This window comes from Phodopus roborovskii, unplaced genomic scaffold (assembly GCF_943737965.1).
Source record: "Phodopus roborovskii unplaced genomic scaffold, PHOROB, whole genome shotgun sequence".
Taxonomy (NCBI): Eukaryota; Metazoa; Chordata; class Mammalia; order Rodentia; family Cricetidae; genus Phodopus; species Phodopus roborovskii.
In genome coordinates this window covers 2,809,502-3,093,743 of record NW_026126636.1, presented here as the reverse complement: position 1 = coordinate 3,093,743, position 284,242 = coordinate 2,809,502, and the positions used below count along the sequence as shown (strand labels likewise).

Here is a 284,242-nt window from a genome sequence, read left to right as displayed (position 1 = left end):
TCACTGCCGCCGCGGGCGCCCCCCCCCCCACTCACGTTAACAGCTTTTGTTTTGAAAAATAAAAAAAAAGTATGCTGAAGATTTGGGGATGACTTTTAGACATAAATTGCTCCCTTCTTCACCCTCGTCCCAGGCCCCCCTCACCTAATTTCTCAAACGTTGGCTGACAGTGGCTGTGGAGGGACCTGGTCCAAGTGGGTGTGGGATGACTTGGGGAGCTCTGCTCCGCATAGCCCTGGGGCACGGCAGGCTGATGTCTGCTGGGCATTGGGACAGGCGGAGCTGGGGGCGTCCAGGGGTGGGTTGGGGGAGTGAGCCTGCTGGTTTGGGGTCTTAGATAGTGATGTCACCAGCTTCTAGACTGTCAATCTCCTCAGGGGGCTTGAGGGGCAAAGGTCGAATCAAACCCGTTACTTTTTCTGTTAATACCCAAGCTAAAGGGATAGTGCTATGGGGCAGTCTCAGTCATTGAGCCAGGACACAGCCCCCAGCCCTTGGGGCTAGGCTGTAGCTCAGGCTCACCGAAGTAAACTTGGGTCTTCTCCGATCTGACCCCGTTAAGGATCGCAACCCTCTGCGCCATGCGCATGCGTACACCCCAGTTCCCAGAAACTCCTTCTTCACCCTCATTTTCTCAGCTCTCCTGGGCCATAGATACCAGTACCCCAATTCTTACCAGAGGCCTGAGCTCAGCCAAGGGACCAGCTACCTCACAGCTTCTGCTGATCTCCAGATAGCTGAGCCCAGGTGGGGGATGCAGGGCTCCAGCAAACAAGTTTATCCCTGAGGTGACTGGCTTTAGGTGCCTGTGAGGTACCCACTGTCCACAGAGCCTCCCTGACCTTCAGCTTGGCACAGTGAAGATCTCTACATGCTTCCCAGGATGAAGGGGTGCAGGAGCCCTAGAAGTGTCCATCCAATCTGGATCCAGCTAAGCAAGTACCTGCCATACTTGGGCCAAGCCCATGGGCTTGGGCTGCTGGGACACTCAGATGATACTAAGGCCCTCTTCCTGGCTTCAGAAGCCAACTCCAGACCTTCTCTTTGGGAGCCATCTGAGCCACAAGCTCCTCTGAGGCCTCTAGACCCCAAGCACTGCAGGACTGGGGGCCTGGTACCTGCCATGTTCTAGATGCTTCTTCACAAGAGGCCCAGGCAGATACCACGAGCCCATGGGAGCTTCCAGGTGTGCCCGGGTCTCTCCTCATATCCCTGTCCCTGTCCATTCTCATCTCTAGATATGCCCCTGGTGTGGCTGTACAGAGCTTTGGATTTCTGCCTGGGGACAGGAAGCAGATGTAAGAGGGTGCCCAAGCAGTGGGGAGTCTCAGAGTCAAGGGCTGGATCTCAGACAGACATGGCTCCTGCCCCAGGGGGCTATGGACTGGAGTCTCCCAGCCTGGCTAAGTCCACAGGCATCAGGGGACAGGCGAGAGGTGACCAGGACTTCCCTAACCACCAGAAAGTGATTCAGCTAAATTGAGGAAGGCTTCCGTTTCGGCAGAATACATTTTCCACTATGGTAAGAGCTTTTCACCCACGGGCTCTAGAAGGGCAAAGCCCTCCAGAGAGGGGTTTGGAGAGTTTCGGTTTGAATAGTCAGTGCTGATTCTTAATCGTTAGTTTGAACAGGCAGATCTTGGTTTTCCAGCAGGTGGCTGGGTCTCGGGGAGGGCAGTCAAGCTAGGTGCGTATGTGAATGCGTGTGTACACGCCACGTGAACACTTGTGACTTGGCCTTGGAGGCCAGGAAGGGAGGCAGTTGTGATGATTCCTTTGGTCAGTGGTGTGGCCTGAACAGGTCTGCAGAAGGACCTGGGTTCTCTATCCTCACAACCCTGGCAGAGAGCCAACAGCTGCACTGAGAATTCAGTGTGTGCCAGGCGGCAGGCCGGGCGCTCACTCACAGCCTTGGGAACCTACCTATCAGCGGAGGTCCTGGAGGAAAATACCAGTCAACACTCAGCCTGACGTGCACGAAGGCAGCCTAACAGCAACAAAGTCCTCCCAACAGCCACCCTACCTTCAGATTCTCCTGTCCCCGCGGTCCCTGGCATCTCTGATAGCACCCAGGGATAACTACATTGAAGCCAGATATGGTGACCCAGACCCATATAATCCCAGCAACGAGAGAGGTTGAGGCAGGATTGCTGTTCAACCCAGATCCTGTCTCAAAATAAAATAATGACAAAGAGGGCTGAGGATATAGCTCAGTGGTAGAGTGCTTGCCTACCTAGTGTGCTTGAGGTCCTGAGTTCAATCCCCAGTACTAATAAACAAAACAAAACAAAAAAAAAAAACAAACAAAAAACAAAATCTGAGCCTGTCCTAGTTTGGGGGATGGATAAAGCTGGGACATTTCTAACATAGTCCCTGGCCCCAAGCAGGCTGGGTGACAGGTAGGGTCTTCCAAGACTATTGAGGCAGGCCCTAGACTTCTGGCCTAACAAGTATGGTGAGCACAGACCCTGATTCAGATGCCTGATGGAGCAGAAGGCTGGCTGCTTCCAGCCCCTCCCTTTCCTGGACCAGCCCAGGTGGGGACCCTGGAGGCTCAGCAGCAGGTTCTGACCTGGGCAGTGGTAGCAAGATGTGGGAAGTCCTGGCCGCAGGCAGAGGCTCCCTGAGCAGGAAGGTGCCCTTCCCCCACCCTCATGGAGGTCATACTGCTTCACCCTCCCAGGGGTGGAGGGGCAGGTGACAGGTGCAGGACCCTCTTCCTGCCTCATTACAGGTTAGACCTGGGTTCTGCTGGGACCTGCGTCTTCCCCTCCACCTGTTCGGCCCCGGCTGGAGAACATTTTGGCCTCCAGGCATTTTGGAGGATAGATCAGGCCTGGCCAATGGGGTTGGTTCTGGTGGCTGAGGCTGAAGGGAGGAATCTATTTAGAGCTACCGCACAGCTTCTTGGTTTGATAGTCTTCCCAAGGCTCTACTTCGTGGCCAGACTGAAGGAAGAGCAACACAGGCTTTAGAGGCAGGCCCAGGAAGGAAGCCAGGCCAGCAGCCCCCTGGGGTGCTGGCAGCTCCAGAGCAAAGGGCAGGTTGGCTCTGGCCAGAAGAAGCAGGGCAGAGGCCAGCGTGAAGATGCTGGCTGAGCTCAGGGACAGAGCAAATGGGAGGCCTCGGACCCCATCAGAGCTGAGACCAACCAGGATGAGTCAGAAGAGGGTATGGATATAAGCAGCCTTGGCAAAAGGCCAGGCAGGAAGAGAGAGCGGCCACCAGGAATATGAAGACACAGCAGGGATTCAGGGATGGGTCCAAACACCCTAACCAGCATGCGCCCAAGCCTTAGGAGTCTGTGAGCAGCCAAGTTAGCATTGTGGAGTGGGACACTCCTAAGAGCGCCAGGGACTGGCTGCCTTTGAGCTTCCCTGTTTTTACCCTTGACCTTTGTGCACTTAGAAACCCATCTTCCAGCCGGGCAGTGGTGGCACATGCCTTTCTTTAATCCCAGCACAGGAGACAGAGGCAGGTGGATCTCTGTGAGTTCGAGGCCAGCCTGGTCTACAGAGCAAGTTCCAGGACAGGCTCCAAAGCAACACAGAAACCCTGTCTTGGAAAAACCAAAAAAAAGAAAAAAAAGAAAAGAAAAGAAAAGAAAAGAAACCCATCTTCCTCACCCTCAGGTGTCAGGAGAGAGTTATTGTGTCTGTAAGGTCTGCTCATGGATATATCTATGCTCCTGTGTCTGGGAGTCTCTACTACTCAGGTCACCCTGGACATCAGAACAGAGGCTTCTCTCTGAGCCCAGCCCTGTGAGGTCAGCCCTCATGGAAGCTGGAATTGCTATGAGGCCGGTTTCCTGCTCTTGCACGGGCCCCAGAGACCCTCCTAGGCCATGGTGGGAAAGGGATGGCCATTGCCACTGCGGACCAGAGTGCCAGGTGGAGGAGAACCTGCTGGGCCCAGTGCCTTGCAGAGCCAGCATCCAGACTGTGCACTGGACAGAGTTCCAAGTGCTCCTGGAGTAGGCCGCAGAATGTTTCTTGCTTCTAAAGTTCAGTGTGCATTGTTCGTACACCCATGTAGCGTTCAGCACCCCTCACCCAGAAATCTCAGTGGCTCCCAATTGCATAGGAGACCAACCTGAGTTCTCTGCTGGTCTCTACCAGGCCCCACCCAGCCCATCCCCCCAGGGCCCCTTCATGAAGCCCAGCTCAGCCAGGCAAGCCTGCCCTCAGGTGCTATTCTCCAAGCCGGCTCTGGGCAGATGTTCAGAGGCTGTGCACCTGGGGCTACTCTGCATCTGTAGCGTCTGCCTCAGCTGGGGTCTGAATTGGGTGAGAAGGTATGTCGGGAAGAAACCTGGCTTGCACTGGTTTGAGCAGAAAAGGAATTCGAGGGTTCTTGCCATGGAAAAATTCAGATGGTGCTGGCTCAGGCACATCTCCTGGTCAGTTTTAAGGGTTCCCATTCATCCCTCTCATGCTTTTACCTTCCTTCACCTCCAGACTACTGCCCATCAAGAAAGCCACCAGGGTCCCCTTCTTCTGACTCACCAAGAAAGGAAATAAAGTCTCAGTGTGTCTAGCAAATGTCTCAAGGTGACACCCTTTGGAGAGGTCCAGGGCATGTGATCTGCTGCCCAAACCCTGGGCATCCCTACTCAAACCACGTGGTCTGAAATGAGGGGAGAGCTGGTTCCAAAATCTTAGTCAGAGGGGGCCCCTGAAGAAGGAAGTAAATACTTGGCAGCCAGAATCTTGGGGGTCCACACTGGTGACCATGTACAGGAATAATTACAGGGGGAGAGTAGGGACATATGCTGGCTTCCCATCCTTGATCTTATCCCCAACCAGAACTGGAGTCTAGAATCTGGCAGACCATCATTTCTTATCGTACAGGCAGAAAACCAAGTTACTGGCTGAAGTTTGCACAGCCTATTTGACCAGAGCTGGAAGTAGCAGAGGGCCCAGTTGTCCACCCAAGGTAGGGATAATTCAGTCATGGCTGCATGTCACAACTCTGCCTGACCAGCCCCATAGTCTGCCTGGGGTGGCAGATGCCATTGCGATCCCCACATGTCAGCGCGCCCACAGAAACTGCCATCAAGAGTTCCAGGGCTCGGGAGTGCAGGTTTCCCTAGCTGGAAAACCCAAGTTCAGAGGCACCACAGACTATGACTGGGGTTTGGGATAGGCGGGTGAGAGGTTCAAGGGAAAAAGCAAAAAACGGTCCCAGACCATAGGGCCACTGCTAAGGGGGCGGCAGAACCTGAACCCTGAATACAAGAGAGATCAAGGGGCAAAAGAGCCAGAGGGGCCCAGCGGGCTCCAGCAGGCTGTGGACACTTGGCCAGGAAGGCCTGTTTACTGAGAGACCCGGGAGGTCAAGGCCTGGGCCCAGAGTTAATCATTAACAGCTCACCCTGCTCGTGGCTGCCTAGTGTGGTCTGGACCAGGCCCCAGGACACAAGGACTGCCCTACTGCCACCGTGTATGCGTGTGTGTGTGTGTGGGGGGGGGGTGTTTGAAGGGGGGCGGTACCGGTGTGCTTTTGAAGACACTGGGTTTCTGAAGCACCCGAGGCTTAGGACAGGCCTGGAGCAGGGTCCTGGGGCACCGAGGCAAACATCATTCACTTTCTCACCAATCACTCTCTGGAGCCTCACGCCTTAGACCCTGGCCAGGAGAGGGTTATACAAGGCAAGGGGTCAAAGGGAGGCCCCCTTGACTGAAACAGGCTGGTGGCAGGGTGCAGAGCAGAGCACCCTAAGTCTTGCTCCCCAGGGTCCGGGCTGTCCATGCTCTGGAGCCACCCATGGGGCCGTTGCTGCTTGTGCTGACCCTGAGGGAAGAGGGCCTGTCCTTTCCAGGAAGCAGGTGCTAACAGAGGAGCAATAGCAGAGGCGGTGTTAGCCACTTTGTCCCTTGCTGCCCTGTCCTGGGCTAGGGAAAGAAATAGCCGGGAAGAACAGACAATGGCATGGATTCGGCCCCTGTCCCAGGCTCCCAGCTTGACTGCAGCCTTATTCTCAGTCAAGACCTGAGGGGGGGGGGGGAAGAGGGATGGTTTAGGGGAGGCTCAGGTTTCCACGGTGAGTGGCCGCCCCACCCCCCCAGAAGCCCTGCATGCATTCACCCAGCATTCTCTGGTAGACGGCAGTGGTACCTGGAGGCTACCAAACTAAACAGGTGGGCATGGCCTAGGACTCTGCATTCCCACAAGCTTCCCGCTTAGTGAGTCAGAACTTCCTAATGGTCTGTGTGCCTCCCAATAGGGTAGAATCCTCTTGGAACACCTCACCTCCTTTTGGATGCATGGCTTCTTCGCAGAGTTTTATGTTCATTTGGTAAGGCTTTGGAGGATGGGACCAAGGAGAGGCACAGCTGCCTGATGGGTAGGGGTCTGGCCATGTTTATGTGGAGTTGTTCCTGCCTTCACTGTACTAAGTGGGGGGGGTTGCTGAGTTTACACCCCAGCCTGTGCAGCCAGAGGAACCTAGGGAAATGTTTTAGGACGTGTCCCATGGCCCTTGTTTGGGGACAAGGGCTTCTTACGGCTGCCTGTGATGACCCAGTCCAGGCTTAGAATTTGTACATGGCTTCTTGGCTTCAGCCCCAAGGGGCACTGCCCAGTCCAGACCCTCAGGATCCACTTAGGACATAATTGTTCCGTTTTCACACACCACTTCTGCCTGACCAGGAAATCCTGAAGCAAGGCTGCCCAGCCCTGAGTCAACACTTGTCAGGAAGGAGGGTAGGGGACAGAAATGCAGCCTCCAGGCCTCAGCTCAGTCAGGCCAGATGCAAAGGGGCGATGAGGCCTGCAAAGGCTGTGAATGCAGACGTGTGCATGTGCACAGGCCCTGGTCATGCATGCTGTGTACACACAGGCGCCTTTGTGTACAAGCACACCCACACTGGTGTGTGGATATGTGTACACTTGTGTGTGCAAACACAGGCATGTGCATAAGCAGGGACCGGCCTTGCTGCTTCCAGCAGCCATCATGAAATCCAGGCTGGCATGGGCCATGCTCACACAGCTCTGCGTGCTCTCTCCAGGGCCCTTCACAGTGTCTTCTATACAGATACCGACCACCTAGCACTCAAGAACCGGAGGGAGCCTGCACCCTTAAACCTCACCACGCTACTCTCTGTCTTTGTGGCCAAAGCTACCCAGGATGCCCAGGGGCCACAAAAGAAGTGAATACTTCAGAGAGGTCCAGCATCTGACATGCCTCAGAGAGGGTCTGCTTTGCTGTGGGAGGGAGGGAGGGGTGCCTATCTCAAGGTTTGTCCCAGGGCCAAACACAGTTGCCCGGACCCCATTAGTCTGCCTGCCACTATGGCCCTGTGGTGATGGGTGGGCGTTCTGTCTGGCACTCTGCTTACAGAGTGCTATGAGGAAGGAGCAAAGTCCTAGCAGGAGAGGGCCCCGACCCTTGGGCTTGCTTCGGGCCCCAGGAGGTCTTTACTCCCCTTTGCTTTCCATGTCTGTGGCTCACTTCCACCGTATGGGAGCAGGACCCAGGTGAGCCAGTCTGCCAGGAGCTCCCGTGTCTGGGGATGGCAGGCAGGCAGCCCCAGGACGTGCCCACACACAGCTCCCCCGCGGCCGCACGCCAAGCCCACGCCAGAAGCAGGCCAAGAGTCGCAGTCTCAGGGCCTGCCCACCACCCACGTCCTGCCCAACCTAACACGCCTGTTCTGTCTGAGGGGAAAACCTGGCAGGATCCAGACTCTTGGCCACACACCAGCCACCGGGAAGGACAGGCCTTCTCACCCTGCTAGTCCCCGCCTATCCCCACCCCCCACCCCCAGGTAATCAGAGACCTTTGCAAAGGTCAGTGAGATCGGGGTCCAGGCCCAGCCCACAGTGGCTCCCCAGAGCCTCCGCCTGGTGCTAACTAAGCTCCTGCGTCCTGTAGGGCCTGGCCACTGGGCCCCTTGCTGCTGGAATCCAGGCCAGAGTCACTGGAAGTAACAGGTCCTCACCATCAGGCTCAGCTCCTCTTCTACTCTTGGCTGACTATGTCACCTTTCCGGAAAAGCCCTCCCAAAGTGTCCCCTGGGTACAAGCAGGTCACATTGCATGACTCGTTCCTCTTGATTTCTGAAATGGTGTCAGCCACATGCATATGGTTGTCATGTCTCCTCCACACAGGGTTGTTGATATGCCATGGAGGGTTGACTTTTTACCTTTCTGTTGTGTATATGTGTGTGTTGTGTGTGTGTGTGTGTGTGTGTGTGTGTATGTGTGGTGTGGTGTGTGTGGTGTGGTGTGTGAGTGTGTGTGATATGTGGGGTGTGTGTGGTGTATGTGCGTGTGGTGGGGTGTGTGTTGTGTCTTGTATTGGTGTGGTGTGTGTGTGTGTGTCTATATGTGTGTGTGTGTGATATGTGTGCTGTGTATGTGTGTGTGTGATATGTGTGGTGTGTACATATGTGTGTGTGTGATATGTGTGGTGTGTATGTATGTGTGTGTGTGTGATATGCGGTGTGTGTGTGTGTGTGATATGTGGGGTGTGTGTATGTGTGTCCTAGAGACCAAACTCAAACCCAGGGCCTTGGGCATGAGAGACAAGCCCTGTCTGTAGCATACAGCCAAATCGCTGGCTCTCTGTGGTGTTTATTGAATGAATGAATGAATGAATGACCAACCAAGAGGGCACAAAGCTGAGCCCGAATGTAAAATAGAAAAGGCCATGCCGGGGTGGTGCGGACCTCCTCAGAGGGTGATAAGTACCTGACTCTTGACATTCTGGCAGGCTCTGCTGAGGGCATCCAGGCTCTGCCGACCCTTTGCTCCTTCCCATCGCTGCCCCTTGCCCGGCCTAGTGAGGGCTTCTTGTAGCATAGCATTCTACTGAACTCATGGAGGCCTTGTCTTCTGCCAGCCCCTGCTTCCACATCTGTGTCTTGGACATTCTGCTACCTGGAATGTCTCCGGTCTATGCTACATCTGGTCCCTCTGTCAACTCCTCTGTTAGCTTGCCAGGCTGAAGGCAGGGCTGTACTTGGGGTAGGCAAGGTTAAGGAAGTGGGTGACGGCTCCCATGGACTTGGGGCCCTCACAGCCTTGGGCTGGTTGGTAGGAGTGGGTAGGAAAGATGCCTGCCTATCGGTCAGTGAAGCAGATTGGAAGAAAAGGGGTCAGTCAGGCCTAAACAAAGTTCAGAGAGGTGAACTGCTAACTTCAAACCCAGGAGTTAAGGGTCTCATTACAAGCCGGTTGGTTCAACAGCAGATTAGCTGGTTTGTTTGTATGTTGGTTCCCTTTATTTGTGAGTACGCACTATGTCTGGGGTTGAATAATTCTGCTTATTTCTTCTCTATACAGCAGCCTCTGGGTCCCTAAGGGATAATGAACCAGTTTGGTCTCCAATAAGGCTGGGGAAATTTACTTGGTTCTGATCCCAGACCAGGGTTCAGTCAGCAAAATCCTCCGTCAAAGTCTGCTACTGTGTTTGGAAAAACAAACAAACAAACAAACCAAATACCAAGGGGCCGGAGAGGATATTCAGTGGTTAAGAAGACTGGCTGGTCTTCACAATGACCAGTGTCTGCATGGCGGCTTACAACTATCAGTAATTTCATTTCCAGGGGATCTGATGTCCTCTTCATGCCTCCAGGTGCTTCAGAAATACATGCAATGAACATACATACGTGCAGGCAGAACAATCATATACACAAAATAAAAATAAATCTTCTTCAGAGAAAAAAACCAAAAGGACATTTTATGACACATGAAAATCATAGACATTCACATCTCACTGTCTACCAATAAAGTTTTATTGACACTGAAAGATAGTCTGTTCATTTGTGGATTGTTAGTGACTGCCTTGGCAAAAAAAAAAAAAAAAAAAAAAAAAAAAGTTGAATAGCGGCAACAGTAGCCAAAAGCATTGGATATTTTTAGAAGAGGTTTCTGCCTCTCTGCTCTAGGTCCTGCACTACCATCCAACTGGCCATGAACAAATCATCACTAGGACAGGGTTTCCCCCTTTTTACTTTTTTTGACTCATCGTCTTCTCAAGACAGGGTTTCCCTGTGTAGCTTTGGAGCCTGTCCTGGCACTCACTCTGTAGACCAGGCTGGCCTCGAACTCACAGAGATCTGCCCGCCTCTGCCTCCTGAGTGCTGGAACAAAAGGCATGCGCCACCACCGCCGCCCGGCTCAGTTTCCCCCTTTTATGATACTGGGGATGGATGTGTGCTAAGAAAGTATTGTATCTCAACTATATCCCCAGTCCCTTTTGTACTTACTCTGACACAGGCTTTCCCTAAGCTGCCCAGGCTGGCTTTGAACACACTCTGCAGTCCAGGAACTAGCTGTGATAATCTTTGACCTCAGCCTCCAAGCCCAACTCAGTTTCCTTTTTGGAGAATGTAATGAACAGCATGGTCCTTGTGTGTGTGTGTGTGTGTGTGTGTGTGGTGCTGAATGACAGAGCGGTGCCCTGCCCTCTCTTCACTCTCATACATAAGAAGTACTTCTTGTGTTCCAGGCAGAAGTTGCCCCAATATCCAAGGCCTGGTTTTAGGAGTCACACATCCAAGGACATGGTGAGCATTTGACTAAAAGACTGGGGTCAGGGGACCTGATCTGGGGCTTTCACATGTTCCCCAAAGTAATGATACCCAAGTTTGGTTTTGAAATAGGCATAGCGGGACTGGAGAGATGGCTAGGAGGTCAAGAGCACTGGCCGCTCTTGCAGAGGACCCTGGCTGGCTTCCCAGCACCCGCATGGCGGCTCACAACCACCTGCCACTCCAGTTCTAGGGAATTCAACCCCTTCTTCTGATCTTCCCTCTAGCACTGCGTGCACATAGTCACACACATGAACCGTTAAAAATGGAAATGAAATATACATAGCAATATGCTAGGTGAAAGACCAGGGGCTAGCATGCTAGGTGGTGGGAACAGCCGTATCTGCGAGCAAGAGGATAAAGACGGAAAGAACCGGAAAGAACCGGCAGACCTAGATCTGATGGGAATAGCAAAGCCAGGTCCTGGGGAACTCTGGGTAATCAGAGGTCAGTACCCACGCTTGCCCTCTCGCCGAGGTTTCGCTCTCGGTGGTGGGGGTGGGGGAAAGCATGATACCAGCCAGGCACAGAATCTGGTGGCAAAGAAGTAGAGGATTGGATTCAGAGGTGGGGTACACCCAGGTCCCAGTTCCTGGGCCGCTGCACACAGCGGGTAGTGCCATTGGAGTTGGAGGAGCTGGCGGCTGGTGGGAGGAACTTAGTGAGGGCTGCTGCCAGGACTGGGGCCGCCTGGTCCTGCCCCTGGCCCGGGGCAGTTGATGGAGTCCAGAGCGAAGGCAGGCTGCCGCAGGTGAGATGGGGGGAAACTGGCAACAAAGGCCTATTCTTCAGGGTTTAAAAGAGACTCAGAGCCCGTCCAACTTTCCTTCATTAGATGCTCCAAGATGTTTCCCCTTCCAGGCGGCTCGAGATACGTGGCTGATAAGGGTGCGATTTGAAGAGACTTAATTATGGCCCCGAGACCATGATGTAAACATCTGTGGAGTGTTTGTTTTACCCTCCCTGCTCAGTGTGAATAGGGAAGGCAACTTAGGTGCCAGGGAAGAGGACCCGATGACCCCAAGCTTAGTGAAAGGAGGAAGAAAGGACCAGAGCTTGTTGCGTGTTTCTGTGGTGTAGCTATGGGTCCTGCTGTCACAGTCTCCTGACCATTCGGTCATAAGAAGCGTATCTGTGATAGCAGTAGTCATCTCCTGAAGGCACCAGGCAAGGGCTTGGTAAATGCTGGACAGCGCTGTGGAGGGAATTTCCCAGGCTGGCCTGACCTTGACGAGGCCTCAGCCCTCTAGGAGGAAGCATCTGGTACCATAGCTCTTTCTGGCCAGCTGGGATGACTGTGGCTTTGGCCACTCTGTAGCCTTACCATGCTTCCCGGTAACTACCACCAAACTATACGATGGCCCAGGGCTGCTGGGCCTCTAAGCACTGTACCTTCTTAGGGGAGGGGACATAACTCCAGTGGATCAAAGTTCCACTGAGGTGGTAGGTTGGAAGCTGCCTGGTGTTCTCTAGTTCATGCCTTCCTCCTACGCCTGGTCCTGTGTACCTATAACCTAAGCAGCCTCCCACATAGGAGTCTCCAGTATAAAAAGATTAGTTTATTCCTAGGTTGTCCCAAGCCTGCTAACTAGCAGGACACAGCTAAGTTTCATTTGGGAAGAAACTCTTTTTGGAGTTGAGGAAGGTTAGAGGTGGGAGGAGACTGTCCCCTCCCAGTGCAACACAGATGCATGCTTACCTAGACACACATATGCATCACGTACGCACACTGTAAACTCATCAAGACAGGTCCTCTGCTGTTTCAAGGATGCTTGGGTGTGTGTGTGTGTGTGTGTGTGTGTGTGTGTGTGTGTGTACTATAGGAAATTAAGTGCTGCTCAGGAGTATTCAGCATCCCCAAGAAGACAAAAGGAAAAAGGAAAGAAAGAGCCCATGCATAGAAACAAGAGAGAATTCAAATTTAAATTAAAAAAGGAAATTTTTTAAAAAAGAAAGAAAGGAAGGAAGGAAGGAAGAAGAGAGAAGGTTCAAGGCCGCTTGGGCAGAACTCCCTATGACGTTAGGCAGGTGTTTTCACTGAAGGCCCCATTGGAGGAGCTTCAGGGACTTCATTAGGACAGACTGTAGCTCAGCCCTCAGTGATGCCCCCCACAAAGGTGCAGATCCTGCCTCCTTCTGTAGACGCCCCTTGGGCTGCTTGTCCCAGTACCTCCCCACTATGTCTCCAGTTGAGACCAGGAAGCCATTTTGATCCGTGATGAGAAGAGGAAGTCCTGTGGCCCCAAAACAGAAACAGGAACCTGGGAGGGGGATCTGGATAGGGAACGGGAAGGGGGGCACACACCCAGCAGATGCAGCCTCCCCTGACCCCACACCAGCAGGCAGGACTGAAGATCTCTGCCAGGCCCCGATGTTATGGTCCTGTGTGTATCCAGACGTGCCGGGCGAAGGCCAGACTTGCTAAGGGTCCCTCCGAGGCTGAGTGACAGGTTGCTGGGACTTTGCTGTCCACTCAAGTGTCCCATATCTGACTGTCATGCTCCTGGCTACTGAGTATTGTTATGTGGGATGACATACAGAGCTTCCCTGCCTCACCTCACCTCAGCCCGCTATGTCTGTCACTACCCAGCCCATCTCCTGAGAAATCCCAACTCCCCAGCCCTGGTCATGAGCCTTTTGGAATCTTCCAGTGATGGGCGATGACTCCTCCTGCGCTGTAGGCTGTGGCAGGTCCCTAGCCTCTACCCTTACTGGGCCACTATACTCAGGATTGTCCTGGTCATTCACCACAGGCCAGAACCAGGGATCTGCCCCATGGGTACCACTGCCTGGGCCGGGACCATCCTCAGCTAGTACCAAAGCTGGGCTTTGGAGAGGCAGGGAACGGCTTGGCTAGCTCTCAGAGAGGCCATTTGCCTGCTCCTCCTTCTTGGGTTTGGAGGTTCCTGCAGGAAGACTTTAGAGGCGGGTGGGCGGCGGCCAGAGCCTAGGGGACAGAGGCATATGTCACCAATTTCAGTTCTGCCCCAGCTGGCCTGAGGCAGTTTGGGACTTCCCAGGGTGGAAGGACAGACTGAGGGTCCAGGCCACCTGATGCAAGGACAGGCTCTTGAGTCCCTCTCTGTACCCTGTCTACATGGGAGGTAGGAAGCTTGCGCCTCCATAGGGTACCTTTGTGCCCTCTGCTCTTCCTGAGCCCTAGAACAGCCTTCCAGGACTTCCTGTTAGTTCACCCAAGATTATCACAATAAGATAATTTCTTGGCCCTCCCACCTCCCACACCCCCAAATGAAGCCTCGAAGAGTAGCAGATGGCCCCAGGGTATCTAGGATAGGTTTTCAGTATGTGCCGGATGGATGACCTCCTTCCCCAGGTGGGCCACTCTCCCTCCCCAGACTGAAGGATAAGGTAGAAGCCGTGAGACATCCACACTAAAGGGCCCCTCCATCCCAGACCCCTGACTTTTCCCCCAAAGGAAAAACATGGGGAACGGAGTAGGCAGGTGAGCAAAACCCCCACCTCGGCCTATGGTGGTCAGCCCCAAAGTCAGCTGGGAAACGGCTTGGCCCGAGGTAGCACATCTGACCGGACCCTGTGCTTGGGAGATCAGTTGTGAAACTCGCTTCAAACCCCCAAACCACAAAAACGGCCGATTTTCCCAGCTCTGCTCACATTTCTCAGATCAGCCGAGGAGTCTGCATTATTTCCATCCAAAAAAAAAAAAAAAAAAGCCAGACCAGCCACCTGCCCTGGGGGAGACAAGAAAATCCCAAAGGTGCAGAGCTGTGGGTGCTGCGGAAGCCCCTCCTGCCTCGGCACCCTGGTCCTGTCAGATGTGGGGCCTGGAGAAAGGGCAAGGCCTGCTGGGCCTTCTGGAGAAGTCTGGAGATCCAAGCAGAAAGTTCTAGAAGCTACTAGGGCTGCCTAAAAGAGAACTCTCCAACACTCTTGCAGGAGGAAGATGGTGTTGGGCAGACGTAGGGGCAAAGGCCACGGTGTACTGGGGACATGAACTGGTGTGGGGGAGAGAGTCTCAGGAGTTGAGGCTTCTCCTCGATCTCTTCACATGTGAGGAGGTCACCTTCTACCAGGACTCTGTTACGATGGTAGACTCTCAGCTGGCCAGTGTCCCTGATGTGCTCAGGAAGGCAAACATGCCCCTGTGAAGGGCTACACAGCTCTTGACTTTTCTAGCTATTTTGTGAGCGATAGTTAAAGCCATTTCCAGAAGACAGAAGCTGCCTCTGGGCATTCTGGGTAACAAAAAGTCTGGAACCCCCAAAGCTTCACTCCATCAGCAGGGCAGGCAAGGCCATCCTTGTGGACATATCTCTACAGTCACCCACCTATGCCTCTTCCCAGATGCCCCATACAGCCCTTGGCCCCCAGACACAGCTGAGTAGAAACTCCTGTACCAACACCACACCATGTGTTCTGCCTCATCCACGGCATATCTCAGAAGCCCCACTTCTCACCACGGCCAGTCATCCAGATCCCAGACCTGGCCACATCTTTTTAGCTTCAGCCTCCTTTAGCAGGGACAGACAGATGCCCTGACCTGTATTAACTTCCGGGGTGAGTCTACCAACAAAACCTTAGGCTGTGTGTGCCGGTCTACTTCTCCCTGAATGGTGGACTTGACTAATACTGTCACATCTAGGAGGATTAATAACGGTGCTCTGTGCTAACCACAGAGCTGTCTGTGATGGGCACGAAAGGCACTAAGTGGAACATAGCACTGCCACTGCTAAGGCTCAGAGAATCCTTCCTACCTAGGACTTATCCCCTGAAGACAAGGTTGTGGCCACAGTGTCCAGGAGACCCACGAGGGTGAGGGAGGCTACCCGAGGGGCAGGCTGGGGAATCCACTACCTGCTGTGATGCAACGGACCTGGGAAACAGCAGAAAGCAAAGTGTGTCCTTGTGTGAGTTTCAGCCATGGGCACCTCTCTGGGTACTTCCGTTGGTATGTCCACATCTGCCAGTCTGCATTCGAGCTTCTGCGGATGAGCCAAGTGTGCTTCTCCGGGGCCTAGGCTCATCTGTGTCTCAAGATGAGTCTATATTTCTGTTTGTTCAGCTGCTGCCTAATGGAGGCCGGTAACAGGCCAGACAGAAGAGGACACGGTTCCGGTATCATGTCACCCACAGGTGGGAGACAAGAATTATATCTGTGACAGCATACGTTTACTTTGAGAGTAGAGCAGAGGGGACCTGGTGTGGTTTGGCACTGGGGACCTTGGATGTTCCCAGGAAGGGTCTGGACAGCTGAGTGAGCTAGGCCGTGTGAGTCGGGAATGGAGGGGATGTCGGGTAACCCTCAAGCAGAGAGATTTTCATGTGCAAAGTGGGCCGCAGAGGAGTGGAAGGGGGCCAGGCGGCAGGAGCTGCAGACACCGGAAGTACAGAAGTGTGGGTAGGAGCCAGGGTGAGAGCTGTGCCAGAGGCCTACAGGCCTGAAGGAGGGTGGCAGGGCGACCCTGAGGACCGCAGGGAGGCTATGTGATGAGAGCGTTCCAATCAGGTGGCTGCTGGACGGCCGTGGAGTGGAGATGAGCTGGAGGGACCCTGGATGATCCTGCACAACCATGCAGAGAGGGCTGACAATGGTCAGGGGCTTGGCGTGCAGTCACACACAGGTAATGACGGGTGACAGGTGCAAGACCTGCAGGCTTCCTGTGTGTCTATGACCATGTGTATGCACACGGTAGCCACACATGTCCTAGGCGTGGATGGCTGTGCATACACCTGCAAGGGTTTCCATCCGGCTTAGCCCTCTTCCCCTTCTCCCTCTCCTCGCCAACCTTGGGCCCCGTCTCCCACAGCCTCACCACAGACATGACAGTGACGGTAAGACAGACTCCGTGTCGCAACTGTGTTTCCTCTCGAATCCAGGTCTGCGTCCACCAAAGATTAGCGCGAGCTCCGGGTGCACTGGGCGATAACACCCCCACCCCACCCCACCCCCATTTCCTAATCTCTGATTTGTTTCCAACTGATAACGGGATGAGGGCCAAGGTGACTAAGAAATAAAATACCCAAGTGGGTCCTCACCAGGCTGCAGCCAGCTGCCTGCCATCAGAGAGAGACCAGGGACGCGGAACAGAGATGGAGGGATACAAAGTGGCTGAAGGGGGGGGGGGGTCAGGTAGCAGGAGAAGTTGAGAGAAGAGACTAGAGGGAGAGGAGGGAGCGACAGGGAGGGAAGAGAGCGCAGGGGAGAAGAAGAGGAGAGGAGAGACGGGCAAGGTAGGAGAGGCAAATGGATGGGGAGACAAAGCCAGGGAGGCACAGGAGAGAAGAAAGAGGGAGAAGGAGGAGAGAGGAGAGGTAGGGGCCAAATACGGAGCAGAGAGGCAGAGAAAAGGCTGGGGGAAGTATAGAAGAGTAGGGAGAGGGTAGGAAGCAAGAGAGAGAGGGAAATGGGGGCCAGACAGGAGGCAGAGACAGAGAGAGAGGGAAATGGGGGCCAGACAGGAGGCAGAGACAGAGAGAGAGGGAAATGGGGGCCAGACAGGAGGCAGAGACAGAGAGAGAGGGAAATGGGGGCCAGACAGGAGGCAGAGACAGAGAGACTGGGAAATGGGGGCCAGACAGGAGGCAGAGACAGAGAGAGAGGGAAATGGGGGCCAGACAGGAGACAGAGACAGAGAGAGAGGGAAATGGGGGCCAGACAGGAGGCAGAGACAGAGAGAGAGGGAAATGGGGGCCAGACAGGAGGCAGAGACAGAGAGAGAGGGAAATGGGGGCCAGACAGGAGGCAGAGACAGAGAGAGAGGGAAATGGGGGCCAGACAGGAGGCAGAGACAGAGAGAGAGGGAAATGGGGGCCAGACAGGAGGCAGAGACAGAGAGAGAGGGTGGCAAAGAGGAGAGAGACCTGCGTGTAAGTGCAGGGAAGGGTCTTGGGTCGGCCCTGGGGACTTACTGGAGAGATGGAAAGGGAGAAGGAGGGGCAGAAAGATCCCAGAGAGAGGCAGTGTGAGGAGATGCCATTACTCTGGAAACGGAGTTTGCTAATGAGAGAGGGGTAGAGGCAGGGAGGGACACATGTAGAGACGGGGGTGGGGAGGGTGGGGGGGGGTTTGGCCCAGTCTGTGCAGCCTGGACACGGGGGGGGGGGATGAGCGGGCTTGCTGATCTGACCCCTGTGAGCACAGGTACGCTGGGACCAGGGGTCAGGGCAGTGCCCCGGAACCCTCTGCTGCCCATCTCTCGCTGACTCAGGAAGCCAGACCTCACCACCTCAAGAGGCTTAGGCTGGGGCTGGAGGCTGCTCCTAGCTAGGCAAGCCTGATGAAGACTGTCCACTGGGCCCACCAGAAGCAGAGCTTAGCTAGGGCACAGGGAACAGAATAGTCTGTTTGGGAATCTTGGCAGAGTCTGGTGGGGCTGGACCGTGCAGCCACAAGGTCTGTCCTGAAGGCAATAAAGCACTCCAGGTCTCACTGTGAGGTAGTAGGACCAGGGTACCAGGAGAGGCGGGAACTCCATGCCAGGCTCTGCTGAGAGCTGGGAAGGGAGGGTAGCCAACTTCCTAACTCTCACTTCCCTGGCCAGCTTCTCCCTGGCCACAAAGGCCTGACCATGCTCAGTGATGCTCAGCATTTAGGGCTGAAGAGAAGAGAGCCTTCCAGTCACAACCTTCGCTTCAGGACTCCACACAGACCCTCTCCTAAGGTAGATGGGATGACAGGGCGCCAGGAGCTAAGAGGACACCCCTGGGTTCCCAATGAGATAAAGGGTCCCAAGATAGGCAGGTCAGTAGCTCCAGACTCCCCCAAAGGGGAAGGTGCCAAGGGACTCTGAGGGAGGCATACCCCCAACCCTGTGATCAAAGGCAGGCAGAAGGAGTGGGCATTTTTCTTAAAGTGGGAATGCGATGAGCAGACGCCAAGAAGGTGCCAGTCCCAGAATCATATGGCCCAGGGCAACGTCAGCCCCAAGCTGGTGACTTGTGGCATTTTAGTGAGTCCGTCTGTCATATTAGGCCATGAAGGACAGCAGTTGGCTGTGCCTGGCAAGGGGGACTTATGCCTCAGGCCTGGAACCAGAGAAACCCCTCCAGCTTCAGAGAAGCCACCCCCTGATTTTGCCATGCCCACCCCCTGATTTGCCACGCATGCCCGCCCCATGCCCTGACAACCAGCGACCACAGGAAGCACCCCTTCAGCTCAGCACTTCCCTTTTCTGAAATCTGCCCCCAGCAGCCTGGTGGCCAGGGAAGGCAGACTTCCCGCTGCCTCCACCCTGGGCTCTTCCCACCGGTCACAAGTGGTTTGTTCCTGGGCAGAGGTGACCTTCTTGCCACAACCACAGATCAGTTATTTATCAGGGCAGGAAAGATGGCACCAGAGATATGTCTTCACCCCGCCCAGGAGGGCCTGACCTGCTCCAACGACCACACTCCCCATTCCCCACATCACACGGGGGCCTGCTCACCACATCACATAGAGGGGCGTGGCTGGCTCGTGCCAACAGGGCTGCAGTGGGGGTGGAGGGCAGGCCAGGAGGTCTGGCAGGCAGGTATGGTGGCATGTGGGGACAATGGGCTTGAGAGAGGCTCTCTGTGTGGCTGGGAACTGTTGCAGCATCTGGCAACCTTTGGGCCCCATGGAAACCACCTTTCCCCCAGACCATTGGAACGCCCTGGAATTGGTATTGCTCCAGGGTACTCAGGACTCACCAGTGAGGAATGGGAGAAATGGCCATCAGTGTCCCCAACAGCAACATCCTTGACATATGAATTAAAGAACTCTATTCTCAGGGACAACATGTGCATTGTAGGTATTTAGTTAACATTCCTGGCCAGGACTCGCTCAGTGCCAATAAACAGTGTTCCAGCACTAGCCATCAATCATGATAATCCCAGTTGTCTTTGGACATTCCCAGATGCCACCTGGGAATGCAGTATTGTCCCAAGTCTAGAACCATTAACCCAGGTGCACAAAGGGGATATATATATTGTTCTAAAGTCCCAGATGAAAGAGACTAGCCAACCTCTGGAGTTTCTTGTCTGAACACTGACTGTAGGGACCCCTCTGGGGTTCTAGATGTAACTGTGGCATGGAGCCCGGAACCAGAAAGGGCTGTTGTGAAATGGGGGAGGTTTCATTTGAGGGAAGATTGGGGAGATGTACTGTGGGGTAAAAATGGGGTCACACTGGGGCCACTCAGGGTCTTGAGCCACCAGGAGCAGGAACTCGGGGCAGAACACAGGGACAGGGTGTGTCCTGGACTGCCCAAATGGGTGAACTGGAACTGACTTCCTCCCTAAAGCCTGGGGCTAGAGACTATAGTCTGAGGGGCCCTGTAAAACTGACCCGGGATGGTGGAGGGTCCTTTCCTAAAACCATGCACTATGAACATGTGTGGCCTTCAGGTTTACACAACCCTCGGCTCTAACCCTCCAGACCATCGTCTTCTTCTCCTCCTCCTTCTTTTTCTGTTGTTGTTTTGAGATAGTCACTTATAAGCCTTTGCTGGCCTTCAACTTTCTTTATAGTCAAGGACAACCTTAAACTTCTGATCTACCTGCCTCTGCCTCCCACTTAGGGATTGTAGGTGGGTACCACCTAAGAGTTAGAGGTGTAGGGAGAGCCTGCCGCAGAAAATAAATGGATAAATAAAATAGCAGGTAGATCCCACTAGAAATCAGTCTGTGTTGGTTAAATCCTATCAACCTGACTGGGTTGAGAGGCACTTAGGTACGGGTGAAAGCATTTGTTTCTAGAGAGGACTAAGTAAGGCACCCTTGAGCACAGAGCTGCGTTGTCAAACCACAGCATGGAGATCTTACTCCACACCAGATGGGATAAGAAGGGATGCAGGAAGAGTTCTAAGAATGCTTGAGGAACATTTTCTGGCTGTTTCCCAGCTGCCATTTGTGTTTCATGAGCATGTATTTGTCACAAGGATAAACGTCTATTTAGTGCGCAGTCCTTCAGAAACACACCACAATACTAAAGAAAAGTTCAGTGGGTCGGGTTATATAGAAAATCAATAGGGTCCAAAGTGGAGTTAGGAAACTGGAAAACACATCAGGGGAAATTTCATGAGATATATAGCACAAGGTAGGGAAATATGAGAGGTTAAGTCTTGTTTTGAAATAAGAAGAGCCAACAAGCATATAATGTGAACTCTGCACTAAAACATCCAAGACCTAATGGGTAAGTTTTGAATCCCTGGTTATTAGGTATCCACCGCTGCTGATGTAATCAATCAAACCGCGTTAATAAGTCCAGGTCTAATGAACAGATCAAAGCACTCAGGAGTGCAGGAGAGGAGTCACTTGGCAAATATGGCCACCAGATCTTAAGTAGCCTAAAGACATGGTCTTGAGCAGCCCCAGAGGGAGAAGCTGACCCTGGGTGGTCTTTCTGAGGGATGGGGCTGCTGCTTGGGGTTTGGAGTGGGGAGGAATGAGACCTGAGCGTGGAATGGGGCCCCAAGCTGGAGATCCCCAACACTCATCTTTGAGAGATTTTCAGTAGAGAATATCTTAACCTTGAATATGTGCCTGAAATACTAATGCTTAGGAGGCTGAGGAGGCCAAAGGATCAGGACCAGCTTTGGCTATATGTCTCAAAAAATAAAATAAAAAATAATTTAAAAATTTAAAAGAGCACTTTACACCACAATAAAACTAAATAAAGAACATTAGAGACAAAAGCATTCCTTTCAAACACCAGGGAGAAATGAAGATCACAGAAGAATGGCAATCAGACTGAAGAGAGGCTTATAATCAATGGCTCTCAGGAGATTAGAGGCAGCATCTTGGTGGATCAAGAAATAGTTTGGGAAAATAAAAAACAAAACCAAACACAGGAAAAAAAAAAAAAAACAAAAAAAAAAAAACCAAAAACCAAAAAACAACAATCTTCCACCCAGCTAACTAAACTACAGGCAAATTATCAGGATGCAAGATGCTGTACTCCCAGCCTGCCGGGTCTAAATAAGGAGCAGGTGGGTGGGCAGGTGGGGAGTGGTCCAGGCTGGCCTGCTGCAGGATGGCTTCACTTTGGATGGGTGCTTTCAACTTAAAAGAGATCAGACCCGGAACGGGGCGGGTAGGGAGTGGTGGTGCTCGCCTTTAATCCCAGGAGGCAGAAGCAGGCGGATCTTTGAGTTTCAGGACAGCCAGGACTACACAGAGAAACCCTGTCTCAAAACAAAAAAGTGATGAAATCCAAGGTCAAAACCTGAGCTAAGTGCCTGAGGAGGAGATAAAGTAACAGAGAATCCTGTCGTGCAGGGAGCGTCGAGGGCCAGGGAGGGTCAGAGGACAACCCTGTCTCCCGAGTGCTGCCAAGTCGACATTCATTGCTCATGATCTTCGCATTCTATTCCAATATTGCCTTTCATACGTCTTCCCTGGCCCTTCATCTAATGCAACTCGTCACCCCTATGAAGTTATCTTAGACTCTGCTATTCCTCCCAGTAGACAGGGAACAAGGCCTGCATAATGCAGCGGACAACACCTTCAGCTGGAAATGCCCTTACCCAGGGTACCTGCATTAATGCTTTCCTTCTTGCTATGACCAAATAGATGCACAACAGGAGTCACTAAGGCAGGAGCGTTTCCTTGCCTTAAAGTTTATGGGATTTCTGTTACGATAATGCACGAGTGGAACTTGGCGTGGGGGAGCTTTGGCGAATTCCATGGCAGGAGAGGGTGACCGAGGTGGGGGACAAACATGCCAGGCAGGCAAGACAGAACTTAAGTGAGAAGTTTTATTAGAAAGGGAAAGGGGGGGAGGAGAAAAGAGATAAAGAGATACAGAGACAGAGAGGACAGAAGAGGGAGATAGGGAAAGTCCTGTCAGCCCCAGGGGAACCATGGGAAAGAGGGGGCGGGGACAAAGAGCAGAAAAAGAGTGGAAAGTGAGCGCAAGGGGGCAGAGGTCTTTCTTTTAAAGGGGTCCTTTGCACCTGGGTTGACCAGGGTGCTGCCTGAGTGCATCCTGCCAGGTGACAGGGGCGGGCTAGCATAATGCCTGAATCCTTACAATTTCAGTCCGCAGTGGCAAAGCCGGCCTGGAAGTTAGGGTGGTTGACTGTGGTGGGGGAGCTTGCAGCCTGGCTTGTTCTTGTAGGATCAAGAGGCAGAGAGTGCAGTGCAGAGCCTGATTCAGATATCACCTTCAGGCCTCAACTCCCACAGCAGCCTACCAGCTGGGACCAAGAGCGCAAGCGTAAGCTGTAGAAGATGTTTCCTATTCAAACCGCATTAGCGTTTGCATTAGCTCTGTGGCTTCCATGCGGGGGAAGTTGGTGCTCATGGATCACTCTTCCAGCTATGGCCGTGGACGGGGAAGAGCCGTGTGGGTACCGTGCTAGACAGAATAGCAGTGATAGTAAGATCAAATACACTTGCATTTTGACTTTTAATGGTGTTGCAGCCCGGAGTTCGCTCTATAGACCAGGCTGGCTTCAAACTCACAGAGATCCATTTGCCTCGGCCTCCTGAGTGTGGGAATGAAAGGTATGTGCCACCATGCCCAGCTTGGTAAACCTATTATGAGTTGAAAAGTACCCGCCATGGGCCTCCCAAAGACCCGTGTGTCAGAACCCTAACACCCATGTGAATGGTATTTGAGGGTAAGGCTTTGGGATGTTATTGGGGTTGCATGAGAACATAGGGGTCAAACAGTGCCTACACATCATCAGCGGTCTCAGGAGGAAAGGAAGAAAGACCAGAACCAGCAGCAGGTTTGCATGTTCTGGCACGTGATACCCGCTACCATGTTATGGTGGACCAAGAAAGCCCTCACCGCATGCCAAGCAGAGGCTGGCACTGTCCTCTGCATCTCCAAGGTTCCAAAACTATGAGCCTAACCAAAATTGTTTGCTTGGTTTCTCCAGGGATAAGGTCTCCCTCAGCTATCCATGCTTCCATGCTGGCCTCCCACTCGAGAGGTCCTCTCGACTCAGCCCCTCACACAGCAAAGTCTTTAAGTTGTAGATTACCCAACCTCGAATCTTTTTTTTTTTTTTTTTTTTTTTTTTGGTCATAGCAGTACAGAATAGACGAAAGATCCACCCTGCTTTGATCTACCCTACCAGGCATCACAGCTTATCAGCCCACAACAAGGGAGAATATCAATTCTCTCTTTGTACCCCCAGGGCTACCCAGGAGCTGCGGTTTACTTAGGCCACTGCCAAGCATTACAAGAGAGAACCATACCAAATCCCACAGGCCCGAGAAAAGGTCCCCATCCAAAACTGGAAGTTTGATTTTGATTGAACACATGGCCCCTTTTGCAGGATCATAAAGGAAAACAAAGGAGTTACAGCAAGCTGTTGTAGGTCTGGGGCTAGCTATACTTACAGCGCCCCTGAGATTCACCAGGCCCTTCTGGGCCACGTTGCATAGGAAGAAACTCCCACGGGAGACTTGCAGCCCTGCTGATAATGGGAAGTCGGCACCTCCACCTCAGCGATTGTCTTAGGGTTGTTATTGCTACAATGAAACACCATGGCCAAAGAAACTTGGAGAGAAAGGGGTGTATTTGGCTCACACCTCCACATCACAGTTCATCATCAAAGGAAGTCAGGACAGGAACTCAAGTAGGGCAGGAGCCAGGAGGCAGGAGCTGACGCAGAGGCCATGGAGGGAGCTGCTTACTGGCTTGCTCCTCATAGCTTGCACATTCTGCTTTCTTCTAGAACCCAGGACCAGCACCCAGGTATGGCCCCACCCACAATAGGCTCCCCCCCCATCAATCACTAATTAAGAAAATGCTTTATGAGCTTGCCTGCAGTCCCAATTTATGGAGGCATTTTCTCATTTGAAGCTCCATCCTCTCTACTAACTCTAACTTTGTGTCAAGTTGACATAAACTAGCCAGCACAGTGATGGAGACTGCCCACCGAATCCACAGGACCCAGGCTCAAAGCCCATGAGAGAGAGCTAGAGCCTGTCCCAGTGCAGGCCTTGATAGGGGACACAGGGAAGATGTTCCTGCTCGGGCAGGGTCCAGCAAAGGATACAATCAGAGGTTGTCAGCGTGGAAGTCCGCAAAGGATCCAGATGCCAAAGTTCCTGGGTGCAGCAGGAATCCAGGAAGTCCTTGATGAAAGAGACAGGATGGAGCTCTGTGTCCCGCCTTTTCATGAGAAAGCCGAAGAGTGGGCAGAGAGAGAGACAGTGGACAAGTTCACAGGCTTGTTTCCATGGAGCAATGGACAGCAGAGTGAGTGAGTCTGGCCTGTCCCCAGCAGGCAGCTTGAGTGTGGGACTTTGGGTCAGCTCCAAGGAGTCCAGCTGTGGAGGCCTGTGGCATTTCCCTGAGACTTGGGACAGGGCTCCTGACAGAGTGACTAAGGCTCTGTTCAGGACAGCCACCCCCACACCCGGAAAGAATGGCGGGCAGATGCTTGCATGGCACTGGGGGCCACTTCCTAGTTTCATCTTGTCCTTGCTGGGAGTATGACTCCTGCCCAAGCTGGCTGGTGCACCAGCCTCTGCCAGGACCAGAGCCAGCGATGGAGGCTAGAATTTGCAGCTGACCAGGAGGAGACAGGGTCGAGGCAGAGCCAATTTAGGCAAGTTGTCCTTGGCAGGAACCTCCAGAGAGAAGGTATTTGTCACCCTGTACTCCCCGAGGGCCCCCTGCACCGGGGGTGGGGGAGTGGGTGTGGGGGTTGGTCCTCTCAAAAGTCTGCAGCCTTTAACTTTCCTTCTCCAGGTTACGACCCCGGAGACCAAGTGGCTTCTGCCTCCACCACCACTGATGTCTCTCAGCCAGGGAGGCCCCGTGAGCAGTGGCCCGTGCTCACTGTGGCTCTCAGTGGGCAGTGAGGAATCAAGAGGCAAGGCCGGCGCCATTTTTTACCCAGGAACTCACTTCAGCTACCTACCTGCATAACACCAAGTCAACACTAGCTAGACTCATCAGGTTACTGACAACAGCCAAATGAGGGACCAGGCACGGTGGCACCTGACTTTAGTCCCAGCACTCGGGAGGCAGAGGCGGGTGGATCTCTATGAGTTTGAAGCCTGCCTGGTTTGCATAGTGAGTTGCAGTGGGGGGAGGGGGCACAAAGGGGAGGGAATCATGTTCAGTGCCTCGGGAGGAGTGAGAAGGGAAAGTGGGCTGCATCAAGGCATTGTTTACATGTCTGCAGGCACTGAGAAATAAACAGATCTACTCATTGAAAAAGAGTGGTGGTCTCGAGTGCAAGCGACCTTGCTGGGCAGTGACACCAACAGGCAGTGAATGCTGTGCCTTGCCCCTGGAAGACCCTCAAAAGGCTGCCCCGGGCCAGCAACTACCGTCTGGCTTCCTTCATTCCCTCCCAGCGCCCCTCCCTTTTTGAGACGGGTCTCACTCTCTAGTTAGTCCAAGCTAGCTTCAAACGTCAAGGCCTCCTCCCAGCCTCTCCAAGGCTGGGATTCTAGGCGTGCATCACCACACCTGACTCTGCCTCACCCTTTGCTCCCTGCTGCTGCTGAGCTGGCCCACCCTGAGGAAGGCGTGGCAGCCTTGGCTCTCGGAATCCCACTGCCCACTGCCTGTGACCTCTGGGAAGAGCCCTCAGGCCTACAGGAAGCCAGCTGCTCTCAGGAGCCTGCACAAGACCTCACCTGCTTTCCCTGCCGCGCCCTTTCCAGCCAATTCCCAAATGGCCACCAGTTGGCTCACACTGTAGTAAGCCCGTGGCTCTTTGAGGTAGCAGGGTCTAGCTCCAGGGTGGAATGTCAAGCAGTGAGTCAGAGGCCCCCAAGGCCTTGATCTCCAAGATGGGCCTTTTGCCCCCATCAGGTCACAGGTCAAGAATCCCAGGTCTGAGGCAGGTCTTTTTCTGGCTTGGGGCAGATGGTAGGTCCTGGCTCAGACCAAAGATGCCTCCTGAAGGATAAGCAATTTGTTCTGGGCACAAAATATGCCAAACCCCTCACTCACATCTGAAGTCCTATGTCCCAAGCCACAGGTTCGTAACAGAAGCCTTGACCAACCAAGAAAGAGTAAGTGGGGTATTTGGTGCCCTCTCAGACTCCAGGGTGTAGGGAGGGACACCTGTCCCTCATGCGGCTGTCCCCTAGCCCAAGGCTTCTGCTTCCAGCTTCCCGTCAGGAACTGCAACTTGACCCCTGCCTTCCTCCCCAGGTCTTGCAAGTCGCCCTCCCCCCCCCCTATTCCTGTGTCCTGGCTCTCCAAAGAGCCAGGGTGGCCAAGTGGAAGTCTGAGAATGTCTGGGAATTAGGAGGGGCCATGTGGCTTCAAGGATCCTTCAGGTCCACTATGTTGGCTCTGCAGTCTGTGTAAACAAGATGGACAGAGCGAGGCAGGGCACCCTGCGTATCTGTTGGTGAGGCTGGTGTGATATGTCTGTGGGCTATATTGGGGTGGTATGTATGTGCTCTGTGTGTACACGATGTGTGTTTGTGTGACACCTGTGGGCTGTGTTAGTATGGCATATATGCTGTGTGTGTGTGTGTGTGTGTGTGTGTGTGTGTGTGTGTTTGAGAGAGAGAGAGATCGATGGGCTGTCTGTGTGGTGCATATGCTCTGGAAGGTGGGGAGCACAGGTCTGTGTTAGTATTGTGATTATCTATGTTTGTGTGGTCTATGTGTCCTCCATATGTGTGTAGCATGTATCTATGTGTAGTGTGACATATGGGTTGTGTCTAGTCTGTGTATTCTGTACATGTGACATGTGACATGTGTCTGTGTATTGTATGTCATTTGTGGCTTGTGTCCCTATGTGTTGTATGATGTGTCTAGACTGTGTCTATATGATATAGCTGTGGTATGTGTGTGTGATTCTGTGTGTAAGGCCCATGTCCATGGCCCTGTGGGAGCACCCACTCATCAGAGCACCCACAAGTATACTGTCTAATCTTGGCAGTACCAGGAGATTGAGGGCAGGGACAATGAGTAGAGAGACTCTGGTTTCTCCTGGTGGATACCTAGTCTCGAGGCCTTGTGGGAGGCCAGCTCAGGAGCCTGATCCCCACATTCTCCTTCCCAGCAGATGTTGTTTAGTAGACTCAGGGCTGGGAAAACTGGGGTTCCTGTCCCTTTTCTTCTGGCCAGGTGGGGTTCTGGGTACTCATAGGAACAGAGAAGCTTGTCACAGACCCACCATGGCCAGGCCCAAGCTTCTCAATTTACCCTGGAGGGGGCTTACAGTGAGATGTTAACTCAGTGCCAAGGAGTCTACCCAAGCTCCAAGGCCATCCCCAGCCTCTGAGTCACAGGAGCCAACTGGCTTCTCAATCCTGGTTTCCCAGGAGGTTGACCAGATGCTCCAGATGCCTGCATGGGTCTGTCTATCTGCATGTCTATGTGCACAGCGTTCTAAGCCAGGACCCTGTGGCAAGGTGGGTTAGATTATTCCTACCTAACTGATCCCAGTCCTGGTTAGGGAGGCAACCATGTTCTCAGACAGACCAGAACACTGGCAGACACTGCCAAGGCCATGATGTGGGATGCAGGCTTCAGAACCATTAGTTTGCCAAGCCTAGTGGTATATGTCTGTAATCCCAACCACTCAGGAACTGGGAAAGGAAGATTTCATAGACAGGGCTTCTCTGGGTAATTTAATGAAATCTTGTCTCAATGCAAAAATAAGCAAAAAGAAAGCTAGGAAATGTGATTCCGTGATAGAGTGCTTGCCTAGAATCCCCCAGTGAAGTACTTGGGGCCATGGCCCAGCATTTGGGTAAAATCCCCTAGTAAGGGGCTGGGATCATTGCCCAATGACAGAACACTTGCTTAGCATACATGAGACATTAGGTCCAATAACCAGGACTGCAAAACAAAACCAACCAAACAAAAACCCACCAGTTGCCATGGTTGGACCTCTTGCACTATCGACTGACCTCTAGATCTGCTGGCCAAATAGTCATCCACGTATCTTCCACCCTGTCTGGCCTGCTGTCTCTTTGCCCTGACAGCAGGCAAGCAAGACCTGGAGAGGGTCCTGTCGTGGTCAGGACTTTTCCCTGGACCAATATGCTCAATGCTGACGGGGCTAAGGGAAAGATGAGAGTCCCAGAACTGTGGGCCGGGCCCATGTGAGCATCCATCTCTTCCTTTCCCGTTTCCATCCCGCTCTAGTCCCCGCCTACAGCGCGCTTCCCACCAAATGCTGACCCACATCTCCGTGTTAGCAAACGACCTCTCACACCCTGCCCATTCCTCTTCCCTGCCCTGCTCCTCTGCTCTTCTTCCTCTCCCGGGAAGAGAAGTTCCTCTTTGTTGGAATCTCTGCGCCAATGTCCCTCCCTGTAGCGGATTATCCCGGACCTGAGACACGGAGTGGCTGAGCCTAGCTCACACCTTCAGAAGACCCCCCTGGGAGCAGAGGGCATCTCCTCCCCTGTTGGTTGTCCCCCAGTCTCTGGGTCAGTGGTGTCTTCCAAGGAGCTTTGGAGTCCTTAAGTTGCAACCTGAGTGGGTAAGAAGAACGCGTTCCCGGTACCCCCAAAAGATCTACAGGCAGACAATGTGCAAAGCTTCCCAGAACTGTCGCAGGATGAGTGGGCAGGACAGGAGTGGGCAGAGCAGTGACCCTCCCAGCAGAGCTACAGAGCATATGACCCAGGGAACACAATGGAGGCCTCTGAGTCATCCTCTTATTCCCCACCCCAGCTGCAGAGCTGCTGGGTCTCAGGTTGGTGGGGGACTTGCTGCACGAGGAACCCTCTGGATGAGAAAGACAGTCTCTCCCATCCTATGGCATCCCCCACTACATCCCATTTCAACCAGACCATGCTGAAAATGGGGCTGTGAGCCTCAGAATCCAAGCCCAAGGCACAGGAAATTGACGCTACTAGGCACCTTTGGGAACACTGGAGAAAAAGCAGGAAGGCACCTTGAGGCTGGAGCTCTCACAGCCCCTTAGCCTCAGAAGGGTTTTTCAACTCCTTCACTCATAGCCTCGTGGACCCTAGAGCACCAAGGGACAGACCTTCCACCGCATGCCTCTGTTCCAGAGGAAAGGGAAGAGACTGGACCTATACGGAGAGATAGCCTCACACCCTCCCTTCCTCTCTAAGCCTGAGCCAGAGCCAGGGGCCAGCCCCTCACCCACCCCAGAGACCAGGGCAAGGATTGGTGGAAAGACCAGTAGGTTCAGGGGTCACCATGTGTGGCCAGGACACAGGTCAAAGATTTGCTGACAGTAGCCTGGAAGGTATTGATCTAATGGGGGAGGCGACAGAACCCTGACCCCTGCCAAGGACTGTGGGCAAGGCTGGCTGGTGGTCAGCATGCTGGATTCCTGGATTCCGCACAGGCTGCTCAGGGCAAGGCTGAGCCACTAGTACCTTTGGAACCCCTCCCATGGCCCCAGGTCTCCCAACAGCAGGGGCAAATGATGATGCACAAATGATTTCACTGTCACCCTTGAACTGATGTACCAGCATGCTGGCCAGGGACAACGGGAACCAGAGGTCATGGGCTTCAACCTCTGAGGCTCTCAGAGGTTTGAGACAACCAAAGAATTGAAGGAATTGAGAAGTTCTGTCGCACTGGGCATGTTGGCGCACACCTTTAATCTGAGCACCTGAGAGCGAAGAGGCAGGTGGATGTTTATGAGTTCAAGGCTAGTGTGGTCTACATAGTGAGCTCCACAGCAGCCAAGGGCTACACAGAGACCTGTGTCCAAAAAAAAAAAAAAGAGGAGGAGGAGGGAAGGAGGCGGCAGCTCCACCTCCAGCGGGGACGGAGATAGCAGCAGGCTGGAGGCTGAGCTGCTCAGCACCAAGGTGCCCCAGTGACCCCCCCCCCCAACCCTCACAGTGACTTCAGCAGCCACCTTAGCTCTCAGCTCAGTTCCCTGCCCTGGACTGTAGGAGGAATTTCGGTTCCCCCACCCCAGACAGCTGGAGGAGGCTCCCTGCTCTAACCAGAGGAGCCCAGTCACGCCTGGACACTGCAGCTGCCCCTCAATCCTCCCGCTCCCATGCACCCACCAGTCCAGACGGGGCAACGGGCAGGTGGGAAGAGGCTCTCTCCTCAGCTAAATTCACCTCAGGGGGCTTTCTGTGTCTACCTACAAGAGCCTGGGGAGAGGGAATGGGAATGTATATGAGTGAGTGTGTGTGTGTGCACGCACACGTGTGCTCCTATGTGTGTGTGTGTGCTCCTGTGTGTGTGTGCTCCTGTGTGTGTGCTCCTGTGTGTGTGCTCCTGTGTGTGTGTTCCTGTGTGTGTGTGTGTGTGTGTTCCTCTGTGTGTGTGTGTGTGTGTGTGTGTGTGCGCAAATGTCCATTTTTACAAGCGTCTTAGCACTCGGTGCACTTGCTTATGTGTACTTGTGTTATTTGTGCATGTATGTGTGCGTTTGTGTGCATCAAATACATGTGTGTACCTACATATTTGTGTGCACAAATGGATATGGGTGCATTTGCCTATACTGGCACGTGTTTGGGTCTTGTCCAAGGCTGGGATGGCCCCTGTGAGGCTCCTCCTGGAGAAACGCTCCAGTTGTCCCTTGCAATGGCTTGGCCCTGACTTAGAAACTTACTGGTCCCTGTTGTCTTGGCCTTGGCCAGGGCTTCTGTAGCTAAGGGCTACTGACCAGTGTTTGCCAGCTGGCAACATGGCCAGAGGGCAGCTCTGTCCACTGGGAGGACATGTGGTGGCCCCTGGCTCAAAGCAGACCCAGGGTGGAGGTCACTAACATTAAGGCAGAAAGAAGCACATGAATCCTCTTGGGTCTGCAGCTTTGACAAAGCCAGAGCTATGGGACTTCCTCATAGCAGTGCTACCTACTGGGCATGTTTGGTACTGCAGGCCGACTCTACTAGCCCTCATCATGACAAAACACTCCCTTTTATAGGAACAAGGTCCCACCCAGCGATGTACAAGAGCTGGAGTTTGTCTGATGGTGCGTCTGGAAGCTTCTGGAGTTCCTCTGGGTTCTTCGAGAGCTCTCCCACACACATTGGAGGTTCGTGGCTCCGTACCGCTCTCCTTGAAACGGGGTGTTGGTTTTATGCTTTTTTTTTTTTTTTGTCTTGAAATCTCTAGGCTAGTTTTACTTGAGTACATCTTCATAAGACCCCTCTGTTTGAATGATGAGATGGATTTTAATGCATTTTCAACTCGATTTTCCATTAAAAGGTGCATGATATCAATTAAAGGCTGCTGCCTGTGCCCAACACAGGTGAAAGCTGATTTCAATATCTCTCAAGACCAGAGGAAGCGACGGGAGTTGGGGCCACCTCTGCGGCAGAGCGGCCTCCATGGCCCCTACCTGGGAATCTCCCAGTGGTAGTGGCTGCCTCACCCCTGAGCCCTAACATGGGGGCCCACTGGCTCCCCTCCCAGATGGGACGCGTCCTGAAGGCCTGGCTGTCCCTGAAGCATCACCCCTTCTTAGCATGTGGTTTCCTGACCCCTGCGCGTTCCCAGGGTCACAGGTACAACACACCACAACGCCTTGCGGTGTGTGCCTGCGACCATCAAATACGACCACGAGTGACAGGGTCACACAGCAGGGCACTTCACAGCGGTCTGTGGCTTTGCCACGTGGGCATCAGGCTGCCCCCAGCTCTGGCCTAGACAGCCATGAGAAGATGCCCTCCCACGACACTTTCTACAGGGCGTGGATGAGAGCTAAGGCCCAAAGTCTTGTTCTTCCATGGCCAGATGAGCTCAGAAAGGATGGAAGTAGCCTTGTACGCTTCTCATTTCATTCATTCACTCCCTCGCTCATTCATTTATTCCTTGCTATGTACTAACACTGAGAGGCTAGGTTCTGCCTCCTCAAAGAAACCAGAGTGTTTGGCTCACAGGGCACCATGGATGATGGGAGAGATCATCAATACAAACAGGTGAATAGCAGGTCTGGTGGCACAAGACTGTAATCCCACCTACCTGGGAGACTGAGACAGGAGGATAACAAGTATGGACTATGAAGTGAGTTCAAGGCCAGCCTGGGCAACCTAGTGAGACCTTGTGTCAAGACAAAAAATAAAAAGAGACTAGGGGTGTGGCTCAGTGGTAGAGCCCCTGCCTAGAATCCCCCAGTGAGGGGCTGGGGGTGTGGCTCAGTGGCAGAGCCCCTGCCTAGAATCCCCCAGTGAGGGGCTGGGGTGTGGCTCAGTGGTAGAGCCCCTGCCTAGAATCCCCCAGTGAGGGGCTGGGGTGTGGCTCAGTGGTAGAGCCCCTGCCTAGAATCCCCCAGTGAGGGGCTGGTGTGTGGCTCAGTGGTGGAGCCCCTGCCTAGAATCCCCCAGTGAGGGGCTGGGGTGTGGCTCAGTGGTAGAGCCCCTGCCTAGAATCCCCCAGTGAGGGGCTGGGGTGTGACTCAGTGGTAGAGCCCCTGCCTAGAATCTCCCAGTGAGGGGGCTGGGAGTGTGGCTCAGTGGTAGAGCCCCTGCCTAGCATGTGTAAGGTCCTGAGTTCAATACTTCAGTATTGAAAGGATAAAATAAAAATAATTAAGTGAGATGTCTAGAGTTTCAAATCCTGATCACGGGAAAAGCAAGACGGTCTGAAGAGAAAGAGCTGAGATGGGCCGTGCTCTTCAAAGGCATGGTCAGAGCAGGCCTCCTTCCAAGGGAGAAAGGGAATGGGCTCTGAGGATTATGGGTAAAGAACTTCCCAGGTAGAGAGAACAGCCAGTACAAAGGGCCTGAGGCAGGACAGAGCTGACTGAAGGCAGTGTGGCTGGGGCCAAGTGGTTGAGAGGGAGGAGAGGGAGGTTACAGGGGCTGTTACTGACGGCCTCTGTCACAGTTGGGTCTTTGGGCTTACTCCAGTGGGGAAGCAGCGTTCTGGGAGCTGAGACAGACCAACCCTAGCCTACCTAGCAGAGCCCGTGTCCTCAGGTTTCGGCTGTTTCTCTGCTCATAAAGACATCAGGGCTGGGTCCTGCGTCACCCTCTGGGCCATGGCAGCCTCTCTTTGCAGCCTCCACCAGTTCCAAGCAGAAGAGACATACCAACCAGAATGTTCCAGCTTTTATTTTATTTTTATTTATTTACTTTTTTGGTAAGAAAAAAGCAATATGACCCACAGCTCTGGCTTCCTACCCACCAAACACAACTCCCAAGGTCCACAGTAGCCTGGGTGGGGTCTGGGAATCTGATTGTCAAGGTAGACCTGGGTGGGGACAAGGGTGGGGATGTAAATGAGGAATCTTCTCCTACTACACTGAGGCTATCAGGCAGGGGAGGCCCAGGGTGGGGTGCTCAGGGCCTGGAGCTGAAGCAGGACACCAGGGGCCTCAGCTTAGGTTTGTGTGGGTGGGAGCGGGTTAGCTTCTACCACGTGTTCTCGTGGGTAAGACTTTAACAGACATTTCAGCTAGTGGCCTAGACACGGTGACAGACTCGGGAGCGCCCTCTACCTGCGGGAGTGGGAATATATCTGAGGGATTTAGGCTTCTGGCTGCTTGGCGGAAAGAGTGGAGAGCTTTTTCAGTCCAATGGGTTCCTGATGACACCTAGTGGACAATATTTTCTTCCGACTTGTTTACCTCTACCCCCCCCCCCACTCGTTTCTATCTTTTGAAGTTATCCGTCAAAAGCAAGAGGGCCCCGTGCCCACGGCCTCCACCCACGCCTTGTTCTCACAGGTCCCCTCCCCCACGCGGGCTCTGGGACATCTGCTCCCACACGCTCACTGTCACACCTTCTTTCATCCCTCCCACACACACACTCAGTGACAGCTCATGGGGCCCATGGCAGGGTGTGTGTCCTCAGGCCCTCTGGGCAGAGGGTCTTTTCCAGGCCGGGGGCACCTCTGCCCACTTCTTGTAACTCTCTAGTCCATCTAGGGAGGTTGGCCTAGAAAGGACCCATGGCTACCTTGGACTCCTGTCCTATAACCTCCCACCTGGGGCTGCCAGAGCCAAAACAGAGTCAAGAAACAGCTCGAGTCTAGGTGGGAAACCGGCTACCACCCGACCAGCCGCCTAGAAGGTCTCAGCCCAAAAGTAGGCCCGCAGGGTGACAGCCTCTCTCCTAACTCAGGCCAGGTTCGCATTAGCCAAGAGGCAGTCTCTCTCTGAGCCCCAGCCAGGCTGCCTGCGTCACCCAGAGGAGCCAAGGCACTGGGGGAAAGGCCTGGTAGGCAGCAGCGCCCAGAGCCCTGCCAACTGAGGGATGGGGCACACGGAGCCGGTTGCACACGGCGCCGGTTGCACACGGCTTCAAGCCCAGCTGACCCGAAGGGTCCCAGTGTGGACATGCCACTAAAAGAGGAAGGTCCCTGTCACATGGCTGCTTTCTCAGCTGGAAGCATCAAAGCCCGCAACAGGGGTGTGGCGCAACAGAAGTGTGTGTGTGTGGGGGGGGAGGGAGTGTGCTCTGTCCCTCAGCTTGTGAAGGGAAAGCTGCCCAGTTCTACTTTCTGCGCCCTTCCCTGGACCCAGGTGGCCCCCAGCACTGCATGCTCGCTCGGGCCTGCTAACTTGGAGGTGGTACCTCCTTCCAGGCACTGTTTGCAGAGACTTCCAGTCCCACAGCACAGGACAAAGCAGGATGGGACAGGGTAGGGTCTCTGATGGCACTGGGGGCCCAGTGGACTGAAGAGTAGATGGATGGATGGATGGATGGATGGGGCAGTCCCCGCCTTGTCCTACCCCTCCCTACTCATGAGCCTCGTCTGTTTGATTGGCATACAACAATCTGGGGCTGGGCAGGATTGAGGGTACATAAAAAGGGAAGTAGCTGCTGCAAGTTGCCTGCCGTGCTGGCCCGGGTCCAGTGCCCAGCACCCTGGGGACCCTTTAGGAACTGGAAATTTAGGCTTCTCAGAGAACTGGCCGGCACCTCTGCCTCTTGCTGATCTTCTATTTGGGTTAGAACTGTTATTTCTTGGTGGGTATTTGCAGACAGAGAAATCCTAGCACCACAATCCACCTGAAGGAACTAGGGGAAAGGGCTGGCTATGCAAATGTGCTCAGAACCCTGCCAGCTGAGGCACCTGGCAGGCTTGCCTCCCAAACCCTGCAGACGATGCGGAAGCTTTGGGCAAAGAGGCTTCCCAAAGGATCCCAGGGACTTAATGTTTATGATGCCCTTTCAGGAGACAGGCTAAGCCGGGACTAGGCGGCTGCAGACAGGAGAGGAAAGACCCTGGCTGGAACATGGCGAGAAACACATGACAGGAGCTGCCAGAGAGCGGGGGCAACCCAGATCCCGGGGAGCACAGCTTCCCAGAGAAGGGCACCAGGGCTGTGGAAGCTCCACAGGGCCAAAGATATGGTGCAATTCTGAAGTAAGGGGCTGCAAAGGAATGGCTGGGGTGGATGGCTGGGGTGGAGAGTTATGGTTTGGGGAGGAGACAGAGAGAGGGTGCTCCTGCTTGGAGGGAAAACGAGGACATCGAATCTCACAAGAGGTAGGGGAAGGCTTTGCTGACTCCATAACCACTTCACTCAGGAAACAAGTGAGTCTGAGACTCTGAACCATGGGCAGCTTTTCCCACCATGTGGCTTGGAAGCTAGAGAGAGAGAGAGACAGAGAGAGAGAATGGATATGTTCACTGTAGTCTTGTAATACACTTTGTCTTCTTTTCGTATAGAAAAATGCTTAGGCTGGTTAATTTATGAAGAAGAGAGATTTCTGTAGTTCATGGTTCAGAGGTCAGGAAGTCCTTGTATCAAGGTGGTGGCACCTGGTGAGGCGCTCCATTCTAAGGTGGACGAAGGCATTAAATATGGAGTCAGAGAGAGTGTTGTTTTATAGCAAAGCCACTCCCGCCATAACCCATTCATCACCAGGTATGGAGATACATGCCTGAAATCCCAGCAGTCAGGAGGCCTGGGCAGAAGATCAGGACTTTAAGGCGGCTAGCCTGGGCTACATAGTGAGATTCTGTCTATAAACAAACAGACAGACATAGGTTTTGGAGATGGCTCAGTTGGTAAAATGCTTGCCATACAAGAATGAGTTTGGATCTTCAGGACTCATAGAAAACCGGTCACAATAACACACACCTATGATCCCCGTGCTCTTGGAGACTGGAGGCAGGGACAAGAAAGGATCCCAGGAGGCCCATGGGCCAGCTAGCAGCAAATGGCAGACCCAGTCTCAAACAAGGAAGAAGGAGCGGACAATACCGGAGGTTGCCCCCAATCTCTACATGTGTGCACTATAACATGTGTGTAACCGCAGCCCCACACAGTCACATTTTCCTTTTGAAAAGAGAAAGATGTGTCTGGTCGTGTGTGGGGGGACAGTGCAGAGATCGCTCCGGGCGTTTTGCTTGTTTGTCTCCATTTTGCAGTGCTGGGCATGGGACTCGGGGCCTTGTGCACATTTGGCACGAGTCATCACTGAGCTGCCTCACCCTCTTCTTGGGTTCTTGCCTGTGGAACCTCGGGCAGCCGATGGAGGTGTGCCCTCTGTGTAAGGAAGGGCTGAAAACTACACCGTGCCTGGACACTGCCCACCGGGCATCAGCCTGAGAATGGCTGGGCACAAGTGACTGAGGTCTGAAGCAGCGTCTGAAGTGGACGTTGCAGACCTACAAAGTACCCCAAGGAAAGGAGAGAGAGGCCCACGGGAGGGCCAGTGCAGGGCAGGGGCATGCCTTGTAAGCCCACATTGAGAGCGGGCAGGCGGGCAGGTCCAGGATGGCTTGGGTTGAAAGGAAGGCAGGACTAGGAGTTGTTCCCTAACAACGACCTGAGTGGTCCTGGGGTGGTGGAAACACTGTGAGGCCTGGCCTGTGTGGAGGCTGCCCTCCGACAGTGCCCTTCTGGGAAGAAGTCATCAGCCTCCACTCAGGCCCAGGAGGCTGGCGACACACTGCCTCAGGCAGGCCTGCCCACCAGACCCGCAGGGCAAAGGTGAGTGACTGGGCCTCAGGGGAGGGTGAAGCAGAGGACCCCAGAGTCATGTGACAATGCCTTCCAGGCACTACAGGTTTATCATCTGGCTGTTCCTCCTCACCATTTAGCAGCCCTTTGGCCCCCTTATCTCCTGTCACCATCTTTCAGCTTCCCACCCTGAAAGGAGAGGATAATAGGTCCTATCCCTCACAGAACACTCCATCTGGCTAGGCCATGCCCTCCTTCCTGGCAGGGTCCAAGGTTGGCCAGGTGGCCTGGGCCACACCCACTAGTAGCCGGGAACACCCACTACATTCCTCCACAGGGTGAAATGGCCTTAGACCAATGTCATCATCGGGACAGCCTTTAGGCAGATATTACTTCCAAGCTCTTGGCCGTGGAGCTAGAGGTCCCCTGTGACTCACAGAGAGAGGGATCATACTCAGATCTTTTCCAACAGAGATCTCAGACCAGTCCCCTAGAGTCTGGGGTGCCTTCATTCAGAGAGGAGAGGCCAGGGTGGGAATTCTTCAGACTCTGAGACATGATGGCACCCAGAACGCATCTGAGTCCTGGAGAAGTACCCTATGGGCCTCTGTCTCCCTAGACTCCATCCTAGAGAACACAGATATCCTACTTTCCCTACTAGGAGCAGAATGTAGCTAGACATTGGTGGCGTGCACCTTTAATCCAAGCACTCAGGAGGCAGAGGCAGGCCAGTCTTTGGGAATTTGAGGCCAGCCTGGTCTAAAGAGCAAGTTCCAGAACAGCCAGGACTGTTACACAGAGAAGTCCTGTCTCAAAAAACAAAAACATAGCAACAACAACAGAAAAGGAAGCAGAATGTAGATGCAGGCAGGGAGACACCTCAGAGAGCCCTATAATCAGACTTTCGGGGTAGAACCTACCAACCTGTCAATCATTGTCTTTAAGGCCCCCCAAAACTGAGGCTATCCCAACTGAGGACAGCTCCAGCTCATGTCTAGAAGAAGCTGCTGGCCTCACGACTCCACAAGCCCACTCATTTTGTCTATGTTTTGTTTTTGCAGAATGGGTCTTGTCACAAGCCTTGAGCTCTCCATCTCTCCACCTGGGACTACCGGCGTTCGCCATGGTGTTAGACTCCAACCAGGATGGACTTAAATCCAGCACTATAAAGTTCCCCTTTCTCCTTTTGCATAGAAACATTTGTTAGAAGTAAACACCTACATTTCCCTCATTTCTGCACTCAAGTTTGACCTTTCTTTATTTAAGTCAGAGACGCCTCCTTGGCTCCCAGCCCGACAGTGCCCATCACACTGCCTAGGAGGCCCAATTAGGCCACCCGCGCCTTTCCCATGCTCCTAGTAGGTGGGGCCCTGAGCCCAGGGCCCGCAGAGCCCCTCCGAGACCTCCGTGATGGGTCTGGTGCGGCTGTTCCACTAGGCTGTGAGAAACGTCCAGGCCCATCAGATAAGGTTGGGGCAGCCCCCGCAGCCACCTGGGCCACCATATGGCCTCCTAATCCCTCCCAGCCTTGCCCCGGGGCAGGTGTGCTGCACGGAATGAATCTTACCACCAGATCATTCAGGTTTCACTATGAGTTTCCTGACCCAGGCCAGCACCCACGGCCCCTCAGGGGCCTCCTCTGCACCTTCCAGGCCAGGAGGCAAACCCCACTGTGGCTGCAGCATGAAGGTGCCTTGGGGGACTGCAGCATGGCCTTCACTACCTCTGAGCGCCTAGGAGAAGCTAGGGCATGGTGCCTGCTCTCCTGAACCCTGTACCAAATCCAGAGTCCCTAAACACTTAGAAGTGGGGAAGGTCCAGCTGAGACTTCCAGACAGTGAAGTTGAGAGACAGGCTGCCCTCTAGTGTCTATATTTGGAATGGACGGTGTCTTTGACTGGAAGACAGGACTTGAAGGTCCCTGGGTATGGGGGAGCTCCTCCCCATCTTCACTCCCAGTCCCAATCCAGGAAGCTGGTCCGGCTCAATTCATGTTGGAACTACCTGGAGAGAGAGTTCCAGATTCCAGATAAGAAACCCAAAACCCAACTTGCCGGTGTTCCCTACGGATCCTTGTAACTCACAGTGACCCACTGTGGGCTGCACAGGGTGGAGGACAGGAGATCTAGAAAGACCTGGGCCTCCGGAGCCTGGGGCAAGGAATGAGTTCACAGAATTTGCTTCTTGGAATGCTCAGAGAGACCACGTGACGCCGCAAACGGAACACCACGTGATCCCTCTCATGCAACAGGGACTCCAGATGTTAGGGCCTCTTCCAGCTGTAAGACAAGGCAGAGCTAGAGTGAGGATGACTCTGGTGTCAAATGCGTCTTTGGGGACCCGCCATACATTCAAGAGTAAGGCCAGCCCTTGAACAACAATGCGGACACAGAATGGGTTGGCCATTCACTCTGGGGACTGGGAGGGGCTCCTGGGGAAGACAAAACCTTGACTCACTGGCCAGGTGAGCCGATTCTCACAAGTAGAGCAAAGGACTGTAATTCTGAAAGAGTGACTAAGGCTGGGTGTGGTCTTTAATCCCAGCATTTGGGTGACAGAGACAGGCAGATCTCTGTTTGATGTCAGCCGGGTCTACAGAGTTTCAGGCAATTCCCGGCTGTGTAGTGAGATGCTGCACCACCAAATTAAATAAATAAAAAATGAAGAGGGTCACATGCCCAACTTGTCTAAATACCCAGCCTCACACCCGTGTCCTAGACTCGTCGTTAACAGTGTCTTTAAAAAATTTGTATAAAAATCATTTCCACTGAGGACCCGAATTGCCTGGCTGCCAAAACCTCCTCGTGGGGGGATGGATTCTTGTCTCTTATGGCAGCATTGGGCAAGGATGGCTTGGGGTGGGGGAGGGGACTAAATGTGCTCTCTGGAGCAGCAGGAACAAAGCTATAGTCCACTTCAAGGAGAGGGGGTGAGTGTATGTTATGTAAGGGTGCAGAGGTAGCAGTTGGAGCACTGGGTCCCAATCAGGGGAGGAAGTTGGTGCTTTGTGGCATTTGACCTTAGAGTGGCATCCCCTGAGCATTCTAGAAGTATTGACAGATACGGGGCCAGACCACAGGAGGGGTGGCGCCTGGGTAGGCTGGCCAGTGTTGTAGAAGCCACCATGACTACCACCAAGGGAACACAGTGTCACTTGCAGCTGCATAATTACTTCTCTAAATTTCTGCGTCTGGATGTTTGCAAGTTTGGTAGCTAGTGGAGCAAAGGCAAGACGCGGAAGAAATGTGAGCAGAGAGCTCCTTCCCCAAGAGAAGGCTGGGTAAGACGCGGCAAGTGTGTACACACGTGTGACGGCCACTGGGTATTGAGTTTCTGTGAGGATGTGTGTGTGTGTGTGTGTGTGTGTGTGTGTGTAAGAGGTGTGGGTATGATGGAGTCTGTGGGTGTACTTCCAGTTTGAGGGTTTGGTCCTTTATGGAAGAGAAGCAGAGGCAGCAGGAGTGGGTGGCAGCTGATCACATGATATCCCCAGCTGGGAAGCAGGGGAAAGTGAATCCTGTCACTCCTCATCCAGTCCAACAGTCCAGCCATGGAATGGCTCCAGCCACACACATTTAGGGTGAGTCTCCTCACCTTGCCTAGCCCGATCTAGAAGATCACAAACATGACTGGAGGTTGTTGACAATATTAACGGCCACAGGGTTATTACCTATGAAGCACCCCTTCGTCCCTATGACTCTTCTGTCCTGGCTGGGCCACCAGGTAAGATGGGTCTGTCTTCCTGGCCATGTGGCTTCCCTGGGAAGCAGTAGGACATTGCCATGCCTCTGGAGAAAGTGACTGGAGTCCCAACTGTGCTTGTCTTGGGCCTTTTAAATCAATGGGACAGGAGACTTTCCTGAGGTCCAGGTCTCTTAGCGGTGTCCTGTCTCCCCTTGATTCGCTGGGACCTGGCTCACGTGAGGCAGGGAACACAATATCGGCTGTCCTTTTAGCTACCCTGTTTTCACTGACTTCGCTCTCATTGTCTTATGTGCTGGTTGAAAACACAGAAGGTTGTTACGGCAGTCCTGAGGAAGGACTAACACCTGCTCTACAACACTTAGATAAAGCTGAAGAACAAACAAACAAAACAGGGCTTTTAAATTTCATTTTGTGTGCATGGGTGCTTGCATATGTCTCTGTACTACCTGCATGCAGTGCCTGTGGTGGCCAGAAGGGGGCATCGGATCCCCTAGAACTGGAGTTACCAATGGTTGTGAGACACCATGTGGATGCTGGGAATCCAACTTGGGACCCCTGTAACTACTGAGCCATCTTTCCAGACCCCCTTCCCCCTCCCCCCCAAAAACCCAGTTTTTAAAAACATTTTACTGTTTTGCTTCTCTCCCTTCCTCTCGTCATGCCGTCCTCTTAGTTACCATGTGCCAAGCAGCTTGGCTTCCCCTTGTGGTCCTCAATAAGATCTGCTGCCTGAGTACAGGCCATGAGGCCAAGCCATTATGGGCTAGAATCTCCAAAATTAGATGCTGAAATAGATTTTTTTTTTCCCTCGAAGAAAAGGCCTTTGATGAAGTTCGACATCTCATGATAAAAGTCCTAAAGAAAGCAGGAACACAAGGACATGCTAAAGACTCCATACAACAAACCTGCAGATGACTTTTTGCAAAATTGGGGGAAATTGAAAGTCTTCCCCATGAGCATGATAAGCATGGCGCTTTAGGTCTTTGCTAGAGCAATAGGCCAGGGAAAAGAAATGAGAGACCTGTGAGTGGAAACAGGAGGAAGCAAGACTATCCCGTGCAGACTATGTGACCTTATGTTTAAAAGACCCAGAAACTCCACCAGAAAACTCCAAGACCTAGAAACACTTTCAGCAAAGTAGGAGAAAGCAAAATTAATGTATAAAAATTAGTAGCTCTCTTATATGCCACAAACAGATTTAGAATACACACACATGCACACACGCACGCACACATGCGTACACACGCACACACGCTCACTTTCCTGGTGCTGTATGGGGAGGTTTAGGTGGTGTGGTCTTGCTGGGGCAGTACATCACTGGGGCGGTATCTTAGTTTGGGTTCCCATTTCTGTGAAAAGACATCTTGACTGCTGCAACTCTTACAAAAGAAATGCTTAATTGAGGTGGTAGCTTACAGTTGCAGAGGTTTAGTTCTTTATTATCATGACGGGGAGCAGGGCAGCCTGCAGGCAGATGTGGTGCTGGAGCTGGGAGCCCTACATCCAGACTCAGAGACAACAGGAAGTCAACTGACTGTCCCACTGTGGGAAGTTTGAGCGAGACCTCAAAGCCCGCCCCCACAGCGACGCACTTCCTCCAACAAGGCAACACCTTCTAATAGTGCCACACCCTTTGAGGGCCATTTTCTTTCACAGGTGGACTTTGAGATTAAAGACCTCAAATTACTTTCAGTTTGCTCTCTGCCTTGTGCTTGTGGATGAGATATGAGCTCAGCTTCCTTCTCAGGCCTTTACACTGTTCGCTCTAGGCTTCCCTGCAATCCCCCTGAAGTGTAAGGAAAAGAACCTCTCTCCTCCTTAAGTTGCATTTAGTGAGGCTGCTGTATCACAGCAACAGAAAAGTAATGAATGAACCCTATGGAGAAGAATGAAACTATGTAAATCAATCCAAAATGGATCAAAGACTTGCAACTCTCAAGTTGCTAGCAGAAAGGCACCTCAAGGTACCTCCTTCACAATCAAGGAATTCTAACCAGAACCCCAACAGCCCAAGAAGTAACCCCAAGGATTGGCAAATGGGATTGCATGAACTTTAGACAGTTTCTGCAGGGCACAGGAAATAACCACAGTGAAGAGTCAGTCTACCGATGGGAGGAAAAAAATCTCTACTAGCTATACATGAGACAGGGGTTAATATCTAGGATCTGCTAAGAGCTTGACAAACACAAAAATCCCAAGCTATCTCATCCATAGATGAGCAAATGAGTTGAACAAATAGTTCTCAGGAGATTAAATACAAATGGCCATAAATATTTGAAAGAGAGAGAGAAAAAAAAAATGTTAAACATCCCCCGCCACCAGGAAAATGCAAATCATGCTGCTTTGAGATTCTGTCTCACCCAGTCAGCATAGCCATCATGGAGGATGGGAGGCGGGGCAAGGAACGCTATGTGATGCTGATGGGACTGCAAACTGATGCAGCCAGCCACTGCGGAAATCACTACAGAGTTTTCTGCAAACTCTAAAAGTAGAACTACCGTAGGATCCAGGTATCCCATTCCTGGGTAGATACCCAAAGGATTCTGCCAACACTCCACAGAAGTCCTGGCACACCCGTTTATTGCTGTGCTATTCACAATGATGAAACAGCCTAGGTGTCCATCAACAGTGAATGCATAAAGGATATTGGTGTGCGACAGTCCTGGCTGTCCTGGAACTCTCACTTTGTAAACCAGGCTGGCCTCGGATTCACAGAGATCCACCTGCCTCTGTCTTCCCAATGCTAGGATTAAAGGTGTGTGACACTGTTGCCTGGCTGACAATGGAATTTGATTCAGCTGTATAAAAAAAAAATCAAATTATGTAATTTGTAAGAAAATGGATGGAACTGGAGAGCATCGTGTGAAGGGAAATAAGCCAAACTCAGAAGAAAACGTATCACATCTTTTCTTTTATGTGTAGAACTGTATCTATCTATGTATGCATTTATCTCTCTGTGGCACCATGAATTATGGGATGTCTAAAAGGCATGAAAGGAAGAGAAAAGGGGAGGGTAATAAGACAAAATACCACGTACTTTCTCACTTATGTGGAATCTGAACCATGTAATGCATGCACATGTAGGTATGTATTTCTGACATAAAACAGAAAAAGGTCTATTTGAGGAGACTAGAAGGGCAGCAGCAGGAGGCGTGTAGCAGGGTAGGAAGGCTGGTGAGTAGACACATAGGAAAACATCACGAGACCCATTGCTTTGTGTGCTAATCAAATCAAAACATTTATAAGATAGATAGGTACTTTCTGAGTTAATTGTCAGGTATTACAGTATGAGAAGCTAATGCAGATGGGCTATAGGGTACAGTGTGAATCCTGTGGAGGCCCCATGTAGACTCTGGCCTGTCAGTGTGTTGAGATGACTGTCTTTGCTGCACTGCCCTGCGGTGTCACCTGGGGGTGATAACCCTGAGTGGGAAGACCTCTAGGATCCATTTTGTTTCTGTGAATTCATTTTCATTCATCTCTGTGATGTGTTGGTTTACTTTTGCCTCAGTACTGTGTGTCTTCCACACGAGGGTGAGCATCTTCCAGTGTTTTCTACTTTGTATATGTCTCAGTATCAGCTTGTCATCCTCTACCCTCCCCAACTATCAATCTATTCTGTAAGGAGTATGTTTTTTCCTCCCGCCGCTGGTCTGGTCCCGCCGCGGCGCCAGCCCCAATTAACACACCCAGACTCTGTATTTGATATAATTCTGTTGACCAGGTGCTAGTTTCTTATCGGCTAGCCCTGTCTTAAGTATTAACCCATTTGTGTTAATCTATGTATTTCCACGTGGTTTCACCTTACCGGGGATTGGGGCAGGCAGGCATCTGGTCTTTCCTGGTCTCTCCATGCTGACTCCTCCTTCCTCCTTCCTTTTTCTTCCTAGTCCCTCCTATCTTCCTTTCCTATTGGCCAACAGTGCTTTATTCATTAACCAGTATGAGAAACATATTTACAGAATGATGTCTCCCATCACTATTCTACGGTTAATCTGGCAAAACCGTTTACTGTGGAATGATCATCCTGTGCTCTGTGAATATGTATTACTTTCGTTGGTTAATAAGTGTAAGAGTTAGCCAGTAACAAGCCTGAGCTATCAGCTAAGCATTTATAACTGATATAAGTCTCAGTGTGTTTGTTAGAGCTTGGCTGTGGGACAGGAAAACTTCTGTCTACAGCTTTGTGTGTGTGTGTGTGTGTGTGTGTGTGTGTGTGTGACTTCTCACTGTGTAGTTCCCAGTCTGGAACTCACTCTGCAGACCAGGCTGGCCTTAAACTCACAGAGACCTGACTGCCCCTGTCTCCTGAATGCTGGGATTAAAGGCGTGCACTATCACTGGGGGGGGGGGGTATTTTAAATTCCAATATCCAAACATAGTGCATTCTTGTGAATTTTTTAAAGATTTTTTTTGTGGGGTGGTTGGTTCACAAGCCTTTGATCCCAACTCACTAGAGACAGAGACAGGCAGATCTCTGTGAGTTTGAGGCCAGCCTGGTTTACAGAGAGTTCCAGGGCAGCCAAGGTTACTGGAAGAAATCCTGTCTTGGGAAAAAAAAAAAAACTTTTTTAACATTTATGTGTATAATACCAGTAGTGGCCAGAAGAGGGTGCTAGATTCCCAGGAACTGGAGATACCGATAGTTATGGGCCTTCCTGTATGTTCTGGGAATTGAACCAGGGTCCTCTGCAAGAGTGACATGAGCTCTTAACTGATGAGACATCTCTCTAGCCAGAGTATTTGTTTTTATGCAATTATAAACATGTTTTTAATTGTTGCTGGTATATGGAAATACAATTCATTTCTGCATGCTGAGCTTGCATCCAGTTATTGAACCAAATAAACTTAATAGCCTGCAATTTATCATTGTATTTTACTTCCTGTGCACTCACTCAGTCATATCATAACAGTTTTTGCCTTTTCCCCCCATCTTCCAATCTTCAAACTGCTTTTCCTCTTCCTCCTCCTCTTCCTCTTCTTCTGTATGACACTGGCTCCCATCATATTGCATAGAACTGATGCTCATGTCTCCTCTTACTCCAGCCTCTGCTCCAGCATTTACAGTTTCACCCTGTGAGCACAATGGGGGCTGTAGAGTTTGTTTTGCTTTCTGGGCATTCTGCTTTCGGGTGGAAAGTATTTTTCAGACGAAGGCAGCTGTGTTTCTAACTTGCTGGGACTTTTGCAGATTGCTTTGTTTAAGTCGTGAATGACCATCTGTTGAGAGGGTCCCACGTTTGCCTCGAAGTCTAGTCTCACTGTCTTTTGGGTCTCGTTTTAGTTTGCAGATTCTGGTTAACTAAAACGACCTCCTGAATTACGCCCCAGGACAGGGACCTGCAAACTGCATGCCCTGCAGAGCCCCAGACTCAACTCTTCTTCTCAAACATGAACACCATATTCCAAGTCTCGGGAGACTCTGATGGCATCCACTGACCCTTAGCAACCAGCCTCGGGGGAATATTTCTTGTTGGACCCTCGCCCAGCAGACCTTGGCATTGCAAAGACAAATGGAGTGTCTGTCAAATCGGGAAGTCAAGGTCCCCGGGAGCCCTTACCTCCTAAGACAATCATGAATGTCCTGGGGATCGGGGCCACTCTCCCACCCATCCTGCGCGAGGTTCCTTTAAGAGAGCCCGCCACGTTCAGCTTAACGTCTCTGGGGCGGGAGGCAGAGGTCGCCAAGAATGTTGGGCTCCATCGGGAGTGCGAAGGATGAAGCTCTGTCTGATGGCTTCCCCCTCCTGGTCCCCCCAGAGTCCTCTCTCTTCTATTTATCAAGTCCCCGCCCCAACTTCGAAGTTCCCTCCTGCCAGTGGAGCTGGGTTGTGGCCAAGCTCCCGCTTCCATGCTCCGCCCCCTGCCCAGGCTCTTGGATTTCAGCGCCTGTTCCGTCCCGGCTCCTCCCTACCCTTCCCCAGCAAGCCCCGGCCCCGAGGCCGCGATCGGGGGGTAAGAACCGGTGGCCCCGCGTGGCCTCATCCACATGCAGGGAACGGTGCGAAGCAGCGATCGCCAGCAGCACACAAAAGCTGTTCCGCCGCCGGCCACACCGTGCCAGCCTCGCTCCGCCCTCCGCCCCGGTGGCCTAGACGCCCCCTCCCTCTCAAGCATCTGCCCCAGGAGCCCGGCTGCACCATCCGATGGCTTCCGGGAGGAGGCAGGCTCCTTTGGACCCTAGGCCCCCCGAGACCTCCTTGCTATCACAATTGCCTCTTGGCCTTGCTGGACCGCATGGGGCCTGGGCCAAAGTCCTAGTCCACCGAGCTCTGATTCTGACCTATGTAGAGGAGTTTGCAATGGGAACATAAGGCTGAACCCTAAAGGAATTGGGGGATTCAGAGAGGAAGGGGGTGGATTTGGGGGGAGGGCTGTCTCAAACTCCCAGGATGCCCTGGGACCCCCTGAGTGGCCACTAGAATCTCTGAGGTCTTCATCTCTCTGCCTTTGGCCTCCAGAATTGTTCTAGGGACAGCCCCCACTCATCCTATAACTTGCACACCAGACATAGTCAGAGCCCACAGGGAGGCCAGGGACTTATGAGAAAGAGTTTGCATCAAGGCCCTGGCAACTTGCCTCTGGGTCGCAATTTTCACAAGTGCAATGCCCACCCTTCACTAATGGGTCATGAGGGATTTAAAAAGTACAAGTTGTGGCATGCAGCACCCCCTCCCACCCCCGCATGCCTTGCAAAGACTCCTTGAGGGCAGGGACAGTCTGGTCTTTGAGCTCTGTTCCCCCATCTCACCCAAGACTCGGTGTAGCCCCTTAACTAGGAAGTCCTTCCTAACTCTGATCCAAGTCCCCTCCTGCTTCTCCAGGCTAGACTTGGGGGGAAGGGGGAGTTCCCTTTAAGGGAGGTGGGGGAGGGGGCTGCCGGCTGTCCCTCCTTCCGTCCCTCCTTGGATCCAGTCGCTCGGGGGCCCCCGGGGGCCCGGGCCCCGTGCCAGCGCATGCGCCCGCCTGTGGGCGCTGTCCCCGGCTGCGAGGGCCGCGAGCGCATCGACAGACGGACCGACCGACGGACTGGCGGCGGGCCGGACAGACCGGGTAGCGCAGGGAGCCGGGATGAGGCGGGACAGCGACATGACAGGCCACATACAGCAGCCCGGAGGGCGCGGGAACCCGGGCCCTGCGCCGTCGCCTTCCCCCGGTCCTGGACCCGGCCCGGGCACCTCAGAGCGGGTGGCGCTTAAGAAAGAGATCGGGCTGGTGAGCGCCTGTACCATCATCATCGGTGAGCAGGGTGCACACAGGGGGACGGCTCTGGGGACCCTCTTAGTGTTCTTCCCTCACTAGGATCACAAGGAAACCCTCGGAGCACCTGCTGCTGTGGCCGCGGGATACACTTGACTCCACTCGGACCTGGCATAGAGGCCACGGTCCCTCTTGCCCTCCCCATCCTCTCTGAAAATTTGCTCCTGGAAGTGGCAGCGGGGGGGGGGCGAGGAGGGGCTGGGGCAGGGGGCGGGGAGGGGATGCTGTCCTTTCTGCAACCTCCCCTGGCCCTTACTCCCCTGTGAGGCTTTGTTAAGGCAATTGCACTGTGTAACGACTAGGCCCGCTTTTAGTGCCGAGTTCTGTACTGTGGGGCAGGCTGCCTGCATCCCTACTGTGTGCCTGGGCAGTGAGGCCATCTGTTCTTGGAAAGGACTGTGGGTAAATGGCCAAGTAGAGCCTAAACCGAGGGGAAATGGTCTCCAAGCCGTCCTAACTGGCAGATGTGGCCACAGAAACCAGGCAGTTGTGAGAGCAGCCAGTGATGGCACAGCCATGAGCAGACTAAGCGTCCCGGAGAGTTCCCATTCACTCCTGGGACCTGAGTGGGAGCTCTCGTGGCCTGGCCCCCTTGCTGGCCCTGCAGATGGGGCTTTCTGAGTATGCAGAGCACTGAAGGACAAGGACAGCCGTGGTAGTACCCCACCCCACCTCTCTCTGTCCCTTGACTCCTGAAGGAGAACTCAGCTAACCCTTTAGGGAGGGACATTTTCTGTTTCCCTGTGCCCAGGAGTTGGGAGTCTAAAAGATCAAGAACTGGGGCCTTGACTGTCCTCTTCCTCAGTCACAGCATTGCCTTTCTGCCCTTTGACCCCTGGAGATGGAGAAAGGCTGCAAGGCTCAGTGGGGGCCGGCGGGGGTCTTCTCCTCTTCCTGCTTCATGCCTCTCCATGAGAAACTCCACCTGGAGACATGTAGTGTCTCTTTGGTATCCACTGCACTCATGCTCAGAGTCACCCCTGAACCCAGCTCCAGACAGTTCTACCATCTTGCCCTCTAGAATGGTCCTGATGTCACCCTCGATCCCCTGCCTGGCTTTCTGATGATAGGAAGGGCTGAGTCTGGGGCTTGGCCAGATAGTACTGATTAGAGCTGTGCCTGCAGCCAACACCCTTTGCGGGCAGGGGCTGTACTCCCCCAAAAGGAAGCCTGCGTATCACTGGTGGGCTAGTGAGGAGGCATCAGGCTGTCCATGTCTGGGGCTGGCTGCAGTGCCTGAGAGGTTCAGAGAGAGAGACACACACGAAACCTTGCATCCATGCACGACGCATTGCCCCCTGTTACTGTCCTGTACTCCTCAAGTAAGTCAGAGGCTGCCAGGGTTCCAGCCCTCTAGAAGAGGGTGATGGTGGCTTTGTGGAGCACAGAAGAGGCCAGTTCCACCATCTTGCTCCTTCTCCAGCATGGGCTTGGGAGGAACTGTGCTCTGGAGTCTGGGTCTGGCCCCCTTCACCTTTCAGCCCATTCTTGCTTCACGGCTCCCCTCGGCATCCAGAAGCTGAAGGCTGAGGATGGAGAAAGTCATCTGGGATAACCGAGGCTAGGAGATTATCTCCAGCCCAGGGTACTGGGTGGTCTCCCGTGAGCCAGGCTTATGGAGCTCGGAAGAGTTTCAGCCAAGACACTGGACCAGGCAGTGAACAAGCCAAACAGGGAGGGAGGTCAGATCTGCACCTCCTGATGCCCTAAAGGTCCCTTCCTTCCATGCATGTCCCTGTGGCTACTTCCCACATGGCCCGGCTCCCAGTTTTGCACCTGTTTCTGCTCCATTCCTAGCCCGGGAGGCTTGGTCAAAATCAGAAGTCTCCAGGATCATATTCTGTAATTCATCAGCCTCATCCCGGGCAGAGGAGTGAGGGTTTGGGGAGTGGGGGATATGCAAGATTGGCTGTAGAGAGAATGAGACCACCCCTCAACTGCAGGGCAGTGCTCACACCAAAAAAGCAAGCCAACCTGGAGGGGACCCAGCAGGAAGGGAACAACCATCTGGGGTAGGACTGTGCAGGATGCTGGAGCATCAGATGTCTGTTCAGAATGCCACTTCTTGTTATAGTAAGGAGCTACTTTACCTCCTTTGATTCTCATGCCCACCCTGTGAGATGGCAAGTTTGCACCCATTACACAGATGGAAAAACCGAGGCTGAGAGTTAAACGGCACTGTTCACAACTGGTGAGCTCAGAATTTGGATTCAAGTGTCCAGTGTCCTTTGTGCAATGGAGGCTTGGCAAAACAAGCCGGTTGGCTGGGGATGGCTGGGGATTGAGCTAGGGTAGACTGAGATCTCCCTCTGCTGGTCAGCAACGGAGCCAGGAAAGTCAGCCCTTCCCATGGCTGTGCACACAGGGTCTCTTATCCTGCCATGGAGACCTCAGCTACCCCGCTCACACATCCACAACCAAGGAAGAGACACGCTCTTCGAGATCCTCCTGGGACTCGTTTTTGCGCTATGCAGGTGTTTGAAAGTCAGGCTCAAATGCGTACAGGGACACGAGGGGCTAGTGCACGAGCTCCAGCTTTCTACAGGACAGTCCCTTGTCATCCAGCCCTCTGCGTTCTTCTCCAGTCTCCAGGGCCATACGTAAATGGTCCCCTGCAAATACTCTTCCTTCCATGTCCTAAGGGTACCCCAGCCCCATGTACAAATAAAGAAATGGAGGCCGGAAGGCTGCAAGCTGCTCAGAATCAGGTGCCCTGAGGATACTGTAGGTCATCACCGGAAGTCAGGGCGATTGCAGCCACAAGGCTGAGCATCTCTTGGCCCCAGAGACACCTGTGCGCCCATTGAATGGTGCCAGGTGTGCTGGACACCCAACAGGGGACAAGGCAGGCTGGTCCCTCTGCTGGGGCTCATGGCCCAGTGCAGTCAGGCAATAGCCAGGCATGCAGCCAGTGGCCATGATAAGTATCGGGACAAGATGGCTGGGGAAGGGAGGAGGGAAGCATGCGCGGGAGCAGGGTGGAGTCCAGAAGGGCTTGGTGGTGGGCTGTGAGCTACGGCAAAGACTTCGCCTTTCTCCCTTTAAAAGGTGGGAGCTGTGGGGCGAGGGGGTGACCCGAGGAAAGATGGGATGGAACTTTTCGCTCACTATGGAGGAGAGGCCGTGGGGATAAAGGTTACAGAAGGGAGGCCAGGCAGCGAGCCACTTGGACAGAGGTAGTGGTGGCACTCCAGTTGGCGCAGTGGCGGAAGGTTGAGGGGAAGCCTAATTCTGGATGTGTTTGTGATAGCCTGGACACAGGGGCAAGAGGGAAGGTCCAGGGCCACAGAGGCGGTGGCCTAAGCAGTCGGGAGAATGGTTTGTCCAGAAAGGAACAGGTTCACAGAAGGAACAGGATGCCGGAAGTTCTGTTTGGAATGACGTGGGAGAGGCCCAGTAGTGTGACATTTGTGGCCTAGACTGAGTTCAGTGGGAGGTCCCTGCTCCGGTTATAAACTTGGGAATTGCCAAGGGGGGAGTGCAGGATGAGATCTCCAAGGCAGCGATTACAGAAATAAGCAGGGCCAAGGGCCCAAGAGTGAGCCCTGGGCACCCAGTGGTTAAAAGTCTGGCTTAAAATAAGGAGCTGCAAAGAATTCCAAGAAATGGGGCATGGAGGTATGCACCTGTCACCCCTACATGCGAGAGGAACATGAGTTCAAGAGCAGCCTGTTTGCTCAAACAACAACCCCCTGCCGCCCCCCAGGAAGCAGCTCAGGAGCCAGGCTGATATGCTGAGTAAGTGGCACTCGGCAACCTGTCATGTGGTACCATTTAATTGAGGAAGATGCGGGCTGAGGCTTGAGGGTCAGCTTCGGTATCTTAGAGCTTGTGAGTGACCCTGACAAGTCTGGGCCCGGAGGCTGGGCGCTGGCAAGTGTACTGGGCTTGATGGCACTGGACTGGGAGGGCTAGACCGAGGGCTCTCCACATCTGCTCATCCTCTCTCCAAAGGAAAGTGGGTTAAGCTGGAGGTGCACGCTGGCTGCTTAGCAACCCAGGACATGTCCTGGATGTTCCCACTCACCTCCTTGGTATTCAACCAAGACCTCTGTGGGGCCACTGTCACACCAGGGAAGGACACACACTTACTAGAAAGGCCTGGCAGATGGGGGCAGACTTCACCCAGGTCTCAGTAAAGTTCTGAGTGCTCACGCAGGGTGTTGGGGTCCCTCTGGGATCTGGGTCTCCGGAGGAAAAGCTGTGTGGGGCACAGAGCTCTTCTGGGTTTATAAAAAATAGTGAGATCCATAAGTACTCCCCTTGGCAACTGACGTGCCAGCCAAAGCACGCCGATGCCCTTTGCAGCTACTCTCCTGGGCTACACAAATGAGGCAGCACTCAGACTCTTGGGGCCAAGATGGGTGATCTGGAGAGCTACCTGGGGTGGCGCTGCTTCAGAAAGTCTGGTGACTGGGACTGTTCACCACAGCAGAGCTCAGGGAGTGACAGCAGGGGATAGGGAGTCTGATCTGGATCAAGATTCCTAACAAAATACTTCCTTTCCTGCCAAGTCAGGTCAGATCCGCTCTCTGCTGACCCTGGAGCCCCACCAGGAGGTGGAGAAACTGAGTCCCGGAAGGAAGAGAGCACTTGCTAGATGTATAATCCTGTATGTGTTTCTAAGGATAGGGATGTTGCCACACACACACACACACACACCACCCATACTGCACACATACACGCGCATGCACACACACTTGCACACACATACCCACGCACGCATGCACACACATGCATGCTCTTGAGCCACGGGCAAGCAAATGGCTCATTCTGCAGATTTGACCGCCACAGTCTACCCCTGTGACCTCTATGGTTGGCTACTGCCTCCAAGAAATAGGTCAGCAAGCACCTCAGCGACAGCCACAGCCGGCAGGAACAATGGTCCTTTCTTCATTCCTCCTGGAGGCAAGTAACCCTCATCAGGCCAAACATCTTAATGTGATAAAACTACCCAGAGAAAGCACGAGGGAGGGGGATGGGAGAAGACTTGAGAGGCCCTCCCACCTGCCTGCCTGGAAGGACCAATAAGCACCAGAGAACCCTTATCCCATTGAACGGATAGGAATGTGGAGGCCTCAGGACCCTCTGGCTCAGTCAGATGCCCACCCCAAGCACTCTGTAATGGCTTCAGCCCATATCTTCATACCTTGGTCCTGTTGGGTCCTGGGCCCACCCCCTCCTCTTCCTCCTCCTCCTTTTTCTTTCCCTCTTCCTTTCCTTCCTCTCTACTCTCTTTCCTCCTCCTTCTCCAATGCAGAATTCCTCAAAGGCTGCTTTGTCCATTGCAGTTTCTTTCCATAAGACAGATCTACTGGGCTTGAATGTGGAATCCAAGAATGGAGTTCTTAGCCTGCCAGTGGTAGAAAGAATAAAACAGCAGTTCTCAACCTGCGGGTCATGACCCCTTTGGCAAACCTCTGTCTCCCAAAATATTCACATTACGATTCATAACAGTAGCAAAATTATAGTTGTGAAGGAGCAACCAAAATAATCTCATGGTTGGGTTCACCATGACATGAAGAACTGTATTAAAGGGTGACAGCATTGGGAAGGTTGAGAACCAGTGATCTAAAACATCAACTCTAGGGACCCTCTCCACATCCATAATCACTCAGACACTGTCCTCAGCATCCTTCTGCCCATCCCTCGTCATCCTCTGCTGCTTACCCAAGTCCACCACCCTCATGGCTGCCTGTATCCACCCCACCCACATGGTACCCAGATCATCCAGTTCAGGGTCATGGTTTCTTTGCCTGCATCCATCCTAGTCACATGGTACCCAGAGCATCCAGCAGAGAGTCATGGTTTCTTTGCATGGGTCCAGGTTGTCCTGCCTGGCAGAGCACTCCAATTCCCCACAGGACTTCAGAGAAGTCCTGGGTAGTAGCCTGAAGCCACGTGCCCAAAACAGCCGTGCACCGCCAACACTGGGGTCGCAGCCACTTGGCTCAGGGCTAGTGATGCGTCCCTGACCCTGAAGACCCTGTGTGAGGTGGGGCTTCCCCAGGGGCTGGCTGCCCACACGAGGCTTCACCAGACTGAGTAGTGTAGAACAATGGGGTCTCCATAGGAGGGGGGTGCCTAGGAGCCTTGGATGCCCCAGCTCCAACATACCCAGTGCCGTCCAAGGCCACCCAGCCCCCGCTGGCTTCAAACTTCACTGGCTTTTGGCAAATCTTGTTCCGCCAGGTCCTGAGAACTGCTGCCGGATGGAGCAAACCCAAAGGCTCTTTACAAACCCAACAGCCCACCCAGGCCTTGGGCCCCTTGTCTGAGATATGGAAGGCGGCTCCTCCCCAACTTCCTCAAGGCCAGCCCCATTCCCACAAAGCAGACCAGGGCTACAGCTTACCTCTGGGGACTTGGACACAGGAATTATTCTGTCCTTATCTGGATGTATTTAGGGCTCCTGGGATGTGACCAGAACACCAAGTAGGGCGTTGTGGCTGTCCAGACTGGAAATCTGTGTCGGCTGGGGGTGGGGGTAAGGGACCTGGAGTGAATGCAGATTGTCAACTACACTGTGTCCTCTGCCAGCCCTGCCTGTGGACCTGACAGGTGAAGTGAGTGGACTAGACAGACAGATGGACAGATGGACAGACGGACAGACAGACACACACAGCCATACTAGGAGGGGGCTGAGCTGATGACCCCACCAATGCTAGACCCCAAGTGAGTGGACTAGACAGACAGACAGACAGACAGACAGACAGACAGACAGACACACACACACACACTGCCCCACTAGGAGGGGGCTGAGCTGATGACCCCACCAATGCTAGACCCCACCAATGCTAGCTTTCTCCTACATGTGGCCAGTAACTGGAATTCCTTCCTGTGGACACACACTAGTGCACACCCTGGGTTTTGGGACACCTGCCTTTGCTCAGCCCCACAGCCTGCACCGCTGCTCACAGCAGATGCTGAGTAAACTAGCAGGTGACCAACCATCCTGCTGTCCCATGTGGCCTCCAGGCACGGGCACAGAGGATGATGGTTCCTCGTTTGTAGGTGGAGACAGAAGTTTCTGTTTGTCACTGGTGTAAGTGTCTGTGGGGGAGTGGAGAGGGGTGGGATCCTGAGGCTTCATGCATGCAAGGGAAGCTGCTGGGGTTCTGGAAGGGCTGCCTGGTGCAAAGGCCTCATGCATTCATCCATAGAGCAGGGAACACAACTGTGGGCTCTGGGTGTCCGGGAAGGGAGTTGGATCCACCACTTCCAGAATGTTCATCGGGTCCGCAGAGCAGGCGCTGGAACTAACGAGATTCTCAGCATCCGTTTAACCTCCTACTTCTCAGCAGACAGAACAGGGTGGGGCCACGTCTGGGTGTTGTAGGGTTCAGCACCTGCAGTGAGCACTGGGTGAAGGCAGGTGCCCTACGGCCTGCTGGTGGAGGAGCCGGTAAAGACGCCAAGCTGTGAGCGGGGGTGAGGCCAATGGGAGATGGGCAGGCAGATGAAAGGCGGTCAAGGTCTTGCCGTGGGAGGCCAGCTCTGGCCAGCAGGTGGGAGGGCAACAGATGGCTGGAGATGAGGGCCTGAGCCTGGGCTGTGCCCGGGGACCGTGGATCACAGAACAGGGCCCGTTCTCTGCCGTTATTCAGATGGCTGGGACACCTCACTCTCACCTGGAGTGGGGGTCAGGGAAGAGGAGAACTCAGGGACCAATTCTGGTAGTGGGCCTGGCTACCTGGGCAAAGTGCCATTCCCCATGCCACAGATAGAGGAAAGCCAATGGTGATCCCAGAATGGGCCTGCCCAGATCCCAGAGGCCTCCAGATCTCCTGCCTCTGCTCTGCCAGGGGCCCGCCAGGCTTCCTTTCTTCACTGAAGTATCTTGGGCCTCCTTCTCCCAGGAAGCTTGAGCCACGACAGTGCCTCAGTCTGACATCCCGTCTCTCTCCACAGGGAACATCATTGGTTCTGGCATCTTCATCTCACCCAAAGGTGTCCTGGAACACTCGGGCTCCGTGGGTTTGGCCCTCTTCGTCTGGGTCCTGGGTGGGGGCGTGACAGCTCTGGGCTCGCTCTGCTATGCAGAGCTGGGTGTCGCCATCCCCAAGTCTGGTGGGGACTACGCCTATGTCACTGAGATCTTCGGGGGCCTGGCTGGGTGAGTGTGAAGCTCTGGCAGGGCAGGGGGTGTTCTCTCTGCTGTGGAGTATGGGTAGATGGAAATATTGGCTGGGGGTGTCTGCAGTCTTCCACGGCTGGGAGGGTAGCACCAATGCCCACTCCATTTCTCTGGTATCAGACCCTTGCCCTCTCTGGGTCTCCTTCCTTTTATCTTACTGTTTTCTCCCTGGTATTCTGGGACAGCCTTACTTACTATATAGCCCAAGTTGACCTTAAACTCACAGTCCTTCTGCATGGGGTCACAGGCCTGCCAGAAACGGGGCACCCACTTCTGTGTCCCCTTTTAAATGGAACTTCCTTTTAGCTCTCCTTCCCTTGGGACGTTTATGGAGGGAGGGATGCTCTTACTCTCTGAGGCCACTAGATGATGCTAGCACTCAGGTAAGGAGGGTCTTTAGTCTATCTAGTAAAGCCACCTGCAGGAGAGGAGAGAGCAGAGGCATGGTGTGACCTCCCATGTAATTCACCTGGGACACACACACACACACACACACACACACACACACACACACACACACACACTCACCACAACACACACACAAACATACAACACACATATCACACACACATACACACCACACCACACATACATCACATCACACACAAACACACAGCACTCACAACACACACACATACACACCACTACACACACACACACACACCACATACTACACACACACACACCACATACTACATACACACACATAAACACACAATACTCACACCACACACACATACATACAACACACATATCACACACACAGACACACCACACACACACACAACACATATAACACACACACACAACACATACCACACAGACACACCACCACACACACACACACACACACACACACTCGTCCCAACCTCAAGTTTTCACAGAGCAAAGCAGAACAATTACTCAATTGGGTTTCAACCTAAAAGACCCTTGCTTTGAGGGTGTGGCAGAAGGCAGTAGCTATGCAGCAGAGAATGGGGTGCATACCATCTAGGGAGAACAGCCTGGTCACAGGATGTGGTTTGGGTCTGTCCAGGGAGTCTGTCTGCTGTGGGTAGTGGCTAGGCCAGGTTCACAGCAGGGCTGGGGGCGATGGGGGAGTGAAGTTGCTGTAGTTGTACAGACAAGATCAATGAAGACCCAACCCAGCCATTTAACAACCTAAACCAGGAGGACACGGTAGCCAGTGTGTCATGTGGGTCGGCAAGAGGGACACCCAGTGCCCCACTCCTCCATAGGTGGTGGTCTCAGTGATAGAGAGGGGAGATCGCGGGGCAGGACTTGTGGGGTCTGTGACACACTGAGGGAGGCGCTCAGAGCCACACAAGCAGAAATCTGCTACTGTGGGCCTGGAGGTACACTCGGGGACAAGGCGGCAGAAAAAGGACCCCCGATCCACTTCACGGGCAACCAGAAGGCAAGGATGAGCAGCGGGGATGGGCTATTGCTCTGGAATGCCTGAGGAGCCAAAGGATTGGGTTATACCAAAAGGGGGTTGGATCAACGATCAAGAGCATATCGAGTCCAGGAGACTCTTGGACTCAGTGGTAAGCCAGGAGCTAGCTAACAGCATCTCCAAGGGTGCAGGCAGGGCTACCTCTCCGGACGGAGGCAGTTCTGGAGTCCCAGTTCCCCCTGAGATACTGCAGAGGCAGGACATAAAGCACTCTTCTCCCAAAATCAAGGCAGGACCATTGCTCAGCACCAACCAACCACCTTAAGCCATGAAGTGCTGAGAGTCCCAGGCGATGCTGCAGCTGAGGGCTGGGACTTGCCTGCCTGGGTTCATGAGGCAGCCTGGGATCAGTTCCTCCCCGGCCTCTGGCAGTCCACTGGCTCTGGGGGGGTTAGGGGGGGCTGGTTTTCATCTATCCCAGATCCTGACCCCTGGGCCAGGCCGGCGGGGATATTGCTGAGGGTGCCTGTACCGTGCTAGCCCTCACTGCTTACAGATTCCTACTGCTCTGGAGTGCTGTCCTCATCATGTACCCCACCAGCCTGGCTGTCATCTCCATGACCTTCTCCAACTACGTCCTTCAGCCTGTCTTCCCCAACTGTATACCCCCAGCCACAGCCTCTCGAGTACTCTCCATGGCCTGCCTGAGTGAGTGTCCTTGAGCCTCTGACTGCCCCACCCAATGATGCTCTTTGTCCACTCTGTTGGGAGGAAAGTGGATTGGGAGCCCCCAGCTGCCATCGCCTGTAACCTCTTCCTCCAGCCCTGGGGTTCTGGCTGCTGTGGAGTCTGCTCCCCTTGTCGTGTGGCCTAGATTTGGCTGTGGGTCACCAAGAGGGTCATGGCCTCAGGTGCCCACACCCCTTTCCACCCTAGTGCTCCTGACGTGGGTGAACAGCTCCAGTGTACGCTGGGCCACGCGCATCCAGGATATCTTCACTGGCGGGAAGCTGCTGGCACTGGCGCTCATCATCGGTGTTGGCTTTGTCCAGATCTTCCAAGGTAGAAGCAGGGTGGGCGCACTGGAGAGAATGGGGGGACTGTGCTAATCCCTGCCCTCTGGACACTCTAGGACACTTTGAAGAGCTGAGGCCTACCAATGCCTTCACATTCTGGATGACGCCGTCCGTGGGTCACCTTGCCCTGGCTTTTCTGCAAGGTTCCTTTGCCTTCAGTGGCTGGAACTTCCTCAACTATGTCACCGAGGAGCTGGTTGACCCTCGAAAGTGAGTGAATACCCCGAGGAAGGCCCTGGTAGGAAAAGCAGCTGTCCTTGCAGATGTGCTGCTACCCGAGACTCAGAGTGGCCATCCACTGGCCACACTTGCTGCCATGGCAACAGGCTTGAAGGAGAGCTCCGGGGCCATGCTCTTCCCTGTCTGCAGTTGCAGCTGGATCCCTCGTGCGGCCTCGGAAAGAGCTGGATATCGATGTACTTAGTGATGGGCTTAGTGATTTACATTTGGTCCAACATTATCCATATGCATACAACATGGTTCTGAAGGATAGATCCCATGATCCTCCATCTGATGCTCAGCCAGGGACCTTGGCAGGGACAGCAGCAGCTGAGGGGACAGGGGTGTGTGGAGGATCCCCAGGGAGCCCTTAGACTTGAGGGCTGAGCCCTGAAGGCATTTGGGAGATTCTCTAGGCTGACTTTGGCTGTATGCAATTTTCCCTTTCTCTGCAGACATTAATTAGACCTTGCCCTCGGGGGATGGCATGTCCTCATCCCGGTGGCCTTGGCTCTCATCTGTCCTTCCTTCTGTTAGCTTGTGCTCAGACAGGGTTTGGGGGAAAGGCAGACGGCAGCATGTCCCTGTCCCCACAGCAATGCTGTTCCCTTTCCTGCCCGGAGACTCTGAGGACATTATGGGCCCCGCCCTTGCAGCAGGACCTAACCCTGAATGACACTCCAACCTTTGTCCCCAGAAACCTACCTCGTGCTATCTTCATTTCCATCCCACTGGTTACCTTCGTGTACACATTCACCAATGTTGCCTACTTCACCGCCATGTCCCCCCAGGAGTTGCTGTCCTCCAACGCAGTGGCTGTGGTAAGTGGGGAGGGACCTCGGCCCTCTCCGCAGCCCCTGCCCCACCCCATCTCCAGCCTCACACTTGGCCTCCCTTCTGTGCCCATGCAGACCTTCGGTGAGAAGCTACTGGGCTACTTTTCGTGGGTCATGCCAGTCTCTGTGGCACTGTCTACTTTTGGAGGGATCAATGGCTACCTGTTCACCTCATCCAGGTGACTGGCCTGAGCAAGGGCGAGAGGGCGCTGTAGGCGAGGCTAGGTAGGGGACTTGCCGTGTGCAGGCCATGCTAGGGACCACGGGAAGGTACAGTCGAGGCCATGAAATCTCCAGTTACAAGTGTCCGATCCCAATCTTGAGGTTGAGAAAGCCAGGAGGCAGACTACATGAGGAGAGCCGGGAGAGCCTGGAGGGCAGAGCTCAAAGGTGACAGAGAACTTCCAACACCAGTCCCGTGCCCCTATTCATCCCCCTCTCTGTGCCCAGGCTATGCTTCTCTGGAGCCCGAGAGGGACACTTGCCCAGCTTGCTGGCCATGATCCATGTCAGACACTGTACCCCAATCCCTGCCCTCCTCGTCTGTGTAAGTTTGGGAACCCGACCAGCCAGTGCACATAGCCAGAGACACCTAGCAATGGGTTTTCTTTTAGATAATGGCAAAAACTCATTCCTGCCTACGGTAGGTGAGCCATGGAGGGTGGGAAAGGGTTGGGACTCACCTAACCTCCTGACCTGAGTGGGAAGGCCCAGAGCAGCCTGCAGGGATGGCCAGAAGCAGATGGGAGGCCAGCTGTCAGCCCTTGGTCCTCTCCCAGTGCGGGGCCACAGCGGTCATCATGCTCGTGGGTGACACATACACACTCATCAACTATGTGTCCTTCATCAACTACCTCTGCTACGGAGTCACTATCCTGGGCCTGCTCGTGCTGCGCTGGAGGCGGCCAGCACTCCACAGGCCCATCAAGGTGAGGCTGGAAATAACCAGGGCCACCTTCATCTGAGCTGAGCGCCAGAGGCAGGTGTGGGTGACAATGACCACGACTACAGCATTTGCAGAGCGCAGGGCTTTCCATGCACTGACATATTCTCTCCTCATAACCCCAGGAAAGCATGTGCTTTTAATATTCCCAGTCCACAGACAGGAACAATGAGACTAAGGTCACATGGATTGCTAATGACAGAGCCCGGCATTCTCACGATCTCACATGAAAGAGTGACAGAGAAGCCCCGCCCCCATCTGTATATAAATCCTGAAGAGTGCTGAAATATGAAGCACAAAGAGAGAGAGAGAGAGAGAGAGAGAGAGAGAGAGAGAGAGAGAGTTGGGCTGTAGCCAAGTGCAAATAGCATTCTGCATATAACTGCAATGGGTAGCTCAGCACTGCTCAGATAGACAGCCTCAGCAGTTCAGCCAACTGGTCAACCCAGGAACTGCTCTCCAGTGCACTGGGATGCAACCAGAGGGGCCAGAGCAGGCACCAGGTCCCAAGAGATGGAGAAAGTGCCTCAGATTCCTGGGGTGGTGTGGGAAGGAGCGCTAGGGTGATGCCCCTCCCCAGGTGCTCCTGGCCACCCTTTCTCCGTTAGGTGAACCTCCTCGTTCCTGTTGCGTACTTGGTGTTCTGGGCATTCCTACTGGTCTTCAGTTTCATCTCAGAGCCCATGGTCTGTGGGGTCGGCGTCATCATCATCCTCACTGGGGTCCCCATCTTCTTCCTGGGAGTATTCTGGAGAAGCAAACCAAAGTGTGTGCACAGACTCACAGGTGAACCAGCTCTTGCCACCATGCCTCTTGGGAGGGGGGTAGTGTGAGTATCTCTTTGATCCCACCCCAGAACAAGGGCCTTCTACTGGTCTGGTTGCTGGCAAATGACTCAGTTACTTCCCTCAAAACTTCCTGGTACATGTAGATGTGGCCAGGGTCCATCTACAAAGGAAGCAACTCCCTGCCCAAAGGAGGCGCCTGAAGTTAGAGTCAACCCTGTCTCTAAGGGTCAACACCTGCCCCCCTTGCACCATGACTTATCTGTCTTATCTGTCTGTTCTTAGAGTCCTTGACACGCTGGGGCCAGGAGCTGTGTTTCGTGGTTTACCCCCAGGGCTCCCTGGAGGAGGAGGAGGAAAATGGCCCCATGGGCCAGCCCTCCCCATTGCCCGTCCCGGACAAGCCCTTGAAGGCACAATGAGACCTTGTAAAGACTGAAACAGCTGATTCTGTTTACATGTTGTTTATTGAGGAGGGTTTTGTGTTTTGTTTTCTTTTCAAAAACTTTTTTTTTTCTGGAAAAAGAGAGAGAGAGAGGTCCGGCCCTTAGAGGCCTACTATGAGGGACCAGCCACTGGGGTCGGGCTTCCTGCCTTAGCCCTGACTGCCCTGCTAGCTTCTCCTGGAAAGCCTGTAAATAAACAGGGCTGGTTGCCTCGGCATGGTGTGTCAGTGGCTACATCTGCGACCCTCCATGGCACCTTGAGCTCAGTCCTCCAGGAGAACCCCGAAATCGCCAGTGGGGGCTGTCCTTCCCATAAGTCGCCAGAGTGAATGCTACCACTTCTGATAGCACAGCACACCCGGCTGCAGGTGGGGAAACTGAGGCTCTGAGGCAGGACAGATGGGTGTCACCATTGCCACTCGGTACCTTGGCTTCTGGATCCCGAGAAAGCATAGAACGGCCTTTCTCATGGCCGTCCTCTCTCTAACTTTCCAGCCTTACCATTATGCTTAGGGACTGACCCAGCAGCTAATGGGCCAAGGGCCCCAGCCTAGCCAGGGCCATGCTGCCGCTACAGGCATGAAGACGGGACAGAAACCACTAGCCCATCTCCCCCAGGGGCCCTGTGAGGAAGGGTGGACAGAGCACTCACCATGAATGAGGTCCAGCACCCCCCGTGACCTTTTCAGGCCTCAACTACAGCTCCTGGCAGAGTTCTGGGATGGGCAGCTGGTGCCACTGCCGGGTGAGTGAACTGAGAAGCCACAGAAACATAGCAGAAAGCCTGGCTCCGGCTCTCCTGCTTTTATGGAAACGAGTCCCCACATTAGAGCTGTAAAGAACGATCTGACGTGGGACTCCAAGGGGCTGTGTTCTTGCCGACCTCAAAGGTGGTCTTATCACTCCACCCTCTTTCCCGGGCCGAGTAATGGGCCCCTAAGCCCCTGCCAGCAATGCCCATCAGGGCTATCAGCTTGCAGAGAAGCCCACTGGCTGAGCGCCCAGGCCTTCCATTGGGGCTGCCAGGTGGGCCTCTGTTTGTAAGAAAGAATGCAGAGGCAGGGTAGAAATGACTGTGTATTCCCTGGTTACAAAGCGGGGCTGTGGCAGTCATCAGCGTGTCCAACGGGTCAGCAGACCAGCAGGGCCTCATCGTCACTAGCCTCCAATATTGGGGAGCAGGTTGGTGGGGGGCTCCTGCAGACCCCCAATGGCTCTGGTGAGTGGAGATCTTGGGTGCTGCTGGCAGTAGGAGTCTGGGGATAGGGGTCCTGGGCCAAGCAGGGCTCTGGAGGTGTGTCCCCAGGGGCTGGGCTGTCTTCCTGAGGCTCGTCCTCACAGGCCTTTCTCTCCTTGTCCTCTGGCCTGTACTCTGGATCTTGCAGGTTCAAGGGTGGGGGTTGCACTGAAGGCCCCACTTCTGGTACGTGGCCAAGACCACCGGGAGGCCCATCTCCAGCTTCCCTGGGGCTGCCCGTGTCTGTAGGGGGGGCTGGCGGGTCTGGGGCAGCCCCTGGTGCTGCCTGGAGGAGCCCATCACCCAGCACGGTCTGTGAGGTCCGCGCAGCCGTCAGCAGTGGGATCTGGCCTCGAGGTGCCCGTGGGCGGTGGAAGAGCCTGTTCCAGAGGCGACCGAGCCTGCGGCGGGATGGCCCCCTGCGGGAGGCATGCCGACGCATCTGTCGTCGCATGGCTGTGCGAAGGTTCTGGAGCACTGAAGCCTGAGGGTGGAGCAGCAGCTAAAGTAGGGGCCAGGCCATTCGGGAACAACCCCCTTCCAGACCAGAGACTGATCTGAGCTCCCTCCACCTCCTGCCCCGATCACCCCAGCCCTAGCTGCCCCCTAGGCCTCCTGGTCTTAGGGGCTGTCAGGCCCAGCAGGAAAGAAGCTTTGTGGGATCTCATAGTCATACTCATGGAGGCTCACCTGGGATGCGCTGTAGACAGGAAAATCCTCGACGGGCGGGATGAGGCCTTGTGCGATGAGCTGACCGTAGGATGGGGGGGCCTCCCGCCGCACAAACTCTGCCTCTAAACGTGTCATTTGGGTCTCAAAGGCCCTGAAAGCAACCGGCAGAAGGGAAGAATGATAGGGATTTGCCTCGACAGCGGGATTTAGGGACCCCACCTGGTCATCAGCGCCCCTGCATGCAGACACAAGAACAGTCCGTTGGGATGACCCAAACCCACAGCTTGGGATGTGGTGAGATTTTTTTTTTTTTTCTCCTGGGGAATGGAGGGACTGGGGCTCCAGGCCACCACGCGGTGCCCACCTGTACTCCTGCGTGCGCAGGGAGTAGAGTTTGAAGGCACAGCCTAGGGCGATGACAAGCAGCAGTCCGCACACCAGGCTGCCGATGAGGGCAGCGGTGATGACCTTGCGGGGCACAGCGGCCAGGCAGCCGTGCTCATCACTGCCATCTTGGCAATCCTCCTGGCCATCGCAGCGCCATGTCTCAAAGATGCACAGGTTGGTGCCACAGTGGAAGGTGCCCGGCTGGCAGGAAAAGCAGTTCTTCTCATCGGCACCATCCGGGCAGCTTTTCTGGTTGTTACAACGATCCGCAGGCGCGTAGCACAGGCCGCTGCCACCCTCACAGGGGTACTGGTCAGCAGGGCATGCCGGGCAGCCCTGTTCATCCCGGCCACTCGCACAGTGCCACCAGCCGTCACAGCGCTGTGGCTCTGAGAAGCAGCCCTGCTCCCCTGCGCTGCTATCGTCGCCCTCGCCACTGCCCCCACACGGCTGCTCCCACGGAAGGCAGTAGCCCTTCACCTGGTAGGTGGCATTGAAGCCGTGACCGGCGCTGCGGGCACGAGCATGGTAGGCCACGGTGAGGCGGCCCTGTGCTGCCTCAAGGCTCACGGGCCGGTGGTTGCTGCGGTAGGAAAGTGTTTGCAGCAGACGGTCCCCACGCTCGCCCAGGCCTTCATATACTTGGACATAGTCATCATAACCCAGCCGTAGCTCCAGCTGCAGCAGCACACGCCGAGGGTCCTGTGTGTCCACCAGCCATGTGCAGTGAAGGTCCGACGGCCCGCGGGCAGCGCCAAACAGGTCTGGGGAGGCGAAGGAACCATAGAAGCTTCCCAGCCTCCGGCCACATGCTAGGTCGGGGCAGCCGGCCTCATCAGACCCATCGCCACAATCCTGGGTGCCGTCACAGCGCCTCTCAACCGGCAGGCAGCGTGTGGAGCGAGCTCCACTGCATGGGAAGGTGCCCCCCGGGCACAAGCTGCCTGGTGGCTCCGAGGCAGGGGCTGAACAGTTACCCTCATCTGAGCCATCTCCACACTCATCCACCATGTTGCACTGCCAAGGACCAGGCAGGCACTTGCCATTGTCACAGCGGAACTCATCTGTCTGACAGGATGCCTGGCCCAGCTTCCCTGGAGGCAAAGAGGTGACAGGATGAGCCTCCTTCCAGCACCAGGCCTGAGGCTGGGAGCAGGCAAATGGGTTCAGTCCCCACTGGGCCTTTGTGTAACCACCTAGGGGGCACAGACTCGCGGAAGGAGGCCTACATTCAGTATCGGAGCTGAGCTTAGGCTGAGGGCAGGTTCACATCCAGCAAACCGGGGTCAGTTATCTAAAGTGACGCTGAAGGACCCTCAGACATCAGTCCCACCCCTGCCCTAGGATTTGCAGGCCTGGTAAGGGGAGTCCCTGCAGAAAACTGGGGCTAGTGGAAAGGCTCGCTGCATCACCTCGGATATAGGAGAGGCGGAATCCCTGGGCCTGGCCGGAGCTGGAGACGTCTGAGTGGAAGAAGATCCAGACATGGTCACGGGCAGAGATGAAGGCGGGCGGGATGGCTGAGCCACAGAGGCGAAAGGCCTCCTGGCGAGGTGGAGCTGCTGGGCCCAGCAGCAGCCAGTCCAGGGTGCACTGGTGAGACTCCTCCACGTCAAAGTTTCGGAAACTGTGGGGCCGAGAGGACCACAGGGTGTGGGCAGGGGGCGCATGGCCCAGGGCTGGCCAGTAGCAGTCAAGCTGGAGCTCATGGCAAAGACAACTAGCTAGCTCGGTCCCACCCAGCGGCCCTCCCTGTATCTCCCAAATTGCCTAGCTCTCACTCTCAGCCCCTCAGGGTCCATGCTGCCGCCACCCCAGGGAGCTCCCAGCTCTGCGCCGCGAGCGTACACAAGCACCCCCAGCCCAAAACTGAGTGCGGAGGGTCAGCAGCCCTGAGGCCACCCGATGCTGCCGCCAGGTGACTAAAAGCTGCCCAGGTGAAACATTGTCACCAAAGCTGAGCGAAATGGGCATAGAAACCAGAAGAGCCTCTGCTCGTGCCTGTCCCATTCCTGTCCTTCAGATCTACGGGGTATTTCGACCTGGACAGTGGGGCAGGCTTCTGGAGTTTAGCATTTAGTAGTGTGGCAGACAGAACTCACAGTGAACCCCTAGCCAAATGTTCCCATGATCATCCCAGGTCTGGGTTTCTAGCTCTTCAGTGACACACTCTAGTACATTACCCTGTCCCCTCTACCTGTTCCCTGAGGGACACCTGAGGTCCCTGCAGAAACCCTGACCTGGGCTCCAGGCCACCGTGGCCTCACGCCACTCCTGCAGGACAGAAACAGATGCCTTCGCCACCTTAAGCAGCCAGACTACCAGCCTCCCAGCTCCTAAGACTCACTTTGGGGGACTAAAACCAAAAAGACTCAGTACAGGAAGTGACCCAGCTCAGAGCACCAGCCAAGGAAGTGGGCAATGAAATGATCATACGTTCACATGCATACATATGCTTACAGCTCACATGTGGCCACACAGGTCTCTCAGACACCTGTTCCTAAATATGTCTATATACCTAAACACACACAAACACACACACACACACACACACACACACACACACACACACGGCGTGCCTGCTGAGACCTGGGCTTGTGCATACCACGCCTGCGCACACCCATGGGTGTGCCCTCCACACCTGCTAGGCATACACACATGTGCGGCCCCACAGAAGCTCCCCTTACCTGATGGTGATCATGTCACCCCGGTCACCCTGAATGTACCAGCTGCAGTTGGTGCCCGGTGGGTAGTTGAGGGGCCAGGCTGGGCTGTAGATGACCCCTCGCCGTTCAGTGTGCTGTTCCAACTTCCCACTGCAGGCAGCTGTTGGGAGAGAAGGCCGAGAAATGTCCGCTCAGCATTGGGTGGGAAGCAGCTTTTGTGGGTTGCCTCTGACCATGGCTTGGAACACAAGCTTCCACTAAGCCCAGGCAGCCTACAGTTCAAGTCTTCATGGAAGTCATGTGTGAGTGGAGTTCAAGGAGGGACCCTCCAGACTTGAGGCAATGTGAAGTCTCAAGACCTCGGCTTAGTGGGAGCCTTACAAGTAGATCTTCTGCATGTGGACCTACACAGGCCATCTCACAGGAGTCCCCTGCACACCCATGTGGAATGCAACCCCAGGGGAGCTGGAAAGATGGAGGTGCAGTTAAGAGCACTCTCTGCTCTTGCAGAGGACCCAGGTTCAATTCTCAGCACCCATATGGCCGCTCACAACCATCTGTAACTCCAGCTCCAGGGGATCCAGTGCCCTCTTCCGACCTCCACGGGTACTGCACATGTGTGGTACACAAACATAAGCTCAGGCACACATGTATGCACATAAAATTAAATAAACATTAAAATCACACAGCCCCGGAAAAAGAGGGGCTTTGCCATCTGATGCATATTTACTGGACACCTACTATGCACCACGCAGAAGTAACAGGCATGCTGAATAAATGAGTCTGAAAATCTTCCCTGTGGATCTCACAGGTTGGGGATCGAAGCACACAGAATTTATGCAGACTCCCTGGTGGCATGAAGGGAGGTAGCAATGTCCACACCTGGCTGTGTAGTCTGCGTCTGGGGGCTGGGGAGATGGCTCAGTGTTTAAGAGCGGTTGCTGCTCTGGCACAGGACCGGGCTTTGGCTCCCAGCACCCACAGTGGGCAACTCCCAACTACCTGAAAGTCCAGCTCCAGGGGATCCAGTGCCATTATCTGGCCTCTTACACGTGTGTACAACCTGTGCCTGCCCCTTTACACAGAAATAAAAATAAATCTTTTTTTTTTTAATTTAAAATTTGGGATTTTATCTCAATATACATGAAAAAATACTGGAGGTAGATGTCCTAACCAGATAAAGGAACCGAGGTTCACAGAAGGCGGCACCAGTCAGAGGCAGAGCCAGGATTCACCTGGCCCTCGGTGGGCTCTGCCTTTCACTGCAACACCTCAGTTCACAAGCATTTGTATGCCCCATGAGGGATGGAGAGAAAGCTGTCATTGGCCAGCATGAGCGGGAGACACCACACCTGCCCTGCTGTGTGGGCTTCCCCAGGGCCAGGCAGGTCACCTTCGCACTCAGCAGCATCCCTGCCATGACCCCCAAACGTTTATCTAGTCCAGCCTGTCACAAAGGCTAGGCCCTTTTAGAGGTGGAAGGGCAGGGTTCGGGAAGCAGACAGTGAGCCTTTTCTCCGAGTCAACTTCCTCAGCCTCCACTGCAGCCCCTGCCGTGGGGTCTCCGAGGCTTGCATTCTCTCCAGCCTCAGGCTGAGCAGCTGCTGCAGGACGACCCCACTCCAAGCCTCTGCATCCCAATCGCTCAGGAAGATGACATGTTCGCCTGTCTACCCAACAGCCTCATATCTCCTGTATCCTTGTCTCCCTCATCCCCAAGATCCCTCCCATGGGAGGGAGGGCTGTTCCCCGCTCTCCTGTTCCACTCACCCACTCCTTCTCAGCTTCAGCTCTGTGGGGCCCTTTCTTAGGGAAGCCGTCACCAGGTCACTCCCAGTGGAGCCTCTACCCTTTGCCCCTTCTCTCCTCCTCAGCCTCTGCCAACATAGTAACTTCCCGATTGTTCCAGAAATTGTTTGATCACAAGTCCCCATAGGAGGAGGGCAGGCTGGAACACTCTGGAACACCCAGGGCCAGCACAGTGCCTGATGTACAGTAGGTGACCAGCATGAACTATTGATGGTCAGTCTAGTACTTTCTGAGGGATTGTACCCACTCTACCAGCCATGATTTTGGGGGGGGTCTTGGTTATCCAATCCATGCACAAGAGCATCAAAGAGCTGTGCCAGAAATGGCACACACCTGTAATACTAGCACACAGGAGGCTGAGGCAGGAAGAGCCTTTGTTTGAGGCCAGCCTGGGCTACGTTGTGAGTTCTAGGCTGGCATGGTCTGCATAAGATCCGAGGAAGAAAAGAGAGGAAGAAGGAAAGGGAGACAGACAGAAAGGAAGGAAGGAAGGGAAGGAGGAAGGAAGGAAGAAAGAGATTTGAGGGGGAAGGGAAGAAAGAAAGAAAGAAAAGGGAAGCAAATGGAGGGAAGGAAAGGCCACCTTTGTCCCCAGTGTGGGGCGGCCATCCTCAGAGCTTCACCCTTACAGCATCAGGGTCCCAGCTCAGTGAGGTTCAGCCAGTTCCTCTGCTGCTAATGCTCACATGTGGTCCTAGGATGCAGCCTCCCCAATCTCAGGGCTTCACCATGGAAACAGGAGCTGTGCACTCTACTCCCAGCCCAGCTAGCAGAACAGGGTCTCAAGAGAACCTGTAAGGTACCCCAGCCTGGACCCGGCTCCTGGGGACAAACAAAGCCACTAGCACGGGAATCTTGCAGAGACCTAGGCGTCTCCCTGAGGTGACCTGGAGGAGTCCCCCTTCCTGAGGTGCAGAGTGAGTGGCTCCTGGCAGGCAGACCCGGTGAGATTGGGTCCCCTCCTACACAGATTCCATCAAGGTTCTAAGGCGACATCTTGCCCTCTTCCCGCCCCAGCCAGGACACCTGTCCGTGTGCCCACATTTATTCAGTCAGTGCATGCTGCTACGGTTGGGAACAATCAAGAAAGTAACATTCTTGAGACAAACAGTCATGTGATGGGCCAGACCAGTGGGGCAGAGGAGTCTACAGGAATGTCTTGTGGGAAGTGAGGACTTGACCAGGTATATAAAGATAAGAGCAGTTCATGGGATACTGGTATTGGAGAGATCCCTGGGGGTGCTTGGGGGGGGGGTCAGAGAGGTCCCCCTGAACTTGAGATGGAGACCAGCCTTTGCCCTTACAGAAGACTGAACTCTCGTGACTTCGTAGGGAAGGGATGAAAGGCAGTTTTACAGGCAGTGTCGGAGTTGTGGGTGTGAAGCTTTGTCAATCCTCCCGAGAGGACAGGGCCAGGGCCTGATGCAGCATGACTTGTAGATCTGATTTCCAGAGGCTGTCAGTGACCTGGACCACCAGCATGTTGTACCCCCACAGCAGGGAGCCAGGCTCCTCTCATCCCCAGCTGCATGACCAAGTACCTATCTGAGTAGAAGGCAGGGGGAGCTTTATCCAGGCCAACCCCTAGCACCACAGAGGGAAGCAGGGGCGTGCAGGACTCAGGAGGCAGATCTGACCCAGGGAGGGCCTGACACAGGAGGGGCAAGGGATGGGCTGAGGGTGTGGGCCAAGAAAGGGCTAGGAGACGGTAGGGACTAGAGAAAGTATCTGCAAATGAGGTCCATGCTGGGAGGGGTCTGGTGGACCAGGTACAAGCTGGTCAGCTATGCCAGAGGGATCAGAACTGGATTCCAGGGACACTGGGACCCACCCTACCACCTGTCACTGCCATGCAAGCTGTGCATTCAGCTCCCAGCATCAAGGGCACAGGCACCAATGCATGAACAGCCATCCCTGGAGGTGAGCAATGATATCCGCTGGGCATTGGGTCTGGACAGCTAAGGAAGTCAAACAGGAGGGCCTGGGCCATTCTCTCCCAGGCACTATGAGTAAGCCTTGTTACTTGAGCATCACTTCTGCAAACCTGGGGGGACACATCTAGACTAGCAATGCCTACCCGACCACCAGCAGCAGAAGGGCCAGTCTTGGGTTCAGGCTTGCAAGCTATCAATGCTCTGTCATCCGGCTTCCCGCACTGTACCCTGGACACAGACGCCTGAGTCTGTGCTTTCCTGGAGTCAGGATGGGAAACCGGGCTGTCCTTTGTGGTCAGTACATCAGGCAGGGCTGGGCTGGTCAGTGCTGACTAAGGCAGGGCCCTGGGCCAGCCTGGGTCAGCAGAGGAGGCCCAGTTATAGAAAAACACAGAGCTGGGGTACAGACAGGATTGTGGGGAGCAAAAGCCCAGCCTTCTAGACAGCCAAAAGAGAAATTGGATTCTAGACATCAACACCATGCCTCTGCCCGCTTCCCATAATCCTTGCAGTCACCACCAGCTAGGTCTACCCATCCTGAGCCTCAGTGGGCTCAGTGGCAGCCTAAAACCTGGAACCCCACATAGCTCCTGCGTCACTGTGTAGCACGAGATACACAGGTTCCAGTTCCCCAAACTTGGGGTCACATACCCTTACTGACTACACCCCGAGTCACCTTGCCTCAATGTACTTCTGCCAAGTCCTTAGCCTTTGGAACCTTTGGCTTACTTTTGAGGAAGGATCTCTCTCTATGTAGTCCTGGAACTAACAAACAATCCTCCTGCCTCAGCTTCCCCAGTGCTAGGATTACAGGCATGGGACACCACACCTGGTACTACGCACCATTTTAGCGTTTGCTGAAGGTGGCCATATATTGAGTAAAGGAGCAAGAGACGTGGCGTGTTAGTGATAGAGCAGTCTCCCTGGGTCACCCACCTCACAACTATCCGAGCTATCCATTCTCCAAACAGTGGGAGCCTCTCCACCACCAAGGAGGAGCATCTGTGGCTGCTCTTCCCTCTCCTGACACCAGATCACAGCTCAAAGATGGCCAGCCAACACTGACAGGCAAGAGGCCAGCACAGGGCTTCCCACTGCTTTCTCACACCTTATGTGTCCAACTCTTTGCTGCAAGGTGGCTTGCCTGGAGCTAGCCTTTCACACGCAGAGCTGTGTTCTTACCTAGCGTCCTCCTGACCCTCACACACAAGCTAATACACTCTTCTGCCCTGAAGAATCCCAGGGCTAGGTACCAGCCAGCCAGAACCTGCCCTAGAATTCGCCTCCAGGATGATTGAAACTGGTTCTAAGCTGTCAAAACTGTTTGCCTGATTGCTGTGCCTTTCTCCTGGAAACCCCAATGAAAGCTGTGGCTTCTCCCTTCCCCTCATCCTGCCTCCTGCGGCAGCCCAGCTAAACCTTTTATGGCTTGAAGCCCAGCTAGGAAAATGCTCCACCACTGAGCCACGCCCCCTGCTCCTCATTGGTGGATTCTAGGCAAGTGCTCCACCACTGAGCCACGCCCCCTCCTCCTCACTGATGGATTCTAGGCAAGTGCTCCATCACTGAGCCAGGCCCCCTCCTCCTCACTGGTGGATTCTAGGCAAGTGCTACACCACTGAGCCACGCCTCTTGCTCCTCACTGGTGGATTCGAGGCAAGTGCTCTGCCATTAGTCACGCCCCCTGCTCTTCACTGATGGATTATAGGTGGATGCTCTACAACTGAACTATATGCCCAGCCCCTTAAAAAAAGTTTTAGACAGAATCTCACAAAATTGGCCAGACTTTCCTTGAATTTAGTAGTTCAGGCAGATTTTCTGCCTCAGTCTCCTGAGTAGCTGGAATTACAGGTCTGAGCCACCAAATCAGTCTTAAAGGTCTGATTTTTTTTTTTTTTTTCCTCAATGGTACTGGCTTCTGTGGTAACATTAAACCCTAGGCATTGTTTTAGTACACATGAGCATCCAGTGTCCCCAAGGAATGCCACAGCCCACAAGAGACACATCTATCAACTGAACAGGGCTTTTGACAGTTTGCAGTGGTACCAAGCTTCTAATCGAGCACCAGATCATTGCTTCAACGAATCCATTAGGCCAGGTTTGAGGTAGTCTGGCATTTTACCTATTTTAGCACTAAACTTAAATTTGCTTTCGGCTAACAGTTCCTTTGTGATGCTGTGAAGGCACACAGGGAAAGGTTCCCCCAACCAGAGGCCCAATGGACACACGATACAGCCAAGACTGAAGGCCCATCCTGAGAGGTCACCAACCCAGGGTTACTCACCTAAGGCAGGGACAGCACCGCTGAGCCTCCCCGTGAGAAAGAGGTTCACTGTGGAAGACACAAAGAGATGTCAGCAAGGGACGGTAGCTCCTGGGGGCCAGGCACATATTTGGGCTAGCAGTGAACAGAGAGAGGACCATACAGTTGAAGTCATGGCAGGCTCCCTTTCTCTCTCTGGACATGGCCCACATCACTGCCAGAGAATCTCCCTCCCAGCCCTTCCAGCCCAGCAAAGGAGAGGAATCCAGAAGGGCTCAGGACCTGCCCTTATACGCCTGCCTGCGACAGCAGTGATAGCCTGACTGCATTGTCCCGTGTCACGACACTCAGAATTAGCTGGTTTTCTGTCAGGCTTGAGGCTACACATCACATAGGCTCAGTCCCTACAACTCTGCCTTTCAAGAGGGTCCCTATCACCTCGAAGGGCTGCCTCCCTTGATGGACGTTGGGGTGACAACATCATCTTCTTCCCTGCACCCTGCTGTCCTAAGGGCAGAGTTCTGCTACTACCGCAGTGATTGCCTACTTCCACAGGAGTGTCCTTAGCTTCCGTCTAGACAGAGTCTAGGCCAAGTGAGAAGCAAATTAAACTTCCTGGGGGCCAGGGTACCCCCTCCTTGATTGAGGAATTCATCTCTGGAGCAGTATTTCTCCATTTGGTGAAGAAGCAGGGTACTCACCCCCTCCCCACCCCAGGGCGTTCAGGCTTTGCTAGCCCCCAGACAGGGGAATCTTACCTCTGCCCTGCCCACCTGGGAAACATAACAGCGGGGACCCAGAAGCCATGACCACCCGCGGCATCCGAAGCAGGCACGCTAGGCATATGCCACGACTTTGATGAGCTCACACAGCCTATGCAGTGCCCCCCCAAAAAACCTCACCCTCCTCTATTCTTGGGGGCCAGATGAGAGTTACGACTTAAAATGAAGAATCCCCCCACAGAGCCAACTAGTCATTTCAGTGGTTTCAGGGAGCTGTCAAGTTCCTGGGCCCTCAACGGTGACATCATAGGGTGTCCCCTAATGACCCCAGCTCTTCAGGGCCTCCCTCCTTCATCAAGGTAAATAAAGGGCCATGTGGGTTGAGGATTTAACTCTTTCCTTCCCCTCTCCTGCAAAGGGCCCCAGGAAAGTGGTCAGGCAAGGAGCCTTCCAACCCAGGTTCCAGCCCTGGCAGGTTCTTGGCCCTCCCCCAGAACAGACTCCCACCCCCATCAGGGCTGAAGCGGCCCATGGCCATCTGGGTCTTGGAAGCCACAACGGGAAAATGAGTTCTCACATCTGCCTCCCCCCCCCAGCGCCCCCAGCCCCCAAGCTGAGTCCCCATCTTTGGCTAGCTCCCAGGCCTGCCCAGACTCCAGGCAGGAAACGGTTTCTTCTGCAGGGAGCAGCAATCCAGGCCTTTGTCCGCAGCTCCGGGGGCCAGAGCACAGCTCACTGCAGGCCGGCCTGGAGGCGACAGGCAAACCCCAGCCTCCCCGGCAGGAACCCGAGGCCAGCGTTCGAGATTCTCGCCCCTCGCCCCCCCAACCCCACCCCACGCCCAGCTCCGGGCCTGGAGTGCCGCTCTGTGGGAGTCACCCAAGGGAGCAGCGATCGCTGCAGCCTGGGCCCGGGAGCCATGGCAGTGCGGGCTCCGAAGCGCTACCCTGGCCGGCCCCGCGCGGCCCACTCACCCAGGCAGACGACTGCGAGCGGCGCCCTGGCGCCCGGCGCCCCCTCCGGCCCCGCGGCCGCGCGCTTCTCCATGCCGGCGCGAGCCGCGCGCGGGCTCCCGCTGCCCTGCGGCCGGGGCTCCGCCTGGGGCTCGGGCTGGCTCGGCGGCCGCGACCCGGCTGCGGGCGGCGGCTGCGGCGGCGTCTCTGTGCGGCGGCGGTGCAGGCCCGCAACGCGCGGGGCCACATCGGCCGCGGCGTCACGGGCCCCGCGGGGGCTCAGCGGCGGTCGCCAGGGAGGACCCTCGCCCGCCGCGGTCCCCGAGCCCCGGCCTGTTCGCCCAGCCCGGCCTGCGCACCGAGACCCCCGGCGCGCCCATGCCCCGGCGCGCCCTGCCCGTCCGTCCCCGGGCCGCCCGGCGCTGAGCCGCTCGGTGCCACCAGGCGTGCGTCCGCGCGTCCGTCTGTCCTCCCGCCCGGCCCCTCGCCGGAGCCTGGAGCCGGGAGGCCGCGCCGCGCCAGCCACGTGACTCGGCCGCCGAGCCGCAGTGGCGCTGGCAGGGGCGGGCGGAGGCGGCTGGGGCGGGCCGGGGGGCACACGCCCCGCCTCGGGGTGCTGGACAGCTCCACGCACGCGGCTCCGGCCGGGTCCCGCTCGCTCTGGATCTTGGAGCCTGGGGTTAGACCGGCACTGCGCCCGGGGTCTCGGGCAGCGCTCGCCTGGCCTCTTGATCCCAAGATCTGGTCTCTCTCTCCAAGTCAGGACGTTGGGAGACTGTGCTGGGGAGAGAAGGGGAGAGAGGGTCGATAGAAGGTGGGGTGGCACGGAACCGGCTGCTGGGGACCAAGACAGTGCGTGGAGAGGCAGGGCTGAGGCATGACTTCTTCCTAATGCAATACATTCCTGGGGGGGGTTGCTTTGAGAATCCCCTCCTCCTGCTATCCCTCCGCCCTCCTCATTTACCTCATCCTGACTGTAAGTGAGGCCTGTAAAAGGACATTAGTGAGAATCCCAAGAGGCGTCTGGAGACCCCCACCTTTGTCCCTGACCGGCTGGGTAACCCCCCTCATTTTCCAGGGAACCGCGGTGAGGTTGTCAGTCATTTGGAGACGACCTGTACACCAAGGAGTTGAATCCAGAGGAAGCAAAAGCCAGAATGTACTTGTACAGAATGAGTTAGGCTCAATTGACACCAGCTGTCCTTTAAATACTAAATCGGAAGTCCTCGAAAACCCCTCGGCGAAAACCCACCAGGCTCCATACACTCATGCCCCCCGAGCTTGAGTGCAGGCTCTCACAGGAACCGTCACCCATTCGTAATGAAGGCTGAGGGCCATAACGGTCCATCGGTGAAAGTTGCTGACACAGTAATTCTCAGATTCACTTTCACTGTGTTTTGAGGAGACTCTTGAGTTTTTCTACGTTTTCCTGTTCCCCTTGTATGTCTTTTGTGATTATCCCAAAGCAGACTTCTTCTGGAAGTGTTAAGGGTTTAAAAGTCTGATAAAGAAGCAGGGTAGGATAGATGGGCTCTGTGGTTAAGAGCTCTTGCTGATCTTCGAGACTGGGTTTGGGTTCCTGGCACCCATGTTGGTTCACAACTCAATCCCAGGGGATCTGAGACAATTTTCTGGCCTCGTTGGCACCCGGTACATGTATGACACACATAGACACATACAAGCAAAAATACTTGGTGGCACATTCTTCAATCCCATGATCCAGGAAGTGGCAGAGGGAATCTTTGTGAGTCTGAGACCAGACCCTGCACCACCATTAACCCCCCCCCAAAAAAAAGAAAACAGTTTGGTGTGGATTCTCAAAAGACTTACTATAGCCATTGTGTAAGCCAGGAATTCCATTTCTGGGTACATACTCAAAAGACTGTAAATGGTGGGCTTGAGTAGAAACCTGTACACTATCACTGATAACTGAGTGGTTCATAATAGCTAAAACATGGAAGTAACCCAAGTGATCTCTGGCGGACGGGTGAGCAGATGTGATGTCTTTAGAAAGATGGGCACTCTGACCTGTGATGCCACATGCATGAGTCTCGAGAGCATTATGCAAGTAAAACAAGCCAGTCACAAAGGACTGACATTATATGACTCCATTCAAACGGGGAGCCTAGAGTAGTCAAAATCATAAGGCTGAAAGCACAGTGGTGGCTGGGAGGAAGGGAAACCCTGTATAATGGAGGCAGAGAAATGAAGGGGCCAAGAAATGGATAGTGGTGGTGGTTGTGTAACAATGTAAATCTATCTACACAGTCAATTGTGTATTCTTTGAATGGTTAATGGAGCTGTGAGGCTACAGTTCAGTGGTAGAGCCCCTGCCTAGAATCCCCCAGTGAGGGGCTGGGGTGTGGCTCAGTGGTAGAGCCCCTGCCTAGAATCCCCCAGTGAGGGACTGGAGGTGTGGCTCAGTGGTAGAGCCCCTGCCTAGAATCCCCCAGTGAGGGACTGGAGGTGTGGCTCAGTGGTAGAGCCCCTGCCTAGAATCCCCCAGTGAGGGGCTGGGGTGTGGTTCAGTGGTAGAGCCCCTGCCTAGAATCCCCCAGTGACGGACTGGAGGTGTGGCTCAGTGGTAGAGCCCCTGCCTAGAATCCCCCAGTGAGGGGCTGGGGTGTGGTTCAGTGGTAGAGCCCCTGCCTAGAATCCCCCAGTGAGGGGCTGGGGTGTGGCTCAGTGGTAGAGCCCTGCCTAGAATCCCCCAGTGAGGGACTGGGGTGTGGCTCAGTGGTAGAGCCCCTGCCTAGAATCCCCCAGTGAGGGACTGGGGTGTGGCTCAGTGGTAGAGCCCCTGCCTAGCATGAGTAACTTTGGACTTGATCCCCAGCACTTTTTTTTAACTTTCAAATGGTAAATGCCGTGTTATGTGTCTCTTGCCACCATTACAGAATCCACTAAAAGCACACCAGCAGGGTTCTTGGTTTTAACAACACTCCCATGTGAACTCTATGAGTAGGAGAGCATCTTGGGTACTTAGGATAGGTTCCCAGTGTCTCTGTCATCCAAGAGTCTTGATTTTCCAGGGTGGGAAGGACAGGGCTCAGAGCAGAGTTGTGGTTACCATGTGAGGCTCCCACACCACAGTCTACCTATGTAGCCATGCTCATGTGCAGAAATACCCATAGCCTAGTGTGTCTAGCCACATTCTTAAAGCCATTGTTATCTGTTTGTCATAGTGCACATGTTGGGGTCAGAGGACAACCATGAGGGTCCCAGGGATCAAATTCAGGTCAACAGACTTCTTGGCAAGCACCTTTACCCAAGGAGTTATCGGGTCCAGTACTACAGACCAGGAGTAATAAAATCTTTTTTCCTTCAAAACTATATTATAAAAGTACCATTCAGACAGACAGACAGACAAACACACACACACACACAGCACCTTGGGTTGTGTAACCTTCTGAGTACAGATCCAGACTTCAATCAAGAACCTCCCACTGAGCTGGGTGGTGGTGGCACACGCCTTTAGTCCTAGCCTTCAGGAGGCAGAGGCAAGAAGATCTCTGTGAGTTCGAGTCCAGCCTGGTCTACAGAGCTAGTTCCAGGACAGGCTCCAAAGCTACAGATAAACCCTGCCTCCAAAAACCAAAAGAAAAAAAAAAAAGAAAAGAACATTCCACCGTCCTTGCTGGAACACTCATAAGTGTGCTGAAACAGTGGACAGTGGTCATTGGGTATTGGTTTAAGTGAGAGTCAATCCAAATCCACTGTACCTGGATTAATGGAGAAGAGTCCCCAGGGTGAGTTAACCCTGCTGTTTCCATGGGAATCAGGTTGGTGTGGAGGCAGCCTGGAGCCAAAGACACAAGCAGAGATCCCAGAGATCCTGGGCTCCCAATGCTGGCAAGATAGATGGATTCCGAGGCCTGTGAGAACGGAGTCCTCCCCTCCTGAACAGGCAGGCCCCTTTGACAGGGCTTAATGGTAGAGCATCATCTAGAGGCCACTGGTGAGGGGCTGGGAGCCTGGCTAGTGGTAAAGTGCAGCTTAGCGGGGTTGTTACTTGGGTTCAATTCTCAGTACTGGGGGAAAAAAAAAACTCAAAAGCATGTGTGCACATGCGTGAGCCTTCCATCTTGGACCGCCCTCTCGCTCTCGCTCTCTCCCTAAGGCAGCTCATCCTGAGCCACACTGAGAACTGTCTTAAGTCTGTCTCCGTCTTTATCATCTTTCTCCCTGTCGTCTTTCTGTCTGTCTGTCTCTGTGCATGTGTGTGTGTGTGTGTGTGTGTGTGTGTGTGTGTGTGTCCACAAAGGCCAGAAGATGGTGTTCAACCTCTTGGAGCTAGAGTTTCACAGGCAGTTATGAACTACTATTATACATGGGTGCTGGGAACCGAACTCAGGTTCTCTTGAGGAGCACTCAACATTTTCTTTTTGTTTTGTTTTGTTTTGTTTTTTGAGACAGGGTTTCTCTGTGAAGCTTTGGAGCCTGTCCTGGAACTAGCTCTGAAGACCAGGTTAGACTCGAACTCACAGAGATCCACCTGCCTCTGCTGGAACTAAGGGCTTTTTTGCCATTTGAGATCTTTTGCATGGACCCTTTATCACCGAGCTAGCCAACCCCTGCACTTCCCTGCAGGGTTCCAGCCCATCCCCTGAAAGCCTTTGTTCTTTGACCTGGTCCTCAACCATGTGGCCTTCCCACCCAGACAGTGAATTCCCTGACATTAAATCTAGGTCTGCAGAAGAGGGCACTTCCCGCCATGGGTGGGAGGGGCCAGGAGGGGAGGGCTGCAGAGCTCAGTACCCTCAGTCCTGCGTCCCTACAACTTGTGTGTTTGTGACTTACTTTTATAACTTGTCATCTTCTGAGCCTCCTGGGGACTGCTGCTGTCCTGACCCTTATAAGCCATGGCTGATCACTTTTGGTCAATAATGTGTTCTGGGTTCCACACCAGGCTGTGGGGGCAGGGGACTTGGGAGTATTTGTCACCTGTCCTCAGTCCCATGGATTTGAAACAACTCCTTGCTGTGAGCCTCCAGAACCTCCTGAAGTTTGTCAATGACTGAAACATGGGCAGTGTCCCCTAGAGTTATGGTCAGCCTTACCCCCTCCTCCAAGAACAAGCAGAGCGCTCTATTTTTTAACTATGTTACACTCGTAAACAATGTAACCAGATCTTCTATTAAACGGCAAAGATGATGGGGGGGAATAAAAAAAAAGCATCAACACTTTTAATGGCTGAGCCATCTCTTCAGCCCCCTATCCACACTGCTGCTACTGTTTTAAGCCACTGAGCATGGCGGTGCTTTGTTTGGTGGGCAATAGTAGGCAACTTGTATATATACAGATGCGCTCACACATCAGGCTGGTTCTCTCTATCCTCAGTATCCGATCCTGAGCTTCTCCTTGGCCACATCCCTGGCCTCAGAGGAGCCTGGGGTTGGCAACATCATCAAATTATGGTCCTTTCTTTACACTTCATGCCATTGGAACCCTCTGCCTGCCAGACACAGTCCGGGGTCTGGTGACAGAGCAGTGGAGAAGGGTGTTGGGGACCATCACCATCCTCACTACCTCAGGCCTCTGAGACAGAAAATTACTGCCTCTTACGAAGTAAGCAGAATGTTCAGCAGAGCATTCCTAGATACAGGCTTGTGGTTTTACAACCAGTTAAAGAATAGCTCAGGATATTCTTCCTGTTGTAGCTTTCCAGCCAGTTAAAGAATAGCTCAGGATATTCTTCCTGTTGTAGCTTTCCAGCCAGTTAAAGAATAGCTCAGGATATTCCTCCTGCTACAGTTTTACAGCCAGTTGAAGATTAGTTCAGGGCATGCCTTCTACTGACCCTTTCATCCTGCCTATGTGCAAACACCCTCACCTCCCATCCCCCCATCCACTACCCCCCCCCCCACATCCTGCCCATGGTCCTATCTAAGCCTCCCCTGAGAAAATAAAGTTTAACAGCTTGATCAGAATATGGACTTGCTGTTGTTTTTCTCCTCCCTTACCCTTCGATTCCCCTAGGTGTCTCCCCCCCCCCCACACACACACACCAGGGCTCTAGCTGAATAACATGCAGGGAAGCAAGCAAGTACACCAAGGCATGGAGAAAGTGCACCGGAGAAAATAAAAACTAAGGATGTGGGAGTTTGGGTGCCTCTGGGTGAGAAATGCACTTGGTGGATAAGCCCTGCCCCTGCTGAGAAGTAAATAAGGGGCTTATCAGCCCCTGCTCAGGCAGGTGGCTTGGTGGACCACCTCAGGGTTGCCAATGCCCTGCTGGCCCCTGCTTTGCAGGAAAGTCTTCCATGGACCACCCCAGAGCCTCACTCTCCTCCTCAAATGCTCACAGACATCCCTTGGTGATCAGGGTAGGCAGAGGCATCACCCTGGGTAGAAATGGCCTTCAGTCACTTGGGACACTAGAGGCTACAGGGGTAAGGGGGGGGGGTCAGTGAAAGGATTTCGAACTAGACAGAAATGTGGGGCAGCATCTGGGAGGCAGGTTCCATTTAGACAAGACGTCAGTTTTGAATTTTAAATGGGAATGGGACATCCACTCACTCTATGGCTCAGAACGAGCTCCCTGGATATAGACTTGGCATATGTTTGTTGAAAAGTAAACAACAGGACCACCCAAGAGCAACACTGCTATTTTTGCTAATTTCAACAATCTTTTTGTTGTTATTTCAGCAATCTTTCTTCTCTCCTATTTAGATGAGTTTTTACCCTATTTTTAAATTAATTTTTTACTTAGCATCCAAAATAATAATAATGACATTTCCATATGTATATATCATTGCACTCTGCTCATATTTACCCTCTATTAATTGTCCCCTGCCCTTACTTCTCACTGGCTCACTTCCTCTCCCAAAAACCCCTGTATAAATATGTGTATGTATATTTGTATGATATATATCTATATCAGAGAGAGAGAGAATGTGTATGTATGAGAAAACAGGTGTGTTTTTCTTTTTCTCCAACTCGATGGGGGATGTCCTTCTGTATGTATGTTTCTCTTATTGGTTGATGAATAAAACACTGATTGTCCAGTAGAGGCAGGAAGAAAGGGCCTAGGAGAGGAGAGAGACACCGCTGGAGAGGGATGCCATGTAACAGAGGAAGGAGTTAGAGGTCCAGACCCTTCTCCAGTAAGATAAGACCATATGGAAATACTTAGGTTAATAGAAATAGGTTAATAATGAAGACAGAGCTGGCTCTAGTCACTGGCCAACAGTTTTATAACTAATAAGCAAAAGAACAATACAGTGTCTGTGTGTTTATTTGGGGTAAAGTGGGACAGAAACTTCCATCTTCACCTAGTACCTCCTCTTATTTTGTTTCCCTCCTCCCTTAGACCTCCTTATGTCCCCCACTTAGTCCCCTTTCTACCTTCATGTTTCATTTAAAACATACACAGGGACTGGAGAGACAGTTCAGAACCTGTTGCTCTGGTGGAGATCCAGGCTCAGAGGATCTGATGGCCTCTTCTGCTCTCCTTGGGCACTGTGTGCATATGGTGCCCATACATACATATACACGTACATACAGGCAAACACTCATACCCATAAAATAAAATAAAAATAAATACATCTCTTTAAAATTTTGATCACAGGGCTGGAGCAATGGCTCAGTTAGTTGAGAGCACTTTGATGCTCTTTCAGAGGACCCACGTTTAGGTTCCTGCACGTTGTCAGGTGGCTCACAACTATCCACAACTCCAGCTCCAGCAGATCTGATCCCTCCAGTCTTCTCAGGTGGCCAGCCACATCCACAGGCACATATCCACATGCATACACATAATTGAAAATAATACAAATAATTTTTAAAACTTTGACCACATTATTAGCAATCCCACCACCTGAACGTTTCCTGTCTTTTTTTTTTTTTTTTTTTTTTTTTTTTTTTTTTTGAGACAGGGTTTCTCCGTATTGTTTTGAAGCCTGTCCTGGAACTCACTCTGTAGACCAGGCTGGCCTCAAACTCACAGAGATCCTCCTGCCTCTGCCAGAGTGCCGGGATTAAAAGCATGAGCCACCAACCCCCCAGCTTCCCTGTATTCTTTAAACTTCTTTTAAACAAGTTCTCACCCCCACTCTCCCTTAGCCCCTGACAAGGGCCATCCCAGTATCTGTAGCTCGTCTAATTCGAATCATATGGCATCTGTCCTTCTGGGACTGGCCTGATCACTTTTGAAAATGCTCATTAACATATTCTTTACAGAAATGGGCTCACGATAAGCATTTCCAGGACTTCATATTTTGTAGTACCCCTCTACATTCCCATACTAAGATCTGTACCTTCATTTTTAGCTTCTGCCCTGCACAGATAGCAGTGCAGTCATAGACCCAACCTGTCCCTTTGTGGGGGTAAAAACGTTGCCTTCCGGTATTATGCACATCACCAGGTTGCACCCAGAGGGTGGGCCTATTCCCACTCCCTCCCTTGGAGCCACATGCATTCTTGCTTTCTCAGTGACTTCGGGATTAGTGTGTCTTTGTATAACACCAGCATCTCTCAAAGATACTTCAAACCCCATTGCTGACCAATGCAATAAAACAAGTATCGTGCTAAAGCAAGGCACGCAGACTTTGCAAGAACAATAGATATTTAAAACCCAGCGTGCACGCCTTAATCAAACATCACTTTATTACCAGAGACCATATGAGCTGTTGGGAACGTGGCCCTAGTAAACTTCCTCCATACCGGTTGCCCAGGCCTTCAACTTGTAAGGACTGCAGTCATCTACGAAGCACAGTGTGGGGAAATGGAATAAAAAGGTCTGGGACTACTAGGCGGGTGTCTTATGTGACAAAAAAAAAAAAAAAAAGTCTGATTCAATTTACGTGTACTTGATTGAGCACATTTCCGTGTTTCCATGTGCTGTTCTGAGTTGTGCAGTCATAGGCATCGTGGAGCTGCGCGGTCCCACCCAGAATGGAGTTGTGTGGTCCCACGTAGTGGGATTTGTGCCAGGCAGAAACAATTCTTCAGAAATAGGAAGAGAACAGAGAATGGGGGCACACATGTACCTTTAACCCCAGGATTTGTGGGGGGGGGCAGAAAGCAGATGGGTCTCTGTGAGTTCCAGGCCAGCCTGGTCTATATAGGGAGTTCCCTGACAGCTAGGTCTGCAGAGCCTCAAAAACATACAACAACAACAAAACTGCCACGGAAACGGAAAGACATTGTGCCTCCTCGGGTGTCACATTGGAACGGTGCATTTATCACCAGGCCTTACTCGCTCCCTCAGCAAAGGGTTTCCAGCGTTTTTTATTTATTCAGCTAGTGAATCATTAATATCACAGCAGCCGAACTAATCAAGCCAGAAAGCTTCTTGGTGTCCTTCCAGCGCCTAAATCTAAAATAACAATCGCAAGGTATTCCTCACTGGTGCCACAGATTTGCATTCCCATAGACAGCACATGCCCAGTCCCTAACATCCCGCTTGGCGCTGAGGGGACAGAGGGCAGGTCACCAAGCTCATCCACTGAGGGAGACCTTCCTTCCTCATATTTAAGCCCTAGTTTACATGAGTTATGTTTAAAAACAAAGCAAAACTGAAAACAAGGGAATAAGCAGCCATGGTGCTTCACGCCTTTGATCCCAGCACGCTGGAGGCAGAGACAGGCAGATCTCTGTGAGTACAAAACCAGCCTAGTCTACACAGTGGGTTCCGGGACAGTCAGGACTACATAGAAACCTTGTCTTAAAAGAAAGGGGGGAGGGCAAAAGTCATTGCCACTGTTTTGTAACAATCTCCTCCAAGATTGAAACATCCTTCAGGCAAACTTTGTTTTGTTTTGTTTTTGGAGACAGGGTTACTCTGTAATGCTTTGGAGCCTGTCCTGGAACTTACTCTGTAGACGATGCTGACCTCAAACTCACAGAGATCTGTCTGCCTCTGCCTCCCGAGTGCTGGGAGTAAAGGTGTGTGCCACCAAGGCCAGGCCTTCAGGCAAACTTCTTAAACAGGGAGGTAAACAAATAACTTCAGGAAGTCCCTGAAGCTGAGCAAGTTCTCTAGGCAGGCCCCCTCTTCCCAAGAGTAAACAAGCCAAGCTACAAAGAAGATGCTAAGTCCAGACCTGCTGCCCTAAAGCAGTAGAAACCAGCCCAAATGCCTGCAGGAATCTCAGACCAACCGAGGCCCCTGGAAAGGACCCTCTCCAACCTGTTGAGCGGCCTGTGCTGCGTGGGCAGTGTGCTCCAAGTTCCCAGCTTTCAGCCTGTTGGGGTTTGGTGATGCCTCTGTAGCTGCCTTTGAGCCATTTCTGCTCCTGTATGTTAACTCCTCACCCATATTCCTGGCAGTAACCCCAATAAAACTCATGATTCTCCAAGTTGGACTTTGGTGGTATTCATACTTTGGTATGTCGTGGGGGGGAATAGAGACAAAGTATTGATACACTACGGTCCACCTACTGCAACTCCAGACAGCGGGCCTCCGGAAACACTCATCTCCAACATTCATCTGATTCTTATTTAAATAGCATTCTGTGCTATTTACAAAACAAAGAGAGTGTCTTTTATTTTTCTTTAAGGCTTTTGTTTTCTTTCTTTTTTTGGTCACCAAAAGAGAAGTAATGCCATTTGTCTTAATTTTGTTTGCAAAAGTCAAAGTTTAATTAGGTTGTGTATGGTGGCTGCAGGTGTCTGGAAAGCTGTAAAGTTTGGGTGATGGGCAAAGATCAAACTCCCCAAGCAGGTCTGTGAGCTCACAGACCCCGGGTGGAGCGGGGAGGTAGTTGTAGGTATCCTGGCAGTTGGAAACCAAGGAATACCACAAAGTCACACACACAACTAATAGGTTTTCAACACCTCAACAGTAGGTTTCTCTGCCAAATCAGTAAGACAGAAAAGTAAAACAGGTTTATTTGAGCAAAGCAACTCCCAGGTGAGTCCTTCAGCTCAGAGATCAGGGCCTGAGAAGTCACAACAGCCCAAATACAGTAGGAGCTTATATACCCATTAGGTGAGGGGTGATGTGTCCTCCATAAGCTGGGTTTGTGCCCATGTAAGGTACACTTTCAGATGAGGTCTTGGGCCACTGGCAACTTCAGGGGAGGAGCTGCCACGGCCGCCTAGAACGCTGGCTTTTGGTGCCTTTCCTTGGTTGAAGATTTTGAGTGTGCAGGGTTGGTGGGGAGGGATGTTTTCCAGACAGAGCAGTAGTGAGCTGGAGATTTCCAGTAGGGTAACAAACCTCACTCAAGAGATTTATTGGAAAAGGCAGCCTCTGCTCCGGTGAGAATCAGCAGGGAACTGAAAAGGAGACAGGCTTATATAGAGTTTCCTGGGGGAGGAGTTTTCCAGGGGAAATTTCCAGGGTGGGGATGACGGGTGGGATTCCATGCTCAGGGATTGGTGGGTTTCCATAGGTTTTCAAGCCTCACAGTTGGTTTAGACCCTTTTACTTTACAATTCCCCTCACTCATCGAAGACCACAGTGTGGTTTTCCCCCAGCCACAATGGCTGCAAAGGTTAATATGGGTATGGGTATCCCCATAATATGGGTATCCCCCAGAAAAGACCAATCAGACACAAGTTTAAGCCAATAGGTAGTCTTTAATAGCTGGCTGGCCACTACACTGGGTGTTTAGGATCGGATCCCAGCGTAGCCCGAGTCTTTCCCAGGGTGAGCTTTTAAACACAAAAACTATGTCCAGAGTTGATACACTTCAGTTAACAAGAACACTTAGCCAGAAGCGGAACTACAAAAGCCAAAAGGCAAGATTAGCACATTTAGAGACTTTCCCGGGACTATCGACTTTGATGGATGAGGTCTTGGTTTTTGTTTTGGCAGGTGGTGCTGTCTACATGCTGAGTGTAATGGCCTAAATGGAGTCAGGTGTGTGAAGGTCCCAGGCCCTGTTGCAACAGGACTTAGAGCCACCCTCCTGCTTGGGGAAATTCATGTTTTCTTTAGAAATACGTCTTTCAGTGGTTTTTATCTTTTTTTTTTTTTTTTTTTTCCGTGCCATCTGTCACTGCTTGTTTGTGACAGTCTCGCTCTGTAGCCCAGGCTAGCCTGGAACTCACTAGTCAAGCTCTGTTTCAGCCTGAGTGATGGGATCATGAGTAGCCACACCCAGGTGAGCTGGACAGGCCAGGTGATGGGATTCTAATGGGGTGGTAAATCCAGGCCTAGCTGATAAAAAATGAGATGCTGAGCTGAGCACAGACACTCACACCTGTAATCCCAACCCTTTAGAAGTGAAGGCAGGAGCGTCAGGTGTTCAAGGCCAGCCCTGGCTGTAGACTGCAGAGCAACTAGGAAGCCAGCGTGAACTACATGAAACCCTGTATCAAAAAGAGAAAAGAAGCAGGCAAGGTAGGCTGAATGGATTGCTTAGCTATTAAAAGCACTTACTATTCTTGCAAAGAAACAGTGGCGATCCCAACACCCATGTCACGTGGCTCACAAACCACCTGTAACTCCAGCTTCCCATGCAAGTCTCTAGACATGTACAAACACACATGCACACAATAATAATATTGGAATAAATCAGATTCCAAACCTACCTGTCCTGAAGTGGTTGAACCTGAGCCTTACCACGAGCCTCCTCCTAATGCTTGGGAATCAAGATTCACCGGACTCAGTTTAAGTTCAGTGATGTTTACTTGGGGAGAATTCACTTACACATGAAACAGATGACCACCCCGGGTTCCCACTCCACGGATGCCACTCTGCCACCCGGATGCTCTCCACAACCCGACCAGGAAGCAAGAGAGCGAGCTGGGGTTCGGGATCCCAGACCTAGCCTTCCCCCATCATGTCCTCACCTGTGACCATGCACGAATGGGCGTGGCCTGCGCTACAGGGGCAGGCGGGGTGGTTATTTCACTCCAGTCTCCTGGTGCTGGTGTAGTGCTGAAAGTTCTCTTCAAAACGCTCGCTGTGGTCTTCTTTTGCATTGTCGTGACTTTTGCTTCCTCCACACTGCCTATTCACTACATAGAACCACCAAGAGCGCAGCCAAAAAGCGTACGAGCGACATAGTAAATAACCCTGTAGCCCACGCATTTCTGACAGACACACTGTACATCAGCACTGTTGGACATGTCTTCTCCACCCAGGACAGTGTAATAGACGGTATGGGAGCCACACGCGTGAGGCCTCAGGGAAATATTTAAAGCAAAATCAGGGATGGGTGTATTTCTGTGGCAGAGTATGTGCTTAGCATGTGTGAGACCCTACACTGGAGCACTAATACAGCACAAACAAACAGAAATAATAAAGAAATTGGGATTGGAGAGAAGGCCCACCGATTAAGAGTGCTTCCTGCTCTTGTAGAGGTTCTGAGTTCGGGACTCTGCAGCCACATTGGACGGTTCACAACCACCTTGTCTCCAGCTCTGGGGGATCTGACACTCTCTGCGGGCACCTGCACACACTTACATACACTCACACACACTTAGACATAATAAATCCTTGCAAAATTAATTAAACAATTAGGCTTAATGGTACACTATAGACAAACATGCTCATACTAGTATCATTTCAACACTTAATCGGTATTTTCTGAACTAATAACTCAATATTTTTATTTTAGCATTGTCATAAAAAGCCTCCCAAGTTTAGTATTCCCCCTCACCTCCTCAGGCTCACCTCAGTTCAAATGAGCGGCGTCTCTACTGCCCAAAACTTGCTGAATATGACAACACAGACTTATAATCTTAGCTCTGGTAAGACTGATCTAGGAAGATTTTAAGTTCATGACCAGCCTCAGTTACATGGTTAGTTCAAGACTACCCTGAGACGTATTGTGGGACCCTATCTCAAAACACAAAGGGCTATAGCTATATCTCAGTGGTAGAGCCTCTGCCTAGAATCCCCCAGTGAGGGGCTGAGGGTGTGGCTCAGTGGTAAGAGTATTTACTATGTTCATATAAGGCTCTAGGTCTCATATACAACCAGTATAGCCTATAGGGATATAATCTCTCTGTCTCTCTGTGTGTTATGTGTCTCTGTGTGTGTGTCGGTGTATGCCTGTAGGGAATCTATTACTTTCTCATATTTTTGTGGAATACAAATACCCACCAGCAGACATCAACAGACAGAAATCAATAATGAAATGAAACAGGTCCCAGCTGCAGCTGAGAACCCCAGACAGAAGCCCCGAGACTCTCCTTTGTGGGTGTGAGAGCTTACAATGCTGGCCCTTGATTGTGGCTCTGGATGCTGCAGACAGAATCCCGCTACTGCTCACACACCCTGGCCTGTGTTGCGGAGCTCACTTGTGCAGTCTTCTGGACACAGGCTGCCAGGTTCCTGTTGAAGCTGGGGCTCCCCACTCAGGCTGACAACACTTCCGTGGTGGTCCATGCCAGCATAGGCCCTGTTCAGATGCTTAAGGAAGTGGGAAGGCTACAAAAAAAGAAATATTTCCATCTGGTCCCAGAAACCACCATTAAGACCAGACACAGCCTGTTAGGCTCCTGTGTGGGAGACCGCTCAGGGTTTATGGTGGTATTTGGTTTGTGCTTTAACAAATAAAGCTTGCCTGAAGATCAGAGTGCAGAGCTAGCCACTAGTTAGCCATAGAGGCCAGGCAGTGGTGAGGCACACCTTTAATCCCAACAGTTGGGAGGCAAAGGCAGAGGGATCTTTGTGAGTTCAAGGTTAGCTTGGGCTACATGAGATTGATTCAGTCTAAAAGAGAAACAGAGCTCACACCAAGGTGGCTCACACCTTTAATCCCAGCACTAAGGAGGCAGAGACAGGGTGATATGGATGGACAGACAGAGCAATGTAAGGCCGAGGAGATAGGAGCTCAGAGTTTTCAGTCTGAGGATTCCTGGAGACAGGATTTTGCCTCCTTTGGTCTGAGGATGTGGTAGAGGTAAGAAGTCTTTCTAATGGCTGGCTCCTTTACTTCTCTGACATTTCATCATTTACTTCATACCTGACTCCAGGTTTATTTATTTATTTATTTATTTATTTATTTATTTATTATTAAGACCAGTTAGAATTTGAGCTACAGGTATGAACAGGGAATGCTGGACACATTGGAAGGGTTAATTTAAGAAAATTAGGTGAGACTGGTCATCAGGGCTGGGCCACAACCCCCTCCCTATCCCTGTTTGGGGCAAAACACTTTCTTACAAATATTTTTGGGTGGGGGGCCAGCAGTATTAGAGATAGAATTCTAGGTGGATGCTCTACCACTGAGCCATGCCCCCAGCCCCTCACTGGGGGATTCTAGGCAGGGGCTCTACCACTGAGCCATACCCCAGCCCCTCACTGGGGGATTCTAGGCAGGAGCTCTACCACTGAGCCATACCCCAGCCCCTCACTGGGGGATTCTAGGCAGGGGCTCTATCACTGAGCCACGCCCCAGCCCCTCACTGGGGGATTCTAGGCAGGGGCTCTATCACTGAGCCACGCCCCAGCCCCTCACTGGGGGATTCTAGGCAGGGGCTCTACCACTGTGTCATGTTCTCACCAGTCCTATGATAAAACATTCTTCTCACCAAAAACTATGTTTACAACATTCTCTTTTTCAAATAAAAATAATACACATTCCCTAAGAATTTCTAGGAAAATGTAAATACAAATAAAGAAAAAACACCCATAACTATTATTCATCAGTCTGCATTCCTAATACATTTGTGTGTGATTCTCCATGTGTGCCTAAACATCTTCGTAAACATGCCTCTTTCCGTGTGTATTATACAAACACATATGATTTTTATTATTGAATATTTCAATATACAAAATAGTATGTGGGGTTATTTTCGTAACATAAGGAACACGGGGTTGGCAAGTTGACTCAATAGCTGTCTTAGTTACTATTCTGAAGTCAGCACAACCACGGTGACTCTTATAATAAAAGAGCATTTAATTGGGAGCTTACTTATAGTGTCAAGAGAGTAAGTAGTCTCTTATCAGAGAACATGAAGGCACGGTGCTGGAAAAGTAGATTAGAGCTACAACCTGGTCCATAGAAGTGGGGGGGGGGAGAAGAGGGGTGGGAGGGAGGGAGAGAGAGGCTGGATCTGGCATACCTTTTGAAACTCAAAGCCCACCCCCAGTGACGCACCTCCCCCAACAAGGCCACACCTCCTAATCCTTTCCAGTTTCTCTGATGGGGACTGAACATGCAAATGAGCCAACGGGGGTCATTTTTATTCAAACCACAACAGCAAATGGTTCTGTGTTCTGGGCTCAGGACGGATTCTCACAAGTTGTCCTTTGATCCTCACGTGTGCGCTGGAATTCTCAGTCCTATCCCATCAGAACACAAACGTGTGCGCTGGAATTCTCCAAACGTGTGCGCTGGAATTCTCAGTCCTACTTCATCAGAACACAAAATAAAATGTAATCAAAGAAACGAAAAGAAAGGAACACCATTTTATTCTGTTAGCCATTGCTATAACAAAATACCTCAAGTTGGCTATTTGTAAAGGTTAATTTAGCTCTCAGTTTTTAGAATCCAAACATTTCAAATTTGGCAGCCCTGTTAGCTCAGCCTTTGGTGTGGTTAATGTACAAGCCTAGTGTATCAGATTCATGGTGAAACAGGACACCGCAGATATCCGGGCATCAGGCTAGTGTTGTTTGCTTTTCCAGCACCCCATTCCCACAGGGTCTATACAGATCTTTTCAGGGACAGTACCTCCCAAGAGCTAAGCCCCTTCTACCAGGTCCGGCCTGGTCAATCTCCTACAACCTTGATGCCACCTCCCTGAAGACCAGGCCTTCAGAAGTGAGCTGACACAGACTGAGAATCATGGCACTTCTCAGGAAGATAACTCCTCTCCCCTTCACCCCCCATTCCCCCCCATCCCCCACCCCCACCCCCCGCCCTGGCAGGAGTAATCATCTCATGTGAACCAGCATGTCCCCTCAAGCAATAAGGACATCCGGAATAGAGGCCTCTCACCCTGTGCTCCCCTGCCTGCTCTGCAGAAGTCTGGAAGCCGAGGGACACATCAGTGCCTCTGAGGATGGACGAGATGCTCGCTTCTCTACTTCCCAGCACAGTTTCTCGTTGAGTTCCTTTCCGCCTTTCTGTCTCCGCTTCCTTTTGCTTTCTCTGGAGCAAGTGGGGCTGACATTTGAACACCAGGGCCTGTTCGATGGCCTTGCCTGAAGCCATCCTTAGCTTATATACGGGAGCTAAACAAAGAGATGCTGAAGTATTCAGAAGAGACCGGCTGGGGGCGTGGCTCAGTGGGAGGAACTAGAGGAGAACTAGCTGTAACATTTGTAGCTAGTCTCTGAGGAGCAATGTCTACAGTTCTTATCTTATCTGAAACTCTGGCCAGAGTGTTATAAGGTGCATCACCTCAGCTCCTCAGCTAGCTAATCTGGAATTGTCTAAAGCAGTTTTAGTCCCAAACTGATTCCACTGATTCCGATTCCTTGAGTGGTGTATATTAGTTCTCTTCTTTTTGGAGACTTTAAAGATTGTTTTATTGTTCACTGTGGAAGACTTAAACATTCATTTTTTGAGACAAGGTTTCTCTGTTTTGTTTTGGAGCCTGACCTGGAACTTGCTCTGTAGACCAGAGCTGGCCTCGAACTCACAGAGACACCTGCCTCTGCCTCTGCCTCCCGAGTGCTGGGACTAAAGGTGTGAGCCACCAATACCCAGCTCCCTGTATTCTTTAAACTTCTTTTAAACAAGTTCTCACCCAGGATTTCTCCGTAGCTTTAGAGCCTAACCTGGAACTCGCTCTGTAGAGCGGGCTGAGCCTCGAACTCACAGAGATCCACCTCCCTCTCTGCCTCCGGAGTGCTGGGACTAAAGGCGTTCGCCACCAATGCCCAGCCAACACAGAAAGTTTGAATTTTATAGGTATGCATACTGGGAAAGGTATCAATAAGGATGAAAATAAGGATGAGGAAAATTAGGATTTTTTTTTTTTTTTGAGAGATTACAGAGTTTTGACAGTAATAGTCCCTAGATTTATTTATTTATTTATTTTTCTGACTCACACCAGTTGGCTCTTCTGATATGGGACAGAAATTCTAAATTTTTCTTTTAACAACATGCTTGGATTTAGAGAAGGAGAGCCAGATCCAACTCCAAAGCCAGCTTTGATTTTTAAGTGAATTTGGACTACTGTACTGGGATGAAAGGAGGCATAGGTTCTCAGCTAGTGAGATTTTTACCTTGTATAGATAGATATGGGTACCATAAGTCCGATTCTTCTTCGTTTGATGGTCCTTTCTTCTGTAGGCATCTACATGTCTGCTCTTTTGGCTTCTGATGATGGCTAATTTCTGTTTTCCTGCAAAGACAAGCACAGAACACTTCCCCAACCTCAGTGAGGTTTCCTTATTACTCACGGGATTACACTTTGACGGATGACCTATCATTTCAGCAAAGGGCAGGAACTGACCGAAACAAACAAACAAACAAACAAACAAAAACAGAGTTACACAGTAAACCCATACTTATAGGAGAAGCAGAAAGAATTGCCTCTGGGACCAGTAAATGTTCTTGTTCATCCCAGCTCACAATAATTCAACCCTGTATTTGTCAGCTTGACCACAGTGGTCAAGTAGAAACCAGTGTTTTAAGTGTTAGTCTTTTCCCCAGCTAGAGAGATGCCCCAGAATCCGCTCCCAACAGCCCTATCTAAGCAAAGGCCCGTGCACATTTTGCTGTGTGGGCTAATGGTGGGTTAACACAACTACTTTGTCACTTTTCAGCTTAAGACATTTTTTACATTATTACATTTATTTATTTATTGTGAGCATGTGGACCCGCAGGCCAGAAAATTATCGGGGGGGGGGGGCAGGTTCTTGCTTTCCACCCTGTTAGACCCAGGGATTGAACCGGGGGAATCAGGGATGGCTGCAAGACATCTTAAAGACTGAGCCATCTCACCAGTCTTTAAGATGGTTTAAAATAGTTTATAGGGTTGTAACCTCAATTGTGGATCAAAGAATATCTGCGGTGGGAACCTAAGCCTTGCGTCACAAAGTTCGCGGGGCCTATCATTGCTTAGTTTGTTTGGATTTAGGTGTATCCCCGGGAACATTCTTTAAACTTCAAACCCTCCCCACCCTCCAAAAGTTTGATCACAAAGACTCAGTCACCACACTAGAGCACCGTGCCACTCGGGACCAATCCCCGTCCACAGTTTTTTGGGTTTGCTTGTTTGTTTCATGCGTTCTGCAGATGGACTGGTCGGAGCTGATACTACACGGTCCTCTTTTGAGACTCTTAGCCTCTGCAAACAGTCCTCCATATGCAGCGGGTTATACCCGCGGCGCGGCTGCAAGTAGAGGAGCTTTCTATGCAAGGTTTGGGAAGCCAAGAAGGCTCCTCTTGTGGGAGCACACGAGGGACAGGACCTGCGACCTCCTCAAGAGGCAAAGGCTAGCAGGAAACAAGGCAACATCAGCTAAATTGTCTTCCCCGAGTGAGCGGTCCAGCGTAAAGTCTTGTAAAAATGAGAGGTAGAACACTCAGGTAAGGCACCGCTGGGATTCGAACCCAGGATCTCCTGTTTACTAGACAGGCGCTTTAACCAACTAAGCCACGGCGCCGCCTGCTTGAGTGGGGCGAGAAACCAGTTCCCATTTCTAGTGACCTCATTTGCTTTGCGCATGCGCACACGTTCCGGCGCCGGTGGTGGTGCGCGCGCGCCTTGCGATTCCTCGCTTGTGCGAGCATCTGAAAGAACTCTGGGAATTGTAATTCGCTAAGCCGAGCGAGCAAGGAGCAGGATGGGGCGGGCCTGGTTTCCGGGTCACAGTAGCATCATCTGTTTGTGCTCCGCGGGTCTTTAGAGTTCGTCAGCTGGAAATCTCAGCAGAGTCCCCCAACTCCCCGTGTGGCTATGCTGGCTGCATAGTTCCTTCGGTGCAAAGTGAGCTGCGGCCATCCTGCGGCCAGCCCAGGTCCTTAACTTCTGGAGCCAGAGACAGGCAGGGATCCTGAGCCGGCTCGGGGTGATCTGAAGACTCCCACACGATGTGTGTGGGAGTTTCAGTTGTATGATCCAGTCAAGGCCCTCCCCATCCAGGCTTCCCGCCCACTTCCCCACCCCTGTCACTCTGGGGTTTCCATGCCAGCCTCGCCTTCGGCAACCAAGTCGAGCACTACCGAGGGGCATCCCTCTGGCCTTGCAACAGTGGGAGACTCGTTCGCTGAGCTCTTCTATGCAAAAGTGAATGCAAAGTGACAGAAACGTTGGGCTAGAGTTGTTTGTAATAGGTAGGTGTGCATCATTGAGGACAGCACACCAGGGCTAAGGTGGTGATGAATATACTCATTGTGGTTTTCTTTACGAAAGAGGCCCCAAAACTGCCTGCAGGTGGGCTGGAGGGATAGCTCAGTGGTTAAGAGGACGGAGGTTCAATTCCCAACACCCACAAAGTAGCTGGCGACCATCTTTTCCGGGGACTCTATACCCATCCTTTGGCCTCTGTGGGCACTGAATACATGCAAGGCACATACATGCGTACAGGCAAAACACCCATACACATAAGAAGGCAGGAAACCACTGGCCCCTTGACACCGTTACACAGAGGACCAAGCTCTTGAACCGGGAAGGGAGAAACCATATCCAAACTGAAGCAGTCACGATGCCTTGCCATCCTCCTCCACAGAGGGAACGCCACACATCATATTCACTTGACAAACATGTTCAAAAAAGTGCCCATACCAGTCCCAGGACCACGTTACAGAGCAGCTCCAGACTCCAGAATTGTAGCCTAAAAATGAGATGGACGCCGGGCTGTAAGAGCTCACAAGGACCAAACTGCGCCTACTATTTCCCCCACGCTTGTTTTCCAAAGGAATCTAGATTTATTCTATATTTAAACTAAAAGTGCTCACCCTTAAAGGGTTGGGGGGAGGGCGTCAAAGAGGCAACACCATGCCGAGAGTCTAGTGAGGGCCTGGCCTCTGCCTCAGTTTGATAGGTCCACTCAGCTGAGCAGGGACTCAGAGCGGGTCCCCGCAGAATGCAGCAAACTACTTAGCAGGTGCTCAGCGGCCATCAGCTCTCCTTACTCTCCTCCAGTGATGATGAAGAAGAAACAGACCCTAATTTCCTCTCTTCTCTCCGACAGAACATACACTGGCTGGGTAGTTGAGAAGAGAAGTCACTCTCAAAGGCGTAGAAGAACTGGTCACAACTTTTGCACTGCCGGGGACATTTTCCAAAAACAGAAACGATGTGCAGGTCAGAGGAGAGGAAGCTGTGGAGTGGAATCTGGAATCCCACCACCCAGCTAGCCTGAACTGTGCCAAGGCAAGGCCTCCCCTCTCCAGAGTCTCCTAACCTACAGACTGCCCAGAGCAGGCTGGGAGCACAAGGCTGGTACTCACACAGCCACATGCCTGGGAGCAGGGAGACAGGGTTGTGTCCAGCCCTTGTCCAGTGCTCGCTGGACAGAGTGGTCCAGAGTGGAACTGTGGGACCCAAGGAGTGGCCTGACTCCTTGATGTGCCCAGGGTACTGGCTTGCACAACAGAGTTCCAAGGAAGCAGGGCAAGCTGGTAAGGATCTGTTTTTGTTTGGTTTTCAGTGGGAGGAATTAAACCCAGGCAGGACCTTGCATGTGTTAGACCACGGAGCTACGTTCCCAGCCCCACTCCAACCCCCACCCAGTGTGTGTGTATGTGTGTGTGTGTGTGTGTGTTTAATTTTGAGACAGGGTCCCAATATATATCTCAGACAGGTCTTAAGCATAAATCCTCCTGCCTCAACCTTCTGAATAGCTAAGTGTTATAGATCCTTGCCACCTGGCTATCATTCCAGATTTCTGAACTAACCTGTTTGTGTGCTTGTTAAGGGCATCTGGTTCCCTGAAACTGGAGTTAGAAATGGTTATGAACCACCATGTGGGATCTGGGCATTCTCCACTATGCTGAGTCTCTTTCTGGCCAAAACACCACCCAGCAAGTATGGATGCTCATTTGCTATCCCCCTATCAAGTCAATGACTAAGGTAGGGTCTCTCAGCCCATGTTAGAGGCCTCTCGGGGATCCCGGCACTCCAGTGTGCTCACAAGTGCACGAATGTACACACACACACACACACACACACACACACACACACACACACCAAACAGGGAGCACACCTTTAATGGCAGAGCTCAGGAGACTGAGACAAGGGGATCTCTGTAAATTCAGTGTCAGCCCGATCTACATTGCCAATTGCAGGCCAACCGGGGCTACAGAGTGAGATGCTATCTCAAAATCATAACAATAACAGTAATAATAATAATAACAATAGAGGTTGGAGTACAGTTCAGTGGGACAGTGCTTGCCTATGCCCATGCTGCGAAAGGCATTGGGCTCTAGCCCTAACACAATAAATAAACAAATCATAAGCTGTGTGCATACTTATAACCCAGCACTTAGAAGAGTAAGGGATCAAGAGTTTCAGGTTAGCCTAGGATATATATCAAGAATGTGATATATATCAATATGGCTAGTTATCTGTGTTTACCATGTGAGCATGTGTTTTCCTTGTGTCTGTACACGTGTCTCACTTTTTGAGACTTCAGCATGCACGGGGCTGGGACCAATGAGAATTTGCTCAGGGTTTAACTGAATTGGGGAAGGTGAATGGACGTCTTCCCTGGGCTTAACTTTACCTGATACCAACCTGCTTCACCTTGCAGCCCATAGACCTCTTGTTCTCAGTCACCAAAGGGATTTTGTCGATCTTTTCAATGTTCCATAGTCTCATGGAGCTGTCCTAGAACAAGTCAAGCAGCAGGCCAGGGTCACACACACACACACACACACACACACACACACACACACACACACCACTACGGAGGCTGTGGGTCGAGCCCTGTCTCCAGCAGCTCCTAAAACAGATGTGATGGCACACATCTCGCCTGTAATCCCAGCATAGGGGAAACTGAGGCAGGAGGATCAGGAGTTCAGGGCCAGCCTGGGGTACACGAGGGCCTATGGTACAGCCATGCAATGGGATAGCGTTCCATGTTCAGCATAAATGAGCTGTCAAGCTCCCTGCCCCCTGCAAAAGACAGAGATGGAGAATGCAAAAACATATTGTTGAGCAAAAGAAGGCAGTTTGAAAAGGCTACAGGCTGTAAATTTCATCTGTCCAGCATTCTAGGAAAATAATTTTACAAGTTAAGCATGAACACAAGTTCCTGGAAAACAGAACAAAACCAAACCATCTCACCTTCCACTAAGTCTTCTGCAAGGCTCATTAACTGATTAGAACTCAAACGACATGGAGAGGTTGGAATGTTGCAAGTCCGAAGCCATATCATCACAAGTCATCCCTTCCAGCCCCTTTAACGGCCCTTCATGACCCACCTCTGATGTCATCGAATGTTCTCACTGTGAGGGTGAAGTAAGTCCTTTGGAATGTACAAACAGACCCCTCACTTCTACCAACCGAAAGGCTATCCAGTAGCCTGGAGATGAGACTTCTCGGGTATCTGTGACTTTCTTTGTTCCATTATTATAGAAACGTGATGGAAACTGTTGCTATGGTGGAGCACGGAATGTGGGGTGGCCTGAGTCTGTGCTCTGTGTCCTGTGCCAGGGTCACTCATGTTTGACTCCAGAATAAACTCTCATTACCCTTGAGGTGAGTGTTGTTGCATTTATATGTATGTTGTATGTTGTGTGTCGTATGTGTAGTGTGCATTCTGTGTGATGTGTATGTGTCATGTATGGTATGTGTTCTGGGTGGCATGTGATTTGTGGTATGTGTGTATTGTATTTTTTCCCCCCAAGACAGGGTTTCTCTGTGTAGCTTTGGAGCCTGTCCTGGAACTCACTCTGTAGACCAGGCTGGACTAGAAGTCACAGAGATCCTCCTGCCTCTGCTTCCTGAGTGCTGGGACTAAAGGCGTGCACCACCACCGCCCAGCCTGTGTGTGTGTTTTATACGTGGTATGTGTTGTGTGTGTGTGATGTCTGAATATGTGTGTGATATGTGTGTGGTATGTGTCCTGTGTGTTCTATGTGATGAGTTATAAATGTGTGTTCTGTGTGATGTTATATACATGCATGTTGTTTGATGTATATATGTGTTGTGAGTGTTGTATGTTGTGAATGTGTATATTGCAGTTGTATGTGAGCTGTGTGTTCTTGTGATGTATGATATGTAATATGTGTGTTGTATGTGTCCTATGTGTTGTGTGTGATGTGTGATATGTGTGTGTTTTGTGTAGTATGTTGTGTTTGTTGTTTGGGGTGTGTGTGAGAGAGAGTGATAAGAGACAATTAAAAAAGAAACAATGGCTGGCAAGAATTCTGGGGGCTGAATAAGCAGAGCGTGAGGGATTTTGCAGGCAGTAAAATTATTCTGTAGTTCTATAGGCTACTGTAATGATGGCATGTATTTGACTAAACTCATAGAATGTACAACACAAAAAACAATAGCAACAAACCAGGGCGGTGCACACTAATCCCAGTACTCAGGAGGCTGAGGCAGGGGCCTTACATGTTTCAGGTCAACCTGCTCTATTTCTAGTTAATTATGTAAATGTGTGGGAGTTTATATGCACCTTGTGCATTCAGGAGCCTACAGGGCCTCAGATCCCACGGAAATGGAGCTACAGATGGCTGTGAGCCACCATGTGGGTGCTGGGAAGGTCCTCTGTGTGTGTGTGTGTGTGTGTTTCATTTTTTTATGTGGGTCATGAGTGGTAGTGCACACTTTTAATCCCAATACTGGGGGTGGGTGCGGAGGCATGTGGGTCTCTGAACTCTAGGCCAGCCTGGTCTACAAATTGAATTCCAGAACAGCCAGGGCTCACAGAAAAATCCTGTCTTAAAAAAAAAAAAAAAAAAAAAAAACTTTTATTTATTTATTTGTTGGCGGCTAGGGGCAGGAACGTGCTTCAACATATGAACAACTTCTAGGAGTCCATTCTTTGTTCCTACCGTGTGGGTCCTGAGGATCAAGCCCCAGGTTGTCAGACTTGGTGGAAGGCACCTTTACCTAATAAACCATCTCAATGGCCCTCATCTTACCTCAGCCTCCTGGATGCTAGGATTACAGGCATGCAAACTGTAGTTCAGACTGCCTAGGAATTTCACACTTGGGACAACCATTTCCCCTTATCTCAGGCCCGACAAATACGATAAACATTTTTTTAAGTCTGCCAAAGCTTGTTCGCTTTTACCTTTGAAGCAGAGAGGATCCATTTCTTGCTGTTGCTAACGGCAACATCTGTCACCCAGTCATCGTGGCCCTGAACAAAAAATGATTCAACAAAGACTGAGGAGAAATGCTTTATAAGAACAACAGAAACAAAACGTCAGCAAGCCATAGCGCATTCTTGGCTCCATCCACGATGAAGGCGGGCACACTTACCTCTATCAGGGTATTGTATGTGTTTTTAAAGTCATACCACAGAGGAAGGGAATAAAAGACTATAGTCCTCTCTGGTCCCAGGTCTTTGCTTGCTCTTGTTGCTCAGGGAAGTGCCACTCAGAGGCTCCATCAGGGAGGGGCTTTGGGCTTTGAGGGATTACAGAGTCATCCACAGTAGCATAAGCAAATGAGGAGCTGGTTTCCTCAGGTCAAAATAAAACCAGAGCCACAGCTGGTGCGGTGGCGCATGCCTTCAATCCCAGCACTCGGGAGGCAGAGGCAGGCGGATCTCTATGAGTTCGAGGCCAGCTTGGTCTACAGAGTGAGTTCCAGGACAGCCAGGGCTACACAGAGAAACTCTGTCTTGAAAAAAACAAGATAATAATAATAATTATCATAAATAAAAGCAGAGGAGGCAGGTGCCACTGCTCTGTCTCGGCATCTCTACCACCTCTGTCATTTCACCGATGGAAATGGAGGCACCAGAGTAGGGTGGGAAGAAAAGGAACAGGAGAAGATGGGTTGCAGTGCTCAGCAAAAGGCAAGGTAAAAGCACTCACCACACAAGCCTGGAGTTTAATCCCCTTGCCCCTGTGGCAAGCCATGGTAGCCTCTGAGGCTCTGCATAGGGTCTTGGGTTCCTCCCTCCCTACCCCTCCCTACTGAGTGCCTTCCCTGCAGTCTCCCTATTGCCATCCACATCTCAAATCATGAGCCGCCTCTGTCCCCACCGCTCACCCACTGTGGATTAGCCCCTAAGTCCCTTTCTGCCATATCGCTCTATTATTTTTCTCTCAACCTCGTCATGGTCGGTGGTTAATTTGCTGATGTTTCTGTCCCTCCCCACAAAGGTGTCAGGACACCTAGGAGGTATCTAGGTCTGTCTCATTGCCTTAGCCTCAGCATCGGATGCCACACCACCAGGAATGGCAGACCATAGCCGTAATACCAGCCCTAGGGAGGCTGAAATAGAAAGACCTTAAGTTTGAGGTTAACCTGGGCTACATAGCAAGATCCTACTCCTCCCCCCAACACCAAGAAAAAAAAATTAGATTCATTATGTTGTGTAGGCACTTTTACCTTCAACGACAACTTCCGGTAGCCGTCTCCTACATCCCAAATAGCCACGGTCTTGTCAAACCCACCAGAAATGAGAAAAGAGCCTGCAACACAAAAGGAGGGAATGGGTAGAGTTTTCTCCTGCCCAGCCCTCCCTCCGACTGGGAAAGGCTAAAGCAGGCCACAGCGCCATCTGTGAGGCGCGGCTCATGCTGAACACATTGGGGACCCTTCCCGGTGACTCGGGGATGCCCAGTCAGCTATAGCCCTTCCTTTGATATTCAGGGTAGTCATGCCACATGGAGTTATGGACGCCAACAAATGAGCCAACCACTGGGTCACACTGCTCCTAGGAGCTGTGCAGGCTCAAGTCCCTGCCAGTGTGTGCTCACATTAGACACGGGGGTCAAGTGGGGGTGAATGCTTCTATCTCCAGTACCTGGGGTTGGGGGCATGCAGCGCTGAGGCGTATGTGATGTGTGGTGGTGTGGTGGTGGTGGTGGTGATGTGTGTGTGTGTGTGTGTGTGTGTGTACATGTTTGAACAGTATCAAGACAATTTTGAGGCTTCTTCCCCTTTCATAATATGGGGCCCAGGGATTGAACTCAGGTCATCAGATTTGGCAATAAGTAACTTTACCCACTAATCCATCTCAGTTGCCCCAAGATCTTATTTTAAAATCAAACCAAAACCCAAGGGAAAAAGCAAAACAAAGGCAAGCAAGCAAGCAAAACCCAGGGAGCTGGGGAAATGGTCCAGTGGTTGAAACACTTGCCACACAAGCCTGAGGGCTGGAGTTAGGATCCCCAGAAACCCACATAAATGCCAGGTAAGCATGCCAACCCACCTGGAATCCCAGCCCCAGAAGATGAACACAGAGCATCCCTAGAAGTTGGCTAGCAAGACTAACCTAATCTGAGAGCTCTGGGTTTGATTGAGAGACCCTGTCTCAGTAAATGAGACAAGAGAGTTATGGCATACACATACACACACACACACACATGCCCCCCTACAGGTACACGCACCTACACATACACACATGAAAAATGGAAAAAGAATAACAAAACCCCCAGTCTCTAGTCACAATGTCCTCATAAATTAATCCATTGACATGTATTTCTGGTGAAGACATCCTGTCTAATACGTATTGTTGATTGCCAGTGTGGAACTGGGCCAGTATCACTGTATCTCAGGCCTCAGTGCAACTCACAGTGCTGTGTCTGTGTGCTGTGTGTTTTCTCCATAAAGCCAATCACAGCGTTCCTGCCCTCACAGGCATTTAAAGGCATTTCACATCTCGGTTTGAGTTTAAAACAGTAAGGATATGTATGAAGCTGGAGACAACGGCTAGGTGGTTAAGAGTGCATACTGCTCTTGCAGAAGACCTAGGTTCAGTTCCCAGCACCTGCATCAGGCAGCTCACAACGGTGTGTAACTCCAGCCCCAGGGAATCTGATAGCCCTGGTCCCCATAGGCACTACACACACATTTTATCTCATTTTGGTTTTTCAAGACAGGGTTTTTCTATGTAGCCCTGTCTGTCCTGGAACTAGCTTTGTAGATCAGGCTGGCCTCGAACTCACAGAGATCCACCTGCCTCTGCCTCCCGAGTGCTGGAATTAAAGGTGTGAGCCACTAACACCCGCCTCTACAGTTGCATAATTAAAAAACTGTAATGTGCAGGAGGAGCACACACACACACACACACACACACACACACACACACACACACCATCCCGCTGGGAAGTGGACACTCTTGAGCAGCCACTTCCCTCAAAGGGCCCTAGCTGCGCCTTCATTACTGAAGAAGTGACCTTCATGTCACTTCACCTGGCAGCAGAACCCCAGCTTCCTGTAAGGAAAATTCGCCGCATGTTCTCAGTACCTCTGGTTCAGAGGGTATTAACCCGCGCCTCTAACTCTGGAGGCAGAAAAGTCTCCCAATCTGGCCAATCAGAGCCTTTCATCCATAGCTATGTGATTGGCTCAGAAATGGGTGTGTGTCCCAAACTGAGCCAATGGGAGCCTTCCCCGAGATTTGGAGCGGACACCGTCAGACAGAAATTCACTTTTCCATGAGGATTGCCAGTGGCCTGAACCAGAGTGCCTTGGAGACACGCTAGGCCATCCTTGCCTCCTGGAGTGGAAAGGAGGAGCAGCAGAAGGGGCCGGAGGAGGAACGCTGGTCTGAAAGACCGTAGCAGGAAGCATCCTTCCCATAGAGGACATTCGGTATCCAGGATTGACAAGTGTTCCTTTAAGGCCGGGGTTCTTGTTATTTATATGCACCCCGGGGAGCTTATCAAACGCAGAATCTTGCAGCCCCCCCCTCCAAAGAGTGGAATTCTGTTGGTCTTGTGTGAGAGCCAGATAACTGTACTTCAACAAGCAAATTATTTAAAGACCAATCACATTTTGGCAATCTGAATAATATTTTACACACACTCAAAAACAAAACAAAACAAAAACAAAGTTTCTTTTGTGGTTTAAGCCACATTGAGCTGGGGTTCCTGCCACTGAAAATGTGTCCACGAATTCCTCTCTGGGCTTGGGGCGCTTGGGATGGGGTGGAAGAGGCACCAACCACCCTTCCTGCTAGAATCATGGGGAGGAGTCACTGCTTTTCTGCCCAGGAAAATCCCCACAAATAGACCAGGAAGGAACCAGCTGAGTTCTGTCTCGCAGTGTACGTGTGGTAAATGAGGGTGAATCCGGCTTCTCTGTGGCACACATTTTCAATCCCAACCCTCCGGGTGCAACACTCGAGGGAGCGGGCAGGGGAGAGCATGAAAGGGGAGCGGGAGGAAGGGGCGGGGCCCCTGTGCGTGCCGGTCACTCACTGTCTCTGGCAATGCAGCAGGAACTCACACAGCCCTCATGGCCCTTCATCAGAGTCACACAGGCTCCGCGGTTTCGGAACTCCCCCGAGTGGATATTCCATATTTTTATGTTTTTATCCCAGGAGCTGGTACACAGGAAATGGCCACTGAAGTTGAAGCAGCAGTCCGAGATCGTGTTGGCGTGTGCCCTGAAACAAAGGCGGGGTTCATGCTAGCACACCGTCCGAGGGCACCCTAGAGCCCTGCCGATGGGGCCCCGGATGGAGAGAGGATGTCACCTCCCAAAGAAAACCGCTTTAAAGCAGCAAGAGATGGATGAAATTTAAGCTGTGGTGGGAAAGCACTCGCAGGGACTGCTTTCTCCTCAAAACCCTGGAGGTGGGACTGGAGAGGTGGCTCAATGGTTAAGAGTGCTGGCTGCCTTTCCAAAAGAGACGCGGGTTCATTTCCCAGCACCCACAAGGTGGCGCAAAACTCCATTTCCAGAGAACCTGACACCTTGATCCTACCCCCACAGGCGCCAAGCACATAGTGCACACATAAAATAAATCAATTTCTAAAATGTTAAGAAAGAAGAAATCCTGGGGCCAGAAGAAAGCGACCCAACAGTTTGTAGGGTAGAAAAGCACCATCCACACCTGCAATCCCAGCCTCCAGGAGGCAGCTGCACTGTAACTTTCAAGCCAGACTAGTCTGTGAGTTCGAAGTCAGCCTGGGACAACACAATGAGACCAGTCTGAGAGGAAGGAAGGAAGGCAGTCTGAGAGGGAAGGAAGGAAGGAAGGAAGGAAGGAAGGAAGGAAGGAAGGAAGGAAGGAAGGAAGGAAGGAAGGAAGGAAGGGGAAAGGAATGTTAACCAAGAAGACACCCAGCCAGATATTCTTCAGTTGAGGCATTGGCAGATGAAAATTCTTCCTCCACGGCCTCTCTGAGTAGCTCTGACTGTTCTGGGATTCACCGTGTAGACCAGACTGGCCTCAGAGATCCTCCTGCCGCTGCCTCCTGAGTGCTGGGAAGAAAGGCGTGTGCCGCCTCCTTGCTTGCCCAGGGGAAATACTTAAGAATTTACTGCCCTCAAGAGTAGTGGGCCAGCAAGACACTCGAGAGTGGAGACCATGGCTCAGCCTCTAAAGCTACGGAAGCCCAAGAGCTCAAAACCTGAGCGAGGGTCCCAGGACCCACGTGGTGTGGGGAGAGAGCCAACTTCTGCAAGTCTTCCTCACTTGGCATGCATGTGCCATAGGAATACACACACAACTCTGTGTGTGTGTGTGTGTGTCTCCCTCCCTCTCTCCCTCCTCTCTCTCACACTCAAGATAAATAATTGTTTTAAAAAATGTTTTGTTTTGTTTTTTAATGGCTCAAGAGAAGTCGAGTCATGGTGATGGCGGATCTCTGAGTTTGAGACCAGCCTGGTCTACAGGGTGAGTTCCAGGACAGCCAGGGCTGATACACAGAGAAACCCTGTCTCAAACAAAACAAAACAAAACAATACAAAAAACAAACAAACAAAACACACACACACAAGAAAAAAAGCTCAAGAGTTGTTTTCTTTCTTTCTTTTTTTTTTTTTTTAAGATTAGATTATTTATTTTGTATAGTGTTCTGCCTGCGCGTCTGCCTGCAGGTCAGAAGGGGCACCAGATCTCATTACAAATGGCCTTGAGCCACCATGTGGTGGCAGGGAATTGAACTCAGGTCCTCTAGATAAGAGTCCTTTTTCTAAGTAGAAAGGAATAATGGACTAAGAGAACTTAGAACATTAGACAGGAAGGCAGACATGGGAGAAAGATACAGACCACTTTTTTCAGCGTTCTAGTGACATTCGATGGCTGCTCACGACTGTCTGTAACCCCAGTTCCAGAAGACCCGACACCCTTTTACGGCCTCCACAGGCACTGTACACAAGCAGTGCACAGGCATACATGCGAGCCAAATACCCATTCACGTAAAATAATAGTAAACATTTTAAAAAGTAACAAAGGTAAACAAACATAGTTCTTCCATTGGACCCACCATCTCCAGAAGAATTGAAAACAGGGGCCCAAATAGATGCATAAAAAAGTGCCCACAGCAGGGTATCCAAGAGGGATTTGGGTAAGGGTCCTGTGATGTGGTCCACCAGAGCCCAGAGGCCACGGACCAGACCAAGAACTCATTGCAGTGAACATTTGTGGGTGGGGCTGGTTGGACAAAAGAGTGAGTATACTGTGTGACACACCGCAGCTCCCAGTGCCACCAGGACCAAGGCAGAGGCGTTGGAGAGACGGGAAAGATGGAGGAGTGAGGTGGTTCATTTCGTTTTGTTTTTAATCAATGTGGGGGAGTTTTCTTTTAGCGGGGAAAACTGCAGGGGTGAGGGGCAGACATAGAGGGACCAAGAGATAATCAGGACTGGGGTGCATGATGTGAAATTCCCAAAGAATCAATAAAGGGTTATGTTACCTATACATATAGATGTGTGTGTTTATATACAGATGTGTATATATAATACATATATATGTATATACATATATACATATATATATATATCAAGTGCCCATCAACAGACCGATAAACATGGTAGATGTCTATCAGTATATATGCGTATGTGTGTATATTAATATGTAATGGAGTTATATGTAATTAGGGAAAGAAATGAAGTTCTGCTATGTGCTAGAGCAGGGACGAATCTTGAAGATATTAAGTGAAAGGAGTCAGTTACTTGAGGACAAATATGATTTCATTTATATAACTATCTACACTAGGCAAATTCATAGAGGCAGAACGTGAAATAAGGGCTCCCAGGGGCTTCCGGGAGCGGGAAGTCATTGCTTAATGGATACAGTTTCCCTTTGGTGTGGAGAAACATTTTGGAAATAGATAGCAAAGGTTGCAAAATACTGTGAATGCAATTATTAATCCAGTGAACTGTGTGCTAAAAAAAAATGGTCAAAATTTATGCTGCATGCATTTCATCATAAGTAATGAATGTGCTATCTCCCCCAAACTACTTGGTTAATTTTTATTTTTTGTTACATTTATTATAGTGTGTGTGTGTGTGTGTGTGTGTGTGTGTGTGGTTGTGAGAGTGGCTGATCAGAGTTAAGCTCCCAGGAGTCAATCCTCTCCTTCTACCTTGTGGGTCCCAGGGATCACACTCAAGTCATTGGTCTAGGCAGCAAGCCCCTCCAGCAGCTGAGTCATCTCGCTGGCCCCTAAAGGTACTCTCCATGGGTGGATTGTACAGTGTGACAGTCAGGCAAGAAGAGAGTGAGGTAGTAAACTGCTGGGGAGGGAAAACCGAATGTCTGCAAGCTCAGAGATGCTCATCACTGTGCTGTCATCTTCTCTTGTACCTTCCAAACTTTGGTGCTGTGTTATGCCTCACATTCTCATAAATTTATAAGTTAAAAAAAAAAAATAAAAAGTCGCATGCTCTCATCAAAAGCTGCTAAGAATCTAGCCACGTCGACAGCAACGCCTGAAATGAAGCATGGTCTCTTGCACGGCCCCAGAGACCTCAGCCCGGAAAGCTAACCTGCGCTGCTGACACTCTGAGACTCTCACCTCTCCATTTGCTTGCTAAAAAGCCCCATTTCCGAAAGGCATGCATTTAAACTGCCCCGCTGCTGCCACGGTGTTCATTAGCGCAACTGAGCAAAATGGATCACGGCTTCTGCCCACAGCCTCTGCTGCTCCATCCCTCATGGCTGGCACAGAGTGCTGTAAGGAGCAAGGGAAGCAGGGCGCACAGCCCCCCTGCCTCAGTGTTCCCCTAAGCATCCACGTGACACGGCATGCCCAAAGGGCCCTCTTCCTCTGCGGTCCCTCAGTCCATGCTGGACCAGGAAGGAGGAACCGAGCAGGGCAGGCAGGGTGACAGGTCTGTATGTGGTCCCTTCAAGTGACACCAGCACGTGCTACAGAGGACTCACCCACTAGGCAGCGGCCACCAGCAAGGGTCGCCGGGGTCCTGAGCTTCCCATTTTAGACTCGAGGCTCACCACGTAGACTAGACTGGCCTTGAACTGTCAGTCTCCGCCTCCACGTGCTGGAATGGCAGGCATGTGCCACCGGGCCTGGTTGTAATTCACTGTGTGGTTGCTTTGAAACGGGGCTCTTACTATGTAGCTCTAGCTGTCGGGGTGTGGGCCGGGCTGAACTCTCAGCCTCGAAGAGATCTGCCTGCCTCTGTGCCCTAAGCACCCAGATTCAAGGCGGGTGCCACCACTCCTGGCCCTGGACTTCTCATTTTCATGGAGGCTCTGGGCAAGTTTGCCGGTAAGAAAGAGTTCACCTTGAAACAAAGACTTGAGACCCTGCCTGGCTCAGCCCTTAAGCTACCCTGGTGGCTTCTCTCTGGCTCCCTGGGGACTCCCCACCATGGGACCACCCTGGCGACACCTCCATTGGGACACGGCTTGTGTGTGGAATCCAGGAGGGAATGCAGACGGACATCTCTCCCACCTTCCTGCAGCCCACAGCAACCCCCACCCCCAGAACCCTTCTCACTTGGGTATGGTAAACAGCGTGGCCTGAGAGGTGATATCCCAGATCTTGATACACCTGTCCATAGAGACGGAAGCCACCTTCTGGCTGTCAGGGTCAAAGCAGCAGGCTGTGATGGACCTTTTGTGGTGACCTATGCAAAAGGAAAGTGCCCTATAACCTCAAGGGAAAGCCTCCACCACCCAGCGATGCTGTAACAACAATCCCAGTTTGCTCACAAGCATTCCCTGTCTACTATATGACAGGCTTCCAGCCCAGCCCACTAGCTACATGCAACCACACAGCCCCCAGCTCAATTGAAGAGGGAACCCTGAGCAGGTTATGACCCTCTTCATGCCAAGAGCCATGAGTGCACAGCAGTTTCTGGCTGCAAAGAACCTCTAAGTTATCAAGGGTGTTATTTCTGGAGATGGGCTAGAGTGTGAAGAAGGTAGGCATGTAACTAGGACTTGGGAGTGTGAAAGGAAGGGAGAATAGGAAGTAATCCATTAATAGGCAAGTGCAAAATGATGAAAAGTAATATGATAAAAAAACCCAAAGACTTATGGGAAATACACACACACACACACCCAAGTTCGGAAAGATCACCTAACAGTGCACTATTAATAATACCACACTGGAGTGTGGCTCAGTGGTAGAGCCCCTGCCTAGAATCCCCCAGTGAGGGGCTGAGGGTGTGGCTCAGTGGTAAAGCATGTGCCTGGGATGTTCAAAACCCTGGTTCCATCCCCTCATCACACACATACAAAATAACAATAAACACTTCCAAGAAGAATATAAAACAGATCCAGCCAGCTTTTACTTACTTGATTTTTGTGTTTTCTTTTTTAAGCAATGGTTTTCTCAATTTTCATTTTGAGAAAACTGCAAAGTTACCATATAAGTATAAGGAATAACGTGGAGAAATCTTGCATTGCCTCTCCCCATGGATACACACTACATCACAATAGCATGGCGTCACCCAGGACAGTGATGTGTGGAGACACGTGTAGGTACGGGACTTAAGGGATATCTTGAACTCCCCACCCTCCTGCGTCCACGAGCTGCAATCCCTGGTGTCCAGTAGCAGGAGCACGCGGGCTCACAGTGTGGCCCTCACCCTGGCAGCCCCACCATAGAAACCAGTTGATCAAGTGGGGAGGCATTGCTGCTGTGTGGAGGGAGCCTGGCAACCTCACCTTTGACCTGGATCACGGTGGTGATGTTATTTGGATCCATTAAGCAGATCCCTCGATCCACGTCCAAGGCAGAGAGCACGTACTTCCCGTCGGGAGAGAATTTACAGCACACCACGAAGGTGTCATGCCTGATCTTCCACTGGAACGAGGCAGAGCCCAAAGAGGACAGTGCAGCTGGTCAGCCGTCCCCCGCTTCAAGGTGTGTCCTCAGATTCCTTCCTAACGCACTGAGCCCAGCTGTCCCCTTATTACATATGGCCGGACCAAAGCTCACTTCTGCTGGGTAGAATGTGGCAGAAGGGGCCATGTGGCAGGCACTGCATTCAGAAAGCAATCATTGAAGCTGGGTGTGGTGCGGCATATCTGTAATCCCAGCACTAGGGAGGCTGAAGCAGAGGATGGCAAGGCAAGTTCAAAGCCAACCTGGGCTACAAGTGAGATCCTACCTCAAAGAGACAGGGAGGGAGGAAAGGAGAGAGGGGAGGGGAGGGGAGAAGGAGAGAGGGGTAATTTAGAGAGCTATAGAGCTGTGGTATGGTGTGTGTTTAGCATCCAAAAAAAAAAAAAAAAAAAAAAAAAAGGAAAAGGAAAAGTAAAAAGAAGCTGGGCATAGTGCTGTACCCCTATGCCTGTAATCCCAGGACATGGCAGGCTGGGGCAGGAGAATGTTGAGTTCAAGGCCAACTTGAATCTCAGAAAGAGAGAGGGAGGGAGGGAAGAGGAGAGGGGAGAGGGTAATTGTGGCTTGTTCTTTGTTCTTTCTTGGATCAGATGCTTCATGAGAGTTAACTGTCATGTCCTAAGGACACACACACAGCTCTGTGTGGCCCTGGGGACCCACAAGGATATGAACAGAGGCCTCCTGCCAACAACTGTGGGAGCAAGCCATCTTGGAAAGGGATCTTTCCGCCCCGATGGGCCTTAACGCGAGCGACCGTAGCCCCAGATGACATCATCACCGTGACTTAAGAAGAGGCTGAAGCCAGAACCACCCTGTTAAGCTGCTTCTAGATTTCTGGAAACTGTGGAGGTTAAAAAAAGAAATGTTGGCTGTTTAAGGCAACCAAGTTTTGGAGCCATTTGTCAAGCAGCCTTCATGCACTAAGTCATCTCATCCCTAATGCTGGCCAGGGTCATGGGTGACTTGTGCAATACAAATAAATAAAAGGACTTTTTGAAACGGAAAGGTACTTGAAATAGAAATGTTAGCTAAAGGCAACGGTGGGTCAACTGTAGCAGAAGAAACATTTGGACAAAATGTTCAAAGTCAGGAATGATCCATAGAACTCTCTCTCTCTCTCTCTCTCTCTCTCTCTCTCTCTCTCTCTCTCTCTCTCTCTCTCTCTCTCTCCCCGAAGCATGGCTAATTCTTGTAAGTTTATGACACCTGCCCATGAGGATGGGAGGCAGTACCCCCTTCTTTAATGCCTAGGCTGTGAGTTGGCACAGCTGTCTGGGAAGATTTGATTAAGGTTTGTGTTTCTATACTGCTTACAATAGCAATGAGATGCCAAAGCCCATTATATATGTAGGACTGGGGAGATAGCTCATCTGTTAAGCACAGCTGCTGTTCTTACAGAGGACTGGTTCAGTTTCGGCCTTCATATCAAGAGGCTCCTATCGCTCCAGCTCCAGGGGATATGATGCCCTCTTCTGGTCATTAGAGGTACCTGCACTCATGTGGTGCACATGTCTACACACAAAATCAATCATATTTGCATGTGTGTATATAGATAGGCAGAACTAGGAAGATGGCTCAGTAGGTAAGATCTGTGAAAATATGAGGGCCAGAGTTTGAAAATGTGAGGGCCAGAGTTTGGATCCCCCAGGATGCATGTAAAAGTCAGAGGACATAACAAGCATCTGTAATCCCAGCACTCCTTTGAGGAGATGGGGCCAGAGACAGGGGACTCCACAGAAGCTTGAGAGCAGCTAGTCTGTTGTATGCAGAGAGAGGGGGAGGGAGAGAGAGAAACAGAGATAGAGACAGACAGACACACCCAGGAGAGAGAGGGGAGAGAGAGAGAGAGAAGCCAACCTTGTGTCAAGAATAACAGAACCTAAGAACCAACCCCCAGTGTTTTTCTCTGACTGCCCAAGTGCAGCTTGGCATTTGTGTGCCCACACATGCACACACTCGCGTGCGCGAACACACAAACACATACACAGAGACAAATTTAAAATAACAATAATAGATTCATGCCAACTCTGCTTAGCAATAGTTGTGTCGGCCACACAGGAGCATTGGCTCTGGGGCAAAGGCTGACAAACTGGGAGACCTGAGATACTCAGAGCCCACATGGTGGAAGGAGAGAACCGATTTCAACAAGCTGTTCTCTGATCTCCATCTACATGCCATGGCATGCACACAGGTACAGACACAAACTCTGTGTGTGTGTGTGTAATCCTTATACATATATACCTATATGTTCCTTGTTATAGAGGACAGTGAAGCAGGGTCTAACCCATCACTGCTAAGTCCTGCCCACTAATTAGAAAGGGTGACAGAAGTCAGCTGTGGTGGTACATACTATGATCTTAGCCCTCAAAGGCCGAGGCAGAAAGATCAAGAGTTCTAGGCTAGCCTGGGCTGTATAGCAAGTCAAAAACAAAAATACCTGCACTTTGAAGCAAATGTGTACAAGAAAAGGCATACCAACATGTTGAGTGTAATCTCTGGATAATCCTTAAAATGTTCACAATGGGGAAAGGTTAAATATTTGGGTTTTGTTCCACCTCCTCTTCCCTCTTAAGATTCACTTATCTTGTGTCTGGGTGTTTTGCCTGCGTGTATGTATATGCACCATGTGCATGCAGTACCTATGGAGGCCAGAAGAGGGCACCATATCTCCTGGAACTGGAGTTTCAGGATTGTGAGCTGCTATGTGGATGCCAAGAACCAAATCTGGGTCCTCTGAAAGAGCAATAAGTACTTCAAATTTCCCTAGCACTCGCATTATTGAGGATCTCTCTATGTAGCCCAGGCTAACCTTGAAAATGGGCTCCTCCTACTTCAGCCTTTCCAGTGCTGAGATTACAGGTGTACACCACCGCTGCAACAATTTAGAAAGGTGCGTGTTTGCTTTTTCTTTTTTTGAGAGAGAAAAAAGAGAAAGAGAGGGTCTCACTCTGTAGACCAGGCTAGCAAGAAACTCCTGGAGGTCTGCCTGGCTCTACCTCCTGAGAGCTGCGATTAAAGATGTGTACCACCATGCCCGGATAGAAAAGTTGTCTTTAAGGAAAGTGGACAGGGGGTTGATGAATATTGGCTGAGAGAGAAGCAAGGGAAGGTAGGTGTGGGTAGGTAGCAATACTGAAGGTACCGGAGGACCCTAAGGAGGGCTGAGACAGCCCGGGGTTGGGACAGCACAATAAAAGAATCCTGCGACTGTTGGGAGAGGTGGGCCGTGGCCCCATCTGTGACACAGAGAGAAGAGACTGGGAAAGGCCACATCGCCTTTGCTCTGCGGCTTCAGCCCCTCTTCCAGCTCCAAATGGCTCACAGGGGTGCCACACCCAACCCACTCTCAGTCTGCCCTTGACCTGCCTGGGGCAGAAGCCTTTCTTGCCCAATACTCACCTTCCATCAGTGCTTGTCCTTAACGGCAAGTGAGAAAACGTTCTTCCTGGAAGACTTGGGGCTTCTGTCATTGTCCCCAACCCTAGGTCCAGCCCACAGCCACCAAAGCCCAGCCATGATTTTGTACTGTGACACCCTCACTAAGGCATACGTACCAGAAGCTGCCCCGTCTGGACATCCCAAGCCCTCACAGTTTTATCATAAGATGATGCAACGATCCTGGAAGAATCGATCAAACATTGCATCTTGACAATAGTGTTGCTGGAGCCTGTGGTTCCTATGAGGGTTCTTACTTCTTCTTTTTTTATATATATAATTTAGGACCAAATGGATCTTTCCAAAGATTCTCTGCAAACGACACTGGGGACTTGTACACCACTCCCCCCCCCCCCCGCTCCCCGAAAATGGTACCTAATAGCATCAAAGACAGCCTGGCACCATTATCTTTCTTACCTTTCAGACACTCCAAAATAGTCTTCTATATTTAAGGCTATAAAAATAACATTTTAGGGGCTGGAGAGATGGCCCCGGGCTTAAGAGCACCGGCTGCTCTTCCAGAGGGCCTAGGTTCAATTCCCAGCAACCACATAGCAGTTCACAACTGTCTGTAACTTCAATATAAGGAGATCCAACACTCCCTTCTGGCTCCACAGGCACCACACATATGACACACAAACAGGCAGAACACACACACACACACACACACACACACACACAATCTTTAAAAGAAAAAAATATATAGATCGGTACAAAATTTCTTCTGCTTTCATTTGCTGCTTTCTTTTAAGGGCATCTTTCCAAATCTTAAGACTTGCACAGTTCCCACCATTGCTAAAGGGAAATGCTTTCCTGGACAGCTTGCTGTGTTCTGAAGTGCTCTCACGCATTCAGAGAGAGCCATGCAAATATATGTCCTCTTGTGTTTTGGATGTGAACCTTCCCTTCCAGGAGGACTCACAAGTTGAAGGGCCGATGGCCAGCGGGCTGTGTGGCTTGGGGGAGGGGTTGGTTGCTGGGGGTGTTGCTGAGGGTCTGCCTTTACTCAGGACTGACCCACTGATGGGTTCGTGCTTTGATGGCATTACTGGGAGGTGGTGTGAGCTAGGGCGTGGGACAGGTGACAGGTGACAGGTGACAGGAAGTGACTGCCCAGGGTGTGTCTTTGAAGGGCACACATCCTGTCCCTGGTATCGTCCTGTGTCTCTGAGGCTTCTGGGTTGCCACACTGCATCCTCTGCTGTGACATCATGCTTGACCACTGGTCACCTGTGTGTGTCACCTGTAAAATCCTGAGCTCCAACAAATCTTCCCTGAAGTTGTTTGTCTCAGGATTTGTCCCAGAGACAAAAATTCTGACCAGCATGTGTACCTTTGTCTAATCATGTGGCGCATGGCAAAGATTTCCCTCTTATAAAAATATCTCCAGGGGGCTGGAGAGATGGCTCAGAGGTTAAGAGCCCTGGCTGCTCTTCCAGAGGATCTGGGTTTGGTTCTCTGTACCGATCAATGTGATGACTCACTATCATCCAGTTCCCAGAGATATGGTGCCTTCTTCTGGCCTCTGCAGCACCAGGCATGCGCACAGCGCACTCACATTCAGGCAAAACATTCATATGCATAAAATAAAAATAAATAAATCAACAAAAAATGAGGCCAGTTTTATATCGGCTTGTCACAAGCTAGAGTTATCTGAAAGTAGGAATCTCAATTGAGAAAATGTCTCCATAAGATTAAGTTGTAGGTCATTTTCTTAGTTAGTATTAATGGAAGGCCCAGCCCATTGCAGGTGCCGCCATCCCTGGCCTGGACCTGGGTTCTATAAGAAAGCAGGCGGAGCAAGCCAGGAGGAGTAAGCCAGGGTGCAGCCCCCTTCTTGCCTTCAGATCCTGCCCTGTTTGAGTTCCTGTTCTGGCTTCCTTCAATGGTGAACAGCGATATAGAACTGTAAACCAAATAAACTCTTTCCTCCCCAACTTGCTTTTTGGTCTTATCACAGCAATAGAGACCCTGACTAAGGCAAGGGACCAGGCTAGACCACAGAGCTGTGGTGCAGCCGCCACAGGCTTCATGTGACCACAAAGAGGACACTTTGTGAAGAAAATTCAAGCATGCCCGTTATCCTAGCACCCGGAGGGGTTGAGGCAGGAGGCTGCTCCAAGTTGGAGGCAGGCTGGGCTACACCTTGAGCTTCAAGCCTGGCTGTTCTGCAGAGTGAGGCCCTGTCTCAAAGAAGCAGAAGGAGGGGCAAGGGAGGGGAGGAGGGGGAGAGGGGGAGGAGGAGGAGATAAAGCAAGGGAGAAATGAAAACAGAAGCCTGGTTCTTAGCTACATTTTAAGCTCTATTTTAAGCAATTTCAACTTTCAGAGTGCGGGTTACATTGTTACGCTCACTTGATTCTCAGCCCACTGAAACACTGAGGCCCAAACAGGGAAAGGTGGTTGTATATTTGCTTAAACAAACAAAAACCTGTCACTGCCTGACAAAGTATCCTGGCCTGCCTGCTGACTCTTACTTTTCCCAACCAGGGTAAAACAGATCAGATGTCACCTTCTGTTGTCAGCCGTGATACTGCATTCTAAAACAGGAGCTTTGGGTCGAGGCTCAAAATCCCACATCACAGATCCATCCTCAGCATCCTCAAATCAATGGGGGAGAGAGGAGAGACAGTGGTCACGAAAGTCATGAACGCGGGTCAGCGGCAGTTCCTAGCGGCAGTTCCTAGCTGGCCTGCAGCAAACAAAAGTTCTGGGGCTTTCCAATATCCCAAGCATAAGTGACACCCGAGAAACCCCCACCCCCCACAGTTGCACAGGCTTGGATGGGCCCTGGCCATGCTGGGAATGGACTCATCATCAGTTTCTCATTGTGTCCTGGCCAAAGAGGTTTCACATTGTCAGTATCCATCAAGAATCCCTTTAAAATAACAACAACAACAACAACAATAATAATAATTCCATGCCCTTTGACCCAGTAATTCCTGCCTAAGGAAATAACCAGACTTATGATTAGATTAAAGGCATATAAGTATATGGGCCGGTGAGATGGCTAGGTGGGTAAAGACACTTGCCACCAAGCCTGATGACCTGAATTCAGTCCTCAGGACCCAGGTGATGAAATGAGGGAACTCACTCCAGAAAGTCGCCCTCTGACTTCACACACACACACACACACACACACACACACACACACACACACAGTGATACATTCACACTTGTATATATACACACACAGTGTCTTTTTTTTTTTTTTTTTTAAGCTTCATGTAGGACCCAGGTGGGTTCCCAGCACCACCGTGGCTAATAACAGCCATCTGGAACTCCAGTTCCAAGGGATCTGACGCCCCCTTCTGGCCTCTGCAGGCACCAGGCACGCACATGGTGCACATACATTCATGCAAGCAAAAACGCTCAAGTCCCCTACAATGACAGTGACATTCAAGAGCGGCAAAGAACAAGGTTCTGGGGCAAGGTCCAGAGGAAGCCAGGACAGGCTTCAGCAGTCTTCTTGAGGGCGAGCTTGGGGCTCCGTGTTTCCAGCAACAATCTGCAACAACGCATTTGAAGTGCGGGCTACCACAAAGGTATGCCAGAGCCCGACTTGAGAGCGTGAGGAAGGGAGACCAGACCCGCGGACACTGCCTAATTAGCGCCCGAATTCCAGGAGGGCTGGATTACTAGTGGCTTTTGCTAACATGGTGTCCCCAAGCCTCTTGTGAATGCTTTTCTGCACACACCCAGCCCCCTATGCCTGTTCTACAAGGTACGTGGTCACATTCCAGAAATCCCAGTAGGCCCTCTTCCTAGCTCAGTGGAAGATAAGGGCAGCCTGGAGTTCTCCAAATGGAACTCAGCAGGGCAGGACACTCGGGCTGGTGTCCTGGGAAGAAGGGTTAGAGCTGACCACCTGGGAGCCAAAGGAAAACATAAAAACAAAAAACCCGTGGGACTATAAGCTAACCGGCCTCGAAGTCTGGACTGGGACCCATGCCTGCAAAGAGCAGCGCGAGCAGACAGGTTCGCAGTATGAGGCCGAGCCTATTAAGGATGCAATAGTGCCACCATGTGGCCACAAGGAGGCACAGCAGCCACAGACGAGGTCCCAGGTAGCGCTTTCTGCTTCCTCTGCCTTTGGGAAAGCCTCTGTCTATGAAGTGAGATAGTTTGAAAGGCAAATACTGATGGAGTTCTGGTTAATTTTCTAGGGAGTTTTTAATCCTGTTTCCTCTTCGTGTTGGGGATGGCACCCAGCAGGGCCTTGTGCTGATGTTAGACAAATGCTCTACCCCGGAGCTATAGCTCCAAAGGCACTAGTCAGGTTTTGAATGAAGGAGGGAGGAAGAGTATTGATTGTCAGGAAAGATCAAGGGGGTGTGACATTGCTACACTGTCAGTATTTCTGAGCAGTCTGAGCATAAATGTACAGTACACTAGCATGCACGAATGTGTGCGTGGGTGTGTGCGCTTGTGTGTGCGTGCCCGAGTGTGTGTGTGCGCGCGCGCGTGTGTGTGTGTGTGTGCGTGCAAAACAAAAAAACAAGAACCAAGCAGATACCCACTGGTGGAGAGACAAAAGCCTTCCAGCCAAACGTGCAGAAGTTCCATGAACGCATCTATTGGGTCAACAGACGAAGAGCGCAGGAAAAATGTGAAGACTGCCCAGCAAATGCACACAGTGACAGCTCCCTGTCCTTCGCCTTGGGGACCATTTGTGATTACTGAGGGCTAGAAAAGGCTTTAAGGAACCCCGAGAGGGCAGCAGTGTTCCGATGGTGACATCCTAGGCTCTGAGGACAAAGATATCTGCAGGACAGCAGCAGAGGGAGGGAGTGGGGGGGGCGTGGGGTCGGAGGTGGGCCACGCAAGCCCTGGCACGGCCCCAGCACACAGCTGACCCTCAGGAAGGCCCCAGCACACAGCTGACCCTCAGGAAGACGTACAAACTACCCAGGGTCACACAGCTGGCGGGTCCCCAATACAGAGTCTGAGCTAACCCGGCATCCCATCTCTCAAACCCTGACCCGATCTTCCTGGGAATTGCTGCCCACAGATGACAAGATATCCCTCTGAGGATTGTAGGACCAGGGATTCGACTGTGTCCAGTTCTCAAACCAGAACCGGAAACAGCTATGGCAGTCTTCCACCCATCCTGCCCTCCTCTCGACTCAAACCACGAGACAGCAAACCCCACAACGGAGCATCCTGCCACGTGGCCCCAGCCCTACAGTCACCTTCCACCAAGCGCTTGATGTCCGGTGCCACCCTCCATCCCTGCTCCCTCTTCCCAACAGCTCTGCCGTACAGAGCTGTGGGGGCTGCTGAAGATGGACAGGAAGCCCTAGGAGCAGTGTAGGGCTGCCCCTCTGCAGCCTTGCCTGGACACCTACCTCCCTTATCCCTTCACCTGCGGCTGCATCACCAAGCACTCATCTACCTCACACATGACCTCATCCATCCCTCTTGGGCAGGTCCCGGGCCCGAACCCCCATCTGTCCTCTGTGAGCACCCACGGTCTGGTTATCACAGAAGTGACAGGAATTCACAATGTGCTTAAGCCCAATAGATTTGTTTCTTTTTAAATAGGACAAAAAAAAAAAAAAACAAAACCAAAACAGGGCACTAAAGCGATTGCTCCATGGTTAAGAGCATTTTCTGTTCTGCCAGAACACCAGAGATCAATTCCCATCACCCGCACTGGGCAGGCCCCACCCACTTCTAACTCCAGTTTCAGAGAGCCCAGTGCCCTCTCTGGCCTCCAAGAGCACCTGTGTACACATGGCACACACACACACACACGAGCACACACACACATACACACATACGTGTGCGTGCGCACACACAAAGACATACACACACGCACACACACATACGCGCACACACATACACACATACGTGTGTGCTCATACACACACAGACATACACACACATACGCGCGCACACAGACATACACGCGCACACACACAGACACACACACAGGCATACACACAGACATACACACATACGCGCACACATACATGTGCACACACACAGACACACACAGACTCACACACAGACATACACACACAAACACGCGCACACACATACGCGCACACACATACACACATACGTGTGTGCACACACACAGACATACACACACATACACGCGCGCACACACAGACACACACACAGGCATACACACATACGTGCGCACACATACACACAGACATATACACACATACGCGCGCACACACGCACACATACATGCGCACACACAGACACACACACACAGACACGCGCACACACACATACGCGCACACACACACATACGTGCGCACGCATACACACACACACACAGACATACACACACAGACATACACACATACACGCGCACACACACTCCATGAAAATAAAAAATGAGAGCAGAGTAGACAAAAACAGTTTAGCACAATAGGATACAAGATCAGTGTACAAAGGTTGGATTTTCCAGACGCAAAGAAGACCCAGAGAAATAACAGTTCACCCAAGGGTGGGATGCCACAGGTTTGTAATTCCTGCATGTGGGAAGCTGAAGGCAGGAGGACTGTGAGTTCAAAGCCAACCTGAGTTGTATTAACAAAATCCCGCCTCAAACAAAAATTAAACTTGGGACTGGAGTGATGGCTCAGCAGTTAAGAATACTGGCTGCTGTTCCAGAGGACCCTGGTTCAATTCCCAGCATCCACATGGAGGCTCACAACTCCAGTTCCCGGAGGAAATCCAGTGCCCCCTTCTGGCTTCAGTCGGTACTGCACACAAGTGATAGGCAGGGAAAATACCCATACCCATACAATAAATATATCTAAAATAAGATTTTAACTAAGAAAAATAAAATATAGATCTGACTCCAAAGTAGAGCTCAGGAGCAACCAGGACCCCCTCCCCAAAGCTGAGGGCTGTCAGTCTTGGAGTCTGCACTCCCGGTCCCCAATGCGTCCAGAGCTTCATGCTGCCTGTCCATCAACCAGGCTCTTTCTGAGGACTTGTCCCCGGGGTGGGCTAGTCTGTCTTGCACTTGCTCAGAAGCCTTGGCAAACCTGGGGGCCTTTGTGGGGGGATTCAGTGCTGGAGAATTCCCCAGCCAGGCACTTAAGTGTGTGAGATGTCGTAGCTGCAAGGAAGCCCACCACCTGGCCACCTACCCACAGCTTCACTGAGCAGTCATAGGAGCTACTGAGGAGCCTTGTGTCATCCATGCAGAAGTGGCAGGAACTCACGATGTGGTCGTGCCCCGACAGAATTTTATACGGGACCTAAGCAAAAGGGCAGACACAGTTCAGCAGTGCTTCCGGACAGGAGGACAAGATGCAAAAACCAACACTGCTTCTAGACAGGTGACCTGGCAAGGAAGTCATCCCACTACAAAATTGACAGGTAGAAAGTAGCTGCATAAAATGTATACCTTGAGAATAGTGAAACGTTGTTGAAAGCAATTGAAGAGGGCCTAGATAAATAGGAAGGCACCCCGCGATCATAAATGCACAGATGTGATAATGTTAAAATAGAAGAGCACCTCAAAATGACCCACAAACTCAGCATCACTTGGTATTTGTAGACAGTGACAAGGTGATCTTTTTATATATGCTTTTATTTCCACTTTTTATTTCCTGAGAAGGTTTCTCTGTGTAGCCCTGGCCGTCCTGGAACTCTGTAGACCAGGCTAACCTGGAACTCACAGAGATCCATCTGCCTCTGCCTCCCGAGTGCTGGGATAAAAAGTAGGCACCACCACACCTGGCCTATTTACAGGTATTTTGAGTTTTTATTTATGTATATGTGTGAGTTTGGGTGTGTCAATGCACTGGGAGCCCAGAAGACCCCACTGGATCCCCTGAATGCAGAATTACAGGATGTTATGAGCCACCTCGCATGGGTGCTGGGAACTGAACCTGGGTCCTCTAGAAGAGAAGTACATGCTCTTAAGCCCTGAGCCATCACTCCAGTCAAGCTGACAAGGTGATCTTAAAGCTTTTGTGGGAATTCAGAAAGACCCCAAACTGTAGGTGGGTGAGATGGCTCAGAGGGTAAAGGTGCTTGCTACCAAGCCTAGTGAGTTCAATCCCCAGGACCCACATGGTGGAAGGAGAGTATCGCTCAAACAAATTGTCCTCTGATCTCCAGACACGTCATAGTATGTGTGCAGGTGCACACACACACACACACACACACACACACACACACACGCCTGAACACATATATGCTAGTATAGGTCACATACACACACACACAGAGGAGAGAATAACTCTTTAAGCACATTTTTGGGGGGCATACCCGGTTACTTACACAAAAACAAAGCCAGATACATACCTCACACCACATCCAGAAATAAGATCAAAACGGACCAAAGACTTAAATGTTACACACTGAAACCCTAAGGCTCTTGGAAGAGGACCAAGGTATAAATATTCACACTCTTGCCTTAAGGGTGGCTTAGATCTGTCACCAAAAGTGTAAATGACAACAGAAATAGATGAGCTGACATCATCACAACTGAAACCCTTTACGCCTGTGTTCTTAGGAGTTGGAAGGACAGCAGGGAAATGGGCAAATCTTAAACCCTACATCAAAACAAACAAACAAACAAACAAACAAAAGCACCTCACAGGGCATTGTAGTAGCCACCTTTACAGATTTATTTGTTATTATATTTATGTGTGAGGGGTGGGCATATGTGAGTGCAAATGTCTGTGCAAAGTCAGAGGCATCTGCCCCCTGGAGCTGGGTTCAGAGACAGTGGGAGCCATCTGATGTGGGTGTTAGGTTTTGAACTTTTGTCCGCTAGAAGAAGAGCATGAACTCTTAAATGCTAGGCTAACTCTCCAGACCCAAGGAGCAAGTCTAATCCCTGCTGTGGAATGATCCTTCTGTATACCGTGAAAATGTATCACTCTCGTTGTTAACAAAAAAGGAAAGTTAATTGACCAATAGCTAGGCAGGATTTTAGGGGCAGAGAGAATGCTGGGAAGAAAGGAGGAGGTCAGAGGAGTCCCTAGGAGATGTATAGGGAGCAGGACATGCTGGAAGGAAGACAGGTAAAGCCACAAGCCACGTGGCGGTACATAGATTAGCAGAAATGGGTTAATTTAAGTTGTTAGAGCTAGTTAGTAATAAGCCTGGGCTATCAGCCAAACATTTATAATTAATATTAAGCCTCTGAATGGTTATTTGGGAAGCGGCTGCCAGGACAGAAAAACTCTGCCTACAAATCCCAGCACTCAGGAGGCTGAGGTAGGCAGATCTCCATGAGTTCAAGACCAACCTGGTCTACACAGAGAGTTCCAGGCCATTCAAGGATACATGAGACACTATCTCAAAAAAAAAAAAAAAATGAATGAGTTCAATTCAGTTAAATTAAAAACCTTTGTGTTACAGAGGGTCCCATCAAGAAATTACATATCTGATATGGGGCATGTATTTAGAACGCAAAAGAACTCAGAACTTGACCATTAAAAACAAATCTTATCTAATTATATTGTTTTCTTCTTTGTGTGTGTGTGGTGAAGTGTCGCGTATGCATAGTCACACGTGTGGGAGGCGTACTGTGTGTGCATGTGGAGAACTGAGCTGGTATCAGAAATCTTTCTCCGCACTCTACCTTATATTTTGAGGCAAGGTCTCTCAATCAAAGATCCTCCACAAAACATGGAGCTTACGTGTAGAGCTAGTGTGGCTAACCAGCTTGATCCAGGTACCCTGATTATTCCGTAGGAGACTAAGATTATGGGTGGGTTACCACACCCTCTCAACATTCGCAAGAGTTCTGGGTTCCAGACTCACCCTCTTGTTTGCACTGAGAACTTAAACTATTGAGTCATCTCCACAGCCCCTCTTCTCTCCCTCCCTCCCTCCCTCCTCCCCTACTTCCCTCCCTCCCTCTTTCTCTCTTTCCCTTTTAATTAAGATGTTTCGTGTAGCCCAGGCTGGCCTGAACTTGCTACACAGTCGAGGATAACCTTGAATTCCTTCTTTTATTGATTATATTTATTTAGTGTATATATGCACTGTGCATTGGTGTACATGTGGCAGTCAGAGCAGGAGTGAGGAGCCTGGGGATTGAACTCAGGCCAACAGGCCTGGTAGCTGTTACCTGTTGCACCATCTTGCATGCCCGACCTTTTCTTGTGATCTTCCTGCCTCGACCTCCTGAGTGCTGAGACTCCTGGCATGTACCACTGTACCCACCTAAAGCTGGGCTGAGGACTGAACACAGCGCCCCATGCATGGTAGGCAGACATTCTACCAACAAGTGAGCCCAGGACCTGAAGAGATGTGTCTCCAAAGACACCCAAGCGGTCGCTTGACAGCTAATGTGGAGAGACTGCCAGCATCATTAGTCACCCGGGAAACGCAAGCAAGAGCCTCAGAGTGATATCATGTCTTATGCGTTATGACTGCTCAGTAAGTGTGGGTAAGATTGTGGACAAGTCAGAGCCTCACACATTGCTGGTAGGAATGTAGAATTGGGTAGTCACTTCAGGAAACAGTTAGACAGCTCTTTCAAAAGTTAAACACGGAGACCAGAAAGAAACCTCAACAGTTAAGAGGGCTTCTGGCACAGGGCACGGTGGGGCATACCTTTAAACTCAGCACTACAGAGGCAGAGGAAGGCAGAGCTCTGTGAGTCCATGGCCAGCCTGGTCTACAGAGCGAGTTCCAGGACAGCCGGGGAGACACCGAGAAGCTTGTTACGTGGTATTTTGATCATGTTCTGACAAATTAGTTTGCTTGAAGTCAGAGGGTGGAGCTAGCTACTAGCTGACCAAAATTAGCCACAGAGGTTTTGGAAGACTGAAGATAGCTAGGACAGGAAGTAGTAAGGTGGGCTAGAAAGGGATCTGGCTCTCGGTCTGAGGAAGGGAGCAGGTAGGGAGGACTTATCTGCTTCTCTTATCTCTCAAGCTCTTAACCCAATATCTGACTCCTGAATTTTTATTGATAAAGAGTAATTAGAGTAATGCTTTACCTGGCCCCCTATGTGGGGCTGGAACCTACAACCCTGAAATTAATAGTCTCATGCTCTACAGACTGAGCTAGCTTTTAACTGTATTTCTTTCTTAATTACTGTTGTTTTATATATATATGTGTGTGTGTGTGTGTATATGTTGTCTTATATATGTATATGTTGTCTTATATATATATATATATGTATGAGTGTGTATATATAGTTTTACTGTTTTAAAAAAAATTCCTTTTTAATTAAGACTAGAAAAGGGGAAACGCTGTGGAATAATCCTGTACACTGTGAATATGTATCACTCTCATCATTAATAAGAAGCTAACAGGCAGTAGCATAGGCAGGACAGCCTGACACAGAGGACCCTGGGAGGAGGAAGGGCAGAGTCAAGAGACACCGGCCAGCTACGAGGGAGCAGGACATATGAAAAATGAGGTAACAAGCCATGGCCACATGGTGAAGCATAGATAATATGAGTTAATTTAAGTGTAAGAGCTAGCTAGTAGCCAGCCAGAGCTATTGGCCGAGTGTTTATAAGTAGTATTAACCCTCTGTGTAGTAATTTGGAAGCAACTCCCAGGATAGGAAAACTCTGCCTTCAGAAACCCTGTCTTGAAAACAAAGCAAAACAAAATGAAGAATGCTCCTTGCTCTTGCAGAGGAGGCACATTCGGTTCCTAGAACTCACATCAGATGGCTCAGGACCACCTGTAGAGGGCCCTGGTGGCCTGCCTTCAGGCCTTATCAGGTCTGTAGTCACATGGTGTGCCTGCCTACAGAACCACATGTAGACAAAAATAAAAATAGATCTGTTTTCTAAGTTAAAAACGTGGAGGCTGGAGAGATGGCTGTGTTCACAGCACTGGCTGCTCTTACAGAGGACCCAGTTCAATTCCCAGCACCCACATGTTAACTCACAACGGTCTGCAACTCCCATTCTAGGGTTCAGATGTTCCCATCTGGCTTCTGCAGGCACTGCCACGCATGGCGTGCACACATATATACAGGCAAACACTCATACACAAATATCCGAAGGCTGTGACAGCTACACAATGTGAAAATGCAAAAAAAAAAAAAAAAAAAAAAAAAGACATTTTTCCATGTGTGCCTTGCTCAGTTGGATTGCGTGAGAATTATAATAAAGATGAAAAGCAAAGATGGGGAGTAAGATGCAAACAGCCCACCCCTTACCCTGTTCCTCTCACAGCTAAGAATCATGGGGTGGCCGTGTACCAGGGCTCCTGGGGATGAGTTGAGGGAGCATTAAAGAATGGGGGAAAGAGACAAAGGAGTTTGCGCTCTGCTTCCAGGTAGGCGAAGGCGGGGATGGATGAAGTCATCAGAGTTTCAGGGGCCTCTGGGATGTAGAAGGGTGCCTAGGGGGCCGAGGATGTAGAGGGTGAGACATTGACTACCAGGGGCCTCCAGGAGTCCACAGGGTTGACTACCAGTGGGAGCGTGTGGCAGGCGTCACAGGTAGCCTCACACGGGTCCTGCATAGGCTGCTGCACCTTGGCCCTCTGCAGAGGCAGACAGGGGGAGGGTGCACTCGGGTGGTGGGAAGGTCATCTGGGTCCTCCGACCTTGGTGGGTGATTCTGACCTTGGAGAGAGGCTGGTGGTCGCCCCAGAACCTCTTCACTACTGTCTTGTGGTACTTCACACGTGGCGGCGGAATGTCGGTGTCCACGGCCAGGGGATCACGGGCGGCCAGCATATGGCTCCGACGGATTTCCGGGAGGGTCAGCTTGAAGCGACCCAAGGCTCTCATCAGGAGGACCCATGGCATCCTATTGGGTCGCACACTGGTAGGGATGGAGGACAAACTGTCCCTGTCCTCGCTTGAACCCGTCCTGCCCTCACTGGAACTTCGCCTGTTGTCGCTAGAGCTCTTGGTGCTATCGACTGAAATCCTCCTGCTGTCGACTGAAGTCCTCCTACTATCGACTGAAATCCTCCTGCTGTCGACTGAAGTCCTCCTACTATCGACTGAAATCCTCCTGCTGTCGACTGAAGTCCTCCTACTATCGACTGAAACCCTCCTGTCCTCCCCAAAACTCCACTTCTTGGATCTCCTCCGCGCAGAGCTCCTCCTCCTGACCTCGTCAGGACCCTTCTGGGCCTCTCCAGGGTCTTGCTTCATCTCAGCGGTTTTCTTGCTCTCTCTAGAACCTTTCCTAGCGTCCTCCGTTGCTTTCGGAGGAGATGTTGATGAGGCCATCTCGGAGCCTGCCCCGCTCCGCAGCCCCAGCGGGGAACGGTGGCACCGCGTGCCCACACCCACACTGAGCCCTTCGGATCCACGTGCTGCACCGGGTTCTGCCACTTACCTGCCCCGTTCCTCTCTCAAGGCAGGACTGCCCCTTTCCAGGCCAGCCTGGGCTACAGAGCAAGACCGATCTCAAAAGAGAGAGGGAGGAGTAGCCACGAGGGAAAGACTGGGGAGAGAAAGCAAAGGGAAGAGAGAGGCTGCCAAGGCAGAGCACCCCTAAAAAATTATCTCTGGCCACATGAACCCTGGAGACTGGCCCAAAACCGGGGGCCCTACCCTTGTGCCCACCTAGATCCTGGCTCCCTGTCTCAGGTCAATCTCTGTCCTTTGCCTGTGTAAGGGCTCACAGCACGCTCACTCGGAATGACCTGGATGGACCAGGGCGTAGCTTCTGGATACCAGGGTAACACCATTTGTGTATTTATAAGGGAAGATTCACTACAATTCCAATGATAGTTACAGGCAGGGAACAAAACAAGAGAGTTCGCATGTGGTTAAACACAGCAGGGTTTTCTTCTCCGTTCTTTTGAAGCCATTCTGTGGTTATATCTGCCCCCACCCCACGGTGGTGGGATGAAACCAGAGTCTGGCTCAGGGAAGTTGCTACACACACACACACACACACACACACACACACACACACACACACACACACACGCACGCACGCGCGAGCCTCTCAGTGGGACCCAGGCTGTGCACATTGGCCCACTCCATTTACCCACTGGGCTCCAGGCACCACCAACAGGAGGTGCCTCACCTAAGGGTGGCAACATCTCCTATCACCCCTCCACTTCCAAGTCCTAGCTGTCCTTACTGGACTCCGCATCTTCACACCAAATGCAAAGAAAAGCCTTCACTCTCCTCCTCTTTTTAAGACCTCCAGGAAAGTCCAAGAGAAATCAAGAGGCACATTTAAAAAAAAAAAAAAAAAAGAGCCACTTTAATTAAACTGTTCAGTCCTTTTACCCTGTAACAGGAACTGGAATTTAAAATAGAAATCATTTGCTTCAACCTTTCAGGGCAGCCTGTGAAATGGCTAAAAAAGTATTTTACAGCAGGAATTTACATGTAAATACATTCTGTACAGTGTGTGAGCTGGGAACCAATGGACTTGCATCATGGAGGAGATTCCAGACTCAGCCAGGCCAGCGCAGGGTTCACTACTGCCTTCTTAGGGGGAGACACTTCAGTCTGCAGAAGAAAACAGGAGACGGAGAAGGGATGAGACACAGCCAAAAGTCAAATGGTTCCACTGTGCCACACCCCTGACTCTTAATACAGCTTAATACAGACTCCTAATACAGCCTAGGCTAGCCCCACATGCACAGCAATCCTCCTGCCTCAGCTCCCAAGGGCTGCGACTGCAAGCAGGAATCACCACGGCTGGCCTTAATCCTTATTTTATTTTTTCAGATTTATTACTATCATTTTTAGATTGTGTGTGTGCGCGCGTGTGTTTGTGCGCATATATGCATACAGGAACTCTGAGAGCTGCTTGCTGTGGGTGCTGGGGTCCTCTGTAAGAGCACAGCTGTTGAGCCATCTCTCTAGCTCCTTAGTCCTTATTTTAAATGGTTTCTTCCATTATTCCCAGGGCACACAGAGAGACCCACAAGCCCACATCTTGCCTCAGGATCAATTTCTAACAGCGGCTCCTGATGCCACACACACTCACATTTTGGAAAGGGAACAAAAACCATGTTCACTTCAGGGCTCAAAGCTTTCCAGGGATCAGTCAGAAATTTCAACTTCAAAATACAAGCGAGTGGGAGTAAGGACTCAGGCACTGTGCTGGCCCGCCCCTGTCACCTGGCAGAATGCACTCAGGCAGTGCCCTGGTCAGCATGCAGGTGCAAAGGACCCCCGTTTATCATAACAGTGGGTGCTGGGCATGGTGGTGCACACCTGGAGTCTCAGCCCTGGGTGGGGGGGAGGGTGCTAAGAAGATCAAAAGTTCGAGGCCAGAATGGGCTAGCCAGCCAGACCTCCCCACAAAAAGAACAAAGGGAAGAGGCGACCCGACAGCAGGCTTCACTCTAGGGAGAAAACCAAGGACAGAACAGGCAACTCCATTTTCATTTACATAAAGGAGCAATTACACAGCTACTGTTGCCTGGGTAGCACAGCTGTAGTAACCCTTCATAGACCATTCTGGTGGGAGTGTGGAAGAGCAGAGTGTGGACAGAAAGACAGGATGGTAGGGACTGTTCATCAGCATCCAGAGGGAACAAGGGTTCTATTGGGAGCTGGACTAGAAGCCATTCATGTTATAGTCTAGGAAAGGGGGGGGGGGCTGGGAGATGGCTCTGCGGTTACCAGCACTTGCTGCTCTTGCAGAGGACCCGCAGCATGTCGCTCACAACCACTGTTCAAAGGGATCCGACACCCCCTCCTGGCCTCTGCGGGTACTGCATGCATGTGCAGGCAAACACTCATACACATTATATCAGCCTGGAAATATATATATTAAACATGCACATCAATGTGCACATGATAGGTGTATGTAACTGCATGTGTGTATGATTGCATGTGTGATTGCATGTATATGACTGTGTGCATATGTGAGTATGTGTGAGTGTGTTTATATGATTATGTGTATCTGCATGCATGCATGTGATTATGTGTGCGTACGATTGTGCATTGCATGCAGTTGTGTTTATATGATTGTGTGTACCTGTGTGTATTTGTATGAGTGCGTGTGTGTTTGCATGGAAGTCTTGAAAGTTAACAGAAGGCCGATGGAGGAGGTTAACGTGAGAAAAGAGTTTTTTTGGTTGGGTCTGAATTTCTTTCTCTCTGTTTCTATTTCATCTCCACTTTGGTTTTTTGAGGCACAATATCACACCATGCGGCCCACATTGTCCTTAAATTTGAGGTCCTCCTCACTTGGCCTCCTGAAAGCTGGGGTGACAGGTGAGTGCCACCAACCATCCCTCAGCCAAATCCCTCATTCCCGACACATACTGTATATTTTGCGACAAGCCTGGGCGTTGGGAACGCTCTGCCCTCCTGAGCCTTGGGAACGCTCCGCCCTCCCGCAGGGCCTACCTACCTTCTCAGCAGCTCCTGGGGGGACAGGTCTGCCGGGCCTCCTTCATCGCTGCCGCTGCTGTCGGAACTCTCAGAAGGGCTACTTCTTTCTGACTTCTTATTCTTTTGCCCGCTTCTGTGTTTGTGCTTCTTGTGTTTCTTTTTCTAGGGAAAAGAAAATGAAAACGAGGGTCAGAGAGTGCGGGACAAATGGGGGCTTTCCTTGATGACTCAAAGAAACGAGGAAGCTGAGCAAGCAAGGGCCGGGGAGGGGCTGCGAAGGGAAAGTTCTTGTTGACCAAGCGTCGATATGCAAACAACAGATGTGGTGGCACAGGCCTACTGTCCCATCCTAGCAGTGGCAAGCTCCAGGTTTGGGGGGAGAGACCCTGTCTGAAAAAAAATACGGTGGAGTGAGCTTTGCCCTAATGGTGACAGCCAGACACTAACAGCTGTGACCCGCTAAACGGTATACTTGTCGGTATCCCCAACATGTCAACCACGGACACAGCACAGCCACACAGATACAGGCGGGACCTCATTGTGACTCTCCGGCCCCATTCTCCTACAAACCTGACTAGTTTGTTGGACATCCTGAAAGCACACAGCAGGGCCAGCATCGGGGAGGGCAGAGAGAAGGAGGGGAGGGGTCACTGAAGAACAAGGGTAAGAATATGGATTTGGTTTTCCAACCTGTGAATTTTCACTCCATGCTCGCCGCCCACGGTGCGGCTTCTCACTGACCGTACTCCTGGGCTGGGCCCTACAAGCATCCGCCACTCACACCAACCAACCAGACTGTAGGCTACAAGCCGTGGCATCCGCCACTCACACCAACCAACCAGACTGTAGGCTACAAGCCGTGAAGAGCACACGGATGACAAGGGAGGGGACTGTGACAGCGGAACCCATCACCATTCCTTCTTCTCAAGCTTCCTTCTTTCCAAATGACCACTAAGGACCACGAGCTCAGTCCGTGGTAACAGTGAGGTGGCTGGGGAGCAGTTTTAAGGTTCAACCTTTACTATCAAGTACCCCAAATCCTTTTTAATTTTTTTATTTTCATATGTATGGGTGTTCTGCCTCCATGTATATCTTGTGGACCATATGCATGCAGCATCTGCAGAAGCCAGAAGAGGGCATCAGATCCCCTGGGACTGGAGCTAGAGTTGTGAGCCTTCTTGTGGATGCCAGAACACAAACTCTGGTCCTCTGCAAAAGCAGCCAGGGTGTTTAACCACCGAGCCATCTCTTCAGGTCCAAAGTCTACCTACCTGCCTACCTATTTACCCATCTACCCACTTTCCAGTATTACCAAAATATTTATATTTTCAAGACAGCATCTAGCTAGGTAGCCCAGGCTGGCCTCAAACCCTGCATAGGACTGCCTCAGCCATGCAAGCAGGGAATTACAGCTGTCTGTCGCCACACCTGATTGACTGGGCACAAACTTCTTTCTTTTTTTTTTTTTTTTTTTTGAGGCAGGATTTTTTTTTTTTTTTTTTAATAGACTTTTTTGTTTTTTGTTTTGTTCGAGGCAGGGTTCCTCTGTATTGGTTTGGAGCCAGGCTGGCCTTGAACCCACAGAGATCTGCCTGCCTCTGCCTCCCGAGTGCTGGGACTAAAGGCGTGTGCCACCAATGCCTGGTCAGGGTTTTCTTTTCTTTCTTTTTAAGTGCAACTACTCAAAATTTGTAGCTCTAAAAGAAAAAAAAAAGTTTCTGAAAAAAGAGTTGGCACTGGATGTGAACAATCTATCATCTATAAAGGCACTAAGAGACCTGAGTGTCTCCTGGGGCTTGTCAGCCACACCCACACTCTCGGGAGGTGAGGGTGCTCACCTTCTCTTTCTTCCGTTTGTGCTCCTTCTTGGTCTTGTGTTTTTCTTTGCTCTTCTTCGGCTTCTCTTTTTGAGGTGTCTCAAGTTTCTGCCGAGTGTCTGCGGGAGAGGAGGGTATGGTAAACATGTCAGCCTCAGGGGGATCATTAAAAAAGGCTCCGAAGTTTCCTAACTGCATCGTCAGTCAGATACTTCAAAATTTCACCTCCCCAAGGTTGTTTTCTTAATCCTACTTTTTGAAAGTCACATCCTCTAAGTACCCCCCACACCAAGTTAATAACTACGTCAGAGATATCAAGGGTATACATACAAAAAGCCAGAGTACTTCAGCCAATCGGTCCCAAATATCCATGGACCAGAGCCAAGAGAAACATGCTTGCTGGCATTCTTTGAAAGTTGGGGTCATCAGCTGTGCCAGTATTTGGGTGTGAATACTACAGGAAGTTTCATGCTGGGCAGTGGAATCACGTGCTACTTATCTAGCTGGGCGGTGTTATCGTATTTGTTAGCCTGGCCTTCAGAGCCATAGTTAAAAAAAAAAAGTCTGAACATTTTCACAGAGGATGTTAGCATCCGGCCCTACGCAGAAGCTGCTGAAGGCACTAGGGAGGAGGGCTGGCCTGTGCCTACAGTTGAAGGAATAGTCTGATTTTATTTGCTGTTAGCCAAAGTCCATCAGAACCCGAAAATACACTTCTGTCCACAATGCCACAACCGTCTTTTTTTTTTTTTTTTTTTTTTTTTTTTTTTTGAAACAAAGTCTCAATATGTAGCCCTGGCTGTCTGTAGATTTAGAGATCCCCCTACCTCTGCCTCTGGAGTGCTGGGATTAAAGGTGTGTGCTGCTTCTTCATTTCCAAAAGTGAGTTTATTTTTAAGACAGGGGCTGACTAGCCTCAAACTTGTGATCCTCCTGCCTCAGTGTCCTGAGTGCTCGGGTTATAGCACCACACCAGCCCTGTTAAATGACGACACTTAAGATGCTTCCAACATCTCAAAGGTGAGAAGGAAAGAGCGTGTTGAGCTTTGATACTGTAGAGAAACAATTGTGGCTCAGGCACTCAGTGGAGGCAGCTGGTGCCCGGTGTGACTATAATCAGGAACACTCCAGAGCACTTGGTGGGTGTGGGGTCAGGCAGGCAGGTGGGAGGGGCATTACTGGCGCTGTTCTTTGCAGGGGTGGCACATAGGGGTGTGGACTCACTGGGGCAGAAGACAGGAGGTAGGCGAGGTCCAAACTCTTCTCGCTCATCGATCTGTACCTTTTGGATGGGGAAGGGGGCTGCAGGCTCACAAGGCTCCCGCTCAGCAGCTGAAAAACAGCAGTGTATCAATTTCATCTGCCCACGCTAATGCATTTGAGTCTGGGTGTCTTTGCCACTGACTCTGCTGAAGTAGCAGCGCTGAGCACACAGGGTCGCACACGGTGAAGGCCACCTCTGCCTGTGGACACTGGGGCTGGGAGATCAGCTATACTAGGCCACAAAGAACCAAGTGCATGGCCGGCTGTCCACAGGAAGCACTCCAGATCATTTTTTCCTTGAGACAATCTTGCGTAGCTTAGGGTAACCTTGAACTCCTTATGTAGCTGAGGATGGCTTCCTATCTGTACACCACTCCTGGGCATGTACAGTCTATGGGGATCAGGCCCGGGTCCCTGTGCGTGGGAGGCAGGCACTCTACCACTCAGCTATCTTGTTACTTTTTAACGTTTTTGTTGGAAACAGGGTCTCTCACTGTGAGTGCTGGCTGTAGCGGAACTCACTAAGCAGATAAAGCTGTCCTTGAAGCCCCAGAGATCCACCTGCCTCTACCTCCCGAGTGTGGAGTTTAAGGCATGTGCCACCACACCCAGACTACTTTTACACATTTAAATTTCAAGTATACATAACTTTATAATAAATAAATAAATAAATAAATAAATAAGGGTTCATCCACAGGGGGAATAAAGAAATCAATATTACAATCATCTAAAACTTAACATTGTATCACAGCCCTGTGTGACAGACCGGTTATATTCAGGTGTCAGGGCAGACAGAACCTCCCAAGATGCAGATGGGAAACTGCCCATGGCACCAGCTTCCTGAAGTTTCCCTGCTTCAGACCGCCTCTTGTTTCCCGTCTGGAATGCTCAAGGAGGTGCACAGATCAAGCAGGCCAGCTTTCTGGGCAGGTGTGGAGCCCAGAAAATGAGAGGACACCCTCTTCCCGAGGGTTAGTATGTCAGACTATGCCTGGAGAGCTAGCAAAGCATGCCAGGTCCCATAGACAGAACCTGAACATCCTTGTATGCTTTAGGACCCAGTGTTTTCCCAGAACCCTAACACTCCCTCAGCAACCAGGCAGAGAGAGAAAGAACCTAGGATCTTGCCCAAGCTACATACTGAGCTCCACCCACAACCCTTAGAAAAAACATTTTTAAAAGAAAAATTGTACTTTTTTCAGTTCTCCTTAACAAGGCTAAGTTGGGAAATCAACATTGTCAAACATATCTTTAAAATATACATCAGAGATGTAAATTAGATTCTTAAAAAGAACCACTACCCAGGACTCTGCTCATACAAATTAAAATATAATGATGAGGGCCAGGCGGTGGTGGTACAACCCTTAAATCCCAGCACTCAGGAGGCAGAGGCAGGCTGATCTCTGTGAGTTTGAGGCCAGCCTGGTCTACAGAGCAAGTTCCAGGACAGCCAGGGCTACCGAGAAACCCTGTCTTGAACACACACACACACTGATGAAAGGGCTGGAGGGATGGCTCAATCCCTAAAATTGTTGCCAAACAAGTATAAGGACCCATTTTGAGCCCAGAAACCACACAAAACGCCCAATGCAATGGCATGCATGTGTAATTTCAATGCTGGGACAGGTGGGATCCTGGGGCTTGACAGCCAGGCTGCTTAGACAATCTGGTGAGCCCCAGGCACCCGTGAGACCTACTCTCAAAAGGCAAAGTAGTTGTTTATAGAGGCATGACACCCAGAAAGAAAGCTCAGGAGGCATGACACTTAAGGCTGATCTATGGCTCCAGTGTGCATGCATATACACACGCACACACACATGCATACACACAGTTTATGTGGTGTGTGTGTGTGTGTGTGTGTGATGAAATATCACAAATTGCTGGCAACTGTCCTAGTTTAAGGTTGCAAAGGCAAATGTGGTACAGGCCTGTAGCCAGAACCTGGGAGGTGGAGAAAGAGAATCAGAGGTCCCGGCTTGGCCTCAGGACGTTCAAGGCCAGACCGGCTCAACATACAAACAACAAACCCTTCACTTCTCCCTGAGTGCCCAAGTCAGGGAGGTGACCATACCCTGGGTCACAGGGGTCTCCCTGGCGGCAGCCTCCTGGGAAGTTTTAAAGCTGGCCTCCTCCGTGTGCTCTTGACTGTCTTCACTCTCCTCTTGCTCCTCCTCTGAGGATGAGGACTTCTCATCAGATGAACCAGCAAAGATGGCCTTGAATAAGTCCATGGAAGGGCGACCACCTTCCCCGCCCACCTGTGCAGTCTGTGACAGAGATGTAAGAGTCAGGAATAAAGGGACTCAATGCTTCGGACACCCACTCGCACATGAGCACAAATAAGATTGGCCTTAGGGGGATGGACGGATGGCTCAGCAGTCAAGAGCACTGGCTGCTCTTCCAGAGGTCCTGAATTGGATTTCCAGCACTCAGGTGGCGGCTCCCATCCACCTGTAACTCCACTTCCTGGGGATCAGAAGTCCTGCCCTCAGCAAGGACTGCACACACATGGTACACAGACGTGCTTGCAGGAAAAACACTCATACACGTTTTTAAAAAATGGGTTAGGGTATCCATCACCACTGCCTAGTTAAGCATGAAGCGTTTTCCTCTGTGGGGCTCGTCTAGGATATACTCAGAAGTGTAAGTGGCTGAGGCCCGTCTTGGAGACCGCCATTAACAGACCTGCAGAAGACTCAGAGAGAAGAAGCCACAGCAGGCTATGGACAACCGAGGAAAATGCATCATGAGAAACAGACACTGAAATGACGAAAATGTTGGCTTTATCAGACTTTTGGGCTTTTTTTGTTTTTGTTTTTGTTTTTTTCCTTTTTGAGACAATCTTCCTATGTAGTCTGGATGGCCTGGATCCCTCTCTATATGGTTCCATCTGGCTTGGAACTAACAGAGATCTGTGGAATATGTGTCACTGTGATTGGGTTAATAAAGAAGCTGCCTGGCCAACAGCTCAGCAGGATAAGGTTAGGCAGGAGACCCAAACTAAGGACACTGGGAAGGAGGGCGGAGTCAGGGGAGTCACCAGCAAGACAGAGAGAGGAAACAGGAGGTGCGAGATGAAAGAAGGCAACACCATGGGGCACAATGCAGATTAATAGAAATGGGTTAATTTAAGGTACGAGAGCTCGTTTGTAATAAGCCTGAGCTGTTGGCCCAGCATTTATAAGTAATAATAAGTCTCAGTGTCATTATTTGGGAGTGACTGCAAAACATAGAAAAACCCTGCCTACAGAGACCTGCTTGTCTTAGCAAAAATAAATAAATAATAAAAATAAAAAGGAGAATGGGTATTTTAGAGGTGGAAAACTGAGAATCAAAATATTTTGATCCATTGCAGAGGTGGCTGTGGAGGCCTGTCTCATCTACTGGGAGCATGGGGCTGGAGCACTGTGGGAGCCCAGGCACTGGAAGCCAGCTGGGCCACAGAGGTAACCCCTACAGCCAAGACCCCAAACAAACAAAACTCATTACCGTATTCAACAGCAGAATGGAAATGACACCAGAAAGTTTATTACGTTGAAAACAGTTCAACAAAAATGCACCACTCCGAACAAAGGAGAGGAAAAAGAGAGATTAACGAAACCGAACAGAAACCTGTAGGATGCTAGCCAAAGGTCTCCATGATTCTGTCATTAAAATCCCACGACCACCACTGTTTGACTGTGAAACTCCCCTGTAAGTGTTAAGTGCTGAGCCCCCAGCTATGGTGGCTTGAAAGAACATGGCCCCCAAAGGGAGCCACTAAGAGGTGTGGCCTTGTTGGAAGAAATGTGTCACTGTAGAGGTGGGCTTTGAGGTCTCCTATGCTCAAGCTACGCCCAGTGAGGCAGACTACTTCCTGTTGCCTACTGATCTCAGCTTCTTCTCCAGCACCATGTCTGCCTGCACACCACCATGCTTCTTACCATGATGATAATGGACTGAACCTCTGAACTGTAAGCCTCCAAATTAAAGGTTTTCCTTTATAAGAGTCCACTTTATAAGCGGTCATGGTGTCTCTTCACAGCAATAGAAATCCTAACTAGACAGACGGTGTTCACAGGTCAGGTGTGGTGGTCCACATTTTGGAATTCTAGCACTCGGGGGAGGTGGAGGTAGAAGGTTGGGAAATTCAGAGCCAACCTCAGCTACATAGGCGATTTGAAGCCAGCCTATGCTACATGAGACTGCCTTCAAATCCAACAGTGAATATGAAAAAAGGTAAAGAAACTACATACATGATAACTTGGCATCTAGGTCCAAAAATATCAATAATTATATTAATATAAATATTCAAAATGTAAGATTATAAAAATATTTTAAGTATCACCCAAGGGCATGCTATTTATAAGAAACCCACTATAAATACAATGATATTGACAAGGTAAACGTAAAAAGATTGATCTGGGCGTGGTGATCACATGCCTGTCATCCCAGTACTCGGAAGCTAAAGAGTTCGGGGCCAGCCTGCCTACAACAGCGAGACCTTGTCCCAAAAGGCAAAGCAGGCTGGTGAGATGGCTCAGAGGGCAAAGGTGCTTGCTGCGGGCCTGACGACCTGAGTTCTATGCCCAAGCCCCACATGGTGGAAGAGGGACCCCCCTCTCAGGGTTGTCCTCTGACCCACATATGTGCAAAGAGCAAAGTAGACATAAGAGAACCCAGGGGTATTTTCACCCCCAAAATGACAACCGATTATTTGGAAAGCTGTATCTTCTCATATGAATACATTAAGTTTGGTTTCGATGGTTGATGCTAAGCCAGGGCTGTTCTAGCCAGAAGAAGCATGTATTTTCTCAGTTAGAGCCCCGATTGTGTTGAGTCTAACGGGCACAAGCCAGGTAAAACCCGGGGCCACATCCACCTGCTGTTGGTCTCCACGAGCAAGGTTGTTCTGGCAACAGTGCCCTCAGTTGCTGGCACACTTGCCTACGGTGGTCTCCTTCACGCTCACTGCAGAATGGGGACTGCAGCAGAGGCTGTTGGGCCCCTGGGGCCTCAACTACTCACCTCACTGCACAGAAAGGTCTGCTGACCCCTACTGCTGAGTAGAGAACACATCACAGAGAGAAGGGTCCAGGCCACAGGTACAAGCAGACACAGCCGAGGCCCCATACCTGGTCTGGGCATGGCTCCGGGGCTTGTTCCTTCTCTTTGTTTCCTGAGGCGCTGGGTTCTGGTCTCGGCGGGCCAACTTTTGATCTAGCCTGACTTAAAAACTCACTAATGGAGTCTTCCTTCTTCTCCTGTTGGGATGTGTCCCATCGGGATGGTTTCCTGGATTCTAAAAGGCAAGAACCCGACAGAACACTGGGATTAGTGAACAGAAGGCAAATTCTTCAAGGCTCCGAGCCGCGGTACACCTTGCATGGGCCAGGCTCTGAACACAGCACTGGGGTTAGGACAGGCATGGGCAGACCCAAGCTCTAAGGTTAAACACTAGCCTGGCCTGACTGACAAGCACCCATGCGCAGATGAAAGCAACTCTCAAAGGGGTGAGTCTGCATCAAGATCACACTTAGGGCTGCGCCATCCCTTGCTCTGCCTTCCAGCCCATGAGAGGTTGAGACCAGGTCAGTACCTAGGTCCCAGGGAGATCTCTACTCACTGTCAGAACCCGGCTGCTGTTGCTGCTGCCTCGGGGCTGTGGGCGGAGGGGCTGGCTCTGAGATGGTCAGGAAGTTGAAGACTGAGTATTTATCCCGCTTCACTCTGGGTAGGCCGACTAATGTTGAGCTGGGGTGGGGTGGGGATAAGAATGGAAAGAGATGGAATTTTAATAACAACCGCTGGGGTGAAGCCCTCTTCCTAAGAGGCTTGCTGTCTCTCATTCACTCTCCAGCTAGGCCACAGGGTCTCAAGGCATTTCTACTTCTCGAAGCAGGTCAGGAAGGCAGAACCCTTGTGTTTTCCCTGTTAAAGCCGGCAAGTTCCAGGACAGGCTCCAAAACTACACAGAGAAAGAAACCCTGTCTCAAAAAAAACCAAAAAAACAAAGAGAGAGAGAGAGAGAGAGAGAGAGAGAGAGAGAGAGAGAGAGAGAGAGAGAGAGAGAGAGAATATAAAATGAGCCTTAACAGGGCTGGAAAATGGCTCATTTTGTTGTTTTTGTTTTTTATATTTATTTATTTTTTAGTATCTATACAGTGTTCTGTCTGCATGTATCCCTGCAGGCCAGAAGAGGGCGTCAGATCTCATTACGGATGGTTGTAAGCCATGTGGTTGCTGGGAATTGAACTCAGGACCTCTGGAAGAGCAGCCAGTGTTCTCAACCACTGAGCCACCTCTCCAGTCCAGCTCAGTGGTTAAGAGCATTTGTTGCTCTTACAGAGGACACAGCTTCAGTTTCTAGCACCCACATGGTGGCTCACAACCATCTATAACTCCAGTTCCAGGGGATTTAATGCCCACATGAAGGCAAAACACAAAAGTAAATCTAAAAAAGTTTTTAAGTGAGCTTTCATGGAGTGGATATAGCTTTTACTGATGTAAAGACAGGCTAATCCAACTTACCCTGGATAAGGGTCAGGGACATTAAACCTCTTACACAGAAGTTTGTCAGGGTGCCACTCAAACGTGTCTCGGGTGAGCTTCCCAAACATCTTCATCTTCACAGCTGACTGCTTGTCACTGACATCATTCTAGGAAGAGACAGATGTAGTCAGAGAACTGGCTTCACCAGTCTTCCATGTTAGAAATAGCAAGGTCGGCTGGGGAGACGGCTCAGCACGCTGCTCTTGCAGAGGACCCAAATTCCATTCCCAACAGCCAAGTCCATCAGCTCACAACTGCCTATCACTCTAGCTCCAGGGGATCTAGTGCCCTCTCCTGGCCTCCTCAGGCACTGCACTCACATGCAAATACACACATATATGAAGGTGATTTTTTTTTTTTTTTTTGAGTTGAGATTTCTCTATGTAGCCCTAGCTGTCTTAGAACTCTTTTTCATGATTTAAAATATTTAGGTGCGTGGTGTTTTTAATTTTAAAATCACTAGGGGGAGCTGGGAAGATGGCTCCTTCAGAAGTGTGTGCCACATAAGCCTGAGAGCCTGAGTTCGTATCCCCAGAACCCATGTAAAGGCTGGGTGCAAGAGCATGTGTCCAGAGTCCAGCCCTGGGTGGGTTGGGGTTGGTGGGTCCCTGCAGCTCACTGGCTAGCACACCTAGCTCAATCAAGGAGCTCCTAGTTCAGTGAAACCAGTGAGCCAGATGTGGTGGCTCACACCTGCAATCCCGGCACTCGGAAGACCAAGGCACAAAAAGAGTTTCAGGCCAGCTGGCTGATACGAGACCCTGTCACAGAAACCAAACCAAAACAAAAAACTACATAAGTTGTAGAGCAATTGAGAAAGACATCCAATGTTGACCTTAGGCTTACACATGCACACATATGTGCTCATACATGCAAATGTACCTAAGACACAGTATACACACCCACAATAAAACTGACTAGGAGCTTGGGACTGTAGCCTCGTGGTTAGACCATGCACATAACATGTAGGAAAGCCTGAATTCAATTCAATCCCTACAACTGCAGAATCACAAAATGAAATTCACCAGGTAGGCACATGATGGCGACAGACCTCTTGGTCTCGAGGAACTTCAACCTGATCTGAGTCGTCGTCCTCCTTGGCGTGAGTGAACCGGGAGGACAGGGTGGAGTGGGAAGACACATAGAGCTGGGCCGCCCGAGCAAATTCCTCCCGCTCTCGGCTTCGCTCCCACTCGGTCATGCTGGGGTCCAGGCATCGTTCCAGAGCATCTGCGGCATGGGGAACGAGGCATTATTTTACTCCAAGGAAAACACGGTGCTCGACGGAGAGCATCAGGTGGCCACCACATGGGTGCACTTCCTCGGGGGTGACGAATGTCCAGACCCTTGTGTGGAGATGGAGCACACTCGGTGCCACCTCCAGGCAATGTCAGTCCATCCTTCATATGACGTTTCTTTTTCTCAGGTTCATCTTACTTTATGTGTATGAACGTTACGTTTGTGCAGCATGTGTATGTACATCTGTTGGGCCCCCCGGAACTGCAGTTATGGATGGTTATAAGCTGCCATGTGGGTGCCACTAATCAAACCCAGGTCCTCTGCAAGAGGACCCTGAGCCAGCTCTCCAGCCCTGAACCACTAAGATGCTTTTTACCGACTTCTACCTATCACATAGTACAGAGAGATCTAGAAAACTGAAGCTTGGCTAAGGACCACTGGTCCGGTCCGTCCAACTACAGCCTGTGCTCTTTATCATTTTTCTGTAATTTTTGTTTTGCTTTGCTTTTTATTTTTGAGACAAGGACTTGCTACATAGCTAGAGCTGGCCTTGAACTCTTGATTCTGCTGCCTCAGACACCCCAGTACTGGTATTGAAGGTTTAACTCTATTTCTACCATGTGTTTACTTTTTAGGGTCAAACATGAAAGCAGATCAGGGCATTTGACTTTCAGCCTGTGAGCAGGAGCAGCAGAGAGGCTGCCGCCCAGGTCAGGCCGGCACCTACCTTTCTGGCCCTTCTTCATGTGAACTAAGAACTCTTCATATCGCCTCTGCTTTTCAGGGTCTTTGGCAAAAGGCTTGAAGTTGCTGGCTCTTGTGGCTGTCCCACCGCCCAGCGCCAGATGCCTTGAGCTGGATTCCAGGTCGGGCGTGGAGGCCTGCCCTCTGCTGCTGGAGGCCATCTGCGCCAGACTCTGGGCCCTGGCCTGAGCGGCTTTCAGCTCAGATGCCTGCTTCGTTTCTTTAATTCTTTCTCTGTCTTTCTGGGACAGAAACTCCAATACTGAAGTAGCTGACCCTAGATTATAAAAAGAGAGAGAGAGAGAGAGAGAGACGAAAAATAGATTTACCTTTTGTTGTACACAGACACTGTTTCTTTTTCCTTTTTTGTTTTTCGAGGCAGGGTTTCTCAGTGTAACAGCCTGGGCTGTCCTGGAACTCGCTCTGTAGACCAGGCTGGCCTCGAACTCAGAGATCCACGTGCCTCTGCCTCCCAAGTCCTGGGATCAAAGGCGAGTGCCACCACCATGTGGCTGTACATAGTCACTATTAAAGAGGTACACAATCAGAGATGACTGCTTAGCTTACTGTTTCACCAATATTTACATATCCCTGTGAACTATATATTACATAATAATGGGGCAGTTGACAAAAATGCATACAACTGAGGAGCAGCAAAAGCCTAGAATATGTTCCATGCCCAGGATGAGGACTCTGAACCACAGGCGGCTATGGTCATGGCTCCCATAGTTCTCCCACTGAGCAGTCATGTCACAGACGCTCACTGGGTACCAACTCCACAGTAGACACTGGCCCGGGGCTGGGCGGCCTCTCAGTCCTAAAATGGGAAGGAAGTGGACTGCAACGGAAAAACAGTGATGGCTCACATCTATAATCCTGGAATGTGTGTGGGAGGCTAAGGCAGGGTTATCATGAGTTCAAGGCCAGCCTGGGGTACAGACGAAGGTCTTGTTTCTAAATAAATAAATAAGTTGGTAAGATGGCTCAGTGGGTAAAGGCTCTTGCCCCCAAGCCTGACAATCTGAGTTCAATCCCTAGGACCTACATGGTAGAAGGAGAGAACGGACTTCTACAAATTGTTCTCTGACTTCCATACAGGTACTGTGGAACATGTACACACACACACACACACACACACACACACACACACACGCACACACACACAATTGAAGGTGCTAGGCATGGTGGTGCATGTCTGTAATCCCAAGGCTCAAGAAGCTGATAGAACTAAACAAAGAATCTAGGCTGGCAGGGGTCTACACAGTGAGTGCCTTCTCAAAACAACAACAAAACAGACAGGCCAGGCACAGTGGCACAGGCCTTTAATCCCATCACTTGAGAGGCAGAACCAGGAAGATCTCTATGAGTTTAAAGCCGCCTGTTCTATACAGTGAGTTCCAGGACAGCCAGGACTGCATAGAGTCCCATAGGGCCTCAAAAAACAAACACACAAAAATGAAGAGGGGGTAGAGATGGCTTAATAGGTACTGCTTTTGTAGATACCTGATACGTACGTCAGGCAGCTTGCAGCCACCTATAACCCTAACTCCAGGGGATCCAACACCCTTTTCTGGCTTCTGTAGACACCAGTATGAATATGCACACACATACACACATATACATATAAATAAATTTTAATAAAATATAAATAATTGTTTTTGGTTGTTTGAGGCAGGGTTTCTCTCTATAACAGTCCTGGCTGTCCTGGAACTCACTCTGTAGACCAGGCTGGCATCAAACTCACTGAGACCCACCTGCCTCTGCCTCCCAAGTGCTGGGATCAAAGACGTGTGCCACCACTGCTTGGCTTAAGTAAGTTGTTTTTTTTTTTTTTTAAAAGGAAAACAAATAACCTAAGTGTCACACTCCTGTAATCTCAGCAGTGTGTGACAGAGGTGGCAGAGCCAAGAGTTCAAAACCATCCTTGGTCACACTGAGAATTTAGGGCTACACGAGACCTTAAAAGAAAAATAAATGGAGGGGCAGCGAAAAGAACCACCAAGTAATAATGATATAGTCTCTGTACACCTTCACGTTCGTGTGCCATTTATAATCCATGGCACGGCTCCCACAGCCTGAGAATACAAAATGCATATGAGGAACATCAGTGGGAACCACAACCCCATCTAAGTAAGATTATGCTACCATAACACGTCCAGTCTCCTCCCGTGCACATACCTTGGACGGGCATCTCTCCTAGCATCTCCCCCCGCTTGGAGGCATTGAGCTGATGCCTACTGTGTGTTCCCGCATCTTGTCCTGCTTTCCCAGATGACTCTGATAACACCTGAAGTAAGTGAGCGTTCTCAGACGTTGGGGCCACCACAGGTCTGAAATAGTGCACTGGCCGATAGTCTCTGGGCAGCTGAGGGGGTGGATAAATCTTAACAAAAGCAGACAAAGCAAAGGTCAGGAGATCCAGGCTGCAAGATCACGGACTTCACAGAGAAAACCAGGAGCAGCCCACAACTAGGAGGTGGGCAGCAGTGCAACAGCCTGGCCCTGGGGCACCAGAGCCACTGTCTCAATGGTCGGTCCCATCCTGCAAACATCACCACTGCTAATATTTGTTTCCCGTGGATGAGAACACCAAATGTGAGAAGACACAGCACGGGATCCTCCCCCACCACACACACACCTAGACCACTGTAAGACAAAACATTACAAATGTGTGATTCAAGACTTTGAAGAAAAAAAAAAAACAAATTTGAAATTCGGTAGTTTTAAATTTGAAACTCTTTATTCAGGCTATGGTTCACTTCTAAAGTAAAACTTGGGACCTTCATTTCCTAAAGTTTATTTACTTTTACTTGTGAATGTGTGTGCCTGCTGTGTAAATGTATGTGTACAGTGTGTACAGGTGCCCTCAGAGGCCAGGTAAGAACATGGAGCCCTTGGCACTAGAATAATAGGTATCTGTGGGTGCTAGGGTCCAAACTCCACTCCTCAAGATTAAGCAGCAAATGCTCTTAACCACTGAGCCATCCCTCCAGTCTCCTGCCCTGACTTTACTTCTTAATTCAAAGTATTTATTTTTTAAAATTTAACACTGAGTAGAGCTGAGGATGTGGCTTAGTTACAGTGTTTATAGAGCAGTCACAAGATCCTGGGTTCAGTCCTCTAAACCACCACCCACCGCCACCAAACAAAACAACAAGGACAAGCTAGGGTGTAGCTCAGTGTGAAAGTGCTTGCCTAGCATGCATGGGGTCTTAGGAGCAAACCTTAGCAAAAGACGGGGTGGGGGGGTGGGGGGGAATTGACAAGACTGAAATTTACATATATTTGAAATTTCAAGATTTATAATCTGGAGATATTAATGACTGCAGAACAGGAAAGTTAAAACAAAGTGGGGTGTGGTTGTTTATGTGATGGACCTTGCACACACAGTAAAATCTCTATTACTGAGCCTGACAGGTTTTTTTTTTTTTTTCCAACAATTATACTATGTAGCTCTGGCTGTCCTGGAACTCACTCTGTACACCAGGCTGACCTCAAAACTCAGAGATCTGTCTGCCTCCTGAGTGCTAGGATTAAAGGTGTGCACCACATACCCAGCCATTAAGAGATTTTAAGTGACTACTGAATGGTCCCCTTGCTCTTAATATAACAAACAGATTAACAGTTGTCTGTACATTGACTTCTAGAATTAGAAGTTTCCCAAGAGTGGGAAGCAAGTCAGCTCTGAGCTCAGGCCCAGGCGAAGCACCCAGTCCCAGGTGCATGCTGGCCTGAGAACTTTCCACCATGTTGATGTCTATAGCCGGTCCTTAGGGTTTCCAATTCCCTAGGACATGGTGGAATCACTACTACCAGGAAACCACTCTTGCTGTGTGTGTGTGGGGGGGTGCTTACTTGCACATGATAGGTGAGCACTCTCCCCTGAGCAATATTCCCAAAACACAAAGCTAATCTGAAAGTGACAGGACAGAACAGCCTTCTAGCAAGGTTCAAGAGTGTGGGAGTTGTTTTGTGGTGCTGGGAATTTAACCACTGGGCCACATGTCTGGCCTATCTGTTAATAGAAATGTCTCCCCCCCCCCAAATTGTATGGGTGTTTTGCTTGTATGTCTATGCACCACATGTGTGTCTGGTGCCAGAAGTCAGAAGAGGGAGTCAGATTCACCGGAACTGGAGTCACAACTGTGAGCTGATCACACCTGGGTCTTCTAGAAGAGCAGCCAGTGATCTTAACCGAGGAGCCACCTCTCCAGCCCTGTCAAGTAGGCTCTGCTGCGGCCCAGTGAGCCTCAGGAGGCTTCCCGTTTCTGCCTCCACAGACTAGGTGACAAGGACAGCCACCACACTGGCTTTTCTGAGGTGGGTTTGGGAAATGAATTCATGTCTTGAGTACTTTATTGGCTGAGCTATGTGATATGTGTCTCCCCAGTCACCCTTTTGTGAAACAGGATCTTGGTCCTGGGTTGGCTCAGAACACGATTCTTCTGCCTCAGCTCCCAAGTGTTAGGATTACAGGCATGCACCACCACACCCAGCTTTCTTCTTGAAGAGTTTTAAAGGAAGAACATGTATATGGAAATATCAAATTTCTGTAAGTACATTGATATAGCTTAATTAATTACTTACTATCATAAATAAACATTAAAATAAAGAATACATAAATATAAAAATAGCCAGGCGGTAGTGGCACACGCCTTTAATCCCAGCACTTGGGAGGCAGAAGCAGAGGCAGGTGGATCTCTGTGACTTTGAGACCAGCTAGTTCCAGGACAGCCTCCAAAGCCACAGAGAAACCCTGTCTCAAAACAAAACAAAAAAACTAGACACACACACACACACACACAATAAACATTGTAAGCACCAAGCCAGGAAAATAATTTTAATGTAAATGTTTTCTTACTTTTTTTGAAGATAGAGGTTTAGAAGACAAGGAAAATCCTTCCAAAATTTTGCCAACATATCGAAGATCTCTCTCTGGTTCTACAAAATGACATCATTACTAATTAATGCTAGAAGTGGAGGTAATTAGAGCAGACAAAAGACTTCTTATCTTCCAGAGCATAAACAGCCCCAGGGTGAGATCATTGGGAAGGGGCACTGAGGGACAATGGCACTCAAGCCCTCATGCTTCTGTTCACACAGTGATGCAGGGTCACCCAGCAGCCCTCAGCTGCCCAGCTGCCCGGACAGCAGCCCCCGTCTCCCAAGACAAGCACAGTCTTCAGAGCAGGGACCACAGGTGCCGCCACCATGATGTGTCCCCGAGTAAGGAGTCCAAGGACTCAGGCTCAAAACCTCTAAAAACCGGAGCTAAACTCAAGCCATACCCCCCCCCCCACAAAATCCCTCCCCACTAAAGAAAAATGCCCTCGGGGTGCTCTGTGGAGTGAAAGTTCTCAAGAAAAGTCATCTACTAACTGCAAGGGTCATTTCTCACACCAGTGCCCCAGGGTGTCTGTCTCTCAGTTTCCTTAGCAACAGCACAAATAAGACTCCCAGGCAACACAATCAGGTCAGCTGAGATCTCAGCCTAGGACAAACTCTTGTTGTAAATGAAATGCTAACAGTAGATAAAGACCACAGACTAAGGAAACTGAGTGAACAACACCCTCTGACTGGAGCTGGGCATCGCCCATTGGCTGCAGACTACCCTGTGACAAAGGCCCTGTGATTCACAAGATGACTCTGTAGAGTAGGCACACATAAGACTCATTCCAGCCTCATTAATCGATGGAAGAAAAAAAAAAAAATCCTCAAAGCCAACGGTGGAGGTTGGGTGAAATGAGGCTATATTCACTCAGTCAAAAGAAAAACAGAGTACATGCAGGAAATATGTACAAATTTGAAAAGGAGACAAAACATCCCCAAACTCATAGAGTCAGAACTGCGGGGTTTGTGGTCCTGGGAACAGCTGAAGGAAGGAAGGTCCCAGAACTCAGGGAGCTGCCGCTCGGGCTTCCTGGGGAGCCCATCAGCAGGACAGAGGCACTATATTCCGGAGGAGTGAAGCCTAGAATGTGCGTCATTGAGGACTATCAACTACTGTAAGGCACAGTGGGGTTATTCATTTAGCTAATTTATATACTGGTTACTGATATAAGTAAGATAATGATTTCAGTTTCTAGAGTATGCTCAATTAGTAATTAGTGGTTTACATTGTTATATAATTAACGTACCATTATCGACGGCATAGCAATACATTAGCTATATAACATAAATAGCTAGCATGCAACTATTATTACAATACAAATAACACTTCTAGTTTACAATCTGTGGAACTATGCATCTTTTGGGCATAGGAAGGTACTAGGACTGAGCCTGGGGCACTGTGCTGAGCGACTGTTAGATGCCCCCAACTCCCCAACCTGTCCATTGCCTGCTCCATTTCTAGGAAGCAAGACTGGAATGCTAGTTTAACGTAAACCACCACAGACACGGGCTTCAGATTTAGACTGCGCCATTATAATAATTCAGCTATAATTCCAGCCCCTGGGAGGTGGAGGCAGAACAGCACAGCGTCGGGGCCAGCCTGGGCTACAGAGTTAGACCTGAACTGAAAAAGAAGTTAGCTGAGGGACAAGAGCCCCTGGGTACTCGAGGGGAGTCAGGCTTAGCCCAACTCTGCTGTGCTTCAGACTGTCGGGCTGTCACTTGGCCCCCAAGCCTGGTGTTCTGACCTGCTGTTTAAGTTGGCTTCAGCTACCACCTTCCAGTTCCCTGGCCTCTGAGCCCTCGCTGCTGGCTGACAACAACGTGGTACCAGTCCCTGGTCCCAGGCCGCCTGCTCCAGCTCCTCAGTTCACACCCATCTTCACTACCGGCTTTAACTGTGTCTTAAGCCCCAATTCTTCCTCACATCCGATACAATGCAGGCCAGCTAGGCCTAGGCTTCACTGTGTGACTCACAGCGATCCTCCTGCCTCAGCTTTCCAAGTGCTAGAATTACAAGGAAGAGCCACTATACCAGCTTCCAGTGTTTCTCACCCCCCATTTTTTTTTTATTAATCTTTATTTGATGTGGATGGGTGTTTTGTCTACATGTATTACACCATGTGTGTACCTGGTGCCTGTGAAGGCCAGAAGAGAGCATGAGATCCCCTGGAACCTGAGTTAGAGGTGGCTGTGAGCCACCATGTAGGTGCTGGGAACCAAACCCAGGTCCTCAGCAAGAGCAGTGTCCCTAACCGCTGGGCCGTCACTCCAGCCCCACATCCTGCATCTTTGATATCCCCTACTCTAGAAGCTGGTACTCCAGTCAGAGACTGCATCCCTTGTTCCCAGGAGTCTGATAATCAGTCCTGCTGCCCCGGCTGTCAGGATTACCTTTCTGACTTTTGTATTGTTTGGGAGCTGTCCAGCCATAGAGGCCATCTCCAGGCTCCTCATCCTTCAACACAGTGTCATACTTGGACAGAGTCTCTGTGGCATAGATGTCATCATCTTCCTCTTCCAGGGCGCCGACACCGAAAGCCTGCAGAACACAAGGTTTCAAACCGAGCTCACAGACTGTGGGGTCCATCCACACTGCAAAACTACACCAAGCGTAGGATCCTGTAAACCACACGAGTCCTTCCAGATCACTGGGAGAGCAGCGAGTGGAAACCCAGATTAGAGGAACCTCCAGGCTACTGGAAAGCAATGACCAGAAGTGAATGCCACACTCCAGCACAGGCACAATCCTCCAGCCCCAGCAGCAGCTTCCAGCACAGCACAGGCAGAGATGTGAGGAACAGCCACACAGCACTGAATAGCAGAAACAGAGCTCTGAAAGGAGAAGGGCAGACATGACTGCCTGCCTATCTCTGGTCAGCATGGCCAAGGTCTGAAGACTGGGAAACAGTCTGAGCATGTTCATTTTCGTTGGAAGAATGAAGAAGGCATACAAGGAAAGAAAAGGCAATGAAACAAATTAACCATTTTCTTTTCTTTCTTTTTTTTTTTTTTTTTTTTTTTTTTTTCTGAGATACTATCTCACTCTGTAGCCCTGGTTGGCCTGAAACTTGTTAATGTAGCCCAGGCTGGCCTGAACTCAAAGCTGCACCTGCCTCTGCCTTCCAAGTATGGGAATTAAAAGTGGACACCATCACACTGACCTACTTTCCTTTTAAGAAAGAACCTGTGAATCCACATAAGAAGGTGGGCAATTGAAAGCTCCCCATCTTTCCAAAAGTAAAACCACCTCCAAGTCAAAGTGGCTTGGGGTGTGCAAAGTAACAAAGGAGGCAGGCTCAGAACTAAGTGGCTTTATTCACCTGTTGGGTCATCTTGCAGGCCCCAGATTGCAATTAGACTAAAGAAAGCACTGGAAAGGTGCTGCTCTGCTTGGCCCCAAGTGGATGGGAGAAACAATCCTACAGCCGGGAATGGTTTTCCTCCAAGAACACGCCACAAGCTCTTGGGCACCATTGGTAATTTTAGGAAGGCATGATGGGGGCTAGAGAAATGGCTCAGAGGTTAAGTGTGGTGATATATCATTCATAATTTATTAAAGCTTGCCTGAGGATTCAGAAAGCAAAGTCAGGAACAAGCAACAGAGGTCAGGCAGTGGTGGCACACACCTTTAATCCCAGGAGTCAGGGTTAAGAGGTAGATTGGTCTCAGTTAGTTCAAGGCCACCATGCCCTATGTAAGAGTGAAGAGTAACAGAGCTCATGCCTTTGATCCCAGCACCTGGGATCACAAGCATTTAATTCCAGCACTTAGGGGGTATATAAGACAAGAGCAGGGTCTCAGAGCTGGCATTCATTCTCCAGCCACATTGAGGACAGGAAGACACTGAAGTCTCAGGACTCTCCAGCCACGCTGACGAGAGGCTTCAGTCTGAGGTTTGGTAGAGCCAGGATCTACCTTTCAGTCTGAGGTAGAGTTAAGAGCTAGTGACCAGCTGCTTTGCTTTTCTGATCTTCAGCTTGAAGTTTGAACCCCAATATCAGTCTCTGGGTCTTTTATTTATCACGTTACAGTTAAGAGCACTGGCTGCCCTTCCAGAGGTCCTTAGTTCAATTCCCAGCAACCACATGGTGGCTTACAACCACCTGTAATGAGATCTGGTGCCCTCTTCTGGCCTGCAGGCATACATGCAGATAGAACACTGTATACATAATAAATAAATAAATAAATAAATAAATCTAAAAAGAAGAAGGAGAAGAAGAAGAAGAAGAACTGGAAAGACACACATCACAGGTGTCCAAGAAGAACCTTCAGGAAAATAGAACCTGGGGTTGGGCATATGGCTCAGTAAAAAAGTACCTGCCTAGTGTAAACAAGGCCCTGGGTTCCAGGCCCAGCATTGGAACAGAAAGAAACAGAGAGAGAGAAAAGAGAGAATAGAGGGGGATGGGGGGCAGGACAGAACTTCAAAGTCCTTACTGAATAAACAAAGTGCCTACTATGGGGCTGACCTAAGACAGGAAGTAGAGCTATTTGTCAGTGTTTCTGCTTGTACAATACAAAAACTTTTACCTGGCCAGAAATTCCCAATTTTCTTCCTTTACTCAGTCCAACATCTTCAAGAAGATGGCTGGTCCCCTCAGATGCTCCACCAAAAAAATTCAGATGCTCTCCTGGCCTTCCAAACAGTGCTTGGCGGGGGTCCAGGCCCTTGTAGGCCAGCCCATGAACGTTATCTTTAGGTGTGAAATCCACAGGCATGACGTCTTTAGGAGCAAAAGTCACATTATCGGGCAGGTAGTCATCATCCTCCTCCTATTCACGTGGGGGGGGGGGAGTTAAGATGAGTCACTCAGGGCGTCAAGGCCTTGGAGTGCAGTGACTAACTCCAAACAGAACAGTGGCCAAACTCAAGTTTCTGTTGCCAGGAATGGCCAGATCCCACCCCTAAAGAAATGATGCAACTCCAGAAACCGAGGCTGGAGAGATGGCTTGGCCGTTAAGAGCATGCTCTGCACTTGCAGAGGACCAGAGCTCAGTGCCCAGCAGCCACATCCGGCAGCTCACAACTGCCCGAAACTCTGGGGATCTGATGCCCCCTTCTGACCTTGGTGGGCGCCTGCACATACACTAAATAAAAATAATTTTTTAAAAGAGAAGAATTTAAAACAAGGGCAGGGATCGAGCTCAGAGGTACAGCATGAGCTTAGCATGCAAGGCCCTAGTTTCAAACCCCATCACAAGAAATAAATAAGCACTAACAAGACATGGTGGTGTACAACTTGAATCCCATCATCAGGGAGGCAGAGGCAGGTGGGTCTCTGTGAGCTCAAGGACAGGCTGGTCTATACAGTGAGTTTGGGATCAGCCAGGCCTCAGAATGAGATCCTGTCTCATTTGATTAATCAACAACAAATAATAAGAGTTGGGATTTCTATAGTGCTAGCAAATTGCTGACTATATCCTCTAACATAGTAATGACAGCTTTAAGGTAAGGATGTTTTATGACAGTGAAATCTAACAGATTCCTAAAATTGTTTATGACTTTACTATGTATTTATGTATTTGCTTGGGTGTTTTGTCTGTCTGGATCTTTTGCTGTTGTTGCATTTTTTTTCTTTAATCACATTTATTAATTTACTTACTTGTTTGTTTGTTTGTGTGGGAGAAACTATATGCACATAGGCAGGCATGCATTCCATAGAGTCCGAGTAGAGGTCAAAGGACAACTTGTGTGGGTTGGTTCTCTCCTTATATAGTGGGTTCCAGGGATCAAACTCAGGAAATGAGCTTGACAGCAATCACCTTTACCCATTGAGCCATCTCACTGTTTTTGGAGGCAGAGTCTCACTATATAGCTCAAACTAGTCTAGATCTTGAGACCTTCCTTTTGGCCTCAGACTGCTTACGACTTAGATTATTGGTGTACACCAGCATGCCTGGCAGTTTTTATTTTTTCTCTGTGATAGGGATCAAAGCCAAGGCTTTGCACATGCTAGACTCTACCATTGAGCTATATTCCCAGCTTGTGACCCCAAAATTTCACCATCATAGAGTAGCTCATTCTACTGTAACATACCTCAGATCCTTCAGAGCCTCCAGGCGGCAACGCACACCCATAGATCTTAACACCAGGATCTACAAAAGAGATCCCAAAGGCATTAGTCCTGAGTGACTGAGAATAAACACCAAGTCAGAGACACCTTTACAAGTGCAGCAGCCTTAGGGTCTCAGGTGGATGACAGGCTCACCCTGACCTGTGTCCCAATAACATCCTGCATAGACCCACAGGATACTACTCCCATCTTCCAAGAGTTCACTCACAGTCTGGGGACGCAAAGCACAAGGAAAGAACCTTGTCATGCTGGAGGTGTAGTGTGGCTCAGTGGTGTGGTACTTGCCTGGGCTATGTGAAACCCTGTGTCCCACCCCCAGCACCAAAATAAATAATAAGTAAATAATAAAAAGAAGCAGGAGGAGGAAATAATAATGTTGAACTATGACTCGGTGATTTGGTTAAGGTGTGGTTGCAAAGCAAACTTTTACACTCGTGGTGAGAATGTGAACCTGTACAATCCCTGTACATGCCTTACACCTAAAACCTTAAGAGATGTGCACGCCACCTAACTCAGGAAGTCTGTTTCTAGGATGTGCAGCTTTCAAAAATATGTCGTAGAGCTGGAGATATGGCTCTGGTTAAAAGCACTTGTTAACTCAGGCAGGGGATACGGGTTCCACTCCCAGCACCCACATGGCAGCTCATACTCTGTTAACTCCAGTTCCAGTGGCCTGACCCTGCTTCTGGCCTCCCAGAGTCCCTGCACACACATGTGCCACATACAGACTCACTAGGCAAATACACATATACATAAATAAAGGACTTTTTTTTTTCTTTGAGAAAAGGTCTCACTATGTAACCCTGGCTATCCTGGAGCTGTGCAGACCAACCTGGACTTCAACTCACAGAAATCCACCTGCCTCTGCCTCCCAAAGGCTGGGATTAAAGGTATGTGCTACCATACCCAGCTATTAATAAAATATCCGTATATATTCAAGAGGCAGAGGCAGATGGGTCTCTTTGAGTTTGAAGCCAGCCTGGTCTACAGAGCAAGTACCAGGACAGCCAGAGTTGAGACAAAGAAACTGTCTCAAAAAAACAAAAAACAAACAACAACAACAACAACAAAGCAAAATGATGTAGTTAAAAGTCATGGCACATCACTATAATGCTGGCACTCGGGAGGCTGAGAGTTCCAGGCAGCCTGAACTTCATACTACAACCCTGTCTCACAAAACCAACCAAACCAAAATGTGCCCTGTGGAAGTGGCCACAATCAATGGGCTTACCCGGTTTCTGTCGGCGTGGCTTCCTCTTCACTCGAGGGCCAACTCCTTGTCCTTCCTTCCAACCCATTTTTCTTAGCAGTTCAAAGCCAACAGACAGTCTACAGGACATGGGAACATTGGCAGTGAACTTCACTGGCAATGGTGACTCCTGGTCCAGTGCCTCTTGCCTGTCCTGTCTGGTTCATCCCACAGTTACAAGGGGAAGAGCCTGAGCTTGGGATCGTCTCTGCCCTGGGGACACACTCCTGCCTCTTTGGGCCTCTGAGACAGACCTATAGAGACTCTGGGCAAGGAAGCCTGTGGCTCAGGGATACCAGGAAAGTGTGAAGCTAGCACATCAGACCACACACCCAGGAGCAGGAGACAAAGCAGACAGAAAGCAAGAGTCGGGTGAGAGCCATGCAGCTTCTTCCGTCAGCCCGCTTAGTCAGATGGCATCCTTTCTTTTCTCTAAGCATGCTTCCCCTAGCACTTCGGACTTCTCCAACATTTTGGGCCTCCTTGCTCTCTCTCGAAGTCTCCCTCCCACCGTGGGTTTGCTCTCCCCACGTGCTAACTTCAAGGGCATGGCTTTCCTTTTTGTTCCCTCCAATCTCCTAGGCGGCTACCAGGACTTACACCCTTGCTTGTGGGACTGTATCAAAACCGAGGGCAAGGAGAAAGAAGGCAAAAGGGAGGCGAGCAGGGGAGGGGGGACAGAAGGGAGGGCAGAGGCAGGGTTGAACCCACAAAGCCAGAAGGGAAGCCACCCCAGTTCCTAATAGCCTTCCAGCCACGGACCCCAGTGGCTGGCTGGAAGCTAGAGCTCCTGAGGGTTCCGCTGCAGCGGTCAAGGGAGACCTTCTGAGTGAAACCCCTTCTTCACTTAGCCTCCCATGCAGACATCTATGTCTCCCTGAGAAAGATCACCACACGTGTGCAAAGCACCAAGGCCGGAAATGAGCCCCTTCTCACTTTGCCGGGGTGATGAGATCATCAAGCAGTGTGGCCCCAGGAATAGGGGCTGCGGCGGCCGCCAGTTGTCTGGCTTTCTCCCGTATTCTGTCTTTGGTTTTAGAAGCAAAATCATCTGTGGTAACAATTGCTTTAGGTGCTATCCCAAATTCACTAAGATCCTGCAAAAAAGGAAAAGTAAACAGAATTAGTTCATTTATACACAGACAACAAATGCACTTGTACTAACACACACACACACACAAACAACAAATGCACTTATGCTAACACACACAACAAACGCACTTGTATTAACACATACATACAACAGATGCACTTGTACTAACACACACACAACAACAAAATTTTAAAGAGATCGCTTTACTATAAATATGCAAGAGAGAGAGAAAGAGAGAAGTCTGGGGGCTGGAAAGAAGAAGACTCAGCAGTTATGAGCACTGGCTGTTCTTCCAGAGGACCTGGGTTCAATTCCCAGCACCCACATAGCAGCTCACAATTATCTGTAACTGCAGTTCCACGCAATCCAATGCCCTCTTCTGGTGTTCATACATACATGCAGAGAAAACACCCATATATGTTAAATAAATCATAAAAATTTAAAGGCAGAGAGAGAAGTCAGATGTGATGGCACTTGCCTGTGATCCTAGAACTAGAGGAGGCTGAAGCAGGGGGGTTTCAAGTTCAGAGCCAGCCTCAGCTACATAGCAAGACCCATTGTTTTGTCTCTAAAGGCCTCCTTGTCATCCTCCTGGTAGCGTACAGCTTACGGTTGCACTGTGCTTGATGGGCTCACAAGTGAACCCATGCCTGGCTTTTAAGGCCACGGGAGTTTCATTTTAGCCTAGCTGTCAGTCCCTTAAACCAAGGGGTGCTTTGGGGCGACAGAAAAGCCACAGGCTCAGCACCATGGATACTGAGTTAGGGCAACTGGAGATTTTCGCGGACATTTGCCTGTACATGACATTCCTGACTTCAGACTCTGTCCCACCGTCCCCAGCACAGACGCTGCTTGAGTGAGGGAGTGCACTGGTGCACAGGGCCCTGCATCACAAGTATTTACGAGGAGGAAAGTTTCTATCGTGCTTTCTGGGGACAAGGAAGGTGCCACAGCCAAGGACACTGTGTCACTGCCTGGCCTACCTCTTCATCCATAAAATCTTCAGGTCCAAGAACAGATTTGTCTGCCCTGTTCTGTCTTGAAGACACGAAGGTAGAAGGTGTCCATCCTGGAAGGAAAGAAATTTAGACGCTTATGACCCTAGACGGTATTTTACCTGCTGTTTGTTTGCTTTATTAAGATGAGGTATGGACAGCCAGGAACTCACTTGTAACCAGACTAGCCTCCAGTTTGCAGTGTTCCTCCTATGTGACAGTTTGGGAACTAGGGACTTAGCTCAGTAGTAGAATGGCTGCTTTAGCCTGCAGTGAGGTTCAGGGTTCTATTCCCCGGAATAAGAAATAATGTGGCGGTGCACACCTTTAATCCCAGCACTCAGGAGGCAGAGCAGGTGAAGTTCTGTGAGTTTAAGGCCAGCCTGGTCTATATAGTAAGACCCTGTCTCCAAAAAAGAAAAAAAAAAAAGGAAAAAAGAAAAGAAAAACAGCATGCAGTACTTAAATATAGAACCGATAAGACTAAGACTATCTAGTGTGACATTTTAACTTCTTTTTCTCCAGGTCATGAGCAGACAGTAGCTGGCATGTCACAGTCCTGTGGCAGGAGGTTCCTGGGCAGCTGTGATGTTATTCTGGCTCCTCAACCTCTGTGACCCCCAGCTGCCTCATGTGCAAAGCACCTGTGACACTTGACTTTCTTTGTCACTGGGGCAGAGGAGGCAGGCGGTGATTAGCTGCGAGTCTGCCTGAGGGGACTTAGGGCAAAGTCAGACGAAATGGAAGTCACTATCTGGCTGTAGTCACCTGTTGGCATCTCCCTGTTTTCCACACCGTCCTTCACTTCCAACAGCACTGAAGTCAACTCTGGGAGGCCCCAGATGTTCGTAGAACAGTTTCTGTGTTCTATGGTGTGTGCACCAAAGTGTTCAAACAAGGTCAGGAGGGAATCTGGACATGGTAGCTCAGGCTCTCACCCCAGCACTCGGGAGGCTGGGAATCTTGAGTCCCCGGGGCCAGCCTGAGCTACACAAGCAGCACCTAGGAGGGGAACCTTGAGCTCTATCATCCACACCCTTGAGTGGCTCTATCATCAACCATACGCTTGAGCGGTCCTCTGGCCTCTGCAGCATCATACCTTCCTTTGAGCCGACAGTATTGAAGTATCCTGCAGAGAAGCCGCCACTAAAGGCTCCGTGAAAGCGCTTATACCTTCCTTTCTCATCCCTGACAGTCTGGTCCTGAAGAGGAACGGGTTTCTTTGGTCTTTCACCTGGGAAAAAAGAAAGTGAATAAAAAGAGATGTGATGAGTTAGAGAAATTGTAGGGAAATGTCACTTCTTAAACATAATGAATTATTGTTCACTTATAACTCTGTGTAACCATTTATATGAAGCTGCTATTTCTAGACTTTATTAGCTTCTAGTTTATAAAATAAACCATTCTCCTAAGAAATATGTGCAAGAATGTCTAAGCTGGGGGCTGGAGCGCTGGCTCAGGGGTTAAGAGCACTGGCTGCTCTTGCAAAGGACCTGGGTTCAATTCCCAGCACCCACATGGTGGCTCCTAACCATCTGTAACTCCACTTTCAGGGGATCCAATGCCCTCTTCTGGCCTCTGCAGCACCAGGCATGCGTATGGTGTACATACATACACACAGGCAAACCTTCATACACAAAAAAAATAAATAAATCTAAATTAAAAAGAAAAAAGAATGTCTAAGCCTGGAGATGGCTCCGTGGGCAGAGAGCTTCCATACACGCATGAGAACCCAAGTTTAGGCTCCCATTCCCAGAATTCATTGTGGTGGGGGTTTGAACAGCCCCCACAGGCTCATGTATTTGAAGATTTGGTCCCCAGCTGGTGGCCATATTTAGGGAGGTTGTGGAATCTTTAAGAGGCGTGGCCTTGCCAGCCATCATGGTGCATGCCTTTAATCCCAGCACAGGGAGGTGGAGGCAGGTGGATCTCCGTGAGGACAGGCTGGTCTACAGAGTGAGTTCTAGGGCAGCCAGGACTACCTGAGAAGTACATCCCTGGGGGCAGGCCTTGAAAGCTTATACCCCCCCCATTGCAGTTCACTCCCCCACTGTGCTGTTGAGATATGCTCTCTCAGCTTCACACTCCGGCTGTCTGCTTCCAGGCATCCCTGCCATTATGGACTCTCCCTCAAGAACCCTAAACCAAAATAAACTTCTGTAAGGTGTTTTGGGTCATGACATTTTATCATTTTATCACAGCAACAGACGAGCAACTAATACACCCACCCACAAAAAGTCAGATCCAGTATCCCATGAGTGCAATCCCAGCATTCCGATTGCACACAGGAGAATCCCTGGAAGTCCGCAAGCCTGGTGCACACAGGAGGTCCAACACACTCACGCCATGCACACATATGTTCACACACATAAACATGCACACATACACACATCACAGCAAAGATAAAAACATTCTCCTTTTCCTACTGAATTTCATTACGAAATCCAAATTAGGGCTGGAGAGATGCTCAGTGGACAGTGCTGTGCAAACCCCAGTGACTGTGTATAAGCCAATGTGGATGTCTACAAGCCAGCGCTTGGGCAGGGGAGGGGGGTGGAGATGAACTCCCAACCTTGACCCCTAAGCTCCTGCCAAGTATATCCCACCAAGTATATGCAGGTGCACATACATCCCAGACACACACAAATAAAAACACTTTTAAAAAACTATACTGGGGCTGGTGGCATGGTGGCACACACTTTTAATCCCAGCACCTAGGAGGCAGAGGCAGGAGGATGTCTATGAGTTCAAAGTCAAACTGGTGTACATAGTTCCAGGCCAGCCAGGAGTATACAGTGAGACTCGGGCTACAAGCACATACATATGTACTGGGGGAAGGGTTTGAATGGATGGAGTTGAAGGCTCCCGGCAATGAAGGGGGTGAGATGCTGGAGTGGCACACGACACCGAGAAGGTTTCGGTGGTAGGAACGCTGTTTGGGGTTTAGGGCCGTCTGCATGCTAAGCACGTATCTACCAAGTTATACCACCAATCCTGAAAGGGAATACTTTGCCTCTGTGCCTTTTCTAGAACACCATCTCTGACTCTCTACAACACTCATTTGTAACACTCCCTTCAGTTAGTGCCCTTTCCCTCTAATCTTAAGCTTCCTTAACTTCTCTGACTCTCCACTCAGTCATGAAATGCTCTTTTTAAATTGATGTGTGTGTGTGTGCGTCTGTGTGTGTGCACATGCCATGGATGTGTGTGTGCCTGTGTGTGTGTGTGTACACCTGCCATGGAGTGTGTGTAAGCTTATGTGTGCACACTTGCCATGGAGCATGTGTATGTGTCTCTGTGTGTGCCTGTGTGTGTGTGTGAACACATGACATGGAGTGTGTGTGTATGTCACAGCAACTTTCTGTTTTTGCTGTTTTGTTTTTCAATGCAGGATTTCTCTGTGTAGTCCTGATTGTCCTGAAATTCCTTCTGTAGACCAGGCTGGCCTTGAACTCAAAGATCTGCCTGCCTCTGCCTCCCAAGTGCAGGGATCAAAGGTGTGTGCCACCATGCCTGGCAGAGGACAACTTTTGAAAGTCAAGTTTCTCTTTTTACCGTGTAGGCTCCAGGAATCAAACTTGTTGGACTTGGCAGCAAGCACCTTTACCCACTGATCCCTCTCAGTGGCCCACAGATAATGATTTTTACATGCCTTCCTTTTCCTACCAGGACTAAAAAGGGCTGGGCTGTTACAATGTGCAAGCAAGGGCACTGCTTTCCTTTAGCCTAAGGCAACGGTGCCTTAAGCCTCAAGTTTTCAGTGTGTTTGACCCAAACTGCTGCCTGTAACTCCAAAGTTCTGAATTTATTTAAAATGTAAAGAGAATCCAGGTGTGGTGGCACATACCTGTTCTGCACAAATGTTTGGAACAGGTAGCAGGCTTGTGGTCAGTTAAGGGCATGGTCACAGTGCCCTGAGCTCTTGGAAGCTAACTCCACCCTTACTTCATCGTCCTTAGTGTTGGACCTCAGGCAGCTGAATCTCTGATGCCTTAGCTGCCCCAGCTCTGAAATGTGAATGGCACTAACACTAACTACCGTACTGGCGAAGTAAGACAGGACTGTGTGTTAGAGACGATCACAGAGACAACAAACCGGTAGCTATTTCAAAGTCATGAATGAAATCAGACACTGTTTGTGAAGAATTCAGCAGGAGGGACAGACAGGAAGGATATTTAAAATGCTGGCTAGCATTGCTAGTCTTGCTATTAGCATTTGTTTTATCATAAGTGAGGTATCCCTTGCTATTAGCATTTTTTTATCATAAGTGAGGTATCCCAAAAAGGTTCGGTTTACCCATTGCCTCAGTAATCAGCTCTTTCTCTTTCTTTCTTTCTTTCTTTTTTTTTTGGGGGGGGGTTTCCAGACAGGATTTCTTTGTGTAATTAGCCCTGGCTGTCCTAGAACTCTCTTTGTAGACCAAGCTGGTCTCAAACAGAGATCTGCCTGCCTCTGCCTCCGAAGAGTTAGTATTAAAGGTGTGCACCACCACTGCCCAGCCAGTTCTTACTTTTTAAACAAAATTAATAAATTAAAAAGTCAGGCATGCTGGGTAGTGGTGGTGAATGACTTTAATTCCAGCAGCCAGGAGGCAGAGGCAAGTGAATTTCCATGAGTTCAAGACCAGCCTGGTCTACATAGTGAGTTCCAGGAAAACCAGAGCAACACAGAGAAACTTTGTCTCAAAAACCAAAAACCAAAACAAAACAAAACAAAGCCAGGCATAGGGGTGCAGGCCTATAACCCCAGCACTTGGGAGACTGGGGTAACAGGACTGCTGTGAGTTTAAGTCCAGCCTGGGCTAATGTGAGACCCTGTCTCAAAAAACACTCCAATACCCTACCAAGCAAAAACAAACAAATCTATACTAAAAGACCAGCAGTCTGAGTTCAAATCCCTCTGCTGTGCAACTATTCATTTTTTTGGTCTTAGGCAGAGGACTCACTGTCTCTAGAGGTTGGCTTCTAAAACTGTAAAACCAGGGTAATGGTAGAAACCCTCTTTTGTGGTAACAAGAAGAATTAAATTTCACGGAGTAACAGATCAGAGATGGAGCATTTATTTGCCTAGCATGCAAGATGCTCTGGGCTCCAGTCTCAGCATCAATAAACAAATAAATCACGTACAAAGCCTTTGCGTAGCCAGACTCAGTTAATACCAGCTATGGCTCCTTTTTTACTTTAAAAACTGAACTGCACCTAGGGTTCCATAGTGCAAGATTTTCACCATTTATTTTGTTTTCTTTAAAAAGCAAATCAACAACAACAACAAAGTCTGGGTCTTTCATACCCAGGATGACCCCCTAAGCCTCAAACTTACTATGTAGCCGAGGATGACCTCGAACTTGTGACCCTCCCATTTCTCCCTCCTGGGTTTTAGTTAGGATTACAGACATGAACTACGCCAGGGGTGCTGGGGATAACTCAGTGCAGGCTTCAAGTGTGCCAGGAAAGCACTCTGCCAAGTGAGTTACATCCCCAACTCCAATTTTCCCCATTTCTTAAAAAAATCTAGCGCACGCGGGCCCCACTTTGTGTGGGCCTGGCTCGGTCGTATTGCTCAGTCTCAGTGCTATTGACAATTTGCATTCATGAGTCTTGGTTTCGGGGAGATGTCCTGAGTGCTGTGAGCTATTTAGCAGCCTCTGGGGCAGACTTCCTTCCCTCCCTCACCTTGCATCAAGAGGCAGCTCAGAAGCTCTGGGCTCAGGTGAGAGGGCCTTCCTGCCAGTAGGGGGGTGGGGACAGTGAGTACATGCTTGCAGCCTTCCTGACCTGGGACGGGAGAGACTCTGTGCAGACATATGGAGTCAGGTCATGAGAGCCAAGCAGTGTGACCGACCAGGCCTCCTGCAACTTCTGGCGAGATGGTGCCATCTCTAACCAGGGTGACGGGAAAATGCAGAGAGGAAGTGACACTTTAGCCAGGCCATACTGTAATCACTGCCACTGATAACAATGACTTCCTCCCTTATCAGGGACTGATGAGTTGCTTCACTTATCATACCTAGACAAGGGTACTGTTAAGACTGCCCGAGGTCCACAGCTAATAAGCACAAAGCTGAGCCAGGTCTCAACTCTTGTCTCTAAGCTAGAGCTACCTCCCACATCGTTCCCCATTTATTCCTCAGCTAGAAATTCACAAGAGCCTCACCGCTGGAGAAAACCCAGTTCTAGACTCCCGTAGAAAAACTAAACACGGAACCCAGCAGAGACCTGTGTGCATGCGTGTGTGTGCGTGTGTGTGTGTGTGTGTGTGTGTGTACATGTGAAGGACCTCAGAATGAGCAGAATTTTGTTAGCTGAAGGTAAAGACACAATTCCAACAGAAGTGTTAGCCTCCATCAGCGAACAGGAGGCCTAGTAGGGCAGTGCTGGACTTGGGGAGAGAGGAATCCCAACAGAATAAATAACTCATATTTAGCATGCATACAGCTCCGCCGATGTCATCCAAAGCATGTACACACACACACACACACACACACACACACACACACACACACACACATGATGACAGGTATACAGAGATGGTCCAGTTGCACTAGAGGAACTGTGTGAGATGTGACCAGAAGAAAAGGCAGTCTACAGTACAGGGGCCTTGAGCACAGTGTTATGGGTCCTGTGACAAGCTCTGCGATGCGGGAAGCACGGAGGTAGGTAGATTTAAGGGTGACAATCAAAATGCCAAAAAGAAGGAAAAGAGCCCTAAAATGACTCTGGCCAGGAGGGCTGGAGATGAGAATTCTAGAATGAGGTGATCGTGTCTAAGGCCCGATTGTCACTAAACACCCCAGCTAACACTTAGCCAATAAACCCTGCAGTCAAGGACCAGAAACTTTAATTAAGGCTCAATTAAGTCAGAGGAGCCAGTCCTCTACCAGTGTCCATCTGACCTGTCACAACTTCAAAGCAGGAGTAAGAGTGATTAGTGGTCTAGCTGTACTGTGAAAGGCAGCCAGAAACTTCAAAGTGGATGGGGCTGTAATGTAGCTCAGTGATGGAGAGAGATCAGCACATGGAAGGCCCGGGTTCCCTGGAAGGAGAGGGAGAGGGGTGGGGTGGGGAAAGTTCTAACACCGAGAAATAACAGAGTATTTCCAGGGAGGCTGGAGAGATGGCTCACCGGTTACAGACACTTGCTGCTCTCCCCAAAGCGCCTACGCTCGGGTCCTACCACTCACATCAGGCAGCTCACAACTGCCTGTAAATCAAGCTCCAGGGGTTCCCAATGTCCCTCTTCTGGCAACCCTCCACGCACACAGACACACATATGCTTAAATAATAAGATAACTCTGTAGTGGCATCTTGTTGTGGGACCAGCAGGACAAACTTCTGTTTACATAAATCTGTTTTTAAAAAACAATGTTACTAGATCCCTTCCCAACAAAGACACACATATACATAAATAATAGCGTAAAACTTAAAAAAAAAAATGTTTCTAGCCAGGCAGCGGTGATGTACACCTTTGTCCCAGTACTTGGAAGTCAGAGGCAGATGGATCATTGTGAGCTCCCTAACCTTAACCCAGCCCTAACCCTAATCCTGAGGTCAGCCTGCTCTACATAGCGAGTTCCAAGAAAGCCAAGGCTACACAGAGAAACCCTGTCTAAAAAAAAAAAAAAAAAAAAAAAAAAAAATCAAAAAAGAAGAGTGTATTTCTAGATTAAAAGAGAGAGAGGGAGGGAGGAAGGGAGAGAGAGAAAGAGGGAAAGAGAGAGAGGTCTACAAACCAATGTCCTTCCTTTCACCTCAAATGCATATTTGGACCAGATTGTTTCATTTCTAACTCTTGTTAAAAACAGGAGGAATTGGAGGTCAGACCAGACGCCTCAGTGGATAAAGGTGCTTGTTGCCAAGGCAGACAACCTGAGTTTAAACTCTGGGACCTACACAGTGGAGAAGAACTGATTCCCCAAGTTTGTCTCCTGACCTCTGCACACAAACTGTGGTGCATGCATACTTTCCCACAGTAATAATAGTGTAAAGTTAGGAAGCACTAGAAAAGTCAAGGTCAAACAGATGATGGTTTAACAGCTTATCTCTTCTCAAAGAAATAACTGTAGGACCAGAAATACAGAAATGATACGAATGAATGCTCAGCATGGCTCTAGCCATGCAGAGGTGACCCCTGCCCTCTCCTGCCATTGCTAGTCTATCCAGGGTTCACAGGACCCAGTCTCTCCTCTCTGGCTTCTCTGTGAGCTTGTGAAGAAAAGTTTCCAATAACATCACATATTTTAGCACTTGCAAATCTTGTGAGTTTCTTCCTTACTAAATCTGAAACTCCTCTAGGCAAAGATATTTATCAATTGATTCATTTTATTCATAGGGTATTGTGCTTACCAGTATAACTAATGTAGGGAACAAACAGTCTAGAATTAGAGATAGGTCTGATGGCCCTGCTTAACCCCGCAGTCCACTTGGAGAAGAACTCTACAATTAGGGCTGAGAGGACTTTAAGTTTATTACAGAACTGAGGGTGATGGGTATAAAACAGATGTCTCAGGAAACACAAGGCCAACCTTCAAACAAGAACATGCCTAGAGACTAGCCTTTCTCTGCTCTGGTTAGCAGAGGGTAGGGGCAGAACCAGAATCTGGTAAATGTTTCTAAGGCTAGAACTGTTGGGGGGGGAGCTCAGTTGGGGAGTGCTTGCCTAGCATGCACAAAAGCCAGAGTTTCATCCAAAGTACCCCATACATTAGGCATGGGCTACATGTGATCTCAGCACTTGGGACGGGGAGCAGGAGGACCAGAAGTTCAAACTATACAAAAGTCTGAGGCTAGCCCAGGCTACATGAGACTCTGTTTCAGAAGAACTGTCTAAGACAGACTGGATGTATGACGTGCATACTTGTAATCCCAGCCCTGGGAAGGCTAAGAAAGGAGAACTGTCCTGAGTTCAAGCCCAGCCTGATCTACATACTTAACAAGTACAAAGTCAGCTTGAGTTATATAGAAAGACCCTATCTCATACTCACTGTTGCAGAAAGAAAATCAAAGGAACGGTGTGTAAGAAAAGGTCTCAGTGAAAATACCTCAGAAGTAGAACCAACAGAGTGTAGTCAGGATGGGAAGGAGGTGGAAATCTCACCAACAAACATCTGCAGGTAACTTCTGGGCCCAAGACCACCACTGTGATCGGATCCCTCTGTCTTCCCCACAGGGTTAACCCTACTGCCATCAGTGGTTGTGGACACCCAGTAGGTAAAGCCAATCATTTAGTGCAATAGACCAGAAACACCAGAGAACCTCCGTTCATCTTACCTTCACCCCTGTACCTCACCAGCAATGCTAGTCAACCAACCTTGTTTTCCAAGTCTATCCCATACAAAGGGCCACTTAACAGTGCTCACTGCTACCTCTCCAGGCCACACAGCCACTATCTCCCAACCTTTCTGGCTAATTTCCCAGCTCCATTCTGCACATCCCAAACCAAACTATTCTCAAAAGTGAAGCGAACAGTGTTAAAATATACATCCTGTCAGGCAGTGGTGAATCACGCCTTTACTCCCAGCAATGGGAGGCAGAGGGAGGGAGGTCTCTGTGAGTGCAGCCAGATGCAGATAGCAAGGCCCTGTCTTAAGCTAGGGGAAAAAACAAATACATCTCTCCTTAGATAAACTGCACCATCGGCTTTTCCTACCCTTAATATAGGAGTCAAACTTCTAGTTGGATGTGATGGCACACAGTTATAAACCAAACATGTGGAAAGCAAGGACAGGAGGATCAAGACATGGCCAGTCTCGGCTATATAGTGGTTTGTGAGGTAGCGTGTGCTACCTGAGGCCCTGTCTGAAAAGAGAGTCTAATTCGTGGGGCTGGATGCGCAAGTCAGTTTTAAAGTGCTAGCCTAGCATACACGAGATGCCGGGTTCCATCTTCAGCAACACACACACACACACACACACACACACACACACACACAGCAACACACACACACACACACACACACACACCCCAAACCCCTTAACATTGCACCTGCCAACCACATCAGTGCTAGCCTAGCATACACGAGATGTTGGGTTCCATCCTCAGCAACACATACACGCACACACACACACCCCAAACATACACACTCGAGCGCGCACACACACACACACCCCAAACACACACACACCCCAAACCCCTTACCATTGCAAGTGCCAACCACACCTGTCCTGACTGCCCTCGACTGCTAACCTGGTTCCCACACCAGGGATTTCCTATCTCAAAGTCTCTTTTGCTCTCCAGTCTGGCTGCAAATACCCCCTGGCGGCAAGAGCCCGCCCGACCACCCTCCACCTAACCAAGCGGCTTAGTCATCCTCGCACCCCCGCCCCTCGGCGTCCTTCTCTGCCCCCAGGAACGCCGCACACGAGGAGGAGCACACGCCTCCCCACCGTGGCCCCTGTGCCCACCGCGAGCAAGCTCGGGCCCAGGCGGAGCCGTCGCTGGCGCGCACGTGCTGGACTCCCAGCCTGTGCCCTGCAGATCCCGCCGGCCATCGGACCCTCACCTTCCTCCAGAGGCTCCAGGCCCGTCCCATAGCTGACCAGGTCCTCGTCGCTGTCACTGTCCACAGCCGCCATCCTGCTCCCTTCCGGGCTCCGCCCCCTCGCTACGGGTGCCTCTATGGGCCAAAAGCCTTCCCTCTCTCGTCTCCGCGAGCCGGAGCACACTATAGAGTTGAGGTTTTCATTGTGAGAGGCCAGTGCCATCTCCGCCTTGCAGGACCTAGTCCTATGCGAAGCAGACTCGGGGTTAAGTTAAGACTGGTATCTATAGCTGAGCGGTGGTGGCGCACGCCTTTAATCCCAGCACGCCTTTAATCCCAGCACTTGGGAGGCAGGGACAGGCGGATCTCTGTGAGTTCGAGACCAGCCTGATCTACAAGAGCTAGGTCCAGGACGGCCTCTAAAAACTACAGAGAAACAACAAAAAGACTGGTATCCATAACAGCCATCCTGGCTCTGTCATGTGCCTGAGAGCTAGGAGAACAAGGCAGAAAGATGCTGGCAGCCGCTCAAATGTCAGGCAGCAGAGCCTACCTGTCCCACAACGGGCTCCCTCGCCCCGCTTCACTTCCTCAGCAGCAATCAGTGACAACCCTAATCTTCCACCCCTCCCAACCACCCTCCAGAATAGAGTGTGTGCACCCAGGCGCAGGCCGGTGTCTGGCCCTCTGCTCTGAAGATGGGGAGGAATGCAACAGTGCAGTACAAATGAATGGGGCCACACACACTCACACACGATGTACTTGTCATCCTTTTACTTGCAAACGCGAGGCTTCACTGACTCTGAGTGTTAGGAACTAGCAGCCAGCTGACCCCAGCCCCCCTCCTTTCCCCCCTCCACGATGGGCAGAACGCTCATGGCCAGGTCATCTCTACATCAGCCTTACCTGGTGGCTCAAGCTTTACCTGGCTGCCAGAGGACTCAGTTACGCAGGCGCAAGTCCCCCTTTTAAAGCTAGCGTGCCAAGCGAGCCTCTCTCTCTCTCTTGTCTCTCTCTTGTTCCCCCTCTTGCCCCCCCTCCTGCTTTCGGTTGGTCACCAGCTACCCCCTCTTTCTCTCCCTTCTCTCAGTAAACTCCACGTGGGCGCTGAGTCTCGTGTTTGTGTTTCTTAGGCATAAGCTGCAGCAAAAGAACAACACTGAGAATATCAGAACCGGTGCATGCAGCTAAGCAGATGGGCCAAAGACAGCAGCCATGGATGGAGGGATGGAGGTCAACCTCGACTACCTAATGAAACGCTGCCATAAATAACCAAATAAACAGGAGGAAGACAGAAGAGAAAAAGAAAGAAAGATGAGTGGGCTGGAGGTACGGTTCAATGGGAGAGCAAGAGCTTAGCATGTTTGAAACCCTGGATTTCCAACCCCAGAGACCCCAGGTTCCATCCCTAGCACTGACAAAAAAAAAAAAAAAAAAAAAAAATGCAGGCTGAATGAAGGAAATAAGGGAGGAACGGGGTGAGGAGGAGGCGGTTGGGGGCAGGGGTAATAAGGACAGAAAACTGGGAGGAAGGGAGAGAGGAAGAAAAGCAAACCAACAATGGGTGGAGGATGAAGGAGGTCCCCCATCAAATCTAAAGGGACAGACATTTGGCAAATGGGGTGCCGTCATCCCCTCTCATTTCATACACTTTTTTGGCCAAGACAAAAAATATGAAGTTCAGCTGGGCGGGGGTGGCACATGCCTTTAATTCCAGCACTTAGGAGGTGGAGCAGGCAGATCTCTGTGAGTTCAGGGCCAGCCTGATCTACAGAGTGAGTTCCAGGACAGCTAGGGCTGTTACACAGAGAAACCCTGTCTCGAAAAACCAAATATATATATACATATATGAGCATTTGCCTGCATGTGTGTATATGCACCACATGTGTGCCTGGTGCCCAGACAGCGTCAGATCCCCTAGATGTGAAGTCACAGGTAGCAGTGAGCTGCTATGCGGGTGCTGGGAACAGAACTCAGGTCCTCTGCAAAGACAGCAAATGCTCCTAACCACTGGAGCATCTCTTCAGCCCAAATCTGTTAGTTGCTATTTTATTGTCAGTATCTCTCCTATGGAATATAAGGACTTAGAACTTGCAGCTATGGCTAGCCTTCTCCCTCCCGTGTGTGTGTGTGTGTGTGTGTAACCAGTATGGTGGCACATGTTCACAATGCCAGTCCTTGGGAGGAAGCATAGTTAGGAGGATATGAATCGGAAGCCAGCCTGGTCTACATAGCAAAGCCTCATAGAAACCACATTAAGCTGGGCGTGGTGGTTCACACCTGTCATCCTAGCGTCCAGAGGGAGAGAGTGGAATTAGGAAGACCAGGATTTCTAATCCACCTGTGATCGTATACCAAGTTCAACCTCAGCCTAGGCTACAAGACTTCCTATCTTACGATATAGGCATGGTGGGGGCTGGAGAGGTGGCTCAGTTTTTAAGAGCATTTGCTGCTCTTGCAGAGAATTCAGGTTGTTTCCAGCACCCACATGGTGCCTCACAACTCTCTCTAGTTTCGGAGGATTCAATAACCCCTTCTTGCTTTCCCAGGCACCAGACACCCAGTGGTGCATTGACGTATAAGCAGACAAACACTCATACACATTAAAAAAAAAAAAAAAAAAGGATAAATAAATGTTAATTACACATACACACAATCAAATGAGTAAATATTTATTTTTCAAACTGACATGTAAGAGTCAGGCAGTGGTGGCACATGACTTTAAAACCAGCGCTCGGGAGGCAGAGGCGGGTGGATCTCTGAGTTTGAGGCCAGCCTGGTCTACAGAGTGTGTTCCAGGACCGCCAGGGCTGGAGAGAAACCCTGTCTCAAAAAACCAAAAACCTGAAAAAAGAAGAAAGAGAGAGAGAAGGAAGGAGGAGGGAGGGGGAGAGAGAGAGAGAACAACAACAAAGAAACCCAACACATAAGAACGTAAAAAATACACAAGTTGGCTAGGTGGTGGTGGCCCACACCTCTACTCCCTTTTAACCCTTGATTGGTTTGTTGGTATGGGACTTGCCACATCACCTATGTGACTATGGAGTCCTGTCCTTGCCCTTCTATGAAGGTTCTAGGAATTGACCTCTGGCTGCCAGGTTTTTGTGGCAAGTGCCTTTACGGGCTGAAGCACCTTGCTGGCCCTCATATAGTACTTTATGTCTGCTTTCCTTTGCTCAGCAATCAGTGTGAGATCCCTTGTGATTCTGTACATAAAAGCAAGGTGCTCGTTTCCTCCTTTGCGGTTTATCATTATGTGACCCTACTGTGCCTCATCCATCTGTTCTACTAGTGCGTGGGCTGGTGGGTAATTTCTTGTTAGGGAACCAGATAACTTCTCTCTTAAATAGTGTAGTTGGGAATATTCTTTTTTGTTGTTTGTTTGTTTGTTTATTTGTTTTTTTGTTTTTGGTGAGGGCATATGTATATGCATGGAACATGAACACATGAGTATGGGTGTCTGTGTGTAAAGAGAGAGAGAGAGTGTGTGTGTGTGTGTGTGTGAGTGTGTAGGTTAGAGGCTAAGCTTGAGAGTTCTTTAGAAAGACTGTCCACCTTGTAAATTTTATTTTTGGTTTGTTTTTGTGAGCGTGTCTCATGAAGCCTGGATTGCTCTCAAACTCATTGTGGACCCAAGGATGACTTTCACCTTCTGATCCTCTTTCTTCTGATCCCAAGTGTTAAGATTTCAGGTACAGGGGCTGGAGAAATGCACATAAAAGTTAAATAAATTAAAAATTTAAAAAACCCCAATTGTTAAAAGAGAGAGATTTCCAGGATATACTGCTTTCCCCGGGGCATCCCACACACCTGGTAAAACTTCTGTCAAATGAGCTAAATTTCCAGTCCCTACTACGGTTTTTGAGACCAGGTCTCTCACCAGACCCTGGAGCTCACTGATTAGGCTAAACTAGGTAGCCAGTGAGCCCCAGGGATCCTCCTGTCTCTGCTGAGCCCACCTCTCCCCCCCCCCCCCCCCCGCCTCTCTCTTGGGTTCTAGGGATATAAGACAGGTCCTTGTGTTTGCACACCATCACTTTGTGAACTGAGCCATCTCTCCACCTCAACCTTCTCATCCTCCTGCTCCTACCTCCCAAGCGGGGATTTGAAACCTCCATACCCTTGCTTCAGTGCCCCGAGTAGGGGCTGTGACAGACCTGTGCCACCACACACCAGCTGGGGCACGAATAAGTCTGTTGTTGCTTCCCTGTTGGGTGAGCAGTAACAGGTCTCATTTCCTGGTCACACTGACATCAGAGTTATGGTAGAGACCTGTGGGATGCCCTGCAGGGAGTCACGAGGCTGTCTGAAAGTACCTGATGTTGGGTACATCTAAGGATTAAAGTTCAGATGGCTCCTGGGATGGGTGCCAGCTGGACCTCTGAAGACACACAGGAGGTAGTTGTAGGTGGGCTGCGATGGCTTTTATGACATGCTTCCTTTTCTTTTTCTTTTTGTCTGGACTACACTAGGGGTTGTACATGGCACCCCATACATGCCAGGCAAGCGCTCTACCATTCAGATTCATCCCCTTCCCTCTTCTTCAACAAACAAGACAGCTGGAGAAGGCAATGACGTCAGACTAGATTAAATAATAGACCCTGGTTTTTATTGTATTGACTTTTTTTACAAGTGTCTCTCTATAGGGCAAAGTACAATATGGTGATGACACAGTTGCCTTTAAAAGTGAAAACTGAGTCAGCCATGGTGGCCCAAGACTATAATCCTAGCACTTGGGAGGCTGGGACAGAAGAGTTTCAGGACAGCCTGAATAAGAGAATGAGAATGTGTCTCAAAAAATACTGACTAAATTGTCTGTTTGTTTTTGTTTTTCAGGATAGGCTTTCTCTGTGTAGTTCTAGCTGTCCTGGAGCTCACTCTGTAGAATAGTCTGGCCTCAAAATCACAGAGATCCACCTGCCTCTGCCTCCCAAGTGCTGAGATTAAAGGCATGCACCACCCAGCATCTAATTTAGTTTTTAAGATTATAAAGGGGCGGGAGCTGGAGAGATGGCTTAGTGGTTAAAAGCATTGGCTGCTCCTCCAGAGGACTGGGGTTCAATTCTCAGCACCCACATGGCAGTTTACAACTGTCTCTAACTCCAGTTCCAGCGGACCTGACACCCATGCCAAAACCAATGCACATAAAATAAAAATAAATTAAAATGAAAAAAGATTATAAAGGGCCTAGACAGGTGGGTCAGTGGTTAGTTTACTTGATGCTCTGGCAGGAGAATTGGTTCTAAGCACCCAGGAAGGGTGGCTCACAATCATTTGTAATTCCAGTTCTGGGAAACCCAACATATACATAGAAAAAGTAAATAGGAAACTTTAAAAAGACTATTAAGTCAACATTAGAATAAGTTGGTTTGTGCACATAACAAACTTTAAAGGCAATTTGAACTAGGCTTGATGTGCACTTGTCATCCTAGAGTTTGGGAGCCTGAGGCTGGAGGATCTGGGGCTCAGGACTCTCCTGGGCTACACAGTATGTCACTGTTTTAAAATAAAAAGTGGCAACTTGAACTTCAGGGTGCTAGAAGATGGGGCTCCTGAAGATGACAGGGAAGAGAGGAGTCAGCAAGCCTGGGGTAAGTGAGACACTAATGGGCAGTGTACCCTTGGCCATACCCCTCTTCTAAGTCTCGGTCCTTCCTCCTCAGGACCCTTGAAGTCCTTTGATCTGCAGAAGGATGCTAAGACTGGATGGAACACAGTATCTGTCTAACTCGATGCTTAGAGCTGAGGTTGTATTATTGCTAAGTTTGTGAACAGTAACATGATAATGTAATGACACACTACTGATGGGAGATGTCATTCTGTAAATATGCTTCTCTTATTGGTTAATGAATAAAGCATTGTTGGCCAATAGGAAAGCAAGATAGGCAGGACTAGGAGACAAGGAGGATTCCGGAGGTAGTAGGGAAGAGTCAAGATGGAGGACGGAGAGAGAATGCCAGCCCTCTCTCCGGTAAGATGAGACCACGTGGAAATACTTAGATTAATAGAAATGGGTTAATATTTAAGACAGAGCTAGCTCATAAGAAACTAGTAAGTGGCCAACAGAATTATATCTAATACAGCATCTCTGTGTGTTATTGGGGGCTGGCGCGGCAGTGAGACCAGAACAGCCTGCAGGAAAAACTTACTCATAACACTCTACTCCAGGAGCTTGAACCAAAGCGGCTTTTACCTCAGCTCCAGGCCAGCACATTTCCAGGACAATGAATTAAGTAGAGCATGGCTGAAGTGTGCCAAAATCACCTTGATACTAGGTTGACTTAGGAAGGAAGGAAAGTTTTTTTTAAGGTTTATTTATTTTACATATATGAGTGTGCTATCTGAATATATGCCTGCATTCCAGAAGAGGGTATCAGATCCCACTATAGATGGTTGAAAGACACCATAGGACTGCTGAGAATTGAACTCAAGACCTCTGGAAGCAAAGCAGCACTCTTAACCATTGAGCTATCTCTCCAGCTGTTTCTAAAATATCTGCCAGAATCCAGCTGGTTAGGACTCTAGGTTTCTTCTTCTTCTTCTTCTTCTCCTCCTCCTTCTCCTCCTTCTTCTCCTTCTTCTCCTTCTCCTCTCTCTCTCTTCCTTTCTTCCATCCCTCAGTCTTTCCTTCCTTTTTTTTCTTGAAATATGGAGACAGTGTCTTTCTGCTGAACCCAAGTGTGGTGGGTTAATTTTCTGTCAGCCTGACACTAGCTAGAGTCACCCCAGAGGAATATATATAGTTTACATATAGAGCCTACATGCCTGAAGAGGAGAACATCAGATATCATTATAGATGGTTGTCAGCCACCATGTGGTTGCTGGGACTTGAACTCAGGACCTCTGGAAGGGTAGTGAATGTTCTTAACCAATGAGCCATCTCTCCAGCCCTGGAGGAAGGAATCTCAATTGACAAAATGCCTCCATAAGACTGGTCAGTAAGCAAGTCTGTGAGACGTTTTCTTGATAAATGATTGATGGGGGGGGTGTAGCCCACTAGTGGTCCTAACCCTGACAAATGTTGTATAAGAGCAGGTTGAGGGGGCTGGAGAAATTGTTCAGTGGTTGAGAGCACTGGCTGCTCTTCAGAGTACCTGGGTTCAATTCCCAGCACCCACATGGAGAGTCAAGCCACCTGTAACCCAGTTCCAGGGGACCTGGCACCCTAATAGGACCCCCATGGGCACCAGGTGTGCACACACATATGGTGCACAGACATACAGGCAGGCTTGAGTAAAAGTGGCCCCACAAGCCCGTAGTGAGTATCAGGAGGTGTGGCCTTGTTGGAGGAGGTGTGTCACTAGGGGGTGGGCTTTGAGGGCTCAGAAGTTCAAGCCTGGCCTGTGTGTCACTGTTACTTCCTGCTGCCTGCAGATCTAGATGTAGAACTCCCCACTACCTCTCCAGCACCATGTCTGCCTGCATGCTGCCATGCTTCCCAACATAACGATAATGGGCTGAACCCCTGAACAGTAAGCCAGCCCCAATTTAATGTTTTCCTGTATAAAAACTGCTATGGTCAAGGGGCAGTGGTGGCGCACACCTTTAATCCCAGCACTCAGGAGGCAGAGGCAGTCGGATCTCTGTGAATCTGAGACCAGCCTGGTCTACAGGAGCTAGTTCTGGGACAGCCTCCCAAGCCACAGACAAACCGTGTCTCGAAAAAACAATAACAAAAAGTTGCTGTAGTCATGGTGTCTTTTCCCAGCAATAGGAACCCTAACTAAGACAACAACCATAGGCATAAAGTAATAACAATTTAAGAAAGAAAAGCAGGCTGTGCAAGCCATTGGGAGCAGTGTCCCTCACCGTCTCTCCTTGAGTTCCTGAACTGGTTTCCCTCAGTGATGCATTGTAAGGTATACATCAGGGAAACCCTTTCCCCCTGGAGTTGCTGTTGGTCAGTCCCTTTTTATCACAGCAATGTGAGGCAAATGAAGATATCAGGCTAGCCTTGCACTCAAAAATAAAGCCGGTTCAACTTCCTGCAAGACATCCAGATCACATGTGCGGAGTCGCATCCTTTGACAGGATCTTTGTTACACTTACTTAGCGCCTGTCTGTGACCAGGTGGATTTAAAATTATATATTAACATTTGCTAAGCTGTTGCCATTGTTTATTTAAAACCCCTCGAACCACCCCTGGTGCAATTTAAATATTTTTTTACATGTATTTATTTTGTGCGCATTGGGGGAGGGGAGCATGCACGTGCCTTGAGGCACGCACGTGTGGTGACCAGAGAACTTGTGGAAGTTGGTTCTCGCCCCTTGTATTCTAAGAGCCTATAAGGGATGGAACTCGGGTTGTCAGGCCGAGCGAGCGAGCAGCAAGCACCTTTACCCACTGAGTCATCTCTCCAGCCACCCTATTACGCTTTTTAAGGGGTAGGGAGGGGAACTGTTGGTTAGTTTTGAAAGCTGATTATGTCTTTACTGCGGTTTACACTGCCAAAGACAGAAGCAGCAAAGGTGTCCCTCGGTGGTGGGGTGGGACAGTGCGAGAAACACGGCTCTGATGGCTGGGGGCTCTTGGCTGGATCATAGCCTCCCGTGCCACCAATATCCGGTTTGTAGGAGGCAGCACCAGCCCCGAGCCTAGGGGAATCCTGGTACTCCTGTACTAACCACATCTGTATCAGAAACTCAGGGCCAGCTGGAGAAAGACTCACCTGGGCCCCATTCTGCAAGTGCGAAAAACGAGGTTGGTTTTCTCAAAGATCCTTAACAACATCCGCGGAGTTTTCGCTGCCTGCTTAGTAGGCGGTCCCCTCTCCTGGCATCCACCCCTGACGCCCTCAGTAAGCCCAAGCCCTCGGTGGCCTTCCCTCCTGCAAGAGAAGCTTTCCTGACCTCCCTGGCCAGCGCCAAGAGCTCCGGAGCCGGAGATGAAACTGGTTCCCGAATCCTGCCCGCGCATATCCAAATCTCTGGGTGGGAGAGCGACCATGAATTACCCACATTCTCTGCATCTACTCCTCCCAAGGCTCCAGAAAAAAGGGTGAATCCCAGTTTGAGTTTCACTGCGATCTCTGAAACCCCTGCCCAGTCCGCTGCGCCACCTTGGCGCTCACAAGGTAGAGACCTTAACCACGCACAGATTAATAGCGTAGGCTCAGCAGGCAAGCGGCGCACTAGGTTCTAAAGTCTGCTCGCTCAGGCGGGCTCTGACCACTGGCGCGGACGGGCGGGGGCGTGGCCTATGCAAATGAGCCGAGGCTTCAGGGCTCTAGCTCCGGCTGTGGGCGGGGCCTGAGGAGAGGGGGCGAGGCTCCAGACAGATGGGCTCGGCCTCCCGTAGGACTGGAAGGCTGGGAGGGGGCTGGGCCTAGATGAGACGGGGGCGTGGCTCCAAAGATTAGGGGTGTGGCTCACTCTCCGGGTTGCAGGGTGTAGTGGAGTTCCCGGCTGGGGCTCCTCCTCCGGCTCCGCCTTTCTAGCAGGGGCGGGGCTCCAGATATCTAGCGCTCTGGGGCTCGGGCGGGGTTTCAGTGCAGCCGCGCGTCCGGTGGGGCGCGGAGGGGCGGGGCGGGAAAGGGGGCGGGGCGGGAAAGGGGCGGGGCGTATCCCGGCGCCTTCTGGGGCCCTCGGTGGCCACTGCACCTCAGTTCACCCTCGGCTCCCGCGCCGCCAGCATGACCGACGCACTGCTGCCCGCGGCCCCCCAGCCACTGGAGAAAGAGAGCGATGACTACTTTCGGAAGGTGGGTGGCGAGCCCGCAGACCCTCTCTGTCTGCTCGAGCTGGAGCGCGCTGATGGGGCTTGCCGTGGGGGTCGGCCTGGTCCGGAGGGGGAGGGGACGCGCGGGGCTGTGCGGGCCTCGCAGTGGAGAAGGGAGGGCGAAAGGGGACGGAGTCCGGCTGGGCGCCCAGAGCAGATAGATGGCAGCTGGGCTCTGGCGCACAGGTGTACCGGCGAGCGGCGCGCAGGTGAGGAGCCTGGAGAGGTGATCCGGGTGGCCCTGCCAGCCTTCCCGCGCCAGTGGGGAAAGGACCAGCCCCTGGCCACGCTGGCGAGCTCGGTCCCTCCGCGCTGCGACCGGAGCCCAGCTTTCATCCGAGTGCTTAGCGCGGACAGAGAGTTTTGCTCTTTTTGCCTCCCAAATACCTTCAGCATTCTTCTCCTCGACTTCTTAGTAGGTAAGGGAGGGTAGCTGCTGCAAGGGGACTTGGCGAGCTCCTCCCTCGTTTGTCTCGTGTCGCCCAAGAGGGCCAGAGAATGGCAGTCTCACCCCTTCTCCAAAGAGGATTTATCTGTATTTGGTTGTCCGAGAGACCGAGCGGGCGAAGAGAATGGGCTCTGCGCGTTTGGCACGTCCTGGCGTTCCTCGGCAACTTACCCGATTGCCTTTTGCCCTGGAGCTCAGTTCCTCAAAAGCGACCCCAGCAGGTTCCCACAGCGGCTCTGGCATGCTGGACAGGCTGTAGGAACTGGCTTACAAAGATGCCTTGGAGGTTCGAATCACAGTGACAAGCACACCTTCCTTTCAGGTCCCCAGTGAGTCTAAAAATAGCCTCTGGAGTTTGGCCAATCTCACCTGGTGGGTTGAGAGATTGTCGTAGATATTTTTCTAACTGATAGCATCGAAGGCACAGCGAGATCGTGAATAGGGAAGTGAAACTGCTTCCCACATGCCACTTCGTAAATGGGCTTGGCAGTTTCCTTCTCCCGCGGGACACTGCCGACTTAGAGTTGTTGCTCACCAATGAAGTAGCTGAAGTGGAGGGGAATATGGAGTCAGGTGGGGACAGTGGGCAGTTTACGTTGCTTTTGGCATCTAAAAAGAGTTTTAAAGTATATTTAAGTTGAAAGATGTCATCATGGAATTACAGGATTATAACTTCTAATTATGTGTGGCATTTGGGCCAGAGGATCACAGGCCAGAATTGCAGGAGGTTGCTTGGCCTGGGAATCCCAAGATGTCCAACCTAAGGCCCCAGGGCCTGACTGCCGCCCCCACAAAATTGCTTTACAGCCTCCCCCAAAAGTTGCTGCCTCAGTCTGGGACTTCAGTTCTTGCTAGATTATTTGTCTTCTGAACAGATGGTTTGGCAGACCTGTGGCAGCTTCTGGGGGGGGGTATGCGGAGGGGGGGCAGAGGAGACAGGGCAAGTAGGTGGGTGGGGCATAATACCCTGGACAAGGTGGCAAGCATTTCAGGACAGGTTCTCCCTGTGGTACCCTTCCAGGCAGTCTTTGAGGAGGACATGGGTGGGAAGAGAAAGGACCGAACCTGGTGGGTTTTTTTTTTTTTTTTTTGGTTTAAGAGTGTGTGTGAGCCTGCGCCTTGGGGGCCAGAAGGCATTGAATTCCAGGTCGTTGTGAGCATCCACTTGACGCAGGTGCTAGGACCAAGCTCAGGTCCTCTGCAAGAGCAGCAAGCACCCCTAACCACCGATCCGCGTCTCCCTAGCTCTCCCGGTGTTCCTTGGGTGCAGTTCCTCTGATACAACATGATAGGCTGAGAGGCTGCTGTTTTAGACCCCATTGTCTTTATCCTTCCTGCGCTGATACAGACTGCCAATGGCTTTAGCCACGGTGAAATCCTATGTCCAGCTGGGGATGTGGCTCAGTGGTGGGGCACTTGCCTACTAAGCAGGTGATCCTGGGTTCCATTCCCAGCACTGTGAAAATAAGTGGATGGATAAAGCGCTATCAACATAGTCTTGCTCACCTATTTATCTATGCTTCCCACCAGCTTATATCCCTAATGCCTCCAGACTGAAACCTCGGCTAGCAGGGATGCCAGTTGGGGAGGTTGAGATGATGAGTGGGACCCGGCAATCTGCCAGCTGCGGACTGGAGATGCCACTTTGGGAGTCACCCAATTGACAGACATTTTGAATACGGGGTAAAGAAACCTGGGACAGAACTATCTGGCTTATGGGAAGGGATCTGGAGGGAGACAGAAGACAAGAGAGCAGAAAGGGTGGCAATGTGGAGGAAGCCGAGAAAGGTCTTTTTAGCACCAGACAGTCAAGGTGGCGTAGCCTGAAGAGTGATGGACAAGTCTAGATTATCCCTTCAAGGGAGAGGGTGGGGACAAAAGCCAGTGCGGCTGGGTTGCTGGTCAGGATGCTGGGGGCGGGGGAGGCAAAGTGAGGAAGACAGAAGGGGCAAGTGTGCTCACGGGGGTGTGCGTGTGTGCGTGTGTGTGCGCGCGCGCGCGCGCGCGCACAAGAGAGAGAGAGAGAGAGAGAGAGAGAGGTCTCATTATATAATCGAGGCAAATGCACTCACAGGTGTGTGTGTGTAAGATCTCATATTGTCTAAGCTGACCTTACCTCTTTGTCAGCTGAGAGAGAATTTTTGTGATATTGGGCATAGAACCCACAGCTTTCTGCATGCTAGTCTCTCGGGCTCACCAGACAAAAACCAAACAGAAATGCCTGGGGCTGTGATAGCTTACACCTGAGATCCCAGACTTCAGGAAGCAGGCAGGCTGGTCTCTGCGTGCAGTGAGTTCCAGACCGCCCTGGAGTAACAGTGAAAACCCTGTCTCAAAATACAAACTAACGGAAAGATAGAGGTGAGGAAGTCAGGGGTGGGAATGCTTTGGGACTGGAGAAGGGTAAAGGGAGGAAACACTTCTGGCTGATGGGAGGGTGAGTTAACCAAGGGGAGGGAATGGACACCCCAGAACTGGAAATACCCTCAGGTCAGACTCCTCCACCCATGCCCACGCAGGATTGGATCCTTATCTGCCCAAGACAAACTTAATTTCTTATCCGTTCTTTGTCATCCCTTCCCCTGGGCTTTCAAATGCTAGTCTGCCCTCTTCACTGTGGAATACGGTACCTGTGGCTTGACTCTGGGTTGGTAACGGACTGGACCCTCATTCCCCCACTCTCCTGCCCCCTGGGGAATAAACCTTGAGAGAGTTGGGCTCTGCCTGTCTTGGACATCTCCAGTTCCTGGGGTGCCAAGCTGGGAGCTGAGGCTTTGTCTGCAAAGTTGAGGCCATGCTTGAAAAGGAATGAGGCTTTTTTGATGTCCCCAGTGAGCCACGGGGTGGCTCGCCCTGTAGTCAGCTGTGTTTTGTGTGACTCACACACAAAAGGAAACCTAATTGTCCACAAGTCCCTATGCAAGTTGGCTAGTTGTAGATCCAAAGTATTCAAAATAGCAGGGAGGGGGTTCCCTGGGAAATGGGGGGCTCTTTGGGATTGTGGGGGACCTGGCTGTACATAGCTTGAGGACACAGGTTATCCCAAGGCCAGGACATCTCAGGACAAACTCTGTCCTATGGGTCTCTCGGATAACTTGGAGGCATTTCCAAAAAGAGAAGAGAACTTTCTAGACTGTCACAGTCTTTCTCTGTCTTCTCATTGGGAGTTTTTCTTTTTCCTTCTCACTAAGTTTTCTGATGCTTACATTAAACCGTGATCCGTGATTCTATTAGATTACTATTCTTTGTCTGGGTTGTTTCTGTTTGAAGTTCTTTAAGAGAAGGGTCTGCCCAATTGCCACCTCCCCCCCCCCCCCGATATTTTTATTCTGGTTCTAAAAGGCTTAAAAAAAAAATTGTGTTTAGACCTGCTGTTAACTGCAGAGCCATGTGAATTTCTGTGTGCTGATAACAAACCCCCTCCTCGGGGACCTCCTCCCACACTAGGGGCTGTAGTCCTAAAATGCCCCAGAAAACCTGTTTCAGCTGGCAGTAAAAGAAAGGGAGAAAGAAAGGAAGGAAGGAAGGAAGGAAAGAAAGAAAGGACGAAAGAAAGAAAGGAAGGAAGGAAGATACAGAAAACCTTTCCTTACCATTTTAGGGAGGCTCAAAGTGGGAGGTGTCAGCCCGTGCTCGGAGGTTGACAGACAGTGAGGCTTTGTGGCTTGCTATCTCTCCGCCTCCTCTTCCCCAGGGAACAGTGTCCCCAAGTGAATTTAGCTCCATTGTTTTTACTTAGAGCCGTAGGAGCGGTGATTGTTTGTTCTCTAAACCTGCTGCCTGGACAGGGCCCCAAGGTCCTCTGTCCTGGTTTACGGCCCCTGTTTACTCTCTGAACTTCCTGGAGGCTCCAGTGGGAAGGAAGGAGGAGAAATCCTTCTTTGTCTTCTAATTTTCTGGGGAAAAAAAATTGAGACAGGATCTCATGTTAGCCCTGGCTGTCCTGGAATTCACTATGTAGACTACACTGGCTTTGAACTCACTCTGCCTCTGTCTCCTGAGTGTTGGGACTAAAGGCACAGGGGATTTAATGTCATAGGAGAGGCTCCTGTCTCACCTGTGGCCTATGCAGGAGTCTGTTTCATTTGTTTGATGATGGAGTGTGCTGGGGATCGAACCCAGGGTGACCTGTTGACATTCTAGTTAGAGGCAGGGTCTCCCTAAGTTTCCCTGGCTGGCTTTTGGCTCTGTATCTCAGGCGGTCTTTGAACTTTTCTCCTGCCTCAGCTTGACTTGATGGACATAGGGGATGGGCAGCTCCAGTCTTAGGGGCTAATGGTATTGTCCCCAGTCTTGGAGCCATTGTCTTTTCCCAGGTGGGGAGGAGGAGAGGTGTCTGTATTTGTTGATCCTGTCCCTCACTAGCTCAGGGCTAGAGTGACTGCTTAGCAGGGGCAAGGCCCTGGATCTGGGCCCCAGCACTGAAAAATAATCGATGCACACACAAAAGGCACAACCCCATAACAGCTAAGGGTCCCCCACTCTCTTTTTTTTAATTAATTTATTTTATGTGCATTGGTGTTTTGCCTGCATGCATGTCTGGGTGAGGGTGTTGAGTTCTCTGGAACTGGAGTTACAAAGCAGCTGTAAGGTGTCACGTGGGTGCTAGGAATTGAACCCTGGTCCTCTGGAAGGATGGTCAGTGTTCCTAACTGCTGAGGCCTCTCCCCAGCCCCATAGTCCCCCACTGTTTATATGAGTCTAATGGCCAGGCTGACTGCAGGCGGACCATGGCCTTCATGAGGGCCCCAACTTGCAGGGAGGGTACACACTACCAGCCCAGAGACCTGCTGGCTGTCTTGCTGTGGCATTGTGGCCAGGAGGAGTCCCCTGTCAGAAGCAGAGTTTTCAGGTGACGCAGAGGAGAGAGATGAGCTGTAACGCTCTAAATGTCCCTTGTTTCCTGGGGCTATTTGGACGGTTGCCAAGACACCACCTGATGCTACTGGGCATCGGCTAACACTTCCTCCTGTGCCTCCTGTGGCTCAGGTGCGACGTCTCCCGACACAAAGGCTGCATTGGAGGTGGCCACAAAGAACAGAGGCAGCGCAGATGCCTCCCGGCCACAGGAGCGGGTGGCCAGCGTGGGCAGCAGGGCTGTCTGTGGAGCGCCAGGGACAGAGAAGGTGGGGAACCGTGTGAAGTCTGGCTTTTTCAGGGAGAGCTGAGTTCATGTGGCCCCCTCAGGCTTTGGAAAACTCCCAGGTTTCCATTTGCTTATGCGAGACTAGAGGGCCCTGAACAACTTCGGAGGTGGCTTGGTTTTCTTTAGTACTGTTTGCATTTCATGGTGCATAATGACAGCAGTCGCAGCAATGTGCAGATTCAAGGTCAAACCCAGTGCCAGCCCGCGCCCCCACCCCACAGCCATACTGTCTAGACAAGGATGGTTCCTCTGGTGTGACAGGCTCATTGCTTATGATAGGTAGGCCATAGGTTGCTTCTGGAAATACAGTTCACTTGTGGATATTTTAGTGATTGCATGGTTGACAGACAGGGCTGTGGAGCTCACTGAAAGGAGTCTGTGCTTCAAAAAGTCTTGATTCTCCTGGTGTGTTCATCCATTCTTTTGGGAATGACTTCTGAGAATGGATATCTGCAGGGTAAGAGGGCTATTTTTTTTTTTTTAAACATTTTTAACCTTTATTTTCATCTATTAACATGGATGTTTTGCCTGAATGTATGCCTGTGCTACAGAGGCCAGAAGGGGGCGTTGTTAGTTTACCTGGGACTGGAACTGTAGACCGTGTGAGCCTCTATGTGGGTGCTGGGAATCAAACTCTGGTCCTCTGGAAGAGCAACCGGTGTTTTGCCATCTCTCCAGCCCCACAAGAGGCTATTTGTAGAATCATATCCATGTTTTAAATTTTTATTATCAAGATCTTGCTGTGTAGCCCAGGCTGACCTCAAACTCAAGATATTCTGGCCTTAATCTTCACAGGCCTGTGTTGTTTGTTCATCTGTTTATTTTAGGCATAGAAATCTCAGCTCCCTCCTGTCTCCAGCGTGGCGAGACGTGAAATGAACTGTGTGTGTATTGTAGGGTATGGCTTGCTATTTCCGTACTTTTTGGCTGACAGCTCTGGCAAAACCAGCAACAAACAATTCTTGTTTTCCAGATTTTGGTGGTGGAGTAAGGGATTGTGCAAGCAGGAAGGAGCCAGAAAGGCAGAGAAAAATATCCTTGCTGGAGAAAAACACCTGCCTCGTGTGGCCCAGGCCTGGGGTCTCTGGTCTAGTGTTGTTCCAGGCCCACCCTGTCTGTCACTCTGGACTGCTACATCTCAAACTTGCACTTTGCCCTGAAATTGCCTAATTTCTATACGTGTGGGCTTTATCTGGAGTCATTCATGTCTTCCAAATTAAATGTCTCAGTTTTTCCCTAGGCATTGCTGTGAAATAGTTATAGAAGGTGAGCAAACTGTTAGAGTTGTCCGAAAGGAGATTGAATACACCACAGGGTAGTTCTACAATATTTATTTATTTATTTAAAGACTGGTCTTGCTACGTACCCAGCCTAGCTTTGAACTCCTGACACGCCTGCCTCACCCTCCTGAGTGCTGGGTGCCTGGTGTGTGTCATCCATCACACATGGCATCCTCTGGTGGAATTTTACTCAGCAATAAGAAAGTAACAAACACTGGTGAATACAGCATCATGGGAAAATCTCAAAACATATTGTCGGGCAAAATAGAGACAGATATGGATTCCATTTATGTAGTTTGAGGACACACAGAAATGCAAGGTGATAAAAATGAAAGTGTTAGGCCTGTGAGATGGCTCAGCTGCCAAAGACTGCCAAGTATGAGGAACCGCATTTCACCTCTGGAAGCCACAAGATGGAAGGAGAAAATGACTCCCAAAAGTTGTCCTCTGACCGCCACATAAGTGCTATGGTACATGTATGTGTTCGTGTGTGTGTGTGTGTGTGTGTGTGTGTGTGTGTGTGTGCGCGCGCGTGCACATTCATGTGATCTCATTGGAGTGTGAGCACAAACATACACACACATACACATATAATAAAATGTAATAAACATTTTTGAAAAGAAATCCAAGTGCCTGGGATGATAGAATATTTTTAGATTTGAGTGGAGCAGTAATTGTATGAGCATATATGTTGTCCAAATGCATTGAATTATGCACTTTAGATTTGTATGTTTTATAACATGGAAATTAAACTTCAGTTTAAAAGTAGCATAGGCAGCCAGGTGTTGGTGGCACACACATTTAATCCCAGCACTCGGGAAGCAGAGGCAGGTGGATTGTGAGTTCGAGGCCAGCCTGGTCTACAGAGTGAGTTCCAGGACAGCCTCCAAAGCTACACAGAGAAACCCTGTCTCGAAAAAAACCAATAAAAGTAACATAGGCAAAGAAGTAACAAACTGGTTCCTGTAACTGAGAAATACAGAGTGATGGCTTCAGGTCTGGCTTGATCAAGGGTTCAAATGCTGTCACAAAGTTTTATTCTGGGTTAGGGATGGTGGGGGTCCCAGAGGTAGGCAGATCTCTGTAGATTAGAGGCCAGCCTGGTTTATAGAGTGAGCTCCAGGACAGCCAGGGAGGGCTACACAGAGAAAGCCCATCTTGGGGGGGGGGGGTTTCTTCTGGTCTGTTCCCTATAGCAGGTTCCATTTCTAGGGAAACACTCTCCTGCTGCAGTTTAGTTCCCCTTCCCCTTTCTGAGATAATGGTCTCAGTATGTAATGCACACTCCTGCCTCTGAAGTGCTGGGACTGTAAGTGTGCACCACCACACCCAAGCAAGCACCTCTGTTGATAAGCTCTGATTGACTGCCATTCCCTACTCCTGTACTTTTCCCTGATGCAGTCTTAGTTCCAGGCTCTTGATGTTTCAATTACCCAGGCATGAGTCACATGCTCTTCCTCTTGGGAAGGGGGTAGGAGAAGAGGGATGCATCTCCCTAGCCACCCCAGGCTTTGAGCTGAAGAGCGAGCGTCCCCACAAACAGGGTGAGGGGAAGCCCGCAGCCTTCAGCCAGGGAGCACGTGGCTGGCAAGGGTAAGGGAGCTGCCTGAACACCGCTCAAAGGTCTGCAGCGGTAGCCACCTTCCAGCTCAGGGACAGGAAGGACCAGCTGAAGTTCCATCCCAGCCTGCACGGCCGCCCGGGCCTCCAGCTGCCCACTCTCCTCTTTGCCTCCCAGCTGCAGGGTCCGGGATGCTATATCAGCATCCGTGCATCCCGAGTAGGGGGTCTAACACCTGGGAACCGGTCCTAAAGCTAGCAATGAGATTGAGCCTCCTGTCAGAACTTGCTTTTCCTTCCTGGGTGTTAGCCGTCTCACCACCCTTTCATTTTTTTTTTTTTTTTCCAAAGGCTTATTTTTACTTTCAACTGTGCATGTGCGTGTGCTTGAGTGTAGGTTTGTGCCCATGAGTGCAGATGCCAGGAGAGGACGTTGGATCCTCTGGAGCCTGAGTTACAGTTGGCTTGAGCTACCAGACTCTGTGTGTGTGTGTGTGTGTGTGTGTGCGCGCGCGCGTGCAGAAACCTAACTTGGTCTTTTGTAAGAGTAGCAAACTGCAAACCCTCTTAACCATGGAGCAATTTCTCCAGTAGCTCCCTTCATGTTTTAAGAGTAACCTGATGGTGGTGCACAGAATCCCAGCACTTGGGAGGCAGAGGCAGGTGAATCTCTGAGTTTGAGGCTATCTGGTCTACAAAGCGGAATCCAGGACAGGTCTGTTACACAGAGAAACCCTGTCTCAAAAAAAAAAAAAAAAAAAAAAAAAAAAAAACAGAAAAAGAGTAACTGAAATGCCCAAATCTAAGTAGGACACTCGCTTCTCTGAAAGTCTGTTTGTGGTTTATTTTTTATTTTATCTTTTAAAAAAAGTTCTATTATGTAGCTCAAGCTGGCTTTGAACACATCCTCTTTCCTGGGATCAGAGGCTTCGCACTCACTGTATGTAGGACTCCGTCAATAGTGACTCTTAAAGCCTAACAGACAGGTTAACTCAGTTGTGCCTGAGCTCTGGGCCACCATCTGGTGTGGTTGCTGCTCTTCTGGTGACATGGAAAAAGCACTGAGCTGGTTGGAAGCTGTTAGTTCAGGATGAGAGACTCACTGTCAGACAAGGCTGGAGGGCTGGACATGGAGCTAGAACACTTGCTCACCTGGCATGCATGAGGCCCCAGGACAAAAAAAGCAAAAACCTTGCTAACGTGGCCAAATTTTAGGGCTGGATGTCCCTCAGTGGTAGATTACTTGTCTGGTATGCGTGAGGCCCTGACTTCAAATCCCATCACCACACACACACACACACACACACACACACATTCACACACGCTCACACACACACACACGCATATGCACACGCATTAAAACCAGAGATGAGAACTGTGTGGTGGGTTCTCAGGAAAGACCTCAGTAACATTAAGCAGGGGCTCCTGGGTGGCTTAACCCTGTGATACCAGGGTTTCTTTCTGGGGTCTTGCCTACCTTTACCTGTCTGGGAACTTTGCAAGCAGCCGGGTGGGTGTTTTTTGTCAGCTCCGGCAGCGCCCAGCATTCCTACCTGTCAGTAAGAAGTAATGGAGCCCTGGGTGCAGTGGCTCGGTACACTTTAATCCCCTGCACTTCTATGCCTTATCGAGAAACTGGACCCTAAGTCTGTGGGCTGCATAGGCCAGGGATTCCAGCAGGTCGGTAAGGTATAGGAACAGGGAAAAGTTCTCATTCATAAACTGGAGTAGGTGCTTAGCTGAGCTTCAAGAAGTGTCCGTAAAATGGCACTGGTGAGCTGTCGCATTCCGAGGCAGTGCTGACCAGCCCTTCACAGTGACCGACTTTCAGTCCTTTACTAGTAAATCAACTTAACAGTAAAACCATTTCCAATGGCCGGAGAGATGGCTTAGCAGTAGAAGCATGTGCTGCTCCGGCAGCAGACCCAGATCCCGCACTCACCACCAGCAGCCCTGCCCACGGGCTCTCATACCCCTCCTCTGTCCTTTACAGGCAACCCACCCTTGTGCATATACACAAATGCAGGCAAACGCTCCCATACATGGAGTAAAAATAAGTAAAATTGGGGGGAAAAAAGTTTCATAGTTCCTGTGCTCCTTTGAAAGGATCTCGTGTAGCCCAGGCTGGCCCAGAAGTTCTAATCATCCTGTTTCCCCCCTCAGAGTGCTGGGATTGCAAGCATGCTAGAAAAGCTCTACACCAAGATCTAGCCAAAGCCCCGCCCTTTAAGATTTAAAAAGTGTGTGTGTGTGTGTGTGTGTATACAAGAGGTGCCCACAGAGACCAGAGGTGTTGGATCCCTTGGAGCAGTTACGAGCCATCTGATGTGGGTGTTGGCCCTCTAGAGGAGCAGTACAAGGCTTTAACTGTTGAGCCACCTCTCTATCCCTACCCTCTTTACTCCCCCGCCCCCAGCAAAGGCTGGCTTCACACTCACTATGTAGTCCAAGCTGGCCTTGAACACGCAATCCTCCTGCTTCAAGTTTGAAAATCAGTGATTAATGGTGTAAATTAAAAGATGCTTACTTTAAGATCCATTCCAGCTGGGCAGTGGTGGCACACGCCTTTATTCCCAGCCCTCGGGAGGCAGAGGCAGGCCGATCTCTGTGAGTTTGAGACCAGCCTGGTCTACAAGAGCTAGTTCCAGGACAGTCTCTAAAACCACAGAGAAACCCTGTCTGGAAAAACCGAAAATAAGTAAATGAAAAAGGATCCATTCCAATTCAGATTCTGAATATTTGTGCAACTGAGAAAGCAGCCACGCTCACTGCTCCACCTTCGCGCAAATGCAATGTGAGCACTTGGAGAACAGAGGGAAGTGTCATCATGAGACTGGAAACTAGGCGGGGTGGAAGGGAGGGCTTCTGTGCTGGAGGGATGAGACTTTGAGAAATTCCCCAGGAAGGAAGATAACTCATTTCTGTCCAGTCCAAAGGCCAGATTGTGGGGCCCCTGAGCGAGTTGGGCTGTAGATAACCTGCCTCTCCCTCTAGGGGTCCAGGCCACGAGTGTGGGGGGAGGGAGGAGGTGGTTGAGGCTGTTAGGTGTGAAGTTCCTGAGTTGGCAGAGGCAGCCCCATCTGAGAACACTGCCTACCAGGGCACTCCCAGGGAGTAGCCACTGGTCCGACAGATAAGCCTCACCAAGGAATTCGGTCCTTGCTCAGACCCAGTCCCTCTGAGCCAGGGAGGGCACCATTAGGTCTAAATGATCTGCAACTTTATACATGATAACCCAAAGACCCTAGGAGCAGCGAGGGGTGTACCCCGGGGGCGGAGCACTTGTCTAGTGGGCTCAGTTGCCATCAGAGCAGAAGAAAAGAGGAAAGAAGCAAATACCTCAGGAAATCACAGAGAACACAAGCAGATACTGATAAAGAAGTTGAAGTGATCCACATATGAAAAAAAAAAAAAAAAAAAAAAAAAAGCTTGCCTAAGAAGCCTTGAGTCCTGGGAGACTGAGTTTCTAGTTCTACAAAGATGAAAAATAATATTTCGGGGGCAACAAATAAGGTGGTTGCTCTCAAGGCTTGGCAACCTGAGCTTGATTCCCAGGACCCACACAAGTGCTTGGCAGAAAGAGAGACTTGACTTCCACAAGTTGTCTCTAATCTTTACACACATGCCATGACAAGGGGTCCCTCCCACTAGTGATGATAATAAATGATACTTCTGGAAGCTAGGTGTGACAATGTACCCTATGATCTTAGTGCTCAGAAAGCCAAGGCAGAAGGATAGCTCTAAATTGGAAACTGACCTGGGCTGTGTACAGAGAGACCCTGCTTTAAAACAAACACATTAAGGAGGGGGGAACAATCCCTTTTGAACTGGACAAATAAGACAACCTAGTTTTAAAGTTGGTAAGGGTAATTTCTTAGAAAAGATGAAAGATGTCCAAATGACTACGGACCAATGAAAAAAGACTTTCTGGGCCAGATTTTCATATCCAAGGACCAATCATGGAAATGACATATAGGGCAAGTATTCTGACTGACTCAGTCAGGGTCTAAGGTCTCTTAGCAATAATCTCTGCAATGACCAGGGTGATTAGATTTGATTTTTTTTTTTGTGGGAGAGGTGGGCAGTACTAAGAATGGAACCCAAGGCCTCACACTGTTGAGTCATATCCCTAAACCAAGCCAATGAAAAAGCTGAATAACGATGACACAACACAGCGGGATGGTGTGCTGGCTACTCTGATGTCAGTTTGACATCAGCCTAGACGTATCTGGGAAGAGAAAATGCCAACATAAGATTGGCTTGTGGGCAGGTCAGTGGTGGTGTTGTCTTGACTAATGGTTGGCGTGGGAGGACCCTGTCCATTGTGAGTGGTACCACCCCTGAGCTGGTGGTCCTGGATGGTACAAGAAAGCAGACCCAGCAGACCATGGGGAACAAGCCAGCAAGTAGCAGGCTGGCTTCTGATTCCACGTTCTGGCTTTGACTTCCTGCCCTGACTCAGGGAGTGAGGATGGAGTGTGACCACAGAGTTGTAAGATGAAATGAAACGTTTACTTCCCAACTTTGGCTTTGGTCATGGCGTTTTATCACAGCAATAGAAACCTAACTAAGACAGATGGCTGTCATTAAAAACAAAAACAAACAAAATAGGCCTGGGGCTGTAGCTCAGTCAGAAATGGAACCTCGCCTGAATCCGGCAGTGAAGAGCGGGGGTGGGGGGGTGGGGGGTGGGGGGGTGGGGAGGTGGCGGCTCGGTGATAGAGAACTTGCTGGCATCTGCCAGGGAGGAGCTGAGAGCATGGGCTAGTTATGAAACACTTGCTAATGGAGATATAAAATAGAAATTGTCAAATAATCTGATTATTTTCTCAAATGGTTAAACATAGAATCAACCACATAACCCTTAGGTATGTAGAAAAGAAAAATCAACAATGCTTGTTCAAAGAACAACTTGTATAGGAACTGAGATTTTAGTTGTTCTTTTTGGTTTGTTTTTTGTTTTGTTTCTCTGTGTAGCCCTGGCTCTCCTGTAGACCAGGTGGCCTTGAACTCACAGAGATCTGCTTGCCTCTGCCTACTGAGTGCTGGGATAAGACACAGGCACATGTGCATGCATGAGCGCGCACACACACACACACACACACACACACACACACATACTATGTGAACCCTAGGGAGAGAAGAGCAGTATCTGCACTCAGGGATGCCCTAATCATTTGAACTCAAGGGTGAGAAATGAGCTACTTTCCTTTGTCAAGGTTTCTCCCCCTCTTCCTCCTCCCTTTATTATTTTTATTTTTATTTATTTGTTTGTTTGTTTGTTTGTTTGTTCAGGGTCTCTTGCAGCCCAGGCTGGTCTTGAACTTCCTGTTGCTAAGACTGGCCTTCAATTCCTGATCTCATGTTGCCATGTCCCAAGTACTGAGATTTTAGTTGTGGGACATGGTCCTGGGCCTCTAGCCTTATCTGTGATAGCAAACAGTGCGAACACTTCAGGTGTCCAGTGACTGGTGAATGGTTAAACAGAACAAATGTTGTGTGCTTATCTAACGATGACAGAGCGGACCGGGATCTGGGTGAACTTTGAAAGCAGCATGCTAGCCAGGTGTGGTGGCACTAGACTGTAAGCCCGGAATGTAGGGAGCTGAGGCAGGGGGACCACAGGTTAAGGTTGGCCTGAGCTACACAATGAGACCCTTTCACACAACGATGAAACAAGATAATAATGGGGTCAGGGGAGGAGAAGAGAAAACTAGTTAGTACAGTGGTTGGAGGACTTGAGTTTGATCACCAGAACCCACGTACGGGGAAAGAAGCCAGATAGGATGCAGACTTGTGAACATTGCCGAGGCAGAAACAGAGGAGACGGGCCTCTAAGCAGCCTGCCTGGCCTAAGTGGTGAGTTCCAGGCCAATGAGAGACTGTATCAACACAAAGATGGATAGCCTCTGAGGAACAGCACCCAGAGTTGCCCACTGACATGCAGAAGCACATACATGTATGTATGTGCACTTGTGTGGCACACGTGTGTGTGTGCACGTGCGCGTGTGCACACACGGAGAGAAGAAATCAATGCACTGTGTGAAAGAAGTCAGACACAGAAGGCTGCATATTGAATAATTGTATTTATGTGAGATATCCTCAATGAGCAAGTCTGTACCAAAAATAGAGCTGGCAGAGCTCAGGGATGAAGAATGGTACTTAGTAGACACTCAGTTTTTGAGATGCTAAAATGCTCCAAAATCAGAAAAAAGTGATGGCCATCCATGTATTGCTGTGAAGATGTTAAAAAAAAAAAACAAACAAGCAAAACCATTGACTGGGCATTCTTTTATTTACTCAGTTGGGGCTTGGACCAGGGTCTTGAACAAGCTAAGCATGCACTCCTTGTTGGAGGGCTGTCTCCGGGGCCTTCAGGCGGTACAGGCTTGGATGGATGGTGCTTATGTTTGTTTTGCTCATGCCTCACTGTGACACCCAGGTTCTGCACTCATGACCCTCCTGCCTCAACTGTGCTAAGATTACAGGTGTGTTCCACCATGACTGGTCAAATGAGTAGACTTCTGAAATGATTACAATGTATACATTTCAGTTCTGTAACTTGATGCTATCAGATAGGGAAATACACAAATGTAACTATGTACAGCTATTATTTGTGTGTGTGTGTGTGTGTGTGTGTGTGTGTGTGGTAAGAGCAATTAAAATCTCATTTCTTAGGAGTCTCAGATACAGTGTAAATCTCTCCTGCCTTTATGTTGTGCCTTATCATGCTAATCAGGTTTTTTGTTTTTGTTTTTTGAGACAGGGTTTCATTGTATAGCCCTAGCTATCATAGAACTCACTCTGTAGACCAGGCTGTCCTTGAACTCAGAGATCCCATTTACCTCTGCCTCCCGAGTGTTGAGATTAAATGTGTGTGCCAGCGCTGCCCAGCTCATACCTTAGTATCATTAGATCATTTTTATTTTATTATTATTGGTGATTTGAGACAGGGTTTCTCTGTGTAACAGTCCCAGCTGTCTTAGAACTAGTTTTGTAGACCACACTGGTCTTGAACTCACAGAGATCTGCCTGCTTATGCCTCCCAAGTGCTGGGATTAAAAGGGTATGCTACCCACCCAGCTTGTTTTGAATTTTTGTACAATTTTATTTGTTGTTGTTATTTTGGTATTGTGTGTATGCTATGACATGCCTGTGGGGCTCAAAGGTATTGTAGTTGTTATTCTGGTGTTATATGTGTGCCATGTGGAGGTCAGAGTTCAATCCACAGAGGCTTGTTCTCACCTTCTGCCACATGGGTTTGAACTCATGTCCTCAGGATGGCTTTACCAGTGAACTGTCTCATCACCCTTTTTTGCTTTTTTTTAATTTTTTATTTTTGAGACAGGGTCCTGTTCTGTAGCCCAGGCTAGCCTGGGACTCACAGCAGTCCTCCTGCCCGAGTTTCTGGAAACTATAGAAGTGCATATCACTGTACCTTGCTCCTGTCTTTAAGGAACATCGTATTCTAAGGGGAATTTTTATTTACTTGTTTTTATTATTTTAAATATGTATATATATTTATATACACACATATATATGTGGGTGTGTGCATATGGGGGGGTATGTGCATATGAGTACAGGTGCCTATAGAGGCCTTGTACCCCTTGAAGCTGGAGTGAAGAGGTGACTGTGAGTCCAACATGGGTGCTGGGAATTGAACTCAGGTCCCTGGATGCTTTTAACCACTGTCTCTAGGGCCCCTCAAGGGAAATTCCTGAGAGTACAGTTGAGAAAGCAGAACAAGCTGTAAGTACCACTGTGCTGGAGAGGGTATGTGGCAGGTCCCAGGTGGCTTTTAGGGAGGTCCTGGCTATCGTCTGGAAGCCCAGCTCTTAGAGTGTTCCATCATCTCTTGACTGATAAGGTTGGTGCACTGTGCTCTGATGCAGAGTGCACAGGGGTTCATCACCCCACTTGTGATGGAGAATGAAGACAGGGTTCATCACCCCACTTGTGATGGAGAGTGCACAGGGGTTCATCACCTTCACTTGTGATGGAGAATGCACAGGGGTTCATCATCCCACTTGTGATGGAGAGTACACAGGGGTTCATCATCCCACTTGTGATGGAGAGTACACAGGGGTTCATCATCCCACTTATGATGGAGAGTACACAGGGGTTCATCATCCCACTTGTGATAGAGAATGCATAGGGGTTCATCATCCCCACTTGTGATAGAGAATGCACAGGGGTTCATCATCCCCACTTGTGATGGAGAGTGCACAGGGGTTCATCATCCCACTTGTGATGGAGAGTACACAGGGGTTCATCATCCACTTTTTTTTTTATATTTTCTGTGTTTTGAATTTTATCATTTTTAATGTTTTGAATCTTTGTCTCTATGTTTTGAATTCTATCATTTTTAATGTTTCGAATCTTTGTCTCTATGTTTTGAATTTTATCATTTTTAATGTTTCGAATCTTTGTCTCTATGTTTTGAATTCTATCATTTTCAATGTTTCGAATCTTTGTCTCTATGTTTTGTTACTAAGTCTCCTATGGTTTGTACAAGTTCCTTATTGTTTGCTGTAATCTCAAACCATTTCTTTAAGAATATCATGTTAATGATGAAACCCATTGCTATTACAAAATAAAAGTATATATTGGTCCAGTCATAAGTTTCTTCTGCTAAAATCCCTTCTACATATGAAGTAAAATAATTCCTAAAGTTCTGTATAGTAAAATTATCTGCCATAGTTATGGAACAATTTATCTCAGATTTTATATCAGCTTAAATTGCAAAGGATGTTACAATTACCTTAGGTGTAATTCTGCTGTCCTGGAACTTTGATGCTTTTAGTTGTATATCTCAGCTTGTGGTAGCTACGCCTGGAGGTGTGTCATCAAATAGCGCCTAGCCGCCGAGGCTCGTCTGATCCCGGTTCCTGTAAAAAGTTCTTAACAAACTATGACAAGCAGAATTTTGTTAAAAGGGGACTTTTGGAGTTACTTGTAACACAAGACGAAACACGTGCAAGCCGGGCGGGTGCCGCCGGGCGGGTGCCGCTGGGTGGGTGCCGCTGGGTGGGTGCCACTGGGCGGGTGCCGCCGAGAGGCTCTGCGCAAATGCAAAGTCCCGTGCGGAAATGGGCAAAAAATGTTAAGCAGCAAGTGCCTTCTCAGGTCTGCTTTAGCGGCAAAGATCTCCTTTGCAGTAAGGAAGAGGCAAATGTCCCAAAGCTGTGGTGAGTCCACCTGGTTAAACCCTGCCCGTTGGGGAAGGTGGGGGAGGGCGGCGGCTTCTGCCGCCTGGGGGCAAAACCCAGGTAAATCCCACTTCTGACACCAGATATTGCGGTAAATAAGGATCAGGATAAACAAATAGGCCGAATAGATGTTTATTCAGGGAGAAATAACTTACAACCTAGACAGATGAACACCAGGAAATTCAACCCGATCCTCTCCTGTCCGAGTCACGCCAGAAAGAGAGAGCACCTTCCTGGCCCCCTCTGACCTCCTTCCTCAGGTCACCTCTGCCCATCGCTCCACCCCCCAATGGGCGTGGTCAGTGCTACAGAAGGACTATCTCACTACAGGGTTCATCATTGTGATGGAGAGTGCACAGGGGTTCATCACCTTCACTTGTGATAGAGAATGCACAGGGGTTCATCATTGTGATGGAGAGTACACAGGGGTTCATCACCTTCACTTGTGATGGAGAATGCACAGGAGTTCATCATTGTGATAGAGAATGCACAGGGGTTCATCATCCCACTTGTGATGGAGAGTGCACAGGGGTTCATCATCCCACTTGTGATGGAGAGTACACAGGGGTTCATCATTGTGATGGAGAATGCACAGGGGTTCATCATTGTGATGGAGAATGCACAGGGGTTCATCATCCCACTTGTGATGGAGAGTGCACAGGGGTTCATCATCCCACTTGTGATGGAGAGTGCACAGGGGTTCATCATCCCCACTTGTGATGGAGAGTGCACAGGGGTTCATCATTGTGATGGAGAATGCACAGGGGTTCATCATCCCACTTGTGATGGAGAGTGCACAGGGGTTCATCATCCCCACTTGTGATGGAGAGTGCACAGGGGTTCATCATCCCACTTGCTCCCCTCCTGGATTCGGAGATTTCAGCCTGTGCCTGGCAGCGGGTACTTTTATGATGTACTCCCAGTGGGCTGGTTTAAATTGAGATGTTACATACATGTTGGTGTATTTTTAATACTAGGGGAAGAGAGTGGTCAATGTCACCATCATTCATGGTGGAGCAAAAGAGAACAACTCAGTGTCTGCTTTGTTTTTTTAGACAGGGTTTCTCAGTGTAACAGCCTTGGCTGTCCTGGAACTCGTTCTGTAGACCAGGCTGGCCTCGAACTCACAGAGATCTGCTTCCCTAGTGCTGGGATTAAGGGCGTGCACCACCATGTCCAGCCATACAGTATCAGTTTCAGGGCTGTGTTATTATGACTTTTCTTTTTTAATGCCTTTTCTTATTTAATGTATCTTCTACATTGTCATAAATTTTTCTTGAAATTTTAATTGCCATATTTCTCCCTCCCCTTTCTTTCCTCTAAACCTTCCCATGTCCCTTCCTACTCTCCTTCAAATTCATGGCCACCTTTTCACTAATTTCTATTGCATACATATATGTATATGTATACACATATATATTCCTAAATTTACCCCATTCAGTTCGTGTAATGTTACTGGTGTGAATGTTTTCAGAGCTGACTCTTTGATGCTCTAAATACAAACTGGGCAGATCCACCCTCCCACTCCCAGCTTTCCTGAGTTGCCTATAGTTCCTTGTATAGGGCCAAGGCCTCGTGGGCATTTCCCTGTCTACTTTAGCATGTCTGACGTTTTCCTTGTTCAGCTCATGTTTGAGCAGTCATATTGGTGAGACTTTGTGGATTGGTGAAGCACTTTTTCCCCTGCTCTAGAGAATGTCATCATGTTCTGTGTAACTGATGTCTGAAGGGGTGTCTCTTATTTTCCAATCAGGGCTGTAATCCCCTTGCACAAACTGGCCGGAGCAAGCTGCAGAACCAGAGGGCGGTCCTGAACCAGCAGATCCTGAAGGCTGTGCGGATGCGGACTGGGGCCGAGAATCTTCTCAAGTGGGTACCTCTAGCTTTGCTACCTCAGCCAGGAGCCCTGGCTCTCCTGAGGGCCTGCCTGTGTGATGGACATGCAGAGCCCACACCCTCAGCTGGGATCTTGCTTTTCAGCTTTGAGATTCCTTCTCCTGGGTGGGTAGGTGGGTGGGTGAGTGGGTGGGTGGGGGCATCCAGACAGGTCCTTTCCTTGCCTAGAACTTGGTTATGTTAGAGACGGCGATGCTTTTTTCCACTCTGTTTGAGGAGAATTCTGACAGAAAGTGGAATCACAGCCTTGTGTGTGTGTGTGTGTGTGTGTGTGTGTGTGTGTGTGTGTGTATGTGTGTGTATATTTTTTAAGATTTGTTTAACTTTTTGTGTGTTTGCCTGCACATGTATGTACACTGTGTAATCCTTGGTGTCCACGGAGGCCAGAAGGCAGTATTGCAGATCCTCTGGAACTAAAATTGCAGATTGTTGTGAGCCACCATGCCAGTGCTGGAAATGGAACTTGGGTCCTCCACAAGAGCAGCCAGTGCTCCTAACTGCTGAGCATCTTTCCAGCCGGCTCCCCATCCCCACCCCCAAGTCGTAGCCATCTTGTTTGTCCAGTACTGTCTTAGCATTTGCTTCTGGACATGATTCCCTTGTTACGAGCAGGTTTTCTCCCTGGCCTGGTCCCACAGCCACACCAGCCCCAAATAATACACAGAGACGCTGTATTAGATATAAAGCTGTTGGCCTGTTACTAGTGTTTCTTATCCGCTAGCTCTGTCTTAAATATTAACCCATTTCCATCAATCTAAGTGTTTCCATGTGGTCTTATCTTACCAGAGAGCGGGCCTGGACCTCTGTTCTGTTGGTCTTATGTGTTGACTCTCCTACCTTTCCTGGAAACCTCTTTGTCTCCTAGTGCTGCCTATCTTGCTTTCCTATTGGCCAACAGGGCTTTATTCATTAACCAATAAGAGAAGCATATTTACAGAATGACATCTCCCATCACTCCCTTCTCCACTGCCCAGAGTTATGCCTGGCAGAGAGTCAGTGCTTGGTGGATGTGTGCTGACTGGGTAAGGGAGGGGAGAGCAGAAAGCAAAGGACATTTACATTACTAATGTCTGTCTTCCTAATGAAAGGAGTCATGGTAGGACATGGCAGCACATGCCTGTGGTGTCAGCTACTTGAGGGCTGAGGCAGGAGGATTGCCCGAACCCCAGAGTTTGAGACACCTGGGCAAAATAGCAAAACCCTGTCTAGGAAAAAAAGGATGGAGTTAAAGAGAGAGGCAGAGGGGTTGTGAAATAGTTACTTCCCAAGCAGAGTCCAGGAAAGCAGTACCTTTGTCTACACAGCTGCAAGTGCTCTCCATTTTGTATATTAGAATGAAGTCCTCCCCCCTCCCCAAGAGGACTACCTTTGGGTATGGGTTCTCGCCTTCCATCTTGTTGAGGCTGGGTCTCACTTCTGGTTCTTGAAGCACACAGAAACCCAAGCCATTAGTATTTCGAGGCAGGGGCGCGTTTACTGCCAACCCATCTCCCAGCTCCGCCCCCTCCCCGCGCCCCCAGTTTACAGGATAGTTCTTTTTTTTACGAGGCAGGGTCTCATAAAACGTGCTATATAGTTAAGGATGACCCGAACTTCTGACTCTCCTGCTTTTACCTCTTTGTGCATGTGTGGGCGTGCATGTGCATCCTTGTGCTGTGTGTAACTTTGTGGAGTTCGTTCCCTCCTTCTGCCGTGTAAACTTCTGGGGACCCGAACTCATCTTGGCAGCCTTGGCAGCGAGTGAGTGCCTTTATGGGCTGAGCCACCTGGCCAGCCCTGTTTTGCAGTTTTTATAGCAGATACTAGGGCGGTTCTGCGGGGCCTTGCTCTGTTAACAGAACAGCCCCGGAGGCCCAGGCCAGGCTCACTCAAATGGTCAGGTTGGCAGTTGTGCAGCTGATAGGCGGAGGGTGGGGCAGGGTTGTAAATGATTCTCCCAGAGACTGATAAGTTAAACACCCCCGATTAGAGACTGCCTGTAGAGGAAACCCTGAGGTATTTATTAATCTGACTCAAAGCACCAACACCAACAAAGCTTCCTGAAATCAAGGAGGGCATCAGGACAAGCCTCTCTCTGGCCCCACAGTGTCCCTGGCTGCCACTACTAGCAGCAGATAATTACTGTCATACTTTGGGCCCGGCTGTCCTGGCCTCAGATTGCTAGGTGCCCCACTAAGGTTCCTAGGTGAGGATAGTTAGGATGTGGGCAAGAGACCTTCGGGAAAACATCCCAGTCAGCGCAGGCTTGGAAACGAGGGTCTCTGCCTTTAACTGCTTGGGCTGAGAGAGGGGAGGTTTCGTGTCCCTTAAGGTCCTCCCCTTCCCCGTGTCAGCCAGGAGTCGGTGAGCTTCCTAGGGCTTGGTGAGAGATAACTGGCACTTTGAAGCGCCACTGGGACTGAGCACTGGCGGTACACACAGTCCTCCTACTTCCTGCCCCTCCCTTGAGAAAGGCGAGGCGGAGACCAAATAGTATTTATGCGATGGAGAGATCAAAGCAAGCTACAAGGTTGTTCGGTTTTGCTTAGCTAGTTCTTTGGTCAGAGAAGAGGCTGTTTAAACCTCCAGACGGCTTTCCCCTGCTAGTGAGACTAAACCAGGAGAGAGCGCCTGCCTCACTCTGACACCACAGTCAGTGTACATGCTGCAGAGGGAAGGGGCTGGGCTCCATGCTGGGAGCTTTGGGAATGGTGGGGTGGGGGTGGGGGAGTATGGGGCATATAGCCCAGGCTGGCCCGGAAGTCGGGAGATTTCTGTCTCAGCCTCCTTAGCAATGCTATTACAGACATGTACCACAACACCCTGGCCTTCCTTTATTTTTCTTTTCCTTCCTATCTTCCTTTTTTCTTTTTTTCCTTCCTTCCTTTTTCTTTTTCTTTCTTTTTTCTTTTCTTTTCTTTTCTTTCTTTTTTTTTTTTTCCTTTTTTCTTTTTGTAAGACGGGGTCTCACCGTGTAGCCTTGGCTGGCCTGGACATCACTGTGTGGCCTAGGCTGGACCTTGAAGTTGTAACGACCCTCCCGCCTCTGCCTGCTGAGGGCTGGGGTGGCAGATGTTTGCATGGGTGGGCACTCTGCCAATTGAGATACAGTCCCAGCCCCGTGTTGTGTTGTTTCTATTGAGAAAAGAATCTCACTGTGTAGCCCTGACTGGCCTGATGCAGGACTCCAGGCCTGTTTCACCACACTAGGCCTTTAAAATCTTAGGATCACTGAACTTGTAACTATTGGCAACCAGTTAACCGGTGGGGAGGGAAAAAAAAAACACCGACAGCCAAGCAAATAAGTCACAGGCCTTCAGTTCCTTTGTGATGGCTAGGCCCAAGGGTCAGGCTAGTGTTGCCCTGGCTGTAGCAAGGTTAATGACTGTTCAGATCAGTTCCTAGGGGTTCAAACACGACCGTGCAGTGGGTTACCTGAGTCCCCTTGGCCTTCAGACTGATGCCTGGTCCCGCACCTGACTTCTTCCCACACTGAGGATGTATCTGATGCCTTAGCCTAGGGTCTACATGGGGCACAGGGTGGCAACTCCCCCTCACCCCACCCTGCAGCCACCATGCTTGAATTCCTGGCAGAGTGGGATGTGGGAACAGTTCTGACAGAGCAGATAGCTTGCCAGAGTCAGTTACCCTGTCCTGATATGGTCTCCAAAGCGTGTGGGAGACACGGAGTCAGGGTGGGTGGAGTCTATCCTCAGAGGGACAGTGTTATGCCAGCCTGATCCAACAGCCATGTCAGCCCCAAATAACACACAGAGACACTGTATTAGATATAAAGCTGTTGGCCAGTTACTAGCGTTTCTTATTGGCTAGCTCTGTCTTAAATATTAACCCATTTCTATTGATCTAAGTGTTTCCACGTGGTCTTACCTTACCGGAGAGAGGGTCCGGACCTCTTCCCTCTAGTCTCTACATCTTGAATCTCCTCTCTCAGAATCCTCCTTGTTTCCTAGTCCTGCCTATCTTGCCTTCCTATTTGCCAGCAGTGCTTTATTCATTAACCAATAAGAGAAACATATTTACAGAATGACATCTTCCATCAGGACAGATTGACCAAAAGGTTTGGAAGGAAATGAAACTACTCGAAACCAAAAATGAAGAGTTGACATGGCCTAGTTCTAGAGTATTGGTATGCCATCCCCAGCACCACCCAAAAGCAGACAGGGACACGTGGGTCACAATGTGAAATGCCCATTTATTTTTGCGTTGGACAGTTCATTGCTGTGACAAATATCTGGAAAGAAAAACAAAAAAAAAAACAAAAAAAAAAAAAAAAAAAAAAAACAACTTCAAAGAGGCTGGATTTAGCCAGGTGGTGGTGGCGGACAACTTTAATCAGTACTCAGGAAGCAGAGGCAGGAGGATCTCTGTGAGTTTGAGGCCAGCCTGGTCTACAGAGTTAGTTTCAGGAGAGCCAGGGCTGTGTCACAAGAAACCCTGTCTTGGAACTCAAAGAGTGCTTCCTGCCTTTGCTTCTCAAGCCTGGTTAAGATTTGTGTTCTTTGTGTGTGTGTGTGTGTGTGTGTGTGTGTGTGTGTGTGTGTGTGTGTGTACACATGAGTGCTGGTGCTTGAGAAAGTCAGAGAAGTCAGATCCTCCCAGAGTTGAAGTGACAGACAGCTGTGAGCCCCCTGACATGGGTGCTGGGAATCCAACTTGGGTCCTCTTCAAGAGTGGCGCACACTCTTCACCACCGAGCTATCGCTCCAGCCTTGTAGGTGATCATATTCATAATCTGTTCGGTTTTGATTTATCTTTTGGTGGACAGTCATACTCTGTAGCCCATCCTGGCCTCAAGCTCCTAGCCCTTCTGTCCCTGCCTCCCAAGTATTAAGGAGATAGTTTGTGGCCTGACCTGTTCATGTGTGATGAGAGCAGGTTTTTGTCTGGTCTCTGCCTTTCAAGGCTAATTCCTTTCAAGGATTTCTCAAGATTCATGCCCAGCAGCTTGCGCTGTTGCTAGCCACGTCCCAGGTCCATTTGTTGACTGGTATGGTCAGGTTAGTGCAGGGTCTCTGAGGTAGCTCACCTGATTGCATCTAATAGTTACCCCCTGAGATTCCTTGTAGGAATGGCTCAGCAAGGAACCAACTAAAAGTATTCTCTCTCTCTCTCTCCGCAACAGAGTGGCCACAAACCAGAAGGTGAGGGAACAGGTTCGCCTGGAGCTGAGCTTCGTCAACTCAGACCTGCAGATGCTGAAGGAGGAGCTGGAGGGGCTCAACATCTCCGTGGGAGTGTACCAGGGCTCCGAGTGAGTGAGCAGTGCTTGCCAGATATTCTCTGGGCTGGAGAATGTGTCTGCAGCCAGGATGCTACCCCGGGCTGGTGTAGTGGACCACTGGGGTGGGAGGGATGAACTGTGAGTTTTGTAGGGAAAGGACCGGCATGTGGATTGAATGCCAAAAAGTGTAAACTGCTTTGATGTGCACACTTTTCTATGAAAAGTGGGGAGCTCATCCGAGTTCCCATAGACGATGGTAGGATGGGAATCCTTCAGAAATGGACCCTGTTAAATACTTGAGAAGTGAATACTGAGATTCAAACCCATTCCTCAGGGAGTATTTGAGGTGGGGCACTCAGCAGAGGTCAGAGATTCATTTCTCTGCTCACTATAGGTGAACCACAGAGGGTGGGGCAGAGAAATATTCATATTTAAGATGAAATAACCTGGTAGCTTGGGGCAATTATCCCAGCTATTCAGTAAACTGATACAGGAGGATCATGAGTTTGAGGCCAGCTCAGGCTACATAGCAAGATACTGTGTCAAAGTGAAAATAAAGTGGTTAGGAGATTGTAGCTCAGTGGTAGATCTCCTGCCTAGAATCCCCCAGTGAGGGGCTGGGGGTGTGGCTCGGTGGTGGAGCCCCTGCCTAGAATCCCTGGAGAGTTACCAGGTGCAGTGGTAGAGTATTTGCTTAGTTTGCACAAGGCCCCTTCCTAAGAGTCACAATAAAACACAATAACCAAAATGCCCCCAAGAAGTCGTTTCCATGCTTTTTGCATGGGGAAGCTGTGCCTTCTCAAGAAGTGGGTGAGCCTGCGTGGAAACAAGAGATGGTTTCCTGGAGTAACAGAAGGAATTTTCGAGTCACCTTGGAATGTGCCTTTCCTAATACTAATCCTTGTATGTCACCTGGGTCATTTCTCAAAAGTAGAGACAAGCATTCATACCTGGAACCCTGCTGGCTATTTGGGCCGTGACGCCTGTGTTTGTCTGGCTTACCTGTGGGCTCCTAAGGCAGTTTCATAAACCCAGTGAGAACAAACACCAACCCCCCCCCCCCCACACACACACACATCTGTAAGATTCTTTCAGCCTATGCTCCGGTATTAGATTCCAGTGTTTTGTTCACAAGGGCTGAGAGGCTCAAGCATTTCAGGCAGTGCAGTAGCATGGTGTGGGCTCCTGTTCCCTGCTGAAGGGCAGGCTGCTGCTTCTTACAAAGAGAGGCGCTTGCAGCTCCACGGGGCCCCTCCTCACGGTGGTTCCGGTTAATTTCCTGCATCACCTGAAAAAGTAGAGGGACCTGAGGATTCCAAGCGACACCTTCCATGTTTTCCAAGTGCATTTTCTCCTCTTCCTTATTAGCACCTTGGATTTCCCCCCCCCCCCCCAACACTTCTGTGAGGCGGGCAGAGAAGCCATGATCTCAGTGTGCGAATGAGAAACCTCAGAGGCCACAGAAAGTCATGTTAGCGCCACCCTGGGGTTGAAGGTCCCCTGGTGTCTTGAGTCTTCGGTGTAGCTGGCTCCCTTCTCACTGGGGTAGTTTCTACCCTTCATGAGGTGAGCCCAGGAGGACTGGGGCCTCAACAGTAAGACCCAGACTCGCCAGCTCCCACCAGGGTTCAGTCCTCTGGGGAGGCCACATACCTGGGTTGGGTCTCACCTGCCTTTAGCACCATTGTGCCATAGAGGTGGTTTCAGCTTTCAGCAGCGGTCCACTCAACCCTGCCCAGCATTCCTGGCCTTCTCTCCAGGCCAGGCTCAGCAGCCCATGGAGGTCTCTTGTTACAGGTCAAAGAGCTAAATCCCTATTTGCAAAAACACAACACTTCCTTCTGGCCCTGCCCTTAGGAATGTAGGTCCAGGGAGCATTCACAGGTCAATGTGTGGGGTGACAGAGTGGCCTTTGGGAGGATGTGCAGTGAGATACATGGTATGGCACGCCCCTAAAACAAGAGTATGCTGAGAGCCCCAGGTTCTATTGTGGAGATATATTGGGCGGGACACCACACACACACACACACACACACACACACACACACACACACACTGTGGTGGTGATGAGTAGAGGAGGGAGGTGACAAGTGGTTGTAGCTTAGAGGGAGGTTCGTGTGGCAAAAGGCAAAAAGCCAACGTGGAGACCAGTGACAATGCCAGACACGAGCCTCGCGCCCTTGGGCAGTCCTATGTTAACGCTAGCTAGCACAGTTGTTCATAGAGGGCTACCTCAGAGACGGTAGGGGCCTGGTGAATTAGGCTGATGCTTGATTTCTTAGACAGAGGAAGGCTGCTAGGTTGACCTAGGGACCAGTTTAGGGACCTGAGCTGGCTGTTGGAGGCAAGGTCATGGGTGTGAAGGAGCTGCTGGGTTGGGCTGATCATGGACCCTTTTGTGTTCTAGGGAGACCTTCACCATCCCTTTGATTCCTCTCGGCCTGAAGGAAACCAAAGAAGTTGACTTTTCAATCATCCTCAAGGTAACTCTCAAACAGTGGGCTCCGGGCGGAAATGATAACGTACTCTTTGCTGTGGCTTTTAAAGAAAGGTGCCACCTTGATTCACGTGTCAGTTGATGTCTGGGAGGTAACCCCGAGATCTTACTTGGCCCCTAATGAGGAGAATCTTGTGTATTCATTCCTCTGAAGCTCTTGCTGTCATCTCTGGTGGCTTATTACACCCTCTCCGTCCTCATTATTATGGGACTGGAACCCAGGGCCTTCTGTGTGGAGGCAAGCGCTCTACAGAGCTGTGTTCTTCGTCTGTCTTTGGCGACTTTGTAGCTCCTTCTGTGTGCTGGACAAAAGGCAGATTACACTCTATTTTAGTGTCTTTATTCTCAAAGAATTTTTTAACTTTATGTATGTGTATATTTATTTGTGTGTTTTGTGTGTATGTGTGTCTGTTGTGTGTGTATGTGTGTTCTCTATGTATATGTATGTATATGTGTGTGTTCTCTATGTGTATGGGCGTGTGTGCATATATGTGTGGGTGTGTAGGTTGCAGACTGATGGATAGGCAAATGTTTATGGGTATATGGAGACCTTAGGACAATTTCCAGTTGGTTCTTTTCTTCCATCTTTTAGGTCCCAGGACTAGAACTCAGGTCATCAGACTTGGCAGCAAGTGCCTTTACCCTCTGTGCTGTCTTGCTGTTCTTTTTCTTTGAGACAGTCTCACTATGTAGCCCAAGCTGTAACTCATATGCATGAGGAGCCCTTGGAGGAGGGCCAGAGGGCATAGGATCCCCTGGGTCTGGAGTGAGGGGCAGCTGCAGGCCACCTAATGAGTGCTGGGAACCTAACCCAGGTCTTCCGTCAGAGCAGAGCTGCTCAAAATGTATCTTATAAAAATAGTTGGTTAGTACTTTGAAAACATCTTTGTTTGACCTCTGTTATCAGAAATTGTTCATCTATTGACATAAATAAGCCTTAACAAGGGCATTTAAAATTGTTACTGTTAGGGTTGGTTATGGGTATTTGCCTGCATGCATGTATGTGTACCATGGGCATGCAGTACTGGTAGCAGCCAGAAGAGGGCTGCAGATCCCCTGAACTGAGGTTAAAGGTGGTTGTAAGCCACCTTGTGGGTGCTGGGAAATGAACCCAGGTCTTTGGCAAGAACAGCTCTTAGTTACTGAGTCATGTATGTCTCCAACTCCTCCAGGCTCTTGTTTGTTTTCTCTTTAGATAGGGTTTCTCTACGTAGCCCTGGTTGTCCTCACTTTGTAGACCAGACTGGCATGGAAGGCAAAGATCCACCTGCCTCTGCCTCCCAAGGGCTGGGATTAACTGTGTGTGGGGAGGATACTCCAGTTGGAGAAGGGCAGGCAATAGCAATTTAGGACTCAAGGTTATCAGAAAATTGATTTCTGGGAGGAAAACACATAGTGGCGTCCGCTTTCTGCTGTCATTTAAAAGGTTATTGAACTTTGGACTGTGACCTGCCCCTGCTCTGTGGCACTCGAGACAGTGGTGGAAGGAATGTCTTCAGTTGTGTTTGGCTCTGTTTCTTTAAGAGTTAGCTTAGTGCCAGAGTTACAAGAATGCAGGCATTCTTAAAGGCCATTTGTGTTACAGAAACCTGGGGGGTTTTATGGCATCTGCACACATCCAAATAGGTCATGTGCCAAATTCCACATGAAAGCTAGGAAAAAATAAATATCCCATGTTGTGGACATGGCCAACCACTGCCTAGCTGAGGTCCCCAACCGTGTCATTTCAGCCTAAAAGGGAGCCTGCGCTGTCAGGCATGCAAACAGGAGACCAGTTAGCAGACTTGCCAGTGAACTTGATCTGGGCGGTTCCATTTCAGACCTGACTTGTGTTTCCTTGGAACATTAGGTCATGCAAACGTCATGATGTGATTTGCTTTACTTAAAGACATAAACTTTAAAATAAGTAGCCATATGCATTAGCAAGTCCCGCCAGGGCTGGAAGATGTGCTTCAGTAAAGAGGCCTTGCCTGGCATGAAGACCCTGGGTTCAGCCAGGCGGTGGTGGCACAAGCCTTTGATCCCAGGCGGTTCTCTGTGAGTCTGAGGCCAGCCTGGTCTACAGAGTGAGTTCCAGGTCAGCCAAGGCTACACAGAAAAACCCTGTCTGGAATAAACCAAAAAGACCCTGGGCTCTATTCCCAGCATTAGGAGATGAGGGAGAAATGCCATTAAAATAAATTATTTTCTGGGCAGTACTTACTTTTTGGTTTGGTTTGATTTTTTTTTTTTTTTTTGATGTAGGGTCACATGCAGCCCAGGCTGGCCTTGAACTCCTGGCACTCCTGTCTCTGCTTCTCAAGTACAAGCACCACACATAACTTTATGTTTTAGCAGTACTGGAGATTGGACCCGAAGTTGCACAAATGGCTAGACAAGTGCACCGAACTACATTCCTAGCGCCTATTTTTATTTTTTCATTGGTGACTTTTAGGTTAGTTATTTTGTGTGTTTGTATGTATATGTGTATGTTTTTGCAGGTGTGCTCATTTGTGCATACGTGTGTGTGGAGAGCAGAGGTTAAAGTTGGGTGTATTCCTCTATCGAGCTCCACCTTGTTTGTTTGTCTTCTGAGACAGGGTTTCTCTGTGTAGTCCTGGCTGTCCCGGAACTCATTCTATAGACCAGGTGGCTTCGAAATCACAGATCTGCCTGCCTCTGCCTCCCAAGTGCTGGGATTAAATGCCTGCACCACCACTGCTTGGTTACTCCTTATTTTTTTTTTTTAAATATAATATTTCATTACTTCTTGGAGTACCTCACATATTCATTTTGATCATATTCACCTCCTATTTCTCCCAACTCCTCCCAGGTCCACCCACCCACCCACCCCCTAACTTTATGCATTTTTATTCTTATAACCCACCACATCCTATTTGAACTGCCCACGCACTCAGGGACATGGGACCACCCATGGAATCACAGCGGATCTATAGGCCATACTCTCCACATCCTTAAAGAAAACCAACTCTCCCTCTCTCGGAAGCCAGCAGCCAGCAGCTTGTCAGTCAGGGTGGGAGCTCATTCATGCCTTTCCCAGCTCCGCTGGAGCGCTGACTGGTTGATCTTGTGCAGACAGCCACTGCTTCTGTGGATTCATGAGTGCATGGGTTCTGTTGGGTCCAAAAGATGTTTGCCTTGCTCAGGTCATCCCGAACCACCTCATTGTTCTGAGACAGGATCCCTCATCAAACGCGCAGCCCATTCAACTTCCTTTTTTTCCCTTTCGAGACAGGGTTTCTCTGTATTGCCTGTCCTGGAACTAGCTCGGTAGATCAGGCTGGCCTCGAACTCACAGAGATCCACTTGGCTCTGCTTCCGAGTGCTGGGACTAAAGGCGTGTGCCACCACCGCCTGTCTATAAAAACCTCTTAAAAAGGAAAAAATACATAAGTACATTTCAAGTTTAGATTTGGGTTCCAAAATATAGTGTGTGTATATAACCAACCTGAAATCTGAAAAAGCCTGAAGTCAGAAGCACCAATTATCCCAAGTGTTTTGGATAACAGCTATTCATCTAACTTGCATATATTGTTAAGCCTGTGTGGCTCACCTTCCCTGTGTGAGCCCATCGAAGGGGAAGATCTTCAAGCAGTGCCTAGCATATAGCAAGTGCCCCTCACTGTCTGTTGAATGACAACACGAACTCATGTCCATTGTCATGGGTTGTTATTGTGCTCTTAATTAAAGGGTTGTTCTGGGGTATCTTATGACTCTAATCACCAGGGCTGCTCACACGAAGGTTTGCATCCCATCCAGAGGTCCCTAGGCCCAGGTCGCCTTGGCTCCGAAGGCCACATATCCAGGTCCTGAGTCAGCATAAAGGTGGAGGATCTGAGCACTTGCAGGCCCGTCAAAAGTGGCTAATGTATCACTTAACTGTCACAGAGACATTTTTCCCTTCAATTTTTTTTCCTTTCTGTTAAAAGATATTATTTTTCCAGCCTGATCTACAGAGCCAAGTTCTAGGATAGCCAGGGCTACACAGAGGAACACTGTCTTGAAAAACCAAAAAAAAAAAAAAAAAAAAAAAAAAAAAAGTGATATTCTTCTTTTTAAATAGTGTCTATGTGGGGGGTGTTATGCACATGAGCAGGAGCTGGGGGTGGGGCTGGAGGCCTCTGATCCGCTGGTGCTGGACATGCCAGAAGCTGTGGTCCATCCATCTGCTCTGGGTTCTGAGAAGTTAACTTGGGTCCCCTGCAGGAACAGCCCTCACACTCTTAACCTGCTCTTCAGCAGGCTTGGCTCTGTTTGTCTTTGTTTTTTTTTTAAAGTCAGTCTGACACGTACATAACCCAGGCTGTCCTGACAATCGGTGGGCGGTGGGCGGTGGGCGTTGTAGCTTGGGCTGCCTCAAATTTTCCAGTCCCCTTGACTCAGCTCCCCAAGTGCAGGGATTTCAGGTGCCACAAGCCCAGCTGGGTTTGTGATTTTGACTCAGTGTGTTTCTCTCCTGCTGGGACTGAAGGGGACTCCCTACTGTGGGGGCTGCCTTCCAGACCCTGGATTAGGCACAAACCACACCCAAATACCAGGGAAGCAGGGGAGAGAGTTAAAAGGGGCTGCTTCCTGACTCAGGCTGAACATCAGCAGCAGACGACCTTGCGGGTGTCATTCTTAAGAGGGGGAAAGGGGAAGGTCTGTGTTAGACTGGGTGGGATGCTGTTGTAAAGGAGATAGAGGATGAGGGAGAAGGGGAAGGGAAAGGGGACAGGGATGTTTGTCCCAGAGGGACAAGGGACTGCCTCTGGATAGAGGAGACAGATGTGGCACTTGAGCAAAAATGGCAGTTTGTAAAGGTAAAGGGGGAGACCCCATGTTACTATGAGGTGTTTAGTTTTAATTGGGCGTGTTAATCAGGTGAGCCAAAGGCAGCCTCGATAGCTGGACCTTGGTAGTCAGCCTCAGGAGGAGGAAGTGGCGGAATAAGAACCCAGGGCCTTGTGTGTGCACTGCAGCCCCGCCCCTCTCCCGAGCTGCAGCCCCAGCTACTGACTTGCCTTGTCTTTTTTCCTACAGGATTTTATCTTGGAACATTACAGTGAAGACAGCTATTTGTTCGAAGATGACATTGCAGATCTTATGGACCTGCGGCAGGTAAGTGCAGCAAGTCGGTGAGTCATCTCCACTTGCCAGGGCCTGGGGACATCCCATGACTGACACCTGTAGCCTTAAGAGAGTCCAGGATGCTGGGCACGGAGAGGGGCTGTCAGGTCATCCAAGGCATTTGCTGTACCAGAAAGCCACAGTAGGGGTGAGACCTGCTCGTGTTGGGGCTGGGGCCCCCAGGATTCCTCACTTTGTCTCCTCCCCCTCTCCTACAGTTCATGATACCCTCAGCGGGGTATCTCTCTGAGTGTTCAGGGATGGGTCCTGGGCCCCGATTCTCACCTGGCTCATCTCTTCCTTTTCAGGCTTGTCGAACACCCAGCAGGGACGAGGCGGGGGTCGAGCTGCTCATGTCGTACTTCATCCAGCTGGGCTTTGTGGAGAGTAGGTTTTTCCCGCCCACCCGCCACATGGGGCTCTTGTTTACCTGGTAGGTGCTCTCTGGGGTCCCCTCTGCTGTGCTCCTCATTCTGACTGTGGTGTTTGCCTAGCAGGTTCCAGGGCCTCGACTGTCTGTGAATTGCTGTTTGTGTACAGAGCCGGAGAAAGATAGTGCAGCTGTGGCGTCTTGCTTCTCAAAACAAACAAGCCTTGAGAAGGCGGCGTGCCTGCGTGCGTGCGTGCGTGCGTGCGTGCGTGCGTGTGTGTGTGTGTGTGTGTGTGTGTGTGTGTGTGTGTGTGTGTGTGTTCGGTTTGTCATTGAGGGAAAAACCAGAGCCCACAGGTAGCACTAATGAGAAGCAAGACAAGAAATTTGTTTTGAGAAGATTCTCTTTTTATGTGGGGTGGGGCTGTGAGTGAGAGCTGAAACTGAGTCTGATCCCAATGACAAGGGCAGCAAAAAGAAAGAGAAGTTTGGTTTTGTTTTTAAGACAGGATTTCACCATGTAGTCCCAAGATCCTCTTAAACTGACCTCAAACTAGCTGCGACCCTCCTGGCTCTGCAACCCAAGTGCTGTGATTACAGATATGCATCCCCAGAAGGAGATCTTGCAACTTGAAACAAAGCATTTGACTCTTTTCCATGATTATTTAAAGATTAATACAGTTCCTTGAGAAAGGTTCTTGATAGGTGGCCCAGACAGGACAATCCTCCTGCCTCAGCCTAGAGAGGGTGCCAGGAAGATAGACATGGCCCATAAGATCTGGCTTATGGGGATTTTTTTTTTTCTTTTGAGATAGGTCTCTTTGTATATCCCAGGCTGGCTACAAATTCATGGTCCTCCTGAGTGCTGAGATGATGGGTTTGAACCCCATATAGTCAGATCTGTCATTTTGCTTGGAAACAAAAGCCTGATTGCCTGTGAGTCTTATGTGAGAAGTGAGTTTTTGTTCTTGTGTGCTCAAAGTGGCATTAATTAGCCAAGTCATCTGTATGACTGGGACCTGTTTGTTTTACGTAGGTATGACTCCCTCACTGGGGTTCCGGTCAGCCAGCAGAACTTGTTGCTGGAGAAGGCCAGCATTCTCTTCAACATCGGGGCACTGTACACCCAGATTGGGACCCGCTGTAACCGGCAGACACAGGCTGGGCTGGAGAGCGCGGTGGATGCCTTCCAGAGAGCTGCAGGTTCGAGTCCTCCAGGCTAGCCATGCTACAGTCTCAGGCTCACCAGATGGCACCAATCGTGCTGGTTCTGACCCCAGCTGAAAAGAGTCTTGCTCAGGTCCTCAGTAGACCCACCAAGTACTCATGCCTCACAAGTCTGACAAGGGCTGGGGGCGTGGCTCCTTAGAGCACTTGCCTAAACACCACTAGTGAGGGGCTGGGGTGTGTGGCTCAGAGGTAGAAGGCTTGCCTGGCTTGAGGGAGATCCTGCGGTCAGTCTGTAATATCACTCACAAGGAGGAAGGAAAACCTCTGTGCCAGGAGACTTACTCAATGGTTGCCATCATGTGATCTCGGTCCAGTAGGGCTCATATGCATAGTGAGGTTTGTAGTTAATGATTAGGTTTTTCCAGGTGAGTGACTTCTGTGATGGCCGGGAATAGTTCTCAATGATGGGAATACAGTAACTTGCCCTAACTAGTGAAGATGTAGCCGTTAGAATTTTCTATTAGCTGTTAACTACATAGGTCAATACAATGATCTATGCATGAGAGGGTGTGATCCAACACATGCGTGTGTGAAACTATAAACGGTTCTGAAGCCTGTATGAGAGCTGGGGACGGAGCTCAGGGATAGGGCATTTTCCTAGCATGGGTGAGACTCTAGGTTTGACCCCCAGTGCTGCAGAAAAACGAAGGGAATGGGGAAAGGAGGAGGAAGAAAAGACAAAAGAAAGAATCCCCATGCATGTCCATATCTGACATAGACTGGGCACAGTCAAAGATTAACAACCAACAATAAAAGAGAACAAAGAAAATGATATAATGTGATAAATGTTATGAATTGCTTGTTTCTGGAATTTTCCGTGCAATATTATTATATTACAGTTGGCTAAAGGTAACTGAGCTGGAACAAAGCTGAACCTCAGATAAAGGGAATTACTGTTATTACCTGCACTTTCATATTATGCTTAACTGGCCAAGTTTGCGAAGCCTGTAGTTGCTGATTTCAGGGCTGTTGGGTACACGTACCAGGAACCCACTGCTTCCTTCCTTCCTTCCTTCCTTCCTTCCTTCCTTCCTTCCTTCCTTCCTTCCTTCCTTCCTTTGGTTTTTTGAGACAGGGTTTCTCTGTATTGCTTTGGAGTCTGTCCTGGAACTCGCTCTGTAGACCAGGCTGGCCTCGAACTCACAGAGATCCTCCTGCCTCTGCCTCCCAAGTGCTGGGATTAAAGGCATGCACCACCAACATCTGGCTGGAACCTGCTGCTTTTATCACTCTCAAGAGATTTCCGAACACTCCCAGCTGCTTTTTCCACAGTGCCAGGGGCAGAACTTGTTTTGTAGTTCAGGCTGGCCTGGGACTAGGGGTCCTTCTGCCCCAGCCCAAGTGCTGAGATGACAGATGTGAGCCACCACAATCGGTTTGGGGTTTTCCTCCTCATCACCTTTACAGCTCAGCCTATTATGAACCAGAATCAGGAGCAAAGAAGAAAACCAGCTTAGCACCAAGCTGTTAGGGCCGAGTCACGACAGTTGGTGCATCAGGCCAAGCTGGCGCTGATTGAAGAATCAGAGGGCTCTGTGTTGCTCCTGCCTAGTGGGCCCTGTGTCTGCAGAATGGAGGGTTATAATAGCAGTTGGGTGCAGACCACAGGGTGCCCTCCAAGCAGCCAGCTTGATAGCTTCTTTTTTATCCTTTGAGACCGATTGTCACTATGCTGACCAGCAAGGCTTTTAACCATGGTGGGCTAGGCTGGTTTTGAACTTGAGGTGTTGGTTGTGCCTTGGCCTCCTGCGAGCTCCCTTTCACCCTCTGAGCCCATCATTTCCTCTCCCTGCATGAACCTGCCTGGAAACATCGCTGTAAAATCTGTGAAGGACCACAGCTTTGCCATTTTGACTCACGGAGGCAAGGTCTTGTTAATATTTACCTCAGTTAGCATTGGCCTCAAACTCTCCATCTCTGGTATGCTGGGATGGCAGGTTTGTTTTAATTGTGGCCGGCCTCTGAGGAGTCTTAGGCAGCCACACTTTGTGACCTGCCTCCGAGGCTTCAGAAATACAAACAAGGAAACTTAGTGACAGGCCAGTCTGGGATGGAGGAAGGGAGGGAGCTGGCCACCTGGAGCAGACACCATCCTTCTCTGGGGCAGCAAAACCAGGAGAACCAGTTGGATGGGTTGCAAGCAGTCCAGTCTCCTCCAGCTCCAAGTTAACCTTCAGTCATTGTGTGCTTCAGTGTCAGGAGTCAGTAGAGGGTGGCAGCGTGGCCATGTCCAGCGGAGGCTTCCCCAGGGAAAAGCCCTGGCACCCGTCACTCACTCCGCCAGCTTTCTGGTTTCTCCATCGCATGCCCAGTCATGGATGGAATGTCCCAGGTGGAACAAAAACAAAGGAGGGCCAGCTGGTCCCCTTGCTTCACGCATATGTAAATGTCTTAGAAAAGAATCTATTTGAAAAAAAAATGTGATGAGGTATGGATATCATAAACTACAGTTTTAACTGTTTCTTACTGTGCTAAATATGCGTGAGATGCAATTACCTTGTTGACATTTTCTTAAGTGTACAGCTCAGCTGCAGGGTACCAGGGCAGCCATCACCACCCTCCAGCTCCAGCATGGCCTCATCATGCATACTGGAGTGGGCCCTGCTTATTCATGCTTTTATTCACTTATCCAGACGCGGTCATCTGGACATCTTTCTGCTTCACCCTTCCAAGTGCCGGCATTATAAGGGTGTGTCACCTGGCATCTGTGTGTCTAGGAGACTTCAATGTCCCTTTCCTTGTTCCTGCAGCTCCTAGTGACCTCAGTTCTACTCTGTGCCTTTGAGTTTGGCTATCCCAGGAACCTCACCAATTGGAATCCTGTACTGTCCATCCTTCCATGGCTGGCTTCTCGTCCTCAGTATAAAGACTTCATTCATGTTGTCTATACATCTGAGTTGCCATCTCCTGTCTTCTGAGACAGGGTCTCACTATGTAGCCCTGGCAGGCTGAAATTCACTGTGTAGACCAGACTGGCTTGGAACTCACAGCGATCCCCCCTCCCTCTACTTCCCCAGTGCTGGCATTAAAGGCCACCACATTTGGCTCCTTCCTCATTTGACTTGTGTACGGTGCTGGGAATCAAGCCTGGGGCCTCTCACGTTGTAAGCACATACTGTGCCATTGAGCTTTGCCTCCAGCCCCTCATCTTTTTTTTTTTTTTTAAGGCTTAAGAATATTCCACTGTCTGTGTGTAGATATTTTGATCACCTGATACTCCATCAATGGTCATTTGGAGAAGTCTATCTATTGGCTAATGGGACTAGAGCTGCAGTGAGCCTGGGTGTCCAAGTAGTGGTTAGGTCCTCCATGCAGTTATTCAGGTCTTCACAAAGGAGTGGAATGGCTAGCTAGCATGGCAACTGAGAATCAGGTAGAATCTTGACATATTTATAGCCCAGAGTATCTCTGAACATTTCATCCTCCTACTTCAGCTTCCCTAGTGCTGGGATTAAAGGTGTGTACCACCTTTAATATTTAATATTTTTTCAAGATGCTTTAGGATTATAAGTGTGTGCCGCCTTTACATATCAATTATAGATGTCTGCCATGTATTCGTGTATGTATGTGTGCATCTATAACAGAAATATGTATATGTTATAAGTTGTATATGCACATTAGATAGATGGATGGATGTATGGGTAGATGGGTGGGTGGATGGATGGATGGGTGGATGGATGGGTGGGTGGGTGGATGGATGGATGGGTGGATGGATGGATGGATGGGTGGATGGATGGATGGGTGGATGGATGGGTGGATGGATGGATGGGTGGGTGGATGGATGGATGGATGGGTGGGTAGATGGATGGATAGATGGGTGGGTGGGTGGATGGATGGATGGGTGTGTGGATGGATGGATGGGTGTGTGGATGGATGGATGGGTGGGTAGATGGATGGATGGATAGATGGGTGGGTGGGTGGATGGATGGATGGATGGATGGGTGGGTGGGTGGATGGATGGGTGGGTAGATGGATGGATGGGTGGGTAGATGGATGGATGGGTGGATGAGTTTTCTTTGCGTAGTTAGTGGCTCATGCTCAGGGCCTCCTGTGTGCTATGCAAGCACTCACAGGTGAGTGGATGAGTTTTCTTTGCGTAGTTAGTGGCTCATGCTCAGGGCCTCCTGTGTGCTATGCAAGCACTCACAGGTGAGTGACACCCCCCAATAGTCGCATTTTCTTTCTTCTTTCTCTACAGCAGCATGATAAAATAACTGTGACTTCCTACTAAAGAGCAACAAATTCTTATTCTAGGGGTCTTAAACTACCTGAAAGAGACATTCACTCATACTCCAAGTTATGACATGAGCCCTGCCATGCTCAGCGTGCTGATCAAAATGATGCTCGCCCAAGCCCAAGAAAGTGTGTTTGAGAAAGTCTGCCTTGCAGGGATCCAGAATGAGTTCTTCGTGCTGGTAAAGGTGGCTCAGGAGGCAGCCAAGGTAAAGGCTTCTCAGTTCCTGTGACTTCTGGGTAGGCAGGATCCGCTGGTACAGGTGCAGGGTGTGTGTGTGTGTGTGTGTGTGTGTGTGTGTGTGTGTGTGTGTGTGTGTGTGAGTGACTGTAGCAGCTCCCCCACTAACTGAGCAATGTGCCAGGGCTGCCACGGTGATTGGTCCACGTTTGCTTGGCAGGTACTAATGTTACAGATACGGATCATGGCGTCCATCTGCAGCTTAGCTGAAAAAGCGGCCTAATGACAGTTGCTTGATCCTCTGTTAAGGCTGATGCTGACAGCGGGCAGACCTGCTTGGCTTTATGCCTACATTCTGGAACATTCTCCAGCAGGGGATTGATTTGGCTGAGAAGAAAGGGCTCTTTCTCTGCAGCCAGGCTTGGGAGGACGCCTGTGCCAGGCTTCCCTTGCCCACATCTCTTCCGTTTCAGGTGGCAGAGGCCTACCGGCAGCTGCATGCAGCCATGAGCCAGGAGCCGGTGAAAGAGAACATCCCGTACTCGTGGGCCAGCGTGGCCTCTGTGAAGGCCCACCACTATGGGGCCCTAGCTCACTACTTTGCCGCCACTCTCCTCATCGATCACCAGCGTAAGGCTCGGGCTCGTAACGCTTGTGGGCTTGCTGCCTTTGGGGGATGCTGAGCTGAGAGTGGCTATCACACAGGCCTGTGGAATTCAGGGTTGACCACTGTACTGGGAGTCAGGGGGGATAAATAGACAAGGTTTCTCTGTGTAGCCCTGGCTGTCCCCGAGCTCACGTTGTAGATCAGGCTGGCCTCCCAACTCGTAGACATCCGTCTGCTTCTTTCTGCCTTCCAAGTGATGGGATTAAAGATATGCACCACCACCACCCAGCTTAAAATTATTTTTTAGTATTTATCTTAAATTTTATTTCATATTGTCTCAGCTATTCTTAACATTGCTGCAAAGAGACGCCGTGACTAAGGCATTTAACTGGGGGCTTGCTTGCAGTTTCAGAGGGGTTAGTTTATGACCATTATGGCAGGATGCATGGCACCAGGCAGTCACGGTGCTAGAGAAGTATCCGGAAGCTGCATCCTTATCCATAGGCAGCTGGCAGAGAGACAAAGAAAGTCACCGGGTCTCGTATGGACTTTTGAAATCTCAAACCCCACACCCATAGACATACCTCCATCAAGGCCACACTTCCTAATCCTTTACAAATAGTTCATCAACATAGGCAAATATATGAGCCTATATGGGCCATTTTCATTCAAACCACGATTATGTGAATCTGTATGTGGGGATCGTACATGTGAGTGCAGTGCCCACAGTGGCCAGAAGAGGGTGTTACATGCCCCAGAGCTAGGAACTGAACTAGGGTTCTCTGAAAGACCAGTAAGACCTGTGTGCACTTTTTTGAGACAGTTTCTCTGTGTAACAGCCCTGACTGTCCCGGAGTTCATGTTGTAGGTCAGGCTGGCTTGGAACTCACAGAGATCTGCCTGCCTCTGTCTCCTAAGTGCTGGGATTAAGAGTGTGCGTCACCACTGTCCGGTTTATTTTCATTTTTAATTTTGGAAGTTTTGAGGATGAAATACAGTGCCTTACTCAGTAGTTTTTTTATTTTAATTCATGTAATTATTGTGTATCTACTTAAAGATGAGGTCTCCCTAAGTAGCCTAGGCTGGTCTTGAACTCAAGAGCCTCCTGCATTAGTCTTTTGAATGCTAAGAATAGGTGTGTGCCACCACACACATCCTCAGGTAATCATTTTGCTTTGTTTTGTTGAAATTGGATGTCATGCAGCCCAAGATGCCCTTAAACTCCTATTCTTTCTGTCTCTCTCGTAAGCGGCAGGCTTTTAGGTGTGTGTCCAGCTAAGGTGATATATATTTAATAAGTGAATAAATTAATTAATTTTTATGTGCTGTCGAGCATCTTGGCCCATAGATAATATTTGAAATGAATCAAAATTAGTGCCATAAAAATCCATGATTAAACTTTTAAATAAAAAATCGGGCATGGTGGTACATGCCATAAGTCCCAGAATTCCAGAGTCAGAGGCAGAGGGATCTCTGTGAGTTTGAAGCCAGTTTGGTCTATAGAGTGAGTTCCAGGACAGCCAGGACTACATAGACAGACCCTGTCTCAAAAAAAGAAATTCAAAACAAAGAAAAAACTACCACCAAAATTAAAACAGATTTCACAAAAAGTCCTGGTTTGACTCCTGGTGGTGGTGGTGGAGCTTATCTTTAATCCTGGCGCTCGGGAGGCAGAGGCTGACCTGGTCTACAGAGTTTCAGGACAGCCAGGGCTATTATACAGGGAAACCTTGTCTCAGGGAGGGAGGGAAAAAGTCTGTTTTGAGCCCTAGTGGAGGCCTGTTTGAAAAGGATCGGTGTCTTACACACCGTGCATGGGTCTTTCTCTTTCTGTTTGAATAAGATTCTGCCACACACCCTAGGCTGGCTTCGGGCTCCCGGTCCCTCCCTGCCTCAGCCCCTCAGTGCTGCGTGTGAGCTACCATGCTCTATTCCTTCATTTTGATGTGTTAAAAATTATGGGGCGGGGATATATTCCCATCCTAAGCATCACACTCACACAATTAGCAATAATATCACATGGTCGGATGCACAGCTTGGCAGTTAGACTGCTCGCCTAGCACGCAGGAAGCCTGGGTTCAGTCTGTACTGGAAAAGCTGGGCGTGGAAAAGCTGGGCGTGGTGGTATCCACCTGTGACCCTCCAACTTGGAAGGGGGAGGCAGGAGTGTGAGATGTTTAAGGTTATCCTCAACTACATATAGTAAATGCCGGTCCAGCCTGAGCTACTAGAGACTCTATCTCCCAAATTAACAAAAAAGGCCTCTTCCAGGAAGGAAGAAAGGAAGGAAGGAAGGAAGGAAGGAAGGAAGGAAGGAAGGAAGGAAGGAAGGAGACTTACAGGGGTATGGCAGTCCCTGGTAGGAATGCAAATGGGGTAGCCACAGGGTCCCAGCCATGCAAGAAGGCTCCATATAATGGTCACCTTGGAGGAGGAGGTTCAAATCCTGAGCCCTGATTATGTGGCTGTCCCCTTGGGAACGAAGGCTTAAGGCCCGGTAGCCTGGGCTATGCCTTGGAGCCAAAAAGAGCTTGGTGGCATTGTTGACACAGAGCTCGGGTCTGGGGCACTGTCTCCAGAGGGATGTAACCTGTGGCTGTCTTTGTAGTAAAGCCAGGCGCTGATGAGGACCATCAGGAGAAGTGCCTGTCGCAGCTCTATGACCACATGCCGGAAGGGATGACACCTCTGGCCACGCTGAAGAATGATGGGCAGCGTATGCTACTGGGTGGGTGTTCCTGTCCCGGGGTCGGGCTCTGCTTGCTCCTCAGCCCCCAAACGGGGCTCCGAGGGAGGGCTTGGGAAAGGAGACCACCCTGCACTGAGAGATGGTGTGTCCTAGTCCTAGTCACAGGCAGCTTTCCAGAGCTAAGTCCTCAGCTTCATGAGTGTCCAAGCTTCCGAACACAGCCTGGTCCTTGACTACTTCCTGACACTGTAGCTGTTCATGGACGGCCCTGTGCCACACTGCTGTGGGAACCGTTGTTGTCCCCTCCCCTCTCCTTCCCTCCCTTCTGAGAATTGGGGGTTGAATAAAGGGCCTCGTGTGTGCTGGGCAAACACATGACCACTCACCATGCCCCTGCCTTTTTTGACATTTTTCATTTGGGGGCAAGTTCTTGGTAAGATGCCCAGCTTTGGAGCCCAGGCCAGCCTCGAGCTTGCCGCCCTCCTGCCTCGGCTCCCAGGTGCTGGCAAGCACTGGCTCCTCTTGTCATTTGTGCTTCACCCACAGCAGTGAAGGCTGGGGATGGGGAACCCTGGTTTGGTGGCGAGCATGAGCATCTCCTCATCTTGGTGACAGTGGCTCTGCCTCCGGGGTGCCTTGGCTGTGCCTCTCTCACAGCAAGTCACACGGGTCACCTCCTCTCATCCCACCACCCTGGCTGAGGTCACTTTAGCAGAGCTTACCTACCTCACGTTGACCCCATTGAACCCCACATGGCCCCACGAGATAGGCCTGGTAGGACCCCTCATTTTCATAGCTCGCCCCACAGACCCTGGCCACCTTAGTCCTCGGCTCACACCCTGATGGGCCCCTCTGCTCACACCCTGATGGGCCCCTCTGCTCACACCCTGATGGGCCCCTCTGCTCACACCCTGATGGGCCCCTCTGCTCACACCCTGATGGGCCCCTCTGCTCACACCCTGATGGGCCCCTCTGCTCACACCCTGATGGGCCCCTCTGCTCACACCCTGATGGGCCCCTCTGCTCACACCCTGATGGGCCCTTCCTTGGCACTTGGGAGGCCAGGGGTGAGCGCTGGCCCTGGCTGTGACTCACTCTGCCCTTCTTCCCGCCCGCCCTCCTTCCTTGCAGACCTGGTAAATGCTCCTGTCCCAGGGCCTTTGGACTTGCTTGTTCTTTTAGGAGCATTTTCCTGTCACGTATCCTCATGGCTGCTGCTTTACCTCAGAGCTCTGCTTTAACCTAGCTGTCCTGTTGGTAGAGCTTTCCCTAGCACACGGCCCTGGGTTGTCTCCCTGGGACCACATAAAACAGGTGTAAGAGAATATGCCACACCTATGATCCTAGCATTAGGGAGGTGGAGGCAGGGACCAAAAGTTCAAGGTCAGCCTTGGCTATATAGTAAGTTTGAAGCTAGCCTGGGATATTTGAGAACCATCCACCACCCACCAAAAGAAGAAAAGTTACTTCAGCAAATATATATGCTTGCGCGCACACACACACACACACACACACACACACACACACACACACACACACACACAACAGGAGAAAATACTTCCCTCTTTTTCAGTTACTCAATCAGAAAAGCGTTTCTTGGTCTGGGAGATGTTTCTGTCTGCAGGTAAAGGACATCTGCACCGAGCCATTGGCTGCCACGAGGAGTCGCTGAGGGAGGCCAACCTGTGCAAGAAGTTGCGAGACATTCAGGTGCTTCGCGATGTGCTGTCCGCCGCCCATCAGCGCACTCAGCTCAAGTACAACCAGCACCGAGAGGATGACGATCTTCTAAACTTGATTGCTGCTCCAGATGTCCTTCGTGAGTAGTGGGGACTGTCAGCTGGCTGTGTGGCACCTGTGGTGGCCACAGCTACACAAGCCTGTTTTTAGTTACCCATCCAGGACTGAACTGGGGAGACCTATGCCGGGCCTGTTGTAGGTTTCAGTGATCTCTCTCACACAGAGATGCCGGGGCTTCTCAGTCAGCCCTGCAGCTTCCCCAGGGACTACACTGCTGTCTTCTTTTCCGTCTGCCTCCCTAGCCTGGAAGCCAAATGTGTACCTGTTTCTACTCCTGGATTTGCTCTTTCTTTTTTGTTTTGTAGCCCCAACATTTCTAAGCATCTCCTAGGTGTCACGCACTGCAGTGTTGAGGCAGCCTAGACACAGCTGTGTGGTCTCTGCAGGGCCTCTCAGGATTTTTTTCTGTTTAGTTGGAGATCGGAAATTGGAGGGTAACCTAATTGAGTGAGGACCCTTCTGAGGATGTAGAGGAAAAACCAGTTTAAGCCGGGCATGCTGGAGCCTCTGCAGCAATCCTCCCCCCAGGGTACGGGACAAGACACCCTTCGGAATGGAGAGACCTGCTATGAGACGAGCATCTGTCAGAGGATTTCTCTGTGGTTGGATCCTAGACAGATGGATTAGAGCTTTTCTGATTGCCTGGGAGGACAGGAGTTTTAGTTTCTATAGCCTGCTTCAGGGAGGGAGTTATGAGCCATGGCTGAGAGTCAAAAAAGTGTGTATCGTAGTGTCTCACCCTCCTTCTTTCCAGCATCTCTGATCTTGGTCTGATCAGGACCTGTTCAAGCTAGAATACTGGGCTGTTCTGTATCAGTATTAGCATTCATGGCAGCTGCCATAGTGTATTAGTACTGAAGATGATGTTAATACTACTTGTGTTGGAGATGAGGAAGAAGCTGGGGGTATAGTTTGGTGACTAGGTGCTTTAGATTCCTGCTGGTGAGTGAGGCTCAGTGGTAGAGCCCCTGCCTAGAATCCCCCAGTGAGGGGCTGGGGCCATGGTTCTGTGCACTTCCTAGTGTGTGTAAGACCCTGCATTTGATCTGAAACACAACCGAAAAACGGACAAAGAGGAAATGTTTAGGGATCCAGGTTTTTTCCCCAGGTGCCCCCACATCAGGTGGAAGCAGGAATGCCTGTCAGGGATTCCACTCAGATGCTGTATTCCCCTCGGCCCCAGAGGTAGACACTAAAACTCCCCGGCAGGAGGAAGAACTGTAGCACATGACGTGACTTCACCACTCTAGAGCAGACTCAAGCCCACGGGAACCCAGAGTCCCGTTGATGTTCTTAAGAACCGGTAGAGTCGCTATATGAATGGAGGGAATCTGCCTTGGTGACTGGGTTTCCGCTAGAACAGCACTTCTACACCCTGTAGGTCAAGACTCCTTTGGGGGTCAAATGCCCCTTTTGCAGGGATTGGTTGCCTAAGAGCGCCAGAAGACACAGATCTTTACATAGTGATTCATAACAGTGGAAACTTACAGCTACGAGGTAGCAATGAAATAATATCATGCTTAGCGGTCACCATAGCATGGGGAGCTGTATTAAAGGGCCGCAGCATTGGGAAGGCTGAGAACCTCTCCATGAACAAGCCCTTGGAAGATGGAGTTTTGTCTGGTTGTCTCTGTCCCAGCTCTAATAAAAGCACGGTCACCCGGGCCAGGCCTGAAGGGGTTTCCGTCTGCGCTATGAAGTATTAAAGGTGTTTAAGTTTAGTGTCTTTGGAGAAGGTTTTGAGACCTGAGTTCTCAATAATTACTCTCTGTGACACACCCACTTATCCCAATCTATAATCTTCTTTTCTAGCAAAAACTGAGCGAGAGGCCGAAATAACCTCCCCCCAGTTCTCCAAAGTGACAGTTACAGACTTCTTCCAGAAGCTGGTACGTCAACCACTTACTTAATTCTGACCACTTATTTTGTAAATTACCTGAAGACTTTGAACCTTTTAACTTTTCTTCTTCTCCTCCTCCTTCTTATTATTATTATTTTGTTTTGAGGCAAGGTTTCTCTGTGTAGCCCTGGCTGTCTTAGAAACTGACTCTGTAGACCAGGCTGCTCTCGAACTCACAGAGACCGGCCTGCCTCTGCCTCCTGAATGCTGGGATTAAAGGCGTGCACCACCTTGCCCTGCCTTTTTCTTTTTAAACGAGCATGAAAAGTATTACATGTTATTAACTTTAAAATATTATTAATTACTAATTATTATTGTTGTTATAATAATGTGTGGGTGTGTCTGCATGTGGGTATGTGTAGGTGAGTGCAGGTACCCATGGTGGCCGAGGCCTTAGAGTCCCTGCAGCTGGAGTTACAGGTGGTTGTGAACTGCTGTGTGGAAACTAAACTTGGGTCTTCTGCATGAGCAGCGAGTGCTCTCAAATGCTGAGTAACTTCCCCAACATCACCTATTATTAACTTGAGAGCTTTTTTGTTGGTTTTTTTTTTATTTATTTAATTTTATATAACAAAGCCCAATTAAATGAAAACAAACATTTATACACAATATTTGGGAATTTGGGCATCGTTCTTTCCAAACTACTTCCTGCTGGTAAGGGGCACTGTCTTGGGGGATTCGAAGAAGATTCAGATATCCTAGCTGTAGTCTGTAGGGCTGTTTTGTCCAGCTGTTTGGAATGTAGGATCAGCTTGTACTCTGTTTCAGACGGTCTGGCGTGATCAAACCACATTAGTCTGGAAGGAATCCACATCTTTTCATTTTCTGTGGAAACAAAAATAGAAATCCTTTTCCCCAGTAACTTGTTCTTCAAGTTAAATTTTGGAGTCAAAGCATTTTTTGTTGGTTTGTTTTTAAACTAGCATCTAACTATGTAGCTCTAGAATTCGCTATAGAGATTAGGTTGGCCCCAGACTCACCGGAATCCACCTGCCTCTGCCTCCTGAGTGTTGGGACTAAAGGTGTGTGCCATCGTAGTAGGTTCAGGGGTATAGCTTAGTCACAATGTACTAGCCTAGCATTTGCAAAGCCCTGGGTTTGAACCCTAATAGAGAGAATATGAATGAATTTCTAAAAGATAATTTTATTTTAAATGCACTGGACAAGTTAGAGACAGTGTAAATACTGTTCTTGTGTGATTGCTCAGCACACGGCCCCTGATGTGACATTAGGCACAATGGAGCTGGTTGACATAAAGGCAGGGGCATCCCTTGACTCCATGTGTTTGAGACCAGCCTGGGCCACATTGGCAGCTCTGCCTCCAAACCTTTCACCGCATGACCCTCTCTTCCCAAGGGACCCCTGTCTGTGTTTTCGGCCAACAAGAGATGGACACCTCCTCGAGGAATTAACTTCACAGTGGAGGAAGGGGACCTGGGTTTCACCCTTCGAGGGAACGCCCCAGTCCAGGTGCATTTCCTGGATCCTCACTGTTCTGCTTCGGTAAGTGGGAGGGCCCACAGGGATGGGGAGGAGCCAGAGCCAGAGCCAGCAGCCTAGACACAAGTAGCTGGGTGATGGTGGATTTTGGGTTTGGCAATGTCAACAGGCTGACTCTTAGGTGAAAGGCCTTCTGGATGCTTCCTACCCACCACCACTACCCCTCAAATGGATTTTTGTTTCTTGTAGTAAACTTTCTGTAAATGTAGGGCTGGGGATATAGCTCGATGCTGGAGCACAGAATTAGCATAGGGATGTACCACCAAAAAAAAAAAAAAAAAAAAAAAACAAAAGACAAAGTAAAACAGACTTCCAGCAATGGCTATTTAGACCAGGAATCAGGGATACAGTCTGGGATTTAATAAATAACCCTGACTTGTATTCAAACATCTTTCTAGCTGGCAGGTGCCAAGGAAGGAGATTACATTGTTTCCATTCAAGACATCGATTGTAAGTGGCTGACGGTGGGTGAGGTTATGAAGTTGCTCAAGAGCTTTGGAGGGGATGACATTGAGATGAAGGTCGTGAGCCTCCTGGACTCCACATCATCCATGGTGAGCGCAGACACCTGTGGTGGTGAAGGGTTGGGGGAGGTCAGTGGGAGTTTGACCTTGGCGGTGTCAGGTCCCCTGTCTCCCATCTGAGGCCATCCCCCCTCATCATCCTGGGGTGCACTTGCCCTGGGTCAGAGAGAACTTGAAAAATGACACACAGGAGTAACACAATAAAAATGCTCAGATAAAACTGAGCCTAGTATATTCCTGGAATCCTATCACCTGGAAGGGTGGACATAGGAAGGTTGAGTTCCTGGCCAGCCTGGGGTATGCTGTGAGTCCCTGTGCCGGATTATGGATGGGTGGGTGGGTGGGTGGGTGGGTGGATGGATGGCTCAGAGGTTAAGAGCACTGACTGCTCTTCCAGAGGTCCTGAGTTCAATTCCCACCTACCACATGGTGGCTCACAGCAACCATAATGAGATTTGGTGCCCCCTTTTGGTGTGCAGGAATACATGCAGGCAGAACTTAAGTCTTTAAAAAAAAAAAGCATGGTGATATATGCCTTTAATCCTAGCACTCAGGAGGCAGGCAGATCTCTGTGAGTTCAAGGCCAGCCTGGTCTATAGATTGAGTTCCAGGACTGGCTCCATAGCTACAGAGAAACCCTGTCTCAAAAACAAAACAAACAAACCTCCCCCCCCCCCACAAACTGAAATAGTTGGTTTATACAAAAGGGCTTAGAGACCATGAGAGTCCCTTCCCTTGAGATCTTAGGAAGTGTCTGCTGCTTCCGTAAGTTCATGTGTGACCTTTGAATGTTTATCCAGAGGGAGGAGATGTACTAAAGCGTCAGCTTCCTTCTCTTTTGTACTTTGCCACACCTAACAATGTACCTTAATGTTCACACTGTGACAACTTTTACAATACGTTGAGCCTAAGCTCGTGTCTGTGTTAGTCAGCATTTCATACTGGAACAGGAGACCCGAGGCGAACTGCTTAGGAAACAAAGAGGTTGATTCAGCTCACCATTTGGGAGGTTGGAAATCCAGATCTAGTGGTCCCATTGTCCTGGTTATATGTTAAGGTTGACCCAAGGACCTCTGTGAGGCTTGCGTGAGTCAAAAATGGAGGCATGGGTGTGGTTTTGAAAAGATTAGTGTGGTCCAGTGTCTAGCAATGGGCCTGAGGCTGATAGAGCTTGAACTCAAGTGTGAGTAACGAGAAGGAAAGAGACGGTAGAAGAGACATAAGGGGCAGGGCATGGCTCAGGGTTTGAAACCTCTTGCTGTTCTTGCAGAGGACCTGGGTTCAGTCTCCAGCATCCTCGCGCAGCTCACAACTGTATCTGGTGCCTTCTTCTGGCCTCCTTGGACACTGCAGGCATTCATACACTTAACGACAAACAATTAAAAAAAAAGAAAGAAAATAAGGGCCTGCTGAGTGAGCGCAGCACCAACAGGAGCGCAGACGGTGTTAGAGAGATAGGATGCTGAGTGAGCGCAGTGCCAACAGGAGCACAGACGGTGTTAGAGAGATAGGAGACCTCCGCACACGTGTGCGGGGACCAGAGGGGACTGCAGGAAGTGGAACGGTGGGGGGGGGGGTGGAAGCCATTCGGTCCTTACAGAGCGGGGCTGACAGTGTACTTCATGTTGCTATGATGAAGTCAGTGACTTAGGAGAGGTTGGTAGTGACTCATGGCTTCAGGGGCCATCCATCAGGGTCGGGGAGGCTTGGCAGCAGGAGCGGGTCTATCTGTCCTCACATCTTGGTAGATCAGCAGATATCACCTTCAGGGCTCATTTGGAACCTCCATTTCTGCCTGCTAGGCCACAGTAACAGTTGCCATAGCCTCCCAAAGAGAGGGCAGCCTTGAAACGGCCAAAAAGTAAATAAGACAAATCAAGGAAGTTGAGACTCAAGGTACACTGGAAGGAAACCATGGAAAATGCTATGGGGTGGGGACCCATACACAAAATCCCATGGGGCTTCTGCCCCGGCAATCAAGGCGCCACCAGGAACGGAAGTTTCAGAAGAGGTTGTACAGACAGCGGTGTATGGTCTTGACTGTGGCCAGGAGTCTGGGTGCAGAGAGCTTCCTCTGCTCCCATGACCGATCAGAAATCTGTTTCTGTTGCTGCCCCGCCTTTGAACCGGGCAGCAAGGAACCGGACACAGGGGTTAAAAGCAGTCAGTCGTTGACTGGATTTGAATTCTGGCCTCACCCAGCCAGGGACCTCAGGCAAGTGCAAGAATAGCTCTGACTGACGCTCAAGACAGTGGAGAGAGAGGATCTGTGTGGCCTTAGTGGGTAAGGCCCGTGTGGCAGGGAGTAAGACCCACTTGTATAGATGGTAGGTGTGGTAGTGATGCCCATGCTTGCTATGGTGGTTCTTTGTAGCCAAGGACGACTGCGGGTAATGACACCTGAGCCCTGTTTGCTTTTAAAAGAGTTCTGGTTGTTAGTTTCGATTATGTGTAGGTGTGTGTCCGTGTGAGTGCAGGTGCCAGAGCATCGGGTCCCTTGGATCTGGAGTTAACAGCTGCTTGTGTGCCTTTGGACACGGTGCTTGGAACTGAACTCGGGTCCTTCCAGAGAGCCGAGGGTGCTCTTAACCACTAAGACGGCTTCTCGGCCTCTGAACACTGCTTATAAAGACCTTTTTTCCAAACAAAACCCAGTGGCCAGGGCCGGGGATGTGGCTCAGTCGCCTAGCACCTGGGTTCCCGCCCAGTGATTAAAAAAAAAAACAAAAACAAAAACAAAACGCAGTCAAGTGGTAAGAACAAATGAAAGACTGTGCCTGCCCGAATCAGTCACCTGCCAGTCTTTGTTTTGACTGGTGGGACCCGTGCTCCTCCCTGGAGGAGTACAGACACAGTGGAAAGAATCCATGGTTTGGGATGGAGAGCTGGAACCAGGCCCTGCTTGTCAAGCCGTATGACTTCAGCTGCTCAGTGCCCCTCTGAGCCCTGATGTGTTCTTGGCAGTAGGTTTCAGGAGCTTGACCCGGCAGCGTCTTCAGAAGTGCTCTGTGAAGCCCCCAGAGTCCCAGACAGGGCCCAGAAAGGCTTGGCCAGGCGGTAGCATGTCGTGCAGGAGCAGCAGAAGCTGAGGATAAAGGAACAGAGAACCTGGGAAGGGAGCTGACCCCAGCGTGACCCTGGCGGGGGGGGGGAGCGTCAGTGACGCGTCTCCGAGAATGTGGGGGTATGTGCGTGCAGACATGCGTGGATAGCGGAGCAAGCCTGTGTCTGCTGGGAACCGTCTGTGAGGCAGGAATGCAGGGTGTGGGCTGGTACCTGGAGGAGAAGGAGTGGAATCCAGGCAGCTGGCCGGCATGTCTTTGATGCCAGTGCAATTGCATGTAGTGCAAGGCTCCCTGGAGGATGGGTATCTGTGTTGAGTGGGTGGAGGTGAGCAGAGAGGGTTGTGAGAGAGGCAGCTGGGGCAGAGGGCTGGAGGGGCCAGGGGAAGATAGGAATGCCAGGTCAGGGGTCATTATTCAGAGATACCTGGTCAGGGAAGTCAGTTAGTTGGAGAAATACCCTCGGGCAACTGTTTTGAAGGGTGGTGGGGGAGGTGGGAGGGCCATGGTGGAATTTAACTGGAGCTGACACCCTGCCAGAGGAGTAAGGAAGAACCGTGAGAAAGCCTTTATCATGATAGAAGGCGGCAGCCAAGCAGGCGAAGGGCGGGAAATCTTCAAAACCCTGCAATTTGGTTCCATTGTTTTTAGTGATAGTGTGTGCCCTGTTGGATTCTAGGAAAGGGAGAATCGTGACTGAAAATCACCAGCGTCTACTGTTGCTGTGATGAAACACCACGACCAAAAGCACCTTGGGGAGGAAAGGGTTCGTTCCTCTCATGGTTCCCTAGAACCCTTCATCATCAAAAGCAGTGAGGGCAAAGGACAGGAACTCAAGCAGGGCAGGAACCTGGAGGCAGGAGCTGATGCAGAGGCCACGGAGGGGCGCTGCTTACTGGCTTGCTCCTCATGGCTTGCTCAGCCTGCTGTCTTATAGAACCCAGGACCAGCAGCCCAGGGATGGCCCCACCCACTATGGGCTGGACTCATCAAGAAAATGCCTTAGAAAGCATTTTCTCAACCCAGGTTTCCTCTTCTCCAGTGACTCTATCCTGGGGCAAGTTGACATAAAACTAGTCAGCATACAAGGTGACTCACCATAAATATCCTTCCCATATTGTTCCCTGTATTAAAGATCAGACAGGAAACTCTGGACCCCCCCCCCCAACCAGGCTTCCTGAGTGCTAAGATTGCAATGTGTATCAACTCACTGCCTCTGTCCTTGTTTACATATTAAGTTTTATTTCTTTATCTGGTGTGTGTGTGTGTGTGTGTGTGTGTGTGTGTGTGTGTGTGTGTGCGTGTTCCATGGAACACACGTGAAGATCAGGGGATGACTTGCAGGCATCAGTTAGTTCTCTCCTTCCATACGTGTGTGGGTGCTTTTACCTGCTGAACCGTCTTGCAGCCTTTGTCCTGCTCTTCAGAGCCTAATCCTATAAAAGCATCAGCTACCCAAGTTGTAGATGTTTTTACATTCATTTATTTGTGTAAGCACACCATAGCGTGCGTGCGGAGGCCCAGGGTAACTTGGGGGGGGCTTTTCCCCTTTCCGTCAGACAGATTTAGGTTGCCATCTCGACAACCTTCTATCACCCTAACTTTAGAGAGGGTGCTGTCAGTGTACAGTGTGAGCCGTAGACTTGTGGGGTCTTAGTACAACATCTGCTTTGACTCACTGACCTCCAGCTCACTGTGTAGCTAAGCCTGGCTTTGAATTTTTAATCCCCCTGCTTTTGCCTCCCAAGTGCTGGGATTCCAGGCATGCAGCGCCTCGCCTGGCTTGAGTCTCAGACTTGTCTGTCTAGTAATAGCTAACACTTTTTTTTTTTTTTTTTTTTTACATTCCAAACCCTGTTGCCCCTCCCTTCTCTCCTCCTGCTCCCCCCCCCCACACCTCCCATCTGCTTCATGGAGAGAGAGGGTAAGGCCTCCCCCAGGAAGTCTAAGTCTGTCCCAAGGCACCTCTCCACCCCCACACCTCTGTGTCTAGGCTGAGCAAGCTATCTCCATATAGAATGGGCTCCACTAAGTCAGTTCGTGCATTAGAGTTAGATCTTGGACCCACTGCCAGGACCTCATATGTGTCCCAGTCACACCACTGTCACCTATATTAAGGAGTCTAGTTCCATCTTATGCAGGTCCCCTTTTGTCAGATCAGAGTCAGTGATCTCTCACTAGCTCAGGTCAGCTGGTTTCCCCATCATGGCCTTGACTCCTTTGTTTATATTATCACTCCTCCTCACTTTGATTGTCCTCCAGGAGCCTGGCCCAATGGTTAGTTGTGAATTTCTGCACCTGCTTCCATCTGTTTCTGGAAGAGGGTTCTAGCTTCTCTGGAGTTGTGGATTGTAGGCTGGTATCCACTTATGAGTGAATAATACTGTGTGTGTGTGTGTGTACGCATGCATTTTATTTATTTATTTATTGGTTTTTTGAGCCAGGATTTCTCTCTGGCTTTGGAGCCTGTCCTGGAACTAGCTCTGTAGACCAGGCTGGCCTCGAACTCACAGAGATCTGCCTGCCTCTGGCTCCTGAGTGCTGGGATTAAAGGTGTGTGCCACCAAGGCCTGGCAGAGTACATACTATGTTGTCTTTCTGGTTTTGGGTTATCTCACTCAGGGTGTTTTTCTCTAGTTCTGTCCATTTGCCTGGCACTTTTAGGATATCATTGTTTCTTACTGCTGAGTAGTCCTCCATTGTGTAAATACACCACATCTTCTTTATCCATTCTTCAATTGAGGGACATCGAGGCGGTTTTCAAGATCTGGCTATTATGAATAACATTGCTATGAATACAATGTCCTCATGGTGTGAATAATACTTTTCTTCTTCCTTCCCCACGAGCAGCATAATAAGTGTGCCACTTACTCAGTGGGAATGCAGAAGACTTACTCCATGATCTGCCTGTCCATGGATGATGACGATAAAACTGACAAAGCCAAGAAGATCTCAAAAAAGCTCTCCTTTTTGAGTTGGGGCACCAGTAAGAACAGGCAGAAGTCAGCCAGCACACTCTACCTCCCGGCAGTTGGCCTGGCCAGGCCTCAAACCAAGAAGAAACTCCCGACACCCTTCAGCCTGCTCAACTCCGACAGCTCTCTGTACTAACGGGGGAACGCAGTCAACTCCTTGGATAACAAGCCTGTTTCAACCGACCTGTGCCATGATGGAAATGTTCTCCAGCCCCATCTTCTCAGAGTGGAAACTTGCATTTGGTGGCCTTACGAAAGGGAGAAGAAACCCCTGGGAATTGGTGGAAAGCCCAGCTGCAGGGGGATTTTCCCATACCGCTGCACTTATTGTATGAAGTAGGGCATAGAGGAGCCTGGGTGGTGTGGCTGTTCTTAATGGCTGTGGTTATGACATTCAGGCACTGTGGGAAATGAATTGGGGCCACCTACCTTGGTATATCTCCGAGTGTCTAGATTTGGGTAAGAGTGATTTCTTAACATCAAGTTCAAAGGACCCTTGAATGGATGCAGGTTAGAGGTGGTTTACTGAAGCCAGGCTTCTTGGCAGATCTCTGTGAGTTCGAGGTCAGTCTGGTCTACATAGTGAGTTCCAGGACAGCCAGGGCTACAGAGACAAAACAGGCTGCTTTCTCTCCTTGGGAACTCATGAGCTGAAAATGGCAACGTTTTATGTCATCCCTCCATAACTGAATGTCATTTCCTAGGTAAAATCCAGTGCCAATTTTGCCTTGACTTTCTCCAGGATCAACTTTCCCTCCAGTTGGCCCCTGCTGACCAGTTGCTAACACAGCAGCAGTGTTAGGAGATACTGTCTACAGGGTAGATGATATGCTGTTTGATACTCAAAACGTTCATTTTGTTTGAAGTAGGAGGTATGTGACTATGCATTTTAAGAGTCTCCGTTTAAGAAGTAGTTCTGCAGTTTACAAGGTAAAGACGTAAACTTCCTCAAGTTGAAACCTCTGCTTGACTTTTTTAAGGTGTATCTACCTACCAACATGACTTTGGGGCTATGGGTTGGATGACACTGTGACTGTTTTCCTGAGTCATGGTTGATATGCTTAAAGATGTAGCCCGTGGATCTGAATTTGAGAAGCGATAAGAATTTAAATAGTTTTCTATTGTGCAATATCTTAAGAGAGCCAACGCCTTTAGGAAAGTGAGCCCACTGTCCCCGGGGCTCTTTGTATAGATATTTAAATAAACAGTCATGTTCATTGTTTTGAGTTCATATTTCCCTGTGCTTTTATTTCATTTGAATTACTTCTGAATTGTTATTCATCTGAGGCACTAAATATTTTTATTGTGTTGAGGGCGGGGCGAAGGGGGATGAGATGAGGGAAGAGAGCCTTTGTTTACATCGGCAACGTCCCCAGAACACAGGTACCTGATGTGTGCAGAGAAGACCCGGGCTGCGTGGCCTTGACACTGGGAATAGGGGCACTCCCTACACAGCGCCGCCTGGAACCTCCCAGGACCTTTTTCATGGAGCTGGCTGCCGCTGCCATGAGTCTGATACCCTTTGGATGATCCTCACGAGATCCTTTTGACCTCAGCAGAAAGTAGACAGTGCCACCGAAGCGCCCAAGGCCTGGGTGGACAAGGCAGGGTGACTTGTATGTGAGCTCTGTGGGTCCTCGCTTTGTCTTTCACCTGTTGCCACTGAGAGGTGGCCTTTTTTCTTCCTTTTGAAGTATGGAACCCAGATGTTGTAGTCCGTAGTGGACAGGAGGGAAAGTTAGCTGTAGGGCTGCTGTCTGTGAGGTTGGGTGAAGAAGGCGTGGATTTGCTGTGCCACAGCGTGTCCCACGACCTCCTCGAGTTCTTGGATGGAAGCGTTACTCAGGTGCTGGATGGTTGGGAACTTCTGCAGCAGAAGAGGAGCCTTAACTTTTCCAACCCCTGGGATCTGCTGCACAGTCTGAACAAGGGACAGCTCAGAGAGCACACACCGCTTCTTCCTGAGGAAAGGGTTCCTGCTGGGCTCCTGGGTTTGCTCTTGAACCTGAGTGGGAAAATGAAAAAGAAAGCACATGGGCGCCCTCTGGTGGACAGACCTGGCTCTGTGAATCCACTGCCAGCCTGGTCTACATTGTGAGCTCTAGGCCAGCCAGGTCTACACAGTGGGGCCCTGTCTCAAAGAACAATCTAGGCGATACCAGGAATGTGTTAATTAATTAGTGTGTTTATTTGTTTGACTTTTGTGAATTGTTATTGGGGCTTGTCGTGGGTGGGAAATGCTATCTTGCATTATCTGGGGGAGGCATGCGTGACATGTAGAGGTCAAAAGGCAATTTCGTGTGTGCTCCAGGGATGGAACTCAGAGTTTCAGGGGGCAAGTGACTTGCCCCCCCAACACTTGCTAGCTGGTGGCACCTTTTTGCAAAGGTTCCCCTGGGAGATCCGGGCATGGCATAAGGCCTACCCCCAGCACTTAGGAAGCTTTGGTGGGAGGGGCTGCAAGTGTGTGAAGTCGGCATGACAAGCTGCAAGCCAACCTGGGCCACGCGGTGAGACTTGGTATCACAAAGCAGACATGTAGCCGGGCGTTGGTCCCAGCACTGGGGAGACAAAGGCAGGTGGATCTCTGAGTTCGGGACCAGCCTGGTCTACAGAGAAAGTTCCAGGACAGGCTCCAAAGCAATACAGAGAAACCCTGTCTCGAAAAACAAAACAAAACAAAAAGCAGACATGTTTCCTAGGAAAGTGTGAGGAGACAAACTGAACACTCAGGAACAGAGCAAAGGACAAGAAACCAGTGACATTTCTTTTTGTTGTGTATGTGCATTCATGTAGGAATACAGGCTCCATTCTCCTGTGGTTTCAAGCAAGGTCTCTCTTTAGCCCGGAGCTGGCTGACTAGGCTAGGCTGGCTGGCCAGCAAGCCTGTCTCTCTCCCCAGAGATAGGATTATATGTGTGTGTCATCACGCCCAGCATTTTTACATGGGTTTGGCAGGGGTCAAATTTAGGGCCTCATGCTTGTGTAACAAGTATTTAAACATTGAGCCATCCCCCAGCCTCAGGGCTTTTATTTTATCTATTTATTTTTAAGAAATAAATAAAGCTGGATGGTGGTGGTGCATGTCTTTAATCCCAGCACTCGGGAGGCAAAAGAAAGAAATACAATAAGCCTATACGCAGAAATACTGAAGTACTGAGCCTGGCATTCCTGAGCTTGTGATTCCATGAGCTAGGGAAGAAGAATCAGGAGAACCAGGAGATCAAGGCCAGCCTGAGCTACATGAGGCCCCACAGGGAGAGGGGGAACACACACACACACACACACACACACACACACACACACACACACAACAAACCAAGAAATGCTCGTACTTAGGCAATGGCACGTGACAGAGAGGCAAAGGGACCTGCCATCTTTACTAGTACAAATGCAGGAGAATGGTGATGGCGTTAGTGCAGCCTGAAGTCCAAAATCAGAGCTGCAACCTGTTCCCTTTGTCACAGGCTTGTAACCGTCATCAGTGCAAAGGATTCCAGAAATCAGAGAGAGAGGTGTCACTTAGTTGGCAGAGTGTTGGCTTTGTATTCCTTTTTTTTTTTTGTTTTGTTTTGTTTTTGTTTCTTTGAGACAGGGTTTCTCTGTGGCTTCGGAGTCTGTCCTGGAACTCCCTTTGTAAACCAGGCTGGCCTCGAACTCAGAGAGAGCCTGTCTCTGGCTTTGGAGTGTTGGGATTAAAGGCATGGGTTCAATCTCCAGCACTGCCTAAAGCCCGGTGTGGGTGATACTTGCCTGTAAACTCAGCTACACGAAACCTTGCATCAAAATTCTTTTGAGAAGGCTGGGTGGTGGTGGCGCATGCCTTTAATTCCAGCAACTGGGAGGCAGAGACAGGTGGAGCTCTGTGAGTTCAAGGCCAACCTAGTCTAGAGAGTAAGTTCCAAGACAGCCAGAGCTACACAGAGAAACCCTGTCTTGAAAAGACAAAACAAAAATGTTCAGGGCTGGAGAGATGGCTCAGTGGTTAAGAGTACTGGCTGCTCTTTCAGAGGACCTGAGTTCCATTCCTAGCAACCACATGGCAGTTCACACCTGTCTGTAACTCTGGTTCCAGGACATCTGGCACCCTCACACTGACATACCGGCAGGCAAGAACACTAATGCACATAAAAGAAAAAATAAATAAATAAACCATGAGTTCCAGGACAGCCAGGATTTTTACACAGAGAAACCATGTCTCGAAAAACCAAAATAAATAAATAATAAATAAAATCTTAAAAAACCAAGACCATTATACTGAAGGCAGCTTCGGTATATAAGGATCTAAGGCCACCTGAGAATCTAATGGACAGGATGTCGTACAGGAGGAAGCCGGTACTTACCAACTGGGTAATGAGGCAGGATGCTTCCAACTGGTTGGCTACGGGGAGCAATGCCATCCCAAGGTTAAGCACGATAAACTTCTGGACTGCTGGAAAGTACTGCTCACTTATCTGTGTTTTTTCAACTATTATAATCCCTTGAAGATGTCCAGACTTCAAAAGAAAAGACAGTAAAGGGGTTGGCAACACGATTCCTTGTAAAGTTCAGAAATGTACCGCTTAGTGCTTGGTATTGTGGAGATGGGTGATGGAGACGCAAGGAGATGTTGGATTTCAGAGCCTCTAATTCAGTACTTACATTTCTAACACGAACAAGTCTCTTTCTGTAGCCATGTCCCGCCACCAAATCCGCTTCAGTGACATAGAGAATGCAAGATCTGCTGGACAGGTAAAAATCTGCCAATGCCAGACCCTCCTCAAACACGAGTTTAACTTTTCCTTAAAATACAGACAAGAAAATAAATTTTTAGAAATTCCAAATAAGGCAACGGTTAAAATGCGTTTTTAGTCTGTATGAAGACTCATTTTTAAAATATGTATGTTTGTGTGTATGTACACATGTGTGCAAGTACCTTGAGTGTTCAGAACAGCGTAACTCCTCTGGAGAGGAATTAAAGACAGTAGTGAGCAGCCCAATGGCGGGGACGAGGTCAACTCTAGGCCTTCCTTTTAATTAAAAAATTATCTGTATGTTTTACTTGCATATGTGTCTGTTTATATGTGCATGTGTAGTGCCCCAAAGATCAGAAGAGGGAGGGGTCTGATCCCTTGAGTCACAATGTGGGTGCTGGGAATCAAACCAAGGTCCTCAGCAATGTCCGCCAGTCCTCCTAATCTTTGAGCTATCTCTTCAGTCTCATTTTATTTAGAGACAGGCTCTCATAGCCCTAGCGGGCCTTGAACCAGCTAAGGAGTGTTGGGCTTACTTAGTATTCCCCCACGCCTTTAATGTGATGGGAAGAAAGGGGTGTGATGGAAGGCAGTCCACTCACTAACCTTGCATCTCCTGGGCCAGTTGGGACCCACGCCATTTCTCATTAGCCACAATATGCCCCAGCGGCACGTGCACCGGACCTGCACCGCCAGGTGAGTTCCTTTCCATCCGTGGCTTTGGTTTAATGAGGGAAATACTAGAGCAGGCTGTTGCATACGGTTCTACACGAAGTCCCGACCTCTATGCCAGGATCTGTGGAGTGGCTTTTCAGGCATTTGAATTCTTATCAACCGAGACCAAAATTCCAGAAATATCTTCTTTTAAGAAAATACGCCTGCGTCTTATTATGAAGCTTGGCTCTTTACTGCCAGTTGGCTACTAGCTCAGGTTGGGCTCGAATTCATCCTCTCAGGTGCTGAATGACAGCCCGGCGTCACCGGGGTAAAACCAAGAGAATCTTGTCTTATTCCACCCGTCCCTCTTCTTGAGCACCTTCCTGAGCTCTGATGTCCTTACAGGGCACTCAGGGTGGCTCCTCTGTTCAGTCCCTGCCAGGGGCTGAAGCAGCAGGGAAGCTCACCGTACCAGGATCCAGAATCTCCGTGGACATCACCTGAGGCCAAGCCACTTCCGCGTTCCCGCTGCCCGGCCCGCCCTTTTTAATTTTGCCCTCCCTCTTCAGCATCGGATTGGCGAATACGTGCAAGATGGACTTCTAGAGGAACCAGTCATAGAACGGAAGACTCAGCTTGCCTCCTCGTTGGCTGGAATTTGAATGACGCCTTGTGTGGTTGTCAAGAGCAACGGGTGGTAGTAACATTGACCCCGATTGGTCGAGGCTCAAAACAGAGCCAATGGGAGGCACGCTTGTTTGAAGTTTGTGGGTCCGCGGGAGCTGGGCTGTGAGGAGCTGCCGGGGCTGCTGGGCCATCCTCCTGCTAGTCCAGTGCAGGGCGCGGAGGTCCACATCCCGCATCCCGCATCCCACAGCCAGGATGCTGCTCAGCTTCCGCAGGAACCGCCGGAGCCAGTTCGTGAGTAACTCCAGGGCGTGTGCTTTCGGGCCTGATGTACGAGCGAGGCGGTTCAGTTCCAGAAGCCCTGACTTCGGGTTCCAAAGAATCCTTCATCTCCAGAGTCGGCCACGTACAGGAGTCACTGTCCCTTTGGCCGGAAGTTCCCTCACTCCTGTCTTAGTTAAAGCTGCTCCGTGATCGGATGTCCCCGCAGGGAAGTCATTCTTGCTTCTCCTCGCTTTAGCAGGTCCTTCACATCTGCCTCCCTGACCTCGGCCCCGGAATGCTTCGTAGTCAGACCCTTAGTAGGTTCTGTGTTTTCACCTCCGAGGTTCCCGATATTTGCGGGAACTTTAAAACCCGCAGATCAGATCACGCCACTGCTCTTAGCAGAACCCATTGTCTCCCATCACACTACACACTCACTCACTCGCTAGATACACTGGCGTTTACTGTTCCTTCCGTCTGGGCTGTGTCCTCCCAGATCTTAAGGCCACTGTGTCACCATGTGCCATGCATTGTCTTCCTCGGCTTAGTCTCTGATCCCTTGCCATTTCTAATTTCTTCTTCTGTTTGGTTTTGGTTTTGAAACAGGGTCTTAACTATGTAGCCCAGGAAACTTCCCACAATCCTCTTGCCTCTGCCCCGTGAGCGCTGAGATTACAGTTTTACACCATCACGCTTGCTTCTTACACATTTTTCTAGGATCTTGACTCCAGCAATCCACAGACACATCCTTTCCTCTCACTACAATCTGTTAATCATGCCAGCTTGATTTTGTGGTGCTACAGATCCATTTCAGGGCCTTTTAGGCCACACATAGTAGAGCACACTACCTTTAATCCCAGCACTCTGTAGGCAGGGATAGGCAGACCTCTGTGAGTTCAAGGCCAGCCTGCTTTACATAGTGAGTAATCAAAGCTACGTGAGGCCCTGTCTCAATGGACAGGGGAAAAAGTAATTATCCCAGGCCCCTTTGGGACACTCAGCAAGCATACTGTCACTGAGGTCCATCTTCATCGCAATGACCTTTAAAAAAGATTAATTTTTAATTATGTGTAAGTGCCTTTTCCGGTGTGAGTTTGTGCACTTCGGCGTGAGTGCCTGTGGAAGCCAGAGGCGTTGGCTTCTCTGGAGCTTACTTACAGGCAGCTGTGAGTCACCCGATGTTGGTGCTGGGAACTGGACTCGGGTGCTCTGGAAGAGGGCGTGCTCTTAACCACTGGGCCATTGCTCCAGCCCCCAGAATTAACTTTAAGTGATCCACCCATTCCCGCTGCCCTCTTTTCCTGGGGGGAGTCTCCTGCCACTGGTGTTTTGTCAGTCTCTTGTTCATGTTGTTCCCGTTCCCGTAGGGGTAGGGGAAGTGCTGGCCCATTTTAAATGCCCCTGTGTATTCCCCCACCCCCGCCCCCAGGGAAACACTTGAAGAAGGTCTGGGGAGATGGCTCAGTGATTAACAGCTCTTGTTGCTTTTGAAGAGGACTGAGAGTCAACTTCCAGCCCCCATACGGTGGCTCAACCGTCTGAAATGTCATTTCTACATTTCTAGGGATCTGATGTCCTCTTCTGACCATATATGTATGGTCACACACATACATATATATATATATATAAACATATATGTTTATGTGTGTGTATGCATGTATATCTATATATGCAGACAGAGCATTCATGCACATAAAGTAAATAACTCTTTAAAAAAAAGGGGGGGTCAAAACAAAAATCCCGAAGGACCCTTTCTCTCCTTGAGCCATTTTGATTTTCCTTGTCCCTTGCCATTTCTCAAAATTCTGTGTTCTTTAAGGACCATGTGGGCGTTTTCCACGATATGCCCCAGGGATGAAGACAGAGCATCTTCGTTGTGATCATGGCAGCCTGCCTCTAGTAGGCTCAGGAACTTGAAAGGCACCCCCTCCTGCCCCCAGTGATCTAAAGTGGAGTGGGGTTCCGGGTTTCATCGTATGTGTAGGGCTTGCTTTCATTCATTACTGTGCATCTTTGAGCTAAGCCACCTGGAGTCGAGCTCCCGTTGGACACGAGTTAGTATGTTCAATTCCAGAGTTGGTAAAGTTAAGAAAGGCACCAGTTGTTCAGGTGTGGGAAGGCCCGGGTGATTTCACTGGGGACAGTGCTGTGGGTTGGAAGCCTGGAAGGTAATGGCCAGTGCGCTACTGACTTTACTTGTCTTTGACCCGACGAGAAGTAACTTCTGGGAGTAGAGGTTTATTTTAGCTCATGGTTTTGAGGGGATGTGGTCCTGTCCTCTTCCTGTTAGGGTAGGTTATCCCAGCTCAGTTAACCTCTCTGGAAAACAGAGACATCCAAAGGTGTGCCTCATCACACACCAGGTGTCAATTAACCCAGTCAAGCCAGCAGCTGATATCAGTTAGGAAAGCAGCTGTGAGGAGGGAAGGGAGGGGACCGCCTCATCCGGCACTGAGATGTTTTGCTCTGCTGAGTGTAGTGGCCTGGACAGCTGGGAGTTGGGAACAACACAGGAGGACAGGGACTCTTGACAGGACTGGATCCCTGGTGTGGCCTCAGCCTGGGAAGTGATGGTGGGGCAGGACCCAGGTGATTTCCTCCTCCCAGTCATCTGCTTTGGGTTTCCTTTGTGCAGAATCATATCATCCATGGTTTCCTCCCAGCAGCCAGCATTGCTCCGAAGCCGGCTGTGCCGCGTACACCTCCTCCCCGAAGCCTCAACCCATCTCCAGAGAGACCCAGGTAGGTCTCAAGCTCAGCAGCACCAAGTTTGACCATCAAGTACTGAACCCTGGCCAGGAAGTCACAGCAGAGGGGCTAGAGTCATGTCCTATGCAGTATCTACCGCTGTCCTGTGATGTACTTAATCCGGCTTTTCTGAGGAATGAGGGATTTATGTGACACCTGTCTCCTTCGATGCAGGATCTCAGATTTCATGATTGGATGCCATTGGTGCTTGTTAAATAGAAAGCATGAGTTAAGTTCATCCTTCCTCCCTCCCCTTCCTCCCTCCCTCCCTTCTTTCCTTCTTCCAGGGAATGGAAGCCAGGGTCTTGTATGTGCTACACGTGTGTTCTACATCTCAGCCATGGGTCATAGTACTCTCAGGAGAACTACACAGTTCTAGATACAATCCTGCCCTTTTTTGGTGGGGGGAGTTCAAGACAGAGTTACTCTGTGTAGACCTGGCTGGCGTCCCTAGTGCTGGGATTAAAGGCTTGTGCCACCACCTCCCAGCTACAATTCTGCCTTTTAAAACAACTAGTGTGTGTGTGTGTGTGTGTGTGTGTGTGTGTGTGTGTGTGTGTGTGTATGTACTTGGATGCAGTTACTCTCGGAATCCAGAAGAGGACATTGGGTTCCCTGGAGCTGGCGTTACAGGTAGTTGGGAACCACCAAACGTGGGTGCTGGGAACCAAATTCAGACCCTCGCAAGAGCAGTATGTGCTCTTTATCACCGAGCCATCTCTGCAGTCCACAGCTAGTCTGTTTTCAATCCGTAAGATACACTGATTTGGGTGTTAGCTGTTAGTAAGAACTAAAATCACCACAGGGTGCCCCTTTCTGGTATATTCCGTGCATTCCATTAGAACATAAACTCTGAAGGGCTAGGGACAGGGCTTGGTGACTGAGCATTTTCTCAGCATACATGAGCTAGCTCCTGGATTCTGTCCCTAACACTGGAGTAGGAAACGCTTCTGTGGTGTTCTAGTGTTTGGTTTTGCCTGAAGCATGTAACACGGATAGCCGTTATTAATGAGTGATCGCCCTGTGCCAAGTAGTCTAGTGGGCACCAAACAAGTAGTGTCTCTCTCTGTCACCCTCTCAGTAACACTGTGAGAGGGCCCTGTGCTCATCTCTGGGGTTGATTACTGCCTCAAATGTTGGGCGGTAGCCCCACCCACTGGTCCAAAGGCGGTCTATCCAGCTCATCAGTGTTTATGTCTTGTGATTGAGACTCAAGTGTTTGTGCAGGCTGGGCAGTAGCTAGAGGGTTAGCTTTCCTTTCTATTGTCAGCAAAACAGACAGACAGTTGCTTTGCAGTAAGCATGTTACGGGCTCATTAGAAAGTCCTTCCTTTCTTTTTTCCTTTTTTAAAATTTTCTCTGTGCATTGATGTTTTGCCTGTGTGTACATCTGTGTGAGGGTGTTGAATCCTCTGAAACAGTTGTGAGCTATTGTGTGGTGCTGGGAATGGAACCCAGGTCCTCCAGAACAGCGGCATGTTCTGAGCTGGACATACGCCGGTGCGATCTCAACCCTGTCTTTATGTTGGATTTGATAGAGCGGCTCACAGATCCTAGGGAAAACGGGATGCAAAACACAGCCTTTGGAATAAGAGAGTTTATCCTGAGCTTGCAATGAATGGCCCTGACCTGGGGACAGGATGCAGGCTCTGAGCTAACTATGAGTGACTGTGGTGTTGAAATGTGGATTCCAGTTGCCTTGAGTGGCAGGCTTCGGTGTGGAAGAAGCTAATTAACTTCCACAAGGGCAAAAGGGAACCGTAGATCAATGCATTTACCAAATACAGTGGGAGGGACATGGGAGGCAGGTACGGCAGAGCATGGGCTGTTGGTAGGTTTGGGATGACGGCCCACAACTCTCTAGGGGTTTGTGGAAGCGGCTGCTCTTTCAAGTTCAACGGTATGTTCCAAGAGTTTACCCAAGACACGAGGAGATTAGGTCAATGAGAGGTTTACAGTTGATGGCTGTGGGGTCATCTAGCAGCAATCCCTCTCTCAGAGGTCACGTTCCCGTCGACCATCAGCCCATAGGTCTTCTACACTGACGCAACTTCTTCGGAGGACTGGAGTTTGCATGTGTTTGTTTATTATGGAGGTTGTTTAACTCTGCCTTGAGGTCTGGTAGCCCAGACTGGCTCCCCACTTGTGCTCCTCCTCTTTCAAGTGTCCCGAGTGCTGAGATGACAAGCGTGTGTCACTATGCCTCGCTTTATAAAGGGTGTTATAAAGACACAAATAGGCATATGAAGTGATCCATAGGGTGAGGTGTGGGAAGGTCCCAAGCACAAGTGTTTCTGTCTCCGTGGAGTTGAGGTGTGCTGTCCAGCACCTAGGGGTGTCCTCCACCTTCCTGGAAGTCCCCACGTAGTCCGCTTTCTGCAGGCTCCGTGAACCACCCATTGTTGGGGAAATGAGCGCTGGCGGTGGAAGCCAGCGCCTCACACATGCTGGTCTTGTGTGTATGGAAGCTTCGTTGTGTAGGTGCAGCCGGTGCAATGATTGACATTGGTCATCACCTCTGGCATCCCTGCTCCTCGTGCCCCATGGTTAGGGATGGGACAGAAAGTTCTCTCCCTTTGAGCACCCGGCTGGTTCCCCTGGTAACCAACTCCCTACCTGTGGTTATCTAGGGACTTACACAACCCTGCTCATTGTTCTAAGCTCAGGTGTGTTTGAAAAGGCTGACTGTAAATAATAAAAGTCTGCCTTTACCTGGGCGCTCTGAAGCCGCTTCAAGATCTGAGGGCAGAAGGTATACTTAAGAGAGATAAAGGGTACCAGCTCTGCGAGCCAGGGCAAACTGAAAAATGGGTGGGTAACACAGCAGCACTCGGGATGCTGGGTAACACGGAGGCTCTAAGGGGATTGTGGGTAACACAGCGGCACTCAGGGGAAGGTGGAGTTGTTTGTCTTGTGTTGGGATTTGTTTTTAATGTGAGCATGTGTCCTGTGTGTGGTTCATATACATGTGAGCCTGCAGTTTGTCCGGTGGTGTCTTCCTCTGTTCTCCATCTTCCCGATCTGAGACTGGCCTCTCATGAAATCAGAAGTTTGCTGTTCTGGCTGGTCTGACTGGCCAGCTAGCACTGGGAATACAGACATGTGTTTTAACTGATGGCTCTTTTCATCATTACAAACCAGGTGTGTGTGTGTGTGTGTGTGTGTGTGTGTGTACGTGTTTACTTATACATCACTTTAAAGCCAGGGTCTCACTATATAGCCCAGGCTTATCTAGAACTTGCTGTGTAGACCAGGCTGGCCCCCACCTCACAAAGACCCACCTGCCTCTACCTCCCAAGTTCTGGAATCAAAGATGTGTGCCCTCATACCTGGCATAAATCTTCCGACCTCATTCTTTTATTTCATTCAGAGCTTCCATTGTACTAAGAAAACTGAATATGGGCTTTGCTTGTGTGGCTGGATTCACAACCTGGTGTTGCCGCATCTTATTGAGTAGAGGAAGTCTTCACAAGTCATTTAATTGCTCTACAAATGGACCACATAAGTTTGACTCCTTCAGTCAATGTGAGAATTAAATGGGGCTTCCGATGGGCTATCACAGACTGCGAGTGAGCTGTCTGTAGCTGCAGTAGGCAAGGCTAACCTTGCCAGTTCGGGCTGCAGTTCAGCCGCCCATTACTCAGCGCCTCTGCGGATGTTTGTGTTCATAGGTCTGCTCTGGCTGCCGTCATCCTGGCAACCACGCTGACTGGACAGACGGTTGCCATTCCTCAGCCTCGCCAGAGATCCCGGTCTGAGAGTGACGCCTCCTACGTTGAAAAGGACAGCTTCATCGAGCCCTATGCCACCACCTCAGAGCTGAGGCTTCGGTAGGGGCCTGCTACAGCTGTGTGTCCGCTAGAGAGCAGCCCAGCACGGCCACTCTGGATGGGACCCCGTGGTGGTCATCACCTGTGTCCGGGAGCCACCGGCAGGGACATTCATTGTTCTTTTATTTGTTCTGAGACAAGGTCTTCCTGTTCAGACCAGATGGCCTCAGCCTGTATGTCTCATGGGCTAGCTTGCCAGGCAGCTAGGACTACAGCAGTGCACCGTGGGAGTTTATTTTTCAATCTTGGCTCCAGCCAGTCACAGCGACTATTGTCTCAACTGCTGTACAGGTTGGGGCAGGATGATCATTTGAACCTGCGCGTCCGGGCCTGACCTGGACCCCATAGCTGGTCCAGTATCAAGATGAAGTCTTGACTCCATTTTGAGTATAGCTCATTTTTCTTCTAAGAATTACACTTTGGCTGAATTGAACTAGAAATATGGATGTGATCATAAAGTTCACTGGAAAGAAAAAGGATATAAAGTTAGCAAAGGAAGAATGCAAAAATGCTAGTCCAGGTGAGGGCTGGGCTAGCCCTGCCATGTTTTAAAGCAGGGGCTAAAGTGTGAGGGTAATGAGTGGCTGCTCAGTTCTGCAGTGAGAGACACTTGCAAATGTGAGGTGGCTGTCACATAAGTCGGGGAGTGAGAATTAAATGGGGCTTCCGATGGGCTTCAAATTCCACTAATGGAATTTGAAAACAAATCCGCTTGGAGTGTTGTCCAAGTCATGCACCATAGTCAGTCTCTGTGGGAAAGAAAGAGCATTCTAGCTAGTCACATATGTAAGACCATGAGCTTGAGATCAACTGCAGTTTAGAAGGTTAAAAAAAAGGGCGTGGGTGGGGATGACGACTGGGAATTGTGGACCATATCTGTAATCACAGCATTTGGGTGATGGAAGTTGAAGGATCAGGAGGCAGATGGAGGCCAGACTGTTCTACATAGCAAGTTCCAAGCCAGCTGGGGCTCCTGGGTGAGACCCTGTCTCAAACAAATAAAGAAACACCCAGCAAGGGCAGGAGAAGACGCCTCAGCAGTTAAGAGGACAGCATGAATATGCTCTTGAGTTTGGTTCCCAGCATCCACATTAGGCATTTCACCGGGGGATCTGATGCCTCTGGCCTCCGTGGGCACCTGAGCTCACAAGCATGTGCTTATACACACACACACTCATACATTTACATGTAACTGAAATCAAAACAATAAAAGTAACAAATAAAGAAAGCTTTACTAATAGCAGGCTCAGAGGTTAGGAATATCAGTTAATTCCAGCAGACCCCGGTTCGGTTCGCATCACTTATGTTAGACTTTAACTCCAGCTGCAGGGAATCCAGCACCCTCTTCTGGCCTTTGCTGATCCCCGCCTTCACACTGATATACATGCATGTGCGCACACACACGCATAAATAAAAGGAGATCTTCTTAAAAAAAAAAAAGTAGCAAGAGGAGTTGTATATATGTCGAGTATGAAAGCAAGTAGAAAGAAATATTTTATAGCCAGACGGTGGCAGCACATGTCTTTAATTCCAGCACGTAGGAGGCAGAGGCAGGTGGATCTCTGTGAGTTCAAGGTCAGCCTGTTCTGCAGAGAAAGTTCCAGGACAGCCAGGGCTATTTCTCAGAGAAACCCTGTCTTGAAAAACCAAACAGAGAGAGCAAAAGAGAGAGAGAGATCCTTAGAGGGAGAGAGAGAGAGAAAGAGAGAAAGAGAGATCCTTAGAGGGAGAGAGAGAGAAAGAGAGAGAGATCCTTAGAGAGAGAGAGAGATCCTTAGAGGGACAGAGCAGGGAGAATGGACGCTGTCATCATTCAGCTTTCGTGTATTTTACGGGTAAAGTACTTCTTTGGCACGGACTTGGAAACTGCATTTAAGATGTGTGTAACAGCTTGGTGGGATAATGTGTGTCAGTAATCCCAGCACTTGGGAGGCTGAGGCAGGAGGATTACGGATTTGGGCCAGCCTGGGCTGTATAGTGAGATCTTGTCAAGTGAATGAATGAATGAATGAGAAATGTGTTTCAGTATCAGCATCAGGTGCTAACGTGCTTGTTTGCTTATTTATTTGTTAATGACCTAACGCAGGCAAAGCTGGCAGAATGATGAGCCGGGAAGAGCTTCCTTAGCCTCCTTTGACACTGTAGGCTGCGTGAAGGACGGGGATGCTGGCACGCAGGTGTCCGTCAGCTCCAGGGGGCCAGAGTCCCAGTCCTGGAAGGACCTGGGAGATGGCAGAGATGCTGCATATGCCCTGCCTCACAGGAATCAGGTGACAATGCGTTCCCAAGCCGCCTCCCCCATGTTACCCAGGGTAAACTGCCCAGAACACATGAGAACGCTCTGTGCTGTTTTCCATCGCATCCATTGTCTTAAGTGTTGCGCCTTGTCTGTCTGGATGGAGTAAAACATCTCTGTGGGGTTTTGTGGGATTCTTTTTTTGCAGTGTATCTGTGTGTGTGTGTGTGTGTGTGTGTGTGTGTGTGTGTGTGTGTGTGTCCCCGCGTTGTGCGCATGTGCATGTGGTGTGCTGCATGTATTTGTGTTATGCTTGCCTATGTGTGCTTGTATGTGTGCACTTTTGTAGTTTTTGTTTTGTTGGGTTTTTGGTTTTTGGGTTTTTTTTAAAAGACTGAATCTAACCATGTAGCCTTGGCTGTCCCGGAGCTTACCCTGTACACCAGACTGGCCTCAGACTCCTAGAGATCCACCTGCTGCTGCCTCCCTCTTTCATTTTCTTGTCCAGATTTTGCCCAAGGTGGCTCCCTGTCATGCATGGCCTTTCACCTCCTGCCCACATGTTGCATTTGGAGAGGCTTGTGTTCATGTGACTGACATGATAAGAAGTGTCAGGAGGCTTGTGTATACATGACTGACATGTGTTCGTGTGACTGACATGTGTTCGTGTGACTGACATGTGTTTGTGTGACTGACGTGTTCATGGGACTGACATGATAAGAGGTGTCAGGAGACTTATGTGTACATGACTGATATGTGTTCATGTGACTGACTTGATAAGAGGTGTCAGGAGACTTTCGTGTAGCTCTATGCTGTATCCAGTGCTTTATTCGGGTCACTGAGTCACGAGACCAGCACCACAGCTTTCTTTTGTTTTGACTGGCTTTCTACTGTTGCTTTCATTCCTAGGAAAGGACTTCTGATATTACACACTCGTTTCTAGGTTTTCCAACTTCGTGTGCATGGGGTCATGGAATATATTCCTTTGACTCACTACTGTTAGTCTCAATGACTTTGAAATAATATCTAAATATGCATTTCCCCTACTAGCTTTTTTTAGATTAACCATCTTATGTGCATGAGTCTTTTACCCGTATGCTCACCACATGCATGCCTGATGCCCAGGGAGGTGAGAAGAGAACATCGAATCCTCTGGAACTAGAGTTACGGATGAGTGTGAGCTGCTGTGTGGATGCTGGCAATTGAACCCAGGTCCTCTGCAAGAGCAGCCAGTGCTCTCAACCACTGAGCCATCTCTGCAGCCCTCCCTAATACCTTTTTGACTGACATTCCTTATCTTCCCCTTCTTGTATCTTCATGACCAATTTCCTTCCACTAAAATTTTTAAAATGTATTACTATGTGCATATGTGTGTGCCTGTGTTCTGTGTGTGTAAGTCAGACACCTGTGTAGGCGTTGAGCTTGGGGTCACCAGGCTTGTAGAAAATGCCTTTACCCACGAAGCCATTTTCCAGTCTTCCCCCAACCTGCCATCGTCCATTTTTCTTTTCTTTTCTTTCAAGGGGGTTCATATTTTTCAGGAAAACAATGATTTTATATTACATTTTCTTTCTTTTTTAAATAACGATTTGCTTACTTCTACTTTCTGTGTGTGGTGTTTTGGCTGCCACCATACACAGGCAGTGCCTATTAAGTACGAGATCTTTGGCTCCCCTGAAACTGGGGTTACAGATGGCTGCGAGCCCCCATGTGGGTGCTGGGAATCAAATCTGGGTCCTCAGGAAGAGCGGTCAGGGCTCTCAACTGCTGAGCCATCTCCCCAGCCCCTCCCTCCGTTTTTCAGTTTCAGCCTCCCTCTCCCTGTCTCTGTTCAGATGTGTCTCCAGACCTGTGTGGGTGGCTCCCTGTCCACTGTCACCGTCACATAACTTTCCCTGAGCAGCCACACCTTTCTTGTTCACGTTGCTGCTATGGTGGCCCTCACTGACATGGGTGTGTACTGCAGCATGGTGCCTGTGCACTTCTTGCCACACACAGACTTTTACCATGCTGCACCAGAGCTGGGTGCCGTGGCATTGGGTACGGTACCGAGCGAGTGAGAGGCAGCCGAGCTGGTCCCTGCAGGAATATGGAAAGGAAGCGTCCAGGAAGTGTGGGATCTGAAGCTCCCCATAGCCAGATCTCCCGTGCGATCCACTTTTTGCCAGGCTTTTCACGGGGGTTCAGTGGTTTCTTCCTGGCCTGGCATGTGTGGCAGGCAGCCCTGGTGTGGCAGCTGTGAGGGTGGTGTAACGTAGGACAGTTGAATCGTAAGGAGGATGTATACAGCTAACATAGACCACGTGCTGGTCCTCTCATAACCAAAAGGTACCGTCCTCACAAAAGATGGTGGGAGAAGATGACACTTCTGAGCAAGATGGGTTTGCAGACTCCTCCTCCTCCTCCTCAGCACAGCACACTCACCACAGAGGTAAGGGAAGCAGTAAACGGGAGAGCGGTTTTTTTGGTTCAACTCCTAGGAATTTTATTGAGTCCGAAGTAGAGTTAAAATGCTGTGCGTATTAAGATTGTTAGTTGATTTGCTGAACCCTGTAGTGAGTTGTTGTTAATGTTTTTTTCACAGAGTTTGCTGTTCAGTAACTTACTTATACTCTTCAGATCGAGGGTGTGATGTTAGGAGCAGCCTAGGGTTTCCAGCTTGTCCTTAGAGAAAACTGTCAGTGAAGTGGAATGGAGGCTGTCCCTCTTCTTAGGGTACCTCAGGTACCACACAGTGACGACACCCTGCCTGATCTGTTTGCATCTGCATCGCTGAGGCAGTTTGCTATTTTTATGACTCAGTTTGCATGCTCCTGTAGCTGTGAGGGGCAAAGTGAAGGCAGGCATTGGCTATCTTTGGCAGGAGAAACGTGACTGAGGAGGTAGGGAAGATTGTGGTGTGGGAGGCTCAGGGCCTCGATCTCCCCGAGGGGTCTGACTGTGGGACCATGGGGTGTGGACCTTGGCAGCCACTGCAGGGACTCAGGAATGAACAGGGCAGAGAGATGGCCCCAGTCAAGGTCAGGCCCCTGCCTTGTAGTGGGACCTGCTCACCACACCTTGTTCTATCCTGGGGACAAGGTAAGTCTCTGGGTTTATGAGTATACTCTACTAGGGTGTCAAATTTCTTATGCTTTTAAAACTTCCCACTTTTTCTTTTTAAACCAGATGGTAAATACTCTGCGCTGAATCTTGAGGTAAGCTGATTTTCAAGAATTCCTATTTTCAAAAATTAGACTTTGCACTATTGTGTGTCTTTTCCTTCTTCCTCCCTTTCTTTCTTTCTTTCTTTCTTTCTTTCTTTCTTTCTTTCTTTCTAACCATGTGACTTATCGATGACCCTGTACTGTGATTCCATTTCCTGATTTGTATATGTTCATTTTCCCTCGTGTCCTTGGATGGAAGCCAACTTAATCCTGATGTCTGATCTTGTATTTCATGGTCATAACATGTTCATGTGAAAAGATCTTATAAGAATTCTTTCCTGCTGTGTGCTTCACTGACTAACCCCCTCTGTGGTGAGGCTCTAGAGGGGAGTACTCAAGAGGGACACTGGGGTGGATTACTGGGGAGTGAGGGCTTTATTAGAAATGCTAATGCCATGGACAGACAGGCAGGCAGGGGCAAGAGAGCTCCCGAGGAGGGTTCAGGTCTAAGCACAAGAGCCAGACAGCATGCCAGCATCTCCAGAGTGAGGAATCAGAAGCCACATAGCAAAAGTGGGGTCCCTTTTGATAGCAGTCTAAGGATATGGGGGGGGGGGGCAAAGCACAAGCCAGCAACTGGGCTCTCATTCCCAGACAGGAGGCAGGGAAGGGGGCGGGTAGCCGGGCGTGTGGTCCCGCCCACTTGGATGTAAGCTCACTTCCCAGGTGAGAAGTCCTGGCCCCAGGATGCTGCTAGGTTCTTGAGTAGACAGTGTCTCTCTGTAAGATGCCTGTTAGGTATTTGGGGGGGGGCTGCTGTGGAGGCTGGATTTTAACACCACACATGCATGCACACATGTGTACACACCGTTATCTTGAGGTACCGAGGCCTGAACTAGTGCCCTGTGCTTTCTAGGCAAGTGCATCATGGGTGAGCTACATCCCTAGTGTAGAAACTGATGCTGTGACTACTCCGTGGCATGGTCAAGGGGAAAGCTTTTTATTGTAGATAGGAGGGAGAGAGCAGCCAGTGGTATCTGGAGCTGTCCAGAGCAAGGAGAGGAAGTCGTGGATAGAGCATGGCCGGCAAACTGGACTTGGCCGTGAGAGGAGAGAGGGAGAGAGAAGTGGGTAGGGCGAGAGATGAAGACAGAGAGGGTCAAGAGAGTGGGAGACCGAGCTTGAGTGTAGGCAAGGCGTGGCTGCAATCATGGGGGGAGAGGGAGGGGAGCTGGGGCAAGTTTAAGGTAGGGGAGGAAGTGAGAAGACTCAGGTACTTGTGGTTCTGAGGGAGCCTGCATCCGCCATGCTGACAGGCACCACAGATAGCCACCTGTCCCTTCTGGGCTTCACAAGTTCCTGAGGAACACTGGCTTTTGTCTGACCACCAGAATTTTGGGGAAGTGAAGTTTCCTTTGGACCTGACACCTAACCATCACTTACTACTCTTAAGACAGGAGAGAGAGCCTCCCTCCCAAAGTTTAGTAATGGAGACGGCTTGTGAAAAGTAAGAAGTCGCTTCCATGATTCCTAGAATGCTGGCAGTTTAATAATCAAGCGTAGAAAAAAAAATAATAATAATCAAGCGTAGAAACCAATCCTCGCTGAAGGGATGTAAAAGTTAGACATTTTTCACCAGATGTGGTGGTCCATACCAATAACCCCAGCAGCTGGGATCCATCCCAGCAGGAGCATCACAAGGTCATGGGTCACAGGCTACAGCGCAGTCCGGTCTCAGAAAACAAAACAAAAACTTCCTCTGTGATTCTCAGAAAACTTACACCCTTGCCTGCTTTCCAGAAACTAAAACCTCAGCACTGCATCCATACATAGCAGGGAAGCTATGGCAGCTCCTAGTCTTCCCTTGCTTCTGGATTGAGGGGCAGGCGTGATTGTTTTCTCAGCACTTAGAGCCCGGCTTTGCTGTAGTCATTGTGCCCTGTCAGGTCCCCCCCCCCCCCCCCCCCCCCCGCACGCACTCACTGCGCATCACGCTTCATTTACAAAGTGAATGGACTATCAGTGGAGATACAGTCAGTCACTGAGCACAGAAGACAGCCGGCGCCCACCAGGAGGGGCTGCCCCTGAATGTATGCTATTCAATTGTAAGAAAACAGAGGGGGCCACATTCCATGTGCTAAAGAAAGACCCTCAGGAGCCAAGGGAAGAGCAAGCTTTGGGCCGCACCCGAGGCCTCACGCAGAGCATCCACTGTGGCAGATGCTCACACTCTCTCATACTCTGCCTTTTCTTCCTCAGGATGAGAAAGCGCCATTGCGTGAAAAGCCTCCTCCCTCTCCAGGTACTGGCTTTTTGGAGTTCACTGCCAGGGGCGTGCCCAGGGTTTGCAGGGTACCCAGCATAGTCTGGAGTGTGATTAGATTTGAGGAAGGTGTTAATCACTGAATATTAGTGGGGTAAAGGGCAGGCCTGTGGGGAGAGGATGAGAGGCCCAAAGTGAGGGACACAGTCTCTTTAGTCAGGCGAGTCCCCGACAAAGCAGTAGCCACCTTATGTAGTGGGCCTTTGGCCGACACACAACACCCAGGAGCTGCGCATCTGCTGGAAGCAGCTCTCTCCTCGCAGGGGATCACAGGTAATTTATTCTGAGCCATGAGTGGTCCTAACAACGTGGCTTGACATTTCCCGGTACAGAGGCAGCTATGTGAACTTAATAGTCGCCGAGCGGAGCACAGCTGCAAAGCAAGGCCCTTAGCAGATGCACTGAGTAGGTGGGTTAGCAGCAGAGCAGGAAACCTCTGCCACCGACCGACTCAGATGCCATTTGAAAGCACCAGTAGCTTCCGAATCGGTGGGGGCTAATGGGTTACTAAGTCACTGTGCAGAGTAATCCTTACAGTCAAAAGGATGCTGAGCCTGCAGGGTAGAAGCTCCTCCCTGCCTCCTCTGGCCCTGCCCCCTCGCTTCCTGCCTCCTGCTGTGTCTTCCCGGGGCACCCCCAGACTTTACAGACATCAGGGACAAGAAAAAAAAAAAAAAAAAAAAAAAAAGCCTAAATGAACTAGTTGCTGCCATGGCTTTTGGAATAAAGTGGTGTTTTTGGTGTCACTTTTGTTATGTTTGCCTTTCTCCTGTACCCTTCAGATGTAGCCAGTAGAGTACAGCGATATACAGAAATAACCAAAGAAAAGTTTGAGGAATTAAGAGAAGAAACTGCGCATCTACAGGCCGCAAACCAGTCCCTCGGCCTTGAACTGAGTGCCATGAGACAAGCAATGAAGGAGTTACAGCTGAAGCTTAAGAGGGTGGAAAAGGATAACAGGAGGCTGAAGGAGGCGGAAAAGGCATCCTCTCAGGAAGGTGCGGTCCGCGGCATCATTACTACGGGACACTCGGGGCTCTACTCACTTGTCATTTTGAGAACCTATTTCCTGTTGAATATCCGTGTGTATGTGGGTATTTATGTTGTAATATTTAAGACCCTTCATTAATACGCATGCTGATTGAATTTTGATTTTATCTGCTGTATCATTTTATTAAATGATTATTATACATTATTAACATTTACACATTATTTATATTTATGTATAGTTCACTACAGGGGAACAGAAAGACTGACTAGTAGTTTACTATAAAATCCGGGTGATTTTGATACCGTTGACTGCCATGTGATGTCAAATCGATGTTTTTCAGTAGTCTCGCCGGAATTACTTTGCCTGAGGAAGCAAGGCCAGGACCTGGTGGATGAAAACGAGGGATTGAAGATGATTGTCCACCGTTTGAACGTAGAACTCAGTCGCTACCAAACGAAATTCAGGCATTTGTCTGAAGAGGAGGTAATGTTTCCGATATGAAAAGCCAGTTTGTTTGTCTTTAGCCTTAACTGTTGAGTTGATTTCCCGTTCTTGAGAGGTTCTCGATGGCTCAAGCCTTTAATCTCTGCATTTGGGTGACAGAGGCAGGTGGATCTCTGAGTTCAAGGCCAGCCTGGTCTACAGCCCCCATCACCAAAAAAATAGTTGTTACAATTAGAAAACACACTCATGAGCCAGGTATTGGTGGCTTAGTCCCCAGCACAAGGGACACAGAGGCAGATGTATCTCTGTGAGTTCAAGGCCAGCCTGGTCTACAGAGCAAGTTCCAGGACAGTCAGGGTTACACAGAGAAATCCTGTCCCGGAAAACAAAAACCAAGCCAACAAAAATGTTTTTCTTTAAAGACTTACCTTTATTTTAAATCCTGTGTGCCTAGGTGTATGTGCACATGAGTGCAGAGCTCTCAAGAGGCCCAAAGAGGGTGCCAGAAAGCTAGCGCTGGAGCTACCAGTTGCTGTGAGCGTCCTGATGAGGGTGCTGGGAAAAACCCCAAACGCCAGAACGTACCAGGCTAGCCTTGAACTCAGAGAGATCTGCCTGCCTCTGAAAGCGTAATTAATTATGGCATTAAAAAACAAAGTATTAGTTTCTCCCTCATGGCTCCGACAGGACCTGAGAGTAACAACTCAAGGGGGTCTGTGCTGGCTCAGGGCTACAGCCCACCGCGGCAAGGGAGGCATGCCGCCTCCGAAGGACAAGAGCCAGCCTGGTAGCAGGGCTACCTCGCCATGCTCCAGGCCTGTCCATGGCCCCACGTCTTGTCAGCTCCACCAGCCAGTGAGCTGTGGCAGCGTTCCATACTCAGCATAGACGGCAGGAAAGCAGAGCAAGCAGAGCACGGGACTGGTCCTCCTCCTTCATCCTAGCCCAGAATGAAGGCAGGAAGAGGCATGAGACACTGGGGCAGTCCAGATGTGTAGTGTAAAAGGTTAAAGGTTCACACTAGCTGCTCCATTTCAGCCCCTTTCCTCAGGGTGCTAACTACTGTTAGAGAGGGTCAATGGCCTTTTACTCCAGCGAGCACAGGGCCCAGGTCCATGGACTTACTGGGTAAGCTTCTAGAATCCAAGTTAAGCCAGGAGGCCAGGCCTCTGCACTTAGGGAACGCTGGGGCCTGTGGGGAGGGGGGGAGTGGGGGAGGGTCCTGTCTGTCATGAGGGTTTCTGTGAGTCCTGCCTGTCGCCTTTGGAAAATGTTTGTTTTTGTTTTTAAATGTACTGGAGATGAACTGAAGGCCTCATACATTCTAGCTAAGCACTGTACACCAACTACACCCTCAACCTCTGTCTTTCTTGTAACTTTTTAACATTTTTTTTTTTTTTTTTTTTTTGAAAATATAGCTTTGACATACAGGTTGAGTATCCCTTGGGCAAAATTGCTTGGGATCAGTTGTATTTTAGATTTTGAAGCTATCATGTATTTCATAGGCTTTACTTGATGGGCAACCCTAAAAGACATCTTTTTTAAAAAGTCTATTTATTATGTATACAGTGTTTGTCTGCATGTATGCCTGCAGGCCAGAAGAGGCCACCAGATATCGTTATAGATGGTTGTGAGACAGCATGTGGTTGCTGGGAATTGAACTCAGGACCTCTGGAAGAGCAGCCAGTGCTCTTAACTCCTGAGCCATCTCTCCAGCCCCAGAAAACATCTTTTTAAAGTTGGGATTTTGCAGCATTTGATTTGAGAATATCTGATTAGTGTCCATTTAATAAAATTAATCAACTCATTCATTGTTTAGTTTTTATATAACAGGGCCTCATATAGCCCAGGCTGGCCTTGAACTCCTGATCCTCCTGCCTCCACCTCCCGAGTGTTGGGGATTGCAGGTTTTTACACCTCCCCTTCTGAATTCTACATAAGTACAGTTGATGGAGTTAGTGTGTCCAGAGTTATGCAGCTACCACAGTCATTGCTGGAACATTCCCACCCTATAGGGACATTTCGTGTCCGCTAAGTCTCCCATTTTTCCCAGCATGCACGTCCTCTGCACCAGTCCCTGGAAACTATTGGCTGGATGGTGAGCTGACTTCCTCCCTCCCTCCCTCCCTCCCTCTCTCCCTCCCTTCCTTCCTCCCTTCGTTGAGGCAGGACCTCTCTGCATAGCCCTGGCTGTCCTGGAACTCACCATAGACCAGGCTGGCCTCAGACTCACAGAGATAAAGGCACCCCCCCCCCAAGCTTGTCCTGATTTACATTCTGATGCTGGGGATTTGCCTATTTTGAACAATTCATCGAAATACAGTTACATTATGAGTGGCCTTTTGTGGCTAATCTTTCATTTTGCATAATACTTGTAGTGGGATAGTCACTTGGTCTCCTTCTGGTGAATGTCCCACTACAAATACTAATCTTTCCTTTTCAGTAATGCTGGTAATTGAACCCTGGTCCTTGCACATGTTAGGCAGGCACTCTACTAATTCCAGTGTTATTTATCGATTTCTAAGGAAGGGTCCCAGACTGTAGCCAAAGCAGGGCCTCACTATGTAGCTCAGGCTGGCCTCAGCTCGCAGCAGGAGCTCCTACCTCAGCTAACCAAGTGCTGGGGTTATAGGCGTGTGCTGCCACACCAGCTCCAAGTATTAAAAACGAAGCTGGGGGAGTTCACATTGCCTAGATCATGTCCTTCTGTAGGGCTGTGGGTGGCCAGAGCAAGAGGGCCCGGTGACTTTGACTACTAATTGCCACCTCTGTTGTTAACCCTTTCATCCCCACTCCACACACTTGTCATTTGACCTATGCAAATGCCACGTTTTCTATGACATTTTCCCTAGTTCCTCTCTCCAGATGTGATCCCCTCTTACTTACTTTGGGAATGGGGGAACATGGGCACTTGTGTGTGTGTGAGTGTGTATGTGTAGGTACTCAGGCATGGCTGCACATGAAGAGGCCAAAGGGGCCTGTGGTGTCTTCCTCTTCCCCCTCTGTCTCTTCCTGCCTCCTTCCTTCCTTCCTCTCTTCCTTTCTCTCGCTCTTCTTCCCGTTCTTTCTTTCTCTTCATGTGGAAACATGAAATTCGGAGATAGCCTGACTGTTTAAAAATAGTGTGTGTCAGTGTTACTTCCTAGTTTTTGTATATTACTGTGTTAACTAAATGAGTGTTTTGTTCTTAGGAAACATGTTGTAGTATTTAGGGGCAAGGGTGTTGCTGTCGAACACTCGCCATGTATAGGCACACATGTGTGCACATACAGAGAAAGACGTCTATTCTAGACTAAGAATGCCTGCCTGCCACGTGGCACTTCAGAAACAGCTTCACCGTGTCTTCAATGTTTGCTTTATTTCAGAATTCCCGTGTTGAAGGCCTCCCATCAAAGGGCCCCACACCTCCCTGGCTGGTAAGTGAAAGTTATTTCATCTCAGGCCCATAGTCTCTGCCTCTGTCAAATACTAAGAACCATTCCAGAATACGTATGCTTTCTTGCCTTTAAAAAACATGATGAGCTAGGTGGCGGTGGTGCACACCTCTAGTCTCAGCACTCGGGAGGCAGAGGCAGGCAGATCTCTGAGTGCATGGCCAGCCTGGCGTACAGGGAAAATCCAGGGCAGCCAGGGCTGCACAGAGAAACCCTGACTTGAAAAAACAAACAGAAAACCAAAAGCCATGGTGGTTGTGTTGCAGCGTAAGAGGCAACGTCAATCACCCTTTCTTCGCTCCTCCCTCACAGCTGGATGTCAGGTATCTCTCACCACTCTTGCTGGCTTATGAGGACAGAATGAAAGAGAAGGACGAACTCCACGCCACCCTGGAGGTAGGTGGGCTGATGTCTCCAAGACAAGCTTTTCAGGTAAAAAAAAAAAAAAAAAAAAATCCATTCAGGCTGCAGAGACAGTGTATGACCGTGTATACTCCAGTGTTTGTTGGAGCGAAGGGTGGCTGAGGAAAAGAGGTAGAGAAGGAAGGAAGGTGTCTTTGACAGAGCGTGAGCGGTGGGTGGTGTAGGAGAGTGTTCGGGGTGTAGGGACTTCGGGAAGCTGCACTCCCACGAGAGTGGAGGTCTCGGGAGGACCGGGGGCTGCTGTGTCATCCATGACCCTGCGGCTGTGGATGCCAGTGCTAGGACAGGCTCAGATGGAGACCACGCTCAGGGCAGATGGAGACCACGCTCAGGGCAGATGGAGACCACGCTCAGGGTGTTTTAGGGAATCTTGTCGCTACCAGATCCCAGGAAGCATGGGCCCCAGAGGTGCATTGTGATTGAGTTGTAGGCAGTATTAAAACAAGGCTTTGTCCGTTCTGTTTGGTCATTATTTCCTGAGAATGGCAGCCATTCCAGCTGCAAGAAGATCAGGCCTGGGCGTCATCAACACCCCTGGACCCTTCCATGCCTCACAAGTCTGATATCTTCACTATGGGGCCAAATATTGGAAGGAGAGTTGGTCTTTAAGGAATCCTAAATGGGACAGGTCCTTTAAGAGCCCAAGAGCCTGGTCTTCAGTCATGCCTCCCATCACCTGCCCCATCCCGTGAACCTGATGGCATACTATTGGGCAGGCTTTTTTTTTTCTTCAAGATTTAGTTATTATGTATACAGTGTTCTGCCTGCATGTGTCCCTGCATGCCAGAAGAGGGCGCCAGATCTCATTAAAGGTAATTGTAAGCCACCTTATGGTTGCTGGGAATTGAACTCAGGACCTCTGGAAGAGCAGTCAGTGCTTTTAACCTCTGAGCCACCTCTCGTGGACATTGGATTTTTAAAAGAGCATTAATTATCTTGTGTTCATTGGTCAAACATCAATAATAAAATTTCCATTTTGGTGCTCTTTTTCAATCAGGGTTATCCCATGTTTTCTAGAAGACCAATTAATAATACTGAAGTCTTTGTGGGCCATGCAGCTTCTGTCCACAGGTGCTCAGTCTGCTTTTGTAACATGGCAGCAGCCATGAGTGGCATGCTAGTGATGGGCGGGACCATGTTCCCATGAACCTCAGTAAAAACAAACAGTCTGACATGACAGGTAAAGTATATAAATAAAGAGCTATCGGCAGCAAGTGAGTGAGTGTGCTCTGACCAGAGGTCAGAGGAGAAGAGTCGCAGGCGATGCCATTTTAAGAGCTAAAGAGCCTGGGGATGTAGCGTAGGTCAGTCAGCAAGAGACTATTGCATGGCACCCAAGGTTCCCACTACAGCCCTGCACAAGATACCAAGTGTCAGCTGGGACACCACAGCGAGGCCCAGAGCAGGAGCCCAAGTCTGTCCAAGCTTCGTACGTCAGGGTATCTGGCTGAGCAAGCTGATGCCTCTGAGCTGGCTGCTGCCTGTGCTCTGCATAGGACAAGGTTATGACATCACACTAATACCCTTCCCCACTCACACAAGATTTCATCTAGGACTGAAAATTCTTTTTATACAGAAACTCCAGTTTACCAACAGAGCGAGTTCTAGGACAGCCACAACTACAGAGAAAGCCTGTCCTGAAAAACCCAAACAAAACCTCCAATTTATCTCTAAAGTCTAAACAAAGAAACCCTTTCAGTCTCTAGTTGTTCTGTTTTTCTTCTAATACCTTCCTTTAAAATTTTCAGTTATTTGGCAGTCACAGCAAAGCGGCATCAGGTTAGTGGTCAACTACTTAAAGCCCAAGTTCTCGGTCCCTGTGTGCGGTGACCCTCGAGTGACTTAGGTCTTCCCTCAGTAGACTGTGCTCCTGAGCACACGGAGGAGCTCTGCAACCTGGAGACTAAGCCTGGTGCTGGAGCAGGACTCTGCCAAGCAACAGCATCCCAACTGGTACCCAATGTGTGCACGCGCGTGACGGTTTCCATGCATTTCATTTCAGGAGGAAATGCAAACCTTTAGGATGCGAGTCCAAGAAGTGGTGAAAGAAAATGAAGGATTGCATCAGCAGTTAAATAAGAGTAGCCCTGTTACCAGCAAGGAATGGCAAGTGGTATTTGCTAACTTACAACATAATAGGGACAGGCTTCTTGACATCACCAAATACATAAATGCACCTCAGCACCTCACTTTTTAAAACTTAAGCACTTTACCCAAAGCCTGCACAACTCAGTAAACCTCTGTACAGTTAGAATAGGCATCCGGGACAGAAGCTTGGAGCTACACATTAAAATGTACACTGTCAATACCCAGTACATTTTAGGCAGGTATCCACCAACCAAAACCAAAAGACCATGACAAAAATTAGAACAAAAATAACCATTAGTTTTAAATCTCCTTAACAACTCATGTCCTCCACGCGACGCATTCCCAATCCCAGTCAGGGTAATTTTGGGTGGTGTTTTTATTTTTTTTTTTTTACAAGGTTTCCAAATAATACAGTTTCTAAATAATTTTCTAAAGGAAGGATTTCTACGACATGAGTAAGATGCAAGCCCAGTAAACCCTTCTAAATTGAACTTTCAAGTTTTTAGTGGCTGAGGGTGGAACCCCGGGCCTCGGGTTGTGTTGGGCAGGCACTCTCCCCCTGAGTCCCATCCCTCGCCCTCAGCTTTTAAAGACAGGCCACACTGTGTATGTAGCTCTAAACAAGCCCTGAACTCTGTCGCCCTCATCTTTCCAAGTCTTGGCTTGCAGTCATGTGTCTAGCCCTAAACTGGTACTTTAGAGGTAGCTATTATTGTTACTATCATTATCATTACCATTACTATTTTGATCCGGTTTGGTGGTGCAACCTTTAACCCTAGCACTCAGACAGTGACAGAAGGATCTCTGTGAGTTGGGGGTCAGCCTGGTCTACACCAGGGAGTTCCAGGTCAGCCAAGGGCACATAGTGAGACCCTTTCTCAAAACAAACAAACAAACAAAAAGACAGGAAAAAACAATTTAAATATGACCCGGGCCTATAGGTAGTAGAGCATTTTGTTCCCAACAAAGCCCTGGGGTCAGTTGCCCTGCAAAAAAGTAAAAATAAACGAGTAAGCAAATAAGTAAATAAAACTTCTAAATGGTTTCTCAAACCAGAAGCTCACTTGCTCTGCCCATGTGTTTTCATGTTCTGAAGCAGCACCTCCCCAGGGCCGTCACCGCTGCACACACTGTGGGCTTGCAAATAGGAAGGTCTGGCTAAGGCTGCAAACAGCTGAAGCCTCCACTCTCCTGCTGACCCTGCGGCCTGTGCACAGCCTGTCCACACTGCGGGCTCGGCCTGTCCACACTGCGGGCTCGGCCTGTCCACACTGCGGGCAGGCCTGGGTCGCTCCTTGGCTCTTCTGGTGTTTGTCACTCCGCACTTCCTTCCCTTTCTCTGTCCCTGCCCTCTTATCCATCCTCTTCTCTCTGCTGTGTGACACCCCTCACCCACACCCCTGAGTCCCATGTGAAAGTCTAGAGACAGTTTCCGGGGGAAACCGTGAATGATTAGCTTCTAGTAGGTATGTTATGCTTAGTGTTTAGTATCTTTTTTAATTTTTTTTTCTTTCTTGAGACAAGGTCTCACTGTGTAGCCCTGGCTGGCCTAGAACTCTCCAGGTGTTAAACCCACTGGGTGCAAATAAGACCAATACCACATTTTTTGAGCCAAAATTGGAAGCAAGCTTTAATAAACACTAGTCAAGATGATGGACACTGGCCAGGTCCATGCCTGGGATTCCCATACATTAGTCAGGGGCGTATAAAGGCAAAACCCACAAGGCTACCTTCATACTTCCCACCTTCATACAATCAGGGGCATGCATACATCCTGAGGTATTTCTGGCCTATGTACTTCCCGCCTACATGTGATCAAGCACATCCTGTGCAGTTGGGATAACCAAGCTTGTTCATGGACGCAAAAACACGTGGCTTGTTATCTTACATGAACAACAGTCCCTCAGCATTCCAGGAAGTTATGTCCTTGTGCCAGTGGGGTCTGCAGTTAGAGACATTTTTTGATGCATAGATCTCTTAGGCACATCGATTTAAACTGAAAACATAATGTTAGCCATCACACAGGCTATCCTTGAACAGCTGTGACTGCCTCTCTTGGGAACCAAAGGGCATACCGCAGGGCCAGGCAAGTCACCGGAAAAGAAAAGAAATAGTTTCTATTCAGTGTCCAGGCGTGTGGGAGTGAGCACATGTGTCTTACTGTCAAGCTGGCTCTCCTGAGCCTGTGGTCACTGTCATGTCCTTGGGGCATCTGTAGACCTTGGTGCCCTGTGACTTCCCCTGTTGAACGGGTTCCTGCTGCCATGCGGGCCCCACCTTCCCCTCACTTCGTGCTCTGGTGGCTCTTCAGGAAGGTGAGCTGGCCCCTTCCTTGTCTCCCAGCTGCTTCCTGTACTGCACAGGTCTCTGCGCACTTGAGTAGCATCCGTCTATGTGTTCCCAGGGCCTTCTCAGTGAAGTTCTTGGCCACATCTACTCGGCATCCCTAATTTCCCCTGGCTGTGGAACTTCAGGCTTCGCCGCCATCAGAAAAGCGTTAAACTTAGACTGAGCTTTTCAACTTTGTTTTTGAAAATTGATTCTTCTCCAAGCCCCTGCCAGCTCGACCCCTCTAGGTTCCGTGAGCTGTGTAGAAGTTGTCCTCAACAATGGGGCCCCCTGCTGTCAGTTTTCAGAAAGTGACCTTCTGTCCTAGCATCGGCCAGGGCTGTTTAGGGATCTCCGCAGGAACCCCTTGGGCAGCACCCAACAACTCAGCTCAGTGTCACCCAGTCCCATCACTGGAAGCCTTGCCTGGCTATATAGACGGCCAGTTCAGACTCTGTGTCCTCCGTGACTAGGAGTCCTCACCAGGGTCACCGTTATAGATTCCAGGGAGTTTATACTGCACTAGGTTGCTGTGCTGTGCGCGCGCATACACACACGTACGCACGCACGCGCGCACACACACACACACTATACAGTGCTCCCAGATTCTAGCTGTCCTCCTGTATTCTCTTCCTCCACCTCCTTATCCTCCCTGCTCCCATCCCCACCCGCCCCCAGTCTACCCACAAAATTTATTCTATTTCCCCTTCCCAGAGAGACCCCCCCCCCCCAGATCCGTCCTCTTTTCCTAACCTCTCTGGGTCTGTGGTTTGTAGTTTGATTATCATTTGCTTGACAGCTGACATCCACTTATAAGTGAATACATACGTATTTGTCTTCCTGGGTTTAGTTTACCTCACTCAGGATGATTATTTTTTCTCAACTTAAAAAATAATAATAATAATACAACAAAGGATCCCTTGAAAAAGAAAGGGAGAGAGCCAGGCACGGTGGCTCCTGCTGACACCTGTGTGAGCCTGAGGCAGGGGGATCGTGAGTTTCAGGGCAGCCTGAACTTCGTAGTGACACCTTGTCTCAGAATGAAAGGGGAAGCAGTAGAGGGTGGAGGAGGCTGAGGAAAGATGGCGGAGCAGGCGAACAAAGAGAAGGAAGGCCCAAGAGCAGAGGCCTGTCCGAGGCGGAGCAGTGTGAGGTAGCAGAGGGGGGGGAGGGCGGACTGACTCCACCGTCACTGTCTGTCCCTAGCTGGTATACCGTGGGCAGTTAATGAGGCAGCACCCAAAGTCCTTCACCAGCCTGCCTGGGCTTTTCAGTTATGAACTGATACATGGCTTACAATGCCCCGAATTAATAGGGAGCTTTCTTGTGGGGGATTCAAGGCTGGGGTGTGTTCGTATACTTAAGACTATCCCAGAGCCATCTAGTAAGTGGGTCCCCCCCCTAGTTTATTACTAATATTACTTTTTTCTTTTCCCGACCCCTCCCTATCTGGATCCATTCCCTTCCTGTCTCTCATTAGACAAAAACAGGCTCCTAGGTGATAAGAACAAAACATTACTCCCCCCCCCCCAACAGAGCTCCTCTTGTCTCAGCTTTCTAAGGGCTGAGGTTCCAGGCTTGTGGCACACACCTGGGTTCCTTTGCTTTTTAAAGAGTTAAAAACGTTTTTTTAATGTGTGTGGGTATCTTGTCTACATACCATGTATGTGCCTGGTGTCCTTGGAGACCAGATGGAACTGGAATCGTGGATGATTGTGCGCCGCCATGTGGGTGCTGGTCATCAAACCCAGGTCTTCTGGAAGAGCAGCCAGCATTCCTGGCCTCTGAGCCATCCCTCTAGCCCTTTATTTTTACTTCTTGGGACATTAAAGCCCCACAATGTGGTCCAGGCCTGCCCTCAAGTCCTGGGCTCAAGCAGTCCTCATGCTTCATCCCCAGAGATGCCTGGGCTTCTAAGTGTGGCTACCATGAGCAGCTGCTCATGGTAGGAAACACAACTGGCCATTTGGAGCCTGACCCCTCTGAGTGCCATGCACATGGCAGTCCTCTGCCCTCTGCCTTCACATGTCCGCAAATCGTCACCTCCTGCAGTTGCTGGCACATCCATCATTCAGGCATTATTGCTGCCCTTCACCCCATTCGCTGCACAAGGCAGCCTTTGCTATGTAGCTACCATGGCCAATATGAAAGCGTGCCCACACGTTGGCCCTCTCTCTAGTACATTTCTGTGGTCCCTCAGAGCCTCAGCACGGTGTTTAATCTCTTGACTCAATCATAGGAAGCAGCTTCAGGCTCAAGCACAGTTGGTTCTAGATGAAAACAAGCTATTGATCGAGCAGTTGGAGATTCAGCAAACAAAAGCCAGGGACACCCACCAGGAGCATGTCCAAGAAGGTGAGTGATGGTGCCGTCCTAGAGGACGGGATGGGGGTGTGCGCCGGGGTCGTACTTTCCAGAATTGTAAGTTGGTTCGTTCGTTGCAATCTCACAATTGGCTGCAGTCAGCTCGTGTTCTCTTACCCCTTGTAAGGCCAGCTGAAGTGGCTGGAGGGTAGGGTAGTCCGGGAAATTGGAAATGTTACAAAATGAAGCATCTGAAACAGCGCAAGACTGTTTTCTCCGTTATCTATTGACTGACAAAAAAGTAGAACTTTACTGTGCCCCCCTCCCCCGGCACCCTTTCCCACCCCCTGTATGCAAAGAAGCACTTGGGCATTGAGTTACAGCCTGTCTTAGTCAGTTCTCTGTTGCTGTGAAGAGACACCATGAGCAGAGCAGCTCTTCTAAAAGAAAACATTTCAGTTTCAGACGTTAGTCCATTAGCATCATGGTGGGGAGCTTGGTAGAACACACATGGTACTAGAGAAGTAGCAGAGGGCGTTCACAGGGACAGAGAGAGAGAGAGAGACAGAGAGAGACAGAGACAGATGGGGGAGAGAAAGACTGGGCCCAGCATGGGCTTTTGAAACCTGAAAGCCCACTCCCAGTGACACACCACCTCCAAAAGGCCACACCTAATCCTTCTAATCCTTTCTAATAGTACCACTCTCTGGTAACTAAGCGTTTAATTCTGTGAGCCCGTGGGACCATCTGTATTCAGATCACCACACATTCCCTAACCCTTAGGTTTTGAGACAGGGTCTGCTGTGTAGTCCAGGTTGGTGCCTTTGAAACCACAGTCTTCCCACCTCTCCCTCCCAGTTTGAGGAACGGGTGCGTACCACCACATCTGGCCAAACCATTGGACCTTTCTTTTGGGCTGAGGACATCATAGCTCAAGTCTCTGGTTCTCCAGGACTTACCATGAGTAGCCCATCTCCCATGTGTCTCTCTCTGTTCCTAGAGCCACCATAGCAGAAGACAGTGCTCTTCAAAATGAGCCAGGTTGAGATCTTTTCCCTTGCTTTGATTAAAACCAAATAGGAGCCTCCCAATAGTGGTACCCCCTCCTGTGCTCATTGAAGACAGGGGTCACAGGACAGGAATCTGAAACAGACCGTGTTGCCTGTTCTCTGTGAGCCTCACTATTTCCTCTGTCCCTGCTCATGTAACAACTCCCTGTGAGGGTTGGAGAGATGGCTCAGCGGTTAAGAGAGGACCCGGGTTCAATTCCCAGCACCCACATGGCAGCTCACAACTGTCTGTAACTCCTGTTCTGGGGAATCTGACACCCTCATACAGGCACACATGCAGGCGAGACACCACTGCACATCAAACAAAAATAAATCTTAAATAAAAGCAAAAGGGAACAACAACAGAAAAAGCCAACTCCCTCCACATTGCCAGCCTCTGTTGCAGCTGAGGCTACTGAGCCTCCGTTCCAGGCTGACTTCAAAGTCACTCTACTCACAACATGGCCCTGAGCGTCTGACCTTCTTCCCTCCACCTCCCAGTTGCTGGGATAACAGGCAAGGAGTTCCACCAAGTCTGCTTTAGTTTTTCTTGAGTGCAGTGCTGGGGATTGAACCCATGACTTGATGCATGTGGAACAGGAACTTTACCAGCTAAGCCACATCCCCCGCCTTCAAAGGTCATTTCTGTAAACTAACTGATCGTTTTTTAGCTACCAGCCCAGGACCTGAAGCAAGCTAGGCAACAGCATGCCGTTGAGCTACATCCCTACCTCCCTTTCTTGTTTTTGTTTTTTGAGACAGGGTTTCTCTGTGTAGACCAGGCTGGCCTGGAACTCAGAGATCCACCTGCCTCTGCCTCCTGAGTGCTGGGATTAAAGGCGTGCGCTACGACCTGCTTACTTTCCTTCTTTTTAAAAGATACATTTTTGAGATGGGATCTCACTATGTGGCCTAGTCTAGCCAGTGCTCATCATGATCCTCCTGCCTCAGAACCCCGAGTGTACCACTGCGCCTGGCTAACGCTCATGTTTCAGCCAGTCTTCTGTGCTACATCCTGAGCTTGTTCCCTTCCAGTTTCTAAGCTGACTAAACAGCTCGTGCTCCTGGAGGCAAAGACCCAGGACCAGGAACAGCAGCTGATGGAGAGCAAGGAGCAGCTGGGGAGCTTGCAGGCCAAATGCCGAGAACTCAAAGCACAGCTGGACAGCAAGATCGCCATGGACGTTCATACGTCAATTGTCAATGAACTGAAAAGGTGAGCTGGAGCCTCTGCGTGAGGAGTGGCGTACACACAGGTTGCTCAGTGTTGGTTTTGGTTTTGGGGTGTCCTCTAGGGCAGGCAGCGTCTGCTTCCTTTTCTTCCCACTTTGTTTTATATGACTATGTGTGCACAGCACCCACAGTTCACTGTTACACAGTTGCATTGTGCCCATGGGGCAGTGGACCCAGGGTGCATTCTACCCGTAACGTGAGGTTCTTTGTCCTGGCTGGTCCCACGGCCCTCGATCCCCAAATAAACACACAGATGCTGTATTAGTTATATAATTGTTGGCCGATGGCTAGGGCTTCTTATTGCCTGGCTCTGTCTTAATTATTAACCAATTTCTATTAATCTAAGTATTTCCACATGGTCTTACCTTACCGGAGACAGGTCCAGATCTCTAACTCCTCTGGCGGCTCACATGGTGACTCCTCTGAGGGGCACTCTCTGCCTACCTTTCCCAGAATTCTCCTTGTCTCCTAGTCCCACCTATCTTCCTGCCCTATTGGCCAACAGTGTTTTATTCACCAGCCAATAAGAGAAACACATATGCAGAAAGACTTCCTCCATCATGTAGCCATGGTGCATTGTACACACATACACTGTACACATGTGCACTGTACCCAGGTGCACTGTGCATGTGTCACTGGACATATGTGTCTGCTGTTTCTTGTCCTTCAGCCAGTTGCAAAAGGAAGAAGAGAAAGACCGTGCTGAGATGGAGGAGCTGCTGGGAAAGCTGACGGCCCTGCAGGTGCAGAAGAAGAGCCTGCTTGTGGAGAGGAGCAGCTGGGCCAGCAGGGACAAAGCTCTGCAGGCCGAACTGGAGCACATGCGCAAGGCAAACAGGTGTGTGTGTGTGTGTGTGTGTGTGTGTGTGTGTGTGTGCGCGCGCGCGCGCATGCATGTGTGTGCATGTACATTTCATTTTATCTTCATTTGATTCCCTTTATCTTTTCCTTCTCTGATAAGGACAATAAAATGGAAAATAAAAACCAAAGGGGTGGGCATCCGAATATAAGCTTAACGAAAGATTTTGATAACACAGGGCTACCCTGGGCTCTAGACCGTCTCCTAACACCTCCTCTAAGCCTGTTTTTCCTACTTTTCCTCCTTTATTCTTTATTCTTTTTTGTTTTTAATACTTATACATTTACTTATTGTTTTTAAAATATCTTTCATTCTTTGTATCATGCAAGTATATATACATTGGATCTTGTTCATCTCCTCCCCAACTCTTCCCTTCCCCAGTTACACAAATACACCACACCCAAACACACAACACAACTACATCCCTGTCACCTACATACATCACACACACCCTAAAACACCCACCACACACACCACACCTACACCCCCCACCCACCCACACCACACACACCCACACATACATGCACCACATATTCACACCTGCACACACACCACACCTACACACCCACCCACCTACTCACCCACGTTACCCACACACTCCACACCTATATCCCCACCCACCCACACCACACACACCTGAACACATGCACCACACACACACACGTACACACACCACACACACACACTCCCATACCCACACACACCACACCTACACCCCTACCCACCCCCACCCACACCACACACACCTGAACACACACTCACACACACTCCCATACCCACCCACACACACTCTCACACACACACACTGTCACACACTCACACACTCACACACACTGTCACACACACACTCACACTCTCTCTCTCACACACACACACACCTGCACACAATCACACTAGTATATCCCTCTCCCACCTTCACGCGGGATCCCATTTTCAACACTATCTCTTAACCATGAGTCAAAAAGTTAGGAGAATAATATTCAATTAGTTGGCTCATTGCCAGGCGTTTTGTGAGTGCTGTTTGTTTGTTTGGTAGTGACAGGGCCCACGTTGCAGGGCAGGCTGGCCAGGAACTCCAGCCGTCTCCCTGGATGAGCCTCCCACGTGTGGGGATGGCAGTGTGCCTGAAGCAGTGGCTCTTGAGTCCTGTTAACTGAGTCAGGGCTCAGTCCTTCCATCTGGCTTCAAACTAGATTCACTTCCCAAAACGTAAAAGAAGATGTATCTTGCTGCACAGTAGCATTTAATTAATTAATTCTGCGGGGCTGGGGGTTGGGACCCAGGGCCCTTGTGCATACTCACAAGCCCGCTATCACCAATCCACGCCCCAGCCCTGAGTGCAGTGTTGAAGCATTAATTGGTAGCACATGCCTTTAACTCCAGCAGGCAGACCACTGTGAGTTTGAGGCCGACCTGGTCTACATGCTACACAGTTCCAGGACAGCCAGGGCTACGTAGGGAGATTGTCTCAGAAAAACGAAAACTATATACATGCACGCACATACATAGGTACACAAAAACGAAAACTATATACATGCATGCACATACATAGGTACACAAAAACGAAAACTATATACATGTATGCACATACATAGATACACAAAAACGAAAACTATATACATGCACGCACATACATAGGTACACAAAAACAAAACTATATACATGCACGCACATACATAGGTACACAAAAACGAAAACTATATACATGCATGCACATACATAGATACACAAAAACAAAACTATATACATGCACGCACATACATAGGTACACAAAAACGAAAACTATATACATGCACACACATACATAGGTACACAAAAACGAAAACTATATACATGCACGCACATACATAGGTACACAAAAACGAAAACTATATACATGCACGCACATACACAGATACACACACATGCTGGTTTTTAAATATATATTTGTGTGCACTCCGCCGTGCTCCACACAGTTTCACTCGATCTCATTTCCACCACTGGGGACCCCTGCAGGCAATACCAAAAGAAGATTGATGTCCTCAGGAAGCAAGTGGAGAAAGCCATGGGGAAGGAGATATCTGCCCACCAGTACCTGGCAAACCTGGTGGGCTTGGCAGAGAATGTCACCAAGGAACGAGACAGTCTTAAGTATTTGGTGAGTTTCTTCAAAGTTATGTTCTGTGAATGTAAGCTTTGTGTGCAAATGTGACTTTTAAGGCCTTTTTTTTTCTTAGCAAATCCTCTTATTTCGGTATTTCAACCATATTTCCAAAATTCTCTAAGATTTTATCACTTAACTATGGGTAAAACTTTTTTTTCTTGTCTTTTTTTTTTTTTTTTTTTTTTTTTGAGACACAGTATTGGTTTTGCTGCATAGCCTAGGCTGGCCTCAAACCCACGAATCTCCTCCAACAGCCTCCCAAGCATGGAGATTATAGTTCAACCAAAACATGTTTTAAGGAAAATCAACCAGAACTTCTAAATAAGAGCAAATGCTATTTTAGAAGGTGAAGTGTGGGGCCAGGTATGGTGATGCCTGTGTCCGTCACGCAGCGGTGGGTGTGTCCCTGCATCCCTTCATTCACTGCGGAAGATCCTGAGAATCCCAGACACAGGGCTGGGGATGCAGCGCCGTCGCCAAATGCATGGCCCATGTGTGCAAGGCCCTGGGTTTGATTCCCAGCACTGAGGGAGGGAGAGAGAAGCAGACTCCTGTAGTTAGGCAGAGATCACCTACAGATGCAGTAGCAGCGGGGGGAATTAAGTCAATTATTGGTGTCCTAGATGCTGGAGCAGCGCACAGCCAGCAAGAACCTGGCACGGTTCTAGACATTCCCACACTGATTCAAAAAGATGGCTCCAGCAGATTGTGTGGTCGAAGAAGACAGCTGCTCCCTGTGTCAAGCCATTGCATTCAGAAAGGTCTGATAGATTCCCCCAAGCTCTAACAGTGAGTTGCCTCCAAGGGGGTGGACTTCCAGGTGACATTTTATAAGCCTTCTTACTTACTTGAATTTTCTGTTCCGTGTGGTTTGGACACATAAAACTTTCCCTGCATATAAGCTTGCACGGCTTTTCAAGATCACAGTGGCTAGCGTGTCAAATTGGAAGGCAGCGGTTAATGAGTGTCTTGATGAGAGACCGAGGGGGAGGCATCATGAGAGCCAGAGATGTGGGTGGGGGCTGTCGGGAAGTGTTAAAAAGCTCTGCCCCAGGGCAGTGGGCGGAGGTTTTAGCCCTTGCTTATAGAGGAAGAAGCCGAAATAGCGGGGAGCTTGAGGGGGATGAACAAAAAAGCTAATTGGATGTGTCTTGATATTATCTGTCCTTAGTGCTACAAGGCATTTCTCACAGTGTGACAGTAGCTGGCTCTAGTAAGTCTCGTACATTACTGGCAGCTTTAGATCTATAACTTATTATTACTGTGCAGGAATGAGTGTGTCACTGCACATGAGTGACAGTCAGAAGACAACCTTCTCTCTTCCACTGGGTACCCACTGTGCTGTCTCTCAGGCCCCGTTAATGGCAGTTTCTAAACCCTCCCTGACTTTGACCCAGCGTGGCAGGAACCTTGAAGCCATTCAGATCTTCTGACTAGGGCTTCTCCTGAAGTCGCTGTCCTGGCCCCAGGCTTAACTTGCTGGTGTTTTCCTGTCACAGCACCTAGTGCCCACTTCCCTGCACGTGCCCCTGGGCTGAGGAGAGGCCAAGCAAATGCTTGCTCGTTGGAAGGTGCCAAGCGGAACTGCTCACCTGCAGGGCCTTCCTGAGCACCTGCCTGCCACACAGTGTCACAGTAACGGTAGAGCCGTCTTATCTGCGGGGCAGGACACATGGGATGTGACCTCGCCTCCCACGTGGGCCATAGAGTGGCACAGTCTTTTGTGGTGCAGTGGAGATACTGTCCAACTTAAAGTGGCCCCTTCAGGCCCAAACCTTAGCCTTGTGGACTGGGCGTGGAAATACAGTAGAAGACACACGCTCTGTATAAATTTTTAGAAGTTGTAAATTTAGCCACCTTGATTGTTTAATGGCCTGAAAGCCAGACTACTGAGTCAGAAGTGGATGTGGACTGAGGTACTGTCATGGGCCTGGCTCTGCTAGTCAGCAGACCTCTGAGGTCCCATGGGGGGAGGACAGGCAGGGCACTTGGGGCCCTGTATAACCCAGACCAGGGTGACATTGACTTCCCTGCTAGTCACATCCCTCCTGCTCTCCAGGGTCTCTGCTCTGAGCAGTGTCTGCTGGTGGCCAGGGGTCACATGGAACTGGATAGTTCCCTGTTTGGTTTCAGCTACTTCCCTTTATAACTTTCTGAGGGAGACATAGTGGTCTGGGGAATGGAGATGGTAACTGCTAATTGGATACTTCTTCCTGTGTTTAACTTTCTCTGTGGGATTTTCCCTTTCTAGAAAGCCAACTGCCACCACTAGACTGCCTTAGGAGGAAGGCATCCCATATCTTTCTCTTTAATTTTAGCAGCTGGAACCCTTACTGGTGTGTGGGAGCTTGTCTGCCATCTTGGTGTCGGTGCACACTGCTTGTCTGTAGGTGATGTCTCTCTTAGATATCCTGTCTGCCATGTTGATTTGAGAAGAGCATTGTGTGTTTCCGTTATTCCCTTATATGTCGTTGTGATCAAATTAGGCAAGCGACAAGCTTGCTTCGGTCACGACACTTATTCGTTGAATACTACTGAAGGAGCCATGAGCAAGAGCTACTTAAGGAAGGAAGAGTTTATTCTGGCTTGTGGTTCAGGAAGAAGAGTTCATAATGGCAGGCATGGCCACAGGCAGCCAGAGCAGGAAGCCTGGAGGTCATATCTCACACAGGAAGCAGAGAATGAACTGGAAGTGGGCTGAGGCTGTCAACGCTCAGAGCCCAACCCCCAGTGACGTACTTCCTCCAGCAGGGCTCCACCTCCTAAAGGTCCCATGTGTCCTGAACAGCACCACCAACTGGGGACAAATACCTGAGCCTGTGGGGGACATAACTCATTCAGACCAAACCACTCAGGAACGCTGTGTCCACTAGCACAGGCCTGGTCTGAGGGACCCCAGATCTCCCTTTCGTACCCAGGAGAGGTGCACAGTGTGTACCCTGTCCTTGTTGGTCCTTAGCCCTTGTCCGAGCTCTGCCCACAGCCCTCTCCCAGGAAGTAAGGGAGCCAAAAGGGGAGAGAGAGAGAGAGAGAGAGAGAGACTAGGGATTGGACCCAGGGCCTCACAAATGCTAGGCAATTGTTGAACACTCAGGCTAAATCCCAGAGCTATTCATAGGAGTGTGTGTATAAGCTAAAGTAATGCTTCTATTTCTGCCCTCTCCCCAGGCTCAGTGTCTAGAAACTGAGAAGCATGGAGTCCTCAACAAAATCCTGAAAGGCAACATCCGCCTGGGAAAGCTGGAGGAGAGGGTGAAGGTAAGCGGCCGTCAGTGCGTGTCAGTGCGTGGTCTCCCCATGGGAGAGGAAGCTTCAAAGGGGGCCTGTGTCTCTCATACAGAAGGGTGTGCCAGGCTTTGCTGGCAGACAGCACCTTGTCCCTCCTCAAATGAGCTATGGTTTGCTGCACAATGAAACACCGTGCAATTGTTTAAAAGAAATTACAGGGAAGTCTATGGTTAAGTGATTTCACTACAAAGTAAAAAAAAATATTTAAAAAAAAGGTTTTTCTTTAAAAAAAAAAAATAAAAGAAAAATCTGGATATGTAGAAGCTGTACACAATTCATTTTGTTTTGTTTTGTATTTTGAGACAGGGTTTCTCTGTGTAGCCTTGGCTGTCCTGGAACTCGCTCTGTAGACCAGGCTGGCCTTGAACTCCTAGATTGTATTAAATGCATGTGCTGCCACCACCTAGTCCCACCTGTTATTTTTATTTTCTGTGTATGAGTGTTTACCTGAGTGTGTGAGTGTACACCACGAGCATTCCTGGTGCCTGCAGAGGTCGGGAGACAGCAGATCCCCCGAACTCTGGAGTTAGAGATGGTTGTGAGCCAAACCTGGGTCCTAAGTACTGGCCATCTCTCTGGCCTCCTAGATAGACTTCTTACTATTTTTATTTTGTTTAGTTTTGTTTTTCAAGTCATGGTTTCTCTTGTTGGCCTGGCTGTCCTGGAACTCAGTCTTTGGCCAAGCTGGTCTTGAACTCAGGGATCTACCTGCCTCTGCCTTCCAAATGTTGAGATTAAAGGCATGCACCACCACCTCCTGGCTATTTTTTTTTAAATATTTACTCATTTTTATTTTATGTATATAGAATCGTGTCTGTGTATATGTTTAGCCATCGTGTGGGTATCTGATCCTCTGAAACTGTACTTAGGGATGTTTATTAACCACATGTAGGTGTTAGGATTTGAACTCAGGTCCTCTGAAAGGATAGCCAGTGGTCTTAACTGCTGAGCCACCTCTCCAGCCCCAAGATTCATTTTTAAAACTTTATTGTATGTGGTGTCTGTGCATGGTGCATGTGTGCATTGGTTGCATGCAGTATGCATGGGTGTCATAAGACAACCTTCTCTCCTTCCAGCTTTATCCAGGTTTCCTGGGATCAAATCCAGGGCTTCAGGTATCATCAGGCGGTGAGCGTCTTACCCACTTCGTCACCTCGACAGCCCTCTGAGCGCTTCTAAAACTGACGTCAGAGATTTAGATACCTAACTCCCTTAATTGATATCCTAATGAACCCTGGTGATCAGTTTTCATATTCACTCTGCCTTAAGAGTTGGCTGGAGGGACTGGAGAGATTGCTCGATGGTTAGAACCTTAAATATTATGTGAAAGGCCTAGGGGATGCTGGAGGACCTGAGTCACGTGGGATGGGAGGTGACGAGGCAGTCTTTTATCTTTTTGCTGTTATTACTAGGGACTGAACCCAGAACCTTTGCACACCAGGCAAGCCCTGTGCCGCTGAGCTCCATCCCAACCCTTGCTGAGTTCTTACTTGAGACATCTATGCTAAAGGAAAACAGCGCTGACAGCTGTGGGCATTCTTTCTTAAGCTGCCAGTTGATGAAAGGGCTGCCGATGCAAAGTGCACTGGGCATGTGGCTCCCTGGATAGAGCTCGCCTAATATGCGAGAGGCCCTGAGTTCAATCTTCAGCATCGTATGAAGCTGGCTTTGCTGGTGCACACCTGTAATCCCAACACAGGAGGGGGAGATGGGAGGATCCTGAGCTCATGGTCACCTCCAGCTACATATGGGCTACCTCCCCAAGGCCCTGCCTCAAAAACACAACAAACAAATGAAAGTTGCAGAAATAGATTCATTTGGAAAAAAAAAAAAACAAAACAACAACAAAAAACATCCAATTGGTTCTGTGGTGCAGATATTTTATGTTTAGTTTTCCATGTTTAGCATATTAAACCCACAAAAATTAGATATGATATAGATCACACATTTGGTTTTCCTTTTCCGATTTTTATTTTCAGTTGTGTGTGTGAGTGTGTGTGTGTGTGTGTGTGTGTGTGTGTGTGTGTGTGTGCAGTGCCCTTGGAAGTCAGAAGAGGGCATCAGAACCCTTGAGGCTGGAGTTAACAGGTGGTTGTGAGCTGCCCACATAGGTGCTGGGAACGGAACTTGGTTCCTGTGTAATATATGCTCTTAATCACTGAGCTATCTCTCGGGTTTTCTTATACCTGAAATTCTTTTGTATCTTTTTTTTTTTTTTTGTTTTTGTTTTTGTTTGTTTTGTTTTCTCGAGTCAGAGTCTCACTATGTCACTCGGGTGACCTCAAACTCATTTTTGCCTCTTCCTCCTGGGTGCTGGAATTACCCAGTTTTATGAATTGCTGGGGATCAAATCTAGGGCTCTGTGTGAATGCCAGGCAAGCACTCTACGCAAGCTCCAGCTGTTCCTGCTCCCCCAGTCCTTTTAAAATCCACACTTGCCTTCCAGGTCAGCATTGTCTGAGGCACACTCGGCCAGTGGGCTCTGACTTCCAAAATGCCACTTGTTCACTGAGTTCCTTCCCTGCAGGGGTACAAGAAACAGGCGGCCCTGAAGCTGGGGGACATCCATCACCGCCTGATGGAGCAGCAGGAGGACTTTGCTGGCAAAGCAGCTCAGTACCAGAAGGAGATGAGGCACCTGCAGCGGATGCTGCAGGAAAAGCAAGAGGTCCTGGACGAGGCGCTGCAGCAGAAAAGGTGGGTGGCTGAGCCCGCACAAACGAGCAGGTGGCAGCCAGAAGGGCACCTCTCGTACTCCACACCTGCTCCTTTGAGGCAGGGTCTCTCTGGGATCCTGAGGCTTACATTTTCTCAGCTAGGCTGGAAGGCAGCCAGCCCCGTGAGCCTCTGTCTTTTGCCACCCTAGGAGCTAGAGTTGCATGGGTGTTTTGGGTGCCTGCTTTCTTACTTGGGGCAGGGATCCAAACGCCAGTCCTCATGATTGTACAGCAAGTGCTCGTAATCACTGAGCCAGCTCTCTCCAGCTGCTATTCACGTGTGTGTGTGTGTGTGTGTGTGTGTGTGTGTGTGTGTGTGTGTGCGCGCGCGTGCCTACCTGTCTGCCTGCCTGCCTGCCTGCCTGTATGTCTGCCTGTATGCCTGCCTGCCTGTCTGTTTGTCTGCCTGCCTGTCTGCCTGTGTGTCTATCTGTCTGTCTGTGTTCACACACCTGCATACACGTTGACCAGAAGCTGACTTCAGGGTCTTCCATCCACAGTCACTCTCCCCAGTTCTGAGACAGGGTCTCACTAGACCCACAGCTCTCCAGCTTGCTGGACCAGTGGCCAGCAAGCCCAAGGCTCTGAACTCAGGTCCTTGACTAACAGAGCCACCCCCCCTCCCAGCCCCCGACTTCCTTTTCAGGCGCACTGTTTCCAACCCTCCTCCTCTTTTTTTTCCTCAGAGAAATGGAAGGTGAGCTTGAAATGGTTCTGGAGTCCACTGCCAAGGAGAACAAGAGGATGCGAGGCCTTCTCCAGGCCACCCTGGAGAGGGGAGGCACACAGCACAGCGGAGCTCGGGAGGACACTGGCTTTGGTGGCCTCACTCAGGGAGACCTGCTGGTTGGCCACGATTTCAGCTATGGCGACGTACAGCTTCCTGCTACCACTGCCCGCCAGAGTCTGGGGGAGTCCCTGGCATAGGCCTCCTCAGCTGAGGGGACTTCCCCAAAGCTGGTGGGTAGGAGAGCCAGTGTGACAAGGAAGCCACTGAGTGTCATAGGCACTCAGAAAGAAATAAAGCAGCCCAGGCATCAAATGCATTTCCATGTCTCTTTTTGGCTTTAGTTTTCCATTTATTTATTTTTCTTTTTAAAAGAGTGTTAGGTATTGAACCCAGGGGTCTGCCCAGGTGACGCAAGCTGGCTGCCACTGAGCTACATCCCAGCACCTGTCTTCTGAGACAGGGTCTCACGGTGCAGCCCGGGGAAGGCCTTACCCTCCGGAGTGCTGGGATTACCAGAGTGCCCCTTCACACCCTCTCCACATTGTTCTTAGTGATGTGCCCCATTGTCAGTGAGACCACAGCCTCTCGTCACATTGCCCCCGAGGCTGGCTCAGTGAGGCTCCTAGAAGGGCGGCTAACTAAGGTCTGGAAGAAATGGAGATACTCTGTGATGCCTGCCAGAAAGGGGTTAAAACTGTGACATCTCCCTAGGAGGTGACCTAGCAGATAATTTTGGTGTTTTGTCAAAGGACTCTACACCCACTGTCCCCAAATTGAAGACAGCACAGCAAGTCTCATGCTGGCAGTGGCTTGTCCGCCGGAACACAGCTATTGTCACAACCCAGAGAATGCCTTCACTCCATAAGAACATTTTTTCTACCTATGCTGCTGCTTCATCTTATATCCCAGACATTCAAGTGGCGTGTCCCCAGGACCACATCGTGACCAGAGAAGGGATAGTCCCTGTATGTTGCCTAGCTTCCTACTTGGTTGTAGGAAACAGGCCACAGGCTGAGCCCACAGCACACAGGCGGGCAAACAACAAAGCAGAGAAAGCATGGCTGCAGAGGGGCAGACAGCCTGCAGGACAGGAAAGATCGAGGGCACTTCATAGAGGAGCTGGGATGTCCTGGCTCTGAAGGAGGGATAGAGGTATTGTGCCCAGACCCTGAACCCCCCCCCAAACCACCAAGAGACCAGATGCAGTGCAAAAGCAAAGTCTTTATAATTAACTCCTCTGTCACCCAACACAGCGGGAGCACGAGGGACCCCAGCAGCAGTGGGGCAGGGCATATAATAGGGTATGCTAGTTGCCTAGCAACAGCCTCAGGATTGGTGCACCTGTCCTGTGTTGATTGGTCAGCAGCAGCTGCAGTCTGACTTCTCCAGGCTGATAGGAAACTAGGCTGGTGTTTCTGGTCCTGGTGCGCTAACGTAAGACATGAAGATGGCCTCTGTTTTCATGCTGACCCACGCAGAAGAGTGTGAGGAGTGGAAGTGACATCTTAAAAAGGAAATGGCCAAGCCTTTTCCTGCTTGTGCTTATTTCTCTTTCGATTAGCAAGTACTGCACAGCTGAAAAATGGCGTTCTCCGCCTGTCGTGATTTGGATCTTAAAATGTCTATCAAAGGTTCGTGCAGGCAAAACACCATACACGTAAATATGTATGTTAACAAAACTACTGGTGATGACAGTGGTGAGTGAGTGAGTGACTCTAGAGGCAGGGAGGGGGGTCACGGGGTTTAGAGCGTGATGGAAGATCACTGCTTTCCCAGGAGGAACCACGTTACCCGGAACAGTGACAGGCGTGGCCTGGGTGGGGCTCAGTGGCAGACCGTGTGTTTTGTTCACACAGAGACTTGAGCTCAGTCCCCAGTCCAGAGTGAGAAAGAAAAGACAAAGATGCAAAGACATGACCATGCTTTGGTGGCACCTGCACATGGGGCCTTTGTCCCCAGTGCTTTGAAGCTGGCTTCTGTAGCGCCTAGGCTATAATCTGCTCCATGAATTGGGCGAAGGCCTAAAAATTGAAATAAGAGACAAGACAGTGGGCCATTCGTTCAACAGCAGTGTGGGAATGCCAAATGCTGAAATCCGATATTGAGGGGATGGGGTGGGTTTATATTCTGACTCACAGCACAGTGGAAAAACAACAGGGTTTTCAGGCTTAGCTCCTCCCCAGCAGATGTGTGTTAGCAAAACAGGAAGGGTACCAATAACAACTCTGGGGCAAGATGTTCCAGCCAACAGCTTCAGGCTTGCTCAAGGTCCATGCCGGGCCCCACAGGCCCCCCTTTCTTTTAATATAAACTAACGCCCGTCTTAGGTGGCAGAGGACATCAGCATAATTCCTTACCCATCATTGGAGAGGTCACCCAGGCCTGTAACCTTCCTGTCTCAGGTTGGATATTTGCCCCCTTCTGCCTTACCCGTCTCTGGCGATTAGTTCATCTAAGTTCAGCCATCCTTGGGCAGAGGCGTTCTCTTGAGCTAAAGACAGGAGAATCTGTCTTGTTTTAAAGTTGGCCTGGGCCTGCATAATGCTGTGGCAGATCAGGCAGCCAGCACCAAGGGTAGGGGCTAGGAGCCCCAGTGAGGAGAGCTTGCTCGTGCTCTAATCTGCTTCCGCACTGGCAGGTGGCACTCGGGTTTCATTGATGTTAATGATCTGCATGGCTAAAGCATGGGTGGAATTTAAAAACTGATCACGACTCCTGGAGAAAAGTAACTACATCTGATGCATTCTTAACTTCAGCAGGTATAATACAGATAAGTGTGAAAGAGGCAGAACAAGAAGCCACATGGGCCTTCCATAATAAATACATTTGTTCCTATAAGAGGCTAGTTTGTAGATTTAGTTTTAAAAGGCCAATTTGTACTAGATAATCTGTGGGGGACCCCAGAACAAAGTTAGCATCTTAACAGCCATCTTTCCTACTACTCTCTTAGATACTAACATACTGGTAATTTTCATTCCCCTATGAGTCTTCTCCCATTAAGCATATGATGCTTAACCCTGACCCTGAAAGAGTCCCAGCTGCAGGCTTATCATATAGCAATTTATCTTATAGCAGATCACCTGCATCCTGCTCAGAAGGGCATTCTGCCTCCCTCACATCCTCCCTTTGGTCCATTCCCTCCTTTCTCCACTACTTAAACCCTGTGGATATATTTAATAAATGAGACGTTATCAATCAGCACACTGTCTTGTCTCCATCTCTCACATTTCTTGTCCCCTTTTATTCTCCCTCCCTCCCTCAGGGTCCCTGTCGACTGACACCGAGGGCCGGGGCAATAATCGAGTGTGTTTTGGGTGGCTAAGGCTTCAGCCAATTCACCTGATAGTTGATCCACTGTGCTTGCTGTATTTACAGATTGGGATTCGGCTGTCCTTGAAACTATTGCTGCAGTGGCAGAGGCGGCTGGCAAAGGTAATAACAATCACAGCCATCATCCTGAAATCTCCTTTCCTCTATGCCGCACAAGTTCATCATCTGTAGAGGAGGTCTCTGGCATAGGTACCACCCCGGTACATGGACCATGACAGCTGTTACTTCATACATCCAGCAGCTAACCGGTCAGCAGACCTGCTAAGAACAATTGAGACTTCCTCCAGAATGAGTAGCAGGAACAGCAATTTGTGCATAGACCACTGGGTCAAAAAGAATTTGAGCTGCAAGGGCAGCATATTGCCCAGCACCCGTGAGCTTATCTAAATTCCTAGCAGGAAATCCGGCAGTGGCATTGCGTTGGGCGGTTTCTCTGGAATATTGAAATTCGCCTCTCCAGAGCAAATAATCACCCCCACTCAGCGTGGCTCTACAGAGCTGCATCCAGTCACTAGGGGTGCAACTTAAAGATGCAAAAGACTCAAATCGCCTGAGTGAAAGGAGCAGGGGCCATAGGCAGTGATGGCCTCCTTAAGTTGTCTTAGATCCTTGAAATTTAGCGTGCTGTGCTCCCTAACCCTGTTACCCTGAGGGTCCGCTGTCTCAATCACAGGAAAAGCTTGTCTTTCCTTTCTTAATGAGTCTACCTTGATTATTAAATCTGTGACCTCCTCCTCTATCCCTTGAGGTGCAGAGGCCCCACTAAAGGGATCACAAGAAAAGGGGTAGTGCCTAGGCAGATGGCAGCTGCGCTCATCAGCTTCAGTAATTCTTTGTTTTAATTGTTCAATTTCTACGGCCATAGCCACCAAGAATGTGGAACTGGGCGTTTTGGCACCTTGGTTTTTTTCTTGGAGATTCTCTGAGAGGGTGGGGTTTGTAAAGAACTCACCTGGGAGTTGCTTTGCTCAAATAAACCTGTTCTACTTTGTCTATTCAGCTTGATCTGGCTTACTGCATCAGCAGAGAAACCTCTTATCATGATATGGAAAACCTATTAGGCATCACTAAGGTACCTCACATAAACCAGTAACTGCGAGCAGTTTACAGGTTTGTAGACTCAGCGAGCTGGATACTAAATACTGGAAGGGGAGAAGATGTAATTTCCTGGATTACCTAATTAACAATGTCAGCAGACATGTCATCTATTCTTCTGTGGACACTGTCATTGGGTAAGGAAACTGCATCCAATGGCATAGCATGTTTGATTCCAATCATAACTTGAACACTGTCTTTGGTCACTGGCAAACCCAGCAATAATGTGAGGTTTCATAGCTCTGGAGATTCTGAGCACCGCCAAATACAAGGCTTCAACAGCTGCTATGTTGTTTGTGGTACTGGGTGTTAATCCCACCAATCAAGAATAAGACTACAGTTTAGAGCCAAATGTGAAGTAAGCGTTAATTAAATGCTGGCCATGTGGATGGGCTCTGTACAGGTCCACACCAAGATCTCTAGGAAATGGCCCAGAATCACAGTTTGCAGCAGCTTGAGAAGGAAAACCTATGATTCATTGGCAATCAGGGGCACGCATTCATCCTGATGTAACTCCAGCCTGTGAATCTCCGCCCACATGTGATCAAGCACATTTGGTGCAAATGGCTCAAACAAGCTTGTTTAGGGGAGTAAAAACATGTGATATCTCCCACAAACACCAGCCTCCAGCATTTCAGGAACTATGTGTCCTTGGGCAAGGGGCTTGCAGATCAGAGACATTGTTGTTTCATGGATCTTTAAGGCATAGTAATTAAAACTTAGAATGTAACTTGGTTCTCACACTAGCCACCAACGTCAAGTCTGGCTCCTGAGTCCATCAGCTGTGCTTCTAAAATAGTTGGTTTCCTTACTGGCAAATCTCAGATGCTTGCTATCAAAATGGCCTTTTAGTTTGTTCAGCTTCGTAGATTCTGCTGGTAGAACTTCACAACAAATAACACATTCTGGTGTCTCAATTCTGCTGTAATTGTTGGGGTAAAGCCATACTGTAATAAGTCCTCACTATCTTTTCTTAAGGTTCTTTTCTACATGGCCCATGCCATGGGATGGTTTTCTAATGGAAAAAATATGTAGTAACAACTTTAATAATACAAAAGGTGATACAAGGCATAGTTCCAGTCAATACAGTTTATTAAAGTTTCCTATGATTAATACACACACACACACACACACACACACACCTGTTACTACTGTAAGGGGGCAGTATTCACATCAACAGCTAAATATAAAAGGAACTAAGACCTATGGTACAGACTTTTTTTGTAGTAGCTGATGATTTCACCATACATGGTTTTACATTTACCCCGGTAGTTATAATTCATGAAGTGCTGCTTTACCTCCACACTGCTGCTTTCAACACATAACCGCTCTTTGCACATGTGTGACTTGTCGGCATACGTGCACTGTGGTGTTTTGAAAGAAAATGGCCCCCAAAGGGAGTGGCGCTGTTAGGAGGCGTGGCTTTATCAGAGTAGTTGGGCCTTGTTGGAGGAAGTGTGTCACTGTGGGGGTGGGCTTTGAGGTCTCTTATGCTCAAGTTCACTTCCTGTTGCCTGTGGATCAAGATGTGGAGCCCTTGGCTCCTTCTCCAGCACCATGTGTACCTGCATGCCACCATGTTGATAATGGACGAAACCTCTGAAACTGTAAGTGAGCCACCCTAATTGAATGTTTTCCTTTATGAGAGTTGCTGTGGTCATGGTGTCTCTTCACAGCAATAGAAATCCTAACTAAGACAGACATTATGGTACTAACCCTGTTACATATACCTGTGTTTGTTCGGAATGTATGTGATGGGGATGGTGTGATGATGTCATCACGCTAGGTACTTGTATGTGGCATATGTACATGTGGGCAGACCTGCCTGGAGACAGAGAGGACAGTGTCTCAGTTCTTAAGACCCCTGGAGATACACGTTTTCTGATGGTCTTCATGTGTCCTGCGGAAGGGTGGTTTGACCCCTGGTTGATAACTGTTGCCCTAGGAGATTAGCTGCAGTAGGGAACTGCCCTCCAAGAAGTAGTGTCAGCCAGTTATACACGATCTTAAAAAAAAAAAAGCTGGGAATGTTCCTGTTTTTAAAGATCAAATCCGTATGATTTCCAGTGAGATGACCTCCATATCTGGTGAACTATACTATGGGGGTAGAAGATTGAAAACTGGCATCAAAAATTAATCCCAGGCTGAGAGGTAGTGGTACACACTTTTATTTTCAACACTTGAGAGGCAGAGGCAGGCAGATCTCTGTGAGTTTGAGACCAGCCTGGTCTACAGAGTGAGTTCCAGGACATCCAGGACTACACAGGGAAACCTTGTTTCAAAAAAAAAAAAAAGGATCCCAGTACTTGGGAAGGAGGGTTCAAGCCCAGCTACAGAGCTACAGAAAATCCTATCTGGCACATACACACACACAGACATACATACACACAGGACACACACACAGACATATGCACACACATATGCACACAGGCATGTACATATGACACACAGAGACACATGAAGACACACACAAACACATATGACACACACAGACATACTTACAGACAGGACACACACAGATACATGCACACACAAACATACATACATGCACACATATACACAGGACACAGACATGCAGACAAACACACATATACACATGACACACATAGACACAACACACATATGCACATCACATACACACACATACACACACGAGGGAGAAAAGGAGTTTACCACATGTGGCACATACACCTGTAATGAACACTGGTACTCAGGTCTGAGGCACAGGCATTTGAATTCCATGCTAGCTCGGGCTCATGTGCCTGTCTTGAGAGAAAGAGATCAGGCAAGAAAATAGAGTCTTGCCTTTGACCAAAATGAATGGAGATAAAGATTTCTGACGTTGACAGTGCTCCCTTATCACCCAGATGCTGCAAACTCAGCACGCTGAGAGGCCCTGAGCATCCCTTGGCCATCCTCACAGCTCCATGAGGGGACACCATTACTAGCTCCATTCATCTATCCACATTCTGGAGCTAGGGATTGACCCACGGGGCCTTGTGCGTGCTATGTGCTACACCCCAGTCCTTATATTTGCATTTGGAGACATGGCCCCAAGGAACCTGCCTGACTCCAATTTAAAGGCAGAAGCCATTATGTTGTATTAAAAAAAAAAAAAAAAAAAAAAAAAACGTTTCTATTTACTGTGAGAATTGAGTTGCTCTGTTTCCTGGGACTGACCCTTCCCCAACCCATGACCTTGATTTGTTCTTGAGGGCACCCTGACTCTCCCTGAGCCTCTGTAATCACATGGTGGGGAGAACACACGATGGTTTTTCTTTTTCTAAGTTTTTTGTATTTCCTTATTGCCCCATTGTCTCCCTTCTGTGAAACTCCTCCTGATTTTACTCCTTACAAGGGGCCCAAGAAGTGGGGTTTAGGCTGTTCTCTTTAACTGACTTAGGAGACAGTTGCTGCTCAGCTCTTGAGTGCACCCCAATACAAGTCAAGCTTGCTTCAAATTTGGCTCAAATTGTGGTAGAGGCCTAGTTCTCCCCCTTGGGATTAATAACAGTCTCTGGGACTCATAATCCTCCTGCCTCAGCCATCTGGAATTACAAGCCCAGGCCACCAGGTCTGGTTATAACCAGCCTCACTTTCAGATCCATAATCCAATTTGTGCATAGAGGCTGAGTGAGTTTGAGGGGCTTTCAGGGCCGTCTCGGTCCACTCCACCTGTGATCTTGGCTGTTCAAAAGGCAAAGGCAAGAGGATCACATAAACAATGTGTCAAGATTCCTCAGTTTTAAAGTGAAAAGAAAAAGCCCAGCCATTGCAGCAGTGTTGACTCAAGGATCACTCTGTGCAGACACAAATAGGTTGTGCTAGAAGTGTGATGCTCAGGAATGCTTAAGGAGCACACAGGCCTCCTGCTGGCCTCTGGCATGGACCAACATCCAGGGATCCAGTGCCTACAGATGAGCACTTTGCACAGAGCACTGGGCAGGCAAACTGATCTGTGTCCCCAAGAGAGGTGACAGAGCCCCCACCTTTTTTTTTCTTCTAAATATCCTTGAGTAATAGATTTTCTGCCCACTCCCCATAAAAAGTTTCTCCACCCCCACACTAAGCCAGATGAAGACGAATTGAAAAAGTGTAACAACAGGTTTATGGGAGAGAAACTCCCAGTGGGTTCTCCGGTCCCAGAGATTGAGGAGATTGAGGGCAGAGATGTCATACCGAAGTACTAAAGCAGGGAGATTTTATAAGTTGCAGGTGAGGGGTGATGACGGTCTGCCACAAGCTTGGGTTGAGCCCAAGTTTGGTCAAAAGCTGAGTGCTTAGGTGGGGACTTGGGTGGCTGGCAACCTCAGGGGAAGAAGCTGCAGTGGTCACCAAGAATGTGGAAAAGCTTTTCGGGGCTTTTCCTTTGTTCAGAGATTCTCTGAGCTGGTGGAGTTTTGAGAGAGAGAGACAGACACAGAGAGCGACAGAGACAGAGAGAGAGATGGGGCTTTCTGGATTGTGCAGGGGTGAGCTGGAGGCACCAAACAAACGCTGAAGGCAGTTTTGTTGGGCTTGAGAGAAGAGAAAGTTATGCTGAGTTGGAAGTTATAGAACTAAAGCTGCTCTGCCCCCAAGTGTGAGGGGCTGGGGGAGCAGAGAGCAGGTGGCTCCTGGGGACTGGCTGGGAACTGTACCAGCTGGCCCAGCCTCAACCTCAACACCAGACCAACAAGAGACCCTGTTTCAAACAAAACAAAACAAAACAAAACAAAATCCCAACAACAACAAAGTGGGGTTCCAGGGATCAAACCTAATGTTGTCAGAGTTGGCAGCAGGTGCCCTGCCCTGCTGAGCCAGAAGTTGTCCTTTGACCTCCTCATCTGCGCATACCACCCGACAAAGCTGAGGTTGACCTCTGGCCTCATACTCACTGGCACGCATGTTCAAGTTTACATTAAAAAAAAAAAAAAAAAAACAAAAAAAAACAAAAAACAAAGGAAAACGGGAAAGTAGGCAGGCTCAGAGGTGAAAGTCTAGGATTCTCCACGCTGGAGGAGGGTGGAGTGACAGTGAGGGGCTGTCTTCAGGGACAGTGACAGGCAGAGTGTCTAGCAAGCAGGCAGATTGCAGCTGGTGTCCAGAGAAGGAGCAGAAAGAGAAGTTCAATTGCTACACTTTGAACTCCAAGGGCAGGCTAGCCGGGAGGGTGCAGATAATTGCATAAAGGGAGGGGCTTGGGGGCCTTTAAACAGGAGGGGGAAAAAAAAAGGGAGGGGACCAAAACATAAAAACAAACAAACGAACCCTGGGCTTCTCAGTCCTTCCCTGGCTCTGGGACAAGGAGCATTCCTTGTTCTCCAGAAGGGTTAAGAAAGGATGTATCCCTGGTGCACAAAAGGACTTTGCGGACACATCCCCCATGGAGGGATAACTGCCTTAACCTAGAGACAGGAGAGAAGTCCTAGTCCCTACTCGGAATGACTTGACAGATTTAGATGACCCCCCCCCCCGGAGGGCATCACCCTATATGTGGAGTGGGGAGGGGAGGGGAGGGGAGGGGGGTGGGGTGCACGTGAGGGTGGGAGAGAGGGGAAGACGGAGGGAGGGAGAGGGAATTGGGATCGATATGCAAAATTAAAATAAAAAATAAATTAATATAAATAAAATTTAAAAAAAAACGGAAAAACTCGCCGTTCTCCCACATGACCCTGCCCTGCCCTGCGGTCCCACCCCACCCTTGAGGATGCTGTTATATTTAAATGAGGGGCTTTGGGGATGGAGATAGAGGACCCCATGCTGGCTCCCGCTCTTCTAATAATGTCTAGTGACCAAGTCCTGAGTTCCTTGAGCAGCATGTGATGGGGGCAGGGTCACTTGACCAGAGTTCTGGTAAAAATGGGGCACCCTATGTGAGTCCCTGGCTTTGATGGGCAGGCCTCACCCTGCCTCCTGCCACTCCCTCTGGGCACCAGGACTCCCCAAGGAAATTCCTAGCTGGGGAAGAAAAACAACTGGGAAGTGAAATTGCAGACTCAGCACTTAAGAGTTGCCTGATCATCTCTAGATCCAGCCCAGGAAGATAATGAGAGGCTGGTTCCAAAGTTTGTCACTATTCCCCGGAGACAGGAGCAGTCTCTGTTCCTGTGGACAATCTTCCTCACAGGAGGGCATCGACCTGGAGGAACCCATTTCTTTACAAAAATGACCTAAGCATAGATAAACAAAACCGAAACATTTCTGGAAGAAGCTGGGCTTGTCTGGCCCTTTTCTTCGTGTAAGGTGGTAACTATCTATGCTTTGTAGCTTAGAAGGAAAAAAAGGGGGGGCGGAGGTGGGTTTAATAATTACCTTTGTTGACCTCTGTACCTTCTGGCTTCCTCCACGCCTGGGCACAAGACATGGCCCTTCCC

At 49.9% G+C, this 284,242-nt stretch overlaps 7 protein-coding genes and 1 non-coding gene across 8 annotated transcripts; 3 read left to right on the top strand and 5 right to left on the bottom strand.

Moving 5' to 3' along the window:
- Positions 1–47,950: 47,950 nt before the first annotated feature.
- Positions 47,951–62,082, top strand: Slc7a10 (solute carrier family 7 member 10). Its single transcript, XM_051207297.1, has 11 exons — positions 47,951–48,176; positions 56,108–56,312; positions 58,286–58,437; positions 58,666–58,791; positions 58,862–59,015; positions 59,722–59,845; positions 59,936–60,039; positions 60,311–60,407; positions 60,640–60,789; positions 61,412–61,589; positions 61,874–62,082. Exons 1-11 carry the CDS (start codon positions 48,008–48,010, stop codon positions 62,008–62,010), a joined length of 1,596 nt encoding a protein of 531 aa, XP_051063254.1. The 5' UTR covers positions 47,951–48,007; the 3' UTR covers positions 62,011–62,082.
- Positions 62,083–63,098: 1,016 nt separating this feature from the next.
- On the bottom strand, positions 63,099–74,841 carry Lrp3 (LDL receptor related protein 3). The gene is made up of 7 exons (XM_051207269.1): positions 74,699–74,841; positions 73,024–73,071; positions 67,018–67,156; positions 65,743–65,957; positions 64,308–65,424; positions 63,962–64,094; positions 63,099–63,755 (listed from the first exon to the last, which is right to left on the bottom strand). Exons 1-7 carry the CDS (start codon positions 74,769–74,771, stop codon positions 63,165–63,167), a joined length of 2,316 nt encoding a protein of 771 aa, XP_051063226.1. The 5' UTR covers positions 74,772–74,841; the 3' UTR covers positions 63,099–63,164.
- Positions 74,842–94,068: 19,227 nt separating this feature from the next.
- On the bottom strand, positions 94,069–94,142 carry Trnat-agu (transfer RNA threonine (anticodon AGU)). The gene has a single exon. It is a non-coding gene; the product is annotated as a tRNA-Thr (tRNA).
- Positions 94,143–95,599: 1,457 nt separating this feature from the next.
- On the bottom strand, positions 95,600–112,700 carry Wdr88 (WD repeat domain 88). The gene is made up of 8 exons (XM_051207669.1): positions 112,665–112,700; positions 109,488–109,626; positions 108,313–108,442; positions 103,819–104,006; positions 101,000–101,082; positions 99,729–99,797; positions 97,206–97,309; positions 95,600–95,801 (listed from the first exon to the last, which is right to left on the bottom strand). Exons 1-8 carry the CDS (start codon positions 112,698–112,700, stop codon positions 95,600–95,602), a joined length of 951 nt encoding a protein of 316 aa, XP_051063626.1.
- Positions 112,701–127,224: 14,524 nt separating this feature from the next.
- Gpatch1 (G-patch domain containing 1) lies at positions 127,225–165,830 on the bottom strand. Its single transcript, XM_051207261.1, has 20 exons — positions 165,733–165,830; positions 156,335–156,469; positions 155,224–155,309; positions 154,084–154,244; positions 153,130–153,227; positions 151,862–151,920; positions 150,355–150,597; positions 148,216–148,363; positions 145,793–145,872; positions 143,110–143,314; positions 140,915–141,208; positions 140,000–140,178; positions 138,928–139,055; positions 138,023–138,150; positions 137,532–137,698; positions 134,489–134,684; positions 132,379–132,486; positions 131,176–131,273; positions 129,357–129,499; positions 127,225–127,495 (listed from the first exon to the last, which is right to left on the bottom strand). Exons 1-20 carry the CDS (start codon positions 165,803–165,805, stop codon positions 127,465–127,467), a joined length of 2,760 nt encoding a protein of 919 aa, XP_051063218.1. The 5' UTR covers positions 165,806–165,830; the 3' UTR covers positions 127,225–127,464.
- Positions 165,831–175,272: 9,442 nt separating this feature from the next.
- On the top strand, positions 175,273–229,118 carry Rhpn2 (rhophilin Rho GTPase binding protein 2). The gene is made up of 15 exons (XM_051207270.1): positions 175,273–175,412; positions 194,826–194,941; positions 200,091–200,219; positions 202,597–202,672; positions 207,709–207,786; positions 208,104–208,228; positions 209,202–209,368; positions 213,650–213,837; positions 214,283–214,439; positions 217,025–217,144; positions 218,730–218,924; positions 220,718–220,794; positions 222,162–222,308; positions 222,704–222,859; positions 228,742–229,118. Exons 1-15 carry the CDS (start codon positions 175,344–175,346, stop codon positions 229,000–229,002), a joined length of 2,061 nt encoding a protein of 686 aa, XP_051063227.1. The 5' UTR covers positions 175,273–175,343; the 3' UTR covers positions 229,003–229,118.
- A 975-nt stretch (positions 229,119–230,093) lies between these two features.
- Faap24 (FA core complex associated protein 24) lies at positions 230,094–234,435 on the bottom strand. Its single transcript, XM_051207311.1, has 4 exons — positions 234,206–234,435; positions 233,508–233,647; positions 233,210–233,362; positions 230,094–230,871 (listed from the first exon to the last, which is right to left on the bottom strand). Exons 1-4 carry the CDS (start codon positions 234,309–234,311, stop codon positions 230,605–230,607), a joined length of 666 nt encoding a protein of 221 aa, XP_051063268.1. The 5' UTR covers positions 234,312–234,435; the 3' UTR covers positions 230,094–230,604.
- Positions 234,436–235,118: 683 nt separating this feature from the next.
- On the top strand, positions 235,119–273,750 carry Cep89 (centrosomal protein 89). The gene is made up of 19 exons (XM_051207323.1): positions 235,119–235,177; positions 237,783–237,889; positions 241,567–241,725; positions 243,812–243,995; positions 246,290–246,392; positions 247,130–247,158; positions 249,367–249,409; positions 250,213–250,428; positions 250,762–250,904; positions 254,231–254,281; positions 254,612–254,695; positions 256,725–256,832; positions 261,382–261,493; positions 263,527–263,707; positions 264,395–264,562; positions 266,579–266,720; positions 269,895–269,984; positions 272,542–272,711; positions 273,418–273,750. The coding sequence occupies exons 1-19, from the start codon at positions 235,139–235,141 to the stop codon at positions 273,656–273,658; spliced, it is 2,370 nt and encodes a 789-aa protein (XP_051063280.1). The 5' UTR covers positions 235,119–235,138; the 3' UTR covers positions 273,659–273,750.
- Positions 273,751–284,242: the final 10,492 nt, after the last annotated feature.

Coding starts and splice junctions, on each gene's coding strand:
- Slc7a10 (XM_051207297.1), top strand. CDS start 48,008: ATGAGGCGGGACAGCGACATGACAGGCCACATACAGCAGCCCGGAGGG. Junction 58,438..58,665: donor ACTCTCCATGGCCTGCCTGA/GTGAGTGTCCTT, acceptor TTTCCACCCTAG/TGCTCCTGACGTGGGTGAAC. Junction 60,040..60,310: donor TACCTGTTCACCTCATCCAG/GTGACTGGCCTG, acceptor CTCTGTGCCCAG/GCTATGCTTCTCTGGAGCCC.
- Lrp3 (XM_051207269.1), bottom strand. CDS start 74,771: ATGGAGAAGCGCGCGGCCGCGGGGCCGGAGGGGGCGCCGGGCGCCAGG. Junction 73,072..74,698: donor GCTCGCAGTCGTCTGCCTGG/GTGAGTGGGCCG, acceptor TGTCTTCCACAG/TGAACCTCTTTCTCACGGGG. Junction 64,095..64,307: donor CTGCGCACGCAGGAGTACAG/GTGGGCACCGCG, acceptor GGTTGCTTTCAG/GGCCTTTGAGACCCAAATGA.
- Wdr88 (XM_051207669.1), bottom strand. CDS start 112,700: ATGGTGGTACACATCTTTAATCGCAGCTCTCAGGAG. Junction 99,798..100,999: donor ACCGGAAGTTGTCGTTGAAG/GTAAAAGTGCCT, acceptor TTTTTTGTTCAG/GGCCACGATGACTGGGTGAC. Junction 97,310..99,728: donor GGATCCTCTCTGCTTCAAAG/GTAAAAGCGAAC, acceptor GACTTGTTCTAG/GACAGCTCCATGAGACTATG.
- Gpatch1 (XM_051207261.1), bottom strand. CDS start 165,805: ATGGCGGCTGTGGACAGTGACAGCGACGAGGACCTGGTCAGCTATGGG. Junction 129,500..131,175: donor ACAAACGGAAGAAAGAGAAG/GTGAGCACCCTC, acceptor TCTTTTCCCTAG/AAAAAGAAACACAAGAAGCA. Junction 127,496..129,356: donor CCCCAGGAGCTGCTGAGAAG/GTAGGTAGGCCC, acceptor TTTCTTCTGCAG/ACTGAAGTGTCTCCCCCTAA.
- Rhpn2 (XM_051207270.1), top strand. CDS start 175,344: ATGACCGACGCACTGCTGCCCGCGGCCCCCCAGCCACTGGAGAAAGAG. Junction 214,440..217,024: donor TCTCCTCATCGATCACCAGC/GTAAGGCTCGGG, acceptor CTGTCTTTGTAG/TAAAGCCAGGCGCTGATGAG. Junction 222,309..222,703: donor ATCCTCACTGTTCTGCTTCG/GTAAGTGGGAGG, acceptor ACATCTTTCTAG/CTGGCAGGTGCCAAGGAAGG.
- Faap24 (XM_051207311.1), bottom strand. CDS start 234,311: ATGGAAAGGAACTCACCTGGCGGTGCAGGTCCGGTGCACGTGCCGCTG. Junction 233,363..233,507: donor GACTTGTTCGTGTTAGAAAT/GTAAGTACTGAA, acceptor TTTCTTTTGAAG/TCTGGACATCTTCAAGGGAT. Junction 230,872..233,209: donor CCTGCCTCATTACCCAGTTG/GTAAGTACCGGC, acceptor TTTCCCACTCAG/GTTCAAGAGCAAACCCAGGA.
- Cep89 (XM_051207323.1), top strand. CDS start 235,139: ATGCTGCTCAGCTTCCGCAGGAACCGCCGGAGCCAGTTC. Junction 254,696..256,724: donor AACTCCACGCCACCCTGGAG/GTAGGTGGGCTG, acceptor ATTTCATTTCAG/GAGGAAATGCAAACCTTTAG. Junction 256,833..261,381: donor TTACCAGCAAGGAATGGCAA/GTGGTATTTGCT, acceptor AATCATAGGAAG/CAGCTTCAGGCTCAAGCACA.